Source organism: Schistocerca cancellata, chromosome 3 (assembly GCF_023864275.1).
Source record: "Schistocerca cancellata isolate TAMUIC-IGC-003103 chromosome 3, iqSchCanc2.1, whole genome shotgun sequence".
Lineage (NCBI taxonomy): Eukaryota > Metazoa > Arthropoda > Insecta > Orthoptera > Acrididae > Schistocerca > Schistocerca cancellata.
Window position 1 is genome coordinate 796,297,176 of NC_064628.1, and position 288,358 is coordinate 796,585,533.

At 43.3% G+C, this 288,358-nt stretch overlaps 1 protein-coding gene and 2 pseudogenes across 1 annotated transcript; 1 reads left to right on the forward strand and 2 right to left on the reverse strand.

The window, feature by feature from the left end:
* Nucleotides 1–6,099: 6,099 nt before the first annotated feature.
* On the reverse strand, nt 6,100–231,048 carry LOC126176578 (sodium channel protein Nach-like). The gene is made up of 9 exons (XM_049923740.1): nt 230,957–231,048; nt 176,836–177,030; nt 157,697–157,859; nt 157,446–157,576; nt 138,147–138,240; nt 89,824–90,109; nt 70,607–70,772; nt 32,353–32,456; nt 6,100–6,308 (listed from the first exon to the last, which is right to left on the reverse strand). Exons 1-9 carry the CDS (start codon nt 231,046–231,048, stop codon nt 6,100–6,102), a joined length of 1,440 nt encoding a protein of 479 aa, XP_049779697.1.
* Nucleotides 78,916–79,033, reverse strand: LOC126177403 (5S ribosomal RNA; annotated as a pseudogene).
* Nucleotides 214,780–214,897, forward strand: LOC126177824 (5S ribosomal RNA; annotated as a pseudogene).
* Nucleotides 231,049–288,358: the final 57,310 nt, after the last annotated feature.

Below are 288,358 nucleotides of genomic sequence, written 5' to 3' on the forward strand. Positions count from 1 at the left end.
CAAAAGTGATCCCTGTGCAAAAATCCATAAACTGTGTGAAATAAATTTCTTACCTCGTTTTGGTGTCGCCTTGGATAACGTCAGCAGTACTAAACTAGCTACAGTGGCAAAAGCCAATATGCAAGATATTTGACTGAGACTCAGAATTTGTTTCAATAAAAACGACTTGGGATTGGGAGACAGAACATGACTAAGGAGACTGACTGTAATATCTTACTTGAAAATCTTACTATATTGTGAAACTGACTTGCAATTGTTAAGCCATCTCATAAAAATTACATTTAGGCAAACAAGTGATCTTTACAAAAAATACAATAAAAAGTTTGCGGTTATGTACAAAGCTGGTCTCATTCAAATTCGTTCTACAGCAAAAGCACAAAATATATGAATATTTATTACCTTATTGCATATCGATGTAACAATATGTAGAAAGATTCTTCATCAAAATTTCATAATAATATTTCTAGCATTTTCTTAATTAATTTTACTTCAGATCTTATTTCTTCCATAAATCATTAATATACAACACTGAAATTATCACACTGAATATTTAATACTAAGCGACTATCCACTCTGGAACATCACAACAGACACTGCCAGCCTCTGGTGTGCTACTCGTGTTACTACCTGGCAACAACTGCCGACTACTGTGTGACCTGACATAAGCTCTTTGTTACACATACTCTGCCTCAGCGGTAACTGCCTCGCAGCGTTGTTTGACACATATATCTTTGTAATCGATATATCGCTTACTCTCTTGGATAATACGTTAAAATTTACAATTTTCATTATATGTAGTTGTTTCAGTATATTATGGAGAACCCAAACATCTGTTTTTATGATGTAAGAACTGTCTCATACTTCAACAATATTAAAATAAATGTGTAAGAGGAGCTGCATCATATTTACATATAAATATTACTTGTCTTGGGAACTTGGTCTGTGTCAGGGCTGCTTCCTTTATTCCTTCATAACATACTGGAAATAGTTTGCCAGTGTTCATTTAAATGATAGCTTGCAGGAACATTACGTTGCTGTTAACCATCTTCTTCTTTTATTTCCATTTCTTATAATCACATAATTAATACTTTTTCAGAAATACATTGTGAAACATGCTGGAACCATACAAACAACATAACTAGTCTGAGAGCAACATGCATCAAACCCTACAAGCGCTAATCCCAGTCTGACGCGCTTGGCGCAAAAAATTTCTATAGCTTTCACAGTTACATGTTACAAAACCTTTGAGAAGAGGATACAGTGCAAATTAGTATTAACGTGACAGTCTTAACTGCAGTTGTTTTTCGGAGATAATTTGCTTATAGTTTTCTGAAAGTAATTATTTAAGTGAAGATTATAGACCTAACGATCAATAACAAAGGTAGCAAATTTTGACAACATGGAAAATAGAAGCTTCCTGTTATTTCATAAAATCGAATTCACTATCGATATTAAAATAAAAAAAAGTTATAAATGTAGACAAATTTTGTTTACAAGAAAACTGAAGCATAGAAATATTATGTATACCGTACTGTAAATCTGTTTTTAGATAACTTAAGTTGACAATAGACATTACTAATTTTTTCGGTAGAAGATCGATATTACGAAATGGATCCATGTGGATAACCATTTCTTATGCTGCTGCGTGCATATCTGGATTTATTGCAATAACCATGTCACCGGAAAAACGAACTAATTTTGCCTGTTGTAAATACAACTAAACGTTGAACATAATGATATAAAGAATAGTTAAATAATTTACACATCAGGAATGTATGAGTTTCGACATGAATAAATCCGTTTCCACATGATCAGTATACGTACAGGGAAAAGAAAAATTTAAAATGTAGATTTCACAGTACTGTGATGAAGCAAGTCAAATAACTATGAACGCCGATTAGATTTAAAAGTGATGTTCCCAACAATATCGCAGAACTAATGGGCGTGGCATAATTATAAAAACTGTGCATTTTGACACGTTAAAAGTACCGACATGCTTCAACACTAAAAGGATTTACATACTGATATGTTCAGGTAGTTATTTAGATTTAAGGAAATTGTACAGCATTTGCAGTGAACTGTGTGTCCAGGTCAAGCGTGAAGCGGCAAAAGTGATAACCAACGTACCTGTAGAAGCAGCTAGCATGTCTTGTACGGTACATGGGCTGTTTACAACAACAGCTTTACTGACATCTGAATGCAGTTACGAAGTTGCGGAATGCCTTAGCGGAGTTATGGGGTGACGTTCATAAAACTATTTTCAGTTTATTTTTTATTTATTAAAAGAACTCATGGACAGTAAATTCCCAAAGTTTCATCGATGGAATCGCATCCGAAGTTCCCGAAAAACAATTAAATGTGTGACGCGAGCTTCCTGCCACTCCCACTTTGTGAAACAACACTCGAATACTAGCTCAGTGAACGACGATTCCGTCGATTACTTGCAACCAAAATTGCACAGGATGCATATAAAAAAGCTGTGATATGTACTCTTTCGTTTTAAGGATCATCTGTCACTCTGTTTCGTATCACAGAAGCAACAACAAACCAACTGCTTTGTTTATGAAGAAGCACTTCTTGTTTTGCTTTGTACTGCTGACGAACATTTACGCAAGTGTATTGTGGCAAGGCTGTCAGACAGAACTATTCCAGTGTAAGTGACATGAAAAATCCAGTATGGGCTATATATTTCCACATCGTGTCAACAGATGAACATCCCATTCGTCATCTGTGTCACTTTAGCTGCTGTGAATGTCTACAGGCTCAGTGGGATAACAACCCCTATATTCACAAGGAGAGTCTCCTAAATGGTGTCCGGTATGTTGTCAAACGCACTTACGGTTTTCTGTCCGATCCTGAAATTCTAAAAATGTGTGGTCATGGCAGAACTCAGAATACAAAAGAATCTCTAAATTCAGTTGTAAACAGTGCCCTAAAAACACTACAGCTGTCAGAATTGTAACATGTGATGCATTTCTTGTGTGGTAACGTAGGGAGGATGAAGCTATTAGAGAGAACGGGTTTTAAGACTGGAAATTTCATTGAAGACCTCTTGATGAAAATATATTTACAGCGTCTCTCTGTAGCTGAAAAGTTAGTTGAAGACCCAATAATGGAAAAGAGGCAGAATATAACAAACCAGAAGACAAGCCTGGAACGGAAAAAGAATCCCGAGTACAAATGTGGGGCCTCCGGCGAAGAGGTTTGATTTTAAATAGCATTTCGTAAAAATTGTGTCCTTTCAAGTTTATGTATCTTTTTCCAAGAATCTATGAAGCTAGTATTATGAAATTTTGTGCACGTATTTATATAAACCCAATAAACGTGGTCGGAAGAGTAAATTTTGAAACTCTGAGTGTAAGCTGAAATATGGAGCAAAGTGCTTGGAATTTTGCATGCATTTTATATTATAGTTATAGATTTACAAAATTATAAAAATTATCCTTTTGGATATATTCAAAAGACATTACGCGTGAAGCCCACTATATGCAAAGATATTAAACGGAGAAAACTTTGTAGAAATCCCTGAAACAGTTTGTGAGAAAGAGATACATATTTTCTTTTTGAAAGAGTCGGGTGTATAATAATTATGTGTTATTTATGGTTGTCCAAAGCAGAAAAATACGTAAAGACTCATTGTAGGTTAATTAAACATTTTAGAGACTTTAACACAATATTTAGAAGCGGCAGCAGTCAAACAAGAAAAGCCGGCACGTGTATCCACATTGGTCACGTTTCTGCTGAACGTGAGAAGGACGATGACCAGCGGAGTTTGCGCAGCAGCAGTCAGCACTTCAACAGATCAACGACCGAGCAGACGGGCAATGCTTCCAAGGAGAACAACGACAGTTCGCAAATCAGCGGTCAGTGCTCCAGGAACTGTCGGCATACTGAACTCACGTGCGTGACGTATCTAGCGATGTGGAGGACGTAGACTTGGGAATACCCGACCACCTCAGCATAGAGGTGAAACAAGGAAAGTCGGCACGTGCGTCGACGTTGGTCACGTTTAACAACCGAAGAGTCAATCGCCGCCCTAGAAACTTCGCGACGTTGGCAAAAACACCGAACAAATACCTTCGACAAACGGGTGTGAGGTGGTCCTTGGAGAAGGTCCTTCGAGGGGACGAAGAAGACACGAAGAAACGTCGCCTGGACGGGCGGACCGATGGTTAGTCAGCGCACGTCATACTTCGCTACAACGATGTAGCCGTTACGCTGCTCGACAGATGATGTAGGTACCGCGCCAATACGTCAACGCGGAAGGTTACATCCCAGATGTTACCAGAAATAAGTTCGTGTGGTACTTACCCTGGTGACTGGTGAGGACGAAGAACTGTGGTCTCATTAAATGGGTTACCTGTGAACCTAGGGGTTGATGAACTCCACCGGGAGATGCCGAACCTGGGGGTCAATGGTTCGATTCCGGGACGGAGCTCCCCGCGGCACGACGTAGCCGCTTGTTAATAACAGAACGAGGGAATTTACAAGGAGAAGGCTGCGCCGCTGGTGCAGAGAATTACGGGCACGGTACTGAGAGAAGAACACAACACCCAGCATGCCGCTGCAACACGAGTCGTCGCAGCATCAGCTGTCACTGGAATCTGCACGCTACGACACTGCCGCTCCGCAGCCACAAGGTATTGATCGAGTTAAAACACACTGTATCACTCTGTTTGTTTAAATGGTCTTATGTCTCAGTAAATGATTGTTAGTGGAACTACCAATGTTTCACTCAGTGCTCACCCTCTGAACCAAGGAAAGAGTTCACTCCACCGCCCACAAAGTGCCGCTCCCCCCCCTCAACCCCCCCCCCCCCCACGCCTTCCCTGACAAAACAATGACCTTTGCTCTCATCTGTGTAATGATTGTCACTGTTAGGATGGTTCGTCAATGAACCGAAACATTTAATCATTAAAGGAAGTTTGTGACCCTGGCGTAGGATTTTATACCCACACATATTTTAAATCAACGGCTCCCGTATCTCTCCATTGACAATCACAAAGAATAAATATTATGAACAACTTAAATTAGAACGATTACATAGCAATGTTGTGAGGAAGGCAAACCAAAGACTGCGTTTTATTTGCAGAACACTTAGATGATGCAACTGTTCTCCTAAAGAGATTGCCTGCACTACACTTGTCTGTGCTCTTGTGGAGAACCGCTGCGCGGTATGGGATCCATACCTGATAGACGAAGGACGTCGAAAGAGTTCAAAGAAGGGCAGCGTGTTTAGTATTATTATGGTTATAATATGCAAATTCGGGTGACAGTCATTATAACAAAGACATTCTTCGGTTTTGAGAAATTTCAATTGCCAACTTTCTCCCCACAATGCGAAAATGTTTTGGTGATGTCACAGCGAGAAATGACCCTCCCCCCATATCCCCCCTCCCCACCCCTCCACATCGTGTGAAGCAGGGATCTTGCCATTGGTGGGGTGGTTTGCAAGCCTCAGCGATACAGATAACACTGCCGTAGGTGCAATCAGATTGGAGGGATATCTGTTGAGAGGCCAGACGAAAGGATGGTTCCTGAAGAAGGGCAGCAGCCTTTTCAGTTGTTGCACGGCTAATAGTTTGGATGATTGACTGACCTGGCCCTGCAAAGTCAACCAAAACTGCCTTGCTGCGCTGGTGTTGCGAACAGCTGAAAGCAAGGGGAAACTACAGCCGTAACTTTCCCGAGGGCATGCAGACCTACTCTAGAGTAGCATGAAGCCTGAAGACCATAACGACAAGAAATCAGAGCTTGCACGGAGAGACTGCAGTGTTCATTTTTCCAGCGCTGTTCGAGAGTTGAACAGTAGACGCTCAATATCAAGTAATACTAAACCTTGACCCGCTGCAAAAGTAATTTTCATTAATTCCATAAAATATTTAAATACATGTAACCCGAGGGACTTAACAGTAAATTTGTTAATTGCACATAAAGCATTGCACAAAATTTCATTGCTATATCTTCAAAGTTGGGGATTTGGTGCATCTTTCAAATAGTGTTTGTTTTACATATATCTCCCTCTTAAAAAATATTTCAGAGAAATAGCAGTTCTTATATCTTTAGTGAGTGGAGGGGTGCTGTGATCGTGCAGGTATCTTAGTTGCTGGTGCGGGTGGCCAGCAGTGACTTGGAGACATTTCGGCGGCGCCTCAGCGGCAGCAGCGGGGCTTGCTTTTGCTCCTCCTCCTTTGAGCGTCGTTTGAGCATCACGCTGGCGTAGGCGCGCGCCGTGAAGTAGTAGATGATCTCTGCGAAGCTGAGCAGACTGGAGCCCACGAAAAGCCCGGTCGCTCCGCCCATGGACACTGCAACAACAACCAACTGCTAACTGCTTATATTATATTTAGGTAATAATAACAAAAACAAAAAAGTAACTGACTAGATGCGGGTAAGTCTCGCGCACTGAAGGCTTCGTACAAACTTAGTAATGTGTACAGACATGACATCCATTCCGGGAATCGAAAATCTCGACCAGTTTTGCCCGCTGTCGACATTGATACAGGCTCGATATCGGTGCCAGGGATTAACAGATTTTCGAGACTATTTTCATTTCAAATTTGAAGTCGGAAACAAATGACGAAAGAAATACTTTTTGAATGATATAATTACGAATTAACAATTTTCGGGGTTTTTTCTTTGGGTACACACTGAAACCTTCCTTTGTGCCAAATTTCATGATTATAGGCCATTTGGAGTATCCTATAGGTTTCGATGAGTGACTTTGCAAGTATCAAAATATGTGACATAAATGGGCGCACCTTTTGACTGCACCGACTTAGAAGCTTCAATTTATTACACCGCAAAGGCACCATACGCAATAGTACGTTAAGTAAAATTCTGTTTCATACGTCTAGTTATTCCTGAGAAAAACGGGTCTTAACAGAGAGGCGAACAGACTGCGAGTCAGGTAATAACTGACAAAAAATTGTGTGATATAATTATAAATTTACGGTTTTAGGATTTTTTCCTTTGGATTTACTGTGAAACCCTTCTTTCTCCCAAAACTCACGATTTTAGGCCAAGGGGAAATACGACATAGGTTCTGATGACTGAGTTAGCGAATGTTAAAATATGTGACATAAACGACCGTATCTTCAGACTGCATTAACTTAGAAACTTCAACTTTTTACACGACCAAGGCACATAGACCTTAATATGTGACATAAATTTGAACTTGGTATGTTTACTCGTTCCTGCGAAAAGGGTTCTTAACAGTTGGACAGACAGACAGACAGACAGACACGCGGAAGAAAACGAAACGATCTCATAACGCTTCTGTTTTTAGCGACTGAGGCTCGGAATTCTAATTAGTCATCTTAAGAAGACGAAGTAAATGTTCCAGAATTCGAATCAAAAACAACTTCTAACATGTGTAACTTAGAAGTAGATGTCCTCGGTGTAGCGAAGCAGCTTAAAACGCTTAATAAAGACAAGTCTTCCGATACACATTGTATACCAATTAGATTCTTTTCAGACTATGCTGATACATTAACTGTAAGCTTAGTAGTCATTACACAACCGCTTGCTCGACGAAAGATACATCTCTGAACATCCGAATGTTGCACAGGTCAGACCAATACTCAAGAAAAGAAATGGGAGTAATCCGCTGAATTGCAGATTCATATCTCTGACGTCGGTTAACAGTAGGATTTTGGAATGTATACTGCGTTCTAACATTATGAATTGCATCGAAGAAAACGATATATTGACCTTAGCATCGATTCAGAAAGTATGGTGCTTCTAAAGCACAACTAGCTCTCTACCCCCATGAAGTAATAAGCACTTTCGACATGGGATCTCAAATTGATTCCCTGTTACTAGATTCCCAGAAGACTTTCGACACCAATACTCACAAGTGACTTTTAATCAAACTGTGTGCCAACGCAGATTGTCTCAGTTGTGCGACTGGATTCGTGATTTCCTTTCAGGAATGACATCGAGTAAAACAGAAGTGGTGGATAAAACAGAAGAGATGTCTGGCGTATCTGAACGAAATGTTACAGGCCCTCTGATGTTTCTAATCTATACAAACGATTTAGAAGACTATCTGAGCAGACCTTGTGGACTGTTTGCAGATGATGCTGTCGTTTACCGTCTAGTGAAGTCATAAGATGAGCATAACCAAATGCAAAATGATTCAGACATGATATCTGTATGGTTTGAAATGCAGCAGTTCGCTCTAAATAATGAGAAGTGTGAGGTCATCCACATGAGAACTAAAAGGAATGCGTTAAATTTAAAGGGTGCCACTTCAACTAAACGCCTAGGGATTACAATTATGAATAAAACATGTATGGTTAAAAATCCTGCGACAAGATCGCAAATTTTCTTAACTGATTAATGGTTACAGCTCATTGACGAGCCAGCCCGAGATCAATTAAAATCTCGTTCAATGTTTGATAATTATTACACATATTCTTATTCTTAGAGCGAAGTCACCCTAGGGTGACTCTAAGAATACGCCCTGTGTAATGATTGTCACTGTGAGGATGGTTCGTCAATGAACCGAGTCAGTTAATCAATAAAGAAAGTTTGTGACCCTGACATGGGACTTTTTAAATCAACGGCCCCCGTATCTCTTCATTGACAGTCACAAAGAATAAAAATTATGAACAACTTAAATTAGAACGCTCACATAGCAATGTTGTGAGGAAGGCGAACCAAAGATTGCGTTTTATTGGCAGAACACTTACAAGATGCAACTGGCCTACTAAAGAGATTGCCTGCACTACACTTGTACGTCCTCTTGTGGAGAACCGCTGAGCGATATGGGATAGACGAAGGACATCGGAAGAGTTCAAAGAAGGCAGCATGTTTAGTATTACCGCGAAGTAGGGGAGAGAGTGTGAAGGATATAATATGCGAATTGGCTTGACAGTCATTAAAACAAAAGCTTTTTCGTTTTTGAGAAATTTCATTAGCCAACTTTCTCTCCCCAATGAGAAATGTTTTGTTGATGTCAACCTACAAAGCGAAAAATGACCCTCCCGCCCGTATCCCCCCTCCCCACCCCCTCCTCGTCGTGTGAACCAGGGACCTTGCCATTGGTGGGGTCGCTTGCATGCCTCAGCGATACAGACAACACTGCCGTAGGTGCAATCACATTGGAAGGATATCTGTTGAGAGGCCAGACAAAAGTATGGTTCCTGAAGAAGGGCAGCAGCCTTTTCAGTTGTTGCAGGGGGTAATACACTCCTGGAAATTGAAATAAGAACACCGTGAATTCATTGTCCCAGGAAGGGGAAACTTTATTGACACATTCCTGGGGTCAGATACATCACATGATCACACTGACAGAACCACAGGCACATAAACACAGGCAACAGAGCATGCACAATGTCGGCACTAGTACAGTGTATATCCACCTTTCGCAGCAATGCAGGCTGCTATTCTCCCATGGAGACGATCGTAGAGATGCTGGATGTAGTCCTGTGGAACGGCTTGCCATGCCATTTCCACCTGGCGCCTCAGTTGGACCAGCGTTCGTGCTGGACGTGCAGACCGCGTGAGACGACGCTTCATCCAGTCCCAAACATGCTCAATGGGGGACAGATCCGGAGAGCTTGCTGACCAGGGTAGTTGACTTACACCTTCTAGAGCACGCTGGGTGGCACGGGATACACGCGGATGTGCATTGTCCTGTTGGAACAGCAAGTTCCCTTGCCGGTCTAGGAATGGTAGAACGATGGGTTCGATGACGGTTTGGATGTACCGTGCACTATTCAGTGTCCCCTCGACGATCACCAGTGGTGTACGGCCAGTGTAGGAGATCGCTGCCCACACCATGATGCCGGGTGTTGGCCCTGTGTGCCTCGGTCGTATGCAGTCCTGATTGTGGCGCTCACCTGCACGGCGCCAAACACGCATACGACCATCATTGGCACCAAGGCAGAAGCGACTCTCATCGCTGAAGACGACACGTCTCCATTCGTCCCTCCATTCACGCCTGTCGCGACACCACTGGAGGCGGGCTGCACGATGTTGGGGCGTGAGCGGAAGACGGCCTAACGGTGTGCGGGACCGTAGCCCAGCTTCATGGAGACGGTTGCGAATGGTCCTCGCCGATACCCCAGGAGCAACAGTGTCCCTAATTTGCTGGGAAGTGGCGGTGCGGTCCCCTACGGCACTGCGTAGGATCCTACGGTCTTGGCGTGCATCCGTGCGTCGCTGCGGTCCGGTCACAGGTCGACGGGCACGTGCACCTTCCGCCGACCACTGGCGACAACATCGATGTACTGTGGAGACCTCACGCCCCACGTGTTGAGCAATTCGGCGGTACGTCCACCCGGCCTCCCGCATGCCCACTATACGCCCTCGCTCAAAGTCCGTCAACTGCACATACGGTTCACGTCCACGCTGTCGCGGCATGCTACCAGTGTTAAAGACTGCGATGGAGCTCCGTATGCCACGGCAAACTGGCTGACACTGACGGCGGCGGTGCACAAATGCTGCGCAGCTAGCGCCATTCGACGGCCAACACCGCGGTTCCTGGTGTGTCCGCTGTGCCGTGCGTGTGATCATTGCTTGTACAGCCCTCTCGCAGTGTCCGGAGCAAGTATGGTGGGTCTGACACACCGGTGTCAATGTGTTCTTTTTTCCATTTCCAGGAGTGTAGTTTGGATGATTGACTGACCTGGCCCTGCAAAGTCAACCAAAACGACCTTGCTGTGCTGGTGTTGAGAACAGCTGAAAGCAAGGCGAAACTACAGCCGTAATTTTCCCGAGGGCATGCAGCCTTACTGTAGAGTAGCATGAAGCCTGAAGATCACAACGACAACAAAGAGAAATCAGAGGTTGCACGGAGAGACTGCAGTGTTCATTTTTCCAGCGCTGTTCGAGAGTTGGACAGTAGAGAAATAGACTGCAAGTGGTTTAATGAACCCTCTGCCAGGCACTTAAATATGAATTGCAGGAGAGTCATGTAGATGTAGATCCACAAGAGACATGGCACAATACTGTGTAACACCGCATGGTATCCACTGTTCCAAATAGTCCAAAACTTTTCTGAGGGATTTGTATTGGGTGATTTAGCGGAAGAGACAAGTTGTGACAGGGTTCCTTAGTGTTCGTCAAACATATGCATGCAGCCCTGTGAAAACGACTGTTATCACTTTGGAAAAGTAAAAAGCACTTTCACATTGCTTATTGTAGTACACAAGTATAATGACAGATCTCTAACTGTGAATGGAAATTTAAATTTTGCGCTAAAGTATAACTGTATTATTTCTCAAAGTATGTAGGATATCGAGCATACAACACACTGCTGTAAATTAATTTTCTTACAAAATAAAAACATTCAGATGCCTTGCAGATTCACACTACTGATAAAATTTATAGGATAAGCAACGCTTGTTGTCAACCAAAATATGACTATTGTACTACATTCTACAAGCACAGTGGATCATGAAATTAAATATTTTCGTATATAAACTGTCGATAATACTTACTTAAATGCATCTGACTTGCTTATTGACACTACTGAAATAAATTACATGTTAGTAGATGTAGCTCTATCTTTGCACCACACATTAATGCCGTGCATTAAATTCATCAAAATACATGAAAATTGATCCTATAACATTGCAAAATAAGCATTAGCACTACTGCTGATCTAATTTACATCTCAAAGCGCACCTGTCAGTGAGAACTACCAAAGCAAACAATGTTATTCCCACGTGTAAGTTCATTCATAACGCGTCTCTGTATCCGATATAAAAGTCAGACGAACATTCTGGTGACCCGATGCTACTGTATTAACGTCATCTCGCAATTCAAAACGTTGCCATCTTCCGCTTTCATCCAGTAGAAATTACTTGACAGTTCCATGAAATAGCATATGCACAAATGGTAACACACATTTATGTAGGTAAGATATGAGAGTTGCTACGCTTTAAAAGTTACCCAAATATTATAGCGACTCCATGCTAGGGTATAAACCTTATCTTGCAGTATAAATCTTTTGTCATCTTCTGCTGCTGATGGCAATCATTATAGTAACCTTCACCCTAATGTATTAACTTTATCTTGCACTGCAAAAGTTTGTAATCTTCAGCTGATAATGTTAACATATTCTGTCGCACAGTGGCGACTACATGTCACATTGTTGTTGTTGTTGTTGTGGTCTTCAGTCCTGAGGCTGGTTTGATGCAGCTCTCCATGCTACTCTATCCTGTGCAAGCTGCTTCATCTCCCAGTACCTACTGCAACCTACATCCTTCTGAATCTGCTTAGTGTATTCATCTCTTGGTCTCCCTCTACGATTTTTACCCTCCACGCTGCCCTCCAATACTAAATTGGTGATCCCTTGATGCCTTAGAACATGTCCTACCAACCGATCCCTTCTTCTGGTCAAGTTGTGCCACAAACTCCTCTTCTCCCCAATCCTATTCAATACTTCCTCATTAGTTATGTGATCTACCCATCTAATCTTCAACATTCTTCTGTAGCACCACATTTCGAAAGCTTCTATTCTCTTCTTGTCGAAACTATTTATCATCCATGTTTCACTTCCTTACATGGCTACACTCCATACAAATACTTTCAGAAACGACTTCCTGACACTTAAATCAAACTCCTCTTCTCCCCAATCCTATTCAATACTTCCTCATTTCTCTCCTTCAGAAATGCTTTGCTTGCCATTTCCAGTCTACATTTTATATGCTCTCTACTTCGACCATCATCAGTTATTTTGCTCCCCAAATAGCAAAACTCGTTTACTACTTTAAGCGTCTCATTTCCTAATCTAATTCCCTCAGCATCACCCGAATTAATTCGACTACATTCCATTATCCTCGTTTTGCTTTTGTTGATGCTCACATTATATCCTCCTTTCAAGACACTGTCCATTCCGTTCAACTGCTCTTCCAAGTCCTTTGCTGTCTGTGATAGAATTACAATGTCATCGGCGAACCCCAAAGTTTTTATTTCTTCTCCATGGATTTTAATAACTACTCCGAATTTTTAATTTGTTTCCTTTACTACTTGCTCAATATGCAGATTGAATAACATCGGGGAGAGGCTACAACCCTGTCTCACTCCCTTCCCAACCACTTCTTCCCTTTCATGCCCCTCGAGTCTTATAACTGCCATATGGTTTCTGTACAAATTGTAAATAGCCTTTTTCTCCCTGTATTTTACCCCTGCCACCTTTAGAATTTGAAAGAGAGTATTCCAGTCAACATTGTCAAAAGCTTTCTCTACGTCTACAAATGCTAGAAACGGAGGTTTTCCTTTCCTTAATCTTTCTTCTAAGGGAAGTCGTAAGGTCAGTATTGCCTCGCGTGTTCCAATATTTCTACGGAATCCAAACTGATCTTCCCCGAGGTCGGCTTCTACCAGTTTTTCCATTCGTCTGTAAAGAATTCGCGTTAGTATTTTGCAGCTGTGACTTATTAAACTGATAGTTCGGTAATTTTCACATCTGTCAACACCTGCTTTCTTTGGGATTGGAATTATTATATTCTTCTTGAAGTCTGAGGGTATTTCGCCTGTGTCATACATCTTGCTCACCAGATGGTAGAGTTTTGTCATGACTGGCTCTCCCAAGGCAATCAGTAGCTCTAATGGAATGTTGTCTACTCTTGAGGCCTTGTTCCGACTCAGATCTTTCAGTGCTCTGTTAAACTCTTCACGCAGTATCGTATCTCCCATTTCATCTTCATCTACATCCTCTACCATTTCCATAATATTGTCCTCAAGTACATCGCCCTTGTATAGACCCTCTATATACTCCTTCCACCTTTCTTTCCATTCTTTGCTTAGAACTGGGTTTCCATCTGAGCTCTCGATATTCGTACAAGTGGTTCTCTTTTCTCCAAAGGTCTCTTTAATTTTCCTGTAGGCAGTATCTATCTTACCCCTAGTGAGATAAGCCTCTACATCCTTACATTTGTCCTCTAGCCATCCCTGCTTAGCAGTTTTGCACTTCCTGTCGATCTCATTTTTGAGACGTCTGTATTCCTTTTTTCCTGCTTCATTTACTGCATTTTTATATTTTCTCCTTTCGTCAATGAAGTTCAATATTTCTTCTGTCACCCAAGGAGTTCTACTAGCCCTCGTCTTTTTACCTACTTGATTCTCTGCTGCCTTCACTACTTCATCCCTCAGAGCTACCCATTCTTCTTCTACTGTACTTCGTTCCCCCATTATTGTCAATTGTTCCCTTATGCTCTCCCTGAAACTCTGTACAAGCTCTGGTTCTTTCAGTTTATCCAGATCCCATCTCCTTAAATTCCCACATTTTTGCAGTTTCTTCAGTTTTAATCTACATTTCATAACCAATAGGTTGTGGTCACAGTCCACATCTGCCCCTGGAAATGTCTTACAATTTAAAACCTGGTTCCTAAATCTTTGTCTTACCATTATATAATCTATCTGATACCTTCTAGTATCTTCAGGATTCTTCCATGTATACAGCCTTCTTTCATGATTCTTGAACCAAGTGTTCACATTATGAAAATAAAAAAAAGAAAGTTGCTGTCCTTCCAACTACCGACTTTTAAGGTCACCTAAATAGTTTTGGTTATCTTTCAATTATATGAGTGTTCTCATACACTACAATGAAGTCTTTTGCTTTAATTGCGACAGGTATTGTGAGCTTCAAGCATTAATCGATGTTTCTTGAAGGTCCTCTTCAATAGGCACTATGCAATTACCATATGAATTATTGCCTTCCACAGCATCCTCATCATGAAGATATAGAATAAAGGCGACTCATGGTCAATAGGAACGTTCACGTTCGTGGTAAATTCATTGGGGGACCAAGTCATGGAAAAAAACCAACAGAAAATTTTACAGAACCAACTCTGATCTGAGATACACTCTTTACATGCTGCACATAATTGGGCCATCGGTGTACTCGTCGCCTTGAATATTCTGATAAGGAGGCAAAATGGAGACTCGTCGGAGCACAGTAAATAGCTTCTCTCAGCTACTGTCCAGTTTCTATGTTATTTGATCCGCTGAAGACTTCGTACTTTATGTACCGCTGTGAGCTGTAGCATGTTGTGGAGTGCACTTCACATATCCACTACATACCCAGTTCCCATTACCATGTTCACTTCAAGACTTGAAATGGACCTGAATCCAATAACTACAGCAGTTCCTATCGTGTTTGAAACCGACTGTCATTGATAATGTATGACACCTCATCGGGGCTGTCGGTTACAATCTATTTCTGATTACTGCTCTAACTCCGTGTTTGATGGCTATGAGTGGTACACCTAGTATACTTCCTTACAGTCCGCGTCAATGAGTCAATAAATTGGGCAACTTCATTCATGCTGTGTTAATGGGTATATCCAAACACAATAACTCTTTTCTGCCATACTGTCACTTCTCAAAGTCGACCCATCATACTGTGCTGACTGCTTGCAACTGGTTGACGCATTCAAGCCACCTCACTGCAATTACTTACTTATGTCAGCAATGGAAGTCCATGTGACCAACTAGTATTACTTCAGCACCATCCAGAGTACTCCAAAGCGACAAGTGTCTCTTTTATTGGCGTGGCTAATACTTTGTCTAGTAGACTTCCTGTATTGACTTGGAGTACACAACATGTTAGAGATGTGATAATAATAATAATGGCGTGTGACGAGGGCCTCTCGTCGGGTAGACCGCTCGCCTGGTGCAAGTCTTTCGATTTGACGCCACGTCGGTGACATGCGCGTCGATGGGGATGAAATGATGATGATTAGGACAACACAACATCCAGTCCCTGAGCGGAGAAATCTCAGACCCAGGCGGGAATCGAACCCGGACCCTTGGGATTGACAGTCTGTCGCGCTGACCACTCGGCTACCGGGGGCGGACAGAGATGTGATGACACTAACTTTTAAAAATGATCAAGCAAGGGTCTTTAATGAATCTTGGTCAACTTTCCCATCATATCTTATCAATTTTTATAATATTTATATTGTAAAAAGAAATAATAGTTTTTTCTAAAAACTAGCTAATGAAATTTTAGATCCAATGCTTACATTCATAATTTGAACGAAACAATTTAATAAATTACTGTGTCTTTACACTTTTGTAACCAGCACCAGAAATCGATAGTAGACAGATTTTTATTTTATTTTGGTTTTCTATTCTACTACCCTAATAAAGCAGTGCACTACCTGGCGCACATTGCACTTAAACATGCAATTGAATCTTGTGATACCCCTAATATGAAGTGCTAATAGTAGTGTGCATTACCTACATGCAGGACCAATAACATCACAATCAAAGAAAGCAGTAAGCCAGACTGTTCTTATTAATGACGTCATCATCACGTGACAACCTCCCCTTCCACTCCCTCATCATCTACCCTCTCCAGCCAATATTAGCGGGCTATGAAACGAAACAGCCAGTATAGTGCTACCTGATGTAGCCAAAGCCTTCGACTCAGTGTGGCATAAAGGGCTACTACAGAAGTTATACACACAGGGGTTTTGTGGGAACATAGTTAGGTTAATCCAAAGCTATCTCACGAACAGAACTTTCTGTGTCAAGGTAGAAACAGCCACCTCCACCAAAAGGCGTATTCGTGCAGGGGGTGCCACAGGGATCGGTTCTGGGGCCCGTTTTGTACAGTCTGTACACTACGGACTCTCCCACAGCTCCTCTGGTGCATACCACAATGCGAATGCGAGTAAGGACCTGGTCATTCATAGGCTACAAAGGGTTTTAGATGACACAGAAACCTGGGCCCATCACTCGCTCATCACCATCGACCCTGAAAAGACACAGGCTATGCTGATCACCCAGAGGCTCAGGTGATGTGGACCCCCTCAACGACCCCCCCCCCCCCCCTCTTTCACCTGCACCCATGTGGATCCCGACTCCCCTGGTGCTGATCCGCCAAGTATCTCCGCGTAACCTTGAACTCGAGACTAAAGTGGAAACCCCACATAGACGAGGTCCACAAGAAGGTCTTGGTGTAAGCCAAAAGGGACCTTGAAATTAAATATTTCCACATGTAAACTGTTCTACGGTGTTTTTTCAAACGTTGAAATAGTATCTTCTCATCTAAAATATGTAAAGGGTGTTGGCATTTCAATGGAATGTGTGGTGATATATGTTTGTGTGTGTGGGGGGGGGGGGTTGCTGTCATTGCTTAGACATAGAAATGTTGCACGCTACACTCTTTATGTAATAATTTGTTTAAATACTTTTGAATACGACATAAAAAATTTAGATTGTTCTGAAACTGTTGAACAAAGCCAAAAGAGCAGCTCATGGTCAATATAAAAACCACAATTATATAGCAGAATACGAATTTATGCACAATAGTTCTAACGAGCTGGTGGCGGTTTCGTGTGATCTACCCCACCACTTAGCACGCAAGGAATGCTCTGAAACGGAAAATTAAATCTTAAGCCAGTGAATCCAGGCCCTGCTAGGTTCGGAGATGACAGCCAAAACAGTTGCAGCATAAAGATTTATTAAAATTCTCGTTTTATGAATGTCCATTGCAGGATGTGATTTTAGTGTATCTTACTTCTGATGAAGGTATATTTAGATATACCGAAACCGTGGTCAAGAATTTTAATAAATCTTTATCCTGAAACTGTTTTGGCTGTCATCGTTTACCGTGAAGAATTTCAACAGTTACTGTTTCAGCCATGTTTAAAATCGAAGGTTTGGAGATCTCAGCCGTACCAAATATTAGACATCAGAAGAATAGCTGCCATCGGTGTACCTAAGATGTGTCGGTGAGTAAGGGTGGCAAATTCTACTTTAGGACAAACAACAGTCTATTTCATGTACAAAAGATTTAAATATATGAATTACCATACACATTTAGTTTCAAGTCGAAGAAATGGTAATCTTAGGAGGACCCTATACAAACTGGGAACATCCCAAAGAAAATAAACACAAGTGAAATATTGATTAAGTTCACTAGCAACTTAATACTGAAAATACACTAGATGTATTTGAACTGACGTTGCCATCAAAACTAAAACTGTAAACTGTGATAATATCAATAAACTGCTGTAGCGGGGCAATAATTCCCATCTGTTGGATCATTCCTCTGGCTTAAACCTCCAGATCACACGCGGATGATGTGGCTGACATGGCCGCGAGGGAATGAGAGTAATTACTCCAGTTTAATGCAGACCTGAAGTGAAAACACGCTGGTGACTTCAACATTTCACGCCTGAGCAAGCATCATTTATCTGTTTTTCGACCGAAATAAAAAGTAGAAGCACAATTAGTGACAATACATATGTTTTCATTGTTCTAAACATCATACCTTCTGATGGACTTTATGAAAGGATGGCAATGGCGCCACAGTTCTTGCCATGATACACAGAGCAAAGGTTGCATACACCAGGCTTCAGGTCAGTGAAGGCAACCCGCATTACGGCACGACAGCATTACGACAGAAACTGTAGCATCGTTTCCATTATTTAAAGTCTAAGTACTGCAGAAGGTATAAGACTTAGAGCAGTGAAAGCAAGTCTGCCATCACTAGTTGTACCTCTAGTTCTCGTTTCAGAAGAAAAAAAACATACACTTTAAAGAAACGTAACTTTGTGTAAAAAGTGATGTCTGTTTACTTGCAGAGATTGTGAATTCCTGCCAATTTCGTGAGTTCCTGACATAGATGCATTCTGGCCTACTGCATTTTTCACATTTTTTTCATTTCGGAAACAGATGAGTTGCACTCTGTATACAGTCATTTATCTTTAGGTATCTGTGTACGCCTCTAGTCTTTGAACCACGCAGGCTTTCTTGTACATGTTATACGTGTTTTTGTGTGTCTTGTGTCTCTAAGGTAGAGGGGTGGAAGCAGCCCGGAATTTTCCTAGCTGAATGTGGAACACGACCACATTCATTACCGCTGGCTGGTACTCCACACCGAGTATTAAACCGCCGTCCGTTTCTACCTTGACTGGCTGTCGCACCAGCCAACACGCTCTCCGTTACACTAGTACACCAGTGCACTGGCCGGATACAAGCTATAACAGGATTTTCCCCGATAATGGTACAGTCTTAACTGATGCACGAGGGAAAATGTATTGATTTGAAATAAGCAACACACTCTATCTGATCAAAACTATCCAGACACACTATGTAATGTGAAATTGAGCACAAGATGTCACGAGAGGCCGACCCGTCACTATAAATGCAGGCGAGGATGCTGTGTAGTCAGTAGTGAAGCAGTAACCGCAGAATGAGTCAGTCAGGGCAGATCAGTGGCTAGTCCCTGGATTTCACTCAAATAACGTCTCAATCAGGGACATTTCAATCATTCTAAAGACGCACAGGTCGGTTGCTGGTGATGTGGCTGTGAAGTGGAAATGCAAAGACGCAAACACAACTAAATCAGGATCAGGCAGTCCTTTTGTACTGGTGGACAGCGACTGCCAATCACTGTGGAGGGTGGTTGTAAAAGGTCGTATGAAATGAACGGAAGAAACCACTCGTCTGTTGCAAAGCAGTACCCGCAGTCCAGCTAGCGCAATAACTGTTCTTAAGGCGTTAAAAAGAGTAGAGTACAGTGGTCAAGCAGCTCCACATAAGTCACACATTTCTGTAGCCAATGCTAAGCGATGCTTGAAATGGTGTAATTAGCGACACCAATGGACAGCGGGTGATTGGAAACGAGTGATTTGGAGTGATGAATCACTCTGCACCCTGTGGCAGTCAGATGGAAGAAATTGTGTCTGCCTGGAGAACTTTATCCGTCATCGTGAGCAGTGTGAACGCTTAAGTATGAAGGAGGTGGTGTTATGATACGGGCGTGTTTCTCGTGATTAGGGTATGGTCTCCTTATTGCACTTAAGAAAACGCTAAATGCGGAAGGATATGAACACATTTCACAACATTGGGTGCTATATACAGTACAGGAACGGTTCGAAGACGATGATTTTTTAGTGTCAGCATAACAGTGCACCCTGTCATTTGGCAGTATATGTAAGACAATAGTTTGCGGAAAATAACACTCCTATAATGGACCCGCCTGCCCAGAGTTCTGACCTGAACACTCTTGAGATAAGTGAGAAAGTCTACTTCGCTTCAGACACCAGCATCCAACATCACTACTTACTTTGGTTTCGGCTCTTGAGGAAGAATGGGCTGCCATTCCTCCACAGACATTCAGAACCCTTATTTATAGTGTCACCAGCAAAGATCAAACAGTTACGAAGACGAATGGTGAACACACTCTACATTAATATCCACCTGTACATGTCTGGATACTTTTGGCCATAAGTGGACACTATCTACTGGGGTAACATCACACAGCAGTGGTCCAAAACGGCAGTGGGGAGGCTGCGAGCAGATGTATCACTGGAGGTAGTAGCAGGACTATAAAACAGGACAGTCCAGAGTTGTGTGAACATGAGACTGATATATAGGAAATACAATACCCTGTACTCGTACATCTGCAAACAGTACAAAGCAAAAGTCTCCATCAGTCAGACATACAATATCTGAAGAACTAGCACAAAGAAAGTGAGACATAACTTGGTCAATTCAAAGATACTGAATTACATGTGACGTATAGCTCCACATGCTATTACATGGATGGATGGTCTGACAGGTTATGCAGTCATCAATTATGAAGCCTTTGTGTGTCACGCCAGGAAGAGTCCCCAGAGAGGAAGGAACAAAAGACTCGACTGTATCTGAGAATCATCAAAACCAAGAGGTGGAACCAAGTGGAAGTGAGGGAGGGGCAAAACAATGAAGGTGGAGAAAGTTGTTCATCGAGAAAGCAGCAGGAGGTCCCAGGAACACGGTATGCGACCAGTGACACACCCTCTGAATCAGGCTGCTACTTCCACACCCTCCTGCACCACATGGAAATTAGCTGCACATCCAATATAAAACCTCAGAAACAGAACAATGATGACGAGTCTGTCAATCTATAACAAATATAAAAGAATAAGACCTTGCCGTTGGTGGGGAGGCTTGCGTGCCTCAGATACAGATAGGCGTACCGTAGGTGCAACCGCAACGGAGGGGTATCTGTTGAGAGGCCAGACAAATGTATGGTTCTTGAAGAGGGGCAGCAGCCTTTTCAGTAGTTGCAGGGGCAACAGTCTGGATGATTGACTGATCTGGGTTTGTAACACTAACCAAAACGGCCTTGCTGTGCTGGTACTGCGAACGGCTGAAAGCAAGGGGGAACTACGGCCGTAATTTTTCCCGAAGGCATGCAGCTCTACTGTATGGATAGATGATGATGGCGTCCTCTTAGGTAAAATATTCCGGAGGTAAAATTGTCCCCCATTCGGATCTCCGGGGGGGGACTACTCAGGAGGACGTCGTTATCAGGAGAAAGAAAACTGGCGTTCTACAGATCGGAGCGTGGAATGTCAGATCCCTTAATCGGGCAGGTAGGTTAGAAAATTTAAAAAAGGAAATGGATAGGTTAAAGTTGGATACAGTAGGAATTAGTGAAGCTCGGTGGCAGGAGGAACAAGACCTTTGGTAAGGTGAATACAGGGTTATAAATACAAAATCAAAAAAGGGGTAATGTGGGAGTAGGTTTAATAATGAATAAAACAATAGGCATGCGGGTAAGCTACTACAAACAGCACAGTGAACGCATTGTCGTGGCCAAGATAGACACGAAGCCCACGCCTACGACAGTAGTACAAGTCTATATGCCAACTAGCTCTGCAGATGACGAAGGAATTGAAGAAATGTATGATGAAATAAAAGAAATTATTCAGATAGTGAAGGGAGACGAAAATTTAATAATCATGGGTGACTGGAATTCAGTAGTAGGAAAAGGGAGAGAAGGAAACGTAGTAGGTGAATATTGATTGGGGATAAGAAATGAAAGAGGAAGCCGCCTGGTGGAATTTTGCACAGAGCACAACTTAATCATAGCTAACACTTGGTTCAAGTAACATAAAAGAAGGTTGTATACATGGAAGAAGCCTGGAGATACTAAAAGGTATCAGATAGATTATATAATGGTAAGACAGAGATTTAGGAACCAGGTTTTAAATTGTAAGACATTTCCAGGAGCAGATGTGGACTCTGACCACAATCTATTGGTTATGAACTGTAGATTAAAACTGAAGAAACTGCAAAAAGGTGGGAATTTAAGGAGATGGAACCTAGAAAAACCGACTAAACCAGAGGTTGTACAGAGTTTCAGGGAGAGCATAAGGGAACAATTGACAAGAATGGGGGAAAGAAATACAGTAGAAGAAGAATGGGTAGCTTTGAGGGATGAAGTAGTGAAGGCAACAGAGGATCAAGTAGGTAAAAAGACGAGGGCTAGCAGAAATCTTTGGGTGACAGAAGAAATATTGAATTTAATTGACGAAAGGAGAAAATATAAAAATGCAGTAAATGAAGCAGGCAAAAAGGAATACAAACGTCTCAAAAATGAGATCGACAGGAAGTGAAAAACTGCTAAGCAGGGATGGCTAGAGAACAAATGTAAGGATGTAGAGGCTTATCTCACTAGGGGTAAGATAGATAATGCCTACAGGAAAATTAAAGAGACCTTTGGAGAAAAGAGAACCACTTGTACGAATATCGAGTGCTCAGATGGAAACCCAGTTCTAAGCAAAGAAGGGAAAGAAAGGTGGAAGGAGTATATAGAGGGTCTATACAAGGGCGATGTACTTGAGGGCAATGTTATAGAAATGGAAGAGGATGTAGATGAAGATGAAATGGGAGATATGATCCTGCGTGAAGATTTTGATAGAGCACTGAAAGATCTGAGTCGGAACAAGGCCTCAAGAGTAGACAACATTCCATTAGAACTACTGACAGCCTTGGGAGAGCCAGTCCTGCCAAATTCTACCATCAGGTGAGCAAGATGTATGAGACAGGCGAAATACCCTCAGACTTCAAGAAGAATATCATACTGTAATTCCAATCCCAAAGAAAGCAGGCGTTGACAGATGTGAAAATTACCGAACTATCAGTTTAATAAGTCACGGCTGCAAAATACTAACGCGAATTCTTTACAGACGAATGGAAAAACGTAGAAGCAGACCTTGGGGATGATCAGTTTGGATTCCGTAGAAATATGGGAACACGTGAGGCAATACTGACCCTACGACTTATTTTAGAAGCTAGATTAAGAAAAGGCAAACCTACGTTTCTAGCATTTGTAGACTTAGAGAAAGCTTTTGACAATGTTGAATGAAATACTCTCTTTCAAATTCTGAAGGTGGCAGCGGTAAAATACAGGGAGCGGAAGGCTATTTACAATTTGTACAGAAACCAGATGGCAGTTATAAGAGTCGAGGGGTATGAAAGGGAAGCAGTGGTTGAGAAGGGAGTGAGACAGGGTTGTAGCCTCTCCCCGATGTTGTTCAATCTGTATATTGAACAGGCAGTAAAGGAAACAAAAGAAAAATTTGGAGTAGGTATTAAAATCCATGGAGAAGAAATAAAAACTTTGAGGTTCGCCGATGACATTGTAATTCTGTCAGAGACAGCAAAGGACTTGGAAGAGCAGCTGAACGGAATGGAGAGTGTCTTGAAAGGAGAATATAAGATGAACATCAAGAAAAGCAAAACGAGGATAATGGAATGTAGTCGAATTAAGTCGGGTGATGCTGAGGGAATTAGATTAGGAAATGAGACACTTAAAGTAGTAAAGCTATTTGGGGAGCAAAATAACTGATGATGGTCGAAGTAGAGAGGATATAAAATGTATACTGGCAATGTCAAGGAAAGCGTTTCTGAAGAAGAGAAATTTATTAACATCGAGTATAGATTTAAGTGTCATGAAATCGTTTCTGAAAGTATATATATGGAGTGTAGCCATGTATGGAAGTGAACCATGGACGATAACTAGTTTGAACAAGAAGAGAATAGAAGCTTTCGAAGTGTGGTGCTACAGAAGAATGCTGAAGATTAGATGGGTAGATCACATAACTAATGAGGAGGTACTGAACAGGATTGGGGAGAAGAGGAGTTTGTGGCACAACTTGACTAGAAGAAGGGATCGGTTGGTAGGACATGTTCTGAGGCATCATGGGATCACCAATTAAGTACTGGAGGGTAGCGTGGAGGGTAAAAATCGCAGAGGGAGACCAAGAGATTAAAACACTAAGCAGATTCAGAGGGATGTAGGTTGCAGTAGGTACTGGGAGATGAAGAAGCTTGCACAGGATAGCGTGGAGAGCTGCATCAAACCAGTCTCAGGACTGAAGACCACAACAACAACAAGAAGAATTAAAAAGGTGAAAAGGGCAGAAGCCAAGCCAGACCACAAAGCATGACAGTCATCGGTCCCGTGGATCATAGCAGGTGATAGAGCACCCCTCCAATCCCTCAAGCAGTGGACGAGACTAACGTGCCCTACGTCACAGAGAGGAGTAGAAACCACTTCCACAGATAAAACGTAATACCAAATCAGCAGTTTTTGTGTCGTCGTCTGATAGCACCAAAGGTAGTGTGTAAGCAAGTTTAAGGTTTCCCTGTAAGGTGGCCAAATTAGGGTCGCCCAGTAGGATGTACGCCACTGTAGGAGGGTACCTCACTGATGGTGAAGTGGATCGTCATGTTGTAGGATAGAGACATGAGTCAACCAAGTGTGCCCAGTGCAAAACCAACAGAGAAGCATGAAGGGAAGACTACCACATGGTATCAGTCTCCTTTATGGTTTTCTGTTTATTCGCAGAAACCAGGTTACACCATTCCAAATTCCAAGCCCATAACAACTGTCAGCATAGAGTCGACTGAAAATCCGGTACCAGTATCCTCATCTCCAAAGTTGGCATCTTGGTAGCCAATTTGGTCAACTAGTCAGCATGTTCTTTTCCTGGGATCCCAATGTTACTAGGACCTCATACAAAAACGACCAACCATCTGGCATTGTAAAAGTCAAAAAGAAGATCCTGGGTAGTCACAATCAAGGGTATCACTGGTCGACAGCCTGAAGATTACTCAAGTGGTTGCTGCTGATTAAGAACGACTTACCAGTGCAATAACGAAGGTGGTTGACAGCTGGAGCAGTGGCCAATAATTCTGCAGGAATGCACTGAATCTGTTCAGTGGGGAGTGTACTTCACTGCATCTTGCATGGTTGTAGGCAAAACCAGTCTGTCCATCGACCATAAGTGTATACCATGTCTCAGCTCAGGAATGCGTCAAGGTCGTCCAGTAACAAGCGACTAAAGAGTCTCTTGAGTCTCTTGGTCCAAAGGAGAGGTCGAGGCAGATCTGAGGTTAGGGTACACAGATTGTAGGCACATGCCACTTCCCTCTGACAAGAAGCCACAGTAGAAAAGATGCAGTTAAGAACAAAGATTCTGTATGCGAACTAAAATCGTGACTCCAGACCTTGGTCTCTGTTGTGAAAGACAGATCTCCCTTCCAGGGAAGAGGTCACGGTAGTTAAGATGCTCAGGGGGAGCAACGAATGTGTGTTTATCAGTTGAGCAGTAGTTGTTGCTGCCTGATCTGAACAGGATGAATCACAGCCCCTATTAGTAGGCTGGTCACAGTGCTGGTCCGAAATGCACCCGTCACAAGTTTGATTCCACATTGGCTTATCAGGTATAGCATCTGCAATGTTGAAGGCGTTGCTGAACCATACGCATGGCTCCCATAATCAAGATGCAACAAGATAAAAGTTTTGTAAAGCCACAAAAGTGTAGAGTTGCCTACATCCCAGCTAGTGTTAGTCAGGCAGTGAAGAGTATTCAGGTGTGACAAGAGCGTTTGCTTGACGAAGATGGAGAAGCCACATCAACCAGCCATTGAAGACTGATCCCAAAAAACGATAACACTCCACCAAATTGAGAATTTGGTCATCGATGTAGAGTTCTCTCGCTGGGGATAGACAGTACGACCGCAACAGTAGTGCATGACACATTTGTTGGTAGCAGAAAACTGAAAACCATGGGTGAGATTCCAGGACTGCGCCTTCCATATGGCACCCTCCAATGAGCGTTCAACGATACCAGCAGTTGAGGAGCAATAGTAGAGCAAAAGTCGTCAGCATACAGGGAGATCTCACAGTTGCAGCTAGACATTGATAGCCACTAGAAAAAGCGCACACTCAATACAGACCCATGTGCGACCCCATTCTCTAATATATGGGGAGTACTGTGGGAAGCATCAGCTTCAACCCTCAAAGTAAAGTGAGACAAGAAGTTCTAAACAAAAATCAGACGTAACAAGTTACGTTACGTTAAATTACGTTATTAAATAATAGAAATAGGATATAAATAAGCACAAATTAAATAGAATACAGACAGGAAATTGTTATCTGTCTTCCATAGTATATTACGAATGAAGATAAGGTAACTTACTAAGTTCTGTTATAAGTTTGACGATGAAATGTTTTTTCTCATACTTTTTTATGTTTATTTATTTAACAGTGTTTTTTAAAATGAACATGGTTTCTTTACATTGGAATCTTAACACAAATTGTATTATACTTCAATTTTTAAACCTAGACATCTACCACTGGTCACCGCTGGAGGCATTGCTTACGTTCACGTGCTCATAGCTTGCTATATAAACTCAGACATAAGGCAAATTCCTTACTGTCTCCTGCCACACCTCTGTAGACGTGACGCCACTAACAGTCGACCAATGGGTAAAACATTATATTTACGTAAACCACTCTTTTAAGATGGTTATCATTAGTTGTCTAAGACACATATTGTAATTTCACAGTATGTTCGCCCTGAAGATGGCCCCTGCGATGGGCTGAAACCAGTCGGCACTAAATAAATAAAAAACGCGATTAAGACTGTTTTCTTAAAACTTAGTTAATTTAAATCAATCGCTGTTACTCCACAACCATGTTGTCCAAACTTCTCACGTTCAAACATCATCCTAATCTCTTTCATAGTCAGTGTGATTCTTAAAACAGCCGTGATAGCCATGAGGGTAGGGGTTTGCATTGTAGGGAAACGACACAAAAGACAGAGGAAATGCACAAAAAATGTCGTAGCTCAGCCAAGTAACGTAAAAAACCGTTACAGTTCCATTGGATGTTCACACTATCACTATCCTGTGAGGATGTGAAGGGATGAAGGAGGCGGGTCATGCTTCAGTGACACCTGCTGTCACTGGTTGTGAAGATACAGTATACATCAATAAACATTTGTTCCAAATCAGGATGCATGGAGGGTCTGGGACCACAGAGGCCGCCAAGAATACTGCCTTGGATACAGATACAGAATATGCAGGATCTGGCAGTACTAGCGTCTCCATAATCTCTCTCATTTTAGAAGACTTCTTCTTGTCCTTAGACTATTTAGACTTCTGTGAGAACTTGTCTGCCACAGATTCTGGGACATCGAAGGCACGTGAAGACTTTCGATCGGCAACTTGTCGCTCCTTCAGCCTCTGGCTGCATTCGGTTGTAGGTCAGCAGAGTCCTGGGAAGGGAGTAACACGAAGGAGTCGTCCTGGTAAGGGGGTGCCAGAGGAGGGCGTTGCCTATCTGGCTCAGAGTTGTGGACTGACGTCTCTAGTCGATAGGAAATCAATGCTCCCAAGGGCAGTGTGTGGAAAACATGGAAAACAGTAGGAAGGACCCCCCCCCCCCCCCATCACCAGGGCAGCAGGCGTAGTCAAGTGAGCGCTAGGGCCAGATGTAAAAGACATGAAGGGTGATGCACAGTCACTAAAGAGGATGATGTTATCATAGCAGTATCTTATGTCATTTTCATACATGTAGGATGTTTGCGATCGTATTTCTTCTTGGCCTCTTGATATGTGAGGTTTTCAAGGGTCTTCTATTCTTCGATATTCTTTTCTCTTTTGGAAACAGTGCAGTCTGGTGAACTGGGAATACGGTGCACATTGCAGTTGACACAGATGGGGGGAAGGCGCAAGCAACGTTCATGTGCAACTGATGGTCACAATCCCTACAGACAGGGATGTCACTGCAACATGAAGACATGTGTCCAAATCGCAAGCATGTGGCATTGCATGGGAGAAAGGATATATGGCTTGACATGACAGCGACAGAGTATCACCTTGACCTTCTCAGGCAATGAGTCACCTTCAAAAGCTAAGACGAAGGCTCCCATATCGACTCTATTGTCTTTTGGTCCACACTGGATATGAGCGACTAAATTCACACTTTGTGACTCCAAATTAGAGCGCAACTCGTCACCAGTCTGTGGATGGAGAATACCCTGCACCATATTCAGACACTGATGTGGGGGGGGGGGGGGGGGGGCGTTATAGCGACAGGATTTTCACCCAGTGTGCCACAAGTGAGAAGCCCCATGACTGAGCAGGGCGACCGTTTTAAGCAGATTGGAGCCACTTTTCATTTTCGAAATTGCTGCCACTTTCCAAAACCCGTCCTAAAAGTGTTTAACGAAGAAAAGTGACTTTGTATTTAAAAAGGAATCTCGCCCATCCTAAAACACACGAAATATGGGGGGGGGGGGCAGAGAGAGGGGGAGTATTTCTCACCTTATCTCTGAGTGCCACATTTCTCCCAAGGTGTAGCCATGGGAGGGGATATTTTGGGGTTAAACGTCTGGAAGAATGTTCAGTTGGCTCAATGTGTATACCTTCCACCATGATATCACCCACTCTGAACATGGGCCCTCCACATGGGCGCCAGCCAGTCATCCAGTCCCCATACTTTGGCAATGATGGGCACATATTCCTCAGGCACCAACAGTGAAATCCCTGCATGGTCAGGGAGCTACCACTATACATGGTACTTGACGACCCCATCCACGATAGAACGGAAACTGTGCTGGGTTTTGGCCATACTACCATTGCAAGAAAGAAGGGTGCAAAGAGAGAAAGGTACAAAATGTGGAACATACGCCATGGCTGGGGCCTTTGCTGCATGTTCTACACTTGGGGACCACATAATTAGTAACTAGAAAAGTTGTAGAGGGATGGAAGGTAAGAAATTGTTGTCCAAAACAGAAACAAAGGCCAAGCACAATTGGCACCAAGAAGACCATCCAGTGTAAAGGTAGAGAGTGAAAAGAGAACAGGAGAAAAATAGACTTGCAGCATGGAAAGGAAAGTTGCATTGCAAGTGCTGAGGACCTGTGGTGGCGAAACATGTACTCACAAAAGAGATGAGATCGCCTTGGAAGGCGAAGGGGTGTTATACAGTACTAGAGGGTGACTGTCAGTCCACAGTGCCCGGCACTTGCTACATGTGGCATTTAAAAAAATCGTAACTTTGCTCTGAGTGATGTTTGTTTACATTTATGGATTATGCAATCCTACCCATTGTTTGAGCCCCTGACGTAGGTGCATCCCTGGTCAACTGAATTTTCACATTTTTTTTCATTTCGGAAATATATGAGATGGCTGAGTTAGGTGAGACATGCTGTCCTGTGAGACAGGAATGGCATCTACTAACAAGGAGTTTTCCAATCGTGAATGAAACTTGTTGATCTTCATCAGCGAACCCGTAATGAAGAAAATGAAACTAAAAGACTAATCTGTTTGGAGAGCTTATTTGATTATACATTTCACTGAATGGTCACGTCTGCTCACTGAAATTTCCTGGCAGATTAAAACTGTTTGCCGGACCGGGACTGAAACCCGGTATCTTCGCGTCTTGTAGGCAATTGCTCTACCGACTGAATTATTCACGCACGATGCACGCGCCAAGATCACAGATTTATTTCCACCAGTACCTCTCTGCCAACATTCCACACTTCACAGAAACTCGCCTGCGTAACTAGGGAGACGAGAGCCCCCAAACGAAAGGCTAGAAAAATGCGATAGGCTGAGTTAAAAATCCTAATTTGCTATCTCAAATTTGGATCACAATTAGCTTTACAAAAAATAGTTTTTTTACATTTTGGCCTGTTAGTGTTCGAATATTTTTTATTTCGTGGTCTAAGTGACTCAATATTAAACATCGCTAGACTGGATTAAGTCATCTTCTTGTAGCCCATGACGAAACAGAATTTATATTGCTAAAAAGAATCAACTGAACGTGAACAGCAGATAAAGTTCCATGACACTGGTGAAACGTACAGGCGTATAGAAGCCAGTGATGCATCAACGCATATCACCTGTCTGTAGCTGTCTGTATCTCCCCCTCGCCTGTCCTGCTTCGTTCACAGCTGGACACATTCCGATCAATAAGGGTATGGTCAGAAACAACCTGGAAAGCTTTTAAGGATGTTGCAGGGTAGGTTGTGTTATGAAACATTTAAGAAAAACTTCGGTGCGTTGTACCGAGTTAGTTAGCGTTGATGTTAGCCAACCAGGCCGTTGCACGTCCAAATTCAAGCGGCCCGCTAGAGTCGCTGTCGCCGAACGTGTTTTTCGTTTGGGTTCCTAAGACAGAACAAGAAGGCTATACAAAAACTGATGACCACGCTGTTTAGCGCCCGAAAACCTCAAACCACGCACACACACACACACACACACAAAAACTGGACATGGGACGTAGTAAGGATCAAACTCAAGCCAAACGCTGAGCAGTCTCGTGCGCTGTCATCCCCACTATGAGAACAACTGACACAAACTGTATGCGGCTGACTCGCTTGAATTTACGTGCGCAATGGTCTGATAGGCAAACGTCAATGGTATTGGACTTGGAAGCTACATAGCATATCGATTTTTTAAAGTTATTTCTCAGCTCAGCCTACTCTGCAACACCAATAAAAAGCTATTCAAACTGTTTCTGACAGCCCTGTAAGATAGTAAAAGACACGAAATTTAGTAAATTCCTACACCAGATAATGTTCACATATCTGTACCTCGAAATGTGTGCGAATGCAAATTCTACGTAGTAGTATGGTCCTTAACGTGAACGTTACAATGGATTCATATTGACATATGGAAAACCATTGGCAATGTAAGACAATTAAAGAAAAGTATTTATTGCATGAAAATGTTTGAAATGCAAAGGCGGAAACAGCCTGTCATTACCAGTGATATCTACACTCCTGGAAATGGAAAAAAGAACACATTGACACCGGTGTGTCAGACCCACCATACTTGCTCCGGACACTGCGAGAGGGCTGTACAAGCAATGATCACACGCACGGTACAGCGGACACACCAGGAACCGCGGTGTTGGCCGTCGAATGGCGCTAGCTGCGCAGCATTTGTGCACCGCCGCCGTCAGTGTCAGCCAGTTTGCCGTGGCATACGGAGCTCCATCGCAGTCTATAACACTGGTAGCATGCCGCGACAGCGTGGACGTGAACCGTATGTGCAGTTGACGGACTTTGAGCGAGGGCGTATAGTGGGCATGCGGGAGGCCGGGTGGACGTACCGCCGAATTGCTCAACACGTGGGGCGTGAGGTCTCCACAGTACATCGATGTTGTCGCCAGTGGTCGGCGGAAGGTGCACGTGCCCGTCGACCTGGGACCGGACCGCAGCGACGCACGGATGCACGCCAAGACCGTAGGATCCTACGCAGTGCCGTAGGGGACCGCACCGCCACTTCCCAGCACATTAGGGACACTGTTGCTCCTGGGGTATCGGCGAGGACCATTCGCAACCGTCTCCATGAAGCTGGGCTACGGTCCCGCACACCGTTAGGCCGTCTTCCGCTCACGCCCCAACATCGTGCAGCCCGCCTCCAGTGGTGTCGCGACAGGCGTGAATGGAGGGACGAATGGAGACGTGTCGTCTTCAGCGATGAGAGTCGCTTCTGCCTTGGTGCCAATGATGGTCGTATGCGTGTTTGGCGCCGTGCAGGTGAGCGCCACAATCAGGACTGCATACGACCGAGGCACACAGGGCCAACACCCGGCATCATGGTGTGGGGAGCGATCTCCTACCCTGGCCGTACACCACTGGTGATCGTCGAGGGGACACTGAATAGTGCACGGTACATCCAAACCGTCATCGAACCCATCGTTCTACCATTCCCAGACCGGCAAGGGAACTTGCTGTTCCAACAGGACAATGCACGTCCGCATGTATCCCGTGCCACCCAACGTGCTCTAGAAGGTGTAAGTCAACTACCCTGGCCAGCAAGATCTCCGGATCTGTCCCCCATTGAGCATGTTTGGGACTGGATGAAGCGTCGTCTCACGCGGTCTGCACGTCCAGCACGAACGCTGGTCCAACTGAGGCGCCAGGTGGAAATGGCATGGCAAGCCGTTCCACAGGACTACACCCAGCATCTCTACGATCGTCTCCATGGGAGAATAGCAGCCTGCATTGCTGTGAAAGGTGGATATACACTGTACTAGTGCCGACATTGTGCATGCTCTGTTGCCTGTGTCTATGTGCCTGTGGTTCTGTCAGTGTGATCATGTGAAGTATCTGACCCCAGAAATGTGTCAATAAAGTTTCCCCTTCCTGGGACAATGAATTCACGGTGTTCTTATTTCAATTTCCAGGAGTGTACATTCTTTTAAGAAGAATTTTTTTTTTTTTGTGACTTGTACAGCTTGATGTATCTTGAAAGCGAGATCACCAAAGTTCTACTCAACACGAACAGTTCACTCACCGACCATGTCCAGAGGACCCCTCACGACGTACCGCTTGAATCTCTCTGTTGGCACGTTTTGTTGTTCCAGTAGCAGCGTGGACTTCAGCTCCATGGAATTATTGCTGTGGAAAATAGGAGTAATTAGATGTTTCACTACTTCACACTGACGTTTGGATACAATGCAACACTACAAACATGTCGTAAGATAGAAAAAACGTGCGGGCAGAGTAGAGCAAGATACAATGTGCAAAAGATTTAAAATGTCTCCGCATATCTTGGCTAGATAATTCGTTTTACCTATTATATGGGACTTACAAACAGAGGACTGCTGAAGAGCAAGAGGCATATTGTATGGTTGTCAAAGAGCAGTTAGAGATTTATTCCAGCCATAAATAAACACAGAAGACAGCCACTGTTAATAATGCTATTTATTGAAAACAGAAAGTGTCGTTACCGTGTTAGAACCGACGGGTTCAACATCATATAGCTGTTCATGTTTACAATTTCGTTTAGCTCATGCTGAACATGAAATGTTGGCTACTTGTGGTTGCGATGAACATTCATTGATGTGTTGGCGTCCTGCAGCAAAACATGATCTTAAAAAGACCATTTTACTTTAGACAGGCTTAATACAATGCCACATTCCCCAGGAGCTGCAAACTAGTATAGCAACAGTGGAGTCAGGGAAGTCTCGAAAGACATGTGCAAATAGGCAGTGATTAAGCCGCAGTCTAGAGGTATTGCCCATAGTTTTTGCTGGTTACAACTGCAGTTAATTCAGGAGTTGATAATTTCCAGGAAGATGATGTTTTACATTATAAGGCAGCCCTTTGTGCAAAGTTTGAACGGTCTTCTGTGCATGAATGCACCAGAGTGGTACCAGATAAGCTGTCATGGCTGTTAGGAGAAAATAATGTAAGACACCCTAGCTCAAGTAAGCAACCTGCCCAAAACTAGGCAAATAAGCACAGTTAAGTTGGTTATCAAAAGTACGGGCCTCTGTGCACCCCGCCGTTTTCTCTGAAGCCCGAGACTATATTATCGAGGAACATTCCTGCACAGATAATGATCTTATCACATCCAGTGTGTTAGGTGACACACTGGGGCTCCTAAGTGGCCCCCACCCTTTTCGCCCCCCCTCACCCCCCACCCCAATCCTAGGGAGCCACTGGGAATTGATCGTGATCATCCAGGGGTAGGGAATTAGGGTGACCTTGAACATCAGTTGGGCAAGCGGGTAGCATGGCGCCAGAAGTGTAGGCTGACACCAGATGTGATGAGATAGTTATCTCGGCAGGAACTCTCATGGATGATCTACTCCTGAGGTGTTAAATAACCCCCAGGGCAAGAGCTGTGCCTCACTGGAATCTGATTCTTCTGCTATCGAGATGCGTTTTCCTGGCTGGTAGAGTCAGTTTCCAGACCACACGGTCTGACTAGCGATGGAAACAACCGAATGAAAACAATCGATTGATTTGGTTGTTGAAACCAACTGACTCATTCGGCTGTAGTTTTATCTATGGGTTGAATTACACATTCATTCTTTTGAGTGATACTAGTCTGTGTGAGCAACCTAATGAAAGTAATTGATTCAGTTAGCTGGACTACTGATTCATTCTGTTGAGTGAAACCAGTCTGTCGGAGCAACTAAATGAAAATAGTTGAATCAGTCAGTTGTAGTTTCATGTATTGGATGGATTATTATTCATTTTTTTCCGAGTGAAAGCAGTCTGTGGGAGCAACTGAATGAAAACATTCCACACCGTTGTTTGTTTTGCATTTTGAATGGATTATTCAGTCTTTTGTTTCAAGTGAAAACAGTCAATACTTTTTCTGTCAGTTGAACCATCTAGTCATTCTTTCAGCTGAAACCACTCTTTAGTGTTTTAGTTGACTGAGTTATCTATTCATTCTTGAGAGGGATGCCAGCCTGGAGTACTTTCAGTAGTTGAACTGATGCAGTTCCACCAGATGGTAGCACTACCCCAAGGGTTAACTGAAGATATATCTCAGGGGGTATGTCAAATTTAAGCATTATACATGTTCATTGAATTATGTACTGAATGGACTAACTTTTCTTTTAATCATTTAAAACTGATTCATATATAGTTTTAGATTAAGATGTACCAGGTGTAATTAAAGTGTACCTAATGGTATCTCTGGGGTAGGCCTGCATCAATTAAATTGCCGACCCCAGACAAAAACTTTGAAAACCTCGGACATCTGGGTCAAATCGGATATTTTCCCAGACACACACAGTCTGTAGACCACGATGTACCGCCGGGAGCGGGGTCTTGAGAGGGGGAATGTTTCCTCGCTTGCGTTTCAGTGATGACAACGGTAGTGCGCACGCGCCTTCTACCCATAAGCAGATATAAATTACACAGGAGTGTAAAAAGGATTTCCGAAAGCGCTTTACAGAGATTTCCATGTTCCAATGTAGTACTCATTTGCATGCAGTAAGGAATTAAGTCAGTTTTAATACGCTCAGTGAGTAGAAGGGAAATGCCATTTAAAATACTCAGTTGTCTGGCGGGAGGGACGGTGTCATGGTGCTTGCTATCGCCGATTGTCGGTGCCTTCTTATTGCCTGAACAAAGAAATATGGAAAATACAGGGTATTCCAGTATTATCTTTACGATTTTGGTCACACATATTTCAGCAATGGAAACGTGCGGTTTGCGGCATCTAAGATTCTAGTGGCTGTTTAACAGCGTGCGGTGTGTTAAGGTGGACACATATTCCAGACGAAAATTCGGGACATATTAAAAATTTTTGATATTGCAGAAAAAGTCTTCATTAAATGTAATAAATGTGAACCATGATTTTAATTTGTTAGAAAAACTACGTTAATTTATATTTTATTAGATGAAGGAGTGAGAGTAGATATAGAGTTTTATCAGTGCTGTGAAAAGGGAGTCCATGTTCCAATGTAGTACTCAAAATTTTTTCAACATCTCTGTATTCTTCAATGACATATGGAATCATTCAACTTAAGTTTCATCAGAAATAATTCTAATCAATAACATTGCTTTCGTAGTTTTTACAACAAATTACGTTTTGTCACAGCTCCATACATTACGTATTTGGAAAAATACCTTTTCAACACCAGCATATCGATACAGGTGACATGAAGATCTAATTTGGGATAAATAGTTTCAAAATTGTGAAATCTGCAACAAACAGGTGCCCCGTATTACTTTTGAAAAAAGTAGGAACAGAGCCAGAAAAATTATGACTGTCATGAAAAAAAAGTGGCGGGGGAGGGGGATGAGTTGGGGAGCGGGGGTGGGAAGCGGATGGTGACCTTAAATGTATGTGCCATTTGCAGCACGCAGCATGTCTGAGAAGTGATATTCCAGTACCTTGTCCGGCCTAACGCTTCCTCCTTAACATGTGCTTTTAGCTGCTCTGTTGCGAGCTCACAGTTTCTGCAGGTCCTGCCCAAACAAAGAAATCTAATGGGGTTCCGCGGGACCTTGGTGTCAGATTTGGACTGCATCAATCATTCCATACATTGTGCCAACTGCTATGGAGGGGCAGTCAATACCTAACATGGGAAAATAAGATAAAAGCATCTGTAAGTGGATGTGAACATTGTGCCAAAAACCGCACATTTTTACCTATTTTCAGTTCTGCAATATAAAGATCATTTTGGAATATTCTGCATGCGTATAGGACAGCGTCTAACCGTGCTTGCCTCTGGATTTTTAATAGACTAAAATGAGGAAAATACTTAAGGGCCTGTCTTCATTTAACGAATTTTAACTAAGGATTAATAGATTATATTTATTTCTAATCAATAGAATTTCCCCAGACACGAAAGAAGGTTCAAGTTTACCCAGAAAAGTTGTACAAAAATCCCTCCAGTACGCCTCTGAGTGCCCTCAAAAGTAGGACAATCCGAGGAAACCAAGTGTCGCAAAATTATAACTTTCCTCTGAGCTAATTAAGTGAAATATATTTGTGCTCATAGTAATATTGAGCAAGTACGCTCTCAGCTTAGTTGAACATGGGTACAAGATATTATAGTGTTTCAGGATATCATTTAAAAAATTTCTCTGCTCGCTGTGTGCCAGACAAGGGAAGGCGAGACCCGTCCCTGTTTGATTATCCGTCGCTTCGAACCGCTTTTGCCAGCAAGCCTGAGTGCGGCTTTTTACACCGTTTCTCCGCACACGTCTAGGCGAATGCCGGGCTCTTAACCATTTCTGCCTCATTACACGGTACGTAAACGCTTACAACACGAAAAACCTGTCTACATATTAACACTATGAGGCAAACACATTTCAACGCACGTTAAGTCTACCCTTAGAGGTAACCTTGGGTTGCATAATCAAGATTATTACTTTTCGATTGTTGCAAGAAGCTATAAAGTTTGAAATTTATAAATGTAATTTGTTCGTTTGTACCGCTTAAATGGAAACAAATAATACTGCAAATGATTCTGAGGTACCAAAAGCCTAATGAAAACAAAAAATTGTATATACGAATAACAGTAATGTACATGAATGGAAGAAACCATATGACTGAGTAAGACGTGATCCTCAAGATAAATTCATTGCGATAAACAATTTCTGCAAGGATGATTCATAATATGAAACTGTATTAAATGAAGAAATTCATATGAAATTAACGAATGATAACAAAAGTTTTCGCAAAAAAATAATTCCCACAAATGGCAGAACAGGCTTCAAATGATACTGGTCAAATCACCAATTAAAAATTTTGTATCGCATGTTCACGTCACCTCAGCATTTAGCAGAAGAGGAATTATCGATGCTGAGTGCTAAGCGGCGTGAAGGGAGAGAAGGAGGTTTAGTAAAATTAAATTAAAAATAATTATTTAACTAAAAACTTCTTAATAAAATAAAAAAGGACCTAGACGGGTGGATAGGACAGGACGAGATTTTATGCAGGTAACCACACCAACTTCTCCCAAAAGGATGGAGCAACTGCCCCTAAAGCAGGCCGGACCTTGGAGGGCATTTACACAATCTTCACACTTACAGAGTTGTTAGCAGAAGTCAGTCTGGTCGTGCTCCTAGCTGACAGCCCAGGTCACCTGATCTGTCAGTGTGCGGTTACTTTCTGTGGGGAACCCTCAATTCTAGGGCGTATCGCAGCAACGCTCATAGCCTTCAATAATTGCAGCAGAACATTGCGGATGTGTCTGCGGCAATTGCAGCAGTTCAGCTTCGATATGCCTCCAGCAACTTGCTGGACAGGGCCCAAAACTGCCAAGAAATGAACGGTGCTCACTTTCAACATCCGATGTAGTCAGGTTAGCACTGTGCTTCCTTTTCTCTGCTGTGTGTCTTTGTACCCTAGGTCTCTGTCTCTGGACCACTTTTATATACCGTACCCTGTACAACATGTTTTTAAAATCGACTGAAGTGTATTAAGTAATTTCTCCTTGCTCCATACAGATTTGTAACGCCATACAGATGGTCCTGAAAATTTGTGCTTGTGAATTTTTATAACTATGACAATACTTGTAAAATTTAAAACGAAAAACGTGGGACGCCTGCGATAGGTAATTGATGCATGAATAGCTCAACTAAGTCGCTAACAGTTTTATTGCACTTCAGATGATACGAACTGTTATCTAATATTTCTCAGCGGAAGATACTCTCGACTCTCCTTACTATTATCTATTGCTGCGATCCACGTTTTCTGTTTTCAGTTTACAAGTATTTTCAGATCTATCTGTATGAGAGATTATTTAATACTTTTTACTTCGTTTTAAAAAGTGTAACGTTAAAAAGTGTTTCATTTAAATAGTTATTTTATGTTTTATAGTCTTGTGCCTGTGATTTCAAACATTTTGATGACGGTTACAACTCTGACGTGTGGTAAATTTCAGGCTTATTTCACTTCTTCAGCTGAGTCAAGCAATATATTGGTTCCCCTACAGATATCTCGCGAAAAGACCGCAAATGTAAAAATGAGAGACAATTGAGCTCACACAGAAGTTAGCAACAATCATTCTTAACTGCGGATTATTCGCGACTGAAACAGTAAAACAGGGCAATAGCAATGATACACCAAGTAATTTCCCATCACAAACCAGAAAAGAAACCGAGTTAATATTACATTGTCATCCAGTTCTGAGCTAAGTTGATAGTTTCAAGTCTTTAAATTATCGGGAAGTTACTTTAAAATGAGTTGCAAAATTTATACCGAATAGACACATAGGCCGAAGAACAAAGTTCCCGTGGCCACACACCAGACTCGAAAGCGAGTTAATATTGCAGTATCATTTACTTCTCAGCTATGTTGAAAGTTTCAAGAATCTAGCATATAGGTAAGTCAGTTTGAAGTCAACTGCTAAATCTGCGTCGAAAAAACAGACAAGAAACCGACCTAATACAAATGTGTCAGAAAGCTATTCCTCATTTACTTAGTACATAAATTTACAGGATAGCACCTGATATTAAACTTTTAAACTTATAAAACCAATCAAATATTTATTGCCATAAATACGAAATTCTTATTTAAGTAAGTAAATACACTCCTGGAAATTGAAATAAGAACACCGTGAATTCATTGTCCCAGGAAGGGGAAACTTTATTGACACATTCCTGGGGTCAGATACATCACATGATCACACTGACAGAACCACAGGCACATAGACACAGGCAACAGAGCATGCACAATGTCGGCACTAGTACAGTGTATATCCACCTTTCGCAGCAATGCAGGCTGCTATTCTCCCATGGAGACGATCGTAGAGATGCTGGATGTAGTCCTGTGGAACGGCTTGCCATGCCATTTCCACCTGGCGCCTCAGTTGGACCAGCGTTCGTGCTGGACGTGCAGACCGCGTGAGACGACGCTTCATCCAGTCCCAAACATGCTCAATGGGGGACAGATCCGGAGATCTTGCTGGCCAGGGTAGTTGACTTACACCTTCTAGAGCACGTTGGGTGGCACGGGATACATGCGGACGTGCATTGTCCTGTTGGAACAGCAAGTTCCCTTGCCGGTCTAGGAATGGTAGAACGATGGGTTTGATGACGGTTTGGATGTACCGTGCACTATTCAGTGTCCCCTCGACGATCACCAGTGGTGTACGGCCAGTGTAGGAGATCGCTCCCCACACCATGATGCCGGGTGTTGGCCTTGTGTGCCTCGGTCGTATGCAGTCCTGATTGTGTCGCTCACCTGCACGGCGCCAAACACGCATACGACCATCATTGGCACCAAGGCAGAAGCGACTCTCATCGCTGAAGACGACACGTCTCCATTCGTCCCTCCATTCACGCCTGTCGCGACACCACTGGAGGCGGGCTGCACGATGTTGGGGCGTGAGCGGAAGACGGCCTAACGGTGTGCGGGACCGTAGCCCAGCTTCATGGAGACGGTTGCGAATGGTCCTCGCCGATACCCCAGGAGCAACAGTGTCCCTAATTTGCTGGGAAGTGGCGGTGCGGTCCCCTACGGCACTGCGTAGGATCCTACGGTCTTGGCGTGCATCCGTGCGTCGCTGCGGTCCGGTCTCAGGTCGACGGGCACGTGCACCTTCCGCCGACCACTGGCGACAACATCGATGTACTGTGGAGACCTCACGCCCCACGTGTTGAGCAATTCGGCGGTACGTCCACCCGGCCTCCCGCATGCCCACTATACGCCCTCGCTCAAAGTCCGTCAACTGCACATACGGTTCACGTCCACGCTGTCGCGGCATGCTACCAGTGTTAAAGACTGCGATGGAGCTCCGTATGCCACGCCAAACTGGCTGACACTGACGGTGGCGGTGCACAAATGCTGCGCAGCTAGCGCCATTCGACGGCCAACACCGCGGTTCCTGGTGCGTCTGCTGTGCCGTGCGTGTGATCATTGCTTGTACAGCCCTCTCGCAGTGTCCGGAGCAAGTATGGTGGGTCTGACACACCGGTGTCAATGTGTTCTTTTTTCCATTTCCAGGAGTGTATGTAAATTTTGGAAACGCTTTATTTTTAGAGATATACATTTTGTTCCCACCTCCTTCAAATAAGATACAGGTGCTTTATTTGTAAAGAAAAAAAAATTGCCAATCCTAGTCATGATCCGAATATACCCGAACAGCTTGAAAGAATATGCAAATAAAACCACTCAAACCTGACTGACAACATTTATATAAAGGCTGAAACTGACAAATACTTGTGGCAGTCGGTTGTCTCAATTGAACGAAACCACTCAGATCCGGACAATGATTAAAAACATTCATATAACGGCCAAAACTTACGGAGATTTGTTTCAGTCCGTTGTCTCGCATTGAGTGAAATTACTCAAATCCAATGAATGAGTGAAAACCTTCGTGTAGGTGACATGGCCGTAGGGAAAAGTTTCATATGGTTGTCTCATTCGACTGAAAAAACCGACAGAACGAAAAACAATCCACTGACCAACCGATTGTTTAAAACAGTCTGTTGTCCAATCACTAGGTACTACCATTTAGTCTGAATGTATTCAGACACTGTAAATGAAGTTACAGGCACAGGAAAGGTCAATAACAGATTGTCTGTTTCTTGGAGAAACAGTTAATGATGTTGTTGTCCGACAGATAATCAGATCATCCGGACTTACTGCAGCAACTCGTAATTATGATCTTTTTCCGACTGCCAATGCATGCATGCTCCCAATAACGTAATCTGCCGTGTTCTACTGCTATGTGCTATCATTAAAATCTCTCTCACTCGCCCTCAATTAGGTATTTAATTTCTTCATTTTGTGTCCTCTGATTGCTTGTTTTCTTGACTGGGCACTATCTATCGAGCCAGCACTGACTTTCTGGTATCAAGACATTCTGGCACTTGTTTCAAGGTGTTTCCTACTTTGATGAGTTTGTGAGCATTTTTGTAAATATGTTTGTACGTCTTTATAAAAATATACATATTTAACTAAAATAGTAGTCGACTCTTATTTAAGTACAGTTTTTCTATCCTTTTTCCATTCTTAATTAATTTTGAATTATTTCTTTAATCTGGTTTAACATCTCTTACATTGGACCAGAATTTCACACATGCACCACCTTTTTTACATCATAGTTCCCTAAAAAAACAATTCAAAATGACAAATGTCATTAAAACGACGTGAGTGTCTGAGGTGGTATTGTGAGCACATAATACTTACTATAGGCTAATAAAGTTAATACTGGCAGTACTTGTACTGCCACCATCGCTGCCAATTATAGTAATAATAATAATGCTAATGGCAGATATAAAAAGATTTTATGGGTATAGAAGTTAGATGTTTTCTGATATAGCGACTTCTGGTGAAAGGAAATTTAAGGAGATTGTACCAGATCTACAGTGACTGTAAAGAAAATGTTGAATCATACGTGTAGTAGGAAATGAATTTGCTGTATTAGGCACAGTCAGGCCAGGAAGTAAGGTAATGGCTATTCGTTTCCAAGCCACACCTTTTCACACTAGCAATTAACTAAAACATAAAACAACGCAAAAACTTTTTTAGATAAGAAAGCGGTTTTTGCTGAGTAATTTTACGGACAGTTGATTGTTTTTGAAGAGGTAAGTACTTTGCGAAATAATGAGCAAGATTCAATATTTCTCTGAACTTCAGGGATACGTACACTGGGGATCACCACGCACACACCGAGCGAGGTGGCGCACTGGTTAACACATTGGACTCGCATTCCGGAGGACGACGATTCAATCCCGCGTCCGGCCATCCTGATTTAGGTTTTCCGTGATTTCCCTAAATCGCTCCAGGTAAATGCCGGGACGGTTCCTTTGAAAGGGCACGGCCGACCTCCTTCCCCGTCCATCCCTAAACCGATGAGACCGATGACCTCGCAGTTTGGTCTCTTCCCCCAAAACAACCGAACCACGCACACACACCCATCTCAGTAGTTGAACCACATGGATATTCGTACAGAGAACTAGTGATTTACGGAAACAAAACAGTACCAAAACAGCATTTGTTAGAGATGTTACGGTAGGTACGCAGAAATTAGAGTAGAAAACTGGCAAGATATTAATGTTTCTGTGGTCGCATTATACACTCCTGGAAATAGAAAAAAGAACACATTGACACCGGTGTGTCAGACCCACCATACTTGCTCCGGACACTGCGAGAGGGCTGTACAAGCAATTATCACACGCACGGCACAGCGGACACACCAGGAACCGCGGTGTTGGCCGTCGAATGGCGCTAGCTGCGCAGCATTTGTGCACCGCCGCCGTCAGTGTCAGCCAGTTTGCCGTGGCATACGGAGCTCCATCGCAGTCTTTAACACTGGTAGCATGCCGCGACAGCGTGGACGTGAACCGTATGTGCAGTTGACGGACTTTGAGAGAGGGCGTATAGTGGGCATGTGGGAGGCCGGGTGGACGTACCGCCGAATTGCTCAACACGTGGGGCGTGAGGTCTCCACAGTACATCGATGTTGTCACCAGTGGTCGGCGGAAGGTGCACGTGCCCGTCGACCTGGGACCGGACCGCAGCGACGCACGGATGCACGCCAAGACCGTAGGATCCTACGCAGTGCCGTAGGGGACCGCACCGCCACTTCCCAGCAAATTAGGGACACTGTTGCTCCTGGGGTATCGGCGAGGACCATTCGCAACCGTCTCCATGAAGCTGGGCTACGGTCCCGCACACCGTTAGGCCGTCTTCCGCTCACGCCCCAACATCGTGCAGCCCGCCTCCAGTGGTGTCTGCGACAGGCGTGAATGGAGGGACGAATGGAGACGTGTCGTCTTCAGCGATGAGAGTCGCTTCTGCCTTGGTGCCAATGATGGTCGTATGCGTGTTTGGCGCCGTGCAGGTGAGCGCCACAATCAGGACTGCATACGACCGAGGCACACAAGGCCAACACCCGGCATCATGGTGTGGGGAGCGATCTCCTACACTGGCCGTACACCACTGGTGATCGTCGAGGGGACACTGAATAGTGCACGGTACATCCAAACCGTCATCGAACCCATCGTTCTACCATTCCTAGACCGGCAAGGGAACTTGCTGTTCCAACAGGACAATGCACGTCCGCATGTATCCCGTGCCACCCAACGTGCTCTAGAAGGTGTAAGTCAACTACCCTGGCCAGCAAGATCTCCGGATCTGTCCCCCATTGAGCATGTTTGGGACTGGATGAAGCGTCGTCTCACGCGGTCTGCACGTCCAGCACGAGCGCTGGTCCAACTGAGGCGCCAGGTGGAAATGGCATAGCAAGCCGTTCCACAGGACTACATCCAGCATCTCTACGATCGTCTCCATGGGAGAATAGCAGCCTGCATTGCTGCGAAAGGTGGAGATACACTGTACTAGTGCCGACATTGTGCATGCTCTGTTGCCTGTGTCTATGTGCCTGTGGTTCTGTCAGTGTGATCATGTGATGTATCTGACCCCAGGAATGTGTCAATAAAGTTTCCCCTTCCTGGGACAATGAATTCACGGTGTTCTTATTTCAATTTCCAGGAGTGTACTTGAAATGAGTATTAACTACAGAATAAACAATGAACAGTTCCTCATAAAAGTACATATTATTGAAATAGATATTCTGTTAAATATTTCGATTACGCTGATACAATAGCTCCCTACTTAGCAATCATATACAACCGTTCGCTCACCGATAGATCTGTGCCTACAGATTGGAAAATTGCCCAGGTCGCACCAGTGTTTAAGAAGGGTAGTAAGAGTAATCCATCGAACTACAGACCTACATCATTGACGTCGGTTTGCAGTAGGGGTTTGGAGCATATACTGTATTCAAACATTATGAATCACCTCGAAGGGAACGATCTGTTGATACGTAATCAGCACGATTTCAGAAAACATCGTTCTTGTGCAACGCAGCTAGCTCATTATTCGCACGAAGTAATGGCCGCTATCGACAGGGGATCTCAAGTTGATTCCGTATTTCTAGATTTCCGGAAAGCTTTAGACACCGTTCCTCATAAGCGACTTCTAATCAAGCTGCGGGCCTATGGAGTATCGTCTCAGTTGTGCGACTGGATTCGTGATTTCCTGTCAAGAAGGTCGCAGTTCGTAGTGATAGACGGCAAATCATCGAGTAAAACTGAAGTGATATCAGGTGTTCCCCAGGGAAGCGTCCTGGGACCTCTGCTGTTCCTGATCTATATAAATGACCTGGGTGACAATCTGAGCAGTTCTCTTAGGTTGTTGGCAGATGATACTGTAATTTACCGTCTAGTAAGGTCATCCGAAGACCAGTATCAGTTGCAAAGCGATTTAGAAAAGATTGCTGTATGGCGTGGCAGGTGGCAGTTGACACTAAATAACGAAAAGTGTGAGGTGATCCACATGAGTTCCAAAAGAAATCCGTTGGAATTCGATTGCTCGATAAATAGTACAATTCTCAAGGCTGTCAATTCAGCTAAGTACCTGGGTGTTAAAATTACGAACAACTTCAGTTGGAAAGACCACATAGATAATATTGTGGGGAAGGCGAGCCAAAGGTTGCGTTTCATTGGCAGGACACCTAGAAGATGCAACAAGTCCGCTAAAGAGACAGCTTACACCACACTCGTTCGTCCTCTGTTAGAATATTGCTGCGCAGTGTGGGATCCTTACCAGGTGGGATTGACGGAGGACATCGAAAGGGTGCAAAAAAGGGCAGCTCGTTTTGTATTATCACGTAATAGGGGAGAGAGTGTGGCAGATATGATACGCGAGTTGGGATGGAAGTCATTAAAGCAAAGACGTTTTTCGTCGCGGCGAGATCTATTTACGAAATTTCAGTCACCAACTTTCCTTTCTAAATGCGAAAATATTTTGTTGAGCCCAACCTACATAGAGAGGAATGATCATCAAAATAAAATAAGAGAAATCAGAGCTCTAACAGAAAGGTTTAGGTGTTCGTTTTTCCTGCGCGCTGTTCGGGAGTGGAATGGTAGAGAGATAGTATGATTGTGGTTCGATGAACCCTCTGCCAAGCACTTAAATGTGAATTGCAGAGTAATCATGTAGATGTAGATGTCGATGTAGAGAAGAGAGAGAGAGAGAGAGAGAGAGAGAGAGAGAGAGAGAGGGAGAGAGAGGCTGCTCTGCATACACAAATACTATTCCAGTCTGTATTGTATGAAACTGAATCATGGACAGTGAGAATACAGCAAAAGAAGAGCATTGAAGTATTTGACAATTTGACATATAGTTCTATAGATGGATGTTGAAAATTTATATGGATTTATAAGATAACAATATGTGGAAGACACTGACAAAAAGATATCAGATATAAGTGCCATGGTAGTAGAGAGCGCAGCGGAAGATAAAAGCGTAGGGGAAGGCAGAGGCTGGATTTTACGCAGCAAGTAACTGAAGAAGTTGGGTGTTGTGCAAAGAACAGACTGGCACAGGAGAACAAGTCGTGACAAGTCGCATCGAACCAGTTATAAGAATGATAATCCATGAAAATTCAAACAAAAAATATTTTTAACAAGTAGCTGGGGTTTTCCGGGGTTTTGGTGCCCTGCAGGGAAAAATCGAGGTTAGAATAGATCTACTTTACTTTAATCAAATATAACAATGGTCCCAAAACGCAATAAATAACTTTCTAACGTAAGAACTGCTTTCTTTCTGTGCAACTTACAACGAAAATCCTGTGTTATTTTGTGGCATTGTTCATCGTTTTTTCAGGAGCAACAAACAAAAACCCCAATATTTCGGTCATAACGATGTATGAATGCAAAGACAGAGATTTACAAAGAAGAAATAGTGCCAAAAAATACGTCTGTCAGAGCTGTTACAGTATGTACATAGTAGAGTAGGAATATCAATTGCGTGTCCGTGTTGCCTACACTAGAAGGTAAACGTCAAGTGACTTCAGTGTAGCGCTGTTTGTTTACATTTTGCGTTATCACCCAAACTTTAGTATTTCTCGTATTTTATCATTGGTTAGGCATTTATTATCAATATCGGCAACAGTAAATAACTATTGCTGCTGTCGATGCCAATCAAAATATGTGCAACGAATAAGAGTTAATTTTCGTAGGTAAGTAGCACAAACTTGCGTCACTTTGCATGCTATGTTGGTCACAAAAATTCTATTTTGTGCATCTGTACGTTCGCCCCCATAGATATTCTTATTCTATGAAAGACATTAAAGTTCCAAGCCATAAATGTTTCGCTGAATAAGCGTGGTTATAACTACAATAAACAAATTATGTGAAACAGCTTATCATAAAAGTATTACAGGAATAGATATTCTGTTAAGTATTGTGCAACGCAAAAGCGTAATGAAATAAAATAATTACGAGAAACAGCTCTATATGCATAACTATTACGGCAGTAGATATTATAACGGCTAGCTGCAGTTTACAGTAATGCAATTCTTGTATGCTACATTTTAGATAAGTAATGTGATACAGGTATACTCGTACAAACATATTATGGGCAACGGATGCTAAGTTAAGATTTTGATGCAATTTAAATTAATTTAACTGTTGAACACAGTTGAGGAAAATAGGTTATATGAATTAATAGGTATCATACTTTAGTGAAGTATTTGATGTCAAAATGTTTTTAGTGTCAATGTGAGTATTGTTTGCATATGTTTAAACGGACAATGTGGATGGACAAAATTCTGTAGAACGCTGAATTCGCTAACTCCGCTTCTTCTTTAACAAAATAATGTTGTGGGATGGTTTTGTGTATGTATATTTATATCTTCTCAAACAGATTCACGAGACACTGCCAGTAAGAAGATCGATAACGATTCAGACACTAACCTAACTTCAAATAACATAATAAACTACAATAGCCCATTAACTGATGTAACTTGTTTGTTAGAGCTAAATACAATAATTAATTTAATCAGTCAACAAGCTGGCAAAATGTTATTTTAGCGCCCACAGTCACAATACTGTTGTATGTAAAATTACATTTCATCACTTGTCTAATACAAAATATTTGAAATAACAGCAAAGTAGCTCTCACACCCAACTTCCTGAAGTATTAATAAATATGATTCAGTCTTTGTATTCCCCCTACAGTTTTTACCCTTACAGGTGCCACTGGTACCAAGGGAGTTGTTTCCAGATATCGTAAAACATATCCAGTTATTCTGTCCCTCCTCCTTGTCAGATTTCCCGTATGTTCCTCTCCTCGTCAATTCTGTGGACATCCGGTTCATTTCTTATCATGTCAGTTCATCTAATTTTCTATATCCTTCTGTAGCATCGAATCTCAGAAGTTTCGATTCTCTTTTTTCCCAATGTTCCGACAGTGCGTTATCCTTTTTTAAACAATTCTGTGCGTCAAACGTACATTAATATGTACTGTCACAATATGTATGTACAAAGAACAGTTTCTTATAAATACTTCTGGTTCGCTTTTGTTTCCAGAATATTAACAGAACATCTGTTTCCATAGCACTCCTACGATTAACTGTTGTTGCACATCGTTTATTGGTGTTGTAGTTAATGCTCTTACTGAAACATTTATACTTCATAAAGTGTCTATTCTAACATTTTCAGTTTGTACACATTGGAACACCTCTGACAGATACACTTTTGGCAGTGTTTTGTCTTTGTAAATCGATACTTTTGCCTACAAACATACATATTGGCTAAATGTTGAGGAATGTATCTCGCTCCTCATTGTAATGTTGAGTTCCATAACTTTCTTTGGCGCTCCAGGTGCCATCTAGTGACAGTCTGCAAACTGAGCAGGTCAGTCTCTCCACGGGGAAAACGCTGAAGCTCTGGACGTGCATAACGGAATTTATGGGTCCATTGTGTGCGCAAGTAGCGCTTCGCGGCTGAGAGCGAATGCACCAGGTAACGTGGGGACATAAACACATCGACCAGAACGTCATGACCACCGACCTACTATTGATGCAAACCCCTCCAGCCGATAGCAGCGCCACCAGACGAGGGATGACTGCTAGTCAGACACACGCACTGTTGCATGTAGCATCAGTGAGCGTGATGTCCGTGAGTAGAGTGGAGAAATCGCGCGATTTATCTGACCGATGGCAGATTGCGATGGCCCGGAGGCTCGACACAAACATTTCGGAAACTGCTCAACCTTGACTGAAATGGGCACGTGACCATCGGCACTGGGCCGGCCGCTGTGGCTGAGCGGTTCTAGGCGCTTCAGTCCGGAACCACGTGACCGCTACGGTCGCAGGTTTGAATCCTGCCTCGGGCATGGATGTGTATGATGTCCTTAGGTTAGTTAGGTTTAAGTAGTTCTAAGTTCTAGGGGACTGATGACCATAGCTGTTAAGTCCCATAGTGCTCAGAGCCATTTGAACCATTTTTGAACCATTGGCAGAACGTTGTATGCTCTGATGCAGCTCAGTATCTCCCTCATCAAACCCATGGTAGGGCACGAATCCGTCGTCTTGCAACGGAACAGCTCCTTGACACCTGTACTGCGGAACAGAGACAAGCAAGCGGCGACTCCGTAATGATCTGGGGAACATTCACTTGGGCATCCATGGGTCCAGTGGAGCTCATGCAAGGCATCATGGCGGCCAAGGACTATTGTACACTGATCGCAGACCGTGTACACCAATCCATGACGATCAAGTTCCTCCTTGGCAGTGGCATTTTTCATCAAGATAATACACCATGTCACAAGGCCAGGAGTGTGATGGAGTAGTTCGAGGAACGCAGTGGGAGTCCAACTGATGCACTGGCCCCACAACTCGCCCGATCTGAACGTGATCGAACACATCTGGATTCAAATGGCTCTGAGCACTATGGGACTTAACATCTGATGTCATCAGTCCCCTAGACTTAGAACTAATTAAACCTAACTAACCTAAGGACATCACACACATCCATGTCCGAGGCAGGAGTCGAACCTGCGACCGCAGCAGCAGCGCGGTTCCATACTGAAGCTCCTAGAACCGCTCGGCCACAGCGGCCGGCTGAACACATCTGGAGTGTGACTGAACGTGACGTCAAAGCTCATCACGCCCCTCCTCGCAATTTATGGGAATTAGATAACTAATGTGTGCAGATATGGCATAAACTCCCTCCAGCGATCTACCGCAGTCTCATTGCTACCATGCCACAACACGTTGCTATCCATTGCAAAGGTGGGCAAACCAGCTGTTAGGTAGGTGGTCGTAATATTCTGGCTGATCAGTGTGTCTCGACCAGCCAATGGCCGCAGTTCGTGGGCACCTTGTGCGCTTTGGAAGGTATTGCTGAATAGTACCTTGTAAGATATTTTGGAATAAAGTGTTTTTGCATAGCAAATAGTGTTCTGTCAGTCACTGTGGAGTGAAAGGCAGTGAGTACTCTTGCACTATACACTCAACTGAAATATGCCAATGCAGGAGAAGAGGCCTGCAAATGAACTGCGCACAGTACTTATGTCTAAAGTTCAGAAAATTGTTGAATATTCCTTATCATTCCACAGAATATAAATATCTTCAAAAACAGTCAACAGTGTTTTAAACTGACGCAGGCAAAGGAACGCAGTTCTCATCTTATGAAGCTATTTAAGTTGTTGTAGTTCATTTGTAAGTGAGGGAAAATGCTTGTCGCGTCTGTGTTAGTTTCGATGAACCACAGGAGCACTGTGAGTCGTTGTAAATGGCCAGCATCATGGGGAGTTCAGGATTCTCTAGCTGTGTACGGGCACAGAGTATTTTTGTCTGCGGCGTGGGCTTGATGAACCACTGTTTCCTGAACTTGGAACTGGCGTGCCGTGCACCGCCACTCCTCTGTCACCGCAAGCTTTGGACATTCTTCAGCGACCATCGTACGGCGCCGCGGTGGAACGTTGTGTGCCACAGAGAACGGCGATCTTACCTTCAAAATGGTTCAAATGGCTCTGAGCACTATGGGACTTAACATCTATGGTCATCAGTCCCCTAGAACTTAGAACTACTTAAGCCTAACTAACCTAAGGACATCACACAACACCCAGTCATTACGAGGCAGAGAAAATCCCTGATCCCGCCGGGAATCGAACCCGGCAACCCGGGCGCGGGAAGCGAGAACGCTACCGCACGACTACGAGCTGCGGACCGATCTTACCTAACGCATGGGTCGCGAGGATGGCATTAAAAAAAAAAAAAACAATCCTCAAGGTGTGCTGTGTGCTGATAGGGATGACAATATCTGAGGACTCTGCTTTGCCTTGGTTGTATTAGGCTTACCTGGACAATTGGTGCTCTGTATGAGTCGACGGTTTGTTTTCCTAGCTGCTCGTGGGAACACTGCGACTCCCACTACTACTCAAATACTCACACCCGACGGTTCGAATAGTCTGCTCGGCTATAAAGGCACCCATCCTACAAGGAGGGTAGACCTCCTAACCAGGCTTCCTCTAAATTTAAAGCAATGTATTGCAATAGCGCACGCCTAGCGTCTCAAAATATCTGTCTCGTGATTCGAAGAGAAGATGGTGTCACCTTTCTGTATCCAAAAAGGTCTCGACATTATGGCTGGAACTATAGAATCCATTCAGTGTCTATGTAATGGAACGGTATTGGTAGAAACGACGATATCGTAGAAGGTGACGAACCTCCTAAAGTCAAAACTGCTGGGTGAGTATTCTATTATAGTTGAACTGCATCGACTCTTAACCACAGTGGAGGAGTAGTATCACGCAGTGACATCACACATAAGGACACTACAGTGTTTAATAGAGACTGGCCTGGCGGAGGGGACATTAAGTGCTAAATTTAATGTGTAGCGTGTAATGGCAAAATCAGAATCACTTACATTGACATCCGATTCGCTGGTCTTACCAGCTTGTATTAGAGTTGGATTTGTAGGACTAAAAGTCAGGCCATACTTCTCCCGTACCCTGACTTTTTCACGCCCAGAAATTCGGGAACACCATTTTGACGTGTAAAGATCAGGCTATTTGTGATAAGCGTTCTATGTTCGCCCATGTTGAAGGAACATGTACCTCGGCTGACTTGTGTGTCAGTTGCTCAAGTCTACACCCAGCGTAGAGAAGAGAGCGCATTATTTTCAAGGAACAGGAGAAAATTCAGGCGTTGAAGGTGACTAAGCGCATACCATGTATTGAGGCAAAGAAGCTGTACAATTCTCTTCAACCACCAACCTTCGAAATTTCGTTTGGTACAACACTCACAAAAATACTGCAAAAGCAAGTGTTTTTACACTGATGTCACCTACGGATTCTGATACCAATAAATGATCTTGAAAATGCACTTTCGGAAGCAAAAATCTGGATGAAACTGTTACTGTCTCTACTCAAATTCCAATGATAAGCAACACTTCAGGCCTTGCTGTAGATACTACATTGGAAGTTTAGTCGCTGAAAAGTAGTTTCCCTCAGCTTAAATCAATGTCAGCAAGTCTGAGGGAGAAGACTAAGTACCTGATGGTTATAATTAAAGTGCAGCAACTCACAGAGATGCAGTGTGGGCTGTAATTATCGTATGGCAGCGAAAATTGTTTATGTTCAAATGCATTAGTACGAACCGATTTACTCTGGAATTTTTTTTTCCAGTTTTGGCCAGTAGATGCAGATCTGGCCGTGTGACTGCAAAAAAGTCGTACAGAAATTTTTCAGTATGTAATGGGTTAGGAACGGGACGTGGGCAGAGAAAATCAAACAAGTGAGAAAAGCCTAACGTTCATTTTATTATTAATCATAGCTTACGCAGTTTGTTCAAAATTAGCTCCGGAGATGTCGAAGAGATGCTGCATCCGTAAAACGACCTCATCAAAAACAGTTGGAGGCAGCAGTTCCTGTGGAATCTGAGCAATTTGCTACTGTGTACTGGCCTTCAGATCAAGTAAAGACCAAACGTGTCCTTGGTGAAAGTGTTCTTGTAAATATCCCTAGGACCAAAAATCACACGGGTTCAGATCAGGAGATCTCGTAGGCTATGCGTCTGAAAGACCTCTGGAGATAACACGTTCGTGGAAGATTGGGTTAAGCAGATCTTTCACTGGTGGAGCGACATGAGAGGTTGTCTCATCTTGCATGAACACTGTGGTTTCCACAGAGTTATGCTCTTCCAAAGCAGCAGTAACATGCTGTAGTAGGAGTTCTCGATAACGCGCTGACGTCACGGTACGCCTGACAGACCCTCTGGGTGTATTATCTTCAAAGAAGAACGGATCGAGAATAATGGTGCATGTGAATCCACGCCACCCAGTCACATACGGCGAGTGCAATGGTTCTTCGTACACAACACGCAGTTTAACAGCGCCTCAGATCTGGCTGTTCTGTGTATTCAGTGCAGACTGTAGTGCAGTAATTTGCCTCGTCACGTCATAGAATATTGCCTAGCCATATATCATCAACTTCCATTCGCGCCAGAAATCGAAGAATCAATTTAGAAAGTTGCTGTGGGCCTTGAGGGCTCAGTTGCTATAAGGGCTCTGGATCTTCTATAGGTATCAGACTAAAATAGACCGCAGAACTCTGCGTACTGTTGACAATGAACTGGACAATTGTGGTACTGCACGAGCACTAGCACTACATACGGCATGTGCTGCATGGTCAGATACAGCAACAGCAGCCTCGTCAATAACTTCCACCGGCATAGGACGCCTTCATCTTCCACGTACCACACCAGTCTCACCCGTGTTTTCGAATTTCATTATCATCATCTTTAAACCATTTAATGACATCAAGCCACGCCTGAGACCTTTCAGTCGGCTACACTCTCTCAGTGAAGCACTGTACTTGCTGTCGTTCACTAACAAGGCACGGTCTCTCTTCTCGAAAGCCGTTTTGTGTATTCACACTTTGCCTTGTCAGGTGAAGTGTGGATATCGTATTGTCATAGGAACAGTGGACAGCGCCGGATTTGGACTCGGTGGCTGCAGTTGGAACAAACGATTTTTCCAGAGTAAATCTGTTCCGCAATAACGCATTAGCATGTATACCCAGTTTCGCTACCATATGGTAATTACTGCCCACATTGGACCTCCGTGAATAGCTGCACTTCAATTATTACCACCCAGTATAAGCCTACCATTAAGAAGGCGGAATCGAAGCAAGCGGACCATAAGACACAAAAACACTCAAAAGATGACGACTCGACCATGCATTTGGAAGTCTGATTAAATGAACCCTCTTGTCGTTTTAGTTCTCTTCATTTTGAAGTGGGTTCTCCTAGAGGCAGAAGAGAAAAGAAAGACATAAATCTCACTGATAAATGGTTCCTGCGCTCCAAAGGAAGATGGACGTGTTCACAACACTTCTGCTGGATATGAAACTGTTGGTACAGAGGAGGCCGTCCTATCTGTGTCCACATGATATATATGTTAAACAATCCCACGCCCCTGTGTTCAGGGGATACAGCCTCCAACGGAAAGACGGCTTCTTGTGAATGCCTCCTCCCACTCCAGTTCTGTTCCTCTCATAACACCTGTCCAGGAAACTGCTACCAAAGTGTACATTCCAGTCAACATTACAATTTGTAATGTAATAATGGATGACATATTATAACGGGAGATTCCACAACTGTTCAGATTTTTAAAATATTTATTACAAAAATCTCAGTCGAAAATAGTCACTCTTGATAACTAGTTTCTTTCACATTTAATGATCATCTTCATATTCGATTGCTTATGAGTTGAGAGAAGTCAAAATTCTTTGAGAAAGGACATTATCGTAAAGCGTAACATACACTACTGGCCATTAAAATTGCTACACGAAGAAGAAATGCAAATGATGAACGGGCATTAATTGAACAAATATATTTTACTATAACTGACATGTGATTACATTTTCACGCAGTTTGGGTGCATAGATCCTGAGAAATCAGTACCCAGAACAACGACCTGTGGCCGTAATAACGGCCTTGACACGCCTGGGCATTGAGTCAAACAGAGCTTGGATGGCGTGTGCAGGTACAGCTGCCCACACAGTTTCAACACGATACCACAGTTCATCAAGAGTAGTGACTGGCGTACTGTGACTAGCCAGTTGCTCGGCAACCATTGACCAGACGTTTCAATTGGTGAGAGATCTGGAGAATGTGCTGGCCAGGGCAGCAGTCGAACATTTTCCGCATCCAGAAAGGCCCGTTCAGGACCTGCAACATGCGGTCGTGCATTATCCTGCTGAAATGTAGGGTTTCGCAGGGATCGAACGAAGGGTAGAGCCACGGGTCGTAACACATCAGAAATGTAACGTTCACTGTTCAATGTACCGTCAATGCGAACAAGAGGTGACCGAGATGTGTAACTAATTGCACCCCATACCATCACGCTGGGTGATACGCCGTTATGGCGATGACGAATATACGCTTCCAATGTGCGTTCACCGCGATGTCGCCAAACACGGATGCGACCATCATGATGCTGTAAACAGAACCTGGATTCACCGGAAAAAATGACGTTTTGCCATTCGTACACCATCACTGGCGCTCCTGTGTGTGATGCAGCGTCAAGGGTAACCGCTGCCATGGTCTCCGAGCTGATAGTCGATGCTGCTGCAAACGTCGTCGAACTGTTCGTGCAGATGGTTGTTGTCTTGCAAACGTCCTCATCGGTTGACTCAGGGATCGAGTCGTGGTTCCACGATCCGTGACAGCCATGCGGATAAGATGCCTGTCATCTCGACTGCTAGTGATACGAGGCCATTGGGATCCAGCACGGGTGTTCCATATTACTCTCCTGAACCCACCGATTCCATATTCTGCTAACAGTCATTGGATCTCGACCAACGCGAGCAGCAATGTCGCGATACGATAATCCGCAATCGCGATAGGCTACAATCCGACCTTAATCGAAGTCGGTAACGTGATGGTACGCATTTCTTCTCCTTACACGAGGCATCAGAACAACGTTTCACCATGCAACTCCGGTCAACTGCTTTTTATGTATGAGAAATCGGTTGGAATCTCTCCTGATGTCAGCACGTTGTAGGTGTCGCCACCGGCGCCAACCTTGTGTGAATGCTCTGAAAAGCTAATCATTTGCATATCACAGCATCTTCTTCCTGTCGGTTAAATTTCGCGACTGTAGCACGTCGTCTTCGTGGTGTAGCAATTTTAATGGGCAGTATTGTAAAAGGAGCAGCACTACAGTACATTTGTGATAACATTCCTTCGCATCAAACAATTTACACGTAACATTTTCGCACAGGCGACGAGACCATATAGTCGTGCGTCCGCACCGTAATATCCTCGTAATCATCGTTTAATGTTATATGGGTGTTTGAACTGGTTTTCTTCAGTTAGCTCAAGTTTACTGCTCATGAAGAAGACAGTCTTAAATATTCACGGACAGGCACTGCTTTTGGATCCTGAATATCCTGTGGGGAAGCAAGTGGGTCGTAGCATTCAAGCAACGTGATGATTCACCTTAACGCGCTGAGAGAGCGGAAGAGTGGAGAGCCTCCCTCTCTCCACTAATCTCTTTTGCTCGAGCCTTCCCATGTAACATAAACTTGCCAGTTAACCAGTGTTCAAAACGTCATCTTTATATAAATATATATAAAAAAATTACTCTAAAAGCTCCATTTGTTTGTTAAAGTAAAGTATTCAGTGATCTGCCAGAACATTACGACCACCGACCTACTATCGGTATAAACCCGTCCTGGCGATAGTAGCGTCACCTGGCCAGTGTTGACTCCTAGTCAGGCACACACACGATGTTATGTACTGCTAGTGAGCGTGTTATGCGTGTGTAGAATGGGAAAGGCGCGAGTCTGACCAACGGCAAATCGTGATGGCCCAGAGGTTCGGCACGAGCATTTCGAAGACTGCACGACTTTTTAGTGTTCCAGGAGTGCTGCGGCGAAACCAAGGTGAAACTACGACCTGACGTCGTTGGGTTGGGCGCCTACCTCTCATTACAGATGTCGGACGTCGTAGGCTGGGCAGACTGGCAAAACAGGACGGGCGGCGAACAGTGGCGAAACTAATATTAGACTTTAACGCTGGGTGCGAGAATTATCGCACAATCAGCTTAACAGCTCATGCATCGAAGCTGCTTACAAGAATAATATACAGAAGAACGGAAATGAAAATTGAGAATGCGCTAGGTGACGATCAGTTTGGCTTTAGGAAAAGTAAAGGGACGAGAGAGGCAATTCTGACGTTACGGCTAATAATGGAAGCAAGGCTGAAGAAAAATCCAGACACTTTCATAGGATTTGTCGACCTGGAAAAAGCGTTCGACAATATAAAATGGTGCAAGCTGTTCGAGATTCTGAAAAAAGTAGGGGTAAGCTATAGGGAGAGACGGGTCATATACAATATGTACAACAACCAAGAGGGAATAATAAGAGTGGACGATCAAGAACGAAGTGCTCGTATTAAGAAGGGTGTAAGACAAGGCTGTAGCCTTTCGCCCCTACTCTTCAATCTGTACATCGAAGAAGCAATGATGGAAATAAAAGAAAGGTTCAGGAGTGGAATTAAAATACAAGGTGAAAGGATATCAATGATACGATTCGCTGATGACATTGCTATCCTGAGTGAAAGTGAAGAAGAATTAAATGATCTGCTGAACGGAATGAACAGTCTAATGAGTACACAGTATACATAGTTTGAGAGTAAATCGGAGAAAGACGAAGGGAATGAGAAGTAGTAGAAATAAGAACTGCGAGAAACTTAACATCAGGTTTGATGGTCACGAAGTCAATGAAGTTAAGGAGTTCTGCTACCTAGGCAGTAAAATAACCAATGACGGACGGAGCAAGGAGGACATGAAAAGCAGACTCACTATGGCAAAAAAGGCATTTCTGGCCAAGAGAAGTCTACTAATGTCAAATACCGGCCTTAATTTGAGGAAGAAATTTCTGAGGATGTACGTCTGGAGTACAGCATTGTATGGTAGTGAAACATGGACTGTGGGAAAACCGGAACAGAAGAGAATCGAAGCATTTGAGATGTGGTGCTATAGACGAATATTGAAAATTAGGTGGACTGATAAGGTAAGGAATGAGGAGGTTCTACGCAGAATCGGAGAGGAAAGGAATATGTGGAAAACACTGATAAGGAGAAGGGACAGGATGATAGGACATCTGCTAAGACATGAGGGAATGACTTCCATAGTACTAGAGGGAGCTGTAGAGGGCAAAAACTGTAGAGGAAGACAGAGATTGGAATACGTCAAGCAAATAATTGAGGACGTAGTTTGCAAGTGCTACTCTGAGATGAAGAGGTTCGCACAGGAAAGGAATTCGTGGCGGGCCGCATCAAACCAGTCAGTAGACTGATGACAAAAAAAAAAAAAAAAAAAACGCTGGGTAGAGTACAAGTGTGTCTGAACACACAGTGCACCGAACACTCCTAACAATGAGGCTCCGCAACCGACCAGTCATGCATGTGTCAATGTTAATACCAGGACACCGGCAACTACTACTGAAATGGGCACGTGACCACCGGCACTGGACGTTGGCGTAATGGCAGAGCGTGGTAAGGCCTGATGCGTCATAATACCTTCTTCATCAAGCCGATGGGAGGGCGCGAATCCGTTGTTTTCCAGGAGGATAGCTCCTTGACACTTGCACTATGTGGCGGAGAGAGGCTGGCGGTTGCTCCGCTGTGTTTTACGGAACTTTCACGTGGCCACCTTTGGATCCTGTAGAGCTCGTGCAGGGCATCACGACGGACACACTGGTGCACACAACATACATGACTTCATAACGATCATGTTTCCCGACAGCAGTGGCATTTTTCAACTATACAGGGTGTTACAAAAAGGCACGGCCAAACTTTCAGGAAACTTTCCTCACACACAAATAAAGAAAAGATGTTATGTTGACATGTCTCCGGAAACGATTAATTTCCATGTTAGAGCTCATTTTAGTTTCGTCAGTATGTACTCCAACGTGATCAAATTGTAAATTTTCACAATCAACATGTGTGGGCTGACGAGAATCCGCACGCAGTTGTGCAATCACGTCATCAACACAGATTTTCTGTGAACGTTTGGGCAGGCATTGTTGGTGATGTCTTGATTGGGCCCCATGTTCTTCCACCTACGCTCAAAGGAGCACGTTATCATGATTTCATACGGGATACTCTACCTGTGCTGCTAGAACGTGTGCCTTTACAGGTACGACACATGATGTGGTTCATGCACGAGCTCCTGTACATTTCAGTCGAAGTGTTCGTACGTTTCTCAACAGATTCGGTGATCGGTGGATTGGTAGAGGCGGACCAATTCCATGGCCTCCACGCTCTCCTGAGCTCAACCCTCTTGACTTTCATTTATGGGGGCATTTGAAATCTCTTGTCTACGCAACCCCGGCACCAAATGTAGAGACTCTTCGTGCTCGTATTGTGGACGGCTGTGATACAATACGCCGTTCTCCAGGGCTGCATCAGCGCATCAGGGATTCCATGCGACGTAGGGTGGATGCATGTATCCTCGCTAACGGAGGACATTTGGAACATTTCCTGTAAAGTGTTTGAAGTCACGCTGGTACGTTCTGTTGCTGTGTGTTTCCATTCCATGATTAATGTGATTTGAAGAGAAGTAATAAAATGAGCTCTAACATGGAAAGTAAGCGTTTCCGGACACATGTCCATATAACATATTTTCTTTCTTTGTGTTTGAGGAATGTTTCCTGAAAGTTTGGCCGTACCTTTTTGTAACACCCTGTATAATGCGCTATGTCACAAGGCCAGGAGTGTGACGGCGTGGTTCGAGAAAAATAGTGGCGATTTGCAGTTGATGTGCTGGCCCCTCATTTTCCCAGATCTGAGCGCGATCGAACGCATCTGAGATGTGATTGAACGTCGCGTCACAACTCATCACGCACCGCCCTGGAATGTATGGGAAATGCGTACCTTGTGTGTGCAGATACGGTACCAACTCCCTCCAGCGACCTACGAAGACCACATTGTTTCCATGACACTATGCGTCGCCCCTGTTATCCGTACCAAATGTGGACGTACCGATTATTAGGTAGGTAGTCACAAGGCTCTGGCTGATCAGTGTAATTAATGGTTTCCGAGAAAATCGAAGCTAATCCAATATTTTGAATTTCGCCAAAATACAAAAGCCACAAACCTAAAATTTTAATAACAGGTGTATTTGAGTATGTTAACATTCACCTGATAACCTTGCTTAACTACTTCCGATATTTTCCTAGTTGTTAAGTAAGACGTGTATTTGAAACCAAAAAGAAAAACATTAAAACGTTATAGTCTGTCAGCAATTTTTCTTAGTGTATGGCTCACAAATTTCAGCACGATATTTATTATACACTATAGTAGACTAACAATGTCCCAATTTTGTTGTTTGTAATTACCACGTTTCAAAGTACAGAGTGTGTTGAATCGGCACTTTCGACGCTGATAGTTTGCAGCAGTTTCCTTTTAAAAATTATAGCTTTCTTGTGTATAGGCGTAGAGAATTCTAAATAATTTTATAATTTCAAGAAAACCTTTCTCCACAATAGAACAACTTAGCATTAGCTTAGATTCCCAATTTTTAGAGATATTTGGAATATTGTATGACGCAAAGAGCCATTTGTGGGTTCTAGTTGCGGCGCGGCACGTTTCTTTTTACCGCCCTGCCAGTGTCCAGCAATGTTCATTTGTCTAGCTAAAAGCTGTAGTAGAAAATACTAGACCACTACTGTCTACTGCAGGTCGCAACATACATAGAATTATCCGGTAGACGGGATGTGGCTAGTACTGAAATAAAAGTTTTACCTTGTCAATGTAAATTTTCAGGTGTATTTTTACGATAAAGATCACAGTTAATACTGCCAAGTCCTTACTACGTGTCTACACAATGTAAAGTTCCCACGCACACCACAATCACACACGTAGCCAGTTTATGGTATTTACACCCGTTGCCGAAGTTAATAGAGTTCACTGGATCGTTTAGTTATGAAAATGCTGGCTCAGATGCTGTGCACTCTGCTCTACACGTAATACCTGTTCCAGTCTTAGATCGCACAACACGCCACGCGGTTTTAACTAACAGTCAAATGCAATAATTTTGATATTCCGTCCGAAATTCCACACGACTTTCACTATACCGTTCACTTAAATACACTTTGTACTACTTCGCGAACTCTTAATTAGCATTTTTCAGCGATTTTACAGTAATTTCGTCGGAGCTGCTTTCAGTGAGATGTTACTAGTTCGAACCCTCAGCCCTGACTTACTTATATCACACCAAAGGCTTTGTTCCCAGCATTTTTCTGATTGGCTGATATCACAAACAGCAAATCAGGTTGCAGTATTATCCCGCGCTAACCCGCGATTTACTTCAATGACCAATCATAGTAAAACATTTCTTTCTATGGCAATTGATAAATAAATAAATTTAGAAAAGAATCAAATGTAAAATTACTCCTTCTGAAATTACCGATTAATTTGTGTTCTACTCGTGATTTATTAGTACCATAAACTGACTGCACATTTAATTATAGTAAATCCCCTGTGTAGTTTAACCGGTACTTTGTGAATAAACAAAACAATTTTCATTTACTTCTGTTCTTCTTCACTCATACAACATTCACACTGCTAATTACTACACATATAAAACAATTATAATTATGCAAATACATTAAATATTAGTCAAAGATAACTTTACAACATTGTTTTGACTACGACTGCTATCACTGTCCGTCAACTGCTGACCTCTGCCGCCTACTAGTACAACTACATGCAGCTCTGTAACTCAGGTCCACGTCAGCTGGTGACATCTGTCGATGACTCATGCCTATGACGATATCGTCCTAACAAGTGACCGGAGCGACGCGAAGGCGCTACGCCTCATAGTAGAGGGCTCACGACAAAAAATGTGCCTTACGACGTCCGCGCCCACGAATGATTGTGAAATCGTCCTGGTGCCATCGGCTAGTCTATGTCAAGCTGTCAGCAACAGCAGTCTATGCCGAGCAATCTGTCTAGTCAGACTGTGCCGGTCTGCACGAAGTTGTCGATGTAAAAGACATATTCGCGTCCTTCGGGTATTTGGATTTTTGGTAATGATCGTATTTTGGAAAGGACAGTGCGAATGTTTTATAAAAGTTTGCCAGAGATACTTTCATATAGGATCAGAATTATTGAACTATATGAAAAAAAACAACTTAAATTAGTTACAAACGACGGCGTGCACACATGTAAACGTCCTACAGATATTCGGACTTACGTTATGACTTATTAGATGCACCTGCTATCATTGACGATGATGTGGCACAGTCGAATAGCGAAATTATGGATGACTCGCTAATGTGTCGGAACATCTGTGTTGTCGGTGACCTCCTGAATGGCTGTTTTCAGCTCACCAATGGTTTTTTGTTATTACTGTACACCTTGTCTTTGATGGAGCCCCTCAAAAAGGACCCAGAAAATGTGGCGACCAATCGAGGCCCATGCCAGTGGCCTCTGGGTACCCCAGAGGCAGAATGCGCTCCGCAAAGTGCTCCTCCGGGACATGAAACACTCTCCTGCTTCGGCGGATTCCAGCTCCGTCTTGTATGAACGTCCTGTAGAAATCAGAATCACTTTGGATAATGGGGATGAAATCATCTTCCAAAAATTCCACGTATCGTCAGTAGTCACAGTGCCATTAAGGAATATCTCACCGATTATTCCGTGATTGGACACTGGGGGAGAAGGTACTTCTCGAATGTGAAATGAGGATTCTCACTCCCCCAAATGCGTCAATTTTGCTTATTGAGGAACAGATTCCAATGAAAGTGTGCTTCGTCGCTAAACCAAACTACACAGCGCATACTAATTCCCATCATGCCTCGCTGCCAGCCGTGCAGTTCGAACGTCCTAACACAAACGGTTCAGAAGTTATGACAGTTTTATTTCTTATTCTTCAATAATTGTCACCCTCTAAGTAGGCAAAGTGATTTGAAGGTAGAAGTATCTCATATTTCATACAAGTTCTTGTGTCCCGCCTGCAAGAGATACCGAGTGTCAAATGGAGTGCCCTTTCACTTTTCGGGCTAGCAGATTTACTTTTAAACTAACCCGAAAATAATAGGTAGTTGTGGTGTACCCTTTTCACGCTCTTCATGCCTGTTACCCCAGAATTCATAATATGACTACCTGCAAAGGCAAAGTTGTTTAGTTTAGTAGGTAAATAATCTACACACATCAAAAAAAGTTCCGCATCACCCCGGTTCCCAGAACTCCTGAAGATAGACGACTATGGATATTGTATCGCAGACATAGTCCTTTTGACTGTTGAGAGAGTTCACTAAACCCGGCCAAAGAGTTAAACAAGCATGCATGCACAGTGCCTATTAGACGGTGGGGGTCCGACAGCCGATCAGTTCCAGTCATTAAATCAGGAAGGAGATACACGGCTCTTGTTGTCTGTAGTTCAACCATGCCTAGACGGTCAATACCGCGGTTCGATCGCGTCCGCATTGTTACTTTGTGCCAGGAATGGCTCTCAACAAGGAAAGGCAAGGGCTACTACTGCAGTGGATGACCGCTACCTACGAATTATGGCTCGGAGTAACACTGACAGCAACGCCACCATGTTGAATAATGCTTTTTGTGCAGCCAGATGATGTCGTGTTACGACTGAAACTGTGAGCAATAGGCAGCATGACGGGCAACTTCACTACCGAGGTCCACGGCGAGGGTCATTTTTGCAACCAACACATCACGCAGCGCGGTACACATGACCCAACAACATGCCGAATGGACCGTTCAGGATAGGAATAACGTTCTCTTCACCGCTGACTGTCGTATATCCCTTCAACCAGGGTATTGTCGAGACGTGTTTGGAGGCAAACCGGTCAGGCTGAACGCCTTAGACACACTGTCCTGCGAGTGCAGCAAGGTGGATGTTCCCTGCTGTTTTAGGGTGGCATTATGTAGGGCCGACGTACGCCGCTGGTGGTCATGGAAGGAGCCGTAACGGCTGTACGATATGTGAATGCTATCCTCCGACCGATAGTGCAACCCTATCGGCAGCAAATTGCCGAGGCATTCGTCTTCATGGACGACACTCCGCGTCCCCATTGTGCACATCTTGTAAGTGACTTCCTTCAGGATAACGACATCGCTCGACTAGAGTAGCCAGCGTATTCTCCAGACATGAATCCTATCGAACATGCCTGGGATAGATTGAAACGGGCTGTTTATGGACGACGTGACCCACGAACCACTCTGAGGTATCTTCTCCGAATCGCCGTTGAGGAGTGCGACAATGTGGACCAACAGTGCCTTGATGAGCTTGTGGATAGTGTGCCACGACGAATACAGGCATTCATCAATGCAAGAGGACGTGCTACTAGGTATTAGAACTACCAGTGTGTAAAGCAATCTGGATCACCACCTCTGAAAGTCTCGCTACAAGGTGGTAAAACATGTAATGTGTGGTTTTCATGAGCAATAAAAAGGGCGGAAATGATGTTTATGTTGATCTCTATTCGTTTTCTGTGCAGGTTCCGGAACTCTCGGAACCGAGGTGATGTAAAACTTTTTGATGTGGTTATGCTTGCCTGATAGCTTAAATTTTGGTCTAAGTTCAGTCTTAAGAATCTGATCGACAGAGCTTCTTCCAGAACTTAATTTTTATGTACGATATTGATGACGCTGATTTTTTACTGTTTAGTTTTAATCTCCGCAAACATTTTGAAATGTTAAGATTCAGACCATTTCGTTGCAATCACGTTTATAGATAATTGGTTTGTAACACTGTTATAAATTTATCCTGAGTTTACTTTTTCGAAGACTATAGAAATATCATGTGCAAGCGAGACTAGTCAAGCAGTGATAATGTTGGGTAAATACATACACGTTTTTTGTGTGTGTGTTTGAGTGTGTGTGTGTGTGTGTGTGTGTGTGTGTGTGTGTGTGTGTGTCTGTGTCTGTGTGTGTTCCATACGTCCTCTCAAGTCACTGGACCGATTTCAACCAAATTTGGTACAAATATCCCTTACCGTGAGGCAACAATCGCCTTGGGGGGTAAGAAACACCTACCTATCTTAGTTCAGGAGATATGGCATCGTAAACAATGAGAGGCATGAGAAACTGCAGTATCATGTATTACATTTAAATGTATTACTTCTTTTTTGCTAACTGCATTCGCAACACGTTTTGCAGGGAGTATCACATGTGCCTTTGATTGAGCCCACAAATTTTGCATCATTGTATGACGTCAAAAGCAATAAGATGCGTGAAAAAGCGCTGCATCATTCATGAAGGTTTAAGACACTTAGTCTTTACTACGAAGATGGTCTTAGAGTCGAGTCAACTTAACGAAATCCCTGACACCTGGCAGCGCTTTTGACAGCTTTCAACTGCGAAGCGGAAACGGCTGTAGGCGAAAAGACAGCCCTCTACAAAACTGTTAAGAGGCGTTGCCATAGGTACGTTTATAAAATCGTATTGTAGACAGGCGAAGCAGCTGTGCCGAGCTTACAGGAACTATTCTAGACCATGTTTCTTAATTTGGATATTGAAATTTGTATATTTATACACCACGCATATCTCCTTGTACGACTCTTTTTTAACTTCAAAAGCGTTTGCATGAATACAATGGGAGATACGATACTGCGTGAAGAGTTTGACAGAGCACTGAAAGACCTGAGTCGAAACAAGGCCCCCGGAGTAGACAACATTCCATTAGAACTACTGACGGCCTTGGGAGAGCCAGTCCTGACAAAACTCTACCATCTGTTGAGCAAGATGTATGAAACAGGCGAAATACCCTCAGACTTCAAGAAGAATATAATAATTCCAATCCCAAAGAAAGCAGGTGTTGACAGATGTGAAAATTACCGAACAATCAGTTTAATAAGCCACAGCTGCAAAATACTAACACGAATTCTTTACAGACGAATGGAAAAACTGGTAGAAGACGACTTCGGGGAAGATCAGTTTGGATTCCGTAGAAATGTTGGAACACGTGAGGCAATACTGACCTTACGACTTATCTTAGAAGAAAGATTAAGGAAAGGCAAACCTACGTTTCTAGCATTTGTAGACTTAGAGAAAGCTTTTGACACTGTTGACTGGAATACTCTCTTTCAAATTCTAAAGGTGGCAGGGGTAAAATACAGGGAGCGAAAGGCTATTTACAATTTGTACAGAAACCAGATGGCAGTTATAAGAGTCGAGGGACATGAAAGGGAAGCAGTGGTTAAGAAGGGAGTAAGACAGGGTTGTAGCCTATTCCCGATGTTATTCAATCTGTATATTGAGCAAGCAGTAAAGGAAACAAAAGAAAAATTCGGAGTAGGTATTAAAATCCATGGAGAAGAAATAAAAACTTTGAGGTTCGCCGATGACATTGTAATTCTGTCAGAGACAGCAAAGGACATGGAAGAGCAGTTGAATGGAATGGATGGTGTCTTGAAGGGAGGATATAAGATGAACATCAACAAAAGCAAAACGAGGATAATGGAATGTAGTCGAATTAAGTCAGGTGATGTTGAGGGTATTAGATTAGGAAATGAGACACTTAAAGTAGTAAAGGAGTTTTGCTATTTGGGGAGCAAAATAACTGATGATGGTCGAAGTAGAGAGGATATAAAATGTAGACTGGCAATGGCAAGGAAAGCGTTTCTGAAGAAGAGAAATTTGTTAACATCGAGTATAGATTTAAGTGTCAGGAAGTCATTTCTGAAAGTATTTGTATGGAGTGTAGCCATGTATGGAAGTGAAACATGGACGGTAAATAGTTCGGACAAGAAGAGAATAGAAGCTTTCGAAATGTGGTGCTACAGAAGAATGCTGAAGATTAGATGGGTAGATCACATAACTAATGAGGAAGTATTGAATAGGATTGGGGAGAAGAGAAGTTTGTGGCACAACTTGACCAGAAGAAGGGATCGGTTGGTAGGACATGTTCTGAGGCATCAAGGGATCACCAATTTAGTATTGGAGGGCAGCGTGGAGGGTAAAAATCGTAGGGGGAGACCAAGAGATGAATACACTAAGCAGATTCAGAAGGATGTAGGTTGCAGTAGGTACTGGGAGATGAAGAAGCTTGCACAGGATAGAGTAGCATGGAGAGCTGCATCAAACCAGTCTCAGGACTGAAGACCATAACAACAACATGAAAATAAAAAAAATTTCGATACTTCATTGAAAGCACTGTTCAATTTTTGTTTTCGTTTGTAATAGAAAATGCCAGGTTTTTCAGCTCGTCACTTATAAAAAAGAGAAACAGAATTGGTCCTACAATTAAGCCCCGGGAGACTCATTGTGAAATTTTATTCCATTGAGATGCATAATTATTAGTATAACGTGTTATGATTACTCTTTGCTTCCTGTTTGCCAGATACGCGAACTGAGCCACAGAAATGAGTTATGTCTGAGACAGCCACGGTTCATACATACAGCATGGCAGGTAAGCATAATAACCACGCTCACTGAGGCAGTAGCCGATAGTTCTGGTGAGCTCGCCGCTTACAGCGAGCAGCGGCTGCACACGCGTCTTTCTGCTGGAAGAGCGTACATGTCTGGCGATGTAGGATCAATAGAAGAAAGTCTTCGATGTTTGGATGTTAAGAAAGTGTTCAGTGTCTCGCCATTTATTTATTTACAACATACGTTCAGGTCTTCTTTTTTCCTGGTACGTGTTCGGTATTGATACAAGGTCCGCTTGCTTCCCTGCTTGACGTCACAATTTTCTATCGAGCGCATCTTCGAGTCTGAGACTTGCTACGTGCATGCGCCGAGCTTGGCTAGCCATCGCTTTCTGGGAAGCGACTCCATCTACTTACTTATGGGTTGTAATAGAGGGCTGCTTATATGGAGGTTTTGTCAATTCTGGTGACGTGCGAATACCATCGAAGGTATGTTACTCCTAATATGTTGGTAATTGCTGTCATATCCATGCGTTTTCTTACATATTCGTTTTCATATAGGCCGAACTCGAATCTCCAGGCCATAGAGGGTGATTCTGTGATGATGTTACAAACTTTCAGGGATGATGGAGAAGGGTAGATCTATCTATTTGAGGTAATAAACTCTGGTTCGACTTATAAGCGAAAATCGTTCTGATACCTTTGAGACTAAACCTCTTCTACTGTAAGCTCTTTGATTTCCGTATTTAGGGACAAGGTAGTGTGGGCCAAACCACGACAAAAACTCCTGTAACCATAGGCTGTAAAGTGCGTACCTTAAGAGCTACACTGAAGCGACAAAAAGTTGGTATGGGCATGCGTATTCAAATACAGAGATATGTAAACAGGCAGAATAAGGTGCTGCGGTCGACAATGCGTATATAAGACAACATGTGTCTGGTACAGTTGTTACATCGGTTACTGCTGCTACAGTGGCAGGTTATTAGATTTAAGTGAGTTTGAACGTGGTGTTATAGCCGGCGCACGAGCGATGGGACACAGCATCTCCGAGATAACTACAAAGGGGGTATTTTCCCGTACGAGAGTAACGTGAATATCAGGAATCCGGTAAAACATAAAATCTCCGACATCTCTGCGGCCGGGAAAATATCCTGCAAGAACAGGACCAACAACGACTGAAGAGAATCGTTCAACGTGACGGAAGTACAACTCTTCCGCAAATTGCTGCAGATTTCAATGTTGGGCCATCAACAAGTGTCAGCGTGCGAACCATTCAACGAAACATCATCGATACGGGCTTTTGGAGCCGAAGGCCCACTAGTGTACCGTTGATGACTGCACGACAGAAAACTTTATACCTCACCTGGGCTCGTCAAATCCACTATTGGACTGTTGATAACGGGAAGCATGTTGCCTGGTGAGACGAGTCTCGTTTCAAATTGTATCGAGAGTATGGATGTGTACGGGTATGGAGACAACCTCTTGAATCCATGGACCCTGCATGTCAGCAGGGGACTTTTCAAGCTTGTGGAGGCCCTGAAGTGGTGTGGGGCATGTGCAGTTGGAGTGAATTGGGACCCCTGATACATCTAGATACGACTCTGACAGGTACGTAAGCGTCCTGTCTGATCACCTGCATTCATTCATGTCCATTGTGCATTCCTATGGACTTGGGCAATTCCAACACGACAACGCGATACCCCACACGTCCCGAATTGTTAAAAAGTGGCTCCAAGAACACTCTTCTGAGTTTAAACTCTTCCGCTGCCCATCAAACTCCCCAGACATGAACGTTAATGCGCATATCTGGGATGCCTTGCAACGTGCTGTTCAGAAGAGATCTCCACCCCCTCGTACACTTACGGATTTATGTACTGCCCTGCAGGATTCATGGTGTCAGTTCCCTCCAGCACTACTTCAGACATTAGCCGAGTCCATGCCACGTCGTGTTGCGGCACTTCTGCTTGCTTGCGGGGGCCCTGGACGATATTAGGCAAGTGTACCAGTTTCTTTGGTCTTCAGTGTATGAGTAGTTGCTCCTCTCCGATACTGTGAAACGCATCTCTTCTACTGAAAGGCCCGAGGGTGTCCAAGCGCGGCGAGCTGTGTAAGAAGTGAGCGTCTATTGCAAGAAAGGAAAAAATAAGTAATTAAAAACATAAAAAGTTTCCATAAAATTTTTATTAAAAGTTGTAAGAAATTGAATACATTTAATCTGAAACCCCAGTCACACGATGCCAATTTCTCATTAGCCTAATCCGTCACACGCTCTGGTCTGTTTTCTTACGTCTACTCCAGTTGCTGCTCCGAAACTGGAGCTTTAGAGATATATAATGAAATTAATTTATGGAAACACAAAGAAATTTTGTGTTATTACTATAGAGCTGTGATAGAGAACCTCTTTCACCGTAGTTCTGACCGCTAGCAGTCGCTAGACGTTAGAAATCTTGTGGATTGCAATTGCTGCCAATGTTTGCTATTTAACCGTACCGCAATTGTGTTATAACAGGTTTAATTTGACATCATATCCATTACTACAAATAAGAATCACATTTGAACATGAACATCCTTATAATGGGCTTTCACGAAATATTTTTACTTTCGTGTGCAGTCTCTACAGTAGCCGATGATCGGTACAAATCAAAATACATTAGTACTGCAAGTGATGGCGGAAGCTGCTTCCCTAGCCCTTCGCCGCCCCACAGCGGTCACCATGCTCATTCCTTTTACACCCCATCCACAGTAGTGAAAGTTTTTAACAAAGTGGTTGTACCGTAGAGTCTGGCCGCAACAACTTGGACCCTGTCTGTGGTCGATACTGGTAGGTAGTCGGCGAAAGCTATCCTCTTGGAGCTACTGTCAACCATTGCGAACTAACGGTATCTTTGTTGTACTTTTGCAAACCATACCTGCCCAAAGGCAAATATTGGTTGGTGCATAGACATGCGTTATACACATCATCTTTGTCTCGAAGTTCACACGATTTTGAAAAGTTATTTTCAAGAGTAAAGTATACAAGTGGTAAAAATAGAACCAAAATCTCATATGAACACACTGAGAATACCCTGAGATTTTGCAACCACTTCGATGGAACCTAACATTGATACATTAGTTTACCAAATCCAAAGTCAAATGTCACATTAATTTTGGGATTTGTAATTGCTTATATATAAGATCGTTAACGTTAATTCCATACTTCTTTTTTAGTATAAAATATTACAACGTCACTGCGGCCGGAAAAAGATGCTCAAGAACGTTAATTCCATACTTCTTTTTTAGTATAAAATATTACAACGTCACTGCGGCCGGAAAAAGATGCTCAAGAACGGGACCAACGACGACTGAAGAGAATAGTCCAACGTGACAGAAGCGCAGCCCTTCAGCAAATTGCTGCAGATTTCAATGCTGAGCCATCAACAAATGTCAGCGTGCGAACCATTTAGCGAAATATCATCGATATGGGCTTTCGGAGCCGAAGGCCTAGTCGACACAAAGCTTTACCCCTTGCCTGGGCTTGTCAACTCCGACTATATGTGTTAACTATGTGTATCTTCCACAGGGTCCGCGCCCCCTCCCCCCCAACCTCTTTTTTTCCAGATGTCATTGTATTCATGTGGGTCTAAAAAATACCCGCCTTCCTCCAGTGTGGCCCAGGTAAGCCAAAAGGTTGGATAGACCTGGCATTTTAGAGCCCATATTTACTGGATATTTTTTTCGAATTTTAGTGCGTACTACCTCCTCCCAAAATATGGGGAGCAAAGAGCTTGCAATAGAAGAGGTCCACTGTCAGAGGTATAGGAACGATTTCCGCTTATAACTTTCGTCTCGGTCGTTTCGGAACCATGATCCCTTGACTCAGATTGATCCATTTACCCTCCTCCATCACACTGAAAGTTTGTAGCTTCATCACGGAATCACGCAGTATATCACTCCACAGCATTGTTGCTATTAAGGCATTTGTAGTCAACGAGCCATGTCTGACCCTTTCCCTCTATTTCTCTGGAGGCTTGTGGGCAGGACGGAACAAATTAAGCTGATGACTTCAATGCAAAACGATATTCTCTGACTCTTAAGTGCTGCGACGTGTGCGACAACTGGCTACGTACGGAGTGGGCGGAAGTGTTGAAGAGCAAGGGCTACTCACTACGTCAGCGAGCCGTACGTGCTGGTGATGATCTGGTCCTCGCAGCTGGTCATGCAGCGGCAGAACAGCGTATCCCGCACGCTCACGCTGCTGCGAAGCACCGACAGGTAGTCCTCGTGGCTCCCGATGCACAGGATCTCCCTCAGGTTGCATTGCTCTTCTGGACCTGAAAAGAACCCGACCACTTGTCTAAGTGTTCACCAGAAGCTAGAAAAACCGTGCAAGTCAAGAAGACGTAACTACACTACTGGGCATTACAATTGCTACACCACGAAGATGACGTGCTACAGACGCGAAATTTAACCGGTAGGAAGAAGATGCTGTGATATGCAAATGATTAGCTTTTTAGAGCATTCACACAAGGTTGGCGCCGCTGGCGACATGAGGAAAGTTTCCAATCGATTACTCATACACAAACAGCAGTTGACCGGCGTTGCCTGGTGAAACGTTGTTGTGATGCCTCGTGTAAGGATGAGAAATGCGTACCATCACGTTTCCGACTTTGATAAAGGTCGGATTGTAGCCGATCGCGATTGCGGTTTATCGTATCGCGACATTGCTGCTCGCGTTGGTCGACATCCAATGACTGTTAGCAGAATATGGAATCGGTGGGTTCAGGAGGGTAATACAGAACGCCGCGCTGGCTCCCAACGCCCTCGTATCACTAGCAGTGGAGATGACAGGCATCTTATCCGCATGGCTGTAGCGGATCGTGCAACCACGTCTCGATCCCTGAGTCAACAGATGGGGACGTCTGCAAGACAACAACCATCTGCACGAACAGTTCGACGACGTTTGCAGCAGCATAGACTATCAGCTCGGAGACCGTGGCTGCGCTTACCCTTGACTCTGCATCACAGACAGCAGCGCCTGCGATGGTGTACTCAGTGACGAACCTGGGTGTACGAATGACAAAACGTCATTTTTTCGGATGAATCCAGGTTCTGTTTACAGCATCATGATGGTCGCATACGTGTTTGGTGACATCGCGGTGAACGCACATTGGAAGCGTGTATTCGTCGTCGCCATACTGGTGTATCACCCGGCATGATGCTATGGGATGCCATTGATTACACGTCTCGGTCACCTCTTGTTCGCATTGACGGCACTTTGAACAGTGGACGTTATATTTCAGATGTGTTACGAGACGTGGCTCTACCCCTCATTCGCCCCTGCGAAACCCTACATTTCAGCAGGATAATGCATGATCGCATGTTGCAGGTCCTGTACGGGTCTATCTGGATACAGAAAATGTTCGACTGCTACCCTGGCCTGCACATTCTCCAGATCTCTCACCAATTGAAAACGTCTGGTCAATGGTGGCCGAGTAACTGGCTCGGCACAATACGCCAGTCACTACTCTTGATGAACTGTGGTATCGTGTTGAAGCCGCGTGGGCAGCTGTACCTGTACACGCCATGCAAGCTATGTTTGACTCAATGCCCAGGCGTATCAAGGCCGTTATTACGACCAGAGGTGGTTGTTCTGGGTACTGATTTTTCATGACCTATGCACCCAAATTGCGTGAAAATGTAATCACATGTTAGTTTTAGTATAATAGATTTGTCCAATGAATACCCGTTTATCATCTGCATTTCTTCTTAGTGTAGCAATTTTAATGGCTAGTCGTGTATGTACAAGGGACATTGCAACCCTCCTAAAACTGATCATGTCGACTGTTGGGGATGTGATGGTCATGTAGAAACACGATGGAACAAGCCCTGCTGAACCGAGACCAGGTAGATCTCACATACAGACAGACAGGGATCGTCAAGCGTTGAGGGAGGTGATTGCACAAACGTCGCATGATATCAATGGAAGGGGCCACTCGTGAGTTTCATAGGGCTAACAGCAGTCCAATGAGTCCAATGAATGTGCGTAGGGAGATAGAAATAATGGGGCCAATGATCGAATAGTTTCTTGTAAGCCACGGATGGTTGTAGTAAATACTAAACGAGATTTGGTGTGGTGTTAAAAGAGATGCCACTGGACAGTATATGACTGAAAACGAGTGATTGAGAGTGATGAATCACGCTATACCCTGTGGCTATCCGATGGAATTGTTCTGGTCTGGCTAATGCCTGGAGAACGTTAGTCGTCGTCATGTGTAGTGAGAACAGTAAAGAACGGAGGAGAGAGTGTTACGGTATGGGACGTATCGTTTGGGTGTGGTCCCGTTCTTGCGTTTAAAAAAAATGCTATGTGCGGAAGGACACAGACACATTTTACAGCTTTGTGTAATAAGTAAGTAGATGAAGAGGTAGAAGGCAATGATTGCATTATCGTGACAAGTCATCCTTTCATAAAGAAGTATCTGTTAGGCATTGACTTGTAGACAATAACTTTCCTAAAATTGATTGGCCCGCCCAGAGTCCTGTCATGAACCCAGTGGAAGACCTTTTGGATCAGTTAGAATCTCGACTCGCTACAGACACTGGCGTCCAACATCACTGTCTAGTCTGGTTTTCGCTCTTGTAAGAAAATGGGTTGCCATTCCTCCACAGACATTCAGAAACCTCATTGACAGTGTCTCTTTAACAGTGTGAGTCACTAACTATTACCACCTAGGATAACTCCGTAAGTACGAGGGTGAGTCAAATGAAAACCTTAAATATATTTTAAATATTATTTATTGTGCAGAAGTGCCACAAAGCTGTATCGCTTTTCAAAATAATCTCCCCCACGCTCAATGGAAGTCCTCCAGAACTTACAAAGTGCATAAATTCCTTTAGAAAAAAATTCTTTTGGTAGTCCGCGCAACCACTGATGCACCGCGTGGCGTATCTCTTCATCAGAACGGAACTTCTTTCCTCCCATTGCGACTCTGAGTGGTCCAAACATATGGAAATCATTTGGAGCAAGGTCTGGTGAGTATGGTGGATGAGGAAGACACTCAAAATGCAGGTCTGTGATTGTTGCAACTGTTCTACGGGCAGTGTGGGGCCTTGCATTGTTATGTTGCAAAAGGACACCTGCTGACAGCAATCCACGTCACTTAGATTTTATTGCAGGCCACAGATGATTTTTTAGGAGATCTGTGTATGATGCACTGGTGACAGTGGTCCCTCTAGGCATTTAATGCTCCAAAATGACGCCTTTTTCGTCCCAAAAGAGAGACAGCATAACCTTCCCTGCTGATGGTTCTGTTCGATACTTCATTGGTTTTGATGATGACGAATGGCGCCATTCCTTGCTCGCTCTCTTCGTTTCCGGTTGGTAGAAGTCAATCCAGGTTTCGTCTCCAGTAACGATTCTTGCATGGAAGCTATCACCTTCTCGTTCAAAGCTCCGAAGAAGTTCTTCACTAGCATCAACACGTCGTTCTCACATTTCAGGAGTCAGTTGCCGTGGCGTCCATCTTACAGACACTTTGTGAAACTGGAGCACATCATGCACAGTGTGGTGTGCTGACCCATGACTAATCTGTAAACATGCTGCAATGTCATTCAGTGTCACTTGGCGGTTTTCCTTCACTACGGCTTCAACTGCTGCAATGTTCTGTGGAGTCACAACTCGTTGTGCCTGACGTGGGCTAGGAGCTTGTTCCACTGAAGTCACACCATTTACAAACTTCCTACTCCATTTGTAGACTTGCTACTGTGACAAACATGCATCACTGTACTTAACCTTCATTTGTTGATGAATTTCAATACGTTTCACACCTTCACGACGCAAAAACTGAATAACAGAACGCTGTTCTTAGCTGGTGCAAGCCGCAAGTGGAGTGGCCGTCTTTATACTGATACTGCGACGGTAAGTGTGTATCTGCACTATGCTGCCACCTACAGGCCATTCTGCACGCTGTTTGTAGCACGCTTACCAACTTACAGGATAATGGCATGAAATTTAGATTAGTTATTACAAATTTAAGGTTTTCACTATAGTTTGGTACCTATTTTCTGAGAGCGGCTATCGAGAAGAATCCAATGATGTGTGACAAACAGTGAGGTGTTTGAAGGCCAACGAAGGTCACAAAGGTGGCACGAACGTCTATTTACAGAAGGTGTTCGAAGTGTTTACCATTGGTATCAATGCAATGCTGCAATCTTCTTATCATGGATTAGTGGTATTCCTTATCACGTCGGCACTTATCGAAGCACATGCTGTGACAATTCTCTTTCGTATATGGTGCAAATAGTAAATATTCGCCGAATACGGCATATCCATCCAACGTTGCATTGACATGTAAACACCATTCGACGGTTTCGCAATACAACATTAATAGGGACGGGAAGACTAGTATCGTTGAATCAAGTGAATGTGAATGATGTATTCCTTCAAAGAACAAATCGATATGCTTCTCATTTACAGAGAATGCCAACAAAATTCAGTGAGAGCTAGAAACTTATATGCTTAAAGTTATCCTCAACGTACTCACCCTACACGTCGTACATTTAAATATGTGTATGATGAATTGAGAACAATTGGATCCTTAACGCATCGGAAACATATCCGGCAAAGGTAATTTACTAACGCGGAAACGGAAATTGGTACTCTTTCCACTGCGGTTCGAAATCCTTGTGTCAGTTTGCGTCAAACCGCAAGGGAATCTGGCATGAGCCAGAGTAGTGTTCTTCATGTTCTGCATCGCCATAAATATCATCGTTACCATATCAGTCTCCACCAAGAATGAACGGGTACGGATTGTATGCGTCACGTTGAATTCTGCCGATGGGCTCAACTTCAGATTTAGAGTGATGGTACATTTACTAATTTGATTTTATTTATTGACAAGGCTACATTCACGAACCATGGAAATGTTAATTTGCGTAACATGCATTATTGGGCAACTGAAAATCCATGTTGGCTGCGGCAAACTGCACACCAAAAACCGTGGTCGGTGAATGTATGGTGTCGGCTTCTGGAGGACAGAATTATAGGTCCCTATTTCATCGAAGGAAATCTTAATGGTAGGAATTCCTGTAAGAAAAATTAGGCTGTTATTGGAAGAAATAGCTTTAGGAACAAGGAACAGAATGTGGTATCAACACGTGGGTGTCCGGCACATTTTTCGCTGATGGCTAGAAATGAGTTGCAGAGACAGTTCCCAAATCTTTCGATTGGACGCGGAGGAGATGTGTCGTGGCTGGCCCGTTCGCCAGACTTTAAGCATCTGGAGTTCTTCTTGTGGGGATTCGTAAAAGACGTTCCAACTAGACCTGAAGATATGCGAGAGAGAACTGTCAGAGCATGTGCTTTGATTAGTGCCGATGTGTTAAGGAATACCACTCAGTCCATGATACGAAGATTGCAGCACTGCATTGATACCAATGGTCCGGCCGGCCGCTGTGGCCGAGCGGTTCTAGGCGCTTCAGTCTGGAATCACGTGACCACTACGGTCGCAGGTTCCAATCCTGTCTCGGGCATGGATGTGTGTGATGTCCTTAGGTTAGTTAGGTTTAAGTAGTTCTAAGTTCTAGGGGACTGATGACCTCAGATGTTAAGTCCCATAGTGCTCAGAGCCATTTGAACCATTTGAACCAATGGTCATCACTTCGAACACCTTCTGTAAATGGATGTTCATGCCACCATTGTGACCTTCGATGACCTTCAAAGACCTAACTGTTGCACATCATTGCATTCGTCTCGATAGCCGCTTATAGAAAATAAGTACCGAACTATGGTATCCCATTAAAAAAACAGTTAATCTTCATATCTTTGAAGCGACCACACTTACAAAAAACCGACGTTATATTATGGCCCATGCAACTTTTTTCCCACAAACGTTTCAGCTTCTCTCATACTTTCGGAGCTATTCTTGGTGGCAGTAGTCAGTGACTCACTCTTTATAATTCAAGCAGTCATTAAGGCAAGGGGTGGACACACCATGTAGTAACGTCCACTGCTAGGACATGTGGATTCTTTCCATCAGATAATGTATGTGTATCTGTACAATACACTACAGGGAAATACAGATGTAGCGGTGGTGAATGAAAAATGAATATCACAAGTTGCACACTCGTTGTAAGCTGTACGTGATGGTGAGCACGGTATCAGACAGCTGCAGTCAGGTTGTCTTAGATAAAAATTATACGAGGTATTTTCAATAAAGCCTGGCAGTAAAGTTTCTGTTTTGCATGCAGTGATTAGGGGAGCGATCTGTCGCCATCTGAGAAAACAGTGTACTAGCCTCCGCAGATACCCGCTCCCTCTGGCGCTTCTAAAAATTCAGCACGTTCTGTCTTTCCTCAACAGCGTTCCCGCGATAACTATTTTTTCCTTAAGAAAACTGATTCTTTGACCTATGAGGAACTGAAATCGGTTACTGATATGTTCCGTCAAGCCTGGATTCGTTGGCACAACACTTTTCAAGATGACTGGGAAAGTTGCGAAGTGCAAGGAAGGCCTGTTACCGTTTTGATAGAAACAACTGACAATACAGGGTTACCATTACTCGGATTGATCCATGGATCACTAACAAACGTTTTGACCGCATTCTGGAGGAGATGTCAAGTAAATGTGTCCACTCCATTTGAACAAATACCTGTACATGCCCAGAGTATGCACACGCTGGATGCCGTGAGTTCTTACTTCAGAACAAGAGATGAATCTTGTCGATGTGTGCTGCTGTTGTAAACAGTGTAACGAAGGTGATGTATGGTGGGAAAAGAATATTACTGAAGATGAAACATGGATATATTCTTATGAACCAGAAATGAAAAGAAGCTTCGCAGAGGAGATACGACATGACCGAACACCCCATAAAAGTGCGTAGTGAAGAAGTCAGCGCATAAGGCAATCGTCATCATGTCTTTGTGTGAGTTGTGGTGATTGTGGTTGTAGTGTGCATACCCCTGAGATACAAAATTAAAGAAGGAAGGAAGGAAGATTGGGTTTCACGTCCAGTCGACACCGAGGTCATTAGAGAAGAAGAGATGCAAAATTAAAGTCGCCGTCATAGGAAAACAGATTGAAGTTCCTATGTAATCATGCGAAGTACTTTTAAAAGGTAATGAAACAGTTGCGCAACGGATAACGTCTTATTAAGCCTGAATTTAACAGGGGTATGTCCACATGTAAAAGTTAATAGTTATGGATGAAAAACACAGGTTAACCACCACACGACAGTACATTTCAATTATGGGAGGCATCTAACCATTACATGAAAATGCGGGCTTATAAAAGATGCTATTTATTTCACTTAACGAGTGTTCAGGTGGGAAAACCTTCAACAAAATGGCAATGAATGCACAGGCAGAGAACAGCTCTGTTCAGTTCCGATCTTGGTACTAGTTCTAGGATCACGTTGTAATATCCACGACTGTATTTTATTCAAAACAATATTCACGGCAGCATTGTGTGTGCAATTTGAGTGAACATTCTCGTGATATGAATAAAAATGACTTCATCGATACTAAAATAATAATAATTAATTATCACCAGTGTCATAACATAATTTTCTGTGAAAATTGTATCTCAGACAATATTCATGGAAAAAGATAACGGAAATCTTCATCTTCTGTTATCTATGATTCTTCTAGAATAATTTTTTTCCTTCTTCGATCTGTTGTAATGATCGGACGCGATTGATGTCTTGTAGCACTGAGGTCGGTAAAAAACTGTATTATGTTGCAAAAGTACTATTTGAAAAATAGAGTATTTTTAGCCATTGAAATCAATACGTGTGTTTGAACTTTTATTTTAATATCACTCTCGTCCTATATAAATGTTAAGTTTTCTGTTCAGCTACAATGGAGCGCAGCCATTAGCGCCATTGATATACAGCGCGGATTATTGGTAAAGTTCTGAATAATGAGTGATTAACATGGAGAAATACTTTTAAATGTCAATGCATATAATTAAGGTACAGAAAGATTTAAGATACATATTACTTATTGAGAGCGAAACAACGCCTGAACCAGAATTGATAAGTGACTGTCTTACGTAGGCCGCCATCTTAGTGAAATATTGCAGCGACAGTTTTAAATCAAACTACTAAGGACACAAGAATCTTGATGGTCAATTTTCACGATAATAATTGTGTACTGGTAGCCTAGAATCCACCCAAAAATCATAAATTCGACTTAGATTACGAATAATCTTTAAATATGGTGCAAACAGTATCTCACGTGGTGAGATTGTTCTCTGCTATTGTATAAAACTCCTCCTTAACAGGCCATGAACGCCCAAAAGTACCGACCTGCCGCCGTGTCGTCCTCAACCCACAGGCGTCACTGGATGCGGATATGGAGGGGCATGTGGTCAGCACGCCGCACTCCCGGCCGTATGTCAGTTTCAGAGACCGGAGCCGCTACTTCTCAATCAAGCAGCTCCTCAGTTTGCCTCACAAGGGCTGAGTGCCCGCCGCTTGCCAACAGCGCTCGGCAGACCGGATGGTCACCCATCCAAGTGCTAGCCTAGCCCGACAGCGCTTAACTTGGGTGATCTGACGGGAACCGGTATTACCACTGCGGCAAGGCCGTTGGCACCTGCTGGTGTAAGAACCCTGATTATTCCGTAACAACTATTAGGAAATATTTTTTGACAGGAAAGAATACATTAGTTTTGTGCGCGTGTGGTATTGTGTGTAAAAAAAATAGTTCAATTTGTTTAAGGAAAAATGTTACCACCTTGAATAATAGTTCGCTGAATTGTGTGAGATCATTGTTGTGAAAAAAATTAGTCCAAATTACACTGCTTGACACACAACATTGGTACACGTTCTCAGGTGGAGATTTCTTTAACAGGATAACTATATTTAGCTGGCAGAGGCAGCGATTACATGAAACCTCATGTTACGCTAATCATAAGTAATTGGTTTCGTTGTAGTCCTACCCACGATTTGTAAAATACCGCAATCCTAACCGCACACCACGACGTAGTGAATATCGCCTCTGATCAAGCGAAGAGCATATCAGAAAGTACTAACGAAAAGTGAATTCTGAAGAACAAACATTTTCCACAGATGCAAAGCTGATCCTGCAAATCAAACAACTAAGTGCGCTCATCAGTTACCAAAACGACTAACTCCGCAAAGTTAACAATACCATGCCCCTTGAACTATTCCAAGGAGAATCACTACTGGCCGAATGACACCAAATAAACTGCCAGTATGCGGTTGCATGCGCGCCGGCTGCGAGCGGCAGTTAATAGCGTACTGCGCCCATTTTCGCTTGTGCGGCACGCAAGGATGTCAGCAAGACCCTCGTTCGTGGATGTAGGAGGCTGGGTGTAACTTGTCTTAAATTCTAATTTCTCTAACAAGTTTTACAAAAGCTCCAAGTCACCCACCAATGACGGTAATGATTCCGGGGGACGTCTAGTCTCTAGCCATTTTTTGCGACCACCACTCCAATGAAATTTCAAGATTTGACAGAGCTCCAACAGGAGGGAGACATTTTGTTTATTTTGTGGGTGGGGGCACGGGCAGAACCTAACCATCTTGCCACGTCCCAGAGTAGCCGCTGAAATGCTGTTTCTTGCAGGTCTCACGGAAAACTTCCAAGCGCTACTTTATGTAAGTAAAGGAGAATAAGACCGTTCTCCACGTGGGCATCGCGGCATTGCACGAGTGGTTTCTAACCATCCGGCACGTTACGTCCCGTAGCTTTAACATGTCCACCAACAAGTCAGGAGACACAGTGAGTGTGAGAGCTACATCAGCCCTGAAGACTACTTAAAGCTAGACGTTTATGGCTGCAGCGAAACTCGAAAACTTGCATCTCTCCACCGTCTCACTCTGCTAGGTTGCCTTGCTGAATATACGGAAAAATTCAGCTTCTCACAAACCGAAGTGAAAAGCTAATTCAGTTCCCAATTTCACCGAAGTCAATATATGGAATTACATACGCATTTTGCAAGAAGTAATACGAATTATAAAGGGAGCATCTCAGTTACCCGTTCAATAGACCGGGGGAGTACTATCAGACCATCAAAATATGAATAAAATATATAGGGTGCCGCTACATATATATTGAAGCCACCCTTAAACTTAAAGGCACGATGGCTCACAGTGCCCAAACAGTGATGAAGGTTTTGACCAGAAATGACATTCCTCGAATATGCACCCAGTGCCCAGACGTGGCACCTTTAGATTTTTTCCTCCAACCAACTGTTCCGAAGTACTATAAAAGATTCTGATTTGAAATAAAAACCAGCAATGAAAGCTGTAGGGGTGACTTTAAAATGCATGAGAAAGAATGGCCTTCACGACATCTTCCAAGAGTAGCGATGGGTATGAGACAAGTGCATCACATTGTACGGGCCATTAAAATTGCTACACCAAGAAGAAATGCAGATGATAAACGGGTATTCATTGGACAAATATATTATACTAGAACTGATATGTGATTACATTTTCACGCAATTTGGGTGCATAGATCCTGAGAAATCAGTACCCAGAAAAACCACCTCCGGCCATAATAATGGCATTGATACGCCTGGGCATTGAGTCAAACAGAGCTTGGATGGCGTGTACAGCTACAGCTGCCCATGCAGCTTCAACACGATACCACAGTTCATCAAGAGTAGTGACTGGCGTATTGTGACGAGCCAGTTGCTCGGCCACCATTGACCAAACGTTTTCAGTTGGTGAGAAATCTTGAGAATGTGCTGGCCAGGGCAGCAGTCGAACATTTTCTGTATCCAGAAAGGCCCGTACAGGGCCTGCTACATGCGGTAGTGCATTATCCTGCTGAAATGTAGGGTTTCGCAGGGATCGAATGAAGGGTAGAGCCACGGGTCTTAACGCATCTGAAATGTAACGTCCACTGTTCAAAGTGCCGTCAATGAGAACAAGAGGTGACCGAGACGCGTAACCATTGGCACCCCATACCATCACGCAGGGCGATACGCCAGTATGGCGATGACGAATAAAGGCTTCCAACGTGCGTTCACCGCGATGTCGCCAAACACGGAAGCGACCATCACGATGTTGTAAAAAGAACCTGGAATCATCTGAAAAAATGACGTTTTGCCATTCGTGCACCCAGGTTCGTCGTTGAGTACACCATCGCAGTTGCTCCTGTCTGTGATGGAGCGTCAAGGGTAACCGCATCCATGGCCTCCGAGCTGATAGTCCATGCTGCTGCACACGTCGTCGAGCTGTTCGTGCAGATGGTTGTTGTGTTGCAAACGTCCCCATCTGTTGACTCAGGGATCGAGACGTGGCTGCACTGATCCGTTACAGCCATGCGGATAAGATGCCTGTCATCTCGACTGGTAGTGATACGAGGCCGTTGGGATCCTGCACGGCGTTCCGTATTACCATCCTGAACCCACCGATTCCATATTCGGCTAACAGTCATTGGATCTCGACCAACGCGAGCAACAATGTCGCGATACGACAAACCGCAATCGCGATATGCTACAATCCGACCTTTATGAAAGTCGGAAACGTGATGGTACCCATTTCTCCTCCTTACACGAGGCATCACAACAACGTTTCACCATGCAGCTCCGGTCAACTGCTGTTTGTGTATGAGAAATCGGTTGGAATCTTTCCTCATGTCAGCACGTTTCAGGTGTCGCCATCGGCGCCAACCTTGTGTGAATGCTCTGAAAAGCTAATCATTTGCATATCACAGCATCTGCTTCCTGGCGGTTAAATTTCGCGTCTGTAGTGCGTCATCTTCGTGGTGTAGCAATTTTAATAGCCAGTAGTGTATTTTGCAGGTAACGAAAGTTTGAGTTTGTAAAGTTCTGAAATAAAGTCTTTAGAAGTTAAGTGCCTGTTTTAATTGAACATCCCACATATTATAAAACACTTCAGTCTTGATATACAGATGTTCACAAAGGATTTGGAATTTCTTATCAGTGATACTTTCAGACAGTGATAAGCCAAAACATTACGATCACTGCCAAGCACAACGTTGGATGCCGCCTCGTGGCGTTGCGGACCGTTATGCGGTAGCAAAAGTATGGAAGCGGAGCAGACACGGACGGAGGACCATGCTAGCGAAGATATGGGCTACAAATGGGGAAATCCTCTGAGATAAGTGACTTTGACAAAGGGCAGATTATTATTAAGCAAAGCCTGTGAATGAGTATATCGAATATACCGAAGCTGGTCGAATGTTCACCTGCTACTGTCGTGAGCATCTACATCTACATCTACATTTATACTCCGCAAGCCACCCAACGGTGTGTGGCGGAGGGCACTTTACGTGCCACTTTTTTTTTGTGTTGTGTGGTCGAGCGACACCCACGCCTCGCTCTCGCCAGATTATCGTTGCTGCACGGAATGATTGTTAAGGCACCGACGGCTTCAGAGTTCGTATTCTCGAAGTTTTGCTTTTTGCAGTACATTCCGCAATCTTTTCGTTTAGAGTCGTCTGTTTCGGTTTCCCGATGTAGTTTTGCTCACTGCTCTCGACTTCTCTTAACCCCGAGCCACCACTAGCCGAAAATTCCGCACTGCTATCTGGTCAATCTGCAGAACTCGATTAGGGCACCGCGGTCGTTCCTGAGCTGATGAAACGGCCGAATCTGTAGTTGTTCCCAGATCTCTTCCACAACAACGGCCTCCCAGACGCTTGGATTACAGGAGTACGCCACTACTCCCAGCCATCTGTGGGAAAAAGTGGAAGTGATATAAACAACCATGCATGAGCAGCGGCTATTAGACGAAAAAAAAAACCAATTAGTTCCAGTCCTTCCACCACGAAGGTGCTACAGGGCTTGTGTTGTCTGCAGTTCAACCATGCCTAGACGGTCAATACCGCGGTTCGATCGCGTCCGCATTGTTACTTTGTGGCAAGTGCTCTCAACACGGCGTCTCGAAGTGAACAAAAGCGATGTTGTTCGGACATGGAGGAGATACAGAGAGACAAGGACTGTCGATGACATGCCTCGCTCAGGCTACTACTGCAGTGGATGACCGCTACCTACGGGTTATGGCTCGGAGAAAACCTGATAGTAACGACACCACTTTGAATAATGAAATTAGAATCATATTAATACCTTCAGTTGCTAACGGGCGTTGATATATATGTCATCGGGAACAGGTGAACTCGCGCACGCCTCCCGCGAGACCCACGTTCTCACCTTGTATGTCCACACACTACATTCGTAGTGTCCCACCCCAACACACTCATTACTCTTGGAAGATATTCTTACCAAGTCCGGTAAGAGTTCGGGGAATATGTGTGCATCCGCACAGAAGAAGAAGGTCGTGGCCGTTGTTGCCAGAACTATATACTTATATGGATATGGTGTCTGTTCTTTCGGACATGTACGAAAGAACAGGCACCATATCCATATAAGTATGTTGAACAATAGTTTTCGTGTAACCACATGACGTCGTGCTACGACTCAAACCGTGCGCAATAGGCTGCATGATGCCCAACTTAACTCCCGACGTCCATGGCGAGATCCATCATTGCAACCGCGACACCATGCAGCGCGTTACAGATGGGCCCAAAAACGTTCCGAATGGACCGCTCACGACTGGCATCACGTTCTCTTCACCGATGAGTGTCGCATGTGCTTTCAACCAGACAGTTGTCGGATACGAGTTTGGAGGCAATCCGGTCAGGCTGAAGGATTTAGACACACTATCCAAAAATGGTTCAAATGGCTCCAAGCTTTATGGGACTTAACATTTGAGTTCATGAGCCCCCTAGAAGTAGAACTACTTAAACCTAACTATCCTAAGGACATGGCGCACTTCCATGCCCGAGGCAGGATTAGAACCTGCGACCATCTGAAGCGCCTAGAACCGTTCGGCCACAGCGGCCGGCCACACTGTCCAGCAAGTGCAACAAGGTGGAGGTTACTTGCTGTTTTGGGGTGGCATTATGTGCGGCCAACGTACGCCGCTGGTGGTTATGGAAGGCGCCGTAACGGCTGCACGATACGTGAATTCAATCGTCCGACCGATAGTGCAACGAAATCAGCATCATATTGGCGAGGCATTTGTCTTCATGAACGATAATTCGCGCCCCCATCGTGCACATCTTGTGAATGACTTCCTTCAGGATAACGACATCGTTCGACTAGAGTGGCCAGCATGTTCTCCAGACACGAAACCTATCGAACAGATCGAAAAGGTTGTTTATGGACGACGTGACGCACCAACCACTCTGAGGGATTTGCTCTCAATCACTGTTGAGGAGTGGGGCATTCTGGACCAACAGTGCCTTGATGAACTTGTGGATACATGCCACGCCGAATACAGGCATGCATCATTGGAAGAGGACGTTCTACTGGGTATTAGAGGTACCGGTGTGTACAGCAGTCTGGACCACCACCTCTGAAGGTCTCGCTGTATGATGGTACATCATGCAATGTGTGGTTTTCATGAACAATAAAAAGGGCTCGCAGTGTACGTGTGTCATTCGAAGAGCACCAGGATGAGTTTATCATACTTCCCTGGCAACCAAAGTCCCCGGATTAAAACCCAACCGAGAATCTGTGGAACAACCTCGATGGCTGTTCACGCCATGGATTCTCACTCGAGAAACCTAGCTCAGCTGCCTACTACAGTGGAGTCGGCATTGCTCCACATCTCTGTAGGTACCTTCCAAAACCTCACTGACTCTTTTCCTGCTCGTCTTACAGTAGTCTGCACTGGAGAAGGTGGTTGTCCAGGTTTTCGACCATCGGTAAAATTACTGTGTCTGGATAGTGCAAGAGGGCCGCACCACAGTATTAAAGCAAGAAATGTTATTAATTAAATGTTTGTGGTGTGGTGCGGGCCTTCAGGCTAGAGCCTGTAGTCAAGTCGCCGAAAGAACGTCCCTGACATTTCACGCACGTGGAGCCCATTGTGTGGAGAGGACTGTCTAGTGCCGATGTGAGTTCCAGAACACGTAAATGTTGCTATTATGCCGCATTACGACTCTCATAACTCAAGATCGCACGTGGTGTTTCACATTCTTCGCGGCTGCAAAACGTCTGTCGTGTGCTCATTGTTTACCGTAGATCGTGAGATACACTATGTGATCAAAAGTATCCGGACACCCCCAAAAATATACGTTTTTTTATACTAGGTGCATTGTGCTGCCGCCTACTACCACGTACTCCGTATCAGCGACCTCAGTAGTCATTGGACATTGTGTGAGAGCAGAATGGGGCGCTCCGCGGAACTCACGGACTTGGAACGTGGTCAGCTGATTGGGTGTCACTTGTGTCATGCGTCTGTACGCGACAGTTGAAGAGGGTCGTAATGTGTAATAAGCAAACATCTATCCAGACCTTCACCCAGGAATTACAAACAGCATCAGGATCCACTGCAAGTACTGTGACAGGCTGCTCACAAGCCAGGCATCACGCCGGTAAGTGCCAAACGACGCCTCGCTTGGTGTAAGGAGCGTAAACATGGGACGAGCTGTAGACTTAGTAGTAGTATCAATACGAATTATTGCAACAGTCATCCAACATCGTCCAACTGGAACTGAAAAAGTAAAATCAAAACGACCTCCTCGAAAAACAGTCTGTCCTTTCAATACATCAATCAAAACGGACGAACTGACGTTCATGTAATACTGAGTCTCCACATTCAAAATAGATTTATAAATAGTAGGCCTCCATCGGAAGACACGATGTACACTGCGATGAGGCATGATGCCGACTATGCGTCAGCTACCGGAAACACGCTATTTATAGCCGCAGCGCGCAGCCCACACAAAACACACGAATTACAACATAAGTATTCAAGAATCGGTTGTATGGGATGGGTCATTCATGCTGACCCAACAGGTCTCTTTATTTGCTGTCACGTGTATATTAAAATAAAAAAAGAATTTTATATTATTAATAAAATAAATTTATCACGTCTTTGGAGCAGATACCTCCTCATGATGTTCTCGGTTACCGGACGTTCATGATCACTATGTCTCACGTTCGTGGTGTTGGAGAAACATCGACAAATTTTTTTATTGATAGACCATTGTGTGTTAGGATAAGGAAGTCTTGTAAACTATTGCATGATGATAATATTTGTATTTTTGTCCGTGGTAGAGGTGTTGATATGAAATGTAAAATAGTTGGTGATATGACTGTGTATAATACACTCCTGGAAATGGAAAAAAGAACACATTGACACCGGTGTGTCAGACCCACCATACTTGCTCCGGACACTGCGAGAGGGCTGTACAAGCAATGATCACATGCACGGCGCAGCGGACACACCAGGAACCGCGGTGTTGGCCGTCGAATGGCGCTAGCTGCGCAGCATTTGTGCACCGCCGCCGTCAGTGTCAGCCAGTTTGCCGTGGCATACGGAGCTCCATCGCAGTCTTTAACACTGGTAGCATGCCGCGACAGCGTGGACGTGAACCGTATGTGCAGTTGACGGACTTTGAGCGAGGGCGTATAGTGGGCATGCGGGAGGCCGGGTGGACGTACCGCCGAATTGCTCAACACGTGGGGCGTGAGGTCTCCACAGTACATCGATGTTGTCGTCAGTGGTCGGCGGAAGGTGCACGTGCCCGTCGACCTGGGACCGGACCGCAGCGACGCACGGATGCACGCCAAGACCGTAGGATCCTACGCAGTGCCGTAGGGGACCGCACCGCCACTTCCCAGCAAATTAGGGACACTGTTGCTCCTGGGGTATCGGCGTGGACCATTCGCAACCGTCTCCATGAAGCTGGGCTACGGTCCCGCACACCGTTAGGCCGTCTTCCGCTCACGCCCCAACATCGTGCAGCCCGCCTCCAGTGGTGTCGCGACAGGCGTGAATGGAGGGACGAATGGAGACGTGTCGTCTTCAGCGATGAGAGTCGCTTCTGCCTTGGTGCCAATGATGGTCGTATGCGTGTTTGGCGCCGTGCAGGTGAGCGCCACAATCAGGACTGCATACGACCGAGGCACACAGGGCCAACACCCGGCATCATGGTGTGGGGAGCGATCTCCTACACTGGCCGTACACCACTGGTGATCGTCGAGGGGACACTGAATAGTGCACGGTACATCCAAACCGTCATCGAACCCATCGTTCTACCATTCCTAGACCGGCAAGGGAACTTGCTGTTCCAACAGGACAATGCACGTCCGCATGTATCCCGTGCCACCCAACGTGCTCTAGAAGGTGTAAGTCAACTACCCTGGTCAGCAAGATCTCCGGATCTGTCCCCCATTGAGCATGTTTGGGACTGGATGAAGCGTCGTCTCACGCGGTCTGCACGTCCAGCACGAACGCTGGTCCAACTGAGGCGCCAGGTGGAAATGGCATGGCAAGCCGTTCCACAGGACTACATCCAGCATCTCTACGATCGTCTCCATGGGAGAATAGCAGCCTGCATTGCTGCGAAAGGTGGATATACACTGTACTAGTGCCGACATTGTGCATGCTCTGTTGCCTGTGTCTATGTGCCTGTGGTTCTGTCAGTGTGATCATGTGATGTATCTGACCCCAGGAATGTGTCAATAAAGTTTCCCCTTCCTGGGACAATGAATTCACGGTGTTCTTATTTCAGTTTCCAGGAGTGTAGTATGTAATAAATTTATTTTATTATTAATATAAAATTCTTTTTTTTATTTTAATATACACGTGACAGCAAATAAAGAGACCTGTTGGGTCAGCATGAATGACCCATCCCATACAACCGATTCTTGAATACTTATGTTCTAATTTGTGTGTTTTGTGTGGTCTGCGCGCGAAGTTTGAATTGAGTTTGGCTGTGTGCCAGCGGCCGGCGACTCTAGTCGCCGGACGCAGATTTTTCAAACGTGACCTTGGACAGGCTGCAGTTTGCTTGTTGTGTGGAGTGCCGAATCACGGTACACAATGTGGTGAACCTTGACAGGGTGTGGGTTTGGCGAATACCTGGTGAACGTCATCTGCCAGCGGGTTTTGGCCAACAGTAAAATTCTAAGGTGGTGGTGTTATGGTGTGGTCGTGTTTTTCATGGATGGGGCTTGCACCCCTTGTGTTTTGCGTGGCACTATCACAGCACAGGCCTACATTGATGTTCTAAGCACCTTCTTGCTTCCAACTGTTGAACAGCAATTCGGGGATGGCGACTGTATCTTTCAACACGATCGAGCACCTATTCACAATGCACGGCCTGTGGCGGAGTGGTTACACGACAATAACATCCCTGTAATGGACTGGCCTGCACACTGACCTGAATGCTACATGTGGTGTCACCGCCAGACACCACACTTGCAAGGTGGTAGCCTTTAAATCGGCCGCGGTCCGCTAGTATACGTCGGACCCGCGTGTCGCCACTGTCAGTGATTGCAGACCGAGCGCCGCCACACGGCAGGTCTAAAGAGACGTCCTAGCACACGCCCCAGTTGGACAGCCGACTTTGCTAGCGATGCTACACTGACAACTACGCTCTCATTTGCCGAGACGATAGTTAGCATAGCCTTCAGCTACGTCATTTACTACGACCTAGCAAGGCGCCATTACCAGTTAATATTGAGATTGTAAAACATGTACCGTCAAGAGCGATGTACACCAATTATGGATTAAAGTTAAGTATTCCAGCAGCAACGTACCTTATTGGCTATATTAATTACATTGTCCTGTTGCAGACCTCACGCCAGTTTGCGTGAGCTTAAATGCGCGCCTTTCGGCTTCCTCCAAACTCCGTGAATTGGCTCCTGCCAATTCACAACACTACAGAACATATTTGGGATGTTTCGAAACGCCGACTTCGTGCCAGGCCTCACCGACCGATATCGATACCTCTCCTCAGTGTAGCACTCCCTGAAGAACGGGCTGCCATTCCCCAAGAAACCTTCCAGCACCTGACTGAACGTATGCTTGCGAGAGTGGAAGCTGTCATCACGGCTAAGGGTGGGCCAACACCATATTGAATTCCAGCATTTCCGATGGACGGCGCCACGAACATGTAAGTCATTTTCAGCCAGGTGCCCGGATACTTTAGATTACATAGTGTACTTATTCAGTTCATGTTAATGGTGCGGCGTAAAGTGTGGTGCTGTTGATTTCAAGTGTATGTGAAAGCGTGATCTCTTCGTCAAGCCGTAGAAAAGTAGACAAGGGCGCTCCCTTAAAGAGTCAACCAGTCACACATGAATGTGGAAGGCATTTTGAGGAAGAACGGTATATCGGTAGGTCTCTGATACCTTTGTCGAAAGTCGTCGAACGAGTAGCAGCAGCTCTGAATAGAATTTTGTTAGCGTTTTTTCACTCTTCAGAGGTAGGCATTGCAGCGGCTCCACTTTTCGGAGTGATATTCTAGTGGGGCTACAGACAGGGTGTAACAACAAACAGTCGCATAGTAACATTGCCAACTTAGTCACCGGCTGTCACGGACGTTCTTTTAGAGTACGAAGCGACTGCAGATGGCGACACTTACGGGCTTTGGGAACCTGGTGGGTGGAGCAGTTGCAGAACTTCATCATGGCGTCCTTGCGGCACTGCACGATGCAGCCGGTGTAGGAGTACTTGTCGTAGACGGCGAGGTCGTTCTCGTACGGGAAGCGGCAGCGGCGCTGGCGGATGCTCAGGTCGTGCACGTCCCGCTCGTTGAACACCTCCTGCACGGTGAAGGCGCGGTGCCGGATCATGGTCCCGTCCATTCTCAAGATGTTCCGGTCCTTTGTGTTCATGTGCGGCACCTCGTACCGCGACAGTACGAACGCCTGTAGCAGCCAAGATGTTTCAACTGGTGCTAGAAGGACATTTCAGATTATGGCGACAGTCAAATTAAAAGGCCAGACGCCAAGCCAGATTTTATTTACAGCAGCTGGTTTCGTCCGCCAGACGCGATCACTATGCGACTGCTAAAAACTGCAGTGTTTAGCAACTCAGAAGTAATTAGGTGTAACTCGTTAACATTAATTCATCCATATTCATGGTGAAGGTAGGAGACGAGGTACTGGTGGAAAAATTTGGTTAATTTGTGGTAAGATCTTATGGGATCAAACTGCTGAGGTCATCGGTCGTTAAGCTTACTACTTAATCTAACTTACGCTAGGTACAACACACACACTCATGCCCGAGGGAGGACTGCACCGTGACAAGACGTCTGAGACCGCGCAGCTACCACGCGCGGCTACTGGTGGAATTAATGCTGTGAGGTCGCGTCGTGAGTCGTGCTTAGGTAGCTCAGATACATCGTTGCCCACACATGCAGGAAGCACTGGAATGATAAACGTGCACAACAGGGCGCGCGCTCTCTTTCTGCGGACGATGCATCGCCTACGTACTTGATACAAGGCTACCTTCCCTGGTACACTGATTCAGGAGGTGGTGTCTCAGTCCATCCGTCCACCGATTCCTGTTGGACATATCACGCCAGCACTGTGTCACATTCGCACCTATCTGGTTGACATGAGTTATCTGTTGGATGTCTTGCCGACCACGCGGGATCTTAGCACCAAGGACTTCTACCGCTACTTTCAACGAACGCTGCCTGCTAATGCGGTTGACCGCCGACATGCGGCGGTTGGCTGGAGACGGGTGTGGAGCAACATACGAGGGCAGTTCAATAAGTAATGCAACACATTTTTTTTTCTCGGCCAATTTTGGTTGAAAAAACCGGAAATTTCTTGTGGAATATTTTCAAACATTCCCGCTTCGTCTCGTATAGTTTCATTGACTTCCGACAGGTGGCAGCGCTGTACGGAGCTGTTAAAATGGCGTCTGTAACGGATGTGCGTTGCAAACAATGGGCAGTGATCGAGTTTCTTTTGGCGGAAAACCAGGGCATCTCAGATATTCATAGGCGCTTGCAGAATGTCTACGGTGATCTGGCAGTGGACAAAAGCACGGTGAGTCGTTGGGCAAAGCGTGTGTCATCATCGCCGCAAGGTCAAGCAAGACTGTTTGATCTCCCGCGTGCGGGCCGGCCGTGCACAGCTGTGACTCCTGCAATGGCGGAGCGTGCGAACACACTCGTTCGAGATGATCGACGGATCACCATCAAACAACTCAGTGCTCAACTTGACATCTCTGTTGGTAGTGCTGTCATAATTGTTCACCAGTTGGGGTATTCAAAGGTTTGTTCCCGCTGGGTCCCTCGTTGTCTAACCGAACACCATAAAGAGCAAAGGAGAACCATCTGTGCAGAATTGCTTGCTCGTCATGTGGCTGAGGCTGACAATTTCTTGTCAAAGATTGTTACAGGCGATGAAACATGGGTTCATCACTTCGAACCTGAAACAAAACGGCAATCAATGGAGTGGCGCCACACCCACTCCCCTACCAAGAAAAAGTTTAAAGCCATACCTTCAGCCGGTAAAGTCATGGTTACAGTCTTCTGGGACGCTGAAGGGGTTATTCTGTTCGATGTCCTTCCCCATGGTCAAACGATCAACTCTGAAGTGTATTGGGCTACTCTTCAGAAATTGAAGAAACGACTTCAGCGTGTTCGTAGGCACAAAAATCTGAACGAACTTCTCCTTCTTCATGACAACGCAAGACCTCACACAAGTCTTCGCACCCGAGAGGAGCTCACAAAACTTCAGTGGACTGTTCTTCCTCATGCACCCTACAGCCCCGATCTCGCACCGTCGGATTTCCATATGTTTGGCCCAATGAAGGACGCAATCCGTGGGAGGCACTACGCGGATGATGAAGAAGTTATTGATGCAGTACGACGTTGGCTCCGACATCGACCAGTGGAATGGTACCGTGCAGGCATACAGGCCCTCATTTCCCGGTGGCGTAAGGCCGTTGCATTGAATGGAGATTACGTTGAAAAATAGTGTTGTGTAGCTAAAAGATTGGGGAATAACCTGGTGTATTACAATGCTGAATAAAACAACCCCTGTTTCAGAAAAAAAAATGTGTTGCATTACTTATTGAACTGCCCTCGTACACTCCCCTTTTCTTCCCACCACGGTCAGGGTGCTGTGGTATGTGATAACGACCGAAAAATTCCTCACCCGACAACGTTTACACACATCTTGCCGAAGACCCTCTCTGCCCCCGATGCGCCACTGTCGACACCGACATGCATCGTTTCCTTGTGGTACGGGCCACCGACTGCTGGCTCCTCACACGGAGCATGTTGGCACTGTTGCTGCGACGGACGCCTCAGTCCGTAGAGCCCACCGAGCTGATCCATCCCGACGTCACTTACTTCCCTCCTACTTGCCATAACGCCACGGTGTTAGTTAAGGGTATGGCACTGTCATACTTTTTTAATGAGAGCGTTGCAGGATTGTTAGATTTCTGGCATTATTTAACGAGTAACTACGAGATTTTACGGCGCAATGCGTCGTATGGTACGCTCTTTGCGAATTACTTGGGGTCGTTGTTTACGCGCCCTCCAGACCATTGGGGTGCCCCAGGTGTGAGAAGAGATTGAGAGATTGCACATGATGGACTGACGAGAGTCATAAACGGTAATTATAGGGTGTTTCACCCTCGCTGAACGAGAAGGCGACCAGGACATCCCGCCGTCTGGCTGCTGTGGCCAACCCCCGAGAGAAAAAAAAGGTAAATAGAACAACAACAAAAAAAGAATTCCAAATAAATACATAAGAACAAAATGAGCAACAAGCAGCGCAAAATTTCATTCTGTTCAGAGAATTATTGGAAGAAATAGTGTTATTGTGATCGTTTCTCAGTTTTGGTACTGGTAATAACTTGATAGCAGTGCCTATGAGTTTAATTTGTACACCACAGCAGTGAAGATGATCACTATGTGATTGAAAACCGATTTTGCTGTCAATGAACCATCAATATTACGGCCAACGGTAACTTAATTTTAATTTAAGAAATAGAGGAGCCATTCATATAGCTTCGTTACATGCAAAGGTGTGATTAGGACTTCCATTCGTCTTGAACTTGCGTAATACACTGAGGTGACTTTGGAATACCTGCAGATATCACGTAGGTCCTCCTTCTGCCCAGCGTAGTGCAGCAGCTCCACGTGGCAGGGACTCAGCAAGTCGTTAGAAGCCACCTTCAGAATAGTGCTGACTCTATAGCTGCCCGCAATTGTGGAAGTGTTGCTGGCGCAGAATTTTGTGCACGAACTGACCTCTCGATTATGTACCACAAATTTAGGAATGGATTCACGTTGGGCAATCTGGGTGGCCATTCGCTCGAGTTGTCCAGAATGTTCTTCAAACGTTCGTGAACAATTGTGGCTCGGAGACAAGGCGCATTGTAATCCATAAACCTTCTGTCGTTGTTTGGGACCATGAAGTCCGTGAATGGCTGCAAATGGTCTTTAAGTAGTCGAACACAACTATTTGCAGTCAATGACCAGTTCAACTGGACCAGCAGAACCAGTCCAATCCAAGTAAATACAGCCATTGTGGAGCCACCACCAGGCTGCACAGTGCTTTGTTGACAACTTGGGTCCACGGCTTCTTGGGGTCTGCTCCACGCTCGAGCACTACCATCAGCTCTTACGAACCGAAATCGAGACCCATCTGACTTGACCACGGTTTTCCAGTCGTCTAGGAACCAAGCGGTATGATCATGAGCCCAGGAGAAGCGCTGCATCCGATATCGTGCTGTCAGAAAAGGCACTCACTTAGGTCGTCTGCTGCCATAGGCAATTCAAGTCAGATTTCTCCGCATTGCCCTAACGGATACGACCGTCGCACCCCCCCCCCCCCCCCAAATTAATTTCTGGGGTTGTTTCACGCAGTGATGGTTTGATGGTTTTCTGTTAGCACCGACAAAGGCCACTGCTCACGTTCGTTAAGTGAAGGCCGCCGGCCACTGCGTTGTCCGTGCTGAGAGGCAATTCTTGATATTTGGTATTCTCTGAACACTCTTGATATTGTGGATCTCGCAATACTTAATTCCCTAACTATTTCCGAAACGGGATGTTTCATGCGTCTAGCTCCAACTACCATTTCGCATTCAGTGTCTATTAATTCCCATCGTGCGGCCATAATAACTTCGGAAACCTTTTCACACGAATCACCTGAGTACAAATAACAGCTCTGGCAATGCACTGCCCTTTTGTTACCTTTTGTAGGTGATACTACCGCCATCTGTATATACGCATATCGCTATCCCATGATCTTTGTCACCTCAGAGTACGTTTAGATCTTCTTCATTACGAAGTGTTTATCAACTGCATTTTGAATACTGCAGCTTCCCTGCGCAAGATAACAATTCGTTTATCTGGCATGTTTCTCGATTTGTCAGTCCACGTTAAATTAGTGGTTAGATGTAGTTACTTTTGTTTTATATTTTGTGGTCCCTTCCTCGCCTTTAAATCCATCGGGCAAATAGATATAGGTTCACCGATACAGCAAAGCATTTGCCATATGGCCGACTGGTGTGTTGATTTGTATCGGAAGATGCCTCTAAAGTTAACTCACAATTTTCTTACACATTTCAAAACTATTTCTGAAGTCCAATGCCTTTCCAAGACTTTTGACTGCTCAGCGTAAATGCATAAGGAAAAAACAATAAATAATAAACTTGTTAGGTCATGCTGGTTTTTATTTCATCCAACACCATTTTCAGGCAAACAATGACACAATGTAGAGCAAGCAGTGAAACTAAAACAAGAGGCATCTAATATTTGCCGACAGTCATACTCATATATCACAGGAAAAGAATTACAGCTAAAAATATATGTAACTAGGAAAAAGCAAATGGAATCACGGGAAAGCTCATTAATGAAACTAAAAGTGACGTTCATGGACGCCAGTCGGTAGCATACAAACTGATGAGACACATGAACCAAAAAGAAAAAAAATACAGTCAAAATAAATATTATAACTTTAGAACGATGAGAGCAGCAATGTAGAAATCTCTGGGATGATAACTCAGCTGCGGAGGTATACTTCGAAAACTGCCCAGTTAAAAGAAATAGACCTCATCGATATAAATGAAAGCAAAACTTGAAGAACAGGAAAGCAACAGTGATAGACGGAATAAATACCCAAGTGTTTAAATACGGATGTCTTTCCCTGAAGAAACGTATGCTACATATTATTAACCATGTTGGTCTTCGGGTAGAGTACTCAAATTATCTCCATTTTCAAGAAAGGCAACAGAAGAGACCCAAGCAATAATGCAGGCATTATAGCCTCGTTAATACAGACTATAGAATCTAAAGCACTATCTTAAATAATACACTGCACCCGACATTTGATAAAATTTTGTTAGAACAAATACTTTAAAAAACGTCTGCCCTTCAGTGATACCAGTTTTAACGTGAAAGAACTGGAAGAGAAAAGGTAATAATGTAATTTGGAGATGCACATAACGGAACAGCGACAGCTAGCGTTGAAATCACACAGATGGACTTTAGAATTGCAACATTTTGAAGACACATGCAACATTACGGCAAGTTGAAGAAGAGAATGAGGGAAAGGGGGGGCTGAATATTTATACGTGGGTATGATAAACCCTTTCTCTCGATAATTTCTCTCCTTCATACCTCCTCTGTGTTACCACAGATGACGTGTCACTGAGCTCGTTTGTACCAAGACTGCAGTACACGCGAGGTGCCTGTTTGCTTCCGCCGCCCTGAGTGGAAGTTCTAACAAATGTTAACCAACGTGCAGTTTTTTACAGTTGTCCCCTGCTTAGAAAACAGAACGTAGGTCGTGGAATGGGCTATCTTGAAGATGTAAGAATCTCCTAGCGAGGAACTGATATAATGTGAGTTATTAAATTTCCAATTAGTTTGTTTATATGGGATCTCAAACGCTTTTTATTGGCAGAACACGAGAAAGTGCACACTTGCATTCCACTTTAGAATCACATATAGTTTCCATTCTTCACAAAATAATGAACTACGTATTTTTTAATTACGACCACACTGTTCCCAACTGTGGTTGGAGACACACCGCAGCTCAGGATCGACATGGAAACGTCTCAGGGGTCACATAAAGGACATCAATGAAACCACCCCTTCCGTTGGGGCGCTGTTCCCACAAATTTCGCGGTCGAAAATGACAGTTCGCAGTGCGATGACCGACAGGACGACGTTCTTGACAAATATGGCCACTGCTGAAACCCCCTGGGCGTTCCAAGCCTATTTTATAGACATTGGGGGGCTGCAACCCCACTGACAGTGATATCATCCCTTTGGAGTGTAGCGTGACAGCCATTTTTGCTGTGTCATACAGCATGAAACCACTATGGATCTTCAAAGCCCTACGACGAAATTTGGACGTGTTCCGTGTTTTTATGATTTTTCATCCCTCCTCTTTCGCGCTCTTTTGTGACGTGATCATGGGAGGGTTCAACGTGCGGGAATAAAACGGAGAAGTCACCCCCTAAGACCACACAGTTCGACAACACCCTTGGTGCCACCCTTAAGCAGATGTCGGATGTCAGAAACTTCGACACCAGTTCAGTCTCGTGGTTGTCCTATTGCCTGAAGGTAGCCAAATTCCACTTACGTTTCTGGCAGGTACATTTTTTACGTGTTCAAGAAATGTTACGAGTGGCACCGAGGATGTTGCCGAACTGGGTAATCTTAAAGGGCCACTTTGCCGTTTTCTTTACGCGTGTGTCAATGAAGAACCATACCGTCATCGCGTCACAGGAGGGTACTAAAATGGGGAGGGGGATGAAAAAGCGTAAAAACACTTTTTGCTTGGATCATGTCCAAATTTGAACAAATGGTTTTGAAAAGTCCCTAGTGATTCCACCCTGTACAGCATAGCTACATTCCATAGGGGTTCAGTACGATTGAAGCCCTGCAGTGTCCATAAAGCAGGGTTGAGACGCTCAGGGAGTGGCAGGAGTGGCCAAATTTGTCAGGAATGTCGTCTTGGTGCTCATCGCAATGCGAACCGTCGTTTTTTCCCTCGAAATAGGTGGAAATCAACGCACCAAAGGGAGGAGTGGTTTCAATGATGCCCTTCATGCTACCCACTGAGGCCTTTTCGTGTCGATTCTGAGCGACGGTGCGCCTGAAATGTTTTCCCGGCCACCCATACAAAGACCGTGGTGTTTCAACGCTGGATGTTGCGGCTGCTACCTCCATCACACAGGCGTCCAAAGCAGGGATGAAATGTACGTAAGAGAAGGTGGAACGACCTTCCCATTGTGTGACAGATTCTCGACTCAGGCAGACCCATATCTGTGGTCAGTGAAATTGCATTCAACAGATGTACAAAGACGACAGACTGTCCTAGATTACATTTATGCAAAATGCAAAAGTGTTGATGTGCAACATCAGACTTGTTCTGATTTCACATGTCATGGACAAAAATTTCGAATGCGTTTCGTAGTTGTACAGTTTTTGTCGACAGGAATGATATTGGGAGTAGACTTTTTAAATGGATATAAAACAATTTTGAATTTTAATGACACCGAGATAAAATTAGAAGCTGAAGGCAAGTCAATTATTCTGAAATTTGAAGATTGGATCTCGAGAGAAGATGAGGAAGTGAATCGCCTATGCTTTTTGACAGACCATGAAACACATTTTTCACCAGAATTGTTTTATGAGTGACGACATTAGAAAAAAGATATACACAGTTTGATTAAAGATCTATGACCCACATAGCTATGCTACAGAGCTATGCTGATGGGAGTTTAAGCTCCTGGCAGAGCCACCCAAGCCAGACAGGTCTCTTCAGCAGTGGTCCACAATGTAGGGGGAAGGGGGCATGGAGAGGGGAGTTCCCAGGTGCAGGGAAGCCAAATCTCATATAGGAGACATTCTCGATAAAAAACAAGAAAGGACACCCTAAAAAACTTGGCGAGATGGATCCACAGCTGTAGTGAAAGCAACTATCTAAAGCAGACAATCCCAACAGAAAAATAGGTGTACTGGGACCCCTGAGATGGCAGTCCCACCACCTAGCTACCTTGGCTACAAGCTGGCGTCCTATAATGGGGGAATCATAATATTTCTCCGAATATCCAGAGAAGAAACCAAGCCAGACATTTTGAAGTATGTACTTTTTCTTTTGTAACTAAATACATACCTTTTTGTCTTCAGGTCAAATTATGACAGATATGATGATATACATATGTATTAAAAAGAATTTGGTTACTATGCATATCTTGCAGATTTATGAGACATATTTGCATATGGGAATGCACTGCTGGATAAAATGGTTTTTTTCATACTATATGATGACACTAGGCAGAGATAGAAAACATGAATTCGAAGACTACTGATTGAAATACTGATGTATTTTTGTGATAAAATGAGTATTTTAATGGACAATAAGCTACTAATTCACAATGCTTTCCCCTTTTTTACATTTCTAGCATTAATTAATTAATTTTCTTTCCATGAATTAGGTTGATGTTGTGAAATGTATATAATTTTGTTGCATGATATGAGCATTGCTTAACATAGCTATTGCAGTACATAAAATTTTGCATTACACAATTGCTGATGCAGCAACATACCTTTTGATACTGACTTTTTAGGGACTTTGTGATGACACTGGTATCTTGCATTTTTTTGATTCTGTACTATGCTCTTGTTGCTGCATTGGTTTTGATGAAACTTTTTGCATATAATTTGTCTTAGCTTAAGAATGTGTAAATCATGTTGTTTATTGGTTTACCATAATGATATTTTGCTCCATATGCGTAAGATGACATACTTCGTTGCTTTGCCTTTCTTATGAAACATTTGTCATGCTCATATGTTTGTGATAAGAAACTTGGCTGCATTGACTTTCTGATGAAACGTTTTTGTAATTATATACTTATCATGATGCCTATAGTTTTATGAGAGCTCACTTAGAATAAGCATTTACTGTTAGAGGTTATAAATAAGGTAAATGTCACAGATAATAAGAATATTACAAAAATTGTGTAAAGGAAGACAGTAAATTGAGAACATAATAGGAGCATCTAGATATGAAAAAGATATGAGTATACATAAATGGAAGTAGTAAAATGTGTGTGTTGGCAAGTAGAATAAATTTGAATATATGTTTTGGTTGAAGAAAGATGTTGATTGCAATGTGAAAATATAAATGTGTACAAGAAGGTTGAAAATGTTTATATTAAGTGATTATGATGATGTGATAACGAAATATTTGAAGGAAGTTTAAATTTGATGGTGTTGTCAAGTAATCTGACATGAAATGTATTATTATGTGAATATGATGTTTTTGGCAGGTAAACTGACATGATGTTTTTTGGCATGTAAATTGACATTAAATGCATTATGTGAATGCGATGAATTTGGCACGTAAATTGAGATAAAAGATACGAGAAAAGTATGAAGTTTCAGCGAAAATGTAAGTTCATGAAGTATGCATACATTACAGAGATTAGTACACCTATTAGTATAATATAGTAGCATATGACAAGGACAAAATAGCACAAAGACTGACAGACTTTGACTTTGAAGTGCACTCAGTTTCATTTCCTTTTCCTATACATGAAATCTGACACATTTGTTTGCATGTCCTTTATTTCTGGTGTGTGTTCTTCATGATGTATTTTTATTACCACTGTTCCTATGTTTTACATGTCAGTCGTTAGTTCAGTATAAGCAGACTTTTCTGAGTGATTAGGTAACATAAGCTCTATTCTTGTCTGCACAGCAAATTTTTTTGCACACTTTTTTGGCCATTTGTCATTCAAAGATGTTTTTCGTCAGTTTCTCCACTTGTTAAATTTTACTTCTGTATCTTGCACAGAATACTGCATAATTATTAGTGTCTATAGATGTTTCCTGATCACAGTGATTGCTGTAATCCACAAATATTCATATTTTGTATATGTAAGATTCATTTTACATTTTCATGCATCATTTCACATCTTTGCTAGGAATAAGGTCATACTTTTACTACATGTGAAAGCTTCATATTGTTTTGGTTTTTTCACATAGATATTCATGGGTCATTTAATAGAGAGTTCGTTTCAGATTTTTGTTATATATTGTAAAAGAAATCTATTGATTCAACGAAGTATCCAAGGATTTAACTAATATCTGCACACAATTAAAGGAAATAGTAGAACTGAGTGTGAGGATATCTACAAATCGACATATGAGTTGTCGGTGGAAAATTGATTCCCTGAGTCTGCTCATATTTAAATTTACATTTACTACCAATATTCAGTCTGTGATGGACATCAATTGCCTTTCTGAATCTAACTTTGATATAACTCCATCAACACTTCAAAAAATGTGTTAAGAGAGTGCTAGCTGCAGTCCTTTTGTTAGCCGTAGGATTAAGGACAAGAGATATTAAACAGTATCTTCGTTGGTGCTAAGCGATGCAATATTTTACCTTCCATTCTATTCCTGTGTTGGTCTCAGGATCAATAATATGAGACATTAAAGCAAAACTTCCATGGTTACAAAATTTATGTACAATATACAAATATAAAAAAATAGTGTATATGCCTCCTCCCTGTGCAATGACCATCTGCATATGTAAAACAAAACTCAGAGTATTCTCTTGTATATTTCATAACCTGAAGTCCTAACACTTGTAATGTTATTTATAACTGTAGCTTACTGTATTAACTTCATTGAATTTTTTTAGAAAACAGTCCATTCTCATTGCCTCACCACATCTAAGACAACCCATATAAAAATATTTTGTGACTGACAGGGGAAATGCAAGGTTTTCATATATTTCCTGTCACTCAGCGTGCTGCACAAGTAGTGGATAAGATCCCAGACTGTGTCGAATTTAATATGTGGTACGCTTGGTCGCTAGACAGGTGTGAGCGCTGGGGCATTCTTATTTGAGCCATAGCAGCGAGCAATTGAGTTTTTAGAGAAGGAGATTTGATATTTTTGAATCAGAGAGAAATTATCTGGGATATTTTATTATGGAGATGAAGACTTGTTTGTAAATGTACGTTATTGATTTATTGATGGAGAAGATTCCTTTTGGAGGAATTTTTCAAGGTAGCCAATGTATACACAAGAATGAAATGTTTGTTTGTCAGAGCTATTATTTACAGGAAATCTTTGTTACTTAGACGACTGACAATATTCCTGAGGAGTGTTAATCTGATCTCTTTGGTTTCATTATGTCACAAACAAAGAAATTGGTATTGTGTATTGTGAAAATTTCGTAACTGTTAGGCTCTTTATATGTTGTACTGCCTTTTTGACAATAGTCAGAGTTTAATTTTTCACGAAATACTTCCTTTAAAGTAAAAACCCCCTCCATCATTCTTAGTAAAGCTTCGGATATTTAGTCGCGTGTGAACTGCACCTTACGCCTCACAAAGCCACATATAGTTTTGTGACAAGCAAAAAAAAAATTTTTGTAGTGGGAAGTCTATTTTTATCTTTAGCTGCTGCATCTGATGATTGCTATTTGCTTTCGAGAACGTCAGTACACTGGACACAAACCAGCATGCTTAGCATGGCTAAGGTAATTTTATTTCAGGGCAGCCCTCAATTTACTTTCTTATGAGGAAATTGTTCGTAGCCAGAATTGTCACGTGTTGTGCTAAGCAAGCAGATTAATTTACAGTGAACAGTGTAGGTTATCTCAAACATTTATTTTTGTTCTGAGTAGAGCAGTATCTTATTTTTGTTGACATTTTAAGCCAGAAATGTATTTCATGTCACGCAACTTCCATAACGTACTTCAGTATTGAGTTTCAATTAAATAGCTTTGACAGAGTACACAATTACTTGCTTTTGGCATTTAAATGGATTAGTTTTTATTATTACAAATTCAGTTTTTCAATATGTTTAAAATGTTCAAATTTATGTGAATTCCTAAGGGGCCAAACTGCTGAGGTCATCGGTCCCTAGACTTACACACTAATTAAACAAACTTATGCTAAGAACACCACACACACCCATGCTCGAGGGAGGACTCGAACCTCCGGCGGGAGGGGCCACGCAATCCATGACATGTCGCCTCAAACCGCAGTGTTCACATGCGTAACACTGGACCAAGTAACGGTCAAATTTTACTCAGCAGTTGATTACGATATGTAAAGCACACGTTATATGAAGAGAAAGTTTTTGAGAAAGTAACATTTAATATTTTCATTTATAGACAAATTTTTGTAGAAAGCTTACAAATAATCTTCTACTGCTGGCTGGCTGGAAGTGGAATTCGACAAAGTGTATCAAACACTGTCCCTTCGTCTGCTATACGCCGATGTTCAAATAATAATTCAAGAAAATGAAGATAATCGTCACAGAGCGGTTTATCACCTTAATTTTTGGATTCTGAATATAAAATGAACGCTTTCATTAATAAAACGAAATATGTATCATTTACAGAAAAATTGGATATAAGATCTAAAATTATAGCAAATAATGGGACACTGGAACAGAAAACCTTTTAGTATCGCGCTCGTGACAAAGGACGAAATTTTGACAGTGAAGGTGATAACAAGATATTAAAATGCAACGCAACCTGTGGAATTATTGATAATACGCTTCCAAAATAAATGCCCCAAAATAAACACCAGTGAAGTTAACGATAAAGTGCGCACCACAGAAGTTCGGTGCAAAAATTAAGGGATGAGAATGAAGAGAAGCTGAGTCAGTGCAAAAGAAGAAACATCTATATAAAGAAATCATGCGAAAATGTAGATAAAATGCATGTTAATAGACTTCCGAATCAAATTCTTGATTGCAAGGTAGGGGGGAGGGACACGGAAGAGATGGCCGGGACTTGTTGACCATAACATGTGAAATCACACAAACCATGAAGAGAAAAGAATTTTCCACAATGTTCTTTAAACCATTTGCGTACAATAGTGGCCTGGTGACAAGGCGTGTGGTCATCCATGTAAATTACATCGTTGTTTGGAAACATATCGTCTCCACCTAGCCGATCATAGCCATTTCCAATGAACGATCAGTTCATTTGGACCAGAGGACACATTCCATTCAATATAAACACAGCCCACACAATTATGGAGCCACAACCAGCTTGCACAGTGCCTTGTTGATAACTTTGGTCCATGGCTGCGTGGTATCTGCGCCACGCTGGAACTTTACCATCAGCTCTTAGAACTGAAATCGGGACTCACATGACCAGACTATGTTTTTCCAGTCGTCTAGGTTTGAACTGACGTGGTCATGAGCACAGGAGAGGTGTTGCAGGCGAGGTCGTGCTGTTACCAAAGGCACTCGCGTCGGTCGTCTACTGCCATTAACGCCGAATTTTGCCGCACTGTCCTTACGGATACGTTTGTCGCATGTCCCACGTTAATTTCTGCAGTTACGTCGTGCATTGTTGTTTATTTGTCAGCTCTGACAACTGAAGCAAACGCTGCTGCTCTAGATCGTTAAGTGAAGACCGTCGGCCACTGCGTTGTCTGTGGTGAGACACAATACCTGAAAGCTGGTATTACTCGCACACTCTTGTCACTCTGGATCTCGGAATACTGAGTTCCCTAATGAATTCCGAAATGGAAAGTGCCATGCGTCCAGCTCCAACTACCATTCCGCGTTCAAAGTTTGTCCGGTCATATTTACGTTTGTCCGTCATATTTACGTTGGAAACTTTTTCACATGAACCACCTGAGTAGAAATGACAGCTCTGCCAATGCACTGTCCTCTGATACCCCGTGCACGCGTTACTGCAGTCATTTGTATACCAGGTGATCAAAAAGTCAGTATAAATTTGAAAACTTAATAAACCACGGAATAATGTAGATAGGTAAAAATTGACACACATGCTTGGAATGACATGGGGTTTTATTAGAACCAAAAAAACAAAAAACAAAAAACCAGAAAACAAAGTATTGCTAGACGCGTGAAAGATCTCTTGCCGACCGAAGTGGCCGAGCGGTTAAAGGCGCTACAGTCTGGAACCTCACGACCGCTACGGCCGCAGGTTCGAATCCTGCCTCGGGCATGGATGTGTGTGATGTCCTTAGGTTAGTTAGGTTTAAGTAGTTCTAAGTTCTAGGGGACTTATGACCACAGCAGTTGAGTCCCATAGTGCTCAGAGCCATTTGAACCATTTTTGAAAGATCTCTTGCGCGCGTCGTTTGGTGATGATCGTATGCTCAGCCGCCACTTTCGTCATGCTTGGCCTTCCAGGTCGCCAGACCTTAGTCCGTGCGATTATTGGCTTTGGGGTTACCTGAAGTCGCAAGTGTATCGTGATCGACCGACATCTCTAGGGATGCTGAAAGACAACATCCGACGCCAATGCCTCACCATAACTCCGGACATGCTTTACAGTGCTGTTCACAACATTGTTCCTCGACTACAGCTATTGCTGAGGAATGATGGTGGACATATTGAGCATTTCCTGTAAAGAACATCATCTTTGCTTTGTCTTACTTTGTTATCCTAATTATTACTATTCTGCCATCTGTCGGACATTTTTTTTAACTTGTATTGTTTTGGTTCTAATAAAACCCCATGTCATTCCAAGCATGTGTGTCAAATTGTACCTCTCTATCTACATTATTCCGTGATTTATTCAGTTTTCAAATTTATACTGACTTTTGATCACCCGGTATGTGCTTAAAGCTATGCTATGACTTTGTCACCTCAGTTTGTGTATGAGTTTTTACTGTGTGCTACTGACGGCAAACCAAATCATTGCCCGTCCTATTCGGAACGAATTTTTGCGAATCGTCAGTGAACAACGTGACTATCTGAGGCCCATATGGGGCATGTCCTCGTGGCACTTGATGTGACATGTACGCAACCCAGTTTCAGGGTTGAAACCATCTAACGCACTTCTTACTTTTAAGTAAGAATAATTTAATATGTAGTGAGTTACAGGAGGGACAGCAATCCTACATGTGTTTTTAGTTTTATGCTTCATCAAATTGTAAATAAGCAACACAGCTACTTGTATTCAAGAATGTGTTCTAGAAGGGAGGCCCACTTGGCTGTTCACTAACTGCACTGAGCGTGTCGTCAGGATGCGTATACCTAAGGAATTATTTGCATGTGATACAAAATTACACGTGAGCTTGACGGCACTGGAACAGATGCATTAGGGCTGCAAAATTTCTCACTTGCTCTGACTTCCTGAATGTCCTCCAGTTTCTACCACATTTGTGTTGTCACTGACAGTTCGAACGTTTTTACAACACAACTTTTATTGACGTGAGTCTACATGGAAATGACTGAATAACAACGAAAAGTCAGAATCACAAAGCCAGTAAGAATTAACTACTAGAGGCAACAAAACATAACTTCTACGTTTTCCACAAGAGTCCGTCGCAACACACATACACTTAATTCCAAGTCCTACTCCGATGTCGAAGACGTGGTCTTCCGTGGAGACGTCCTTGAGGTCGGTATTCGGCGTGAACTGACGTCCGGTGCTGGTTCTAGCCTTTAAATAGTATTGGCCAGCCAATCAGATGTTGGTGTAGTAATACTTCCCGCAGGACATCTCGAAATCCCACTGCAGGGAAGTAATACGCGGAGTGTCTGTTTCCAAAACAGCCGATGTTTACCACTGGTTACGATTTTGGGCATAGGCAACCTCGTTCCTGTGTCGTGATATATGTGTTGCCGGCCCGCTGAAGCTACCTTGGCGACAGCGTAACATTTGTACCTACTGGATGAAGTAATTTAAACTATCCAAGATGGCTTTCGGCAGATGCATCCATGGATGCATGCAGTGATAATTAGATGGTGTTATGTGCAGTCGACCTATATCAGTGGTTCTCAACCTTTATCAGGCTGTTACCCTTAAATGATCAAATATTAATCAATATAACCAACGAAGTTTAAATCCTAAATAAAATTTAGGTAGGAGAAAAATTAATGCTCCTACAGAAGACATTATAGAAAGATAACTAATATTAAGCTAACGTTCAAACAAATTTAACTATCTTGTTATTTTATCTCTTCTCTTAAACCAAGAAATGACGATTCCACTAGACGACGGGTACAGCTTGTCTGTAATAATCGCTTTATTACAGTTATTACGGTTATGTGGGTATTGTGAAGCATACTACGAGGTCATTCCGTGTTTCGGTTCAATTTCTATTGCCATTATATTAGAAAATCTTGAAGTAAGGGACTTTGTATTCTCAAATATTTTTCTAATGTATAACAAAATAGCTTCGAAGTTTCTAAGATGTCGCATATGATAAATCTTTTCTGGTTAAAAGTCGTCACAGGCGAAATGACTTGAAGTTATCTGTATGAACCTCCCACAGAACGACAAAGTGCAGAAATTCACACGAAGGATCAACGCTTCGACGACGTAACTGGCACTGAAGGCAATGTGACGCGCAAATCGACCAACATCCCAAATAAGGACTTTTCGAACAGGCTCAAAATGGCTCTGAGCGCTATGGGACTTAACATCTGAGGTCATCAGTCACCTAGAACCTAGAACTACTTAAACCTAACTAACCTAAGGACATCACACACATCCATGCCACAGGCAGGATTCGAACCTGCGACCGGAGCGATCGCGCGGTTTCAGACTGAAGCGGCCAGAACCGCTCGGCCACACCGGCCGGCTTTTCGAACAGTTTCAAATGGTTGTACTAAGTGGGGAAAGACTGTGTCGAACACCTAAATTGTTAAACCCACCATCTTAGCTTCTCTCTATTCTGTATTAAACCAGTATCGAAACTTTTTGGACTGACTGTTGATGACAAGTGCTAGAAAGATGGCAGGCAAAATATATAATCAGGCGAGCAAAAACAATCGTGAGGCACTACACAAGAGGAAACTAATGAGTTCACGTTCGAAGCTGGTAATGTGTCTGAGACTGAAAGTTTACAGTTGGCCTGTTTGACCAGTTTTGATTTATGGCAATGAGACTTGGATTCCAAATTGAAAACCATTCAAAAACTGAGGGTCAGTGTCCAATGGAAATGTACACTATCTGATAAAGAGTACCCAAACACCACCATGCAAAGCGAAATTGACTACTAGATAGTACGAGAGATGGACCTGCCAATATACACTACTGGCCATTAAAATTGCTACACCACGAAGATGACGTGCTACAGACGCGAAATTTAACCGACAGGGAGAAGATGCTGTTATATGCATATGATTAGCTTTTCAGAACATTCACACAAGTCTGGCGCCGGTGGCGACACCTACAACGTGCTGACATGAGGAAAGTTTCCAACCGATTTCTCATACACAAACAGCAGTTGACCGGCGATGTCTGGTGAAACGTTGTTGTGATACCTCGTGTAAGGAGGAGAAATGCGTACCATCACGTTTCCGACTTTCATAAAGGTCGGATTGTAGCCTGTCGCGATTGCGGTTTATCTATCGCGACATTGCTGCTCGCGTTGGTCGAGATCCAATGACTGTTAGCAGAATATGGAATCGGTGGGTTCAGGAGGGTAATACGGAACGCCGTGCTGGATACCAACGGCCTCGTATCACTAGCAGCCGAGATGACAGGCATATTATCCGTATGGCTGTAACGGATCGTGCAGCCACGTCTCGATCCCTGAGTCAACAGATGGGGACGTTTGCGAGACAACAACCATCTGCACGAACAGTTCGACGACGTATGCAGCAGCATAGACTATCAGCTCGGAGACCATGGCAGCGGTAATCCTTGACATCGCTTTGAACAGTGGGCGTTACATTTCAGATGTGTTACGACCCCTGGCTCTACCCTTCATTCGATCCCTGCGAAACCCTACACTTCAGCATACTAATGCACGACCTCATGTTGCAGGTCCTGTACGGGCCTTTTGTGGATACAGAAAATGTTAGACTGCTGCCCTGGCCAGCACATTCTCCTGATCTCTAACCAATTGAAAACGTCTGGTCAATGGTAGCCGAGCAACTGGCTCGTCACAATACGCCAGTCACTACTCTTGATGAACTGTGGTATCGTGTTGAAGCTGCATGGGCAGCTGTACCTGTACACGCCATCCAAGCTCTGTTTGACTCAATGCCCACGCGTATCAAGGCCGTTATTACGGCGAGAGGTGGTTGCTCTGGGTACTGATTTCTCAGGATCTATGCACCCAAATTGCGTGAAAATGTAATCACATGTCAGTTCTAGTATAATATATTTGTCCAATGAATACCCGTTTATCATCTGCATTTCTTCTTGGTGTAGAAATTTTAATGGCCAGTAGTGTAGAAGAAGGCATGGAGTATTGTGTTGTCAGTAGAAAAGTAGTAAAAGCAGAATGGGTCGGTCGGGAGTCCTCTGTGACCTGCCTAACAAATGCATCAGTGACATTCCAACCGTTGTAAAGCTGCCCAAATCGGCTGTTGGCGACGTGATTGTGAAGTGGAAACTTGAAGCAACAGCCATAGCTAAACCACTTCAGCAATGGGACTGTCGATGCATTGCGGAGACTGTATATAAAAGTCGAATGAAATCAACAGAGGGATTCACTCGTGAGTTCCAAAGTGTTACCAGCAATCCTGCTATCTCAATAACTGCACTATCGGGGAGGAGAGGGCAGGGGTAGGAAGAGGACGGGATAATACATGTGTGGTGAGCGGTATTTTCGATAAAGTCACAGGAGCACCACAGGTCGTTCTAAATGGTGAGCTTTTCAGTAAGCTTAGTCTTCGTTTGTTGGGCACAGCATTGGAAAACCCGAGTTTGCTGAGCTGCGGGCTGGTAAGCGCCGCCAATCCTCTGTAACCGTAACCTCTGGATATGCGTCAGAGACCACCTTACAGCGCGACAGTGGAATGTTGTGTCATAGCGAATGAGGTTCTTGGCTTAACCGTCTGGGTCGTGAGGGCGGTGCAAATCATTATAAAGAAAAGACTTCAGTCTTAAGTTGTGCTTCGTGCTGATGAAATGCATGGTTGTTGAGGCGAAACACCGGCCGACCTCTGGAGAATATACCGCACCTCAGTTGTAAAAGGCTTATGCAGGCAAGCAGGGCTCTGTCTGGATGGACGAATGTCTGCCTAGCGTCTCCTGGGACGAAACTGGGCAACATTAACAACAAATTTCAAACGCCCAGTGGAAGGTGTGGGCCAGTGCAGGATTCCACCGCCCACTCCAAGAAGAGATCTTGGAACACCTAGTTCAATAACAGCAGTAACACAATAATATTAACGCATAATTATATATTTACTATTATGAAGAGAGAAGGTGGCATCCTGGAGAGGGTGTCTCCAGTCTATATACACACATCAAAAAAAGTTTTGCATCACCCCGTTTCCCAGAAATATTTCAGATAGTCGTTGATTGTGGATATTGTATTGTATCATCGACACAGCCTCTTTGACTGTTCAGAGATGTCACTAAATCCGCACAAAGATGTAAACAACGTCGCATGAGCATCACCTATTAGACGGAGGTGGTGAACTGTGGTGGAACTAACATCAGACTTTAATGGTGGCCGTTCAGGACGATCATATTTCCCGATGGTGGTGGCATTTTTCAGCAAGATAATGCGCCATGTCAGAAGGCCAAGAGTGTGATGGAGTGGTTCGAGGAACACAGAGGTGGGTTCCAATTGATGTGGTGGTCCCACAGCTCATCCGATCTGAACCTGATCGAGTACATCTTGGATGTGATTGAACTTGGTGTCAGAGCTCATCGGCACCTTCCCCAGGTGTGATGCCAACTCCCTCCAGCGACATACTGAGGCCTCAGTGCTTCCATGCCACGACACTTCGCACTGTTATCCGTGCCAAAGGAGGACATACCGGCTATTAGGTAGGTGGTCATAATGTTCTAGCAGATCAATGTACAGTAACTTATTTCCTCTCATGTTCTACAGGACCAGGTCTGTCCGCTTTTTTAAAAATTAAGTCAGTTCAGACACTAAATTATAAACATTTTCTCTTACTTCACTAAGGTGTAAATGCCATTTTTGTAGCTACATTTAGCTCTTTACATAATTCCTTTTGTCTACATTGGTGCTTACTTGTCCCGGTTTACCAGGTATCAACCTTCATTATTCGAAGTTTATTCACAAGGAAGATGCTTCCCTGTTGCTTTCCATTTCTTGGAAAGGTAACTCATTCAAATCAACACTTGTGTGACAGGACACTTTTCGCCATGGTCTCCCGTGGAGTTACACGTGTGTGTATTGAATTAGTTTGGACACTCTACCTTAAATCTCAGATAATGTCTGAGTTAACCTCGTTTGAAAACATTCAGTACAACGTTCTCAATTTTCATATCATTTGATTCGGTTCGCCAAGTTCGGCGGGGATGGGGGTGTTTCTAACTTCAAGGACGTGACCATGTGTCACTATCTCCACTTCCTCATGAAATTAAGTCCTGTACCTGATTCTGTTATCAAATACAGCTTCATAGCTTAATAGGCTCCAGAAGGAAGTGTCCCTTTCATGTTATTTTAAGACCTCAGGCCCTCATCTTTGAATATTTATACTGCTCAAGAGGACAAAATTATCATTTTCTATACTTGTCTTTCTTCCCATTCCCTAACTTTATTTTGGTTTAAGTCCTCTTCCTTGTAGATTCACTTGTCCATAGTACTGGACGTTCCATTTTATGGGTCAGCCTCTCCTTCCTCTTTCATTTTTCTAAACAGTTGGTACTTCCTCTTAAACCTTTTCTCCCTATTCTCGCTAAACGCCATCCCTCACATCTTTGTTGCTTGATAACTTTCAGTCCTCCCATCTTGATTTTATTTCTCAGCTACTTGTCCTTTTATCTCTTTCTGGATGAAATTGGCTTTAGGCTTAGTGCCGCTTGCTTTATTCAATTCAACCAAAACACATTTTAACGCATTCGCCCGCTCCCCTTACACAAAAATGTAATGCTAAAGCACTCTTCATGAACCTGTGAGAATGTTTCCATAGGGATAAGCTGTTTAATCACCCCTCTAGTTACTGCGTACTGCCTTATATTAGGTTACTATTTTGCAGCTACTGCTGCGCGGTTAGAGGCTCCATGTCACGGATTGCGCGGCCCCTCTCGCCGGAGGTTCCAGTCCTCCCTCGGGTACGGGTGTGTTTGTGTTGTTATCAGCGTAAGTTAGTTTAAGTAGTGTGTAAGTCTAGGGGCCGATGACCTCAGCAGTTTGGTCCCTTAGGAATTCACACACATTTGAACACATTTGCAGCTACTCAACGAGGACAACAGCAACATGTGTTTTCGTCTACCCTTAGAAACACTTAATCCTATGTCCCTTTTAGTGTATCTAGAGCACTGAATTGTTCCTAGTCCACTCTCGTTCCGAGAATCTAAACTTGCGTAACTCGTTCTCCGTCGTCAGTCGGAACGGCCGTATGGTTATTCTCTGTAACTGTTACAGCAGATTAGCTTCTCACATATTTTCTACGCCGACAGCGTCTAATAGCTGCTGGAGCTGACGGCACCACCTGATGTGGTGCAAGCGCCTCCTAGCTCATGCCGCGGTATATTGCAAGAGCCTCCTAGTGCGTGTATGTCAGCGATTATGATGTGTCGATATCTACGTCAGATTCTGAGTCACTGTTGGTTTGGCATACAAGACAGCCGTCTTGTCTAAATACAGAACAGTCAATTGCTTTATGGCACACTATGATCTGTGCACAACAAGCACCACGCATCGAGAGGTCCTCTCACTAGAGGAGAAAGCCAGGTCTCACCCTAGTATGTCTTACGTGTAGACTAGTGACAAATGACTTATTTCATCCAATGCCTGAAGGAGGTGTTTCACGACCTAATTGTTAACTTTACTAGCAGAAGTTTACTTTTCGTCAGATCCAGCCACTCATCATGTTCATTTACTGTTTACCATGGTCCTAGCTACGCAGACACCTTTTAGTGGACATGAATATGGGGTGTGTCCATCCTTCATCTTTATGATGGTTAGAACTCTGGCGGGGACGCTTTCAGTAGAGTTTTTAAATGTCTGTCGAGGAATTAGAGCCCATTCTTTCTCAAGACCCGAATCCGGAAGAGGTAGTGATGTTGGATTCCTGGCGGTGATGCTTTACTCCTCTGGGGGCTGGTACGAATTTGACATTCTGGTTCATCCCAAAGGCATTCCGTTGGGTTCAGGGCGACGCGCTCGACAAGCCAGTCTATTTGAGGAATCGTATTGTCCACAGTCCATTGCCTCACGCATGCTTCTTTACGACTGGGTGAATTTTCATGCTGATAAAAAGTCATCGTCTCCGAACTGTTTCTCCACTGTACACTGTAAACATTGGCGTAAGATGTGTTCATATCCTTCCGCATTTAGCAAGAAGGAGACCACACCCTAGCTATGAGAAACATTTCCATGCAGTTACACCATCTCCTCCATACTTCACTGTTGGCAAAACACATGTTGACAGGTAACGTCCTCTTGTCATCCACCAAACCCAAACCCATGCGTACTGCCACATTCACCACTCCAAATCACTCTTTTCAACTCATCCACTGTCCAGTGGCGTCGCTCTTTGCACCACTTACAAGTATCGCCTAGAAACGTGTGTCTTTTGAGGAGCTGTTCGCCATTGTACGGCATTCCTTTAAACTCCCTACTGACAGTGAATGGATGGATGAACGGATCAATGGATTGTGCGCTATTCAGTGTGCTCTTCAATTCCCTTTCTCAAGGACGTGGTAATGGTATATGATGAGAAGTTACTCTTGTTAAAACGAAAACCAATTCCATATGCAGTCATAAATATCTTCACATACAATCTCTAGTATATGTATTCCTACCGTTGTCATACGTTAAAAATATGAGTAAAACAGTGGACGGCGTAAAGATGGCTGATTTATCGCGGAACTAATAGATGAATCAGCCACCAATACACTCACTGAAACGTTTGTCCAATTAAACTGGGCAGAATTCCGGACTCCAAACAGAGTAACAGTAAGTTTCTTGCTATTGCCTCGTCATCACCGTCGGCAGACAAAGGCTTCCGTCCTATCAGCATACAAAATGCACGACATTAAAATATATCCTAAGACAACAAAGAAAAAAGAAAAGAAAACGATCACCAAGAAGGAATTATCCGAATGAGACGGAAATCGATAGATGTGATGTACGTGTACAGCCAAACGAATGATTACAGTTTCAGAAAAATTTGATAAACAATTCAAGAGAAAGAGCTTCACAAAATGAGGAAGTCAATAACGCGTTGGTCGACCGATGGCCTTTATGTAAGCAGTTATTCGGCTTGGCGTTGACAGATGGAGTCAAACTCAGATAGATCGCGCGGCTTCCCTATTTTGCACATAGGCAGCATGCCCACTGATACTGCCGGCCGAAGTGGCCGCGCGGTTCTGGCGCTGCAGTCTGGAACCGCGAGACCGCTACGGTCGCAGGTTCGAATCCTGCCTCGGGCATGGATGTGTGTGATGTCCTTAGGTTAGTTAGGTTTAACTAGTTCTAAGTTCTAGGGGACTAATGACCTCAGCAGTTGAGTCCTATAGTGCTCAGAGCCATTTGAACCCACTGATACTACATGCACCGTGCGTGTGTCTGAGTAGCAGTCATTCACCGCCAGGTGGCGCTGATATCGCCTGGACGGGTTTATATCGACGGTAGATCGGTGTCATAAAGTTCTGGCTGAGCAGTGTACATGTATAAGGAAAGAACAAATATTGTAAGCAGACCTTAAGAGAGGTTACAGGACCTCTTCCTTTTCGATGGGGGACTATGAAGTTTAAAATGCCTATCCTCTTTGTGCAACACAATACATTCGCGTGACTCAGTAACGCCACTTACCTAGTTATTAAGTTAGGGAACCTTCCACTGTGTACAGTTTCATCCGACAGGTGAACCTGTGGAGGCAATGAGAAGAAAATGACGTTGACAAGGCAAAGCGGTGTATGGGCGTCCCTATTGGTTGAGGGAGGCTGCCTATGTTTCGGGTTGGTGGTTCGGCTGTGCTTCGCTAATCTCGGAGTAAAGAACGTTTTAAGGGCAGAAATCAAAAGAAGAAACGAGAAAAGAAAACAACTGAATGGTTGTTATGTTAGTTATGCGAGGGAACTCGAACTAAGCTGTCTATGATATTGAGTGGAGATTCGAGTATGTAGATGATTTGTCGATCTATGTATAGAATATTAAGGAGCTTTTAAAAGCATTCTGTTAAACATAACAATTATTACAAAAAAACATACTGAGCTCCTTGGTGGTTTTGAGAAACGACGTTAGTTGTTTCCAGCACCGCAACTACTCAAGAGGATACGAGGTCAATCGCATACTACGGGAGCACAGTTATCGGTTACCGCTTAGCGAGCCGTATCAGCAACAAAGCAATTTAGACGACCAGAATAGTTTGTAAGATATGTGACTGACGATTCGACCGATTGCAATACGGAATGTATGCTTTGGTAAGGAAACGAAAATTATTCGTATACAAGAACAAATTCATCACCGTGTGGCCAGGGCACACCGGTTTAAAAAGCTAAACATATTCCTACATGAGGTAGTATTGGTCACAACTAAAAGAAAAGTTGTTATGATGAAACGTTTTGGACCAGTACCTGCTGGAACATCAATGTGTCGTCTCGTTCCCATTTGTCTCTTGTGTAAAAGCAGACAATATAGGCAGTGCTGCAAGTGCTTATCACGTATCCTGACACAGTCTTCAGCCCTTCTTTGTAGTGAATTACGCACTCTTTCAGATAAACCTGGCACCATTCGGATTTCGTCACATGTATTGGACACTCATTCCTGTAAAGTTTACAGGTTGTTGGTGGGTTGAGCGTACGCCAGTGCCTTTAAATCTCCCTATAGACAGAAAGCAACGGTTTCAGTTGCGGTCTATGGGAAGGCCACGTTACCGGACCTCCTCGACCAATCCATCGCCCATGGGACGTTGTAGTGAGGTATTGTTCCACGACTCATAAAGAATACGGAGCTGCCCCGCCGTGCATAAACAACAATCGTTGTCTTTCTGCAAGGATAACGTTGTTCAACATCGCTGTTAATTAATCATGCAGAAATCGTTAATACCAAGTGCAGTGTTGTCCGAACAAAACACAGCCAGGAAAGCACTACATGCGCAAAGATGCGAGCTGGTGCCAGTGCCATAGAAACTCGCCACTTGCGCCAGTTCTATAAGCGCCACGGGCGGCGCTGAGGATGATGTGGACTTCGCCTCGGCCAATGGCCGGCTGAGTACAATCCGCCAATGACCGGAGAAGAACGGACAGAAGCCTACTCGGAAGATAGAAGAGCAGCTCTCTCGCCCACTTGGTTATAGATCACCCTCGAGGGCAGACTTAGGCAGGGAACATCGTTTAGTGAACTGTTAGAGTTGAACAGACAGTTGTTATAAATGCATTTGCTATGTACTGTGAAGTTTACCTACGATTATTTGATTATTTTCACTTAGCCATTGAGGGACTTTTGCTGTGTTATAGTACAGTGTTGCAGACTCAATATTCTACTAATCACAAAGATACTGTAAGTAAGCCTTTTAACTCATTTATGTGACTTTGTTACTAATTTGTTGGAGTGTTGCAGATCCTTCGTTCTCCTAACGCGTTACCTGACCTTGGGGCAAGCTGTGTAATAGTGGCAAGAAGATATTGTCTTAGCGGTGTACTGCAGCAGAAGCCGTTTCACGAACTCACAAACTCGGCCACCACAGCAGTAGCGACGAGGCTTTTACAAAACTGGCCACGAGGGTTACAAAACTGGCGAAGAGATGGCGGCTTCCCAAGCCAGAAGCAGTGGTGATAGCGGCTGGCGTGACTTTTGCTTCGACTTTAAATGTTCTCATTTGCCTTGTTTCTCCTAACCCAGCACTACACATTTCTAACGCTTTTTGTTCTAGTTCTGGTAGCATTTTGTGTGCGTCACTCCTTTTGCTTTTATGTCACTGCTAATGTCTAACTGGTTACAATGTTAACCCCACCTACTATCCAACCACAATTTACTATCCTATGACGCAGCCATCACCTATGCCTACCTCGACTCCGGTTCCAAATCCGATAGATCCGTCAATTGTATCTGTTCCTAGCGAACCATTGCTTCATGTGGATGTACAATCGCCGCACAATCTTCAGAAGCTGACCGAAATTATGACACAACTCGTCACACATCAAGTGGCTGTACAATTCAGGGCCCACTTAGCAGCCCACCAAATATCAAGTACTGTGACGCAGGCTTACCTCCTTTCGGTCGTTGGTGTATCAGTGTATAGGACTCTCACAAAACTCTTCCCTACGTCACGGCCTGAAGACGTCCCCTTTGAGACACTATTCAATGCATTAAATAAATACTGTGAAGACCGTAGCAACATTGCTGCTGCTAGGTTTAAGTTTTCTCTTTTAAAGAAGCAGTCAGGACAAACATACCATTAGTGGGTGACTGAATTACAGGGATTTACGCGGAAATGGACAATAATAAAGTGACTACATGATCAGGGACACAATCACACAGAATGTGTCCGATAATAGGATCAGAGGACAGATTCTGAAATATTCCGACCCTCCTCTTGAGTAGGTATTGCAGATCATTGATTACCGAGATTCTTGTGATTTTGCTGTAGACAGTTTTGAGCTGCTGGTAACATTTGTGCTGTAGAACGGAAAGGCGGAAATAGCTCTAGTGCTAAGCGGTCCCGTAAACAGCCACATATAAACGTGGTCATTGCCCTTCACGCCAAACCACTTGTTGTTCCTTCCACCGCACTGGACGTGTACAAAGTGTTTGCTTAAAAAGACAAAAGTCCTCGGGTCATAATGTGAAACAATTGGGTCCTGCTATGCAAGTGCGTGTTGTACATTGAGAACAGGTTGCTGCCACAGAACAATCGTGAGCAGTTATTCAGAACACTAGTTCCCCTGCGCACAATCTCTCTGATAAATTGTATGTTCCTTTAATGATTGCAGGCCGTACAGTAAAACTTCAATTACATACAAATGCATCAGTGTCCTTGTTAAACCAGATTTGGAAATTCGCGGTAAGTTCCTATGGGACTATAGGTCCCTAGGCTTGCACACTACTTAATCTTAAACTAACTTACGCTAGTGACAACACACACACCCATGCCCGAGGGACGACTCGAACCTTCGACGGGGGGAGCCGCGCGCACCGTAGCAAGGCGACCCAGAACGCTTGGATGTTGAACTATGAAACTTATGAACTATTAGGCAAACCAACACTGTGTCCGTCTACAAATAGGCTTACAGCGTACAATGGCCAGAATATTCCAGTGTTAGGAACACTTAACATTGCGGTCACGTTTCAAAATCTGCAGAAGACAGTTTCCTTTCAAGTGCTACGAAGTCGACAATCAGTTAATACGTATTTTTGGTCTCGACTTGTTTGATCTAAACATTGTGGCCAATGTGCTAGCTGTGTCTCATTTCAATTCAAGTCACAGTGTTGCTAAGCGCAGTGACGAATCTCACGAATTGTTTGCTTCTGGTATATGTAAAGCCTATAACTTTATAGGCCTCGTTATGCTTAAAGGCAACATGCAACCGCGCTTTTTCAAAGTACGTGCAGTGCCTAATTCACTTCGTGAACAGGTTGAAAAAGAACTGGCTCACTTTCAAGAAAATGGCATAATGCAACCAATCGCAGCAAGTTAGTGGTCTTCCCCAGCAGTTTATGTTCGCAAACCATCAGGAAAAACTAGAATTTGCTCTGATTTCAAAGCCATTGTCAATCCTCAGACAGTTGTGGATACTTATCCATTGCCTCGTCGTGAGGAACTCGTGGATTGCTTAGGCACAGGTCGCTGCTTTTCAAAAATAGACCTCCGCGATGCCTACCTTCAGATTCCTCTTGATGACTCTTCACAAAATCTGTTTGTCATCAGTACACATTTAAGACTTTTCAATCTCCTTCGTTTGCCTTTCGGGAGTGCATCAGCACCTGCCATTTTCTAACGCTACCAAGAACAGCTGACTACTTCTGTACATTGATGTACAAATTACCTGGACGAGTACAACATAACTTTTGTACAATTTCAGTGCAGTAATGTGTTCATTATAAATTAGTGTGTGTGTGACTGTGTGAGTATGTGTGTGTGTGTGTGTGTGTGTGTAAGTACAATTAACTTCTGCACCATTTCAGTGCAGTAATGTGTTCATTGTAAATAAGGATTATTGTAGTTTTTTATTTTAAATTCAGTGCATTAGTATTTGTAAAATGATTCTTTCATATAGTGTTTATTAAAAAATGACGATCATTCCACTTGGGACCTGTGCAATGGTAAGTTAGCTTATTTGTTTGAGTTGTAAATATTTGTCATGTATTGTTGTTTTTCTGACATGTTCTACATCCTGGAGAACTTCCTCACTACGGATCAACTGGAATGAAAGTAAATCTACATGTTCTACATCCTGGAGAACTTCCTCACTACGGATCAACTGGAATGAAAGTAAATCTATCTATCTATCTATATTGTAGTTGCTGGCCGCACAGCAGAAGAACATCTTGCCAACTATATTTCAATTTTTTTCTGTGGCCGGACTCAAGTGTAATAATGAAAAGTGTGTCTTTTTTCCAGACGGATATAGAATATATAGGTCATGACATCAGTTCTCGAGGTGTTCGTCGGGCACACGCACGTTTCCAAGCAATGCGTCATCTCAAACGGGCTCAGAATGTCAAATAATTGCAATCTGTCTGAGGAAAGCTCAATTATTACATTCGCTTCATCGCTAACGCAGCTCATATAGCGGCTCCCACGCATCACCTTAGCGGCAAAAATGTTACTTTCGTTTGGTCCAAAGTTTGTGACATTACCTTTCGGAAATTGAAAGCGGCATTGGTCAGTGATCGATGCTTGTTTCGTTTCGATCCAAGCAAACCTGTTATTTTGGCCACGGACATATCGTCCTATGGAATTGCAGCTGTTTTGTCACAGTGGATTGCTTTGTCATATACATCTAGTGACTTCGCTTAAAAAGCTTCTGAACAAAGCTCAGCAGAACTATTCCTAAACAGAAAAGGAAGACGTGCTGCATAAGTTGTGCAGCGATGTTGGTATCAGTGGTCACGTGAACGTTCTCACACCCGTGGACGAGGTTCTGGACGTCCGTCAGTGCAGACGTCTGCCAGGTTCGTCGTAATTAAAGGACAACAGTGGCGGATCGTACACCTACCACAGCACAGGGTCCAAAATCCATCGTGTACTTAATAAAACACGAAGAGCTGTGACTGAAGGCGTGTATTGAAGAAAGTCACGTATGAAGCTGCTAAATATGGATATAATGAAATACCATAGCTCAGATAAGGGGCTTGTGGGCCCAGATACGTCAACACGAACTGCTGAGAACAGGTTATCAGCAGTGGCACAACGGGCACGCAGATCTATAGCCCATCTTCCGCTCACGCCACAGCATCTACATCTACATCTACATTTATACTCCGCAAGCCACCCAACGGTGTGTGGCGGAGGGCACTGTACGTGCCACTGTCATTACCTCCCTTTCCTGTTCCAGTCGCGTATGGTTCGCGGGAAGAACGACTGCCGGAAAGCCTCCGTGCGCGCTCGAATCTCTCTAATTTTACGTTCGTGATCCCCTCGGGAGGTATAAGTAGGGGGAAGCAATATATTCGATACCCTCTCGAATCCTGGACAGCAAGCTACACCGCGATGCAGAGCGCCTCTCTTGCAGAGTCTGCCACTTTAGTTTGCTAAACATCTCCGCAAAGCTGTCACGCTTACCAAATAACCATGTGGCTAAACGCGCCGCTCTTCTTTGGACCTTCTCTATCTCCTCTGTCAACCTGACCTGGTACGGATCCCATACTGATGAGCAATACTCAAGTATAGGTCGAACGAGTGTTTTGTAAGCCACCTCCTTTGTTGATGGACTACATTTTCTAAGGACTGTCCCAATGAATCTCAACCAGGCACCCGCCTTCCCAACAATTAATTTTATATGATCATTCCACTTCAAATCGTTCCGCACGAATACTCCGAGATATTTTACAGAAGTAACTGCTACCAGTGTTTGTTCCGCTATCACATAATCATACAATAAATGATCCTTCTTTCTATGTATTCGCAATACATTACATTTGTCTATGTTAAGGGTCAGTTGCCATTGACATGTGCTGCTCGACTGATGCTGTCAGAGGATCACTTGGAAGATGGAGTGGCGCGCCGTGGTCTTCAGCGATGAAAACAGATTCTGCCTGAACGCAAGTGATGGCTTCTGCCCGTACGATGTAGACATGGTGAATTCTGTAAGACACGCTCCTCCGACCTCAGGCCTTATGATCTGGGTTGCAATAAGCTACAGCTCTCGTTCACCTTTGGTGTTTCTGAAGGGGACGCTAATGCTTGCCCTCACACTTCCTGTGACACTCAACGTGCTCTGCAAGACGTGCAGTAACTTCACTGGCCATGACGATCTCCAGATTTTTCTCCAATCGAGCACGTGTGGTATATAATGGGACGAGATGTAGCTCGTGCAATTCGTCATCCAACAAACCTTACAGAACCACGTGAACAGGTCGAGCAGACGAATCCCAGGACAGTATTTGCCATCTGTACGATGGACTGAATGCCAGATTCAAATGGTTCAAATGGCTCTGAGCACTATGGGACTTAACTTCTGAGGTCATCAGTCCCCTAGAACTTAGAACTACTTAAACCTAACTAACCTAAGGACATCATAAACATCCATGCCTGAGGCAGGATTCGAACCTGCGACCGTAGCGGTCGCACAGTTCCAGACTGTAGCGGCTAGAACCGCTCGGCCACTTCGGCCGGCCACTGAATGCCAGAGTCAGCTCCAATATTTCCGCCTGTTCTAATATGCGTGTTCCAGTTTTGGAAGAAAACGTGTAGAATTTGGCTTCTTCTGTGTCATCCTCTTTTTCAGTGCCATTACGGTCACAGGGAACCTGGGCAGATGTCTTCGATCCGTTTACTGATTCAACGCAAAATCAAAACTTCTGAGGATTTTCTCTCAAGTTAGTGACAGAATTTTAATTTCGAACTGGTTGAATGCTTAACGCATGGCTCTCCTTACTCTAATTTTTTTTTTAGTTTTCGTTTGACTGTGAGGCTGTGACTAAGTTTAAATTTGCATTAAAGGTCTCTTTGCTTTGGTAGCAGCTTTCTAACACGGCCGTCGTACCACGGCCTGTCTTTTCCACCCCTCAAAACTTTGCTCGGCACATACAATGATCGGATAAAAATATGCAAACGCTATGAGAAATGCATGATTGAACAGAAATGCGATGCTACTCAAGGCTGCGGTTTGCTAGTCAAGCCTGCAGGCTGCGCTTTTGTATCTTACCACGAACGCCACCTGTGGACGTCCGTAATATGTTGCAAGAGTCAGTCATAGACAGAACAGCGTTCTGGGTTGTTGTGACTGCAATATGTCGGAGTTTAGTGAGGTCGAACGGGAAAATTGTTGGTAACTGTATGGTGAATGGTTCCATAACCGAGGTAACCGAAGTGTTCGGTGTTTCAAGAGGCGCCGTATAGAATAAAAAAAAAATCATCCGCTAAGTCACAACGCGAACGAAACTGTGTTGAGTGCCATATCGTGGTATTCCATGGGCCCCACGGTTATTCTGTAAGGTCGCATTACTGCTAAGATTATGTGACCATTTTGCCTGATCAAGTCTTTCTCGTGGTACAATATTTGTTCCCCAATGATCTTGCTCCGTTGCAAGACGAGACGAACGCTATTCACACTGCTGTCATCGTCAGAGACTACTTTTTGTTTGTTTGTTTGGACGAGAATGAATTGGTTCATCTTCCCTGGCCACCACAGTGACCAGATATCACTGTTTCGAGTTTTTGTGATCGCTATCCACTTCCATCATCATTACCTAAAGTTATCACTATTTTGTACGAAGACTGTTATAAGATTCCTTCGGAAACCATACAGGACCGGTATACACGCATTCCAAGACGACGGGAAGCCGTTTTGAATTGCAACGGTTTTCTACACCGTATTAGGCCTGGTAATCTGTTGTGTGTTTGGTGTTTCCATATTTTTGTCCACCCTCTGTACCTGCCTATAAAAAAAAAAAGTGCGTACGGCGGGAAAAGAACTCTGACAGTTGACGCGGCCTTGGCGCACGTGCTTCGCGCATCCACGGCAGCCAATCAGATCGTGAGCTTTTATTTACATTACCGTAGCAACGCCCCAGTGTTGCCGTAGTGCTGGGCGACCGCTGCTGGCTCGCTGCCCGTCTGTGTCGAATACTGGCAACTGCGCTGCCAGCTGCCACAGCTCTTCTCTCGGCGTAAGGAGTATAAGTGTATTTACAATCCTCTTTAACTTTGGCCATTGTTACTCAACGCTGTTAATGCTGAAGATGAAGTTTTGATGCTGACCACTAAGGTAATCAGAAATCTGTTTCTTCTCGCTCTTGCTAACAGGGGATAGCTTCCTATCTTTCCCTGAATTCCTATTTACAGCGTATTCAGTGCTGATGTAGCGATCTTATGATCACTGATTCCCTACGCTGAGTCCAGGAGGGTTCTTTTGGGAGCAGCTCAGGGGAGATCCTAAAGGTGAACTGAATCAGTGGAGACTTTTCTAGACGGGATGAGGATAATAAATGCTTTAACTGATCAAGTTATGAGAAGTAAGGAGGCAGGTTAAGTTATCCTGCAAGAGGCAGAGCCGTGGGCTACATTCGGAAGAAGTATCACCAGCCACAATGCCGTGAGTTTGGGGTAATGGGACAACATGCACAGGATTGTGGGAGCAGGAACAAAATGGACGTTAGACACCAGTGGAGACTTCATATTAATCTGACTGTGTTCCCAATAAAATTCAGTGCTACGAAAATGTATGCAGAGGTGGTGTCTTGCTTAGTTGGCGTGATAGATGGTACATAACTTGGTAGATACAGGGGCTCACGTGTTTGTGGCGAATTTGGACCTCTTGGTTGGGAGGAGGCTGAACTCTACACGTCATTGGTTGCATGGAGTAGGGAACAATGATGTGATATTACTAGACTCAGCGAAGCTCAGTGTACGTACTGGAGCACTGTAGTTTTGAGATATTATGGGAGTTTTGCCCAATGTGGGTGAGGGGTTCTGTGCAGTCTTTGGGTTGGATTTCTGAAGTAAATGTCACACAAAAACTGATATTTTGAAGTACGCTGTTGAACTCAGTGGAATATTGTTCCCATTGGGAGAGATCACTGCAAATGATACGCGGTTGCAAGGCTCCCCTGTCATGAGAGCAGAACCAAGTAAACTTCATACACAATCCATAAGGCCCAGTTTGCATAACAGAGTGCCGAAGGTTAAAGGGAAACTACTGTGCCGCTGTACCAAATAATACACCGAAGAGCCAAAGAAATTGGTACACCTGCCTAATATCGTGTAGCTCCCTGAGAGCATGCAAAAGTATCGCAACACAACGTTACATGGATTCGACTAATGTCTGAAGTATTGACACCATGAATCCTGCAGGCTGTCTATAAATCCGTAAGATTACGAGGGGGTGGGATCTCTTCTGAGCACCACGTTGCAAGGCATACCACATATGCTCAATAATATTAATGTTTGGGGAGTTTGCTGGCCAACGGAAGTGTTTAAACTCGAAGAGTGTTCCTAGAGCCCGTCTATAGGAATCGTGGACGTAAGGATTGTCGCATTGTCCTGCTGGAATTGCCCAAGTTCGTCGGAATGCACAACAGACATGAATGGATGCAGGTGATCAGACAGGATACTTACGTACTTGTCACCTGTCAGAGTCCAACTGCACACGCCCCACATCATTGGAGAGTCTCAACCAGCTTGAACAGTTGGACTCATGAAGTTGTCTCCATATCTGTACACGTCCATGCGCTCGATAAAATCTGAAACGTGCGTCGTCCGACCAGACAACATGTTTCCAGTCATCAACAGTCCAATACTGATATTGACAGGCCCAGGCAAGGGGTAAAGCTTTTGTGTCGTGCAGTCATCAAGGGTACACGAGTGGATCTTCGGCTCTGAAAGTCCATATCGATGATGTTTCGTTGAATGGTTCGCACGCCGACAGTTGTTGATGGCCCAGCATTGAAATCTGCAGCAACTTGGAGAAAGGTTGCACTTCAGTCACGCTGAACGATTCTCTCAGTCGTCGTTCGTCCCATTCTTGCAGGATCTTTTTCCGGCTGCAGACATGTCTGAGATTTTATGTTTTACCGGATTCCCGATATTCACTGTACACTCGTGAAATGGTCGTGCTGGAAAATCCCCACTTCATCGCTACTTCGGAGACGCTGTGTCCCATCGCTCGTGCGACTACTATAACACCACGTTCTTGATAACCTGCCATTTTAGGAGCAGTAACCGATAACTGCGTCAGACACTTGTCTTATTTAGGCTTTGCTGAACGCAGCGCCGTATTCTGCCTGATCACACATGCCTATAACAGTTTCTTTGGCGCTTCAGTGTATCTTTTGTGTGCTAAAGCTACTGTTAGACAATGACGGAATGGATACATCACATTATTTTATACATTGCCGGAAAAAAATTAGTACACTCTTTCGGAGGTTTTCAATTCATTCAAGATTTAGTGTTGTAAGAGTGCTTATGGAGTACATGAACACAGATCAGTAGCACAAGCGGTTCTGATGTACGACATATTGACCAGTACTGAAACACGTTTGGCTGCACTTGCTCGATCTGTTCAAGTACTTCTGTAACGTTTGTTGGCTGACGAGTGTCACTTCTCGTCTCATCATATCTCACACGTGCTCGATTGGAGACTAGTCCACAGATCGTGCCGGCCAGGGGAGTTACTGGACGTCTTGCAGAGCACATTGAGGTTAGAGACAGTTTGTGGATGAGACAGTTTGTGGACGAGCTTTATGCTGTCAGAACAACACATCACCTTCCTATTGCCAGAATAGCAAAAGAACATGCCTAACAACATTCTGCACATACTAAGCGCTGGTTAGTGTCACATCCAGAAACACCAAAAGTGAACGAGAAGTGTAGCTTATCACAACCCAAGGCCTGGGGGTGGGGCCAGTGTCTCCTGCATGAATATGACACAGTGCTCACCAGGTCTATGTTGTACGCACATACAATCATCACTTGCTTGCAGTCAGAATTTGCTTTCATCGCTGAAGACCACGGTGCACCTTTCCATCTTCCAAGTGATCCTCTGGCAACACCAGTTGACCTGTGCACATCGACGCCGTGGCGTGAGTGGAAGATGATGTTGATGTTTGGTTTGTGGGGCGCTCAGCTGCGGGGTTATCAACGCCTGTACAAATTCTCAAGGTTTCCACTATCCAACATCGCCACTTTCACGAATGATGGTGAAATGATGAAGACAACACAAACACCCAGTCCCTGGGCGGAGAAAATCACCAACCCGGCCGGGAGTCGAGCAGGGGACCCCGTGATCCAGATGTAGCAACGCTAGCCACTATACTACGAGCTGCGGACATGAGTGGAAGATGGGCTGGAGGTGTGTGTGCCCACAGTCCCATTGTTAATAAGCGTTTCTCAACTCTTCATGTTGGGTATATAAGCCATCTTATCTGTGCTGTGGTAGCTACAATTTCTGCCTTTACTGCCCTTACAATACGTATTCTGGCAGGCATCTGTGGTGCGCGGACATCCAGAACATCATACATCCCATTGTTAATAACCGATTCCCACCTCTTCATGTTGATACGTCTGGGTTCATAAGCCATCTTATCTGTGCTGTGGTATCCGTAATTTCTGCCTTTACTGCCCTTACAATACGTCGACTCTGGCAGGCATCTGCAGTGCGTGGATATCGAGAACACTATCTACAGGTGTGAGAATGTTCACGAGACAACTGATGTCAGCATCGTTACACAACTGACGCAGCACTTCAAGCTTGTGTGGCTAGATTTCCCCACCATGTTATAGTTCTGGGTGGAGATTTTAATTTGCCGGATATAGACTGGGAGACTCAGACGTTCATAACGGGTGGCAGGGACAAACAATCCAGTGAAATTTTTTTAAGTGCTTTATCTGAAAACTACCTTGAGCAGATAAACAGAGAACCGACTCGTGGCGATAACATATTAGACCTTCTGGTGACAAACAGACCCGAACTATTTGAAAAAGTTAACGCAGAACAGGGAATCAGTGATCATAAAGCGGTTACGGCATCGATGATTTCAGCCGTAAATAGGAATATTAAAAAGGGTAGAAAGATTTTTCTGTTTAGAAAAAGTGACAAAAAGCAGATGTCAGAGTACCTGTTGGCTCAACACAAAAGTTTTGTCTCAAGTACTGATAGTGTTGAGGATCAGTGGACGAAGTTCAAAACCATCGTACAATATGCGTTAGATGAGTATGTGCCAAGCAAGATCGTAAGAGATGGAAAAGAGCCACCGTGGTTCAACAACCGAGTTAGAAAACTGCTGCGGAAGCAAAGGGAACTTCACAGCAAACATAAACATAGCCAAAGCCTTGCAGACAAACAAAAATTACGCGAAGCGAAATGTAGTGTGAAGAGAGCTATGCGAGAGGCGTTCAATGAATTCGAAAGTAAAGTTCTATGTACTGACTTGGCAGAAAATCCTAAGAAATTTTGGTCTTATGTCAAAGCGGTAGGTGGATCAAAACAAAATGTCCAGACACTCTGTGACGAAAATGGTACTGAAACAGAGGATGACAGACTAAAGGCCGAAATACTAAATGTCTTTTTCCAAAGTTGTTTCACAGAGTAAGATTGCACTGTAGTTCCTTCTCTAGATTGTCGCACAGATGACAAAATGGTAGATATCGAAATAGACGACAGAGGGATAGAGAAACAATTAAAATCGCTCAAAAGAGGAAAGGCCTCTGGACCTGACGGGATACCAGTTCAATTTTCCACAGAGTACGCGAAGGAACTTGCCCCCCTTCTTGCAGCGGTGTACCGTAGGTCTCTAGAAGAGCGTAGCGTTCCAAAGGATTGGAAAAGGGCACAGGTCATCCCCGTTTTCAAGAAGGGACGTCGAACAGATGTGCAGAACTATAGACCTATATCTCTAACATCGATCAGTTGTAGAATTTTGGAACATGTATTGTGTTCGAGTATAATGACTTTTCTGGAGACTAGAAATCTACTCTGTAGGAATCAGCATGGGTTTCGAAAAAGACGGTCATGTGAAACCCAGCTCGCGCTATTCGTCCACGAGACTCAGAGGGCCATAGACACGGGTTCACAGGTAGATGCCGTGTTTCTTGACTTCCGCAAGGCGTTCGATACAGTTCCCCACAGTCGTTTATTGAACAAAGTAAGAGCATATGGACTATCAGACCAATTGTGTGATTGGATTGAGGAGTTCCTAGATAACAGGACGCAGCATGTTATTCTCAATGGAGAGAAGTCTTCCGAAGTAAGAGTAATTTCAGGTGTGCCGCAGGGGAGTGTCATAGGACCGTTGCTATTCACAATATACATAAATGACCTGGTGGATGACATCGGAAGTTCACTGAGGCTTTTTGCAGATGATGCTGTGGTGTATCGAGAGGTTGTAACAATGGAAAATTGTACTGAAATGCAGGAGGATCTGCAGCGAATTGACGCATGGTGCAGGGAATGGCAACTGAATCTCAATGTAGACAAGTGTAATGTGCTGCGAATACACAGAAAGATAGATCCTTTATCATTTAGCTACAAAATAGCAGGTCAGCAACTGGAAGCAGTTAATTCCAGAAATTATCTGGGAGTACGCATTAGGAGTGATTTAAAATGGAATGATCATATAATGTTGATTGTCGGTAAAGCAGATGCCAGACTGAGATTCATTGGAAGAATCCTAAGGAAATGCAACCCGAAAACAAAGGAAGTAGGTTACAGTACACTTGTTCGCCCACTGCTTGAATACTGCTCAGCAGTGTGGGATCCGTACCAGATAGGGTTGATACAAGACATAGAGAAGATCCAACGGAGAGCAGCGCGCTTCGTTACAGGATCATTTAGTAATCGCGAAAGCGTTACGGAGATGATAGATAAACTCCAGTGGAAGACTCTGCAGGAGAGACGCTCAGTAGCTCGGTACGGGCTTTTGTCAAAGTTTCGAGAACATACCTTCACCGAGGAGTCAAGCAGTATATTGCTCCCTCCTACGTATATCTCGCGAAGAGACCATGAGGATAAAATCAGAGAGATTAGAGCCCACACAGAGGCATACCGACAATCCTTCTTTCCACGAACAATACGAGACTGGAATAGAAGGGAGAACCGATAGAGGTACTGAAGGTACCCTCCGCCACACACCGTCAGGTGGCTTGCGGAGTATGGATGTAGATGTAGATGTAGATGTATTCCCTGAAAGACCAGTCTACCACTCAGAAGGCCACAATATGACCTTCTTCAAGCTCGCTCAGTTGGGTGGAGGACGCAGGAGTGTGTCTCCATTGCATGCTTCACACAACTGCATTACACTGAGCCTTCTGGCTGTTATTATTCCCTATTAAATGGTAGACACAAGTGGCACTCTAGCTGGTGTGGCACTACGCTATCCGTTGGTGGATGATGTTGGAACCATTATCAGTACATCAGATCAAAATCGACGTTGTCTTTCGAGTTGTACCATTTTTTCCAGCAGTGTGCGTAGCATCATGGTACATGTGCAGAGAGTATTTGAAGAAGACATGCTTCCTACTAACATGGATAATTTAGGCGCCGATGAAGTGTTTTCGGTAAAACGATTATTAGTTACCAATTCGGACGTTCTGCATGATAACAATTTGCATTAAATGGGATAGTTCATTACCTGGAGGGAGAACACAAGAGCAGCCATGGAGGTGCTATTGATGAAGTACGCAGACTTATTCAAACATGGTGGACTGTTGCTAGCAATACGCGCTATACAACACAGGATGCTGACTGGGGGTAACTCTCCTGTGCGTAGAAAACTGTGCAGAATACCTCAACATTCGCAATCCATAATGGAAGAATTTATCAATCAGAAACTGAATTATGGGATTAGTGAAGAGAGTATTAGTTCCTGGGGAGCACCAGTCGGTTTTGTAAACAAAAATCATTGGACAAGGCGAAAAAGAACAGGTTCCCTTGTGATTACCGATATTTAAACTTCAGAATCGTTACAAATGCATATCCTGTAACAAATATTAAAACATTAGACAACTTTGATCGTTGCAAATAATTTTCCAAAATGAATTTAAAATGTAGTTATTACCAGTTGCGCCATTTGGGCTACAAAAAGCACCAGCCAATTTCAACGATTGCTGGCAGAGGTGTTAAGAGGTTTGAAGACTCATTGGTGTATGATTTAATTGGATGACACTATCGTCTTTTCGAAGAATAAAGAGAAGAACATACAACGTCTACAAGTGTTTACAAGGTTGCATTCAATGTGGTTAATGCTGAGTATCGAGAAGTGCCACTTTGCATTACAGAAGAGAACTATCTAGGCCATATGATTAGCCAAGACTACATAAAGACCGACCTGAGGTTGCTATGTGTTGAGTTCCCATCACCACAGACTACAAAACATATATCGTTACTTTCAGGATTACCCAATTCTCATAGAAAATTTGTTGAGGGATTAGCTGACACTGCCAGACCATTGACACGTTTATTAAAGAGGGCTGTAAAATTCCAGCTTGTGGTAGAATGTCAACCCACGTCCAGAAAATTAAGGGGGAACTACCGATTACCCCTGTATTAATATTTCCAAATTATTAAGATGAATTTATTGTGAGCTATGAGGGAGCAACAAGGTGGTAAGTTATGTTCTAAGCCAGGAAGTGACTGGGAAAGTGCACCTAGTAGCATACACATCAAGACAAATAGATAAAGCCAAGAAAATTACTCCACCATGAAAAAGGGAATGTTGAGATTAATATACGGTGTCACATACTTCAGGTACTACACATAAAGCAGGAAATTGGAGCCTTAACTGACCACACAACATTAAATGGCTGTTTGAATTAAAAGATCCTTCTAGCAGATTGACTCGATGGGCACCGAAATTAATCGAATTCGATTCTGAGGTAGTTCAGAAGTTGGGCTGGAAGCGTGGCAATGCTGGTGGGCGAAGCATAGTGATTGATGTCATACGAATGCTTGGCTGAAGCCTTGCAGAGTGGCAGGACATATAAACTGCTGACACAGACCACACACTATTCAAAACAGTGCCGTGAACGATGGATTACTAAGCAGGCCATGAAGATTGGGCTTAAGCATCATGGTGCCTGCAGCCCTGAGAGAAGAACTATTAAAGAAGCTAGCGCTCACAGTTTATCATGACACAGATGATGAAGGACAACAGATCGTAGGCTAGCTGAAGAGTATTGGTGGAGGACATGAACCAGTATCTGAGGAACTGGGTGCCTTGTGGACAATCTATCGGTTTGAGATATCAGCAAATATCGGTTCAAAGCTTATTAGAGGAATGCCGGCCATCCGAAATGGTGGGGATGGACACCTTGTGTCCATTTAACCAAATAACAGCAGCTAACTGTACGTGTTAATTACCATAGACCATTTTTATCATTATAGTGCAATGGCCGCCATTGCAAATCAGCAATGGGGAATAATTGGTTATAGAAATTTGACATCCCAGCCACAATAAATACTAATCAGTGCAGTAACTTCATGTATGAACTAATGAGACAATTATGTCACCTGTTGCGAATCCCGAAAATAACATCAAAGAAATTTATTACTCAATATGAAGCGCCATACCAAGTCATAGAAATGACATCGTCACTGAACGTTCCATTACAATTGCCAATACAAGCTACCATTGTCCACAAGGGATGCATTACGCCTTTTAACGGTTCTCTGTATGCTTTATCACAAGTGGAAGTGCCGCTACATGTGAATAAAAGGAGAAGGTAGGGCATAAGAAGGGGAGGAATAAATCAGAAGACTGCATGCACGCTGGGCATGTGGTGCATTAGACACTTAGGACACACCAATAAGTTCCTTCGTCATTGGCGCCCACGCCTTAGATATCGATTTCCGGCTCACTGCTCAGTATTTATAGCCGAGCTCTTCGCCATGATTCAGGTCACGGAGTACACCCAGCGACACAGACTTCTCAATTGTGTCCTGTGCTCAGACTCTCTCAGCGCCCTTCAAGGTCTGTGTGCACTGTACACTGCCCAATCCTTAATGCAACGGGTCCAGGAAAACTGTCACTTGCTCACTCTTGGTGGAGCCACTCTGATGTTTATGTGGATTCCTGGTCATTCCACGAAACGAAGCTGCTAACGCTGCTGCCAAGGCTGCAATCCTCGAACGTCAGCCCACTAGTTCTTATATTCCCTCCAATGATCTTTGGGTTGCCGTCTGTCAGGAGGTGGTAGCCCTTTTGATTTGCCATTGGTCCTCCCTTCATGGGAATAAGCTCCGGCTTATTAAGCCTCTCCCAGCGGCTTGGACGACCTCCTCTCGGCCCTCACGCCAGGAGGAAGTCATTTTAACTAGGTTGCGTATTGGGCACTGCCTTTTTAGCCATCGTCATTTGATAAGTGGCGCTTCCCCACCACTTTGTACGCATTGTGCCCGAGTTCTGTCTGCTACTTCCTGACGGAATGCCCATTTTTTAAAAGTTAACGTTCTTGCTTGGGTTTGCCGTCTGAGTTACCGGCCGTTCTAGCAAATGACGCGCAGGCTGCCGACCGCGTTTTACTTTTCATCCGTCAAAGCAAAATGGCAAAGGCCATTAAATTTTTAGTTTCTTTATGGTCACATTTGTTGCCCTGTCTCCACGGCCCTGTTTTTAGCCGTGTTCTCTTATGTAAGTAGGGATTGACGTATGGTCGTTTTGTAACTCCTCTCTGTCTTCGTGTTCTATACTTTTGACTTGGGCGCGTATGACCCCAGTTGTTTTTGTGCCCTAAAACAAAACCAATCAAAACGAACACCAACAGGTCACGAGGATTAGGGAATATATTATCACGCTTCGTGGTAAATTATGTAATGTTCAGATCATTGCCGTATTTTCTAAGTTTTTTTTATTGATAGTGTAAGGAGATTTGTGTTCTCATTATGACATGTTTTCTGGTATTGGTATTGGCAGACAGTATAATGTGCAAGTAGAACAGAGGTATGTAAATGTAAAAGTATGAGTTGTGTCATTGTTGGTGTGTCATAATGAACCACAGACGTCCAGTTGTTAGAGAGGGGGAGGAAGAGTGATATGGATTCATTTCCCCCTGGTGGCGTAACAACCAAGGACAATCATGATGTTTGCGATAATTCTGGTTTTGCTACGCCTTTTCAGTTGAGAAGAGGTGGACGCACTACAGAATCAGCAATTCGAAGGAAGAGTACTATTCACCAGTCAGAAGTACCATTGGATATGTAAAGAAAGTATGGAATGAGGTACAGAGGCTGGAGGAGATATTCACTGAATTACATCTCAATGGTAGGAGGAAGAGAATATTGGAGGAGATATGAGGAGAGAATCAAGAGTTGCATCTTTCCTATGAATGACTACAGCAACAGTTAAGCCAAGTGATTGATCTAGCGCCATATATCTTACTGTGTTAAAGAAGCGGATGGTTAGATGCACGCAGGAAATTATTGAAGACAGTCTTTGGAACTGCGAATACTGGCAATATCTGGGAACTCAAATGCAAGCTAGGACAAGTGCGAGAAAATTGGAATAGGAATACAGCAGTTATCGAGTGACATATTAAACAATTAAAGAAACTGGAACAGGACATATTAAATAATGCTCAAATACTGTGGCAGCTAACTGCAGAACTAAGAGGATATATGAAAACAACATGGGGCACAGTGAATCAAAATTTAAACATAATACAAACCAGAGTGAATCTGTCAGATATTAACAGCGGCAAGATTACTGTGATCACGAGCGGACAACATAAGGGATGCAAGAGTGAAAGCAACAGCATTTGATTGTTGATTTAGAACATGCGGCTTATACACTATTTGTAATACTACATGTACGCACTGCGTGTGTGTGTGTGTGTGTGTTTGTGTGTAGTGTAATGTTTGTGTCGTATGATGAAGATGATTAGAGAAGAGAGACTGTGAAACCCGGTTCTGGCTCATGGGCTGCTCCTCATCAATAGCACCAAGGGAGCTGCCCAGCTTAACGTCCCCATCTGACAGACAGATCAACTTCAAGAGTATCTCATGCCCTCACTTCATAAGACAGTGTGGAGAGGTTTGGTATTTAAACCAGATGATGACGCAAAGTCTGGTGATCAGGAACTTTACGCCACAATCTTCCCTCCCTTAGCCAGCCAAATACTGGTAGTGCCCATGTCCAGTAAAATGGGAAGCTCTCGTCAAATATGTATGGGTAAAGACACAGGAGGTAATGCTGAACTTCATGGAAAGAGAAGGTTACATGTTGATGTCGGCGGATGATGTCCATCGATGTCATAGGGAAAGAGCTACTATATGTCCAGCCAGGATGGTCGACACCGACACAAAGGCATACGAGATACAGTTCTTGCTACAGAAAGCGGATGCAGTAGGGTGCAAAACGAATGTTCCAATGCTGCACACTTACTTTCAGAGGGCTGGTGTGTGCATTTGATTTACTCCATGTTTACACCTGAGATAATTATTATAAATCGTTACCAGCAAGAACAACCTCGTGGAATGATGAGACTGGAATAACAAAGTAGTGAGTTATTCGTTAATGGTACAACCTGTGATACACACACACACAAAAAGTATTGATTCCGAGAGTTCCGGAACCTGTACAGAAAAGTGGAACAGAGATCAACACAAACTTATTTCCGCCCTTTTTTTGCTCATGGAAACCACACATTGCGTGTTGTACCACCATACAGCGAGACCTTCAGAAGTGGTGGTCCAGACTGCTGTACACTCCGGTACCTCTAATACCCAGTAGCACGTTCTCTTGCATTGATGCATGCTTGTGTTCGTCATGGCATACTATCCACAAGTTCATCAAGGCACTGTTGGTCCAAATTGTCCCACTCCTCAACGGCGATTCGGCGTAGATCCTTCAGAGTGGGTGGAGGATCATGTCGTCCATAAACAGCCCTTTTCAGCCTATCCGAGGCATGTTCGATAGGGTTCATGTCTGGAGAACATGCTGGCCGCTCTAGTCGAGCGATGTCGTTATCCTGAAGTAAGTCATTCATAAGATGTGCACGATGGGAGCGCGAATTGTCGTCCATGAAGACGAATGCCTCGCCAATATGCTGCCGATATGGTTACACTATCGGTCGGAGGATGGCATTCACGTATCGAACAGACGTTACGGCGCCTTCCATGTCAACCAGCGGCGTACGTCGGCCGCACATAATGCCACCCCAAAACAGCAAGGAACCTCTACCTTGCTGCACTCGCTGGACAGTGTGTCTAAGGCGTTCGGCCTGACCGGGTTTCCTCCAAATACATCTACGACGATTGTCTGGTTGAAGGCATATGCGACACTCATCGGTGAAGAGAACGTGAGCCAGTCCTGAGCGCGGTCCATTCGGCACGTTGTTGGCCTATCTGTACCGCGCTGCATGGCCTTGTGGTTGCAAGGATGGACCTCGCTATAGACGTCAGGAGGGAAGTTACGCATCATGAAGCCTATTGCGCACAGTTTGAGTCGTAACACGAAGTCCTGTGGCTGCACGAAAAGCATTGTTCAACATGATAGTGTTGCTGTCAGGGTTCCTGCGATCCATAATCCATAGGTAGCGGTCATCCCCTACAGTAGTAGCCCTTGGGCGGCCTGAGCGAGGCATGTCATCGACAGTTCCTGTCTCTCTGTGTCTCCCCCATGTCAGAGCAACATCGCTTTGGTTCAGTCCGAGTCGCGTAGGCACTTCCCTTGTTGAGAGTCCTTCCTGGCGCAAAGTAACAATGCTGACGCGATCGAACCACGAAATTGACCGTCTAGGCATGGTTGGACTACAGACAACACGAGTCGTGTACCTCCGTCCTGGTGGAATGACTGGAACTGATCGGCTGTTGGACCCCCTCCGTCTAATAGGCGCTGCTCATGCATGGTTGTAGTTCTAGGGGACTGATGACCACAGCAGTTAAGTCCCATAGTGCTCAGAGCCATGCATGGTTGTTTACATCTTTGGGCTGTTTTAGTGACATCTCATAAGAGTCAAAGGGACAGTGTCTGTGATACAATATCCACAGTCAATGTCTATCTTCAGGAGTTCTGGGAAGCGGGATGATGCAAAAAATTTTTGATGTGTGTAGTAGGAACTTCGTTTCACCTACCAGCTATCACTGGGGCCCTTGCTGCACTAGCTGCAAAAACGACTGGAGGAGCGGCCAGTCCAGAACCTATCTTACCTAAATGACATCTTGCAACCTGACCATATCCATTCATTTGATGAACTTATAATTACGCAGAAAGGATACGTTAGCGTTGAGCAAAAACTCCATCATCCTAGATAAGCAGCTCAATAAAATCATAACAATTAGTGGCTCAGTTTCTGGTATCATTGTGGTTCTAACTTCTTCGTGAAACCTGTAAGTACGTTAAGAGGAGAATGCCCAAGCGAATGGGCTTCCACTGCAGCGGTTGCTAACAGACTGGGTAGGAAATAGCATTTAAATTGGTAAACAACTAGTGAACCACATGGCTTACGCTAAATTCTGGAAAGGAAAAATGGTGAATTTTGCATTTGTAAATACGGCACTATTTGGAGGTGAATTTTGAAGAGAAAGGAGTTTTGCACCACAGCCTCGTTCGGTGTAACGAGCTGTATAGCGTTGATACAGCAGAATGATGTCATACAGGTAGAAACACCCGTCATCCCGATGACAACATGCTATGTCTGGGTACTACAACTTGTTACCATTTCCAGGCTGAAGCGCCGTCGCTGAAGAAGCACTATACAGCCTGATTAACGTATGAACCACCTGATTTAGACCCTCAGCCTCAGTACTTCCGTAGTTCTCATCAGTATACAGTTGGGTTTGGTATGCCGAGCATTGCAGTCAACGCCAGTCGATGACTGCAAGAAGAAGACCGCTTTGAGTTAAAGCTGAAGCAGCCAGCCGCCATCGGCAGACTGTGATGCTATTAGCCGTAGCCCTCTGACCAGTGTAAATCTGTGTGCAGTCGATTTGGTGCCTTTGGAGGGACGATTCACCCGCTAGGTGCTGCAGGCAAGCATTGCCTTTCTTGTGGACAGCCTTTGATCTCGGCATGCACCAGCGATTGTGCCTGACAACGTGACAGAAGCTACCGACCACCTCTTCAGCTGTTATTCCATCTCTGAAATTGTCACGAATAACAAACTTTCATAATCAGGGATGTTTTACTGACTGTGAACTGTTTGCCCCCCAGTCAGAACCACCCCTCCACCGTGATCCACGCAGGCAAATGGCATTCCATCCTCACCTGCCAACAGCCCAATTCACCCCATAACCTAGGAGTCATGTCCTGACATGTATAGTACTTAACAGTTACACGAATGTGCCATAAATTTTAACTGTGTATGAAATCTTCCACTTGCTTCTCAGAATCGTGGGGGGAGTTTTTTGCGTGTTATCAGGATGACTGGCTCCTTGAGGTTTTCCGATAATTGACCAAACAGCTGCAACATGATGTGTACGGTTTTAACCCCCCTCTTATTCTAGGCATTTTTAACATGGTTTCCCAGCAATAACCAAAGTTTTTTAAAAGTTTGATATGTGGAGACAATGAATAATAGAATAACTGTGATGCACACACATATATGTAGCCTCGAGGCAAAGTCAACCAGTCAGCGACAATTTGAACACTCACATGCTTTGTGGTAGTGCGCACTAAGCCAAGAGAAACGACTTACCTTGAAGGAATCATCCTAATAGGACAGATGTGATTTACATGTACGGACAAAGAAATGATCACAGTTTCAGAAAAGTTGGATGATTTACTCAAAAGAAAGAGCTTCACAAATTGTCATGTCAGTAAGGCGTTTGTCCACCACTACCCATACCGCAAGAAGTTATCACTGATAGAGTTGATGGATGTGCTCCTGGGGATATCGTGCCAAATTCTGTCCAATTGGCGCTTAGATCGTCAAAATTGCGAGATAGCTGAATGGCCCTGCCCATAATGATCCAAACATTCTCAGCTGTGGAGAGAACTGGCGACCTCACTGCCCAAGGTGCGGTTTAGCAAGCACTAGAACAAGTAGTAGAAACTATTGCTGTGTGTGGGCGGACATTATGTTGTTCGAATGTAAGTTCAGGATAGTTTGCCATGAAGTGCAACAAAACGGGGCGTATAATATCTTCGACGGATCGCTGCGCTGTCTGGATGCCGCAGACGACAACCAAAGAAGAGCTGCTATGAAAAGGAACGGGTCCCCAGACCGTAACTTCTGGATGTCGGGCAATATGGTGGGCGACAGTTTGCTTGGCATGCCAGAACGGTCCAAGACGTCTCCAAACATGTCTTCGGCCTGGAATCTCATTGTCTGGAGAAGAATTGTCTTCAATGATGAGCCCCGCTTTGAGCTGAGCCCCGTTCTCCAGCAAAGACATGTCTGGAGACGCCCCGGATAGCGCTGCACCACAAACCTGCCTGCTTCCAGGCAGGGTGGCCTAGGAATGATGGTCTACGGTGCCATTTCTTTACATAGCAAGATCCATTGGATTGTTATCCACAGTGCCCTTGCAGCACAGCGATACGTTGATAATATTATGCGCCCCGTTTTGCTACTCTTCATGGCAAGCCATCCTGAGCTTACATTTCAAAAAGATAACGCCCGCGTGCACACTGTGAGGGTTTGTACTGCCTGTCTTCGTGCTTGTCAAACGCTACCTTAGGTTGACAACTTTTGGAGCATTATGGGCAGGCGCATCCAACCAGCTCGGGATCTGAGGCGACGGTTGGACAGTATTTAGCAAATTGCTTGCATAAGTGCCAAAGGTGGACCAACTCTTTTTTGACTTACTCTGTTTGTGAAGGTGTTTTTCTTAAATAAATGATCGTTTACTTGTCGGTACACGCACATCACGTCTACCAATTTCCGTCCCATCCAGATAATTCATTCAGGAAGTGCAAGGTTTTTTTTTTACCCTTAGAGCGTACATGGACTACATAATTTTTCTTCAGTTGAACACATAGCTGCAGTTAGCAAAGCAAGATGCAATCCCAAGAGGTCAGTTTCAGAAGGACATTCACCTCAACATTGGTGAGAAACTCGATGTAGAGTGAACCAGGCCCTGTGCTGGAGTTGACACGCATGTCCAGTGGCGGCTCCGATATTCCTTCTCGTCTGCAACACAAGAATTTGTTCATGATACGCTAACGGAACTGAATCTCTTAAACCTCTTAAAGGAGACCCAGTTACTCTGCTGAAATGAATTACGGAAATCTAAAAGATGTACACAAATGTAAACTGAACAACACAAAAGACGTGACGTAGAAACTATGTACACTGAAGCTCCAAAGAAACTGGTATAGGCATGCGTATTCAAATACAGAAATATGTAAAGAGACAGAATACGGCGCTGCGGTCAGCATCGCCTGTGTAAGACAACACGTATCTGACACAGTTGTTCGACCGGTTAGTGCTTCTGCAATGGCAAGTTATTAAGATTGAAGTGATTTTGAACATGATGTTATAGTCGGCGCACGAGCGATGGGACATAACATCGATGAAGTGGGAGTTTTCCCGTACGATCATTTCACGAGTTTACTGTGAATATCAGGAATCCGGTTAAACATTATATCTCCGACATCGCTCCGGCCGGAAAAAGATCCTGCAAGAACGGGACCAACGACGCCTGAAGAGAATCGTTCAATGTGGCAGAAGAGCAATTATTCCGCAAATTGCTGCAGATTTCAATGTTGGACCATCAACTAGTGATAGCGTGCGAACCATTCAACGAAACGTCATCGACTGTGCTTTCGGAACCAAAGGCCCACTCGTGTACCCTTGATGACTGCACAACACAAAGGTTTTCGCTCCGCCCCTGGGTCCGTCGACACCGACATTGGACTGTTGATGACTGGAAACATGTTCTCTGGTCGGATGACTCTTGTTTCAAATTGTATCGAGCGGATGGACGCACGCGGGTATGGAGACAACCTCATGAATCCATGGACCCTGCGTGTCATCAGGGGGCTGTTCAAGCTGGTGGAGGCTCTGTACTGGTGTGGAGCGTGTGCAGTTGGCGTGATATGGGACTCCTGATACGTATAGATACGACTCTGATAGGTGACACCTACGTAAGTATCCTGTCCGATCACCTTCATCCATTCATGTCCGTTGCACATTCCGACGGACTTAGGCATTTCCAGCAGGACAATGCGACATCCCACAAGTCCAGAATTGCTACAGAGGAGCTCCAGGAGCACTTTTCCGAGTTTAAACATTTCTGCTGGCCATCAACTACCGAGACATGAAAATTATTGAGCATTTCTGGGATGCCTTGCAATGTTCTGTTCAGCAGAGATATCCAGCCCCTCGTACGGATTTATGGACAGCCCTACAGGTTTCATGGTGTAATTCCTCTCCAGCACTACTTCAGACATTAGTCGAATCCATGTCACGTCGTGGTGCGGCGCTTTTGCGTGCCCTCTGGGGCCTACTCGATATTAGGCAGGTGTACTAATTTCTTTGGCTCTTCAGTGTATTTTCATGGTATGCTGACAGTAAATGGTAAAAGCAAAGATTCAAAGCACTGTACAGTCAGTGGAGTAGAGTCACCCCTTGAGTACTGAATATCGGGTCTAAAGGAAATTTATTTGGCTTGTTCAGTGTTTTGCTGTGCTGAGTAACCTGCAAAATCAGGAAACATAATATGATGAAGAATAAAAGCTATTGAATACTGAAATCAACTAAACTCTAGTCACAGATGCCCAAGTGTTAATACACAGGGTGAATCAGAACTCACCGAGAAACTTTCAGAGGTATGGACCAAAACAAGAGAAAAATGTTGTTAATAAGTTCTTGTCTTAAGATCAATGAGCACTTAGTTATCTTCGCTACTGCAAAACACATACTTCTCTTTTACTAAACATGTGCTCATAGCTTTTAAGGTATGCATTTTAGAGTCCATGCTTATACAATTTTTCTCTTTATTGGGTAGATACTACCTTCTCCGAAAATATAGGAAGCAAAGATCATGAAGTGGAAGAGATGTTTTTAACAGTATCGAAGGTATGAATTTTAGTGCTCATCTGTACCAGAATTTTTTACTTGTTTTAGTCGACACTATGAAAGTCTGTCGGTGGAGTTCTAGTTCATCTTGTAGACAGTGACCATACTATTGGTACAGCAAAGTGCAATATCACATTTATGAAGCATAAGTTGAAATGAATAAAGAAAAGGGCAATAGACAAAGTGACGAATTCAGAGGTTTTGCAGGAATTCAAGCAGACAACAAGTGAATGAGGAGGGGAAGCAGTTAGGATGCTATGAATGTAAATATAACAAATACAGCCACAACAGTTAGGAATAAGGAAGTTAGAACCTAGGAAGCCTTGGGTGACTCCAGAAACACTGGAATTCATTGAAAGGAACTGATTAAAATTACAAAAAGCCCTGGTAAACATAAACCAGTCAAAAAACAAGATAACACCGCTGTGTCATTTGGAGAAAGAAAAGTGTCTGGCAAATATTAGCTAGGAATTAGAAGAAGATTTTAAAATTGTAAATGTGATGAAACCTATTCCATGATTAAATTGTTGCAACACGGACGAAGAACCAAGCGTAATATACTGAGAGATAAAAACAGGAAGCTGCTATTTGACGTAGAGGATGTAAATGACAGATGGAAAGAGTATATTCAAGATCTGTACAGAGGTGCAAAAACTGAAAGTTTAGATGAGTATATTGAAAAACTAAATGACGAAAATAATAAGGGACCACCGATAATAAAAGAGGAGTTATTACTAAATAAGTTAAAATCAAATGAAGCAATAGCTACAGATGGCATCGCTGCAGAGCTCTTGTAAAACAGTAGTGATGACATCAAAAGTAAATTGTTTACTGTAGTACACAGTACAAAGTTATGAAAAGGTTATCATACCAACAACTTCACAAAAACTAGAAATATTGAACCACCCAACAGGGCAAATGCAAAAGACTGTACAAATTATAGAAGACTAGCCCTTCTGTCATGTCTCTGAAAATATTGCTGTCAATAGTTAACGAAAAGATTAAAAATAAAATAGACTGGAACTTTTCCAAAGATAAATTTGGCTTCAAATCAGAAAAAGGAACGAGTGAATCAATATTGGCACTACATAAAATTTTGGAAATGAGATTACCAGTAAACTGGGGAAAACACATAACATTTATTGAACTAAACAAAACATTTTATGATTGATTACAAGTTAGTATTTAAAGCAATGCCCAGAGTGGGACTTGACTGGAAAGACAGAATATGAATGCTGAGTACATACAACAGTCAATGTACTGAAATGGGTGTTAATAGTTGCAAGAAAGAAACAAAACTCGGAAGGGGAGTATGGAAGGGATGCCCTCTATCATCTTACCTTACTTGTTTAATGACTTAATCGAGAACGCAATAATAACAATGAAAGAAAAAAAGACTGGAATAAAAATTAATTGTATTCATATTTACTGCTTCAGACTTGTGGATAACACTGTAACAGTTGCATACAGTTCCCGTTGGAAATCTTATCACATGAATCACCGGAATACAAATGAGAGCTCTGCCAATGCACTGCCCTTTTGTACTACCGCCATCTGTATATGTGCATATCGCTGTACGATGAGTTTCTGTCACTTCAATGTATATCTCAGCGTATTACGAAAACAGCAACCCCCTCGATTATTAATCTAACTAGAAATGACTGTGGCTCATTTAATAAAGTGATAGTTCTTATAGTTAAGTTTGAAGATAATTGAAACCAAAAATATTTATTTTTACCCAGGATTAACTGAATATTACGTCCACACATGCAAGCAAAGCTCAGAAAAACCGTAACTTGCAGATCAGCACACATCTACTAAAATCAAAAGTTTATCCCTTTCAAAGTACTTCACCAAACACGCTCGCTATTCGTTATAGGCTGCTGCATTAACACAACAATAAGGTAACATTCGAATGCAAAAAGAAAACAGCGCTAGCAAATAATTTAGAATGTTCGCATACACAATGCAGGTTAATGAAAAATAAAGAGCAATGGCTTTAGTATCACTGATAACAATAATATTAATTTCCAATAATGAGGATTGTGCTGAAGGACAAGGAACTTCCAAAAGTGCACCCAATAGTATGTGGTTTAATGAAAGAAATTAATTTTAGTTCTGAAGAAGCCAAGAAATACTCTTCAAAACTGAATGGCATTTACTTGAAAGACGGTGACCTCGTTGTATTAATACAGCTTTGTTGTTGTTGTTGTGGTCTTCAGTCCAGAGACTGGTTTGATGCATTTTAATCTTCGTCCATGCTACTCTATCCTGTGCAAGCTTTTTAATCTCCAAGTAACTATGGAAACTACATCCTTCTGAATCTGACAAGTGTATTCATCTCTTGGTCTCCCTCTACGATTTTTACACTCCACGCTGCCCTCCAATACTAAACTGGTGATCCTTTGATGCCTCAGGACATGCCCCACCAACCGATCCCTTCTACTAGTCAAGTTGTGCCACAAATTCCTCTTCTCCCCAATTCCATTCAGTACCTCCTCATTAGTTACGTGGTCTATACATCTAATATTCAGCTTTCTTCTGTAGCACCACATATCGAAATCCTCTATTTTCTTCTTGTCTAAACTACTTGTCGTCCACGTTTCACTCCACACAAATACCTTCAGAAACGACTTCCTGACACTTAAATCTATACTCGATGTTATCAAATTTCTCTTCTTCAGAAACGCTTTCCTTGCCATTGCCAGTCTACATTTTATATCCTCTCTACTTCGACCATCATCAGTTATTTTGCTCCCCAAATAGCAAAACTCATTTACTACTTTAAGCGTCTCATTTCCTAATCTAATACCCGCAGAATCACCCGATTTAATTCGACTACATTCCATTATCCTCGTTTTGCTTTTGTTGATATTCATCTTATATCCTCCTTTCAAGACATTGTCCATTCCGTTCAGCTGCTCTTCCAACTCCTTTGCTGTCTCTGACAGAATTACACTGTCATCGGCAAACCTCAAAGTTTTTATTTCTTCTCCGTGGATTTTAATACCTACTCCGAATTTTTCTTTTGTTTCCTCTACTGCTTGCTCAATATACAGACTGAATAACATCAGGGAGAGGCTAAACCCTGTCTCACTCCCTTCCCAACCACTGCTTCCCTTTCATACCCCTCGACTCTTATAACTGCCATCTGGTTTCTGTACAAATTGTAAATAGCCTTTCACTCCCTGTATTTTACCCCTGCCACCTTCAGAATTTGAAAGAGAGTATTACAGTCAACATTGTCAAAAGCCTTCTCTAAGTCTACAATTGCTAGAAACGTAGGTTTGCTTTTCTTTAATCTATTTTATAAGATAATACAGCTTTAACACAATTAATTGTTATGAAATTCTATTCAGTAAATGTTCGCTTGGGTTGAACTTTCGCGGGATAAGTCAGTCTTCACTTAACTGTCGCTGTCGTCGTCGTTGTTATTAAACCGTATCCGAGTCCAGTAACTTTCGTCGTCGCGCTGCTGTTCCTGATCGTAGCCACCCATTATGTTAGCAGCAGGGTTGCGCGATGTTTGTAAAATCCTCACACAATCAGGTTACACTGATGAGCCAAAACATTAATAGCTTGTTTGTTCGACTTTGGGACGAAATATATGATGCTACGTATCGCTGATCCAATACTTTGTAGCGGTACGTAGCACTGAATGCCTACGTTCAGATCATGTAATTCGCGTAGATAACGGGTAGCTGATTCTCGCACGCAGTGGTTCTCCCGATAGATTTTTTTAAGTGCTTTATCTGAAAACTACCTTGAGCAGTTAAACAGAGAACCGACTCGTGGCGATAACGTATTAGACCTTCTGGTGACAAACAGACGCGAACTATTTGAAAAAGTTAACGCAGAACAGGGAATCAGCGATCATAAAGCGGTTACGGCATCGATGATTTCAGCCGTAAATAGGAATATTAAAAAGGGTAGGAAGATTTTTCTGTTTAGAAAAAGTGACAAAAAGCAGATTTCAGAGTACCTGTTGGCTCAACACAAAAGTTTTGTCTCAGGTACAGATAGTGTTGAGGATCAGTGGACGAAGTTCAAAACCGTCGTACATTATGCGTTAGATGAGTATGTGCCAAGCAAGATCGTAAGAGATGGAAAAGAGCCACCGTGGTACAACAACCGAGTTAGAAAGCTGCTGCGGAAGCAAAGGGAACTTCACAGCAAACATAAACATAGCCAAAGCCTTGCAGACAAACAAAAATTACGCGAAGCGAAATGTAGTGTGAGGAGGGCTGTGCGAGAGGCGTTCAATGAATTCGAAAGTAAAGTCCTATGTACTGACTTGGCAGAAAATCCTAAGAAATTTTGGTCTTACGTCAAAGCGGTAGGTGGATCAAAACAAAATGTCCAGACACTCTGTGACCAAAATTGTACTGAAACCGAGAATGACAGACTAAAGGTCGAAATACTAAATGTCTTTTTCCAAAGTTGTTTCACAGAGGAAGATTGCACTGTAGTTCCTTCTCTAGATTGTCGCACAGATGACAAAATGGTAGATATCGAAATAGACGACAGAGGGATAGAGAAACAATTAAAATCGCCCAAAAGAGGAAAGGCCTCTGGACCTGATGGAACTTGCCCCCCTTCTTGCAGCGGTGAACCGTAGGTCTCTAGAAGAGCGTAGCCTTCCAAAGGATTGGAAAAGGGCACAGGTCATCCCCGTTTTCAAGAAGGGACGTCGAACAGATGTGCAGAACTATAGACCTATATCTCTAACGTCGATCAGTTGTAGACTTTTGGAACACGTATTGTGTTCGAGTATAATGACTTTTCTGGAGACTAGAAATCTACTCTGTAGGAATCAGCATGGGTTTCGAAAAAGACGGTCATGTGAAACCCAGCTCGCGCTATTCGTCCACGAGACTCAGAGGGCCATAGACACGGGTTCCCAGGTAGATGCCGTGTTTCTTGACTTCCGCAAGGCGTTCGATACAGTTCCCCACAGTCGTTTAATGAACAAAGTAAGAGCATATGGACTATCAGACCAATTGTGTGATTGGATTGAGGAGTTCCTAGATAACAGGACGCAGCATGTCATTCTCAATGGAGAGAAGTCTTCCGAAGTAAGAGTGATTTCAGGTGTGTCGCAGGGGAGTGTCATAGGACCGTTGCTATTCACAATATACATAAATGACCTGGTGGATGACATCGGAAGTTCACTGAGGCTTTTTGCAGATGATGTTGTGGTGTATCGAGAGGTTGTAACAATGGAAAATTGTACTGAAATGCAGGAGGATCTGCAGCGAATTGACGCATGGTGCAGGGAGTGGCAATTGAATGTCAATGTAGACAAGTGTAATGTGCTGCGAATACACAGAAAGATAGATCCTTTATCATTTAGCTACAAAATAGCAGGTCAGCAACTGGAAGCAGTTAATACCATAAATTATCTGGGAGTACGCATTAGGAGTGATTTAAAATGGAATGATCATATAATGTTGATCGTCGGTAAAGCAGATGCCAGACTGAGATTCATTGGATGAATCCTAAGGAAATGCAATCCGAAAACAAAGGAAGTAGGTTACAGTACGCTTGTTCGCCCACTGCTTGAATACTGCTCAGCACTGTGGGATCCGTACCAGATAGGGCTGATAGAAGATATAGAGAAGATCCAACGGAGAGCAGCGCGCTTCGTTACAGGATCATTTAGTAATCGCGAAAGCGTTGCGTAGATGATAGATAAACTCCAGTGGAAGACTCTGCAGGAGAGACGCTCAGTAGCTCGGTACGGGCTTTTGTCAAAGTTTCGAGAACATACCTTCACCGAAGAGTCAAGCAGTATATTGCTCCCTCCTACGTATATCTTGCGAAGAGACCATGAGGATAAAATCAGAGAGATTAGAGCCCACACAGAGGCATACCGACAATCCTTCTTTCCACGAACAATACGAGACTGGAATAGAAGGGAGAACCGATAGAGGTACTCAAGGTACCCTCCGCCACGCACCGTCAGGTGGCTTGCGGAGTATGGATGTAGATGTAGATGTAGATGTAGCTACCAATATGGATTCCATAGGATCTACATCCAGCCGATTTGGTCGCCGAGACATCGAAGTTTATTCACTGTAATGCTTTGCAAGCAACTGTAGCACGGTCCTAGCTCCGAGAAACGGACAGTTACACAGTTACACTACTGAAAGGTGACATCGCCCGTCGGGGAAGACATCAAGCAGGAAGGGATGCAGGCTGTTCGCAGCTGTCATCGTGTCTTCGAATACTATCACAAGTCCCATGCAACTGAGGAGAGTGTTTCCCATTGTTTAACATGTCTCACACTAGCCTGCATCCGTGGCGCACTGCACATTTCGAGCCGCCGCTCACCTCGTTGACGGCGTTTGTGGAGACGACCATCGACCTAGTGTTGCAAAAATGTGATTTACCCGAAGAGCCGACACGATTCCACTGACGGTCGAATTCCGATGATCTCGTGCCCACTGAAATAGTAATTGACGATGTCATTGCGTCAACATGTGAACACGTAAGGGTGGTCTGCTACGGAGATCCATGTTCAAAAATGTATGATGAACGGAGTGCTCCGAAAGAATTGTGCTTGTACTAGCATTGTTCTCTTTCCGCAGAGATGCCACAGCTCATCATTTATCTCACTTTACACCATCTATCCCATCTATCCCACATTCTGTGAAGAGTCGTGAACGTCGAACCATTCAGCGCCTAGTGGTACTTTTTCAGTCCTTCTACCTCTTCCCGTAGATGCCCACGACAGTAGCAGGTGAACATTCGAGGAGTTTCGCCATTTTCGAGGTACTCATACACCGGCTCTGCGTAATAATAATCTGCCGTTCGTCAAAGTCGCTTCTCTCAATGGATTTCTCCATTTGCGGCCCATGTCTTCGCTAGGGTCATCCCCAGTCCATGTCTGCACCCCTTACATACTTTTGTTACCGTATCACTTGCCTGAAATGCAACCAGGTGGCAACGAATGTCGCGGTGGGCAATGGTCATAACGTTTTGGCTGATCAATGTACAATATGTGATCAAACGTATCCGTTCCTTTAGGTGCATTGTGCTGCCACCTACTGCCAGGTACTCCACATCAGCGACCTCAGTAGTCATTAGACATCGTGATAGAGCAGATTGAGGCGTTCCACGGAACACAAGGACTTCGAACGTAGTCAGGTGATTGGGTGTCACTTGTGTCTGTGCGCAAGATTTCCACACTCCTAAACAACCCTAGGTCCACTGTTTCTGATGAGATAGTGAAGTGGAAACGTGAAGGGTCACGTACAGTACAAAAGCGTACAGGCCGATCTCGTCTGTTGACTGACAGAGACCGCCGACAGTTGAAGAGGGTCGAAATGTGTAATAGGCAAACATCTATCCAGACCATCACACAGGAATTCCAAACTGCATCAGGATCTACTGTAAGTACTATGACAGTTAGGCGGAAAGTGAGAAAACTTCGATTTCATGGTCGAGCGGCTGGTCATAAGCCACACATCCCGCCGGTAAATGCCAAACGACGCCTCGATTGGTGTAATGAGCGTGAACATTGGACGATTGAACAGTGGAAAAACGTTGCGTGGAGTGACGAATCACAGTACACAATGTGGTGATCCGATGGCGGGGTGTGGGTATGGCGAGTGCCCGGTGAACGTCATCTACTAGCGTGTGTAGTGCCAACAGTAAAATTCGGAGGCGACGTGTTACGGTGTTTTTCACGGAGGGGCCTTGCACCCTTGTTTTGCGTGGCACTATCACAGCCTGCATTGATTTTTAAGCACCTTCTTGCTTCCCACTGTTAAAGAGCAATTCGAGGAAGGCGATTGCATCTTCCAACACGATCGAGCACCTGTTCTTAATGCACGGCCTGTGGCGGAGTGGTTGGTTACTCGATAATTACATCCCTGTAATGGATGGGCCTGCACAGAGTCCTGACCTGAATCCTTGGATGTTTTGGAATGCCGAATTGGCCTCACCGACCGACATCGATACCTCTCCTCAGAGCAGCACTCCGGGAATATTGGGCTGCCGTTCCCCAAGAAACCTTTCAGCACCTGATTAAACGTGTACCTGCGAGAGTGGAAGCTGTCATCAAGGCTAAGGATGGGCCACCACCACACTGAATTTCAGCATTACCGATGGAGGGCACCAAGAATTTGTAACTCATTTACAGCCAGGTGTCCGGATACTTTTGATCTTGTATGCGATGACGTAGCTAAGCCACGCTTCATTTAATTAACACGAAACGTATCACGATATCATAATGTTTCCTTGCCGTTAGATTAGAGATTAGATTAGATTAGATTAATACTTGTTCCATAGGTCATGAATACAACGAATACATGAATACTAATGATGTGGAACGTGTCAGCTTAATAAAAGGTGTCTATACAAGATATTACATTACTCAAGATATTACATGACACTTAATATTTTTAATTTTTTGTTTTTGGGTGGGGGGGGGGGGAGGGAAATTACTCATTTACTATATCCAAAAATTCATCTAATGAGTAGAAGGAGTTGCCACTCAGAAATTATTTTAATTTTCTTTTAAATGCTATTTAGTTATCTGTCAGACTTTTGATAGTATTAGGGAAGTGACCAAAGACTTTTGTGGCAGCATAATTTACCTCTTTCTGAGCCAAAGTTTGATTTAACCTTGAGTAGTGAAGATAATCCTTTCTCCTAGTGTTGTAGCCACGTACACTGCTATTAGTTTTGAATTCGTTCGGACTGTTAATAACAAATTTCATAACTGCATATATATATTGTTAGCTCTTTAATATAATCTCTTTAAATAAGTGTCTGCAGGATGATCTTGGATGAGCTCTAGCAATTATTCTGATTACAAGCTTTTGTGCAATGTACTCTCTTTTACGCAATGATGAGTTACCCCAAAATATGATGCCATACGAAAGCAGAGAATGAAAATAGGCGTGGTAAGCTAATTCACTGAGATGTATGTCGCCAAAATTTGCAATGACGCTAATAGCATAAGAAGCTGAACTCAAACGTTTCAGCAGATTATTCAGTGTGTTTTTTCCAGTTCAACCCCTCATCAATGCATACACCCAGAAATTTTGAATATTCTACCCTCGCTACCGATTTCTGATCGAAGTCTATATTTATTAATGGTGTCATTCCATTTACTGTGTTTTGTAAAAGTTTAATGAGAGCCCATTTGCAGAGAACCACTTAATGATTTTCTGAAAAACATCGTTTACAATTTCATCAGTTAATTCTTGTCTGTTGGGTGTGATAGCTATACTTGTGTCATCTGCAAAAAGTACCAGATTTGTATCTTCGTGAATATAGAATGGCAAGTCATTGTTATATATTAAGAACAGCAGAGGACCCAAGACCGAACCATACGGCACCCCGTTCTTGATTGTTCCCCAGTTTGAGATATTGCCAGTTTTTTTGCATGTTATGTGAACTGCTTATTTCAACTTTCAGCACTCTTCCAGTTAGGTATGATTAAAACCATTTGAGCGCTGTCCCATTCATACCACAGTAGTTGAGCTTATATATAAGTATTCCATGGTTTACTCAACCAAAAGCCTTTGAGAGATCACAAAAAATCCCAACGGGTGACTTCTGGTTACTCAGAGCATTTAATATTTCATTAGTGAAAGTATAAACATAGTTTTGAATTTACAGTTTTGCCTTGCTTTCGCGCCTTGAAACATTACGAAGTACCACAGGTAGGAATAAGAAAGTGCATTAATATATACTTTAATTTGACTTAACAACTCGTGGTACTCACTAAACAGATCGTGCTCGGCACAGTGGATGGTGTACACTCACATCTATCATGTGGCGATCGACTCTCCGTACATTCAAGGTTAATGTTCTGAATATCAGTTCACGACGAGAAATGCATTACCGTATTTTCAGTGTAATCTGACCGTCAGCGGCATGTATAGACAATTCGTACAATTCAGTCAAAACCATATACATTGTTTAGCATTTTTGCGGCTTGTTGCTCTGTCAATCAAAGATTTAAGATTAATGTGCCGAATAGCAGTGCCGAATGAGAAGTAATGTGACACGTTTGGTTATTAGTTACTTCCCCACGGTACACAGCGAATTAAAAACCTGTATCACTAATAACACATATATACAACATCGTTCACGAAAACAGTACATTCGCACACAAGCGCCACGATAATCACCATCCGTTCTTGATCGACAGCCTCCTGCTGGTGTTTTTCTCTCGCGCTATCAGTTATTTCTACACATCAACAATTCTCGCTTAACGTTATACCAAGGGGAAACAATTTACAGTTTTATAAAAAATTTGAATGGCATGTTAATAAACGTGCAAACACAAAACATGAGAAAAATAAAAACAGCAATGTCCTTTATAATAATTCCTTTACGTAAACAGAAACAAAACTGCAGAAAGAAACAAGATTATGAAACTTATCCTAAAGTAAATTTTCCGATATACCAAGAAAAGAAAGCATAAAACAAAGAAAAAAGGAGGCACACCAAAAAGGAAAACAAAATTTATATCGTACTGTAGTGTAGTCTTCAAGGGTTTCATAATCCAGCCCTAAAGAAAGTAGCTTTAAACACGCTAATATATTGAGCTAAAACTATTTGTAACAAGGAACACATGGAGTTTGTGATCAACTTTCTGAGAATGTAGTCTGGAATAACAGATAAAGCGATAGAGATGTTAAGTTAGCCATAAAATAAAATAAAAAAAGCAGAGATAAATATCAAACGTTTTCCTTACTTTCTTTGGAGGAACAAAAATAAAACACACAAGAGCCGTGGGCAGAATCAGTACTCAATCCATTTTCCGATCGCCCAAGAAAATTAGACTGATGCACGCACAGTAAAAGGCAGCCTAGGTCTCTGAAATGCAACAAATATCTTCTGGCCATGGTAGCAGCTGGACATGAGTTTCTCCTAGGGTATAGAATGTTCAAATAATTTACGGGAATGAAGACGGGTGATGTCGTCGACAACAACCGAGATTTCGACAGGTGACCACCCTCTCATTATCAAGGAAAAAGTGCGGCAAACAAGCACCGTTGTGCAAGGGAATTTAAAACCTCGGTTTGCAGAGCAATTCCGGAAAGATCACACACACACACACACACACACACACACACACACACACACACACACTCATACACATACAAACAAACAAACAAACATATGGTAAACTCTAGCGCCACCACACAACCAAGGAACATCGACGCCAGTAGTTAACGCTCGTGAAAATTACTAAACTACAAGTGAGGTAACATTAACTGTGTACCTCTCTTTTTTGACAAATGGTTCAAATGGCTCTGAGCACTATGGGACTCAACTGCTGTGGTCATAAGTCCCCTAGAACTTAGAACTACTTAAACCTAACTAACCTAAGGACATCACACACATCCATGCCCGAGGCAGGATTCGAACCTGCGACCGTAGCGGTCGTGCGGTTCCAGACTGTAGCGCCTTTAACCGCTCGGCCACTCCGGCCGGCCTTTCTTGACAGGGAGAGAGCAGGATTCTACACATAACTAAGCAAAAACGACCGTCTCTATTTACAAAGTGACTTGGTAATTGAATTTCAACTGCTTCCTTAACAACACAATCCCAATAGCTGGAAGTGCAAGCCAGATTCTCCGTGTTGTTACATTCCGTTGTGTGACCGGTGCTAAGACAATGTTCGGCAATACCCGACTCGCTCGGCTGCTGCAAGTGTGTGTGACGCTTATGCTCAGTACATCGGTTCTCCACGGCCTTGATAGTCTGATCAATATATGACCTGCCACAACTACAAGGATACACACCCACCTTACGCAAACGAAGATGATCCTTAACGGAATCTAGAGAGACCCTAATCCTATATGGAGGTCAGAAAATACATTTTACATTATATTTCCGGTCAGTACGAACTGTCTTGTGGAAGTGCTCTCTGCGTAAGACAGAGAGACAGTAGACTTAGGTGCCAACTCAGTATTATCATCATTCACCCTGTGCACGGTTGCTCGATAGCACAATTCATGTTGATCTGTCTTTCACTATATCCATTCTGACAAAAAGTTGACCTCGAGGTAGGATAACTCCGCTGAGAAACTACCAGGGTCGGAAATGACGTAGGCCCTGTGAATTAAGGTACGAAGCAGGCTCTCACGCTGAGCCAGCCTGTAGATACAAATCAGTGTGAGTAGCCCTTCTATCAACGACATGTCCCAACGTACCATAAATCTTCCTCCTGACCGACACATCAATAAAGGGAAGGGAGTCATCCTTCCCCACCGCTGTAGTGATACGTACACTCGGGTGGATTGAATCAGGTGTTCTAAAAAGTGTTTCAAATCCTCACTGCCATAAGGCCGACCGACAAAGGTACCGTTTGAATATCTGGAAAAAAAACCCAAGGTTTCAAAAAGCCGCCGGCTTCAAAAACGTTCCTCGACGTCTTAATGAAAAAAATTTGCAGCAACAGGTAACAACGGGCTTTCCATCGCAACCCCATCTGCCTGCTAGTAGTACTAGTCATTGAATGGATGTGATAATATGTACGACTTTTTATAACATCTGAATTCAATCCACTGGAATATTGGTTTCTCAAAGACGGTCGTGGTGTTGGTAGGAGGAAGGTTGATGGTACGTTGGGACTTGCCGCTTACAGGAAGCCAACTAACACTGACTTGTATCTATAAGCCTACAGTGTTCACCATCCGGCTCAGAGTGAAAGGTTTCACGGGGCCAACGTCATTTCAGACTCTGAGAGTTTGTCAGCGAAGTTAACCCATGTTGAGATCACCTTTCGTCAGAACGGACGTATTTAAAAGACAGATCAGACGTGCGCTGCGTATCGACCAACAGTGCACCGGGTGAATGATGATAATGGCGAGTTGGCACCTAGGTTTACGGCCTTCTTTCCTTACGCAGGGAGCATTTCCAACACGACTGATCTTATTTAGCGGTAATATACACTACTGGCCATTAAAATTGCTACACCAAGAAGAAATGCAGATGATAAACGGGTATCCATTGGACAAATATATTATACTAGAACTGACATGTGATCACTTATTCACGCAATTTGGGTGCACAGATCCTGAGAAATCAGTACCCAGAAAAACCACCTCTGGCCCTTAATAACAGCATTGATACGCCTGGGCACTGAGTCAAACAGAGCTTGGATGGCGTGTACAGGTACAGCTGCCCATGCAGCTTCAACACGATACCACAGTTCATTATGAGTAGTGACTGGCTTATTGTGACGAGCCAGTTGCTCGGCCACCATTCACCAGACGTTTTCAGTTGGTGAGAGATCTGGATGTGCTGGCCAGGGCAGCAGTCGAACATTTTCTGTATCCAGAAAGGCCCGTACAGGACCTGCAACATGCGGTCGTGCATTATCCTGCTGAAATGTAGGGTTTCGCAGGGATCGAATGAAGGGTAGAGCCACGGGTCGTAACACATCTGAAATGTAACGTCCACTGTTCAGAGTGCCGTCAATGCGAACAAGAGGTAACCGAGACGTGTAACCAATAGTACCCCATACCATTATGGCAGGTGATACGCCAGTATGGCGATGACGAATACATGCTACCAATGTGCATTCACCGCGATGTCGCCAAACACGGATGCGACCATCATGATGCTGTAAACAGGATCTGCATTCATCCGAAAAAATGACGTTTTGCCATTCGCGCACCCAGTTTCGTCGTTGAGCACACCATCGCAAGCGCTCCTGTCTGTGGTGCAGCGTCAAGGGTAACCGCAGCCATGGTCTCCGAGCTGATAGTCCATGCTGTTGCAAACGTCGTCGAACTGTTCGTGCAGATGGTTGTTGTCTTGCAAACCTCCCCATCTGTTGACTCAGGGATCGAGACGTGGCTGCACGATCCGTCACAGCCATGCGGATAAGATGCCTGTCATCTCGACTGCTAGTGATACGAGGCCGTTGGAATCCAGCACGGCGTTCCGTATTACCCTCCTGAACCCACCGATTCCATATTCTGCTAACAGTCATTGGATCTCGACCAACGCGAGCAACAATGTCGCGATACGACAATCCGCAATCGCGATAGGCTATAATCCGACCTTTATCAAAGTCGGAAACGTGATGGTACGCATTTCTCCTCCTTACAGGAGGCATCACAGCAACGTTTCTCGAGGCAACGCCGGTCAACTGCTGTTTGTATATGAGAAATTGGCTGGAAATTTTCCTCATGGCATCACGTTGTAGGTGTCGCTACCGCCGCCAACCTTGTGTGAATGCTCTGAAAAGCTAATCATTTGCATATCACAGCATCTTCTTCCTGTCGGTTAAATTTCGCGTCTGTAGGACGTCATCGTCGTGGTGTAGCAATTTTAATGGCCAGTAGTGTAATGTAAAAAGTGTTTTCCGACCTCCTTCTACTATTATGGTCCATTCTGCCAGCGTAGTTTAGTAATTATCGCTATATGCAACTTCTGGATTTGTTCATCTTTGGTTATGTGGTGGCGATAGTGTTTTTAGTGTGTGTGTGTGTGTGTGTGTGTGTGTGTGTGTGTGTGTGTGTGTGTCCAGATTTCCGGAACTGCTCTGCAAATATAGGTTTTAAATTCCCTTGTACAGTGCTTACTTGCGGCAGTTTTTCCTTGAAAATGATACGGTGGTCGCGTGTGGAGATGTCGGCCGTTGTCGTTGACGACGTCAACCGGCTGCATTCCCTTAAGTTATGTGAACATTGTCGCTGTTGCGTTGGTCAGTCAATACAAACGATTTCAGAACGCTAAATATACACACACGCTTTAATACACACGCTAAACTACGGTTGAGATACTTTTAACTCTGTCCCTCTCTTTTTTGACAAGGGAGAAAGCAGAATTCAAGCGAAAACCCTCATCACTGTTTATAAGTTAACTTTCGACTTTAATTTCGACTGCTTCTTCAGTAACGCTATCCCAATACCTGGAATTGCATGCCAGGATCGGCGTGTTGTTTTACTCCATAAGATGACCCGTGCCAAGACAATGTTCTGCAATAGCCGATTTGCTCGGCTGTTGTAAGCGTAAGTTCTGTGACTCCATGACGTCTCCAAAACATAATTTGGCCAACTGCCCCCCTTCTAACAGCCGTGTACCGCAAGTCTCTAGAGGAACGGAATGTTCCAAATGATAGGAAAAGAGCACAGGTAGTCCCAGTCTTCAAGAAGGGTCGTCGAGCAGATGCGCAAAACTATAGACCTATATCTCTGACGTCGATCTGTTGTAGAATTTTAGAACATGTTTTTTGCTCGAGTATCATGTCGTTTCTGGAAACCCAGAATCTACTATGTAGGAATCAACATGGATTCCGGAAACAGCGATCCTGTGAGACCCAACTCGCTTTATTTGTTCATGAGACCGAGAAAATATTAGATACAGGCTCCCAGGTAGATGCTATTTTCCTTTACTTCCGGAAGGCGTTCGATACAGTTCCGCACTGTCGCCTGATAAACAAAGTAAGGGCCTACGGAATATCAGACCAGCTGTGTGGCTGGATTGAAGAGTTTTTAGCAAACAGAACACAGCATGTTGTTATCAATAGAGAGACGTCTACAGACGTTAAAGTAACCTCTGGCGTGCCACGGGGGAGTGTTATGAGACCATTGCTTTTCACAATATATATTGTTTGATTTGTGGGGCGCTCAACTGCGTGGTTATCAGCGCAATATATATTAATGACCTAGTAGATAGTGTCGGAAGTTCCATGCGGCTTTTCGCGGATGATGCTGTAATATACAGAGAAGTTGCTGCATTAGAAAATTGTAGCGAAATGCAGGAAGATCTGCAGCGGATAGGCACTTGGTGCAGGGAGTGGCAACTGACCCTTGACATAGACAAATGTAATGTATTGCGAATACATAGAAAGAAGGATCCTTTATTGTACGATTATATGATAGCAGAACAAACACTGGTAGCAGTTACTTCTGTAAAATATGTGGGAGTATGCATGCGGAACGATTTGAAGTGGAATGATCATATAAAATTAATTGTTGGTAAGGCGGGTACCAGGTTGAGATTCATTGGGAGAGTTCTTAGAAAATGTAGTCCATCAACAAAGGAGGTGGCTTACAAAACACTCGTTCGACCTATACTTGAGTATTGCGCATCAGTGTGGGATCCGTACCAGATCGGGTTGACGGCGGTGATAGAGAAGATCCAAAGAAGAGCGGCGCGTTTCGTCACAGGGTTATTTGGTAACCGTGATAGCGTTACGGAGATGTTTAACAAACTCAAGTGGCAGACTCTGCAAGAGAGGCGCTCTGCATCGCGGTGTAGCTTGCTGTCCAGGTTTCGAGAGGGTGCGTTTCTGGATGAGGTATCGAATATATTGCTTCCTCCTACTTATACCTCCCGAGGAGATCACGAATGTAAAATTAGAGAGATTAGAGCGCGCACGGAGGCTTTCAGACAGTCGTTCTTCCCGCGAACCATACGCGACTGGAACAGGAAAGGGAGGTAATGACAGTGGCACGTAAAGTGCCCTCCGCCACACACCGTTGGGTGGCTTGCGGAGTATAAATGTAGATGTAGATGTAGAACTAAATAAAGTGCTGAACGGCCTACTGTAATCTCCTGATGACGCCAGCGGAGCAAGTCGGCGAAAGCTTGATGCTGTAAGAACTGAATGAAACATATTTAAAGAACGTCGCCACAAAACTACTTTATCAGAAAAGTGAAATTTTAATTGACTACTCATCCCACCCCGCGCTGTTACTTGAATTATAATTCGTTCCCACTTTACTGCCTTATTTATAATGTTTTAAGACATCCAATCGAAACTCGTTCCCACTCGTACGGGAGGAAAGAACTAAAAAAATTACGTTGCGTCTGTTTAAAAACTTGTTACACCATGCAAAGCGAAGTATTCCCTAACATCATGACACACCAAGGAACATCATTTACAGTTTTACAGTTCTTATAACAAAAATACTGTCTACCAGTGTAATTTTTTAGAGATGGAAGCTGTGCAGTCTACGACAGCGACATACAAAGCACTGTGACAAACAATAGCGCCACATGGTGTGACCCATGTTACAGTGCTGCTTATGAGCTGCACCGAGAACTAGCCGTTTCGGTAATACTCATTGCCCTCGACATGCCACACCTCGGCTTCCCATCTCTATTGCCGAAGTCCGGCCGGACGCCACCCAACGACCGATCCCGAATTGGAACCCCCGACAAGCCCACAGGTTGTCGCTCATTACAAACCTAACCGATTAGAATTCCTACCCATTAGAATTCGTAGAACTCACGAGCCAGACTTGTGTGTGTGTGGGATCATTAATAAGGTACCAGTACAGAGGCTCTCGTCTCATCTACGTTACGCAAAGCAGACAGATACTTACGATGCGTGTATGCTGTTAATGGCGAAACAGATTCCCATCTCTGTTTCCAGTGGCACGAACTGGTCACAGCAGTTAAAGGGCTCACCTTTCCACTTGCAGTTTTCCATAACTTCTTCGCATGGCAAACGGAACTGTAAGAAATTAGGCAGTGTTTCCATTTCACAGTGTGTCCAATAATAATGAGGCAGTATTATTATTGGTAACGAACAAATAAGCGTATTATTAACAGCTGGTTCCTTGTAGCTACTCACCGCTCGTGCTACCATGGACAGATTCGTGAATGGGCAGTTCCCTGAAAATTCCAGTGTGCGGCTATTGAAGCAGTTGTCTTTTATGAAGCTAGACTTCAGACGGAAGTGTGAGAGTTGTTTGCACACTTCCGCATTTCCAAAATCTCCAAGAATTGCCCTAGCTCTGTTGCGGCGAGAAAAACATATGGTTTAACAAAATCTGTAAACATACAAACTAATAATTCAATGTTAGACAAGTCAATGTTGATTGTATTTTTTATTTGAAGAATTAGTACATTAGTGTCCAAAAGTTAAGCATAATGACGAAAAGAGTATATACAGCCTCGTCAGGATATCTCAAGGTTCACTGAATAAGCTACAACTTGGCCACAAGACATTTGGCATACAACAGTGTCGATAACATAATGTTAGAAAAGCTCTAATAGCTATTAGACACATTTGTAAGAAATTAACACAACTGGGAAATCTCTTCCACAACAAGAGTAGCTGTTGGTAGGTGATATGGTTGCCTCTAACTGCCATACATGCTGCACAACGACGTGGAATTCTTTCTACAGGATGATTCAAGATATCCGTTGGCCCATTCTTCGGCAAGAGCGGCGGGAAAGTCTGCAAGTTTCTCGATGGTGGCCGATGGGTTGCAATTCGCCTCCATAATCCATCCCAGACTTGTTCTTTCAGATCTTGGGACCTCACTGGCTAGACCGTGCGACGGATATTTTCAGCTTCAAGAAATTCATCAACAAGAGCAGCTCGATGCGGACGGCCTTTGTCGTCCATAAAGAGGAAGTCTGGACCAGCTGCACCTCTGAAAAGACGAACATGTGGTAGGAGTACCTCATCTCTGTGCCTCTGAGCGCTTACAATAATCCCCCAATCACCAACGAACATGTACATACTCTATACAGCCATTCAGCATGATGCCTCCCTACACTATGACGGCATCACGACCAAACCGGTCTCTTTCCACGATGTTCCTGAGGTTGTGTCGGCTATTAGGTTCTTCCCAGAGTAATGTGCGACGAGAATCATTTTGCAAACTGCAGTGGAATTCATCTATGAAGAGTACATTTCTTCATTCACCCATGGACCGATCTTGATGTTGCCCACTCCATAATACGCGGGATCTTCTTTGTGCTGGGGTGAGCAGAATGCACACAGCCGGACGTCTGGCAAACAGTCGTGCTGTTCTGAACATCTACATCTACATCTACATCCATACTCCGCAAGCCACCTGACGGTGTGTGGCGGAGGGTACCCTGAGTACCTCTATCGGTTCTCCCTTCTATTCCAGTCTCGTATTGTTCGTGGAACAAAGGATTGTCGGTATGCTTCTGTGTGGGCTCTAATCTCTCTGATTTTATCATCATGGCCTCTTCGCGAGATATACGTAGGAGGGAGCAATATACTGCTTGACTCCTCGGTGAAGGTATGTTCTCGAAACTTTAACAAAAGCCCGTACCGAGCTACTGAGCATCTCTCCTGCAGTCTTCCACTGGAGTTTATCTATCATCTCCGTAACGCTTTCGCGATTACTAAATGATCCTGTAACGAAGCGCGCTGCTCTCCGTTGGATCTGCTGCATCTCTTTTATCAACCCTATCTGGTACGGATCCCACACTGCTGAGCAGTATTCAAGCAATGGGCGAACAAGCGTACTGTAACCTACTTCCTTTGTTTTCGGGTTGCATTTCCTTAGGATTCTTCTAATGAATCTTAGTCTGGCATCTGCTTTACCGACGATCAACTTTATATGATCATTCCATTTTAAATCAGTCCTAATGCGTAGTCCCAGATAATTTATGGAATTAAGTGCTTCCAGTTGCTGACCTGCTATTTTGTAGCTAAATGATAAGGGATCTATCTTTCTATGTATTCGCAGCACATTACACTTGTCTACATTGAGATTCAATTGCCATTCCCTGCACCATGCGTCGATTCGCTGCAGATCCTCCTGCATTTCAGTACAATTTTCCATTGTTACAACCTCTCGATACATCACAGCATCATCTGCAAAAAGGCTCAGTGAACTTCCGATGTCATCCACAAGGTCATTTATGTATATTGTGAATAGCAACAATCCTATGACACTCCCCTGCGGCACACCTGAAATCACTCTTACTTCGGAAGACTTCTCTCCATTGAGAATGACATGCTGCGCCCTGTTATCTAGGAACTCTTCAATCCAATCACACAATTGGTCTGATAGTCCATATGCTCTTACTTTGTTCATTAAACGACTGTGGGGAACTGTATCGAACGCCTTGCGGAAGTCAAGAAACACGGCATCTGCCTGTGAACCCGTGTCTATGGCCCTCTGAGTCTCGTGGACGAATAGCGCGAGCTGGGTTTCACACGACCGTCTTTTTCGAAACCCATGCTGATTCCTACAGAGTAGATTTCTAGTCTCCAGAAAAGTCATTATACTCGAACATAATACGTGTTCCAAAATTCTACAACTGATCGACGTCAGAGATATAGGTCTATAGTTCTGCACATCTGTTCGACGTCCCTTCTTGAAAATGGGGAACATCCGCTACACACTTTGTCGGGAAGCGGCAACTCTTCAGGCAGCTGCAAGATCTGCAGATAACTGTATTATAAGTTGTTCCGACTTCGTTACGGGCAGAAATAGATACTGCTGCGGAGTGTTTACGCTTGGTCGACTTTGTACTGGTCTACAACAAACATCTCCTTTGTTTCGAAACCGTCGCCAAAACCTTGAAATGACACTTTGCAGTAAAACCAGGAATATTTAGCCTTCGGTCTGTCTTTGGCCTGCTCTGAGGCGGCCGAATATTCTATCCTACAAAACAGGGTCCAAAATGTGTTTTTGTGCTATTACGTTATCAGCTTCCCCAAGAGACTACACTCTGCTCACTATGAATGGACAAACAAGACAGAAACATGAGTGGTCACTTGCACTGTTTGTGTTTACCTTTCGCTTACACCACTGTTCACAGCACGCAGTCCTCCTTTCTGCAATGACCGGCCGCTCGCCTGGCCTAATACCACCACGGGACACATCAGTGGTTGGCTGGTGGCCACATTATTAGGTGTCCTCTACTAAAGCCAGGGACACACGAACTCGTCATTCACACCACGCTGGTACAAGTCAGGCCACAACAGCAACGTCTCCCGCTGTGTACTCTAAGGACAGCTGTAGGAATCAGCATGGGTTTCGAAAAAGACGGTCATGTGAAACCCAGCTCGCGCTATTCGTCCACGAGACTCAGAGGGCCATAGACACGGGTTCACAGGTAGATGCCGTGTTTCTTGACTTCCGCAAGGCGTTCGATACAGTTCGCCACAGTCGTTTATTGAACAAAGTAAGAGCATATGGACTATCAGACCAATTGTGTGATTGGATTGAGGAGTTCCTAGATAACAGGACGCAGCATGTTATTCTCAATGGAGAGAAGTCTTCCGAAGTAAGAGTAATTTCAGGTGTGCCGCAGGGGGGTGTCATAGGACCGATGCTATTCACAATATACATAAATGACCTGGTGGATGACATCGGAAGTTCACTGGGGCTTTTTGCAGATGGTGCTGTGGTGTATCGAGAGGTTGTAACAATGGAAAATTGTACTGAAATGCAGGAGGATCTGCAGCGAATTGACGCATGGTGCAGGGAATGGCAACTGAATCTCAATGTAGACAAGTGTAATGTGCTGCGAATACACAGAAAGATAGATCCTTTATCATTTAGCTACAAAATAGCAGGTCAGCAACTGGAAGCAGTTAATACCATAAATTATCTGGGAGTACGCATTAGGAGTGATTTAAAATGGAATGATCATATAAAGTTGATTGTCGGTAAAGCAGATGCCAGACTGAGATTCATTGGAAGAATCCTAAGGAAATGCAATCCGAAAACAAAGGAAGTAGGTTACAGTACGCTTGTTCGCCCACTGCTTGAATACTGCTCAGCAGTGTGGGATCCGTACCAGATAGGGTTGATACAAGACATAGAGAAGATCCAACGGAGAGCAGCGCGCTTCGTTACAGGATCATTTAGTAATCGCGAGAGCGTTACGGAGATGATAGATAAACTCCAGTGGAAGACTCTGCAGGAGAGACGCTCAGTAGCTCGGTACGGGCTTTTGTCAAAGTTTCGAGAACATACCTTCACCGAAGAGTCAAGCAGTATATTGCTCCCTCCTACGTATATCTCGCGAAGAGACCATGAGGATAAAATCAGAGAGATTAGAGCCCACACAGAGGCATACCGACAATCCTTCTTTCCACGAACAATACGAGACTGGAATAGAAGGGAGAACCGATAGAGGTACTGAAGGTACCCTCCGCCACACACCGTCAGGTGGCTTGCGGAGTATGGATGTAGATGTAGATGTAGATCATAAACTTTTTATGTGACTCCGGCGAACTCCGTGGGAGGCGCCACTGTCGCCCGCCAGCAGCGCGCTGCTCAGCCAACAGCGGCGCTGCAATCCGCCCGTCGCGTGACCTGCACTGAAATCCATCCACCGGCACAGCGCGGCCACAGCCAGGCACTCGACGTAAACCGTCTCCACGGGAAGTCATCGGTACTAATCGAAAGAAGTGTTAACAGTTGCCTTCACTATGGATACTTCCCAGAGGCCTGGAAGACGGTGAGGGTGGTACCGCTGCCAAATCGCGGAAAGAATCTGTCTCTTCGGAGCAATTATCGTTGAACTAGTCCACTACGAACGCTGGGGAAGCTCGTCAAATGGATTTTACCCAAGAGACTACAAGACACTTTTGTAAGGGACAACGTACAAAAACAACAGCAGCAGTTCGGTTTCGAAAGTAAACTCTCCGCCGAACTTCAACTCCTCTGAATTACCGAAACCATGCAAGACAACTTTAAGAAACGATATTCGACGATTGGAGTGTTCATGGACATGGAGAAAGCTTGCGATAAAGTATGGCGTGAGAACTTAATTGTCCAGTTGCAACAAAAACGGCAGTTTACTAAAACTACTTGATAACTCCAATGAAGATAAGAAATTGTATATGCGCATCGACGAAAAGAACTCGGCCAAGAAACCAGTCCATGCCGGTATCCCATAAGGATCTGTAATTTCCGAGCGATGTATCTACAGTACCACGTGTGTCAGTTAGCCTCTGTGCTGATGGTACAGCGTTTTTAATAAGAGACAGAAAACTGGAGCTAGAGATTGCTGCGACACCTGGATCTCATGGAGTGATGGGCCCAACTACACAAGATTGCCATCGACACGAATAAAACAGTGGCCATAATTTTCACAAGACGCCGATCTGCCATCCGTACAAGGCTCCACATCTGAAACCAATCTGTTCCTTGGTCGCCAGTGGTAAAATACCTGGACATTTACCTGGACACTCAACTACTCTTCCCCCCTCCCTCCCCCCCCCCCCTGACGTTGTAGAAAATAAGAAAGTCGGACTTAGAATGTCGAGAGCGCTCAGCCCCTTCGTCAAGAGAAAAGATATGAATCTGCTATACTGAGCCGCGGTGGAACCCACACTTCTCTGTGGAGCGACCTCCTGGGTTGCAACATGCGGTACAAATTTCAAGAAGCCCCACATCACACGAAACAAATGTCTCCGATGCACCCTTAGAGCACACTGTAGGACAAGAAAAACGGAACTCTACGCTGCACTGCATGAAAAATACCTGCACCAAAAAGTGCAGGAAAAGCCCCAAAAGCTGTCTGACAAGGTCACACCACTCATTAGTTAGCGACAGCAGCCACAGTTCTTCCTCAACAATGGCACAAATATAAAGCTCCACGATCCTTCCTGGAAGACGATGAAATTGCGCCTGCAGGACGCTAAATAACCTCAATTCAAGTACGACACACGGCAAAAGAAAAGTATGCCCACCATCCCTACAAGCGAAAGCCCCCCTTGTATACCCAACACCCGTAAATAAAGAAGCAAATGTAGTCTGAAACCTTTCCCTTACCCAACACGCAGGCAGCAAAATCGGCAAAGACGAAGAGGCTGTTTACATAATGTTTACATAACGAGTACCAACCTGTATTGGACACAAATATGATAAATTGCTTAAGATGATTTCATTTATAGAATTTTTGTAATATAATGAATGTGTTGACATAGTGAGTACCAACCTGTATTGGATATAAGTCTGATTAATTAATTAAGGTGATTTCATTTAAAGAAGTTTTGTAATGCTTTGAATATTTGTGGCAACGGCCTCTGTATCAGTAGTAGTCTGTTGTGTGGTCTTAGCAAGTTAACTATTTCAAATGATATGTCTTGAAGCTTGCCAAGCATAACAAAAAAAAATTATAGTAATAACGGAATGGTGTAACGTGGAGATTAGGGCCTCCTCCTCGTGGCACCAACTGAAAAATGTCCTGGACTGTCGTTCCATCCGAAAGACAGCCATGAGTCCATTTTCTTCGAAGATACCCGATAGTGATGAAATGGAACTTGTCGTCCCGTTCCATATTTTTCGCAATAAATTCCTGTACAGAAAAATTATAGCGAGAGTGTCTTTTACTCTGCAGAAGCCAGTCTGAGGGTAACAAGCAGGAGAGAATGGACCAAGCGGTGTTTATTTATTTATTCATTGATTTTTATTTCGTGTATGGCACGTTTCCTTATGTGACCTTGGACTGTATGAATGAGATAGGCCTATTATGTACAGTAGCAGAAAGTTTTGGTCAGAGGTCGCGGCATTGCATGAGTAGAGTGGTTCTGTGGTAGGATCGTACCAACCCCTAAACGCGAACAAGTTTGACAAAGATAGTGTGCAAGTCACGTCAGACAGGTCGCGAAGGCACGAGTATTGGCTCTGTCAGGTTGGCGAACCATCCCCTCCACCACGTTTTGAACGAACAACGGTTAGGCGAGGTGTTCGCAGGCCTACTTGTTCCTGGGTAGTGGCAATGGACAGACGTGTACACGCAGATCTCGATTTTGGTAATGTTAACAAAGGTATCAGAATGTCTGAAAACTGCTAATAATAGAGTCCAGATGTCGAAATCATGTGTGAGATTACCACCAAACCCCCATGAGAGAGTTTATTTTCATAATTTAGTCAAATTTCAGTAGAACTTTGCGTTTGTGCCTTGGTCAAGCCACGCACCATGGGCCGTAAGCTAACGATCGCATTAGTGCTCTGTCTTCAACGGAAGTTCACTCATTTAATGTATTTTGATGTGGTCTTTCCTTTACAGTAATATTTTGGGGGATATTATTTATTTTTCACGTGCTTCCTTTGTATACTTGCTTTCACGCTACGTGGTCAGTTGGAGCAACTGCCACATTGGTAAACTGCAGTTTCGGTCTGAAAATGTACAGTAGTTGAGTGAGTAACCATACGGTAGTGGGTGAGTGACAGAGAAGGAATAATCTCGTGCGTCTGTACTTTTTGCATTTCTGTTGGCTACCGCTACTTGGCCACGTGTGTGGAATAGTATTAATATGATAATTAATTAATGTTTCTTGTGCTCCCATTAGTATTTGATTCGCTGGCAACGTTGCGCGTGACATAAAATATACGGTTTAAACACTTGCATCCAGAAAAGTTCAGAATATAATGCCTATTGATGGAATAAAGACTTGCAAAGTTTTCCGCCATATGATTGTAAATGTTCTCCCCCCCACACCCCCAGCTCAGTAACGTGGTGTTGTTTCTCAAGGTAAGATTCATTCATAGTTAAGTGCACCACTGGCTACCGATTCTTCAGCATACGTTTTAACGAAAATTGAAATATGTATGCAAATACTCTTCCGCCCTGACCCAGTTCGCTTGCAGTGTCTTTGCTGAACTTCTTCTGCGTGATCTTTAGTAATTGGTTGTAATAAGCATGGGCTTAGGTATAATTGTGTGCCTGTATGAAATTACATTGAAGCCAGGTCTGCAGTCCCCTCTCCCTTTCCATAATTACGTGCCGAAAGTGAATCATGTTAACAAAAGAGACCAGCTGTGATGATGTATATTCCAACAGACACACGGCTAGTTATTGAAATGCCATCAGTACTGAATAACTATCAATTAACCTATATCCTATGACTGATTATTTCCTCTCTTCATCATAAAGAATAAGTGAAAGTCGGTACCACAGTTCGATGCTGGCTCATGAATGTAAATAATGGCCCTATGCTCCCTATCAAGCCCGGCATAGGTGCTTTATGTAGTGGTTCGAAAACATTGCGTTATCCGTTACGTTCATATTTTTATCGGTAGGTTAAAACCTTCCGCTAGAAATTATTAATACTACCCGGCAATAACTCGCAGGGGCCTGTAATTTCGCGCACAACGCGAATTTGTTAAACCATTACTACAGAGGGTAGCTTGCTGGAGCTGTAGGACGTGATAAGCGACGATAATCTTCGTACCAGGTCAAGTTATAACGTTAACTGTACCACCACCAGTACTAAGGTTGCGTTGCAAAGGAATAGGCTGAGCCGGCCTTTGTGGCCCTGCGGTTCTAGGCGCTATAGTCTGGAACCGCGCGACCGCTACGGTCGCAGCTTCGAATCTTGCCTCGAGCATGGATGTGTGTGATGTCCTTAGGTTAGCTAAGCTTAAATCGTTCTAAGTTCTAGGGGACTAATGACCTCAGATGTTAAGTCCCATAGTGCTCAGAGCCATTTGAACCATTTGAATAGGCTGACACAATTTTTAATGGTTTGGAAAGATTATTATTTTGTGCGGGAGTCAACTCCGAATCTACATCTGTGCAGAGCAGTTAGCATTTCACAACATTTTCTATATAGAGTGGCGTTTCCTTGTAGTATGATGTGGGACTGTAGAGTAGCCTAGGGAACTAATAATAATGTCAAGCACTTACTTCTAGTAAACGAACGTTATCGGCAGCTGGCTGAATGGTTGGATTCCTTCTCTACAGGCTGGCGTTTTCGAATTAACTAATTTCTGTGAGTGCTGTATCACCGAAAACCGGATAACAGCGATTATGAAACGGATGAGATTTGACAAACAAATTAATGGACGAGGAAGTTGTGGCGGCACGAATTATGTATTTTTGTTTTTTTGTTTATTTGTTAGGACAGATCAAGTGACAGGATTAACGGGAAAAAGTGGAACTCAGTTTCAGGAAAACTATGGTCAAATTTAGGATAAAGATCTGCATTTCATTATTATAATAAAAAAGGATCTTTCTGTTTCTAACTTACTTAGTAACTTGACTTTTTTCATCATTTACAAATAAAAAGAATATTTACCACAGTCAGATAATAACCAAGACAATGTATTGGTAAGAAGGAAAGATGTAGCAATGAAACATAGAGGTATTATAAAGAATGAAAAAGCAAAAGAGATATATTTTGTGAAGGATTTTAACTACGAAGGGAATTATTGTAGGAAGTAACCATCTCTGGTTACTGAGTGGTTTTGATCTTTGTCTTGCAGATGAGCCGAGTAAGAAAAGGACGAGCTTGATGGTAAGTTATCAGTATGCTCAAGTGAAAATAATATTTCAATACTGCATATTGAGGGTAAATCGTGAGCGATAAATGCTTAAGTATTACATCTAAGAATAGGCTGATAATAATTAGCGTTATCGCATACATGTTGCTTTTGTAGTCGTGAAACTCAGAGAATACTGGTGTAATGGAATATTACATCCTTTGAGTATTCACTGAAGTCTATGTGTATAGTAAAGCTTTCATGATTAAATACGATTCAGTGCTGTTAAATATAATTACACCACAGTTAACTATAGAAATGAGAAGTATTATGTACGATCGAGAGTACTGCTGCAGCTGATTTATTGGTGACATATCCCGATTATAGGGAGTGAGACGCTCATGGAACCAGAGAGGACCTAGACCTCGCTGTTGAACGTTAAACCTACTGGGAACAAAACAAACTTCTCTATAGAATCAGCAAAGGTTTCGGAAACAACGATCTTACGAAACTCAACTAGCATTCTTCACACATGATATCCTCAGTGCCATAGGACAGAAGTACCCACATTGATTCATTGTATGTAGACTTCTGAAAAGTTTTTGATTCAGTATCATACAGGGTTCTTCGAAAGAAAACAATTACCTACAGGATATGTAAGCTACAACGGAAGTCCTGCTTCACGATCAAAAGAAAATTAAGATGCACTGCGAAAGAAAACTGGGTGACTAAATGGGCTGAAACTAAAAAAAACAAGCGATCGTTAAAGATTTTGTTTTACATTTATTCAACTCACCTTCCCATAGAGTTACAACTATCATCTAGTCATACAAATAGTCCACTGAGCTCATTAAATTAATGTCTTACTATCGTCGGTAGAGACAAGCCTCACTGCTGCTCGCATGTGCGCAAAGCCTGACCAAACAGTTGCTTTTCTTTTATCGATGTCATGAACTTAATAACCGGCTGACACTATACAGCTTTCCACAAGAAATATTCACACCAGGGAACTTTCCAGAGTATTTAAAACAGGCTGGAGTTGAGCCTACCGGCCGGAGTGGCCGAGCGGTTCTAGGCGCTTCAGTGTGGAATCGCGCGATCGCGTACGGTCGCAGGTTCGAATCCTGTCTCGGGCATGGATGTGTGTGATGTCCTTAGGTTAGTTAGGTTTACTTAGTTCTAAGTTCTAGGGGACTGATGACCTCAGAAGTTAAGTCCCATAGTGCTCAGAGCCATTTGAACCATTTGAAGTTGAGCCTCTGCAACAAAAAGGTAATGCAGAGGATATAATTTTCCTAATGTATATTAAAAAGCAATAGAATCAGTTATGAAAGACGATTTAATGAATTACTTGAATACACACAATCTTCTGTATGAATCACTGATTGGGTTCCGAGATGAGTGTGTCATAGATATTTCTAAAACTTTTGGTACCTTTGGCCATAACATTGTTGTAAGTAAGCCAGAATCATCAGAAATAAGATTCGTCGCTAAAGACTAGTTCCCATACCTAACACATTGGGTACAATGAATAGATGCGACAAAACCGGAAATAAGGCTGAACTTTAATTAAAACACTTACCAGAACCACACCGTCTTTAAAGTGAAGTTCCTGAAGGCAGCATGTTAAGACCAATTTTGTTCCTTATATACGTACATCAATGACTTTCCCAGTAGCGTTATTCATGGAGAAAACGCTCTTTCTTGATGACAGAAATATTACAGTCACTGAGAAAACAAGAGAACTTCTTGTAGGAGAAGCAAATGCAACCCTAAAGGAAGTTTACAACTGTTTCATAGACTATAAAGTGTAATTGAAGAAAAACAAAACAAATGGCATGAATTTCAATTTGTAGATGGAAAATAATACCGTTAAATTAAATGTAAATGGGATCTCTATAGTCCACATACCAAAAACAACATTTATACGAATAAATATTGATTCTCAGTTGAAGTTGTGTGAACACACATAGATACTTGCAAACCCTGCAAACAGAGTAGCCTCGGTATGTTATGCCCTTAGAGTCGTGTCATCTTCGTGTAACAGCCAGCGTCTTTGAGTTACATACTATTCATACCTACGTACAATTTTTAGCTACGTACTTCCTTTATCGAGAACAAAAGCACAAAATACGCAAGAAAGTGAAAGTGCGATGCTCTAGCTTAATTTCACAGTACAGCTGACAGTGTTAGTAAACAGACGACATGCCGATACCAGAGCATGAAGTGTCTGTGAATTAAATTCTGTGTACTTAGACAGTTAACTACGCCTCGCAGAGAGGCGAGTGAACAGTGTAAGCAGTTGTCAGCCTTTGAGAAAGGACGTGCAGTTAGTATCGAAGAAGCCGATTGAAGTAATCGGCGAGTCGCTCGACATCTGAGTAGAAACGATGATACTATTCGACGCTGTTGGCAGGAATGGGCGAACTATGGCCGAAAACGGCGTCAAGAAGGAAGTGCTCGACCCATATGGAGCAATCGTCAAAGAGGCACTCAGAAGTCGGCCGGGGTGGCCGAGCGGTTCTAGGCGCTACAGTCTGGAACCGCGCGACCGCTACGGTCGCAGGTTCGAATCCTGCCTGGGGCATGGATGTGTGTGATGTCCTTAGGTTGGTTAGGTTTAAACAGTTCTAAGTTCTAGGGGACTGATGACCTCTGAAGTTAAGTCCCATAGTGCTCAGAGCCATTTAAATCGTTTGAGCACTCAGAACACTGGATTAGTCATTATCATCGATCCGTCGTGCAACCGGTGCTTCAGTGACTACAGGGACCATAAATAGGTTCACAGAAAGAGGTCTGAGCTCACGGCGTCCGACGTGCCGACTACTGTTGACTTCTGTACAATAAAACGCCGTCTACAGTGGAGTCGGGCGCATTCGGCCTGGAATATCAATGGCTGAATTGGAATTATCTTCAGTCCCACTTCGAATCGAGCCCAGGTGACCAACGAAGACGTATCTGAAGGCGCACCGCCATGCGACTCGATAACCAAATGTGATAGGCTTGCGTGACATTTCATGTAATAGCAGGACCCATTCGTAATAACTTGTAATCCTTTAAAATCGTTTATTTGTGTGTTCCAATAATGTTATTGAAGATCTGTTCAAAGCACTGAGTATTTGAACTACATAATGTGAGTACATCTACCAGATCAAAAATAGCATTCAAAATCACTGCACAAACAACCCTCTCCATAACCACGGAACAAGGCCCAGATTAAACGTACGTTTACCAAGAAAGAATAAAGACAGATCAAAACAGCATTTTCTGCCAAGTATGAATCTGAGAATAAATTGCCCTACGACTCAAAGGGATTACTAAAATGAACTTGTTTAAAAGATAGTTAAAATTATCTTTTAAATAATACACACTGTACTGTGAAGGTTTACTCAGATTACAGAGGATATGATTCTGTTGAAAACTGTAACACTAATAATAATAATAATAATAAAGTCTATGATTTCACATAATAGTTTCATTTATCTTTCTTTGTCGGAAAACCCTACTCATAAATCTCTGCAATGTGTAGTACTAACACACAATTCTCTCTCTGCGCTCAATATCTCACTCATTAGAGAGGGATGCTGACTCAGCTTTTCACACTGTCAAATGAGACGTTGCGATACGTAAAATGGAAATCAAACATCATCACAATGGTCCTGATATCATTTGACAGTGTGTGTCGTGTTATATTACGAAATCATGTGTATATATTTTATTAAATTAAATTACTTCTTTGCAGCCGCGCGGGATTTGAAAGATTGGCCTTGTATTCAGAGGGGTGGAGCCTGCTGTTTTCATCCGACCAACCTGACTTACCTTTTCGAAGGTTTCCCTAGTTTACTTCAGGCAAGTGCTGGGGTACTGCCTGTTATAATGCTACAGACAGAAAACTGCCATATCCTTGCCAAACTACATTAATTGTAAGTATATGTGATATGAGTTACATTTTAATGTTGTTTTTAAATTATAATAGTATGACATCTCCAGTATTCTTGTAAAAGTGTTTTAAAACGGAATAAAACTACTACTGCTTCTACTACAACTACAATAATGAGAGAGACGCAATAACTAAGAGTATTACAGAAAAGAAAGACAGCTGGTCAGTCGACAAAGTGGTTTTAGTAATGCTATACGTGAAGGTATTTCTCAAATTTTGTAATGTAATGAAATTTTTTAACATATTAATAGTCGTATTACTTATCGTAAGCTTGAAACATGATGGCGTCAAGTTTATTATTATGTCAGCATTATGATATTTCTCTGTGTTTGTCTGAAGCGTTGCTTTCAGATAATATGAAGCATGTTGAAATGTACTGCAGGGGTCACGACATGAGTCCGCTACAGTGATGGGTGAACTGGCTGATGGCATATCACCATAGAGCGCAATTGCCTGCCTGTACGGACTGTAGGTGTGGTGGTGACTGGATCATACAGTGAACCATCAGTTAACCGTTCTTGGTTATAATTGTTCTTTATTACAAGTCTGGAGTTATAGTCAGGGAGAATGTCCTTGAACTCAGTGGCGTAGGTGGTCAGTGGCCCACGGTTTGTCAGCGTGTGTTTCACCTGCCTGGCAGACAACACCGGTAGGAAGCCGCAGCTGCTAACGTCTGCACGACTAGAGCAGCAAGCACCGTACCATCAGTTAGGTATGACCATGGCGGCTTATCGCGGCTCGGCTGCTCAGTGGCTGCAGCGACAACACACTGGGGCAGATGGTGTTCAAACTGGCGACCAGCATGACCGAAGAGGATGGCATGCACCTGACCCTTGGAGGATAGTCAGTAACAATTAAGTCCACACAGACCGGATGATTGTGACAGCGTAGCTGGGCAGCAAGTTGGCTCAGGGTCAAATTCATGGTCCACTTGGGAGCCGACCGGCAACAGCAGATTGCCCGCGAAAGGCAAAGGTCCCGAGTTCGAGTCTCGGTCGGGCACACAGTTTTAATCTGCCAGGAAGTTTCATATCTACATCTACATCTACATCTACATTTATACTCCGCAAGCCACCCAACGGTGTGTGGCGGAGGGCACTTTACGTGCCACTGTCATTATCTCCCTTTCCTGTTCCAGTCGCGTATGGTTCGCGGGAAGAACGACTGTCTGAAAGCCTCTGTGCGCGCTCTAATCTCTCTAATTTTACATTCGTGATCTCCTCGGGAGGTATAAGTAGGGGGAAGCAATATATTCGATACCTCATCCAGAAACGCACCCTCTCGAAACCTGGCGAGCAAGCTACACCGCGATGCAGAGCGCCTCTCTTGCAGAGTCTGCCACTTGAGTTTGTTAAACATCTCCGTAACGCTATCACGGTTACCAAATAACCCTGTGACGAAACGCGCCGCTCTTCTTTGGATCTTCTCTATCTCCTCCGTCAACCCGATCTGGTACGGATCCCACACTGATGAGCAATACTCAAGTATAGGTCGAACGAGTGTTTTGTAAGCCACCTCCTTTGTTGATGGACTACATTTTCTAAGGACTCTCCCAATGAATCTCAACCTGGTACCCGCCTTACCAACAATTAATTTTATATGATCATTCCACTTCAAATCGTTCCGCACGCATACTCCCAGATATTTTACAGAAGTAACTGCTACCAGTGTTTGTTCCGCTATCATATAATCATACAATAAAGGATCCTTCTTTCTATGTATTCGCAATACATTACATTTGTCTATATTAAGGTCAGTTGCCACTCCCTGCACCAAGTGCCTATCCGCTGCAGATCTTCCTGCATTTCGCTACAATTTTCTAATGCTGCAACTTCTCTGTATACTACAGCATCATCCGCGAAAAGCCGCATGGAACTTCCGACACTATCTACTAGGTCATTTATATATATTGTGAAAAGCAATGGTCCCATAACACTCCCCTGTGGCACGCCAGAGGTTACTTTAATGTCTGTAGACGTCTCTCCGTTGATAACAACATGCTGTGTTCTGTTTGCTAAAAACTCTTCAATCCAGCCACACAGCTGGTCTGATATTCCGCAGGCTCTTACTTTGTTTATCAGGCGACAGTGCGGAACTGTATCGAACGCCTTCCGGAAGTCAAGAAAAATAGCATCTACCTGGGAGCCTGGATCTAATATTTTCTGGGTCTCATGAACAAATAAAGCGAGTTGGGTTTCACACGATCGCTGTTTCCGGAATCCATGTTGATTCCTACATAGTAGATTCTGAGTTTCCAAAAACGCACACTCCGCTGCAGAGTGAAAATCTCATTCTGGAAACATCCCCCAGGCTGTGGCTAAGCCATGTCTCCGCTATATCCTTTCTTTCAGGAGTGCTAGTTCTGCAAGGTTCGCAGGAGAGCTTCTGTAAAGTTTGGAAGGTAGGAGACGAGATACTGGCAGAAGTAAAGCTGTGAGTACCGGGCGTGAGTCGTGCTTCGGTAGCTCAGTTGGTAGAGCACTTGCCCGCGAAAGGCAAAGGTCCCGAGTTCGAGTCTCGGTCGGGCACACAGTTTTAATCTGCCAGGAAGTTTACCTACTGTAGTGGTTTGTCGTTGGAGCTGCACTATCAGAGACACCGTCGCCCCCAATGAGTCACCCTGTAAACTGCCCATCATTATCCTTTCGAGTAGTATACAGGGTAATGGTGATCACCCTCGAAATTGTGGATCATTGTCCCATTTACTAGTGTCCAGTCAATTGATCATCACCCACAAGTTTGTGCGTGTGTGTGCCTGCATATGTGTGTGTGTGTGTGTGAAGCAAAGGAAAAGAAATGAAGCCTTCCCACACAATGTCTGGATTACTTTCCCTGTCATCCTGTAGATTACCCAATATTGCCTCCTTTCAGGGGGAGATTTGTGGCTCCTTGTTCCCGCTCAAGGAGAGGAATGGTCGTCGCCCAGTAAAATGAGCGTCATTGCTCCTTTAGAAATTGGTTGTACGAGAAGGGGAATGTATGTCGTTCTACAAAATGACCATCATTGCCCCTCCAAACACAGAGGTCCGTTTGTGTGTGTGTGTGTGTGTGTGTGTGTGTGTGTGTGTGTGTGTGTGTGTTTGTGTGTGTGTGTACACGAGACTATATTTTTATGCAACGATAGTTTAGGTAAAATTCTTTGAACACGAGACCAATTCAAGGGAAGCTTGCGTAACGTTTTTCGGAAACACTGCATATCTATGATCTGTCCCCAACTCAGATAAAGCTTGTGTAAATTCATGACTACATTAAGATTGGTTGCCTCATTTTAATACTATGCTGTGACAGCCTGACTCATTTAAATGCTACACAGAGATCGGCTGAAGAGAGGGAAGAGAAGGAGAGAGATAGAGCATGGTTACTGGAAAGCAGCGAGGCTTTACACTGCGTTGGACTGTGTAACCATTGCTCCTGTATGTAGTGAACCCGCAAAAGCCCTTGAACCTGAAGTCAGCGGTACCGCAAGTGTTGCGTCCCATGGGTAGTGAATTCAATAAATCGTACATAATGTATAGAAAAAGTGACATTAAAAACAACAAACAATAGTTTTAAACGTATAAAAATTGAACAAATTCTGATGTACGAATATTTTGTGTAATTATGTCAGATATTAATTAGATGAAAGACAATCAAGGAGATATAGGTGCAGGCAGACATATAAGACTCTCTGCTGTTTTGGATACTGTTTAGATAGCAACTCACAACTGGAATCTCTCTCTATTGATCTTTATCGCTCGTTTGGTTTTGACCTTGTGGCTCATATGTCGTATCGAGCTACTTTTGTTTCATTTGTTATAAGAGTAATTGTTCTTATTTGGACCTATATGTCTGTATTGTGGTAAATGTATCATGGTTATGTTTCTCAATACATTCGAAAGCCACATTAAGCGTATATGTATTCATTTATTCGATAATAACCTCCATTTGCCACTTATCTGAAGTTTTCCAGCAATTTAGCACAACTATGGGGGCGAAAAGGGTTATCGTTGACCGCCATTTGATCCGCCGTTACACGGGCTTCTTAAATTTTAGTATGTTTAAAACCAACATCGGCCTCTAAGGTGCAACAAATACTTTAAATATGGAATAAATGACCCTGGCGAGTACTTAAACACAAAAACTTGTCCTAAGTAGAAACGTTTAAACATGACTGTGCGGAACTGCGTACGTACTAGTAATTGACATTTAATTTCCAATTTCTTGCAAATCATTTTATTGTCTCATAAGTAGGTGTATTTAGTTGTATATAACTTACAGAACCCACTTGTATCAAGTGCAACAGTATAACTTATGCGATTGTTTCTTTTATTAGATGCTAACAAATATGAACCATTTAGTCTGATAAAGTATTAGCTTGACATTACTGTAAATTTTCACAACTTGCAAACGACCTTAATACGAATAACACATACGGCACCGTCTCTGCACTTCTCTCACTCAACCATCTTAACGCAACTTGATACACCTTATAACCACATAAGGTTCTATGCCACATTTACGTGAATCCGAGTCTCTATAGACATACTATTTCTGCTTTCTGCTTAATGATGAGGTTTTTCCATGGCCAGTGGGATCCTCAGATCTGTCCTCGACAGTATGAGTGTGGGAGCAGCTCAGAAGTCAACTAAGTCCCAGTGCCATCATCCAGGATGTCAAATGCCAGCTACAACTGTAGTGGCTCAGTGTGCCTCAGGAGAGCATACAACGGCGGTATGACACACTTTCCAATAAAAGCGGTACAGCTTTATAATGGTAAGTGGGGTTATATTGCCAAGTTCTTTGCAAACTAAACTTGATTCTGTAACTGCTGAATTAACAATACGTACCATCTCAGCACATTAAAATTCATTTCGTTCCCCTTCCCTTTTCCGGTGTGTCATTTTCCTTGTCTTACAGTGTATTTTAAACCTTATTTTGGACGTTTCTATTGCTGTTCGATTTTGGGAGATTTTTGTTGTCGTTAATCTATATCAGACACATTTGAATCTATTTATTTTGCACGAGAGTAGTGATGACCCAGCAGTTAAGGTCCCTAAAACCATAATAATCATCCTGATCGTCATAAATAGGGAAAAACTGAATTTGTGACAAAAGGTGACAGTTATGAAAATACATATTCAGTCAGTCAGTCCTGAGACTGGTTTGATGCAGCTCTTCATGCCACTCTATCCTGTGCATGCTTCTTCATCTCCCATTACCTACTGCAACCTACATCCTTCTGAATCTGCTTAGTGTATTCATCTCTTGGTCTCCCACTACGATTTTTACCTCCACGCTGCCCTCCAATACTAAATTGGTGATCCCTTGATGCCTCAGAACATGTCCTACCAACCGATACCTTCTTACAGTCAAGTTGTGCCACAAATTTCTCTTCTCCCCAATCATATTCAATACCTCCTCATTAGTTATATGATCTTCCACATCTAATCTTCAGCATTCTTCTGTAGCACCACATTTCGAAAGCTTCTATTCTCTTCTTGTCCAAACTAGTTATCGTCCATCTTTCACTTCCATACATGGCACACTCCATACAAATACTTTCAGAAACGACTTCCTGACACTTAAATCTATACTCGATGTTAACAAATTTCTCTTCTTCAGAAACGCTTTCCTTGCCACTGCCCGTCTACATTTTATATCCTGTCTACTTCGACCATAATCAGTTATTTTGCTCCCCAAATAGGAAAACTCCTTTACTACTTTAAGTGTCTCATTTCCTAATGGGATTCCCTCAGCATCACCCGACTTAATTCGACTACTTCCTTTTTATTTTTTATTTTTAAATCTAACATCAAGTATGTCTACACATATAAGTCATGGACTCATAATTACCTCTCGCCGATTTCGTTCATACGCTCACGGGAGGGACTTTCACATATGGCTACCATAGGAAAATTCGTATGGAACTCCAGGTATGTGGTTTCCATTGCGAAGCTGATGGCGTTGTTCTGAAATTGAAACCAGGAGGAACCCATAAGCAGCGATGATGCGTACCAAGACATCAGACAGCAGACTGCCCAGAATAACCTAAACAAAGAGAAAAGAGGATTAGAATATACGTTGTTCATAATCTTGGTCTCATTTCTTGTATATGTTAGCTGCTTTGCAACACAAAAATAAAAAATAAAAAAAAATAAAACATTCGGAGTCAAGATAATTTCGGCTGTAGGAAGGTGACGGTGTTGAAGGGTGCCACACATAGTTTATCGGCATCTTTACGAAAATGTTTGTAGTGTTTGGTTCTGTATCATATAGTCATTAACCAGGAATCTTTTGGACAATACAGTATTTTATTCTCATGACTATCCTCACCTTTCGCAACTCATAGCATAATCTATGGTTAGTTACGGAGAACCCCCACAAAGCACTGTAGAAGCCGGGAATTAACAATCCGGAAAACGGTAGGAATGCGTTAAGTCTTTCTAAATGTTTATCTTTCTTTACAATGTAGAAATTTAAAAATACTATTTGTGATTCCTTTTCGTTAACTTCTGACTACGGATCTATTTTCAAGCGTATTCAATGATGTAAAAATTAAATTCCAAAGAAAATAATGAAAATAAATAAATAATAATGAAAATAAATAAAGAATTTTTCAGTAGGTAGTTTTCCTTGAACAAATTTTAGTCCTCTTAGTGAATTACATAAACTTTCATAAAGTATACTTTCTTTCAAGATTCCTTATCACTGTATTTGATGTTTTGTACACAGTCATACGCTGAGGTGAAAAGAGTCATGGGATACTTCATAATAACGTGTAGGACCTCCCTTCTGCCCGGTGTAATACAGCAACTTGATGCGGCATGGACTCAACATGGCACTGCAAGCCCCTGCAGAAATACTGATCCATGTTACCTCTATAGTGTTACTCGTGCAGGATTTTGTGCACGTTCGATGGGATCCGCCGTTGGGCGATCTGGGTGGCTATATTATTCCCTTGAATTGTTCAGAATATTCTTCAAACCAATTGCGAACAACTGAAGGCCCCTGACAAGGCGCACTGTCATCCACAAAAATTCCACCATTGTTTGGCTGTAAATGGTCCCCTATTAGGCGAACGTAACCATTTACAGTCAATGATCGGTTCAGTTGGACCAGTCCATTCCATTTAAACACATTCCATACCATTATGGAGCCACCACCAGCTTGTACAGTGCTGACAACTTGGGTCCATGGCCAAGTGAGGTCTGCGCCACATATGAATCCTATCACCAGCTCTTATCAACTGAAACCGGGACTCATCTGATCAGGCCACTGTTTTCCGGTCGTCTAGTATGTAACCTGTATGGTCACGAGCCCAGGAGAGGCTCTGCAGGCGATGTCATGCTGTTGGCAAAGGCATTCACGACGGTCGTCTGCTGTCATAGCTCGTTAAACCCAAATTTCGGCGCACTATTCTAACGGATACGTTCGTCGTACGTCCCTCATTGATTCCTGCTGTTATTTCACGCAGTATTATACTTACAGCTCTACGCAAACGCAGTTGCTGTCGGTCGTTAAGTGAAGCCCGTCGACCACTGCGCTGTCCATGGTGAGAGGTAATGTCTGAAATTTGGTATAACGCGAACAATGGCGACCTGGTGACATGGAGCATTGTTATCCATAAAAATTCCACCTTGTTAGGGAAGATGATGTCCATGAATGGCTGGAAACGGTCGGTTCAGCTGGACCAGAGGACCCAGATCATTCCATGTAGAAACAGCCCACACCGTTACGGAGCCACCCACCAGATTGCACAGAACCTTGTTGACGACTTGGGTCCATGGCTTCGTGGGGTCTGCATCAACATCGAACTCTGTCATCCGTTTTTTCCAACTGAAATCGGGACTCTTCTGACCAGATCAAGGTTTTCCAGTCGTCTAGAGTCCAACCGATATGATCACGAGCCCAGGAGAGGTGCTGCAGGCAAAGTCTTGCTGTTAGCAAAGGTACTCACGTCGGTCGTCTGCTGCCATAGCTCATTAACTCCTAAAATCTGCCGCACTGTGCTAATGCATGCGTTGATCGTATATCCCACGTTGCTTTGTACGGTTATTTGGCGCAGTATTGCCTGTTTGGTAGCTTTGACAATTCTACGCAAAAGCCCCTGCTCTCGGTCGTTAATCGAAGGCCATCGGCCACCGTGTTTTCCTTGGTGAGAAGGAAAGCGTGAAATTTAGTATTCTCCCCACATTATTGACACCGTGAATCTCGGGATATGGAATTCCCTAACGATTGACGATATGGAATGTCCCATTTGTCTAGCTCCAACTAGCATTCCTCATTCAGAGTCTGTTAACTCCCGTCGTGCGGCCATAATCACGTCGAAAACCTTTTCACATAAATCACTTAACGTCAATTCACTGTCATTTTATACCTTTTGTGCGCAGACGTAAATGTGCTTATCGATATCCCGTGACTTTTGTTCCCTCAGTGTACATACACAAACAACACTTAAGTGCACACGTGTACAAGGACCCACTTTCTGTTTTCAAGAGGTTCAGAAACATTTTATGATAGGGACATGGTTGCCAGTGCTTCACACGTATGTTTCAGAAATCATTGATAATCACATAATCTGATGTTCTGTGTCTTCCCAAGTACATCAGCTAGGTGTTACATTCTAATCTAACCTAACAAAACAAGATAGTGTAAAAGATCCTTGCTCGAATTATCGGAAAAGAAGACATGGAGTTTAGAAATGATAACGAAGAAAAATTTTATAGAGTATTGAAATGAATTTTCACTAATTTTTCCCAGCACTCTCTTCAGAGCTTTCAGTAGGTTCAGGTATATATAGACTAGATCCAGAAATGATGTCGATTGAATTACACTACACAGAATGAACTACACACAAGACTGTAAAACACCATGAGGTGTAAATATCAAATCTAGCAGAGAGGAATTCGATGCTCAAATGAAAAATATTACACATAAGTACATGATAAGGTGAAAAATTAAGAAAGTGGAGGGAACGTGAAAATTGTATGAGGCTGTAAATAAATGGCAACATAAGACCATTGAGTATGCACCAGTAGAATCTAATCAATAACGATATAATTGAGATATTAGCAGTGTAGTGGAACAATAGATGCAACAAAAGTAGAAGCAATGTAATCAAAACAGATTAAATATACTTCAGTTTAAAGATACTACACTTTAAAGATAAAAAACTGAAATAAATGTCAGCTTTATAGGGCTTATAAAAATAAAATAATCGGGAAAAACGGAGAAGGAAATCAGAATAGATGAGACACATGTGCATAGAAATTGGATAAGATGGGGTCTTAATTTGATGCTGAATACAAGAAACGCAGACATAAAATCAGAGAAGTGTAAAGCATAGGTTGTAACGTAGGCGGTGCAGATGAGAAAACTATGTTATATCCAGAAGAGTGGGTAGATGAAATAAATACATGGAAACTCAGCATGAAGGAGAATAGCTACCCTGCAGTATGTCAGAAGATTAGATGCAACTACATGTGAAACAAATAGACGATCCATTAATGATGTCAGAATTCGACAAAGTACTGAGATTTCCAATGATGCTGGTATTCCAGTAACAGAGTTACTATAATCGAAAACACATAAAACTCTTTTCTGTCTAATGTGTTCGATCACAGACCTACCTCCGATCAGGTTCACAGAAATGGATTAGCATAATATTATGATGAAGATTCGAACGTATAAACGTGAAAACTATTGAATGACTAGTCTGATATATCATGCTTAAAGCATGTTGTCTACAATAATATTTGGAAAGAGGGAAACACAAATTATGATGAGTTTACCTTGAGAAAAAAATGTAGCAGACAGTTAGCTGTGTGTTTGAGATTAATAGAGGAAAGGCCAGGAGCTTGTTAAAGATATTTCAGAGGGAAAAACTTCCGAGAACACCTAAAGAATGCGTGAATTCAAGGGCAATATACTGAGCAAGCTGTGAGGAAGTGAAAGAGTCTTTCAGAACAGAAATGAAACCACAAAAGTAACGGATAGGAGTAGTGAAAACTGAAAATGAAATACGTATTTTGGCAAAAAAGTAAAATAAAATAAAAGAAATAAAATAAAAAAATAAAATAACGAGGACTTAGAACGGTTTCGGTGTGGCTTTTGACAGCATATTTAGCACAAAATACGGGTCGATAACGAACAAAATGGAAACTAAGGTGATGAAGATTAGTAGAAAGTGAATTGCTTAACACTGATTTGGGGGAGGATGCAGTAAAGAAGGAACTGAAGAACTCCCGCCCTGTCGTGGCCGTGTGGTTTGAGGCGCCATGTCCCGGATTGCGCGGCCTCTCGCGCCAGAAGTTCGAGTCCTCCCTCGGGCATGGGTGTGTGTTGTTCTTAGCATAAGTTAGTTCAAGCAGTATGTAAGTCTAGAGACCGATGACCTCAGCAGTTTGGTCCCTTAAGAATTCACACACATTTGAACATTTTTTGAAGAACTTTCCTCTTTAAGAATCAAGGGCACCCAAGATCAATAAAGCAAGGAAGAGATCATAATAAGGTGGACTCAATGAAAGAAAGTTTTCTTGGAAGAAAGGGCTGTCTTGGTGTTGAATGTGGACATGAAACTGGGACTCTGATACTCCATATGTGGAGCACAGAATTTGTATGAAAATAAAACGTGGACTGTGGGAAAACTATGGGAGAAACAAGTGGAAGAATGTCAGTTACAGTTTTGCTGAACGATGTTATAAAATTAAATGGGCGGTTAAACAATAAATGTAAATGTCATGTGACTAGGGCCTCCCGTCAGGTAGACCATTTGCCCGGTGCAAGTCTTTCGATTTGACGCCACTTCGGCGACTTGCGCGTCGAGGTTAAACAATGGAAAGCAGATTTACTATTATCAGTGGGAGGGAGCATCAATCCAAGGGGAAGATGGGACAGAATAGCAGGTTTTCTGCTCCCACAGCCAAGAGAAGCTTGTATTGCACTGAAGTGAGCAACAGTAAAAAAAAGTTGATGGGAAGATAAGAAATAAAATATTTAAATAAGTTACCGACTGTCTACAGTGCAATAGACATGAAGAGATAACAGGAGTAACCCAAGTTAGGAAGAGCTGGAAGTTGCAAACAAACAAGTTCACTAAAGGCGTTAGCATAAAAATGGTTTGCTTAATGTGAAACTCATCACATAAGCTTCTGAAAAGCATAGCTGGATCGAGATTTAAAAAAAAAAATCAGGTATGAACTTAAAAAATTTCTACAAAGAAATGCAAAATTATTCTCAGATATGAAACTTTCAAACATTAAAATTAGATCTTAGTAGTGGAATAAGGTTGGTTCTATGTCACTTTTGATATCTAACCGATATGCAAATTAATTAAAATATGACAGCTGATTGATTTATGACCTCAACCTATTATTCTGCTAAGTAGTTTTTCATGCAACACCCACCCCTTCTCAGACCATGGGTCGTTTAACTTATTATTCTGCTAAGTGGTTTAACCTGTAACCCCACCCTTCCTTACCCCCCAGGGTCCATTAACCTATTGTTCTGCTAAGTAGTTTCCTCTCATCCCTCTCCCTACCCCTATTCTCACCTACTGTTATACTAACTGATATTATGACCCTCTGTGGTTCAAAATGGCTCTGAGGACTATGGGATTTAACTTCTGAGGTCATCAGTCCCCTGTAACTTAGAACTAAATAAACCTTACTAACCTAGGGACATCACACACATCCATGCCCGAGGCAGGATTCGAACCTGCGACCGTAGCGGTCGCGCGGTTCCAGACTGTAGCACCTAGAACCACTCGGCCACCCCGGCCGGCCTGACCCTCTATGGTTTGATTTATGATCCTCTGGAGATAATCCATCCTTCTGAGAAATCTCCCTCACCTTTTGCACCTCCTCCCACCTTCACTCTGTGCAAATGGGGACTTTTTTGTCAGCCTCTCTTAAGTTCAGTTCTGAGTCAATATTCCCCATCCTGAGAACCCCCACCCCCCCGCTACCTTCCTCTCCCCCACTTCCCCCTCACCACCGAACAACTGGAAATTGATAGGAAAAAGACTCAGTCTGTGCTGGAGCGGATGAATTTCTCAACACAAAATTGAAATCAATGTCAATAATATATAGTCCAGTTCAATTTGGATATTCTTTATTTAATCAGGATGTGACACACCGGAGTCCCCCAGTTGGGTAGAGCTCACAGCTGCACCCCCACCTCTGTCCCCACTTTCCACAGTGTAATAACTGTAAGCGCCATTTTCAATACTAAATACCAATGACCATGGACCAGAAGTCGATGTCCTTTGGTATTCAATACAAGGGAAACATCTCTGCTCTCTGCCAAGTGGCTACTTTCTGTTGTAATACCTGCACTTCAAACCTATAGACCAAGATGTCATGCCTACCTGCCAGAGTGCCTCCATTTGTTCTCATGGCCCCTGAACAAAGCATCAGGTGGTGTCATTCCCTTGATTGAGAAATTCCAGACTCACTTCCTGTCTCTGTCTCTCTCAAGGGGTTAGCTCCTGTTTGTGTGAACATACGCATGAACCAATGTCTCCAAACTCACATATGGAGGTTTGCATCCCTCCTCCGAATTTTGTGTTCCTGTTGCCTAATGCTGATGACAAAGGGAGACCTGACAAAACTGTGATATCAAAAATGGCAGGAAATAGTCCATTTGCACCACTCTATCAAATTAATTGTGTAACTGATAGCAGGAGTCATATAGACTGCTTAAAACAATTACCACCTGCATAATAAAACATATTTTCAACGTTTGAGGATCACACACAAAGAATTTACAAGTCAAATAATTACATTTTCGCCACAAACAGATTGTGGCACTAAATATATCCGAGGTCTTGTAAGTATCAACGTTTTAGAACTCAAGCACTGTCCTCTATCACAACGTTTTCACTAAACATATCTGGTGATAAAGTATTTTCATAGCACATACTCATAGTTACAAAGTGAATGCCATCCATGACTGCTGGGGGGCTGTTGCTACACCAGTCAAGAGAGGCTCACACACACATGACCGCAGTTGCATGCACATCTCCATCTGTACCAGATGCTCAGAGACTGGAAAAACTGTCACTGTGACTGTCAAGCAGCCAACTGATCAATTTACATGGTGGGAATAATCGGAATAATCGTCTAGGCCAAACACTAGCTATTTTTTTCACACAACACACACTTCCACTTCTGTTGACGCTCACCTGGCATACTGATTACTTCGCTACTCAGCCACCCAAAAGTCACTGACATAGGGAGCTGTCCCTGTGGCTGTGGTCGAGAGCCAACAAGTCAGAGCACTCTTTGTGTGTAACCAGTCATCACAGGCTAATTTGTGGCTTCTAGTCAGCCAAGCCCCCCATGAGCACCCCTGCTGCTGGCTGCAGCACTCTGAAAGACAAGCAGGGGTGGCTTGGATGTATAGACCTAACGGCAATTCCACCCCAACACAGACCCTCCCCAGTTTAAAAAATCCACTTTACTCTATCCAAGACATGGATTTTGTCCTTAAACTTCGAATTACTTCCTTTCCTACGAGTGATTTTCAAAGACAGAAAAAATCTGTGCATACATCGCTGAAGTATCGTCAATTGTGAAAATCCTGTACAACAATATGCAGAGGTTATAAGTGTCAAACCAGGAAAGTACTTGGGCTCGAACAAACAAAAATACACCAAAATCGTGTGAGAAATAATGTAAAGGTCTCTTATTGCACTAGTGATACTCCCGCATCTGCAAAACTCTGCAGTCGTCCGTTAGAGGCCTCTGCGCATGCCATGCCGCATTGCACACTGATCTGCCGGTACGCCAGTCGGGACCAGTAGGGACGGTGCAGTGTGCCTTTGAAGTTGCGTTTTGTGACATTATTTGTGTATTGAAGCGTCAGATGGCTCGGCGATTGGTAATCAATCCTGCTAATGTATTGCGATTGGTTGAGATGAAGTTACGAAGAACCCTTCTTCGTGAAGATGGTATTGGTGTAGAAGACGAAACATTCGCATGTTTCCTGGTATTTATTATAGTGCAGAAATATGAGCATAACTTAGAAACAGATACTGTTGTAACACTAACACGTAATGATGATGATAGGGATGATAATGACGAACAACTCATTGCAAACGGTAGTGCTACGGCAAGTGCGGGAAGAGGCGATGGAAGCAGTGACAGTGAATACCAACCGTCTCCCAAGAAGAAGGTTAAAGTTGCAAGTATCATCACGGCGTTTGATGACAACACACTGGAGAACATGTACGATGATTATTACGTAAGAGGTTTCGACACATACGACAAGGTTCTGAAAAGATACCCTAAACTGAAGTCTAAAAGCAATATTAAAAACATACTGGATTACGTGGCAAAGAAAAGAGAAGGAAATACAGTTTTCAAATGAAATCGTACACTGCTGTTCAAGACCATCAAGGAGCGTTTAATGGCGAAATTCGATGAAGCGCGAGAAAGCGGTTCCGCCGTTCGTTATTGGCATTTGCAACATTGGGCATTGGCCGTAGCCAGGAATCTCGGGTGTACAAACTTTACAGCTTCACTAGGCTTTATTACTAATTTGAAAAAGGAGTTGAGGATAACATCACGCCGTATCACTGTGCTACAAGCACCGAAAGATAAAGATGACGAAGAAGAGCTGATTGAAAGAGCTCAAACGTTTGTTGCTGACGTCAATGAGCATATCACGAGAGAAAAAATCGATATTAGTTCTGTATGGAACTGTGATCAGGGTCAGTTCAACTACGAACTTCCTTGTGACAGAACACTATCCATGAAAGGGGAGAGAAACACTGTCGCGATGTTGCAATCAGTTAACTGTGCAACACATAGTTACACGATCGATGTTGCCATATCAATGGACGAACGATTGGCAGACAAACTCTATATTTGCTTCCAAGAATCCAGTGGAAAGTTTGGACCCCGCGTGCCAAGGGAAATAGAAACGCGATGCCCTCCAAATGTCGTCGTCGATGCAAGTGTGAGTGGGAAGATGACGAAACATCATCTGAAGACGTTTTTTCTGTCAGCTTTGAATCCACATTTGTCGAGAAAGTCATTGCTACTTTGTGACTCCTGGTCTGGACATAAGGATGAACGAATGAGTACTACAGGAAGCATCTGGCGGAAAACATGTCGATTTAAAAATCATTCCGCCTAAAACTTCAAAATATGCACAACCTCTGGATGTGTATTTCTTCAGGCAATATAAAATATATGCCGAGAGAATAACAGACTTCATTAAACTACGTTCCAGTAATATGCAGCCGAAATTACACGACAGATTCGTTATCATGAATATGCATTCTGTCATTTACAATCAGTTGTCTGCGGGAGTATACAGGCCAATGCTTCGTTACGCGTGGTAGAACGCTGGCTACGATATTGGTGAACCAGTGAACAACTTCAAAAGTGTCATTGACGTGGAGTTCAACACTGATATTATAGAATGTGCAAATACGCCATGCGATCAACTTGCGTTTCTTCACTGTGCGTTTTGCAGTCATTCGTATTGCTCGGAGAATTTTATTGACATTCCGCATTTACATTTATAGTTAAGATTGCTGCACTGCGTATGGCGTCTACAATTACATCTACAGTGATATCTAGAGCATGACTGCAGAGTTTTGCAGAAAAACGACACCCCCCAGTACATTCAAAGGTACATAATGGTCCTGTAACCAAACGTTCATACAGATCTGTCTGTTCGAGCCCAAGTATTTTTCTGGTAAGTGTCTAACTGTCCTGTCACCAGGCAAAAAAAAAAAAATCTGCTCTTTCAGCTTAATACCTGTTAGAACTTGCATCACAGGAGAAGAATATTTAACTCACTTTTGGCTCATGACAGACTGCTAAGAACATGTTCTATCTGTGTCATAGGTTGACTCCTCACTTTCAAATTCTCTTAAAGTAGCCAAATGCCTCGTCACCTGCAAAGTCTCTTAAGGTAGCAGCACAGAACAGTTGTAAATATCTCTTTATAAATTGGGTAATATAGCTGATTTTATTGTGATGGCCACCTCTCCCCTGGGAGACTGAAATTTCTGTAAAGGATCTCGCCGCATACTCTCACCCTCACTTCTACCTGCCCAGTGGCATATAATTTTACCAAACTGACTGACTAATTGATTAAAAAATGATAATGAGAATCTCTTTGTATGGTAAGTAATTTTTTTTATCCTGCAGTCGAATTACACTCGCCAGGTAACTCAAATGGGAATCACTGGAGCGAAGGCAATGTTCTTGTCAGGGTACACTATTGAGAACCGACATTTGAAGCTGACTACAGAAGAATTCTACAGCTGCTCACATAAATTTCACACAAGGACTATGAAGACAAAATACGAGAAATTAGTGCTCATATGGAGGCACATAGATAGTCTTTTTTTCCCTCGCTCTGTTTGTCAGTGAAATAGGAAAGGAAATGTTTAGTAGTAGTGCAGGGCACGCAGTTTCGTGCTCCATACAATGGCTCATGAAGTATGCATTTAAATGTAGATGTAAATTTAGCCTACCCATGAAGATGTCAGTAGATCCATTTGTAGGTATACAAAACTCATGGAAAAATGTTGTCTCTTATTTATCGACAAAACAGTCGGAACTTCTGCTGCAGGTTGCCTCTCAGTAAAAACCTTTGTATTAGCTTCTAATTTTCTCACTGCAGACATTTCGCGAGACATATGAGAGAGACCGTAACAAATTAGTCCACAAGCTTAGAAGAAGGGATACAGAGCTCACCTCTAAACTTCGCTTACCCACCATATTCTCACGAATCTTCCAGTCTTTGATATATAGCAATAGAATGCACATGATTATGATAACAGTTGTCACTAGCCAAGTCACAGATCCCTGCTAATTCTCTTGAAATCCCATCATGTTCCGACAGTATTGTTCCATTAGTTAGAAGACTATCTAGTCAGCCATCAATCACTGACTAAGTAGGGAGCTATCACAATGAGAAAAATAGCCCAGTAACACATAGGAGGAAATTCACAACCATGCAGAGTATACATGGAAGCACAAATAAATTCTGAAGTATAACTCCTACAATTCGTCGATATCGAATTATTGTCTATAAGTTCCCCTTGTACATGTTCTAACCTTATTTGTCATACTCCTATGATTAATATGCTCGAAATACAACAGTGTTATGGTGTCAGAGTTTTTGTAGGCCGTACAGAGTCTCTCTCTCTCTTTCTCTCTCTCTCTCTCTCTCTCTCTCTCTCTCTATCTATCTATCTATCTATCTATCTCCTCATTATTTTTATAACATCCAACGGAATAAAGCTAAGAACTAAAAAATCTTTGGTAATGTCATCTGGTAGAGAACTCGATAAGATTTTACCATGTCTCTTTGTTATGATATATCGGAAACAAATACTGTCTGCGTGTTGACATCGCTATGTAGTGACCCAATTAAATACACTCCTGGAAATTGAAATAAGAACACCGTGAATTCATTGTCCCAGGAAGGGGAAACTTTATTGACACATTCCTGGGGTCAGATACATCACATGATCACACTGACAGAACCACAGGCACATAGACACAGGCAACAGAGCATGCACAATGTCGGCACTAGTACAGTTTATATCCACCTTTCGCAGCAATGCAGGCTGCTATTCTCCCTTGGAGACGATCGTAGAGATGCTGGATGTAGTCCTGTGGAACGGCTTGCCATGCCATTTCCACCTGGCGCCTCAGTTGGACCAGCGTTCGTGCTGGACGTGCAGACCGCGTGAGACGACGCTTCATCCAGTCCCAAACATGCTCAATGAGGGACACATCCGGAGATCTTGCTGGCCAGGGTAGTTGACTTACACCTTCTAGAGCACGTTGGGTGGCACGAGATACATGCGGACGTGCATTGTCCTGTTGGAACAGCAAGTTCCCTTGCCGGTCTAGGAATGGTAGAACGATGGGTTCGATGACGGTTTGGATGTACCGTGCACTATTCAGTGTCCCCTCAACGATCACCAGTGGTGTACGGCCAGTGTAGGAGATCGCTCCCCACACCATGATGCCGGGTGTTGGCCCTGTGTGCCTCGGTCGTATGCAGTCCTGCTTGTGACGCTCACCTGCACGGCGCCAAACACGCATACGACCATCATTGGCACCAAGGCAGAAGCGACTCTCATCGCTGAAGACGACACGTCTCCATTCGTCCCTCCATTCACGCCTGTCGCGACACCACTGGAGGCGGGCTGCACGATGTTGGGGCGTGAGCGGAAGACGGCCTAACGGTGTGCGGGACCGTAGCCCAGCTTCATGGAGACGGTTGCGGATGGTCCTCGCCTATACCCTAGGAGCAACAGTGTCCCTAATTTGCTGGGAAGTTGCGGTGCGGTCCCCTACGGCACTGCGTAGGATCCTACGGTCTTGGCGTGCATCCGTGCGTCGCTGCGGTCCGGTCCCAGGTCGACGGGCACGTGCACCTTCCGCCGACCACTGGCGACAACATCGATGTACTGTGGAGACCTCACGACCCACGTGTTGAGCAATTCGGCGGTACGTCCACCCGGCCTCCCGCATGCCCACTATACGCCCTCGCTCAAAGTCCGTCAACTGCACATACGGTTCACGTCCACGCTGTCGCGGCATGCTACCAGTGTTAAAGACTGCGATGGAGCTCCGTATGCCACGGCAAACTGGCTGACACTGACGGCGGCGGTGCACAAATGCTGCGCAGCTAGCGCCATTCGACGGCCAACACCGCGGTTCCTGGTGTGTCCGCTGTGCCGTGCGTGTGATCATTGCTTGTACAGCCTTCTCGCAGTGTCCGGAGCAAGTATGGTGGGTCTGACACACCGGTGTCAATGTGTTCTTTTTTCCATTTCCAGGAGTGTATACACTTGTTGGTCGATTGGAGCAGATGGTCTGTGATTGTAGTTACTTCTACAGACCCGTGTAAATTTTTTTCTTGTGTACTGTAGGAGGACCATAACCACAGACTGTCAATGACAAGAGAGGGTTCCTGTGTTGTTATTTCATAAGCGGTTTGTTACATTGTTTTTCTGCAACAACACATCCAAGCAGTGTATGACTACGGCTTTGTACACTGCCATACATTTTGTTTTTTTATCATGACTTTGAGGTCCACGTCAGGTGCAAAGCCTACATTATTATGTTTTGATCCATTGGCTCTCACAGAAAGCTGAACATCGCGTGGTGCAAGATATATTGCTTCCACAAGACACCAGATGGTTGAAATAAAAAAAAAACAGTGGCGATATTTCTTATTGACAAAAATGTGAAAGAAATCGCAACATATGGAAATGGGAAAAGTTTGCATCATTGTGGAGACTTTCCAAACAACTCTCTGAAGGTGTTGAACTCTGCATTTACACTCATGTTCCACAGTGATGAGGTAGTATGTGTCTCACCACTCTGTCTTTGAAGAGACCAAAAACATTGATTCCTCATACTGGCAGTGCATATTGCACCCAAGTATACGATCACTGTTTTGGTGTCCTAGGTGGTGGTCATCATAACCTTCAAATCTTTGGACACTGCATTTTAATTTTTTATGGCTTTAGATGCTACACCACATGCGGAATTGGGCGTATTATGCAGAGCTTAAACCTATAGAGCAAGGACAGTATGCACTATCAGCTATCAATTGTATCCATGGAGGAATGAAATGATTTTCATATACCCATGTGAGCTTGTCAGTACCCTCGTTCATCCGGTTTTTATTGCATTTACCTCGGTGTTATGTATTTTCCATCAATTTTCGTAATTTTACAAGGTTTCTCATAATTTAAAAGCGTTTTACTCAATTACTTTAGTTCCAAACCACAACACTCGATGACTTGTCACATCAACTAAACATCTTGTCTTGTCAATCTCGTGATGCTGTCAGCAAATGACATTACAGCTCAATTTCAGTATCATTGCTAAACCATCACTCTCCACTAGTTTGTGAGTGCTATATACATGTGGACATATCACTAACCCTGTTATTCTACCTACATCATACAGCAAAAATACTGTTTCTGAGCACAGGAAATTACCATCATCAGAGAGGTTGTGCAAAAACTACATTCCTTAGTCAAAACACTTTATAAATTTGGTAAGATCTTATTATGATTACCCACCTCTTCCTATGTGGTTAGGAGCCATAAAGTATTCTCACATTTGTAGGATAAAGTCTGAGATTGAAAGACCTCACCATCACCTTTGGTGAGTACAACCTCAACAAAAAAATCATATCCACATTAGCACTCTGCTCTGTATTTTGAAATCAGCTGGTCCGTCGTTGAACCTCTCAGCTTAGGATCCTAAGCAAAACTCTAGGAGGTCTCTCTATGCATCTTGTGACTATTCCTCTGACTTTAACCAACCCTCCCTGCAACATCATCTCCTATTTAATTTTGAACTGACCTGAAGTTGGAGGGCATGCTACATTCGATGTCTTGAAAAGCAACAGAACGAGCTCAGTTCCAAGTGATCAATACACTTCGATATTTTTCTTTTGGAAAGAGCATAACACATGTTCCAAACTCGTACAACCAACAGACGCTAGTGATGCAGACCAGTATTCTCATTCCAGTACTATATCTGCTATTCTGCGAAGACTATTCTGTACCTTTCATACTCATGCACCCACCCAATTATACACAATCTCTCTAGATGCATCATGCTGAGGAGGTTAGCACTCCTTATTGGCTTATAGCAGATATGAGCCTGATACATTTGAGTGTTTTGTGATGGTATAACAGATGGTTACAAAGAAGAAGAAACATGTAATTTATATAGGATGGAACTCCAGTTGGAAGGAGTTTGAAACAAATTATGTAAATCATTTGTGCTAGCAATTCCATAGTATCCATGTAATGTTTGGATTCCATACCAAAAAACTACTGGAAAGAGAAATTATCATAGAACATAAATGAACATTCATAAGGCTACAAGGTTCTGTACTTAAACACGTCATAATGTTAAAACAATGTAGTTTCTGGTATATTAGTCATGTGGAATGCAGCCCTGTTAATACTTCAATGCAGGTAGTATATTTCCAAAACCTAACATACATTCACCATGCAAGTGTTTTCTATCCCACCCACTATGGTAAGAAACTTTAAAATGGTAAAACTACTATCTTCTACACCAAAGGAAAAAGAAAACATAGATTCCTTGTGATACATGCACTATATAGGTTTCTGGAGGTGTATAGCACCAACTGTTCACATCACATTATGAACTGGAAATTATGCTGTGCTTGTATCAATTCTGTAAAATGATCATCAGCGCAGCAACAGGAAATGCATGAAACAAAAACATCTTTTGAGGAAACAGACACACACATCATCTGTAAAGCAAATGTATACACAGGGATTGCTGTAACTCACAAATGCCTGTCGGTGACTCTGAACCACTCCAGTTGTAGAGCTGAAGACTCGATTTGTGTCCAAGATGTAAAAGGGAAATGAAGTGTTTCGCACACATCATTGTTCATCTAGCGGAGGATGTTGAAATAGGTTTTCCAGCAGTTTGGTGGACAGGATTCATCACATATGCTTTGGACTTCCTCTCCTGACTGTGATATAGGAAGGCTTTCTATTAACGATTGCAGGCAGGTAGAGCACTAAGTCACACAGATAACATGCAATTGTGGGTTATGCCACACAACTGATACAGCTCGAGATAACAATGGGAAAAAGTTGGTTAAACGTGCGATAAATGACAAGACACATCTTCCTCATTCTACAATGCATCATCAGGCAACCATTATATCCTACCTCATTACAATCCCTCTCAACTGGTTACTTCATCCACTTTCTATCATCTTTTAACGCAGATTGATGTCAGTTTAGAGGCAGATGGTTCTCTCATCTAGGAAAGCCTCTGAGAAAGCAATCTACTCATATGTATTCCTGGTACATCAGTAGACACACTGAAAAATGTTGTCAAAAACCATGCAGAAACTGTTCTGTATGGTATTTGTTAGCTGATGCTGCATGGTTGTGATTGTCTCTGTTCCTGTCTCTCAAAAGTGGTTACTTCCTGCTTGTGTGAACACATGTATGAACCAATATGTCCAAGGATGCAGATGGAAGTTTTCATCCCTCTTCAGAATACGGTCTACATGCGATACAAAAAAACGGCGAGAAATAGTCCATTTGCACTACCCTACCAAATTAATTGATCAACAATTTATGGGACTCAAATACAGAACAATGGCACAGTTGCTCTAGAAGTTGACACCTGTACTAGATTTACAAGGAATTTTAGAATACGTGGCGAGAAGTGAGGTCATGGTTGCCTGAGTGCAAGTGACATAAAATCAGTAGAATTAAGAAAATTGACGGAGAATACATATAAACTGAGGGAAAATATGACAAAATGCGGGAAAATTGAGAGAGAATCAGGAAGTATGTACATGTGCTTGGTGTAGGAAAATTCTTGTACACAGGAACGAGTATGTGACAGCAAGAGAAAAAGTCGACATTGAAGCACTGGCAATCAGGGAAACAGTAATTTTTTGTGGACAGCGATAAGATAGCTGGAATAGATTGTTTAAGCTGGATGACCACCATGTAGAGTGATAAATTTATATACGCTCGATCACAAGTGTAAGCGTGACCTCAAAGTTATTAACAACCACCTTGTAGATTTTTATAAAGTGTTCAGAGATGTGGCTACTATTAACTTCTTAGCTAACAAACATGGTTTACCAACTTGGGGACTGCAATATACAGCTACAGAATGGATTGCATATTTGACTCTGTGCAAGACTGATTGAGTTTTTTGAACTCTAACAAACAATATTTAGAGATTCTAGAATGTGACTATGAGAAACTTTACATCTCATTTGCTAAAGTGCATTGAATTTCCAGCATGGGGACTGCAGTATGCAACTACTGAATGGATCTCGTATTTTGCACTGTGCAAGACTGTTTACATGTTTAAAGCTCTAATAAACAGTATTTACAATGCACTTCTGGAATTTATCAAGCAGAGGAATGCCACTGCCTGATGTGTGAGAACAAATGGAGGTCCCTCAGGCAGATGTCACCTTGGTCTACAGGTCTACAGCTGAGGTCATCAGTCCCCTAAACTTACAACTACTTAAATCTAACTAACCTAAGGACATCACACACATCCATGACCAAGACAGGATTCAAACCTGTGACCTAGCAGCCGCGTGGTTCCAGACTGAAGCGCCTAGAACCTCTCAGCCACCATGGCCGGCAGAGGTGATTTCTCAGGTATGGAATATCAATGGATGCTGACTTCTGGTCCACAGTCAGTAGTGTTTCCTGTCAAAAATGGCAGTTAATATACCACACTTCATTCCATTCCTAGGGGATTACAGTTATTATGTTATAGGAAGTGGGAGAAGAGGTGGGGGTGGAGACATGAGCTCTACCCAAGGGGAAGCCCTGTCTCCCTCAAACTGATTAAATAAAGAATATGTAAATTGAGTTGAACAATGTATTATTATTCCACCCCCCCCCCCCATGAACCATGGACCTTGCCGTTGGTGGGGAGGCTTGCGTGCCTCAGCGATACAGATAGCCGTACCGTAGGTACAACCACAACGGAGGGGTATCTGTTGAGAGGCCAGACAAACGTGTGGTTCCTGAAGAGGGGCAGCAGCCTTTTCAGTAGTTGCAAGGGCAACAGTCTGGATGATTGACTGAGCTGGCCTTGTAACAATAACCAAAACGGCCTTGCTGTGCTGGTACTGCGAACGGCTGAAAGCAAGGGGAAACTACGGCCGTAATTTTTCCCGAGGGCATGCAGCTTTACTGTATGATTAAATGATGATGGCGTCCTCTTGGGTAAAATATTCTGGAGGTAAAATAGTCCCCCATTCGGATCTCCGGGCGGGGACTACTCAAGAGGACGTCGTTATCAGGAGAAAGAGAACTGGCATTCTACGGATCGGAGCGTGGAATGTCAGAACACTTAATCGGGCAGGCAGGTTAGAAAATTTAAAAAGGGAAATGGATAGGTTAAAGTTAGATATAGTGGGAATTAGTGAAGTTCGGTGGCAGGAGGAACAAGACTTCTGGTCAGGTGACTACAGGGTTATAAACACAAAGTCAAATAGGGGTAATGCAGGAGTAGGTTTAATAATGAATAGGAAAATAGGAATGCGGGTAAGCTACTACAAACAGCATAGTGAACGCATTATTGTGGCCAAGATAGATACGCAGCCCACACCTACTAAAGTAGTACAAGTTTATATGCCAACTAGCTCTGCAGATGACGAGGAAATTGAAGAAATGTATGATGAAATAAAAGAAATTATTCAGATAGTGAAGGGAGACGAAAATTTAATAGTCATGGGTGACTGGAATTCGAGTGTAGGAAAAGGGAGAGAAGGAAACGTAGTAGGTGAATATGGATTGGGGCTAAGAAATGAAAGAGGAAGCCGCCTGGTAGAATTTTGCACAGAGCACAACTTAATCATAGCTAACACTTGGTTTAAGAATCATGATAGAAGGTTGTATACATGGAAGAAACCTGGAGATACTAAAAGGTATCAGATAGATTATATAATGGTAAGACAGAGATTTAGGAACCAGGTTATAAATTGTAAGACATTTCCAGGGGCATATGTGGACTCTGACCACAATCTATTGGTTATGACCTGTAGATTAAAACTGAAGAAACTGCAAAAAGGTGGGAATTTAAGGAGATGGGACCTGGATAAACTGAAAGAACCAGAGGTTGTTGAGAGTTTCAGGAAGAGCATAAAGGAACAATTGACAGGAATGGGGGAAAGAAATACAGTAGAAGAAGAATGGGTAGCTTTGAGGGATGAAGTAGTGAAGGCAGCAGAGGATCAAGTAGGTAAAAAAACGAGGGCTAGTAGAAATCCTTGGGTAACAGAAGAAATATTGAATTTAATTGATAAAAGGAGAAAATATAAAAATGCAGTAAATGAAGCAGGCAAAAAGGATTACAAACGTCTCAAAAATGAGATCGACAGGAAGTGCAAAATGGCTAAGCAGGGATGGCTAGAGGACAAATGCAAGGATGTGGAGGCTTACCTCAATAGGGGTAAGATAGATACTGCCTACAGGAAAATTAAAGAGACCTTTGGAGATAAGAGAACCACTTGTATGAACATCAAGAGCTCAGATGGAAACCCAGTTCTAAGCAAAGAAGGGAAGACAGAAAGGTGGAAGGAGTATATAGAGGGTCTATAAAAGGGCGATGTACTTGAGGACAATATTATGGAAATGGAAGAGGATGTAGATGAAGATGAAATGGGAGATACGATACTGCGTGAAGAGTTTGACAGAGCACTGAAAGACCTGAGTCGAAACAAGGCCCCTGGAGTAGACAACATTCCATTGGAACTACTGACGGCCTTGGGAGAGCCAGTCCTGACAAAACTCTACCATCTGGTGAGCAAGATGTATGAAACAGGCGAAATACCCTCAGACTTCAAGAAGAATATAATAATTCCAATCCCAAAGAAAGCCGGTGTTGACAGATGTGAAAATTACCGAACAATCAGTTTAATAAGCCACAGCTGCAAAATACTAACACGAATTCTTTACAGACGAATGGAAAAACTAGTAGAAGCCGACATCGGGGAAGATCAGTTTGGATTCCATAGAAATACTGGAACACGTGAGGCAATACTGACCTTACGACTTATCTTAGAAGAAAGATTAAGGAAAGGCAAACCTACGTTTCTAGCATTTGTAGACTTAGAGAAAGCTTTTGACAATGTTGACTGGAATACTCTCTTTCAAATTCTAAAGGTGGCAGGGGTAAAATACAGGGAGAGAAAGGCTATTTACAATTTGTACAGAAACCAGATGGCAGTTATAAGAGACGAGGGACATGAAAGGGAAGCAGTGGTTGGGAAGGGAGTAAGACAGGGTTGTAGCCTCTCCCCGATGTTATTCAATCTGTATATTGAGCAAGCAGTAAAGGAAACAAAAGAAAAATTCGGAGTAGTTATTAAAATCCATGGAGAAGAAATAAAAACTTTGGGGTCCGCCGATGACATTGTAATTCTGTCAGAGACAGCAAAGGACTTGGAAGAGCAGTTGAACGGAATGGACAGTGTCTTGAAAGGAGGATATAAGATGAACATCAACAAAAGCAAAACGAGGATAATGGAATGTAGTCGAATTAAGTCGGGTGATGTTGATGGTATTAGATTAGGAAATGAGACACTTAAAGTAGTAAAGGAGTTTTGCTATTTGGGGAGCAAAATAACTGATGATGGTCGAAGTAGAGAGGATATAAAATGTAGACTGGCAATGGCAAGGAAAGCGTTTCTGAAGAAGAGAAATTTGTTAACATCGAGTATAGATTTAAGTGTCAGGATGTCATTTCTGGAAGTATTTGTATGGAGTGTAGCCATGTATGGAAGCGAAACATGGACGATAAATAGTTTGGACAAGAAGAGAATAGAAATGTGGTGCTACAGAAGAATGCTGAAGATTAGATGGGTAGATCACGTAACTAATGAGGAAGTATTGAATAGGATTGGGGAGAAGAGAAGTTTGTGCCACAACTTGACTAGAAGAAGGGATCGGTTGGTAGGACATGTTCTGAGGCAACAAGGGATCACCAATTTAGTATTGGAGGGCAGCGTGGAGGGTAAAAATCGTAGGGGGAGACCAAGAGATGAATACACTAAGCAGATTCAGAAGGATGTAGGATGCAGTAGGTACTGGGAGATGAAGAAGCTTGCACAGGATAGAGTAGCATGGAGAGCTGCATCAAACCAATCTCAAGACTGAAGACCACAACAACAACAACAACAATGTATTATTAACACTGATTTGAATTTCGTGTAGTGAGATACTTCCTATCAAGCACAGACTGAGTCCTTTCCCTGCCAATTTCCAGATGAAGTGTTAGGGTAAGTGAGGGAGGGGAGGGCTGGAGGGTTTCCCAGGATTTAGAATAGTGTCTCAGACGTTAACTGGAGAGGGGCTGACCAAAAAGTCTCCCTTTTCCCAGAAGGATGAGAGAGGAGGTGGGAGATTTCTTAGAAAGGCAGATTATCTGCAACGGGTCATAAATCAACCTCAGGGGTAGCATAACAATAGCTGAGGGGGAGGGGGGAGTGTTGTGTGGAAACCACTTAGTAGAACACTAGGTTAAGGGACCCCTGGAGTGAAGAATAGTGAGGTTACATGAAAAACACTTAGCAGGACAATAGCTTCAGGATCACCTGGGCTGAGGAGTAGGGGTCACATTTATTTACTAATTATTTTACACATCTAGTTCTGTAGGACCTAAGTGAGGAGCGAATCTCCATGGTCATGGAATGTGTCCATACAGGAAATTACAACAGAAAAGATATAATAGATAAAATAAAATGACTTCTAAAAAGATGAACTATAGGTTATATAAACGAAACTGACAATATAACAAAGGAATCAGCTTATTTTTTCAAGGGCCTGATTGGTTGGTTGATTTAGTGGAAGAGACCGAACAGAGAGGTCAGCAGTCTCATTGGGATAGGGAAGGAAGTCGACCGTGCCCTTTCAAAAGAACCATCCCAGCATTTACCTGAATTGATTTAGGGAAATCACAGAAACCCTAAATTAGGATGGCCGGACGTGGGATTGAACCGTCGTCCTCCTGAATACGAGTCCAGTGCGCTAACCACTGCGCCTCCTCAGTCGGTTTCTCAAGGAACCCCAAGACATAATATAAGCAGTGGCCTATGAGGAAACTCTTCAGATTCGATTTGAAAACGCGTATATTACTGCTAAGCTTCTGGAATTCTTGAGGTAGCTTATTGAAAATGCATGCAGCAGAATACTGCATGCCTTTCTGCACAAGAATGAACTAAGTATGACCCAAAAGCAGTTTGGATTCCTGTCTAGTATTAACTGAGTGAAAACTATGATGTTAGGAAGAATTCCGCTTACAAATGGTAAAATTGTTGTTTATTAAAACACGACCGGTTTCGCAGCTTTAGGCCACATCATTAGGTGAACAATGTTAAAAAATCATATCCATCGCTTCCAGTCAAAAGTTATTATTCAGAGAATGTCGTCAATGTTATGGCAAGCCAAATTTGCCTGCCTGCATCAGTAGGACAGTAGGGCAACTCAGTGCAGGGCAAGGCAAAAGTGGCCCACACGAACGACAAAGAGAGACTCTATGCCTATGATGTTGTAACATTGTTTGCCTGAAGACGCGGCTTAAGGCCACGAAACCCGTAGTGTTTTAACGAAAAAAAAATTTACCAGCTGTAAGCGGAATTCTATCTAACATTATGCCTTTCAACAGCTGCGGTTGGCCAGAATATAAAACAGTTTGTGAGTGACAGCTGCTAATTCTTGGAAATAAGCTGATATTGTTAACATGAAACGACATTAAAGCATACATATATTGAGAGGTCGGTGTCAGAACACCCAGATTAGTGTCAGAGTACCTGGAATAATGAATAGAGGTCGAAAAGAGGTTCGCGGAGTTACTCTGCTTATCTCTCGAACTTCCCATTTCTGTACGAAAAATACCCTTTGAGAACGCGAAGAGTTAATCCAAAATGTAATACCATATGTCACAAATGAATAAAAATAAGCAAAATAGACACTTTTCAAGTCGAATTATCTCGTACTTCGGATGCTGTTCTAATAGTAAAAATGACTGCATTAAATCTTTAAACAAGATCCTGAACATGGGCTTTCCGCAACAGCTTACTGTCTATCTGAACAGCTAGAATTTGAGCTTTTCTCTCACCAATCATATGCCGATTCTGTGTGATTAAGATATAACATATTGTTGAATTGTGCCTTATAAACTGTAAAAACCGAGTCTTACTGTGATTTAACGTTAATTTATTTCCTACAAGTCATGAACTTATATCTTGAACTGCACCATCTGAAACACTACCAATGTTGCACACAACATCCATCACTACAAAGCTAGTATCATCAGCAAACAGAAATATTTTAGAATCATCTGTAATACTAGAAGACATATCATTTATATAAATAAGATACAAGAGAGGCCCCAGCACTGAACACTGGGGCACTCCCCATTCCGCATTTAACTGTGTCCCACACAGACCTCTCATCATTTCGATTTTCAGTACTGTTGAGAATGACCTTTTGTTGTCTGTTCAAGTAAGAAGTGAACCAATTGTGAGCTACTGCCTGTATTCCAAAAAGGCCCAACATCTGTAGCAATATTTTGCGATCAACACAATCACACGCCTTAGTTAAATAAAAAATGATGCATAGCATTCGAAAGCTTTTGTTTAACCCATTCAGTATCTCTCAGAGGAAAGAGAACATGAAATTTTCAATTGTTAAACAGTTCTTAAACGGAACTGTACATTTAAGAACAAATTATGTCATCAAATGATTGATTATTCTTACATACACAGCCTTTTCAATAGCTGTATAAAACGTTGACGGCATAGAAATAGGTTTAAAATTGCCTACATTATCCCTTTCTCCCTTTTTATAAAGTGGCTTCACTACTGAATACTTCAATCGTTCACGCAACTGACTATTTCTAAAGAGAAAATTACAGGTATTGCTAAGCACAGGGCTAACATGTGCAATACATTAATATTCTACTAGGCACTCCCATCATATCCATGAGACTCCTTAGTCTCCAGCGATTTTATTACTGACTCAATCTAATCCTTGTCAGTACCAGAGGAGTATTTCAGGTAACATTCTTGGAAAGGCATTTTATAAGGGAGTTATACGATTCCCTGTAGAAACCAAGTTTTTATCGTATTCACCAGCTATATTCAGAAAGTAATTGTTAAATATTGCAGATATATCTGATTTATCAGTAACAGAAATATTTTTACTACATACTGACTTTATATCCTCCACCTTGTGTTGCTGACCAGGCACTTCCTTCATGACTGAATATATGGCTTTAATTTTATCCTGTGGATTAGCTATTATATTTGCATACCACAAACTGACACATGCAAAACCAGTTAGCAGAACAATAAGTTAAGGTCACAAATCAATCAGCTGTCACATTTCAATTAATTCGCATATCAGTTTGATACAAAAAGTGACGTAGAACCCGCTTTGACCCACTACTGATGGTAAACTATCTTTTTTGTGAATGGTACGCATACAGGAACAAGTCCTGGTCCAGCAAACACTTTTAATCTATTAGAATGTTGTACAATGGTGCAAACTACATAACATGGTGATAGTGTCAACTTAATTCATGGACGTGACAGTCTTCTAGGGTGTTGTGCTCTGATGAACTCCCCTCTCTGAGTCATCTTTTGCGCTGATAACCTCGTCGAAGTACCCCCATAATCTAAAACCACTTAATCATCTTTTAGTTCGACATTTTTAAATTTCTTTTTTCTAATTATTTCATATTTACTTCTGCAGGTGCATTTGAAACATTACCTGTTGCCTTTAGAGCATAAGTCGGAAGAGGAAGTAATACACTCTATTCTATACAATGTTTAAAAACAGAAAGCTATCGACACAGCATTTATGAAGTCGGCGAGCTTCTACTGCAGCGTATACACTGTCTACTGACATTAATGTGACAACCTGAATGACCACCGTTTGCAGTGAGAGAAGTGTGGATCTCGAAGTTAGCGACAAGGATGTGGAGGGATGCAGCCAGCTGCGCTAGGTTTCTCGGTTGAAGATCTATGATGTGCACAGCGCAATCGAGATAGTCCCACTGTATCTCGACAGGGTTTTAAATCCGGGAGTTTGGTGTGAAGATGAGAACGGTAAACTCATCCTGCTGGTCTTCGAACCACATACGTGCAATGTGAGCTGTGTGGCACGTCGTATTATCCTGCCGATAGATGTCATTATGTTAAGGGAAAACAAACTGGATGTAGGGGTGAACATGGTCCCCAAAGATAGACACTTACTTGGGTTGATGCATTGTGCCTCCCAGATTTACGATATCACTCGCCGCGAGAACATTCCGCAGACCATAACACTCCCACCTAGTTGCACAGTTGCTTGTAGACTTCTCATGCCGTGCGCGCCAACGGCTATCTGTATGATGGAGCAAGACACATCTGGAAAGCCTCCTTTCGCCAGTGGTCATCTAGTTGCGGATTTGGTGTGCAAATTTTAGCTTTGGCGCCGACGGACGGCAGTCAGCATGGGTGCATGAACCAGGCGGCTGCTAAGGAAGCCCTACACAGCAACATTCCCTCGACGGTCGTCGAGAAGACACTGTTGGTAAGCCCGTGGTTCACCTGAGCTGTCAGTTGCTCAGTAGTTGCACGTGTTTTCGCCTATACACATCTCCACACCCATAGTTCAATTTTGTCACCTATGGTCTGCGGTGCACCTCAGTTTCCTCGGCCCCAGTTTTGCATAGCGCCAATATTTCCATCCACAGTGTAGTTTAACCACGGTGGCACACGAGCAATTTACAGACTCAATCGTTTCGCAAATGCTTACATCTACGCGATCTTATTTTCAGTGCAAAAAAGACATTCCCACATACGGAAAATTTCCTGCGTATATGATTGTTAATGGGTGTATCTAACTTTTGGAATCCACACCAGTGAAGGCGGCAACGCTGTATGCACGTACTGTCATCTTTTGAACTTTCAAAGAGGTAGAATTATTGCCATGAGCGACATAGAAGATTCATTTACTGCTGTCACCTTTCCACAGATAGACATATTTGCAGTGGCTGAATGCTCGCCAATATGTGGGAAGACTAGTAAGCGCTGTCGGAATACTTTTCATGATCGAGCAACAAATCGCGTATTCCAGCAGAACAATGAAAGACCCCACAACAGAAACACTTTGAGGAGTGAACAGATACTTGACTGGCTTGGCCAGTCCTGTGATTTGTCGTCTGTAAACAGGGTGTGATGGGAAGACGTATTCTCTGATACTTACCTTCAGCAAAACAATGTTCATGAATCGACATGGCACGTATTGTAAGCGTGACAGCAAACATCTCAAGATGACATTCAAATGTTGTTAGCTTATATCCCAGAACATACACAACAGTGTAGATGCCCCTAGTAGTGATAACATATCATAATAATGTTGATGCTGGACATTCGATTCAAATGGAGTGGAAGCTGTTTCAATTAATAACCGCTAAACGCGAACGCTTTCCCCAAAGTTTGATAAACATCGAACTGGTGGTTCAAGGTGTAACACTTCCTATTTCCGTCGGCGTTGAATGCTACTGCCTAACTGCTGTTCAGAAGACGAGCACTGTTCTCTTCCAGTATTTCGCATTATACAGCTTTTAACATTTTGTATGCTTATACTGACAAACTAGGTTAGCAAACGCTGCTTCGCTCCCGTAGACTGCGTGGCCTGCACAGACTTTTTGTTTTCCATTAATCGAAATTTTGTTGTTCACAAATTGCAATACCTTCTCAACGTTTCACGCTAGTTAAGGCCGCAGAAACATGTTCTTTTCCGAATGTACTTCTGACGAAACATGGAGTCTAGTAGGATGAGTCCAAAGCCTTTTCTGTTCTTGTGGAAGCATTTCCTAACATATATCTCTATATATCTAATCGAGAACTGAAATACCAGTTTTCATAGGTTTAGCATAAAAATGTTTATAATATAAATAAATATTTTCTTAAACATTTTCATCCCCCATTTCACCCTCTTTGCGACTGAATTTCCAAAAACATGGAAATACGAAATTTGTTTTATTTGTAACCTAGAAGTGAAATACTAATGTAGGTTCAAAAAATATTTTCGTACTTGTTTTATAATGAAATGTTTATAAAAAATACTTTCACCTACTATTTCAGCCCCATCGGGGTTAAATTTCCAAAAATTCTGAAATACATTTTCTTTATTTCTGATCGAGGAACCAAATGCCAGTTCTCGTTGGTTTAGCTTCAAACTTGTCTTAAAAATGACATATTTTCAAAAAATATTTCGTCCCATATTTCACCCCCTTAGTCCGCCGCTCGTGGTCTCGCGGTAGCGTTCTCGCTTCCCACGCACGGGGTCCCAGGTTCGCTACCCGGTGGGGTCAGGGATTTTCCCTGCCTCGAAATGACTGGGTGTCGTTGTGTTGTCTCCATCATCATCATTCATCCCCATCACGGTCGGAGGAAGGCAATGGCAAACTACCTCCGCTAGGACCTTGCCTAGTCGGCGGTGCGGGTCTCCCGCATCGTTCCTACGCTCCTCGGAGTATGGGACCTCATCATCATCACCCCATTAGGAGTGAAATGTCGAAAAATCCCTTCTTAAAAGACGCCTGCCGTAGAATAACGCACCATCTTCCAATTCAAGTTTCTATCTTTAGCGGTTTGCGCTGGGCGATGATGAGTGAATGAGGCAGTCGGGACATTTCTTTCTTTTTAATAATTTGATCTACAAAATTCTCGAGCGGCTGTATAGTTGCTGCGCGCAATACTACCTCATTCAGAGCAAGTAAGATATGTCGGATTTTTTTGTAGAAGCAGAGCAGAGCTATTTGAGGTGATTCCCCAACTGACATAATAACTACCAACGGCCCCAGTTCTGTAATCAGCAGTCATGTGTTAAAATGTTCTTCATGTCTCTATTTCTATGCGTTTAATTGTCTCCACACAATAAATGGGTTAGTGAACAAGTTCGTAGCGGTTTTTCCTAAGTTTAATAAACACAGTAGATAGACGTAACAGAGTTTTTAGTCATCAATAATAATACAACAGACAGACGTAACAGAGACTTTAGTCATCAATAATATAGTCGCCCTCATATTTTACAACAGTGGGACAACGCTGGGTTAACTTTTCAATTCTGCGACTATAGGAATCACGTAGTTTTGAGGCGAATAACTCGTCTGGCCATGTTCGGAGCGCAGGATGTTCCTTGAAGGTTCTTCTGCGGAGACCACAAAAGGTGAAAATATGAGGTCGCCGGATCAGGTGAATAAGGTGGGCGTAGAATGACTTCCCAACCCAACTCTTGTGTAGCGTTTTTTGTCAGTCTAATAGAACGCGTATGGCCGTTATCGTGGACTGGCATCACTTCACGCAGTCTTCCTGGTCGTTGTTCTTGGACTGTATCTGCAAGACGTCTCAGTTGCTGGCAATAAGTGTCAGCAGTGATGGTTACACCTCGGGGAAGCAATTCGTAACACACCACAACGTCGCTGTTGCACCAGATGCGTAACATTATCTTTTGTAGTTGACCGCAGGTCTTCGTACGGGGACTGTCTGCTTTGTTTGGGCTCAACCAGTCTTCTGTTTTCGGTATTTTAGCATAAAGGTAACATTTCTCGTCACCAGTAACGATACAGGATGGCGCTGGTTGGTGTTTTTCAAGAGTCAATTGATGATGAGCAAGCAGAGATGCACATATGGCTACCTGCTGGTGTTTGTGATTTTGGCTTATACCCATACACCCTAGTTTTGAACCTATCTCACTGCATGCAAATGTCGCATGCTAGTGCAATGATCACAGTTCATCACATTTGCCAGTCGTCGAGTACACCGACGTGCATCATTGTGGATTAACGAAATTTGGAAATTTGTGGTAAGGTCTTATAGGACGAAACTGCTGAGGTCATCGGTGCCTAAGCCTACACACTCCCTATTCTAACTTAAACTAACTTATGTTATGGACAACACACACACCCATGCCTGAGGGTGGACTCGAACCTCGGCCGTGGGGGGGGGGGGGGGGGCGGTTGGGGGGACCGCACGGAACGTGAAAAGGTGCCATAGACCGCGAACTTATGCACCAATCTATCCCATGTAACCATAAGCAGCACCAATTTTCATATTTTCGAACCAGCTGCTGTGTCACAAAGAACTTTCATCCTCTTGCCACTCCATCAAATCACTTAAACTGTTGGTATTCATAAACCATTCGCTCCTGTCCACACCCTCCAGTACGTCCACGAAATCTATTTTCTAGTCTGCTATCGTAGAGTCCAGATGTCCAAGCGATCTCCAGCTCAACCAGCAGCTTAATAAGCTAACCATTAGAAAACTCAAACAAAAACATGAAATCAAATCACCCGTACGTTCTACCCTACGACGTCTGCCTGACGATTTACATCTGTCTCAACAAACTGACACACCGAATTATACGGAACTAAACTTCGGCAGAAAACTGACATAGAAAGCCAACCACCTAAACAACGCCACTAGCCCATATATCCAAACCACTAACCTCTCGGACATGGTAACTGATCCCTATTTCATCCTTAACACCTGCCTTATTGTGACGACTCCTATGGTATGGAAACGCCATCGTCATTTCTATTTCCTCAGATTTCTATCAGACCTTTGGACGTAACGCACTCTGGCTTGATTTCTGCACTGATAGCATGAACCCTCAGTTGCTTCGTGAAACTCTCCTTCCTCATTACCCATATTAGACATGTGCCTGGTCACATTGATCTCCTCTGACAAAGCATCCGAGGGTTACTGGGACATTTTCTATGTATTTCGGTACAGGGTGGTCCCCGAGGACTCATTACAGGCTAATGGAATTTATGTTTGTATTTGACGATGAACTATAACTTCAGATATTGAAATTTATTCCTGAAATCCAACTTAACTGCAATGGGTACAGATATACTACCTAAAGCGAAATATGAAAATTTGTACCAGACCGGGACTCAAACCTGGATATCTTGCTTTATCGCGAGCGGTCGCCGTATCACTTAGGCTCTCCGAACACGACTCCCGGACCGACCCAAACTTCCATCTCACACTCCTCTATATATTTTCTCATAATTTGTTAATTCATTTTACCCATACTCCCACAACTTGTCATTCCAGTTCCGGTTTTTGAATTAAGACAACGAGAAGTCATTGACAATCGTTGCTATTTTCGTCGCAGGCTCTTCTTCGCCCTACATATGAATTTTCGATATAGGTTGTACAACTACACCAATTAAAGTTGCACACTACTGGCCATTAAAATTGCTACACCACGAAGATGAAGCACTACAGACGCGAAATTTAACCGACAGGAAGAAGATGATGTGATATGCAAATGATTAGCTTTACAGAGCATTCACACAAGGTTTGCGCCGGTGGCGACACCCACAACGTGCTGACATGAGGAAAGTTTCCAACCGATTTCTCATGCACAAACAGCAGTTGACCGGCGTGAAACGTTGTTGTGATGCCTCGTGTAAGGAGGAGAAATGACAGGAACGCAGGCGATGGTGTACTCAACGACGAACCTGGGTGCACGGTTGGCAAAACGTCATTTTTTCGGATGAATCCAGGTTCTGTTTACAGCATCATGATTGTCACATCCGTGTTTGGCGACATCGTGGTGAACCTACATTGGAAGCGTGTATTCGTAATCGCCATTCTGCCGTATCACCCGGCGTGTTGGTATGGGGTGCCATTGGTTACACGTCTCGGTCACCTCTTATTCGCATTGACGGCACTTCGAACAGTGGACGTTACATTTCAGATGTGTTACGACCCGTGGCTCTACTCTTCATTCGATCCCTGCGAAACCCTATGTTTCAGCAGGATAATGCACGAACGCATGTTGCAGGTCCCGTACGGGCCTTTCTGGATACAGAAAACTTTCGACTGCTGCCCTGACCAGCACATTCTCCAGATCTCTCACCAATTGAAAACGTCTGGTCAATGGTGGCCGAGCAGCTGGCTCGTCACAATACGCCAGTCACTACTGTTGATGTACTGTGGTATCGTGTTGAAGCTGCATGGGCAGCTGTACCTGTACACGCCATCCAAGCTCTGTTTGACTCAATGCCCAGGCGTATCAAGGCCGTTATTACGGCCAGAGGTGGTTGTTCTGGGTACTGATTTCTCGAGATCTATGCACCCAAATTGCGTGAAAATGTAATCACATGTCAGTTCTAGTATAATATATTTGTCCAATAAATACACGTTCATCATCTGCATTTCTTCTTGGTGTAGCAATTTTAATGACCAGTAGTGCATTTAAGGAAAAATTTCAATATTTGGGACTGTAGTTCGTCATCAAATATAAAATATATGTAAGACTAAGACAGGCCAGTGACGACAATGGCAACGATAGCTTATGATCTCATTGTCTTGATTCTAAAACCCACACGGAAATCACGAGATATGCGAGTGTCGATAAAATCAATTAATCTACGAAAAGATATAGACAGGAGTATGACACATGGAATTTTGCATCGGTCCACGAAGCGCGCTAGGAAAACCTAAGTGGTAAGGTGGGAGCTCGCGGTAAGCGCGGAATGAGGGTTCGAGTTCCGGTTTCGCACAAATTTTTATGTCACTTTAGATAGTACATCTATGCTTACTACATTTAACTTGAATTTCAGGAAAAGATATCAATTAATGGCATTTCCTTTGAATTCTCACCCATGTCTATCTTTGTGTTTGCATTGCTCTGAAAATATCTTGCACAACAATGAAAATGTCGATAACAAGCGCTTTGTGTCTTGTTTGGAAACAAACTTGTTCCACTCCCTCGCGGAACTTAGTGGTGACAACAGTAATGCCCACGTTACTTTTAGTCCTCAGGCTTGTATTCAGTTGTGCTGTCTCTTGGGCTTTGTTTTTTGAACAATGCACAACAGTATGGATAGGCTTACTGATGAGGAGTTGGTCGATATGCAGCTAATGTACGGGTTCACAGAATGCAATGGAACGACGCTATGCCGAGCACCTACCGCAGCGACACACACCACATCACAGTACTTTGCAGCTCAAGGTTGTTGCGTTATGTGTTTTTGTGACGTAACACATCGTGTCACAAACCACCCAAAGAGCGCCACGTGCAGTGGCAAGCACGTGGGCGGCCGCGCAAGACCGGAAACAGTGGACGAATCGAGAGTAATTAATGAATATTAAATCAGGTGGAAGATTCGGCATCTTCTGATGAGCAACAAACAGCTGCTCTATCGATAATTTGGATATCAATCAACTAAGGGGGATAAAACGTTCATTAACAATACAATTTTGAAATTTCGTGATATGAACTGTGCAGACATGTTGGTCCACATATTCTTCAAAATTTACCTGTCCCCTATTTTATGAAAAGCTACGATGTTTGTTCATTATGAGCATCTAAAATGATAGCTCTACTTGACAGCAAATCGAAATACTGTTAGTAATATTTCATTCAAAGAAACTGGGTTATACACTCCTGGAAATGGAAAAAAGAACACATTGACACCGGTGTGTCAGACCCACCATACTTGCTCCGGACACTGCGAGAGGGCTGTACAAGCAATGATCACACGCACGGCACAGCGGACACACCAGGTACCGCGGTGTTGGCCGTCAAATGGCGCTAGCTGCGCAGCATTTGTGCACCGCCGCCGTCAGTGTCAGCCAGTTTGCCGTGACATACGGAGCTCCATCGCAGTCTTTAACACTGGTAGCATGCCGCGACAGCGTGGACGTGAACCGTATGTGCAGTTGACGGACTTTGAGCGAGGGCGTATAGTGGGCATGCGGGAGGCCGGGTGGACGTACCGCCGAATTGCTCAACACGTGGGGCGTGAGGTCTCCACAGTACATCGATGTTGTCGCCAGTGGTCGGCGGAAGGTGCACGTGCCCGTCGACCTGGGACCGGGCCGCAGCGACGCATGGATGCACGCCAAGACCGTAGGATCCTACGCAGTGCCGTAGGGGACCGCACCGCCACTTCCTAGCAAATTAGGGACACTGTTGCTCCTGGGGTATCGGCGAGGACCATTCGCAACCGTCTCCATGAAGCTGGGCTACGGTCCCGCACACCGTTAGGCCGTCTTCCGCTCACGCCCCAACATCGTGCAGCCCGCCTCCAGTGGTGTCGCGACAGGCGTGAATGGAGGGACGAATGGAGACGTGTCGTCTTCAGCGATGAGAGTCGCTTCTGCCTTGGTGCCAATGATGGTCGTATGCGTGTTTGGCGCCGTGCAGGTGAGCGCCACAATCAGGACTGCATACGACCGAGGCACATAGGGCCAACACCCGGCATCATGGTGTGGGGAGCGATCTCCTACACTGGCCGTACACCACTGGTGATCGTCGAGGGGACACTGAATAGTGCACGGTACATCCAAACCGTCATCGAACCCATCGTTCTACCATTCCTAGACCGGCAAGGGAACTTGCTGTTCCAACAGGACAATGCACGTCCGCATGTATCCCGTGCCACCCAACGTGCTCTAGAAGGTGTAAGTCAACTACCCTGGCCAGCAAGATCTCCGGATCTGTCCCCCATTGAGCATGTTTGGGACTGGATGAAGCGTCGTCTCACGCGGTCTGCACGTCCAGCACGAACGCTGGTCCAACTGAGGAGCCAGGTGGAAATGGCATGGCAAGCCGTTCCACAGGACTACATCCAGCATCTCTACGATCGTCTCCATGGGAGAATAGCAGCCTGCATTGCTGCGAAAGGTGGATATACACTGTACTAGTGCCGACATTGTGCATGCTCTGTTGCCTGTGTCTATGTGCCTGTGGTTCTGTCAGTGTGATCATGTGATGTATCTGACCCCAGGAATGTGTCAATAAAGTTTCCCCTTCCTGGGACAATGAATTCACGGTGTCCTTATTTCAATTTCCAGGAGTGTATTTAACTAAAATGTAATGTATATTATTGTTCTTCACATTCTCAGGAATTACGCGTGGAACTGTGTAAACCTTTCTCAGTTACATATCGTAACTCATAGGGCAATATGAGGCCTATTTTTTGATACATTTAACCAAAATTATCTCATAACTTTTAATTGTTATTTTGTCAATCTCAAATTCAATAAGGTATCCAGTAGTTTTGTTTTATATAAAAGGAAGAGGCGCATGAGCCACGAGGTCCGTCTGTCTGCATTATTGTCTTTAGGAAGCTGGTTGTGTGAGAATCAGATGCTCTCAGACGGCCAATGTATATTCCACCTATGTACTTGGTAATCAGTCAGAACATACGACAAGAAATGTATTAGAGTCTGTGCTTTATTTCAAAATTAGTACTACAGCGACTCAAGGATCGAGGCCTCTCTGAAGCAAAAATCCCGCAGGATATCAAAGGTGAGTATCTCATCATGTGGAGCAGCTAAGTTATTATGTGAACTTTCATTTACTGTGACTGAAAATATCTAGATGGCTCTGAGCACTATGGGACTTAACATCTGAGGACATCAGTCGCCTAGAACTTAGAACTACTTAAACCTAACTAACCTAAGGTCATCAGTCCCATGCATGCCCGAGGCAGGATTCGAACCTGCGACCGTATCGGTCTCGCGATTCCAGACTGAAGCGCCTAGAACCGCTCGGTCACATCGGCCGGCGAAGTTTTCTAGTTTTAGTCGTTTTCGTGCGTGTGAAGGGTGGAGGCCGAAACTATTAAGTAGCTCCGATGACATAATTGAGTCAGCTGCTGTGGCCGCACGGTTCTAGGTGCTTCAGTCCGTAACCGCGCTGCTGCTACGGTCGCAGGTTCGAATCCTGCCTCGAGCAGGTTACTTAGGTTTAAGTAGTTCTACGTCTAGGGGACTGATGACCTCACATGTTAAGTCCCATAGTGCTTAGAGCCATTTGAAGCATTTTTTGTGACATAATTGAGAATTCCCTCTTCCACTTTCCAGCTATAGTCAGAGCTTGAGATACTGCATATTTTTCTTACTCACCGTCAGTGGTAATTGAAGTACTTCCTCTAACTATTAATGTGGCATTTTAACCACCCAACAAGTTGGCGCCGAAACTATTTTTTTTTTCAACTGTAGATACGCTAGTGTGAGGTGCCAAGCAGCTAACAAAACCCGTAAGCATCGACGCTCCTGCCCATTCTCAAACGTCTTCTTCGAAAGTCCGCTTGCTGTCGTATCACGTCTCGCCCGTGATAGTGTATTGTTCATTATTGTTCATACGTACGCTTCGCCGTGCATCGGTAAAGCTTAACGATTCGAGACTTCGTACACAATCTAATAATGATGCTCGGATTCGTTAGCCATTTCGATCGTTGGGGCTTGTCCTCTAGAACTTAGAACTACTTAAACCTAACTAACCTAAGGACATCACACACATCCGTGCCCGAGGCAGGATTCGAACCTGCGACCGTAGCGGTCACGCGGTTCCAGACCGCAGCGCCTAGAACCGCTCGGCCACCCCGACCGGCTTTGGGGAGTACTTCGCGCTACTATGGGAGAGCAGCAGCGCCAGCTATACGGTAAGGTTCACCGGATTCTGCCACCCAACTTCTCCCTTTTGTTCCCGAAACATAGTTCTTATGGTTCACTAGTCTCCCTCTGAAGTTTACTCAGTCGAAGTTGTGTAGCTATAGGTGAATACTATTTAAATATGTAATTTTATGAATGCGTCTGTCAGCGGAGGCTGCCCTCGGTTAAGAGTACATTGTTCTCTGCTAATTTCGGAATATATCTCTTTGTGCTGCTTTCTAAATCTTTTATTTGTGTTGTGATTTCTACCATTTTCTCCCAGTATCCATTCAAATCAGTAGCTCCTTGAAAATAGCGTCGTAGTCAGTGCCTTCCCACAGTCTGATACTAGGTAGAATACTAACGTAAGATCCAGATGGGGTATCAATATTTATCTTAGCCGTTAACGGGGGGCAAGCTCTTTTTATACAGGCCTCCTGGGATACGCAAATTGTTGCAGTTAGTTTAGGTGTCGCAGTGCAGTTTGTACTGCACATTTTGGTGATTGGGTATTCACTGTAGTGAAAGTACCGGGTGGTTATAACTAAACTTTCCTTATTTAACGTGTTATGGCACGGAAACTAACTACCGTACGAGCACGAAACTTAGTAGCATTATTGTCAAGGGCATGGGGAAGAGAAATAATGCAAAATCAATTCAATTGAAGTACTTTTAATGTGATACGACCGTACATCATACCGTTACATACCGGTACCATTACTACTACAAGTCTGAATGCCCAGGATAGCACTCAGCACAGCAGAACGAAGCCTCTCCGTAGGTATGCTGGCTACTTCTCTTGATATGCTGCGCTTCGGATCAGCACATGCATGAACCTGTCCTTCAGGTGGTCGCGCCGGCCAAGCATTTGGACACGATCGGCTGATAATTCGCTCGTTTCCAAATGTATTTCAGAGAAGCAGGCGAACTTCAGGAGCGATGTGCGGTGAGGCCCCATTTTGCATGACAACTGTTGAGTTCAATGCGTCTCTCTTGTGTAAGGTGGGTATGACATGCTGGCGAAGCATATCGGAGTAGCGCTGGCCATCAAACCGCACGTCTTTGGTCCTTGAGCGCCAGCCTTTTCAAAAAGGAATGGGCCAGTGCTGAAAGTAGCGGTGAAGCCACACCATACTGTGACACGTTCACCACACAAAGGAACTTCATGCCCAGTGACTGGAGGTGAATATCCCCACACATGGCAATTCTCTGTGTTCACTGCACCCGTCAGAGAAAAATGAGCTTCGTCTGTCCATAGGATGGTCCAGGGCCAGTCCTCGTCAGCTTCAATGGAGAGCGACGTCAACACGTCTCTGTGCTTCCTGTGGTGCAAGCTGCTGTACGATATAGACCTTGTACGGATACCATTTGAGAATGGTTCGAAGAACCTTCCGTACGGTGGACTACGGGATGTTCAACTGTCATGACACATCACGCGCACACTGCCTGAGGATCGGGAATTGCGCGCAGCGTTGTCTGCTATAGCAATAGTGATTTCATCAACCACTTGCAGCGCAACCGTCGTCGGCCTCTTCCCCCTCACCCCTTTTCTTTTCCTTTCTTTCCTCTGCTTCTTCCTAGTTCCAGTTGCCTCAGTTCCCATACTTCCCTACCATGAACTCGCCCACAATGTTTCTTCCACTACGTTTCAACCGACATACTCCATCGGTAGTTCGTGGTCTTGCGGTAGCGTTCTCGCTTCCCGCGCACTGGGCCCCGGGTTCGATTCCTGGCGGGGTCAGGGATTTTCCCTGCCTCGAGATTTCTGGGTGTTGTTGTGTCGTCTTCATCATCATCATCATCATCATTCATCCTCATTACGGTCGGAGGAAGGCAATGGCAAACCACATCCGCTTGGACCTTGCTTAGTCGGCAGCGCGGGTCTCCCGCATCGTCCCCCTACTCTCCTCGGAGTATGGGACGTAATCGACATCACTCCATCGGTACCACACACATTACATCCCATCACAAACCTTCACCATATCTCTCCAGAAATAAGCTTTCGTATATCCGGTTTTGCCACTTCGGTGGAGTGTAAGAAAAGGGGAGATTAGGCTTTTATGTCATATCGGCAACTAGATCATTACAGTAGAAACAAAATGTCGGATAGGACAAGGATAGGGAAGATAAGCTGTGTCCTCTACACAGGGACAATCCTGATTTGTTGTTCCGGACGAAATAACACTCGTCGGTGGGTTAGTGGGATCTTGATTTTACTCCTGGAGGGGCCGAGACGACATTAAAGCATATAAAACATTAGATCGCTTTATTACGTCTTGAATAAGACGAAATATTTCGCTTTATGACAATCCATGTCCACAGGAATGCCATGAACACTGAACATCTACATATCGCGTGATACAGAACAAGATGCCAGTCTCTTCACACAGAATTGTATTCACTTTAATCTTTCATATAGAGCTCTACCTAACAGAACTGTCACATTGCTGGATCGGTAGAGTGACGATGCTGTCGTCTTCGGCAGTAACTGCTTAATACGCTGAGCGCCACTACATTCACGAGGAGAACAGCAGATTTCCGGTAAACTTCACTCAGTGGAAGAGGGGGGAAAAAGTGTCTTGGCTTATCCGTAGATATTCGATTGTTTCTGAGAAAACAAGTCAAGGCTTCGAGGTAGTTTACGTGCCTCTTAGCGAGAACCTAATTCAGTGGAAGCGGTGACCCAGTGTCATACCGGCAACTACATCATTACAGTAGAAACAAAAGGTCGCATTTTTTCTACCCGTCTTCGAAACCCGATTATTAATTTTATTTTTGTTTTTGTTTTTAATTTATCTGGGCAACGGCCTTGCCGCAGTGGTTACACCGGTTCCCGTGAGACCACCGAAGTTAAGCGCTGTCGGGCGTGGTCGTCACTTGGATGGGTGACCATCCAGGCCGCCATGCGCTGTTGCCATTTTTCGGGGTGCACTCAGCCTCGAGATGCCAATTGAGGAGCTACTCGGCAGAATAGTAGCGGCTTCGGTCAAGAATACCAGAGCGGTGTGCTGACCCCACGCCCCTCGTATCCGCATCCTCCACTGAGGATGACACGGCGGTCGGATGGTCCCGGTAGGCTACTCGTGGCCTGAAGACGGAGTGCTTTTTTAATTTATCTACTCATGTCCGCAGAAGATTACTACACCAATATTTCCCAATGTACTTTGAAACAATGTTGTCTTCATTCGTCTAAAAATTCTTTATCTGGTGAATAAAATAAAAAATAATTAAATAAATAAATAATTGGAAAAATTGTTGAAATGGTTTTCGTTGATTTTCCTGTAGTGTATCATGATTCATAATCAACTGCAAATGCGAGTTTTCCGAAAAGTAATTCGTTAAGCGCAGTTTGTCACAAAATTATAGCCAACGAGTGAGATGTTCTGCAGTGTTAAAGATGTGAGAGACATAAATAGAAACGTCATGTCATTGTGCCAAACCTGTCGTTGCGCGAAGCTTGTGGTGTTCGGAATTTCTATGTGTAGAGTGTTTAACACTTGGTATCATCCAGGGGACAGCAACAAATCTTCCTGAAGAATAAAATATAGGAACAAAGGACCGATATACCAATGAAATATAAGAGTATGAGAATTTGAGAAGATTGTAAAGCCTGAAAATACCATACATGCATATATTATATAGTAAATGTATGAAACTCATTGTAAAACCCAGTTGTAATTTCACAATTAATACAACGCCCTTGTGTGGTATCGATGGCTACGATGCCACAACGTAGGTGCGGTCTGCTAGGTTGGCAATACGACGCCGGCACCGACGACAGCGCCCTCTAGTCGGTGCTGTGCAGCTCTACGAGCGCCGCTCCGGATTCAGACCACTGGATGCCGAGCAGACGACCAGGTAATATCGTTTCTATTTCATAGTGGGCGAGCCACTACAGATTTTGCCTGTGTAACTTTTGTTAGCGTTGATACCTGTACGGCTTCCCACCTACGTGCTACTCTTCAGTGCAAAGTTACGTATGTCATTGACTAATATTCTCTATTAAATGTTCTGTTAAGTTCAACGCAGTACCGAAGCATTTCACCTTTTCCTGCTCCTACTCACTTCCAACATTCGGCCTACCCTTCAGTTTACAGGTACAGACCCACGCGCCGACTTCCAGGCGGGATACAAAACCTTGTATCCCCTAACTTGATAATAAACATCCGTGTAATGACCTTCTACAGACACTAGCAGGTAAATGAAATAAACAAAATAAATAAAAACAATAATTGGGTTTCGAACACGGGTCACAAAAGCGAAATGCTGCAATGCCAGCCAATGTGCCACCACTTCGGTTGAGTTCACAGCGAGCTAAAGGCATCTAAATTCATCGAAAACTTTAACGGTCGTTTTCTCAGAAGAGGCCGATTATCTATGTAATGACCGAGACACATGTTCGCGTATTTTGGCTTCTCATACAATGAGCCAGGTTTCTGGGAAATCGGGTTATGCCACTTGCCGTGCACTTCTCGCCAGACTTAAATAAGCGAGCTGATGCCGTGGCGGATGGAAACTCTTCTAGCTTTTTATACGCCACCATGCTGCTTCTGGCAGTTGTTAATGTCCAAAAATATTCAACTAACATTGGAAATTTGTTGCAAAGCAGACAACAGTGTTATTTCCTTACAGTAGTTAATCTTGTATTTCATTTGTTCTGTTAAAATAGCTTGCCAACTATTTCATTACTTTTTATAATAACGTCATGTTCGCCGTCAACTGTGTAATTTACTACAATTTTCACAATTGCGATTTCGATTATAAGTCATTTTCAAGCTATTAAGCTGCTAAAATACAGCAGCTGTGAACATTAACAAATTAAGTGAAAATGATGTGGGCCTATATTTTCACTTTTTTTACTTACTTTATTAATGTTGGCAACTCGTGCGTTTTCGGTACCTTCACCACCAAAAAATGAATTGATATTGCATTTGCGAAAATTATAACAAATAGTACAGTCAATGGCGAACATGATGTAATTTAAAAATATCAACAACGTTGTAATTCCAAAACAGATAAAATTGTATTTCATTGCTGTTGTAGGGAAACGTCAAAGGAAACCAAGAAGCAACTTGGGAAAGGAATTAAGGTCCTGGAAGAAGAAATAAAAACTTTAAAGTCTTTCGATGATATTGTAATTCTGCCGAAGATGGTAAAGGATTTGGAAGATGAGTTGAAGGAAATGGATAGTTTGAAAAGAGATCGTAAGAAGAACTTCTTTTATTTTGAGTCCTCAATTTCTGACTGCCCTGATGCGCGTCGCCACGAATTCATCTCCTGTGCCAGGCTCTTCACCTTAAAGTGGCACTAGAACTCTACGTCCTCAGTTATTTGTTTAAAGAACTCCAATCTCTACGCTCTACGGAAACTATGGAAACTGAGAAGCGTAAGACGACGACGCCCATCGTAAAAAGTTATTCCCTGATATCTTAACACATTTACTATCATCCTGTCCTTTCTTGTTCTTCGTGTTCATCATGAGTTCCTTTCTTGCTGATTCTGATGAGAAGCCCCTCTTCCCTGATTTTATCAGTGTACCTAATGTTCAGCATTATTCTATAGTACCACATCTCAAACGCTTTGATTCTCTTCTTTTCTAGTTTCCCGCAATCGGTGATACACTAACATACAACGCTGTGCTCCAAGCGTACGTCCTGAGAAAGTTCTTCTTCAGATTAACGCCGACTTCACATAACAGTAGATTTATCTTGTTCTGGAATGTCCTCTTTGTCTCTGCTAGTCTGCTTTTCATGCTTTCCTTAATTTTTCTGTAATGTGTTATTTTGCTTGCAAGGTATCAGAATGTCTTAAACTCTTCTACTTCGTCGTGCCCAATTCCGATGTTAGTTTATCGTTAATTTCATTTCTGTTACTCCCCGGTATTTTCGTGTTCTTCGACTTATTGTCAGAGCATATTCTGTGTCAATTAGATTGTTTATTGCATCCAATATGTACTGTAATTCTTCTTCTTTACTTTCACTGTTTATACCGATGTAATCGGCGAATCTTGTCATTTGGTGTTGGACGGATCAGATAGTGGAACCGAAAGTACCCACCGCCACATACCATTAGGTGACTTGCGGAGTATGATGTCGATGTAGATGTATATCCTTTCACTCAGAGTTTGCATTCCTGTCTTGAATATTCCTTTTATTTCCATCATTACTTCTACGATGAATACATTGAACAATAGGGACAAAAGATTGTACGGTTGGTTGCCTTACACCCTTGTTAATCCTAGCACTTCGTTCTTGGTCTTCAGTTATTACTCTCGCCCCTTGCTTCCTGTACATTTTGTATACTACCGGTCTTTTCCTGTAGCTAACACCTATTTTTTTCAGAATTTCGCGTATCTTAAACTATTTTACAATGTCGAACACTTTTTCCAGGTCGTCAAATCCCATGAACGTGTCTTGACTTTTCTTAAGTCTTACCTTCATTATCTCTAGCAACGTCGGAACTGTCTCCCAGATGCCTGTACCTTTTATAAAGCCAAGTTGCTCATCATCTAACACAGTCTAAATATTCTTGAGAAATATCAAAAAACGTAAAACAAGAGTAATGGGATGTAACTGAATTAAATCATGCGATACCGAGAGAATTAGTACAAGAAATGAGACCTTAAAGTAATAGTCAAGTTTTTCTGTTTGTCGGCAAACCGTCCGAAGTAAAGAGAATATAAAATGCAGATTGGCAGTGGCAAGAAGAGTGATTCTTAAAAAGCTAATTCATCGATTATGAATTGAAGTGTTAGCAAGTCTTTTCTGAAGATATTGACAGAAGTGTAGCGCAAAACGGATGTGAAACGTGGACGATAAACAGTACAGATCAGAATAGAAAAGGTTCTTTCGAAATTTGATACTACAAAATAATGCTGAAGAGTAGATGGATATGTCGGATAACCAATGAAGTGGTACTCAATTGCGCTGGGGAGAAAATAAATCTGTGGCACAACAAGGCTAAAAGAAGGGATCGATTGATAGGACACACCCTGAGACATCAAGGGAGTTGGCTGGAGTGGCCGAGCGGTTCTAGGCGCTACAGTCTGGAAATGCGCGACCGCTACGGTCGCAGGTTCGAATCCTGCCTCGGGCATGGATGTGTGTCATGTCCTTAGGTTAGTTAGGTTAAATAGTTCTAAGTTCTAGAGGACTGATGGTCTCAGAAGTTAAGTCCCATAGCGCTCAGAGCCATTTTGAACATCATGGGAATCGTATATTTGATAAGACGGAAGTGTGTGTGTGGGGGAGAGGGGGGGGGAGGTGGTAAATGTTGTGGTAGGATAGCAGGAGATCCAGTACTTTAACTAAAGCAATTTGGTTTAAGTGGAAGTAGGTTGCAGTAGATACGCAGAGATGATGAATTTTGTAGAGGACAGATTACCTTCTAAAGCTACATCAGACGAGGGATCGGACTGAAGAGCACGACAACAAGTAAGAAAATCTACAAAATAATATGGTAGTGAGCTTTGAGGAGCCAGCGAAACTGCGAAAACATTATAGTTCCTGCATCTGACGCAACACCTTTACTGTAGTGTTTAGATGTGCGACGTGTGTATGGCTCAAATGGCTCTGAGCACTATGCGACTTAACTTCTGAGGTCATGAGTCGCCTAGAACTTAGAACTAATTAAACATAACTAACCTAAGGACATCACACACATCCATGCCCGAGGCAGGATTCGAACCTACGACCGTAGCGGTCGCTCGGCTCCAGACTGCAGCGCCTAGAACCGCACGGCCACTCCGGCCGGCGACGTATGTATCTGAACCATTTAATCTAAGGTGTGACATATAGACACGTAAGAAATTTGCGACAATTTGACGAAATTATAAATTTTAAACACTACTGTTATAGTCGCTTAAGAAAAGGTTTTTTGGTCACTTGATGTTAAGTAACTCAATTTTATTCACAGGTGTTGAGTAACTCATCTTCAGAATATCAAAGGAAGTAAGGTGCTTCATACACCCGTTGTGCCGTCATGCATGAGTCACCAGTTTCGTATCATATTCATACTATAAGCAGCTGGTGACACACTCATGACACCATACCGGGTATATAAAAACCTTACCTCCTTTGATATTCTGAAGATGAGTTTACTCGATACGAGTAAGTAAAACTGAGTTGCTGAATATCAAGTGACTAAAAACATGTTTTTCTCTGGTGATCATCATAACACAGTTTAAAATTTATAATATCTGAACCACGTCGTCCGACATTAAGCACGGACACTTCTGTTTTCCTATGTAAAACTGCTATGATAATAACTCTAGGGGACTGATTTCTGAAAGTGAAGGTGTGTCAAACAAAGTGGTATCACTGCAGTTTTCCTCAACACGTTTCCGACAAATCTCGTAATGATTTCTCAATGAATGTACTATCCGATATTACTCCTCCTCGAATTAGTTCACTGTAGAGCACAAAGTATCACAAGAAAAATAACGAACCATGACGAAGAAACCCTGGGGCTCTGCGTGGTTTGACGGAACAGCTAGAGCGTGGAATTAATTTCACAATTCAGCATATTCCATCCTACAGTTCCTCGCGTGATGCATGTGACATAAAAGTGAAACCTCACGCTGGAGAATTGGAAAACAAATTTGCTACCGCATTTCGTGTCCAGTGGTTCATTAAAGTTGAAAAGCCCATAACGATTTTCTCTGGAAGTGGGCAGTCACGGAAGAAATTATTCTCCTGCAGATCAGAGATACTATTTTAAATACTGTGGATGTGAAACAGCCTGTTTGCATTCCATTTCGACACGCACGAAATAAATGAAGACAATCCACGTATTTTTTTCTGATTGTGATGACTGAATCAACTCAGTTAGAGGTTCCCTGAGGAATGCTGAGTTGGGCAATGATACATCTTTCGTAGACGACAATAGAGCTGTTTGTGATGGATCAGTGTCGAAATTAAACACTAAGAAGGAAATCTTATTCATCCACTTTGTTTCGTTTTCCCTTTTTATTACTACTGTCAATACCAAAATAAGCTCACACGATGAAATATAACCGCACCACGAAGGAATTATCCGAAAGGGACGGAAGCAGGTAGATGTGATGTACATGTATAGACACACAATATACGTGTACAGACAAACAACGATTATTATTTCAGAAAAAAACTGATGGTTTATTCAAGAGAAAGACCTTATGATTTCAGAAAAATTGGATGATTTATTCAAGAGCAAGAGCTCTGCAAGTCAGTAACGCGTTGTCCACGTCTTACGCTTATGAAAATTGATAAACGGCTTGGCACTGAGTGCCAGAGATGTTAGATATCCTTCAGAGGAAGTTCGTGCCAAATTCTGTCTAACTGGCGGGTTACATTGTCAAAATTCCGAGATGGTTGGAGGGCTCTGCCCACAACTCTGCAGACGTCCTCAGTTGGGGAGAGATCGGGCGACGTTGCTGGCCAGTCTATGGTTTGGAAAGCACGAAGAAAAGCAGTAGAAGCCCTCGCTGTGTGCGAGTGGACATTATCTTGTTGAAATGTAAGCCCAGGACGACTTGCCATGAAGGTCTACAAAACGGGGCGTAGAATATCGTCGACGTGTTGCTGTGCTGTAAGGGTGCCGTAGATGAGAATCAAAGGGGTCCTGCTATGAAAAGAAGTGGCATCTCAGACTATCACCGCTCGCTGTCCAGCCGTATGGCCGTATGGCTGGTGACACTCAGGTTGGTATCCCACCCCTATCTAAGACGTCTCGAGACACATTTTCGCTTGGTCATCGGGGCTCGGTTCGAAGCGGGACTCGCCACTGAAAACAATTATACTCCGGTCAGTGAGGTTCCAGGGCGAAGACGTGTATGGAGACGCCCTGGGATACCATCTTGACTGTCGCCCACCATACGACCCGACAAATAGGAGTGACGTCTGGGGTGCCATTTCTTTTCATCGCAGCATCCCTTTGGTTGTCATCCGCGACACCCTTACAAAAAAATGGTTCAAATGGCTCTGAGCACTATGGGACTTAACATCTGTGTCATCAGTCCCCTAGAACTTAGAACTACTTAAACCTAACTAACCTAAAGACATCACACACATCCATGCCTGAGGCAGGATTCGAACCTGCGACCGTAACAGTCGCGCGGTTCCGGACTGAGCGCCTAGAACCGCTAGACCACCGCGGCCGGCGACACCCTTACAGGACAGCAGGATGTCGACGATGCTCTATGCACCGGTTTGCTCTCCTTCGTGGTTAGCAATCCTGGGCTTACATTTCAGTAAGATAATGCCCACCAGCACACGGCGAGACATTCTATTACTTCTCTTCATGCTTGCCAAACCCTGCCTTGGCCGGGAAGGTCGCCAAATCTCTGCGCAACTGAGAACTTTTGTAGCATTATGGGCAGGGCCCTCCAATCATCTCACGATTTTGACGATCTAACGCACCAATTGGACAGAATTTGACACGATATGCCTCGGGAAGACATCAAATAACTGTATCAACTAGTGCCAAACCGAATAACAGTTGGCGTATGAGCCAGGCGTGTGCCAACGCGTTACTGATTTGCTCAGTTTTCTGAAATTGTAATCATTTGTCTGTCTATACGTGTTAATCACATCTACCGTTTTCCGTCGCGTTACGGTAATTCCTTGCATTTCTTTTGTCTTATTGAGTATTATTCACTCTCTTAAAAGAGTTCACTGGTTGCCTTGCTGTGCTGCTGATGGTGTAGGCCTTGTACCAGGTGGTCGTGTGACACTCCATCACTGACGTAAATTAGCACTGTGAAGGGAAGTGTATGAAGTGGACATCTGGAATCGGGTACCGCGCAAAACACCATTGCTCAAAGAGGTATATAAAGGTATTAGTCATGGATTGGGCAAAAAACACAGACACTCGACGATAGCTGAGTGGAGGTTTGAAGTTTGGTCCTACGAATCGTGATGTTGCCTTTTTTCCGAACGATACAAGGCGTCGAATGTATCGAAGGTCTAATGGGTTTAACCCACAGCGTGTGGAAGGTACAGCTCAGGCCGGAGGTCTGTTTTTCGTACCATTCCTTGGGTACTCACGTCCATGTTACCGCGAAGACGTTTATGTCAGTATTCTCGCTGACCAAGAGTTGCCCTTTCACCTACAGGATAAAGTGTCCACATTTCGCGTGGGTGCCCAATTTCGAGTATCTGAATATCTCCCTTGCTTGGTGTTGCACTTAGTAAGTAGCTCACTCGGATAAACTATAGCGAAGGTCACTCTGATACGCCATTGTGAGTTTGGTGCTGATGCAGTCAACATTTCGTTTTCCACAGTTATTTCTTTTATGGAAGCCATTCCTCAAGCGAGGCAAGACATAGTTTCAAAGTATTTCAGGGGAAACAGTGGTTTGGAGCATGCTCTTTCTTATCTAATCGATAAAAGTGTCGTCCACCGTTCACTTAAGGATTACATTATGTCTGATTACAAGTAACGAATGGTTCGTAATAACTGGTGGCCTCCTGATTCTTCATCTATGGATTTCCTTCTTCAGGAATCTGCAGCAAATTTAGGCTTCAGAGCTTTCAGCCGACCTGGGCCGTTGTCGATTGCAGTTGATGGAATGGAAGAAACACGATTTCTGCTCTTGAAGTCAGCTCGCCTTCTCTACTTCCACCACAAAATCCAACACCAAGAGCACATAAAGCATTAGCGTTGACGTCATCCCCTTTTAGAAAGGCTTTGCAGCAGTCCCTGGCTAGAGGGAGAAGAAAGCAAGTATCATGAATAAACGAAAGACTTTACCTTCTCCAGGACCTTCAGTTGATGTATCTGATTGACCTTCAAGATCTGGAGCTACCAACAGGAAGCTGTTCGTAAGAAAGAGCCAGAAAGTCACGAAGCAGCGGGATCGTGGTGACGAAGACTCCGATTCAAGTCTTAATAAAACCGTGCTGACATAATCATCATCTGAATATGAAGAAGGTGGAGAGCGCATTTACTGCTACCATAACTGATACCTCTCAAGAGACCAGGATTATGTGGATCGGTCTTCACTTGTGTGATGAGCTTAGTGCAGGTTTTTACTATGATATTTAGAAAGATTTTACGTGTACCTTCTGTATCGAAAAGCAAAAAGACTGACAGCTTTCTTGCTATGGCTGGAACATATGCAGAGAAACATTTGGTGCTAGTAAAGGCTATATTACTAATTCATTAAATTCTAGTGTTTATTTACAACCCATAATCAGGAAACCAGAAAACCCAAAATAAGGAACCGTACTTTCCGAACGTAAAAATTACACATTTTTATTCTTTATCCTGTTGCTACAGAATGAGAAAATATCCAGAAGATTTTTTACATGGGTAGCGTTTAAATATTTCCTAGTAATAGTGTAGCACATTTTCCATAATTTAAAGAAGGCTAGTTAACTATAATTTAAACTGAAAAACTGTACCCGATTATAGGACAATTTCCCTTATGGTATGTATGCTGTGGCTATGCCCATTTTCTAAGATGATAATATCCTTGTCCACAGGGCTGAGTGCATTATCAACGCTAGAGGCCAAGTTACACATAAATGAAAGTCATGTTTCCTGGGTTTGACTTACTTTATGCTCCAGTGCACGTAGTGTTGATCCACACAGATGGGAAAGACGCAGTAAACAATACTTGTAGTGCTGGTGACTTGGATCTATGGTGACTTGCTCACTGAAATTCTGAATACTATATGGTTGAGCGTTGTCTTGTTAGAATTTATTGAGAATGTTGAATGGGTGAGTTACCTCACAAAGATCAGAAGAAGGCACCTCCACTAATACCACGTCTAGTAAAACAACGAAGTGTTGGCAATCAACCTTTGGGTTGATGACTGTTTTACTTATCTTAATGAATGAGAGCAAGAGATAGCGTTCAGTCACCCACTTGAGGTGAAAATTTATATTAAGAAGTCTTCACTCATTTATACTCGTACTCATTCAGGTGTACTGGGTATAAGTGCAGATATTTTTATTGGTAACTGAGGACAGTGTACTGAACAACATTACATCAGTATTTACTTCAGTTGCAAACTAATGATTGTAGCTGTTAACAGTAGTATATTTTTAGGTCTGTTAGTACCTCCAAGTAAATGTGACAAGAGAGGACCATTAACGTTTATTTTCCCTTAGGCAGCAAGCCAGGTCCTAAAGTGTGAACGTGGGGATGCAAAACTGTTAGTCTGTACTGACAGGCAGAGTCCTCTTAATGATGCGGTTACGACCTTGCAGGAAACATCCGGCTGTAATTCAAGTGATGTGTTTGTAGGAAGACTGTTACACTCAGACAAAAAATTACCAACACACTGATTTGTGCACATATTGAGGTGCTACATTATACCATGTTTTTTATTTACTACACAATGTGGATTTTGGAGCCCATGGATTCATTATCATATGCAGACCAACGAAATAACATGTTTGTGTTTTTCTACCCCACAATACTCTTGTGCCACAACTTGCTGAGGCGATGAACATTTCCTGCGTGGATCAGCAGAACGACGTCATAGGAAGAGAAGCGTTCGTGAACACATACAAGATTTTCATATTTTCTCGCTCGCTACACGCAAACTATTAGCATTACAGAAAAAATTAACAGGACCGTTGTATAGGTAATGACTATAGTTAAATTTGGTTCTGGGGTACGTTTTTGCTACAAGCTTTAGTTTTCGAGTTATTCAAGAAAACCGTACAAAAATGTCCTTGGAACGCACCCCCGCCTCAGCTCCCATTGGTCAAGATTTCTACATTCCTGGAAATTGAAATAAGAACACCGTGAATTCATTGTCCCAGGAAGGGGAAACTTTATTGACACATTCCTGGGGTCAGATACATCACATGATCACACTGACAGAACCACAGGCACATAGACACAGGCAACAGAGCATGCACAATGTCGGCACTAGTACAGTGTATATCCACCTTTCGCAGCAATGCAGGCTGCTATTCTCCCATGGAGACGATCGTAGAGATGCTGGATGTAGTCCTGTGGAACGGCTTGCCATGCCATTTCCACCTGGCGCCTCAGTTGGACCAGCGTTCGTGCTGGACGTGCAGACCGCGTGAGACGACGCTTCATCCAGTCCCAAACATGCTCAATGGGGGACAGATCCGGAGATCGTGCTGGCCAGGGTAGTTGACTTACACCTTCTAGAGCACGTTGGGTGGCACGGGATACATGCGGACGTGCATTGTCCTGTTGGAATAGCAAGTTCCCTTGCCGGTCTAGGAATGGTAGAACGATGGGTTCGATGACGGTTTGGATGTACCGTGCACTATTCAGTGTCCCCTCGACGATCACCAGTGGTGTACGGCCAGTATAGGAGATCGCTCCCCACACCATGATGCCGGGTGTTGGCCCTGTGTGCCTCGGTCGTATGCAGTCCTGATTGTGGCGCTCACCTGCACGGCGCCAAACACGCATACGACCATCATTGGCACCAAGGCAGAAGCGACTCTCATCGCTGAAGACGACACGTCTCCATTCGTCCCTCCATTCACGCCTGTCGCGACACCACTGGAGGCGGGCTGCACGATGTTGGGGCGTGAGCGGAAGACGGCCTAACGGTGTGCGGGACCGTAGCCCAGCTTCATGGAGACGGTTGCGAATGGTCCTCGCCGATACCCCAGGAGCAACAGTGTCCCTAATTTGCTGGGAAGTGGCGGTGCGGTCCCCTACGGCACTGCGTAGGATCCTACGGTCTTGGCGTGCATCCGTGCGTCGCTGCGGTCCGGTCCCAGGTCGACGAGCACGTGCACCTTCCGCCGACCACTGGCGACAACATCGATGTACTGTGGAGACCTCACGCCCCACGTGTTGAGCAATTCGGCGGTACGTCCACCCGGCCTCCCGCATGCCCACTATACGCCCTCGCTCAAAGTCCGTCAACTGCACATACGGTTCACGTCCACGCTGTCGCGGCATGCTACCAGTGTTAAAGACTGCGATGGAGCTCCTCATGCCACGGCAAACTGGCTGACACTGACGGCGGCGGTGCACAAATGGTGCGCAGCTAGCGCCATTCGACGGCCAACACCGCGGTTACTGGTGTGTCCGCTGTGCCGTGCGTGTGATCATTGCTTGTACAGCCCTCTCGCAGTGTCCGGAGCAAGTATGGTGGGTCTGACACACCGGTGTCAATGTGTTCTTTTTTCCATTTCCAGCAGTGTAGTATGTTGTTCATAACATTCTCTCTCACCACTGCCAAATATTTGCAACTGCACGAATTATTTCCCAGATTCGACCGAATTGGTCATCACTGACTGGGCTCATTACGCCACCGGCTTAATCTAGCACTTACAAACTGTAAAACTGAGGTCTGCGTAAATTTTACGGAACAATTTTCTCAGTTTTAACAGCATGAAGTAAACAATTACATAGTTGTATTCATCAGACCTTTTGTCTACGAAACTACTGTGCTTGTAAGGGTTAAGTTTGAATTCCATTGTCAACGTAATTTGTCTTAGCGTAACGTTTACAACAGTGGTTTTTCTTGCGTTACCGGTATGACCACGCTTGAATTAATAATTTTAACAATATAGCCAACAACGTTGGTGGCGCTATAGCCCAATCAGTAGACACCAAAGAAAATCAGGTATCAGGAATAGTTTGTGTAGTTTTAAAATTTTATTCAATGGTAGGAGAGAATGCCACGGAGAGCATACTAGAAATCTTGACTGGCGAGAGATGAGCGTGGGGGTGGAGGTGTGTCTGAAGTTTTCTTTTGTACGTTTTTTTCAATAACTCGAAAATCGTGGCCTTCAGCGAAAACGTATCCTAGCACAAAGTTTAACTTACCCATAAATTTCCTATAAAAAGGTCCTGTTGACATTTTTGTAGAACTAATAGTTTGCGTTTAGCGAGCGACAGAGTGCGTGGTTTTTGAAGGCCAGACTGTGACGCAGTCTGCAACTGACGACTACGAGACGGGAACCACTTACAGCACGAGACGACGCAGCTATCCGCCATCAACAGACATCACCTCCAGTAGCTGCAGATTCGTGCCTGAGCTGAGGTTTGCTTTTACAGATATTTAGACACAAAATGTAAATACATTACATACAATACACGATGGTGAAGTAGAGAACCTTTCGATTCAGTATTCTGACAGTCCGACAAAGTGTATCTGCAGGAGGAACTAGTGCCTGCCTCTATTTATCTATTGGTGTTACGTCCTTGTACAGCACCACTTCCTTTCATCCGCCCTGTACGAACGATAAAACAAATAAAAGAGAGCAGTTCAAAACTCACTCCAGCAAAGAGTGTTTGGTAGTCTGTATTGGTATCATGTAGTATTGCCAACTCAAAGTTCTGGGTAGTTGTTGCGACCAAAGATGGTAAGTTGATGGCCTCGTCTAACCACCATTTTGGCATACATTGTGGCAACTGGTACCTGTTTCCCCTATCAAACTCCTGGGCTGGAGCGTTAGGACATAGAGAGCCCCTTGCGGCAAACTGTTTCTGGAGGCTGGATAAGTAAATTGCGGAGGTCTCTGGTAAGCGCTCTCTTAATTTTTCAGATACAGGTCCGTGGTCGTTTCGTAGTCCTTTTCAGTTTCAAACTCCAAATTGTAGACTTTGGAAAGGGTCATGTTAGATGTCGACATTTGCGTAGGTTAAAATATATATCGCGTGGAAATGCGTGCGGAATCTTGCAATGGTCCTTACTCTGTGTCCTATCGCTGCAGCTTATTACAAAATGCTTGCGTGTGCTATAATAAATATAATGATAGATCATTTCCATGTGAAATCTTTTAATTGTAATTAGTTTCGTCTGTGAACCGCACTTTGCTATTGTGGCTTTTAGCCAAACACGTGGTCCTTCCTTACTAGGTCTCACTGCGGTAGGACCATAGTAAAATAATTGCGTGTTATAATAAGCCCGAAGACGTAAAACTTATGCGTGGAATTACGTATTTTAAGTAGTTTTCTTTTCGAGTGTTATTTTTGCTGTTTTGGACTTCAGCCAAGCTTGTGGTTATTACTCTGTCCCTTGTCACGGTAGAATCATAATAAAATGGTGGCGTGTTTTAATAATAAGCATAATCATATGTGACTGGCGTGTGAAGTCTAGTATTTTTGAATAATTTTCTTTGTGAACAATACTTTGACCCATGACCCAAACACGTGAAGGTCGCTTGATAAGTCGATGTTTTAGAGCTTTAATAGAGAATTTCTAGGATATTGTTTCAGCTGTACATCAATGGTTCACCTTATTTTGTATCAACCGCTTTACCCATATTTTCATTTCTGTGCTCGGTATCGAGATTAAGGTTGCAGACGAAGCATGCTTGAGTACAGACGATTTCCTAATCCGCAATCAATTTTTGTGTCACAGGATCTGGTGCATGGTAAAGTTCAGTAACATAATTAGTGGGAATATACTATTGGATGAATGTTTCCTTGTTTTTTAAGCCAGGCACAATTATAGCTTCCTAACCTTGAACAGCACTGTGTCAGGATAAATAAATATAGCTTCTCTTTTGAATTCAGCTTAAGGAACCGCTTTCATCATAACTATTTTCCCGTGCATTAAAAATTAGTTGAGAGAACGTAAGCTGATAGCATGCCAAGTTAAGTTTTTTTAATTAAAAAAAAGAAACAGTTCAAATGAAATGAAGCCAGTTTAGATGCTAATTCGCCAAATTATTTCTTTCTCCATCACGTTGACGATGCAACCAACTTCAAAGCATTACTTGTTATGACAAAAGTGTAGTGCACATGATAGAAAGGGCTGATTACCAGCTTGTAGGAGACTCAGCAAACCTTACTTGTTTATGACTCCAGTTTCACCAACCGTCACATATTCGTACTTATAACTATAAATGCAGATTAACATCTGCATTATGTATTGTCTAATTAAATAATTTATTAACCGTCGTTTGGCTTTTTTTCGGACCAAGCCTTTGGTTTCTGTGGTAAAATCTCTGCAGGGTATGTATGAAAAAAAAATTGACATATATAAGTGCAAAGAGGGCGATCTGAGATACATTTGTCGCAAATTTAACGAAATAAATGTAAGACAGTACTAAACTGCGCCATTTAAGCGTGAAGTCTAGTCTCAAGGCACGTACAGCAACCTTTCATGTGGCCACCCTGTAACACTAATTTTCTTCAGCTGCTGTCCAGTATTACCACCATTTGAAATGATTACTTTAATATGCTGAACTGAGAAAATCGTTTTGCACATTCCAAACATGTTTTACATTCGGATGCTGGTATTTTCTTCGTACTTAGAATTTTAAAGTGATGTACACCACATGTCCAAAACGTTTAAATATGTAATATCACAGCACTCAATAAATATACTAGTTGTTATAAATTTTCGTATACATGATACCATTTTAAAATTGAAAGTCTGCCACATGATGACATATTGTCGTATATAGTTACTGAACAATAAAAAAAAAATTAGCAACTTTTCCGTCGTAATACATAAAATGTTAAAAGTAATCTGAGAGGGAATAAAAGCATAAAAACTATATTCAGATTTAAAAAAGATTTGGCTGTGACAGTACTTATTTTTGGAAGCGAGTGTAATGACTAAAAAGGATAAACGCAGTGTGAAGGCAGCACAGTTGAAAATCCTTAGAGTGATTAAAGTCTATACATTACGGGATAAGAAACAAAGTAATCGGAGAATAATTTTAGCGCCGTTGAAGAAGAAGAAAGGAAATGACATTAGCATGCAAAAAGATGGAAAGTAACTGAAAAAATGAAAATAATTTACGATTACAAGACAGTAGGTCGAGGTAGTATTGGAAGACTGAAAAAGAAAAGAAAATGATGCTAGCCAGAACGGGTTATACTGTCTAAAATTCCTTCAAAGAGTAGAAGAATTATATTCTCTGTTATGCAGCCGCACGTTATTCACCGTTCTTATAATTTTTCCTTGATTTACTGAGATAACTTTAATTACTTTTTCGAGAACTAATAAGTAATAATACGTTTTTATGATAGAATAGGACGTAAAAGAACTTAAGTGATTACATTTTTGTATTGCGATGAATTTACCTTTCTGTGATGTGACGATTGTCTTCTGCAATGAAGCGTAGTCCGTGTAAGGTAGAGTTGAGAAAGTAATCCTTAATTATGCTGAGGATCATGTTGTCAAACAAATCCGAAGTGAAAACAAATTTCTGCGCGTGTTGATTTAGTTCCTATGACGTCTCTTTCATGGAGCAGGATCAGTTACCTGAAATGATGAGATTATGAGAGTTGGCATGTATCGAAGTAATGAATGATGTCTCACGCTGCCTTTGCTACAACTGTGTACATAAGTTGGATATCATCAAGGACTGGAAGCATGTTTTTCGGACACGATTTATAAACAGTTGCGGAACAATGTTAAAGCTCATTTATGATTTGGCAACTGATGGTTTCCAAAAAGAGTAATTTGTTAAGTTCTTAAAAAAATTGATTCCGGCGGAGGTTCGAGTCCTTCCTCCGGCATGGTTGTGTGTATTTGTCCTTAGGATAATTTAGGTTAAGTAGTGTGTTAGCTTAGGGACTGATGACCTTAGCAGTTAAGTCCCATAAGATTTCACACACATTTGAACATTAAATTCATTAAAAAATCGAAAGACATCGCAACGTCTCTTTCACTTCCTCTATATGCTCGGAAGCAATGTGACATATTCTCTACAAGGTGGTGTCAGACCATTATTGGTATTGAACACCATTCCCAGGAAGTAAGTATTCCGAGGTTTAAAAAATTCCTTGGTGGACGAAGAGCTGTAGTTCGTATTCCTTATACAACTTATTTTGTAAGGTTCGTATATGTTTTCTTCTGTTGTAAATAATTCTTCCTTACGCGGTACTGGGTCAAAGATGAATGAGCGCACTGCACGAGTAGTGAATAAGATCCTTGACTCTGTGTTTAGTTTTATCTGTGGCCGACTTGCTAATCAGTCAGTTCTGCAGCGCTGGGGCATTCTTATCGTAGGCATTCTTCCGAGCAGTTGAGTTTTTCAGAGAAAGAGCTCTGTTATTTGTGAATCTGGGAGAGACTATCTGGAATACTTTATTATAGAGATGAGAACTTATAAATAATGATTTGTTGTACTTTTTATTGATGGGGAAGACTTTGAAGGAATTTTAAACGTATGTTCGTAATTTTTGTAATAAGAGAATTTTGTAATTGTTAGAGTCTTCTTATGTTATGCAATTTTTTCGTCAATGATCATAGTTTGATTTCTTAAGAACGATTTCCTTAAAAAGTAAAACCCACCTATGATGATTCATAGTAAAGTTTTGAATTTTTATCGTGTGTGCATTGCACTTTTCGTCACAGGCAGCAAAAGATTGTTGCTGACAAAAAATTGTGAGTACACTATTTTCCTTTAGCTGCTGCATCTGCTGATTTGTATTTGCTTTCGAGAATGTCAGTACTCCAGACACACAACAGCATGCTGAGCAAGAGGTAAGTCCCTTTTATTTCAGGATAGATCCTTCCTTGCAATCCTGAGCAAACAGTGTGTAATCAGGACTGTCAGGTAACGTGCTAGCAAGCAGATTAATTGTCAGTGAACAGTGTTGATAGTTTCAAACAGCTATATCTTCCCGAGTAGAGCAGTAGTTTATTTATTAATTTATTTTGATACTCCAAATAACATTGCATTTCATATCGCATACCGTTCATAATGTACTTTGGTATTGAGTTTTAGTTGTATTTGTATAGTTTTCTTTGAGCACACAGTTGGATTCCTTTGGCATGCAATTGGATTCATTTTTTTTATTTCAAATTTTGCATTTCATGAAGTTTAATGTTTTTACTTCATGACACTGTTTACATGCTCAACACAGGCCGACAAACAGTCAGTTTTGCTCAGAAACTGAACACGGTGTCTAAAGTACGCGTTACTGGAGGAGAAATTTTTTTAAATCAGTATATTCAATTTTCTCACATCCAGACAATTCTCATAGGACGTTTAAAACATGGTAAATATTTGCAACAAAATTAAGATCTAGAGTCTTCAAATGGATAGAGGATGTGCGACACATTCATCAGCCTGGGTAGCTTGAGAGAGATGGATATACACTCCTGGAAATTGAAATAAGAACACCGTGAATTCATTGTCCCAGGAAGGGGAAACTTTATTGACACATTCCTGGGGTCAGATACATCACATGATCACACTGACAGAACCACAGGCACATAGACACAGGCAACAGAGCATGCACAATGTCGGCACTAGTACAGTGTATATCCACCTTTCGCAGCAATGCAGGCTGCTATTCTCCCATGGAGACGATCGTAGAGATGCTGGATGTAGTCCTGTGGAACGGCTTGCCATGCCATTTCCACCTGGCGCCTCAGTTGGACCAGCCTTCGTGCTGGACGTGCAGACCGCGTGGGACGACGCTTCATCCAGTCCCAAACATGCTCAATGGGGAACAGATCCGGTGATCTTGCTGGCCGGGGTAGTTGACTTACACCTTCTAGAGCACGTTGGGTGGCACGGGATACATGCGGACGTGCATTGTCCTGTTGGAACAGCAAGTTCCCTTGCCGGTCTAGGAATGGTAGAACGATGGGTTCGATGACGGTTTGGATGTACCGTGCACTATTCAGTGTCCCCTCGACGATCACCAGTGGTGTACGGCCAGTGTAGGAGATCGCTCCCCAGACCATGATTCTGGGTGTTGGCCCTGTGTGCCTCGGTCGTATGCTGTCCTGATTGTGGCGCTCACCTGCACGGCGCCAAACACGCATACGACCATCATTGGCACCAAGGCAGAAGCGACTCTCATCGCTGAAGACGACACGTCTCCATTCGTCCCTCCATTCACGCCTGTCGCGACACCACTGGAGGCGGGCTGCACGATGTTGGGGCGTGGGCGGAAGACGGCCTAACGGTGTGCGGGACCGTAGCCCAGCTTCATGGAGACGGTTGCGAATGGTCCTCGCCGATACCCCAGGAGCAACAGTGTCCCTAATTTGCTGGGAAGTGGCGGTGCGGTCCCCTACGGCACTGCGTAGGATCCTACGGTCTTGGCGTGCATCCGTGCGTCGCTGCGGTCCGGTCCCAGGTCGACGGGCACGTGCACCTTCCGCCGACCACTGGCGACAACATCGATGTACTGTGGAGACCTCACACCCCACGTGTTGAGCAATTCGGCGGTACGTCCACCCGGCCTCCCGCATGCCCACTATACGCCCTCGCTCAAAGTCCGTCAACTGCACATACGGTTCACGTCCACGTTGTCGCGGCATGCTACCAGTGTTAAAGACTGCGATGGAGCTCCGTATGCCACGGCAAACTGGCTGACACTGACGGCGGCGGTGCACAAATGCTGCGCAGCTAGCGCCATTCGACGGCCAACACCGCGGTTCCTGGTGTGTCCGCTGTGCCGTGCGTGTGATCATTGCTTGTACAGCCCTCTCGCAGTGTCCAGAGCAAGTATGGTGGGTCTGACACACCGGTGTCAATGTGTTCTTTTTTCCATTTCCAGGAGTGTAATATCAATTAATAGAGAACTTGGATCAACTACATAATGGAAAAGGCGTAGATTTAGTTTCAATACACCACCTACGTACCTGTGTGTGTTAAAAGTATTCCTTTGACTACTAAGAAAGTTGCGAGGACTCCGTATGCCCACCTAGAATCTGCTTATTTACTAATTTTTCTTGTCAGGAGCATCATAAAAGGTAAACGCAACAAATTCACAACGCAAAACGCAACTAAAACACTTACTATAGAGAGCCGTAAAATGAATGAAACATATTACATCGGAAGCAAGCAATAATATAAAGACATGATGAAACGTATTATTTTGGACCAGAAGGTTTGCCACGTCTATCGCTTTTTTGGTTGCTAGGAACACATCTTCAAATGGGCACGTTAAACGTTATATTGGACGGTTTATGATATGCGTCGTTGTTCGTTCTTTTGCACATTTGCACAAGCACACAAAGGTGATTCACATGGAAATCCCCACATTATTTTTTTTAACTCTAGATCTAGTGATTCCGGTGCGTAGTCTATTCAGGGACATCCATATCGACCTGATCTTTCCGCGTCCTATAGATGTTCTCCAGAAGGCGCCAATCAGTTTAGCACATGATTCTTGCGTGCTCGCCAAAGTTGCGACCTGGTCGGCTGAGCTGACTGTCTACTCTTCGGTTGAGTGCACAAATATTTTCATCTACTGGAGGCTTTGGCTGGGTGGTTGATATGTCGGATGTGATCCGGATGTGGAAGCATTAAGTTTTTGTTTCGGGGTCGCTACTTCATGCCATACGTCGGGGGGTTCTAAGCCCTGTAGGCTTCTAATGGAGTCGTTCTTGGACACCTGTTGATGACACGCCAAAAATTGTTGAGGGCTGCATCCAGTTGTTTGGTATGGCATGATCTTTGCCGTACTGGACGTACATACCTGGCTGCAGAGTAGCGCAAAGAGCTTTTTTTTTATGAAATGGACGTTTCCATAGCTCTTTCAGCTGTTCTGAAAATTCATTTGATGAATTCAGTTAATGTTTAGGTCTCGAAACCATAGGTCAACAACAGTAGAAATCACTAAATGTAAAAAAATTCCTTCAAATTTACTTGCATCTTTGATTTGATGTCCACTGAACGTCTTCAAAATCTCGTCATCCTCGTTCGATACGACGCAAGATTTAAGGTCTTTCAGTTTTCTTATTTATGACATGACCAAGACGTATGTACTGGATGAGATTGTCCACAGGCATGTTGCCACTGATCCGTTAATTGGACATTTAAGTTTGAAAACGTTGAGGCCAAACAGATGACATTTGGAAACTGGCTGCTTGATCTAAGATTATAGTTCATCAAATTCATTAGGCAATAGTACAATATAGTCTACGAACCTCAGGTTGCTGAGTCTTGCTCTATTTAAAGTGACGTCTAATTGCCATGCGATTAATAATAATAATCTACATCATTTAGCTTCCCAGTTTCCTTTGGTCACCATCATTTACAAGACAGCTGCGAACAGCTTAGGCAAGATGGAATCGCCTTGTTTGGTTCTTAATTCTATGAGAAAATCTTTGGTGCGTTATCCCAAGTTCGTAATGGCCAAGGACGTGTATGGAATAGATGTTGTGAAGCACTGGGATATGGGCAGGCACAACATAGTAATCAGCTAAAGCTTGCATGACCGCTTTGTCACTGACTTACTCGACCGTCTGTTCAGAATCGACAAAACCTACAAAGAGAGACTCGTGGCAAACGTTGGTGCCACTCATGACCTCAAACAGGGAAAAATATGGTTTGTTGTGCAAAAGCCTATGCACTTTCCTGGTTTCTCAAGAGGCACTAATACAGCCCAAAATGCTTCTGCGAAAATTTAGTACAGGACAGAGAGAGGGATGATTTGGCGGTAGTTTTTGATGTTATGAACACAATTTTCCCTTGCGTAGTAGGAACATCTTAGTTTTATTGTATCATCTAACACAGAGCCACCGAGGTAGTCGTAACAGGAAATTTGAATAAAGGGTTTGTGCTATCGTCATCCGAGAGTTTCAGGGCATCACCACAGAGGCAGTTGCAGCCAGAAAGCTGTTCCTTTCTTCATACTGTCCACCACAAATCCAACTTCCTAAAATTTATCACACAGAAATACAATAAACTCTCACTATTTCGGCCCTCAGTAGTCCGGCCTCTCAGTAATCCGGCTTACATCCGAAACAGTGTACCACAATGAACAATCGAGGGCAACAACGTTGGTAGTAAATTAGAATGTCGAACGATGCTATGCGTATTTGAAATTGTGGCATTCTTTATAGTTCTGTAACACGTCTCCTAAAACAAAACACATTACACTAGATCTCAAGCACAAACTAGAAATCGTTGTTAAGCTGAACCGAGCTTCTTCGCAGAAAGCCATTGCTGCTGAGTACAATGTTGGATGATATTCGACAGTATGCAACCCAAATGGAAGATGAGTTAGGAAACGGAATGTCATGCGAGAAATTGAGAATGAAGAACTGGACGTAGCTGTTTGTAGATGGCTTATAAAACAACGCAGTAAACGAAAACAAATTGACGGTATTTACTTGTTTGCAACAAGTGAGGGTTGGTTATCAAACTGGAAAAAAAGGCCATGGTGTTCAGCAGCTGACAGTCACGGGTAAAGTCGCTCAGCTAACGAAAATAACGAAAAAGATGCAGGTGAGTTGGTAAATAAGGTACGGAAGACAACAGAGGAAATAGATTTAACTGGTGATGTATTTTACAGTGGTGGTGAAACTGGGCTCTTCTACAAGAGATGTTTCGTAGTGAGTGATGCTACTGTATAATTGTATACACACTCAAGGGAAAAGTTTTCTTTGAAAACGAATGGATCTTTGGATTTAATAAAGTATACACCCTACGTTTTTAAAATACACTCCTGGAAATTGAAATAAGAACACCGTGAATTCATTGTCCCAGGAAGGGGAAACTTTATTGGCACATTCCTGGGGTCAGATACATCACATGATCACACTGACAGAACCACAGGCACATAGACACAGGCAACAGAGCATGCACAATGTCGGCACTAGTACAATGTATATCCACATTTCGCAGCAATGCAGGCTGCTATTCTCCCATGGAGACGATCGTAGAGATGCTGGATGTAGTCCTGTGGAACGGCTTGCCATGCCATTTCCACCTGGCGCCTCAGTTGGACCAGCGTTCGTGCTGGACGTGCAGACCGCGTGAGACGACGCTTCATCCAGTCCCAAACATGCTCAATGGGGGACAGATCCGGAGATCTTGCTGGCCAGGGTAGTTGATTTACACCTTCTAGAGCACGTTGGGTGGCACGGGATACATGTGGACGTGCATTGTCCTGTTGGAACAGCAAGTTCCCTTGCCGGTCTAGGAATGGTAGAACGATGGGTTCGATGACGGTTTGGATGTACCGTGCACTATTCAGTGTCCCCTCGACGATCACCAGTGGTGTACGGCCAGTGTAGCAGATCGCTCCCCACACCATGATGCCGGGTGTTGGCCCTGTGTGCCTCGGTCGTATGCAGTCCTGATTGTGGCGCTCACCTGCACGGCGCCAAACACGCATACGACCATCATTGGCACCAAGGCAGAAGCGACTCTCATCGCTGAAGACGACACGTCTCCATTCGTCCCTCCATTCACGCCTGTCGCGACACCCCTGGAGGCGGGCTGCACGATGTTGGGGCGTGAGCGGAAGACGGCCTAACGGTGTGCGGGACCGTAGCCCAGCTTCATGGAGACGGTTGCGAATAGTCCTCGCCGATACCCCAGGAGCAACAGTGTCCCTAATTTGCTGGGAAGTGGCGGTGCGGTCCCCTACGGCACTGCGTAGGATCCTACGGTCTTGGCGTGCATCCGTGCGTCGCTGCGGTCCGGTCCCAGGTCGACGGGCACGTGCACCTTCCGCCGACCACTGGCGACAACATCGATGTACTGTGGAGACCTCACGCCCCACGTGTTGAGCAATTCGGCGGTACGTCCACCCGGCCTCCCGCATGCCCACTATACGCCCTCGCTCAAAGTCCGTCAACTGCACATACGGTTCACGTCCACGCTGTCGCGGCGTGCTACCAGTGTTAAAGACTGCGATGGAGCTCCGTATGCCACGGCAAACTGGCTGACGCTGACGGCGGCGGTGCACAAATGCTGCGCAGCTAGCGCCATTCGACGGCCGACACCGCGGTTCCTGGTGTGTCCGCTGTGCCGTGCGTGTGATCATTGCTTGTACAGCCCTCTCGCAGTGTCCGGAGCAAGTATGGTGGGTCTGACACACCGGTGTCAATGTGTTCTTTTTCCATTTCCAGGAGTGTAAATTTCAGAGACTCTCAATAACCGCGCAGTTCCGGTAATCCAGCACCCATTCGTGCAAGGAATAGCCGGATTAGCGAAAGTCTAGTGTATATGAAAACTACAAAAAACAATAAATATAATGATTTTATGAAGGAAGGATGGTTATTTTGATCTACTGATTTCTTAATTGAAATGTTACATTCTTACAAAATGCGCAACTCATTGAACAAAATAATAGAAACATATTACGCCTTACCTGTAAAGAAATGTGTAAACAGTGAACCGCAGCAGCAGTGCCGTGGGAGTGTTTGCAGTTCTGTGTCAAATCACAGCGGTGTTAATTATGCAGACCGGGTCCCCGCTACGTTATCCTCTGTCGCATCACTTCGGCGCAGCCACGAAAACACTCCAGCGAGCAGCGAGACTCACGCAATCGCCGCGGCCACGCCATAAACAGCAGTGAGTCTCATTCATTTATCTATTCGTTGCAGGTTGACATTTTAAGTTTCATCGTCACTGAAATCAGTTAACCAGTACAGTAGCTCAGTCAGGAAAGCGGCTGACTGTGGTGTTATTAAACTGATCTAGGGAAACGACAATACATTATTCAGCACTAGAACATGCATAATATACTAGCAAAACACCAATAATTGGCCATTCCATTCGTCAGGCTCTCTTTTGTATTACTAGAAACACAAAAAAAAGACGCACCACGAAGGAATTATCCAGAATGGGACAGAGATCGGTAGATGTGATGTTCATCTACAAATTATTACAATTTCAGAAAAAAATTGAATGATTTATTCAAGAGAAAGAACTTCACAAATTAAGAAAGTCAATAACACGTTGGTCCACCTCTGGCCCTTATGCAAGTAGTTATTGAGGTCGGCATTGATCGATGAATTTGTTTGATGTCCTCATGAGGGATATCGAGTAGTGTCTGGAGGTTTACTAGCACAAACCTTGGTGTCTAAAATCGTATTACATTATTGACAGAATTGGACTAAAGTACAGCAGAATACTAATGAACAGGTTGTTTGACAGTTCTTGTATCAGGCTCCTAGGGCTTGTAGATAAGCTTAGGTAAGGAACCCATGTCCAGAAATAAGCCTTTCCGTTCTCCTGATGCGTGGTACGCCGAATGAGAAGGTGGCGCCGTCGTCAGTTTGGATTTTACGCTAAAAAATATATTTTTCTGGGAGGCTTTTGAAGCGCGGCCCCTCCTGTGATTTAAACTTGCACGAATTGATTCAAATTTTACGAGAAAGTAGATAAATAGATAAAGTCAAAAGATTTCTCTTTTATCCAGGGATCTTCACTCGTTGTCAAGATACGATCGTTTAAAGTCAAGCTACATCTACATCTACGTGATTACTCTGCTATTCACAGTAAAGTGCCTGGCAGAGGGTTCAATGAACCACCTTCAAACTGTCTCTCTACCGTTCCACTCTCGAACGGCACGCGGGGAAAACGAGCACTTAAATTTTCCTGTGCGAGTCCTGATTTCTCTTATTTTATCGTGATCATCACTTCTCCCTATGTAGGTGGATGCCAACAGAATGTTTTCGCAATCGGAGGAGAAAACTGGTGATTGAAATTTCATGAGAAGATCCCGTCGTAACGAAAAACGCCTTTGTTTTAATGATTGCCACTCCGATTCACGTATCAGGTCTGTGACACTATCTCCCCTATTTCGCGATAATACAAAACTAGCTGCCCTTCTTTGTACTTTTTCGATGTCATCTGTCAGTACCACCTGATACGGATCCCACACCGCACAGCAATACTCCAGAATAGTGCGGATAAGCTTGGTGTAAGCAGTCTCCTTAGTAGACCTGTTGCACCTTGTAAGTGTTCTGCCAATGAATCGCCGTCTTTGGTTTGCTCTACCCACAACATTATCTATGTGATCGTTCCAACCTAGGTTATTTGTAAGTATTTAGTTGAATTTACAGCCTTCAGATTTGCGTGACTTATCGCGTAATCGAAATTTAGCTGATTTCTTGTAGTACTCAAGTGAATAACTTCACACTTTTCCCTATTCAGGGTCAATTGCCACTTTTCGCACCATACAGATATCTTATCTAAATCATTTTGCAAGTCATTTTGATCATCTGATGACTTTACAAGACGATAAATGACTGCATCATCTGCAAACAATGTAAGACGGCTACTCAGATTGTCTCCTACGTCGTTTATATAGATCAGGAACAATAGAGAGCCTATAACACTTCCTTGGGGAACGCCGGATACTACTTCTGTTTTACTCGATGACTTTCCGTCTATTACTACCAACTGTGACCTTTCTCACAGGAAATCACGAATCCAGTCGCACAATTGAGGCGATACTCCGTAGGCACGCAGTTTGGTTAGAAGACGCTTGTGAGGAACGGTGTCGAAAGCCTTCTGGAAATTTAAAAATATGGAATCAATTTTACATCCCCTGTCGACAGCACTTATTACTTCATGAGTATAAAGAGCTAGTTGTGTTTCTCAAGAACGATATTTTCTGAAACCGTGCTGACTATGTGTCGAGAAATCGTTTTCTTCGAGGTACTTCATAATGTTCGAATACAGTATATGTTCCAAAACCCTACTGCAAATCGACGTTAGTGATATAGGCCTGTAATTCTGTGGATTACTCCTACTTCCCTTTTCGGGTATTGGTGTGCTGAATGTATCATATAAGCGTGGAAGTGTTGTAAGAAGTACAATGAGGTGACAAAAGACATGGGATAACTACTAATACGGTGTCGGACCTCCTCTTGCCTGGAGTGGTGCAACAATTCTGTGTGGCATGGAGTCAACGAGTCGTTGGAAGCCCCTGCAGAAATACTCGTACAAAGCCGTGCTGTCTTTATAGCCGTGCATAATTGTGAAAGTGTTGCCGGTGCAGTATTTTGTGCACGAACTGACCTCTTGATTGTGTCTCATAAGTGCTAGATGTGATTCACGTCGGGCAATCTGTGTGGCCAAGTCTTTTCCTCGAATTGTTCAGCGTACTTCAAACCGATCGACAACAATGGTGACCCGGTGACTTGGCGCATCGTCATGCAAAAAAATTCCATTTTGTTAGGGAACATGAAATGCATAAATAGCTGCAGACAGTCGGTTCAGCTGGACCAGAGGGCCCAGATCATTCCATGTAAAAACAGCCAACACCATTATTGAGCCACCACCAGCTTGTACAGTGCCTCGTTGACAAATTGGGTCCATGGCTTCGTGGGGTCTGCGCCACACTCGAACTATACCATCAGCTCTTAGCAACTGAAACTGGGACTCGTCTGACCAGGCGACGGTTTTCCAGTCGTGTGGGTCCAACCGATATGGATAAGAGCCCAGGAGAGGCGCTGCAGGCGAAGTGCTATAAGCAAAGGCATTCGCGTCGATCGTCTGCTGCCATAGCCCATTAACGCCTCATTTCACGGCACTGTCCTAACGGACACGTTTGTCGTACGTCCCACATTGATTTCTGCGCTTACTTCACACAGAGTTGCTTGTCTGTAAGCATTGAGGACTCTACACAAACGCCGGTGCTCCCAGGCGCTGTCAAGGCCGTCGGCCACTTTGTTGTCCGTGATGAGAAGTAATGCCTGAAATTTGGTAGTCTCGGCACGCTCTTGACACTGTGGATCTTGGAATATCCAATTCCCAAACGATTTCCGAAACTGAATGTCCTATGCGTCGAAAGCTGATAATTCCCGTCGTGAGGAAATACACTCCTGGAAATGGAAAAAAGAACACATTGACACCGGTGTGTCAGACCCTCCATACTTGCTCCGGACACTGCGAGAGGGCTGTACAAGCAATGATCACACGCACGGCACAGCGGACACACCAGGAACCGCGGTGTTGGCCGTCGAATGGCGCTAGCTGCGCAGCATTTGTGCACCGCCGCCGTCAGTGTCAGCCAGTTTGCCGTGGCATACGGAGCTCCATCGCAGTCTTTAACACTGGTAGCATGCCGCGACAGCGTGGACGTGAACCGTATGTGCAGTTGACGGACTTTGAGCGAGGGCGTATAGTGGGCATGCGGGAGGCCGGGTGGACGTACCGCCGAATTGCTCAACACGTGGGGCGTGAGGTCTCGACAGTACATCGATGTTGTCGCCAATGGTCGGCGGAAGGTGCACGTGCCCGTCGACCTGGGACCGGACCGCAGCGACGCACGGATGCACGCCAAGACCGTAGGATCCTATGCAGTGCCGTAGGGGACCGCACCGCCACTTCCCAGCAAATTAGGGACATTGTTGCTCCTGGGGTATCGGCGAGGACCATTCGCAACCGTCTCCATGAAGCTGGGCTACGGTCCCGCACACCGTTAGGCCGTCTTCCGCTCACGCCCCAACATCGTGCAGCCCGCCTCCAGTGGTGTCGCGACAGGCGTGAATGGAGGGACGAATGGAGACGTGTCGTCTTCAGCGATGAGAGTCGCTTCTGCCTTGGTGCCAATGATGGTCGTATGCGTGTTTGGCGCCGTGCAGGTGAGCGCCACAATCAGGACTGCATACGACCGAGGCACACAGGGCCAACACCCGGCATCATGGTGTGGGGAGCGATCTCCTACACTGGCCGTACACCACTGGTGATCGCCGAGGGGACACTGAATAGTGCACGGTACATCCAAACCGTCATCGAACCCATCGTTCTACCATTCCTAGACCGGCAAGGGAACTTGCTGTTCCAACAGGACAATGCACGTCCGCATGTATCCCGTGCCACCCAACGTGCTCTAGAAGGTGTAAGTCAACTACCCTGGCCAGCAAGATCTCCGGATCTGTCCCCCATTGAGCATGTTTGGGACTGGATGAAGCGTCGTCTCACGCGGTCTGCACGTCCAGCACGAACGCTGGTCCAACTGAGGCGCCAGGTGGAAATGGCATGGCAAGCCGTTCCACAGGACTACATCCAGCATCTCTACGATCGTCTCCATGGGAGAATAGCAGCCTGCATTGCTGCGAAAGGTGGATATACACTGTACTAGTGCCGACATTGTGCATGCTCTGTTGCCTGTGTCTATGTGCCTGTGGTTCTGTCAGTGTGATCATGTGATGTATCTGACCCCAGGAATGTGCCAAAAAAGTTTCCCCTTCCTGGGACAATGAATTCACGGTGTTCTTATTTCAATTTCCAGGAGTGTACATCGGAAACCTTTTCACATGAATGATCTGTGTACGAATGATGCCCTGCCAATGCACTGCTCTTTTGTGCCTTGTGTACGTGATTAGACCGCCGTCTGTATAACTGCATATCGCTACCCCACGATTATTACCACCCGATTTTATCTATGAAAAGGCCGCGCGCAGAATCGCGGCTTGTGGGGTTTCTTATTTGAACTACGAACATGGAGTAAAATTTTTTTGGTTTAGCGTGGGCCAGTGGCCAGATGTATAGCCGTTAGAACATATGTCATTCTGTAGCTATATTACTCTATATTAAGCAATGTTTGAACGACGAACCGGAGCTGGCGGCCAGGCAAATAGTGCGAATCGATTAACTGCTTTTGTAAAAGAATTTAATTGACCACCAACTGCGACATGGTCGCGTGTACAAACAGTTTTTTATTCCAGTCTAGTTTTGGCGACCCCATTATGACCTTATCACTTTAGGACATGGTGTAAAAAAGGTACGTTTTACCGTATTTCCTGTACATCTCCCTGGTTGTATGACAGTATATTGTGATATGTATTGCTGTATTATGTTGAAAGACACACTGCTCACTAGGTGTATATATCAGTGTATTATAGATCTGAGGATGGTCATTACGGACTGAAAGCGGTCATCGTCTAAAGAATTCATATTGTGATCAAAGACTGGAATAAAAAACATTTGACAGAATTTAATTGAGCTGAAATAAATGTTCAGCTAATGGCTATGTGTATCCTTCGGATTTTACGTGCAGAAATAGGCACACACTATGGGATTTTAAGTACAGAAACAGTCACCATAAACGATTGCTGTCTGGAGTGAGAATGATGGCTCGAATTTGGTCCACCGCTGTATCAGACATTGGCGTATGTTTAAAGATTTGCAAAATCCTTGCTTTCTTTGTATTTTACGTGTAAATGGTTCAAATGCCTCTGAGCGCAATAGGACTTAACATCTGAGTTCACCAGTTCCCTAGAACTTAGAAATACTTAGACCTAACTAAGCTAAGGACATCACACACATCCATGCCCGAGGCAGGATTCGAACCTGCGACCGTAGCGGCCACGCGGTTCCAGACTGAAGCGCCTAGAAACGCTCGGCCATAACGGCCGGCTTACGTGCAAAAAAACAAAGGTTTGAAGCACGCCATTTGAATAGTTTAAAACTTTGCACAAAGGTATATAAATGGATAAAGTCCAAAAGATTTTTTTATTCAATGATCTTCATTCGTTGTCGAGATACGATGGTTTAAATTTAAGCTAAATGTGGCAAGTACAATTAGTGTTTACGCGAATTGAATTCGTGGTGACGGATTAAAAATGAGTCACACAAATAAAATATGCATTTTTAAGATAGAACTGAACATTCGTTTTCAAAAATCTAGCTTCATAGCTTTATATGGGTTTTGTGTGCAAAAACTACTTTATTCGTCAGTTTTGGATTTTGCGTGCAAAAAATACTTTTTGTCGTTTATTTTTTTTACGAGCGCCACTTCTGTGTTTCAGTCTGATGCAAATCGTTGCAAATTTTGAAGGAATGTAGACAATTACATGCAATTAATGGTAGCACTGTTGTTTTGTGAAAGCTTTACCCGTTGCCGCGATACAAACAACACGATTCGAAAGAAAATTTTTAAAAAATCCTGTACCGCATCAGTCGTCGTCCAAGTCCACGATAATCTACATCATTGCCAATCTATGGCAGTCTGCTGTCAAAATTGTGGTAGAATAAAAGCTGGGAACGGGAACAAAAAATGCTCCTTTCTTAGCTCAAAAAAGGCGAATATGTCGTGGACTAAGTTAACGATGCAAAAGAGGGGCACTAGCTTTTCAACTTATCTGGAAGTTTTAAAGCCATTTAAATAGAAACATCTTGACTTATTCGAGCTTTTTGCGGCTTAACCCTACTTCCGCAGCGCAGTGAACTCTCTTAGCTGCAGTATTTCGGCACACCTGCGTATTTCAATTAATAATTTAAGTCCTTGATCCTGTGTCCAAAACCCATATTCATCAGCCTTAATAAGCAACCCGTGAGGGGCTGCTGGTCTCCCATCGGGCGCCTCCCAAGGTGGCGGATAAAGGAATGCTCACTAGATATGGTGGGTACCGGGGAAATAAAATACCCGCCGTGGACCAAAACCAGTGAAGAGGAAGTCAACGGCTCGGATCACGGAAGGGAATGTTTTGATAGCATTCCAACGGTAGAAGAGGCGGAAGGCATCTCTACCGGGCAGGCAGAGCTCAGAGCCTGGGAAAGGCAATCTGCCTTTGAAATGGTAATCCAAAATATTACTCAGCGAGTTTGGAAGCTGTGAGGTGGCAGCCCCATCACCAAGCTTAACCTGCGCAGCACTCGTAACTCGGCCAGGGGATTCTATACCTACTGGCTCACATCAACGATTTGCCTCGGATAATGGATTCAAAGGAAACGGACGTAGGCTATGGAACAGGAATTCGCCAGGTGGAAACAAGAAACACTGCTTCACGTTTAGGACATTGAACGTTCGTAGTCTTAATAAACCAGCTACAGCAGCGACTTTGATATCTGAACTAAAAACATACAAGACAGACATTGTAGTTTTACAGGAAGTTAAGTGGCTTGGAGAAGGGATACACACAGAGGATAATTGTGTCATTTTTTATGGGGAAGATGAAAAACATAATGAATTTGCTACTGGTTTTGCTGTTAAGAACAGGATTGTTAACCGGGTTAAGGAATTCCATTCCATTAACAAAAGAATGTCTTACATGACAATCAAATACCAGTGGTACGATATAACATTCATAAATGTCCTAGTACCAACTGAAGATTCAACTGAGGATGAGAAAGATGAGTACTATGAAGAATTAGAGAGAGCAGTCGAAAGTATTCCAACAAGAAATATAAGAATTATCTTAGGGGACATTAATGGAAAAATAGATAAAGAGGATATGTTCATCCCCACAATAGGAAAACATAGCAAGCACTCGACCACAAACGAAAATGGATTAAAAATGATCAACTTTGCACTGTCAAAGAATATGAAATTTGCTGGACAATGTTCCTTCACAAAGATATACACAAAGATACATGGTGTTCTCCTGATGGCAAAACAGTAAATCAGATTGACCATGTTATGACAGATCAACGTTTCACTTCATTTATAAGAGATGTCAGAACATACATACGAGCTGAAATTGGCACAGATCATTTCCTAGTGATAGGAAAGATGAAAATCGAAATGATTTGGGATTAACAACCAAAAGCCACACCAAAACCTAATTTAGACATCGAACGACTGAAGCAACTGTCTGTGAAAGAAGCCTCTGCGATGGAAATAAATAACCGATTTACGGCATTGCAAGAACCTGGGGAGGAAAATAGTGTCGGGAAGGCTTGGGAAAGAATAAGGACTGTAGTAACAGATGCAGCAAAAAAAAAACACTGGGCAAGAAAAAGAAAACGAAGAAACAGAAATAGTTCAACGAAATGTGTCAGAGAGCAGTAGATAGGAGGAAAGAGGCCAGGACGCTGTGGCTACATAATAAGGAGAGTGAGGACAGGAGAGAGACCTTCAAGGCGGTTAGAAGAGAAACAGCAAGAGTTCTACGAACGGAGAAAAGGAAATATCTAACTGGGGTACTATAATCTATAGAAGTGGAAAGCAGGAATGGAAACCAAAAGAAGTCGTTTCAGCATACAAAGAAAAGTAAGAGAGGTTATCAAAGTGAAAACCTATTCATAAAAGATAAAAATCAAAATATGCTAACGCAGCTGGAAGATATCCTAGAAAGATGGAAAGAGTATTTCTCAGAAATGTTAAATTGCACTGATCCGCACATAACCTTCATTTACGCAATGTCTGAGAGTGACAGCATTAATAATGACGAATGTAGAATCACAGAACATGAAGGGATCCACACCATTCAAAAGCTCAAAAACAACAAGGCAGCATGCGAGCACCAGATATCAGCAGAGATGTTAAAAGAGGGAGGAAGCAAACTACACACAGAAATCTACAACCTTATCAAAATGATCTGGAAAACTGAAACACTGCCGGAAGATTGAAAAAGTGCAATAATTTGTCCAATACACAAGAATGGAAACAGAATTGAATGTGAAAATTAGAGAGGAATCAGTTTGCTGAACATAACGTACAAAATTCTGTCAATGATTATTCTGGGAAAACTTAAACCTTACGCAGAAAACATTATTCAAGATTACCAGGCTGGATGTCGAAAAAGAAGTTCCACTACCTATAATTTGTTTACTATACGACAGATCTCTGAGAAATACTGGGAGTTTAACAAAAACATCCACTGTGTCTTCACTGACTTCTAGCGAGCCTACGACATCATCCACAGAATCAGCCTCTACAACACCTTTCGAGAATTTACTATACCCAGTAAAATCATCAGGATGGTACAACTGCGCCTGGATGGCTCCCAGGCAGCAGTGAAGTTCAGAGGATCCATATCCCCCACCTTTCCAATTAAAACAGGCTTACGACAGGGAGACGCTCTTTCGTGTGCCCTCTTCAACCTTGCATTAGAGAAAGTGGTTCGGGAGAGTAATTTACATCTAGACAATGGTCTCCGATTCGAACACAGTGAAGTAAAACTCCTGGCTTATGCAGATGATGTAATGTTGATGAGTGAAACTGAAGAAGAACCGAAAGACATGTACAGATCTCTCAGGCACAGAGCCAGCAAAATGTGGCTTTTGATTAACCAAGAGAAAACCGAATATATGGAAATAGGTTGAGTCATAAACCCAAATCCTTACTTTGAAATTGACCAGCATTCTAAATTCAGAAAAGTTCCCCAGTTCAAATACCTTGGATCACGTTTCAACAGTAAAAATATCATAACAATGGATATAAATGAAAGAATAGGCTCAGGGTCAAGATGTCTGTACTCACTAAGCAACCCACTAAAAAGTAAAGCTTTGTCAGTCACCACAAATATGAAGATATACAACACTATCATCTGTCCCGTAGTACTGTACGGTCCACAAAGCTGGACACTTACAAAGAATGAATGAGAAAAACTGAATGTTTTCGAAAGAAAAGTAATGAGAAAAATCTGGGGACCTGTGTTAGAGAATGGCGTATGAAGAATTCGAAAGAATAATGAAATTTTTCAGCGAATGAAGCAACCCACTATCACCCAGAAATTAAAAAGTAGGAGACTGCAATATGCTGGACACGTAGCTAGAATGGAAAATAACAGAATCACCAAGATAGCAGTTGAAGGAACTCTCCAGGTAACAAGACCATTGGGCCGATCCAGTGCAAGGTGGAGAGATGACATACAGAAGGACATCGCCGCATTAGGAATTTGCACAGGGTGGAGAGAGGCAGCGAGAGATAGAAGGCGGTGGAAGCAGATCGTTGATGCAGCGCGTGGTCTACAGGGCCTGTGATCGCTGAGAAGAGAGAGAGAGAGAGAGAGAGAGAAGAATAAGCAATATACACTATGAAGACATCTGCGACTCATTACGAGGGAATTATGCGTCTCTAGACACGTCTTCTGCCTGGAATCTCATTGATTGGAGTAGAATTGTCTTCAGTGATGAGTTCCGCATCGCACTGAGCCACGATGGAGAGCGAAGACGTGTCTGGAGACGCCCTGGACAGTGATTGGAAACCAACCTGACCGCCGCCCGCCATACTGCCAGACAACTGGGAGTAACGGCCTGGGTGCCATTTCTTCTCGTAGCAGGACACCTTAGGTTATCATTCGCTGCACCCTTACAACACAGCGGTACGTCGGCGATGTTTTACGCCCTTCATGACAATCCCAATGCCCACCCGCACAAGGCGAGAGTTCCTGCTGCTTGTCTTCGTGCTTGTCACACCATACCCTGGGCAGCGAGGTCACCGGTTTTTTCCCAATTGGGACAGTTTGGAGCGTTGTGGGCAGACCCCTCCAACTAGCTCGGAATTTTGACAATCTGACTCCCTTATTGGACAGAATGTGGAGCGCTATCCCTCAGGAGGACATCCAACAACTCTATAGATCAATGCCAAGCCGAGTAACTGCTTGAATAAGGGCCAGAGGTGGACCAACGCGTTACTGATTTGGCCAATTTATGAATCTCTTGCTCCTGAATAAATCATCCAATGTTTCTCAAATTGTAATCATTTGTTTGCCTGCGCATGTATATAATATCTATACGAGGTGTGTTTTTTTTTTTTTTGTCTTAGATTGTGCATCATATGGCTGAAGAGCATACATACACTCCTGGAAATTGAAATAAGAACACCGTGAATTCATTGTCCCAGGAAGGGGAAACTTTATTGACACATTCCTGGGGTCAGATACATCACATGATCACACTGACAGAACCACAGGCACATAGACACAGGCAACAGAGCATGCACAATGTCGGCACTAGTACAGTGTATATCCACCTTTCGCAGCAATGCAGGCTGCTATTCTCCCATGGAGACGATCGTAGAGATGCTGGATGTAGTCCTGTGGAACGGCTTGCCATGCCATTTCCACCTGGCGCCTCAGTTGGACCAGCGTTCGTGCTGGACGTGCAGACCGCGTGAGACGACGCTTCATCCAGTCCCAAACATGCTCAATGGGGGAGAGATCCGGAGATCTTGCTGGCCAGGGTAGTTGACTTACACCTTCTAGAGCACGTTGGGTGGCACGGGATACATGCGGACGTGCATTGTCAGTGTTGGAACAGCAAGTTCCCTTGCCGGTCTAGGAATGGTAGAACGATGGGTTCGATGACGGTTTGGATGTACCGTGCAGTATTCAGTGTCCCCTCGACGATCACCAGTGGTGTACGGCCAGTGTAGGAGATCGCTCCCCACACCATGATGCCGGGTGTTGGCCCTGTGTGCCTCGGTCGTATACAGTCCTGATTGTGGCGCTCACCTGCACGGCGCCAAACACGCATACGACCATCATTGGCACCAAGGCAGAAGCGACTCTCATCGCTGAAGACGACACGTCTCCATTCGTCCCTCTATTCACGCCTGTCGCGACACCACTGGAGGCGGGCTGCACGATGTTGGGGCGTGAGCGGAAGACGGCCTAACGGTGTGCGGGACCGTAGCCCAGCTTCATGGAGACGGTTGCGAATGGTCCTCGCCGATACCCCAGAAGCAACAGTGTCCCTAATTTGCTGGGAAGTGGCGGTGCGGTCCCCTACGGCACTGCGTAGGATCCTACGGTCTTGGCGTGCATCCGTGCGTCGCTGCGGTCCGGTCCCAGGTCGACGGGCACGTGCACCTTCCGCCGACCACTGGCGACAACATCGATGTACTGTGGAGACCTCACGCCCCACGTGTTGAGCAATTCGGCGGTACGTCCACCCGGCCTCCCGCATGCCCACTATACGCCCTCGCTCAAAGTCCGTCAACTGCACATACGGTTCACGTCCACGCTGTCGCGGCATGCTACCAGTGTTAAAGACTGCGATGGAGCTCCGTATGCCACGGCAAACTGGCTGACACTGACGGCGGCGGTGCACAAATGCTGCGCAGCTAGCGCCATTCGACGGCCAACACCGCGGTTCCTGGTGTGTCCGCTGTGCCGTGCGTGTGATCATTGCTTGTACAGCCCTCTCGCAGTGTCCGGAGCAAGTATGGTGGGTCTGACACACCGGTGTCAATGTGTTCTTTTTTCCATTTCCAGGAGTGTATAATAGCTAAAAAAGATTATCTGAGGGGATAAAATTTCTGGTGTGGATTAAAAGCACGAGTATGTCAAGACGTTTTGTTTTAAATGTCTTTGAAATTTCCAGATAAGTTGAAAAGCTAGTTCCCTTCTTTTAGATCCCTAACTCTACCCAGGACATATTCGCCTTTTTTGTGCTATGGTACGAGCGTGTTTCATTCTGGTGTGATAATAGACCCAATTTCGTCCGAATGCAACTAGCGCTGTTAGAAACTGATACGTTCGCAACAAGGAGGGTTGACTGTGAAGCTCCACGGACGCAACGCACTCTTGACATTGTAGAGGACGTCCTTCATAAGACAGAAGAAACCCGACGACGATTGCCGGAAACATTCCTCTTGATGTGGACTCCCACAGAGCTCAGAGATCAGGGCTTATTGTCTCCAATGTGTGCGTGCCGTGAACCGAGTGATTTGAAAGTGATCCGATCTTCAGACTTATTTTACATCGAAACGGTATATGGATTCCTAATCAAAGCTTCATGTACTAGGTCTCCTCCACAACCCATACAAGCTTGTAATAGGAACTGTGAAACACACTGTATGAAAAGCAGCAGCTCCAACCGAGACAGGTGAGAAATATGAGTAATTTCAATTTCATCATTGGTCAGTTTCTAAGTGTTTTTTGACTGGGTTGGAATATGAGGAAGTTAGGAATTTCCTGGATTTCACCACTTAATCACACTAACTAAGTACACTACTGGAAATGGAAAAAAGAACACATTGACACCGGTGTGTCAGACCCACCATACTTGCTCCGGACACTGCGAGAGGGCTGTACAAGCAATGATCACACGCACGGCACAGCGGACACACCAAGAACCGCGGTGTCGGCCGTCGAATGGCGCTAGCTGCGCAGCATTTGTGCACCGCCGCCGTCAGTGTCAGCCAGTTTGCCGTGGCATACGGAGCTCCATCGCAGTCTTTAACACTGGTAGCATGGCGCGACAGCGTGGACGTGAACCGTACGTGCAGTTGACGGACTTTGAGCGAGGGCGTATAGTGGGCATGCGGGAGGCCGGGTGGACGTACCGCCGAATTGCTCAACACGTGGGGCGTGAGGTCTCCACAGTACATCGATGTTGTCGCCAGTGGTCGGCGGAAGGTGCACGTGCCCGTCGACCTGGGACCGGACCGCAGCGACGCACGGATGCACGCCAAGACCGTAGGATCCTACGCAGTGCCGTAGGGGACCGCACCGCCACTTCCCAGCAAATTAGGGACACTGTTGCTCCTGGGGTATCGGCGAGGGCCATTCGCAACCGTCTCCATGAAGCTGGGCTACGGTCCCGCACACCGTTAGGCCGTCTTCCGCTCACGCCCCAACATCGTGCAGCTCGCCTCCAGTGGTGTCGCGACAGGCGTGAATGGAGGGACGAATGGAGACGTGTCGTCTTCAGCGATGAGAGTCGCTTCTGCCTTGGTGCCAATGATGGTCGTATGCGTGTTTGGCGCCGTGCAGGTGAGCGCCACAATCAGGACTGCATACGACCGAGGCACACAGGGCCAACACCCGGCATCATGGTGTGGGGAGCGATCTCCTACACTGGCCGTACACCACTGGTGATCGTCGAGGGGACACTGAATACTGCACGGTACATCCAAACCGTCATCGAACCCATCGTTCTACCATTCCTAGACCGGCAAGGGAACTTGCTGTTCCAACAGGACAATGCACGTCCGCATGTATCCCGTGCCACCCAACGTGCTCTAGAAGGTGTAAGTCAACTACCCTGGCCAGCAAGATCTCCGGATCTGTCCCCCACTGAGCATGTTTGGGACTGGATGAAGCATCGTCTCACGCGGTCTGCACGTCCAGCACGAACGCTGGTCCAACTGAGGCGCCAGGTGGAAATGGCATGGCAAGCCGTTCCACAGGACTACATCCAGCATCTCTACGATCGTCTCCATGGGAGAATAGCAGCCTGCATTGCTGCGAAAGGTGGATATACACTGTACTAGTGCCGACATTGTGCTTGCTCTGTTGCCTGTGTCTATGTGCCTGTGGTTCTGTCAGTGTGATCATGTGATGTATCTGACCCCAGGAATGTGTCAATAAAGTTTCCCCTTCCTGGGACAATGAATTCACGGTGTTCTTATTTCAATTTCCAGGAGTGTATATTGGTGTTTGTCACCTGCATGATAGCAGTTTGTTGAAGCACTTTCTTCTTAGGTGTCTTGGATTTTTCAAAATCTTAGGCCTCACAAGTATGGCAATTAAACATTTCGCCTTTCTTTAGTTTATGGGCAGCTAAATTTTAAGCTGCCGTGATTAAGTAGAGAAGGTCAAGAAATTCATGATTCTCACATATTTCTGAATGTAGCACCTGAACCAAAGAGACAATGCTACAGACAATATCGCTAAAGGCAGAAACAATAACCACTGGTATTAAAACGTAAATTAATTTGAAGTTTAGGATTAGTAGTTACTAAAATTCATACAACCTATTCTCTTACCCTGCTGAATTGTGGAAAACGAGACGAAAAGCTGATTAACCTCTTAAACTGCTGAAGTACGAGTATTTACCCCTATTTTTGCTGAATGATAATGACATCATACAAAATGTACTTTTATTCATTTTTGTTTAATGATAATGACATCATACAAAAAAATGAATATGGTTAAAGGACTGTTGGGAACTCTTTGTAAGCCAGTGACGTCAGATGGAGGGAGGAGGAGATTAGTGTTTAACGATCCGTCGACAACGAGGTCATCAGAGACGAAGCACAAGCTCGGATTAGGGAAGGATGGAGAAGGCAATCGACCATTTCCTCGCAAAGGAACCATCCCAGCATTTGCCTGAAGCGATTTAGGGAAATCACGGAGAACCTAAATCAGGACGGGCGGACGCGGTTTTGACATCAGATGGTACTAATGGTGGTCGATATGAAGAACGTGACATTGGCGGTAGTGAAATATTATGCTTTCAAGCAGCGAAGCACATTGATGATCTGTTAAGGCTTATTGTGTGGAAAACCGACATGGTCGCTGTAAACAGCTACAGCGGCTAAAGGTGACTGGTTGCCATTCAAGAACTAGAGAAACCGGATGAGGAAAGCGGTCTACCAAATAACTGTTCCAGAAAAAAGATCAGTTAAGCAGTATATATGCTATGGAACCCAACAATACCTAATTTTGTTTCTGAACGAGCAGTGAGGGTAAATTGTAAATGCAGACTGAAGTACCCACAAAAATTTCAGTACCAGACGGAAGCCTATCGTAGATGGCAACAAATCAGTTGAAAGACTGTCAAAAAAATATAAGATTTACAATGTGAGTATTCTTGGTGTATTCTAACGTGCAGTTACTTTAGTGCGTGATACACATCCCAGACACATAATAGTATCCCATGGTACCTTTGTTTTTGTTCTTTTTCTGGTATTTAGCCCGAAGACTGGTTTGATGCAGCTCAGCACGATACTCTGTCCTGTGCAAGCCTCTTCATCTCCGAATAACTGGTGCAACATACATTCTTATGAATCTTCTTACAGTATTCATTTCTTGGTCTCCCTTACAATTTTTACCCCCTAGCATTCTCTCTAATACTAAATTGGTTGGATGGTTGGTTGGTTTGTAGATTAAAGGGATTAAACTGCAAGGTTATCAGCTCCACTAAATTGGTGAGCTCCTTATGTCTCAGAATGTGTCGTATCAACCGTTCCCTTCTTTTAGTGTAGTTACGCCACAAATTTCTTGTCTCCTGAATTCTATTCGGCACCTCCTCACTATTTACGTGACCTACCCATCCAATCTTCAGCATTCTTCCGTACCACCACGTTTCAAAAGTTCCTGTTCTGTTCTTGTCTAAACTGTTTATCGTCCATGTTTCATTTCCATACAAGGCTACACTCCAGACAAATACCTTCAGGAAAGACTTATTAACACTTAGGTCTATATTCGACGTTAGTAAATTTCTCTATTTCAGAAACGCTTTTCTTGCTATTGCCAGTCTACATTTCATATCCTCTCTACTTCGTCTACCATCACTTAGTTTGCTGTCCAAATAGCAAAAACTCGTCTTATACTTTAAGTTTCTCATTTCCTAACATAGCTCCCTCATCACTACCTGATTTAATTCGACTACTCCTTGTTTTGATTTTGTTGATGTTCATCTTATATCTCCTTTCAAGATAAGTCCATTCTGTTCAACTGCTCATCAAAGTCCCTTGCTGTATCTGACAGAAATACAATGTCGTCGGCCAACCTCAAAATTTTTATTTCTTCGTCCTGAATTTTAATTCCTACTCCAAATTTTCTTTCATTTCCTTTACTGCTTGCTCAATGTGCAGACTGATTAACATCGCGGATAGGCTCCAACCCTCTCTCACTCCCTTCTCAACCACTACTTCCCTTTCATTCCCCTCGAATCGTGTAACTGCCGTCTGGTTTCTGTACAAATTGTAAAGAGCTTTTCGTTCCACGTATTTTACACCTGCTACCTTCAGAATTTAAAAGAGAGTGTTCCAGTCAATCTTGTCAAAGCTTTCTCTGAGTCTACAAACGCTATAAACTTAGGTTTGCCTTCCCTTAACCTGTCTTCTAATATAACTCGTAGGGTCAGTATTGCCTCCCGTGTTCCTACATTTCTCCGAAATCGAAACTGATCTTCCCCAAGGTTAGCTTCTCAAATGTTCAAATGTCTCTAAGAACTATGAGACTTAACATCTGAGGTCATCAGTTCCCTAGACTTAGAACTACTTAAACCTAACTAACCATGCCCGAGGGAGGATTTGAACTGCGACCGTAACAGCAACGCGGTTCCGGACTGAAGTGCCTGGTTAGCTTCTACCAGTTTCTTCATTCTTCTGTAAAGAAATCGTGTTAGTAGTTTTCAACCTTGATTTGTTAAACAGATAATTCAGTGATATTCATACCTTTCAGTACCTGATTTCTTTGGTACTGGAATTATTACATTCTTCTTGAAGTCTGAGAGTGTTTCGCCTGTCTCATACATTTTCCACTCAGTTTGAAGAGTTTTATCGTGTCTTGCTCTTCAAAGGCTATCAGTAATGCTGACGGAATGTCATCTACTCCTGGGTCCTTGTTTCGACTTGTATCTTTCAGTGCTTTCTCAAATTCTTCTCGCGGTATCATATCTCCCATCTCATCTTCACCTACGTCCTCTTCCATCTCTATAATATTGTCTTAAAGTGCATCTTACCTGCAAAGTTCCTCTATATACACTGTCCACCTTTCAGACTTCCCTTCTTCACTTAGGTTTGGTTTTCCATCTGAGCTCTTGATATTCATACAGTTGCTTCTCTTCTCCCCAGAGGCCTCTTTAATTTTCCTGTAGGTGGTATCTATTTTTCCCCTAGTGAAACAAGCTTCTAAATGCTTACTTTTGTCCTCTAGCCATTTTGCGCTCCCTGTTATTCCCTTCTACCTGCTTCATTTGCTGCATTTCTATGAAGGTTTTGTTTTTTACCTATTTGATCCTCTGCTGCCTTCACTATTTCACCTCTTAAAGCTATCCATTCGTCTTCTACGGTATTCCTTTCCCCTGTCCTAGTGAACTGTTGCCTAATGGTACCTCTAAAACTCTAAACAACCTCTGTTCCCTTCAACTTATCCAGATCCATCCTTTTTGCAGTTTCTTTAGCTTAAGTCTACAATTCGTAACCAATAAATTGTGATTATATTTGCTCCTGGAAATGTCCTTTAATTTAAAACCTAGTTCCGAAATCTCTTTCTTATCATTATATAATCACTCTCAAACATTCAAGTGTCTCCAGGTCTCTTCCACGTACACAGTTTTCTTTTATGGTTCTTAAAGCCTTAGCGATGATTTCATTGTGCTCTGTTCAAAATTCTACCAGGCGGCTTCGTCCTTCATTCCTTTCCCCCAGTTTTCACCTATTATTTTTACTTCTCTTCCTTTTCCTACTATCGAATCCCAGTCCCTCATCACAACACAATTTTCGTCTCCCTTAACTACAAAAATAATTTCTTTTATCTCATCATACATTTCTTCAATTTTTCTATCATCTACGGCGCTAGGTGGTATGCAAACTTGTCCTATTGCGGTAGGTGTGGATGCATAGTAGCTTAGCCGCATACCTTTTCCCTTATTTATTACCAAACCCACACTAGCGTTACCCCTATTTGACTTTGTATTTACCTGACCAGAAGTCCTGTTCCTCCTGCCGTCGAACTTCTTTAGTTCTGAGTATATCTAGCTTATACCTACCCATTTCCCCTTTTAAATTTTCTAACCTACCTGCCCGACTGAGGGTTTAACATCCCACTCTCCCATCGTAGAACGTCAGTTTTGTTTCTACTGATGACATCTTCTTGAGCAGTCCTCGTCCAGAGATCTTAATGGGAGACTGTTTTACCTCCGGTATATTTCACCAAAGAGGACGCCATCATTATTTAGCCACACGGTAGAGCGTATCCCCTCGGGAAAAATTACAGCTGTAGTTTCCACTTGCCTTCGGCCGTTTGCAGTACCAGCACAGCAGATCCGTTTTGGTTGACGTTACAAGGCCGGATCAGTGAAGCGTCCAGTGTGTTGCCTCTGCAACTACTGAAAAGGACCCACTCTTTTGTCTGGCCTCTCAACATATACCTCTTTGTTGTGGTTGCACCTACGGTACGGCTATCTGTATCTCTGAGACACGAAAGCCACCCCGTCGACGGCAAGGTCCATGGTTCATGGAGAGGGGGGGAGGGGGAGGGGGCAGGAGGAGGAGGGGGAGGAGCTTTTCCATCTGTTCACTTTAGCGGTTTTAGGGGTGGCCGAGCGGTTTTAGGCGCTATAGTATGGAACCGCGCGACCGCTACGTCGCATGTTCGAATCCAGCCTCGGGCATGGATGTGTGTGATGTCCTTAGGTTAGTTAGGTTTAAGTAGTTCTAAGTTCTAGGGGACTGATGACCTCAGAAGTTAAGTCCCATAGTGCTCAGAGCCATTTGAACCAAAGCGAGTAGGGGAAAAGTCATTGCTCTCAAAAACTCCGAAGACCACTCTATTTGCAGAACAAACAACTGAAGAACGAGTCAGAAGTAATAAGAAGACAGCTCGGACTATTTTAAGATGCAATGAAACATTAATCTCAGAGTACACTCCGCAGACCCACACCTGTCGTAGACCGCTCTGCATCTGACCATAAATTGTAACTGTAAACGCCTGTTGAAGAATTGGAACGTCGTATCAGTAGACACCACCCTAAACTGGACGAAGATGAATGTGACCTCAAGCAAGCCCTTCCATAAAACGGCGAGCGTGGGCGGTGGTAGGCAAGCAAAATATTTAAGGACTTTTGCGTTGGTTCGCAACAGATTAGCATTTACATATAAGAACAGAACGAAATAAGAAAACTGTTGTCTTGAGTCCGAAGACTGGTTTGACGCAGATCTCCATGCTAGTCTATCTTGCGCAAGCCTCTTCAACTCGACATAACTACCACAACCCACATCGATTGGAACCTGCTTATTATATTCAAGTCTTGGTCTCCCTCTACAATTATTACCATCGACACTTCCCTCTATTACAAAGTACACGATTCCTTAATGTGTCATGACGCGTCCTCTTAACTGATCCCTTCTTTTAGTCACGTTGTGCAACAAATTTAATATTTCTTCATTTACATTCAGTACCCTCTCATTTGTTTTTCGATTTACCCATCTAATCTTCGGCATTGTTATATAGCGCCAAATTTCAAAAGCTTCTATTCCCTTGTTCTTCGAATTGCCTATTGTTCACCTTTCACTTCCACACAAGGCTACATTACAGACAAACACATTCAGAAACGACTTCCTGACATTTAAATTTACATTAGATGTCAACAAATTCCAGTTTTTCAATAATGTCTTTTTTTCATATGGCCAGTCCCTATTTCAGCCATCATCAGTTATTTTTCTGCCCAAATAGCAAAACACGTCCGTTACTTTTAGCGTCTCATTTCCCAGTCTAATTCCTTCAGCGTCACCTGATTTGATTCGACTACATTCAATCAGTCTTGCGCTACTTGTATTGACTAGCATTTTATAACCTCTTATCAAGACACTATCCATTCTGTTCAACTGCTCGTCCTAGTCCTTTGGCTTCTCGGACAGAATTACAATTTTATCGGCTAGCGGCAAAGTTTTTATCTATTCTCCCTGAACTATAATTCAATTTTCGAATTTTTCTTTGGTTACAGTTACAGCTCGCCTAGTGTACAGATTGAATAACATCGGGGATAAGCAAGAACCGCCTGTCACCCCTTCTCAACTATAGCTTCCTTTTCATGGCCATCAGATCTTATAACTGAAGTCTGGTTTCCTAGAAGTTGTAAATAATCTTTAGCTTCCCGTGTGTGAACCCTGCTGCCTCCAAAATTTTAAAGATATTAGTCAAGCCAAAGTGTCAAAATCTTTATCTAAATCTACAAATGCTACAAACGTTTGTTTGCCTGTCTTCAGCATATCTTATAACGTAAGTCGTATAATCAGTATTGCCTGGAGTGTTCCTGCATTTCTCTGGAATCCAAACTGATATCGCCCAAAGTCGGCCTCCAGCAGCTTTCCCATTCTTCTGCTAATAATTCTTGTCCTTTTGCAATCATGACTTATTACACTGTTGGTTCCGTAATATTCACACCTGTCAGCACCCGTCTTCTTAGGAACTAGAATTATTACTGTTCTCTTGAAGTATGGGAATCTTTGCCTGTCTCCTATATCTTGCACACTAAGTGGACTTGTGACTCTCACAAGGATCTCATTAATTCTCAAGGAATGTCATCTACTCCAGAGGCCTTGTTGCCAGTTAGGCCTTTCAGTGTACTGTTAAATTCTTTTCGCAATAACGTACTTCCTATCTCATCTTCACCTATCCTTCTGTATCTGTAATATCGTCCTCAAGTTTGTTGCTTTTGCGTAGAACTTCCGTGTACTTCTTCCACCTTTCAGCTTGTCCTTCCATACTTAGTAATGGCTTGGCAACTGATGAGATTCATACCGCTGCTTTTCCTTACTCCAAAGGTCTCCTTAATTTTCCTACAGACGACATACACCTACGCTTCTGCAGCTTACAGCAAGAGTACAAGAAGTAAAATTCGCAGTGCATCGATATAACAATGACGCAGGCTTGAGAAACATATGTCGTTCCCTCAATTATACAGTCCCCAGAAGCATCAAAAGACAAGTTCAGTAAACATCTCATGAACCGTGTAAATCTCTTCTAGAGAAAGCGCCCTGAAGAAATTTCTCACATAGACAATAAGTAAAAATACTAGTTTAGTGACTTAGAAATATTACATAGATTTGATAAAAAGTAGCCGCAACGCTGTTATACTTTATAACAGACATTCATGGTAATACATTTCCTTATTGTGATTGCCCCGCATCTCGATCACCTTTCGCCACACAGGTGGAAATCGTCGATTACCGACAGCGCGTCCATCTCTATCGATGTCTCACAGGAACCGCCTTATGGCACGAATGATGTCTTCTCTTGAGTTGTAGCACTTGCCGCGAAGAGGTTCTTTCATTCTGGCGAAGAGGTCATAATCGTACGGACTCTTATCGAACGAATACGACGGATGTTCCAGCATCTTCCACCCCACCTACGCAGGAACTCCTGCACACGGTTCGCCGTGTTGCATTGTGCGTTGTCATAAAGGACGGTGCGGTGTAATGCCAGAAGACGATGTAATAAATCCTAATTTACTAAAACGGTATGTGATGAATAAAGGGGAAAATAAATATTGCACTTTACTTTCCCTAAACTTGATGAAAAATATAAAAGGAGTATGGTTCTTGTTAGTCTTCAAATCTTTGCTTTCAAAGACCATTAAGCTTCACACGAAGTTCGTATAAAGTGGATTACACAACACTGATAAGAGAATGATGACCATTTCACGTAATAGTACACGTAGTTACAGTCGAACGTCTCACAATAATTACTATTTGCTTAAAAATGTGGCTAGCTTCATAAGAGTGTAACGTCGACTATTCTATTAAATAGCAGATTATATATAGGAAAACAGGAGCTATCTTATATTTACGGTTCATGTGCTTCCTGCGTGTTATTATTATTACATCTTTAATATAGTGTACGGAGAACGTCCTTCCGTCCAACGTAGTCGTTAGCACTCTAAGAGCGTCATTAAGCTCTTTGATACACATCATTCAGTGTGGTTAATCAGGCAGTGACATCTTTTATTTTGCCCAAATGATTTTCATTGCACTCGGTAACACATAATTTGAGGTATACTTCGGTGTTGGTACCTTACTGTGCACACAGTACATATATGCGACTTCTGTAGTCAGTTCATTTCATTATTTCGATCCTTCCACCGTATACATCTTAGGAAATATCCAGTGTAGATGTCTTGTTTACACGGATTGACTTATGCAGTCTTTCTGCAAAATAGTAACCTTCCTTGAATCATTGTCAATTGGCCATTACCGAACTACAACTCCTGTGTATGTTTTCATAAAAGTTTCAGTCATTCTCATTCATTTCGTTATTTAGGTTATATATGATCTGAATGAGGACCTGTATACAGGTATCACAACCTTGGCTAAAAACAGCAAAAGTAAAACGTGACAGAAACCGCGGTCTTACAGTGTCCAAAAAACACTCACAGCTAATTTGGACTCAAAACGTCCTTACATATGAAATTAAAATTCGGTCTAATTAAGTAAGCGTATCAGTTAGCCTTCCTGGTATGCAAGTATCTCATCCAATAACCGTTTCCTTTTTCTTCTTTTTCTTAATGTTAAGCTTTCTCATCTTATAGTTTCACCTGAAGATGACAAGTAAGAAACTTGCTAAAACTTTGCCGAAGAAGAATGCATTGACTCAGCTGTCAAGCCCAGAAGATTTTATCATCAAGATTCACCGAGAAAGCCTGCATTCTCATATATCACATATATACATACACATTAAATGAACGTTTATACAGAACGAATAAAAGCTTGCTGTAATTAACAAGTAGTGAGCATTTGTTCTCATTTCAAATACGATATCTCAGTGTAATTTCAAATCAGGTTTCTTATTCATTGTACTTAATGTTCTATCAGAATAGTGTAAATAAAGCTTCACTAATCACGAAACGTATACATACAAAGTAATACAAGGAAAGAATACTGAACGACAATTATGTATGAAGAAATGTATTTAATTTCTGCTTCACTAGAATGGTTCAATTTAGGTATAAAACTTTTTAATGTCAACATATATTTTTATACGGCTTCAAACCACCTCCGTTACGGGTGCCATCACTCCGATGGTTATTGTGGTTCCGACCCCTTTTCCAATTATTGTGGTTCGATCCGTTATTCTCATTTGCCCTCTTAGCATCCTCTTGTATGAGTTGTAACGAGTCTACCACAGCAAGGAAGTTTTCGAGATCTGTGTCTGGCACACGTACTAATTCTTCTCTAATAGTGATGGGCAATACATCTGTGTGTGATATTAGCTAATCCCAATATCATGTGATGATACTTCTCAATATATTTCAATATACTTCTCAATATATTTCCTGAGACTGCCAGTTTCTGGTTTTCTACTTGTGGACTATATACCAGTTCAAGCAAAGGTTATTGTGTGAAACTCGACCAAAATCGTCCTAGGAAACATTAATTCGAACTCTGCGAAGGTGTGAAAACTTTCCGCAACTTGTAGTGCCCACAACGAGGATTCTCCTGTTAAGTGCGACCATGCCAACCCTATTTTTTGCCGTTCGACGCACGACAGAGCAAAACACTACCGAAGCCCTTTATAAATACAACAGGACGGATTGCCTTTTTGTCCTCATTGAATGTCCGGAATTGCCGGTGTTAATCAGGCTTTCCTGCTGCATCAGACTGGTCATCAGTGGTACTACTGGGTCTAAGTTAGTAGTAATTCTTTTTACATCCGGAAAGTGTGAACTCACATCTGCATGAAGCACAGTTTCAAATGGTGCTGTTGCTAAAGGAGTGTTCCCATACTGACAGGGAGGACGGAACACATTCCGTTGTTCGTAACGCCTCTCTGCTTTTGTTTCTCGTTCAGGTTCTCTGACCTGCTTTCTACTTTGATTCTGTCTCGCTGCAAACGTGAACTGAACTAAATTCTTCATCATCATCTTCGTTTCCCCTCTATCTAACATCTGGTCGGGCTGGGGTATCAATGGTACTTCGCCACTTTACTCTGTCTTTCCACCATACTTCTTCCACAATTTGGTTCCATAGCAGGTTTCTCCTCCTTAAACCCATGTTTATTGTAGCAATCCATCTTGATCTCGGTCTTCCTCTTGGCTTCTTGCTCTCAATCTTGAACGCCATCATTCTTCTTGGTATTCTTCCCTCTCCCATCCTCATCACATGCCCAAGCCATTTCAATCTATTCTTTTCAATTTTCTCAGTAAACTTCTCCACTCCAATTTCCTTCCTAACATCTTCATTTTTCACTCCATCTCTCCTCGTCTTCCCTAGCATAGTTCTCAGAAGTTTCATTTCACTGGATTGTATCCTACTCTCCTCTCTTCTAGTCATAGTCCAAGTCTCTGATCCGTAAATTAGTATGGGTGTGAAGTAAGTCTTATATAGCACCAGCTTGCACTTGGTTGGCACTTCCCTTCCCCACACCAAGCCCTCACATCCTGGTAAAATGTACTATTCTGTTGTATTCTTTTGCTAACTTCCATCTCCAAACAAGCATTCCCCATTAATACACTTCCCAAATATTTAAAGTTGTCCACCATTTCAATATCCCGTCCCTTAATATAAATTTGTCCCTTGCCCTCTCTATCCCCTCTGGTTACCACCATGGTCTTGCTTTTCTCCACGCTAAATTTCATTCCGTATTTCTCGACCTTATCATTCAGGATGTCTATTTGTTTTTGTGCCTCCTTACTGCTTGTTCCCCACACCACAATATCATCAGCAAATAGTAACAGCTTCATCCCCCTTCCTCTATGGGCTTCTTTCATCTCTTTGACTATTTCATCCATCGCCATTATAAATAGTAGTGGTGATATCACATTTCCTTGTCTTAGTCCTGTAACATTCTTAAACCATTCACTTCTTCCAACTGGTGTCTACACACAACTAGAGCTTTTTTTATACATTGCCTGGATGACTTCACGTATTTGCATTCTAACTCCCTTTCTCTTCAAGGTTGGCCATACCTTTTCCCTGGGAACACTGTCATATGCTTTCACCAGGTCGAGTCATCACCAGATCTTTCCCATACTCCCAATGTCTTTCCATCAACTGTCTCATACTAAAGATTGGGTCCACTGTTGATCTACCATGACGAAAACCATACTGCTCGTCTTCTAACTGCCCTTCCACTTTTTCTCTCAGTCTCTCAGTATCCTCTCCATTATTTTTGCGACTTGGGATATGTGATCCCTCGATAGTTGTCACATACTTTCCTGTCACCCTTCTTGAAAACTGGGATTATTATTCCCTTTTACCGTTCTTCAGGTAGACATTTTTGGGTCCAAATGCATCTTATTAGTCCATATAGTCACTGTAGCCCAACTGGTCCAGCTGCCTTTATCATCTCCACAGTAATTTCATCTATCCCAGGTGCCTTTCCTGTTTTCATTTTTCTCAGAGCTAGTTGCACTTCTAACATCGTTATCCTTTCTTCACATTTAGCAATTTATCAAAGTACTCTTTCCATCCTTTGCTTATTTCCTCTGATTGCATTAATAGTTCTCCGCTTTCCCCTTTCACTAGGTTTGTGTATGTTTTATCCTTCCTCATACTCTTTGTAATTCCATATATCATCCTCTTACCACTAGTAACATCTTTTTCCAACTCTCGGGTGAATTTCTCCCAGCTTTTCCTCTTTTCTTCTGATACCATTTTATTACACTTATTTTTGCTATCCCGGTGTTTCCTTTTACTTTCAGCTGTTTGGTCTCTGTTCCATTCATGCCAGGCTTTCTTCTTTTCTTTTACTGCCTCCTTCACCCTCTCATTCCACCATGGTGTCTCCTTTTCCTTTACCCTTCCGGACACTCTGCCACAGAGAGCAGAGGTTACAAACACTTCTTTGAACTTACCCCATTCCTCTTCCACATTGCCATGCTCGGTGTTAGGGATTTTACGCTTACGTAACTCCTTAAACTTTTCTTGTATCATGCCATCCTTTAGTTTCCACACTTTTATGTTCCTTTCCATTTCTTTCTTTCTTTATGTCTTTCAATTCATCGAATCTCATATTTGCCATCACCGCTCGATGGTCTTCATCAAAAGCCTCTTCTGGGAGTGCAGTTACATCCGTCAACTGCCTCCGATTTCTCTTTTCCATCAGAAAGTAATCGATGACCGTCTTCGTCCGTCTATCAGCCCATCCATATCTCGTTATTTTTAGGCTTTCTTTTTACGGAACCATGTGTTGCCAACAATCAGTTCGTTTCTTTCACAGGAATCAACCAGTTTCTCTCCTTCCCCGTTTTTCGTCCCATATCCGTATGGGCCAATTATCTCCTTCTTCCGTAGCCTTTCTTCGCCTACCTGCGTATTTAGGTTACTCATTACTATTCTTTCCACATCTGTAATTATACTCTCTAGTACCCCTAGAAAGTGGTTCATGGTGTGGGTTCCTGTAGTCATGTCCTAGTTCATGAACCACGGGCAACGTATGAGTGGCCAAGTAAGTGGTCCCGACAGTCGGCATACCAGTTACTTTGGAATAAGGCTGGGCATCTCGGACATATTCTGAGTCGTGGTCACCTTTGTGCTCATACGGCAAAGACTACCAAATCCACCGGTTAGTCCCTCAGCCGTTAGGGGTAAAACCCAATGGGACTCGGGGCAAGTAAGGCTAGCAACCTGCTTCCCTGGTACTTTAAATATGATGCTGGCAACAATCAGAGCAAAATGCCTCGGACCTTTGGAGGTGACGGAGTCCCACCTCTAACTGACAAACTAGGGACTCCTAAGATACGACTTGGCAAACAAATGGTAATGAGATGGGGAGCTATTAATATCAATGGGGGCTACTCTGGGAAGAAGGTAGAGCTGGCAGAGGCTGCAAGTAAGATGGGGCTGGACGTTTTAGCTGTTAGTGACATTCGGGTAAGGGGTGAGAAAGAAGAGGAAGTGGGAGAATACAAGGTCTACCTGTCAGGAGTCAAAGCAGAAATAGCACAATGAGGTGTAGGGCTTTACATCAGGAAAGAAATGGAACCCAGCGTAGTTGCAATAAGGTATGTAAACGAACGACTGATGTGGATAGATTCGACAGTGTCTAGCAAGAAAATTAGGATTGTGTCAGTATATTCGCATTGTGAAGGGACAGATCAAGATAAGATGGATAGTTTTTATGAGGCACTCAGTGATGTAGTTGTTAGAGTAAAGGAAAAGGACAGTGTTCTGCTCATGGGCGATTTTAACGCCAGGATTGGAAATCGAACAGAAGGATATGAAAAGGTTATGGGTAAATTTGGAGAGGATATGGAGGCCAACAGGAAAGAGAAACAACTCTTGGATTTCTGTGCCAGTATGGGCTTAGTAATCACAAATTCCTTTTTTAAACATAAGAACATTCACCGGTATACTTGGGAAGGCAGGGGAACCAGATCTGTCATTGACTATATAATAACAGATCAGGAATTCAGGAAGGCTGTGAGGGACACACGTGTATTCAGGGGATTCTTTGATGACACTGATCATTATTTAATCTGCAGTGAAATTGGGATTGTGAGGCCGAAAGTGCAGGAGGTCAGGTCCATATGTAGGAGGATAAAAGTAGAGAAACTTCAGGATAAGGAAATCAGGCACAAGTACATAACAGCGATCTCAGAACGGTACCAGTTAGTTGAATGTAGTCAATTACAGTCATTAGAAAAGGAATGGACAAGGTACAGGGACACAGTACTAGAAGTGGCTAAAGAATGTCTTGGAACAGTAGTGTGTAAAAGTAGGATGAAGCAAACAGCTTGGTGGAATGATACAGTCAAGGCAGCCTGTAAAAGGAAAAATAAGGCGTATCAAAAATGGCTACATACCAGAACCCAGGTAGACAGAGAAAGTTATGTTGAAGAAAGAAACAAAGCCAAACAGATAATTGCAGCATCCAAGAAGAAATCGTGGGAAGACTTTGGAAACAGGTTGGAGACTATGGGTCAAGCTGCTGGAAAACCATTCTGGAGTGTAATTAGCAGCCTTCGAAAGGGAGGTAAGAAGGAAATGACAGGTATTTTGGACAGGTCAGGAAAACTGCTGGTGAATCCTGTGGATGCCTTGGGCAGATGGAGGGAATATTTTGAAGAGTTGCTCAATGTAGGTGAAAATGCGATCAGTAATGTTTCAGATTTCGAGGTAGAATGGGATAGGAATGATGATGGAAACAGGATCACATTTGAGGAAGTGGAAAAAATGGTCAATAGATTGCAGTGCAGTGCAATGGGTGGATGAAATTAAGTCGGAACTCATCAAATACAGTGGAATGTTAGGTCTTAAATGGCTACACAGGATAATTGAAATGGCCTGGGAGTCGGGAGAGGTTCCATCAGACTGGACAAAAGCAGTAATCACACCAATCTTTAAACATGGAAACAGAAAAGATTGTAACATCTACAGAGGTATCTCTTTAATCAGCGTTGTGGGTAAAATCTTCTCAGGTATTGTTGAAAGGAAAGTGCGAGTATTAGTTGAGGACCAATTGGATGAAAATCAGTGTGGGTTTAGGCCTCTTAGAGGTAGATCTTTAGCTTACGGCAAATAATGGAGAAGTGTTATGAGTGGAACAGGGAATTGTATCTATGCTTTATAGATCTAGAAAAGGCATATGACCGGGTTCCTAGGAGGAAGTTATTGTCTGTTCTACAAGATTATGGAATAGGAGGCAAACTTTTGCAAGCAATTAAAGGTCTTTACATGGATAGTCAGGCAGCAGTTAGAGTTGACGGTAAATTGAGTTCATGGTTCAGAGTAGTTTCAGGGGTAAGACAAGGCTGCAACCTGTCTCCACTGTTGTTCATATTATTAATAGACTGGCTAGGTGAGATTAAGATATGTGAACACAAAATAAGCAGTCTTGCATATTTGGATGACTTAGTTGTGATGGCAGATTCGATTGAAAGTTTGCAAAGTAATATTTCAGAGCTAGATCAGAAATGTAAGGACTATGGTATGAAGATTAGCATCTCCAAAACGAAAGTAATGTCAGTGGGAAAGAAATATAAACGGATTGAGTGCCAAATAGGAGGAACAAAGTTAGAACAGGTGGACGGTTTCAAGTACTTAGGATGCATATTCTCACAGGATGGCAACATAGTGAAAGAACTGGAAGCGAGGTGTAGCAAAGCTAATGCAGTGAGCGCTCAGCTACGATCTACTCTCTTCTGCAAGAAGGAAGTCAGTACCAAGACTAACCAACTTTGTTGTATGGGAGCGAAAGCTGGGTGGATTCAGGTTACCTTATCAACAAGGTTGAGGTTACGGATATGAAAGTAGCTAGGATGATTGCAGGTACTAGTAGATGGGAACAATGGCAGGAGGGTGTCCACAATGATGAAATCAAAGAAAAACTGGGAATGAACTCTATAGATGTAGCAGTCAGGGCGAACAGGCTTAGATGGTGGGGTCATGTTACACGCATGGGAGAAGCAAGGTTACCCAAGAGACTCATGGATTCAGCAGTAGAGGGTAGGAGGAGTCGGGGCAGACCGAGGAGAAGGTACCTGGATTCGGTAAAGAATGATTTCGAAGTAATAGGTGTAACATCAGAAGAGGCACCAATGTTTACACTGAATAGGGGATCATGGAGGAACTGTATAAGGGGGGCTATGCTCCAGACTGAACGCTGAAAGGCATAATCAGTCTTAAATGATGATGATGATGATGATGACCCCTAGAAAATCCTCTATGTTCTCTTCTTTCTCTAAATTCTTAAGACTATCAAATCCCTCTCGTAGTCCTTGGCTGGTATCATCCTTGCCAGAGGCTACGTCTTATGCTACCTTCGCCACTTCTAACTTAATCTCCTCTTTAATTGTTTCTTTCATGTCTTTATTTTGTCTGCGGATGTGACCAGCTTTTTAACCTTTTCTTCTAACTGATACTGATTCAGATGTAAACCTGCCGTATCGTCACTAAGTAGCTCCACACTTTGTGTTACGTCTTTGCAACTTGTTTACAAAGGACTAATGTCACTACATACACTTGGAAAATCTTCTATGATGCTACCAGCGAAAACCTTGTCGCGAGCATCAGGTACTTCACTTGGCCTTCATACAATCTCTTCGTCACGCTTAAATAAAGCTTCGTTAAGTCGTCTTACCATTTTTCCCCTGTATGGATTTGTTTCTCTTCTCACTGTCTTTCAAAGTCAGCGACAAGTTGCCTCTGTTTTTCTTCACGTTCCTATTCTAGGATTCTTTGTTTTTCTTCTCGTACCCGTTACCTTTCCTTTTCAAGCAATTCGAACTTCCGTACCAGTACAATGAGAGCCCGCTCCTGCTCTATTACTGGCAGATGATCAATTGTGGCTATCCGCCATCCCGTAACATCAACCAAGTCATTGTTACGTAACACCGTAGGTACACTTTCACTAGACACATATCCGAGCTCAGGATTTAGTGCCTCAAAACCTTCGCCACGTTCTTCCCTCCCGCATATTTGGGCTTCAGAAGTCGTTCTGTCCATGTACTGATTGCTGTCTAAGGCTGCTAAACTGTGATAGTATTCTGCACTGGGGATTTCTTCCATGTCAGTCCCGTATTTCCTCATTTCCTCTTTGGACTAACCATAATGATATGCAGTGACAACCCAGAACACACGAAAATGCAGTATTTCACTAATAACAACTAATTACACACAAAAACGTACACAAAATTGTTTAATTCGTAACAGAAAGTTACTCTTGACGTTAGTTAACATTCAAACAACTGATCTACGTAAATTATTTAAGGATTGTCTACGTAAATCTGCTTAGCAGCATGCCCTGCAGTCTCACTGATACGTGACCTGTAAATCGCAAAAACGTACACGCAGCTCCTTACCTTGAGTAGATTGTTGACTCTATTATTGTCGTTAAATGTTACTGGTCTATTTCATTGAATAGGTTCTAGTCTTGTCTTTCTCGTTCAAAGTTCTCGATAGCCGTACATAAAAGAGAAACTACAGTCCCATTAAAACACAGAAAAAAGCGTGAACATGTACAAAAGGTCACTTATCTACAGATATTGTAAAATGTTAATTATTGTATACACAAAGGTAGTGATTCTCTGGCCACAGGTTTGACGCCACTGTAATAAATCATAACTTATTGACAATGTACGTGCCGAACGGGGAAAAAATGTTGCACTTTAATTTTCCTAAACTTGATGAAAAATATAAAAGGAGAATGGTTATTGTTATTCTTTAAATCTTTGCTTTGAAAGTCCTTTAAGTTTCATACGAAGTTCATATAAGTTTGATTATACAACACTGTCAAGAGAATGATGTCCACTCCACGTAATAGTACACGTAGTTAAAGGCGAACGTCTCATAATAATAAGTATTTGCTTAAAAATGTGGATAGCTTCATAAATGTGTGACAACGACTTTTCTCTTAAACAGCAGGTTAAATAGGAGAAAATGAGCTAACTTATTTTCAGGGTAAATGTGATTTCTGCATGTACGGCAGCTGATGAACTAGAAAACACTTATAAGTAGCTGAAAATAGTAAGAGAAAATGTGCTGCGCCGTACGGATCTGGCTGCGTCCTGGTGTACCTGAAATAATTCAAAATTCTGACCATATTTGCTTGTATTGCTTGCACATTTTACTTCTCTTGATTAATGAAGCCAGTTTGTAGCGAACATGTGGACACCATGCCCAGCTTTGGATGAATTAAGAGACTGTTGCATCAATTAACGTACATCTGCTTCTTTGAAAGTGGCAATAACTCGAAGGAAAGGTGCTTTACACACGTATGAAAATTAAATATAATCAGTTATTTTATGTGAAGGAACAATAATTATATTCTGAGATAACAACCAGAAATTATTACATCCCAGACCTTCCCATCCACATAATGAAATGTTAGCGTGTCAGTTTGCGTCTTCTTCTTCTAAGAACGCACACAGAAGTAAGTGTTAATAGTATTACAGTCTTTACACAATTATTGTTAACAATGAACACTGTATTTTCATCGGCTTTGTTTAATCGCATATGCGACTATTATATTTGTTTATTGGATTTGTGCTTTGGTAACTTCTTGCCTTTTCACACTCAAGAAAATATTTATTTAGCACTTTCTCCATTTCCAGGCGACTATACAATGCCGTCACTTTCTTCTCAGTGTGGGACGAATGTGATGTCTTAAGAAATTGGAGTAGCAGGCTGCGGTGACCTTCTGTTAGCCGTCTGAACTGGCCTCCACATTTTCACACAGTATACTCTGCAAATGACTCAACGACTCAAACACAGCCGTCACCGCTCACTGCACTATTTCAGCTGAGGTGCTATCAGCACATCCTTCAAATAACGACGGTGTTGTGAATTTTATCCAACAAGTAATGTGATGTTGTAATATCGTCTCTCTAATTCCACTTAAGAGCAACGTTAATCTCATCATTCGAGCAAGTCAAAGGGCGTGGTGAACTTCAGGAGTCGAGCCCTTATATAAATAGCGACACAAAACTAACAACAATACTTTACAGTCTGGTTGAAGTCCAAGCTGCGCGCACACGTAACTGCAAAACTCACAGCAACTGGAGAAGACAGCTAAATCGAGCTCGAAATACTCCGTAAATAACGGCAACAGCAACTCCTCCGAGCACATGAAAGCACACCACTAATAAAACTGATGGTTGACGTAAAGAACTACTTATTGTGTGAAAATGAGGCATCGGCATTGTAAATATCGAAGCATCAGTAACTGATATCGATTCTTTGCTACAATTTTAGTGCACAGGTGAGGGCATGAGGAGAAAAATTGTTCATGCAGTTCGAACAATGAGGAAATCTACCGATTTGTACTCTTGATTGTAGTCCATACCGTTCAATCACATTAATGTGACCACCGTCTATGTTGACGTCAACGTGAAATAACCACTCACAGACGGCCGGTGGCACCACTAACAGTGAAAAGTACATAAAGGCGCGTGTCCACTAGCCAGGAAACTTCCGCAAGTCGCTTGCAGGAGCTACTTCTGCAAGTTCTTTGCATGTGGAAATACCCGCAGCAAGTTGACTTGCGCAAGTTTCGTCAACTTGGAGAAGTAGCTTCCGCAAGCTTGTGTAAACGGTTCTCCGTAGCTTGCTGCAATTACTTGCTGGACTTGCCAGTTGCGGGAAGTTTCTTCGGAACTTGCAGAAGTGTATACAGTGCCAAATGTCAGTCTTGAACTCCGTGTGAACGAATGAAAAAACACAATGGCTCATTCAGCGAGTGGAGTGTTTTCTCGTGTTGTGAGATACACAACACATGGACTTCAAAAATCGATTAAAAAAACAAGACGCATTGGAAATTATTGCGTCAGAATTCGACACTACAGAGCAAGAAATACGGAAAAAATCCACAATTTGCATACGCAATATAATCAAGAACTAAATAAATCGAAGAAAAGAAAAAATGGGCGAAGTTCAGACGACTTATATAAATGTAAATGGGAATACTTTGATTCCATGAAATCTATGTTTCGTTCCTACACACCAAAAGACACCGAAGATAATATGGTAAGCGAAACAAATTTAATATTTTGCAAATAGTGTTTATTACTTTTACAACAGATGTATTTATGTTTTCACTCTCATCGGAAATCAATTGAAATTTAAAGGCGTCTGTACTGCCAGGCTACTCCCCTTCTGGTGAAACAAAGTAGTTTGTGCACTCATTTCTGACTTCCTTGGCCATCTGTGGCCAATTATGTATGTTTATGTATGTTCCAGCGGTATATTCAAATGGCTCTGAGCACTATGGGACTTAACTTCTGAGGTCATCAGTCGCCTGGAACTTAGAACTACTTAAACCTAACTAACCTAAGGGCATCACACACATCCATGCCCGAGGCAGGATTCAAACCTGCGACCGTAGCGGTCGCGCGGTAACAGACTGTTGCACCTATAACCGCTCGGCCACTCAGGCCGGCGCGGTGTATTCGTTTCTGTCCATATGTCTTTGCGCCATTCTCCTTGCGTCTGTAAATCTTGAGAATCAAATTGCCAGGTTTGGCATAAACGGAATTTCTAGTCTCTTCTATCAGTAAAAATTGTGAAGAGCACAAATCCCTTTGACAGTTTGCCTCTATTTCTCTGGATTTAGAAGAATTTGCGTTCGTAATACTCGAGAAATGTGTGCGTTTAAGCCCAAAAAAGTTTTCAGGTAGATTTCTTTGTCTAGAGAGCCGATAGTTAAACACACGATTTTGCACTAGTTGGACTGTAAGAGGATAGGGCTTCATAATATAATTTTTAAGAGCAAATGAATCATCAGCAACAATCTCGTACGGTATCTCCACAGTTGTATTAGGTAAATTTCGAGGAACTGGTACCTTCCATGAATTAGACTCTAGACATTCTGACAGTCTACAATTATTAAAAACTCCTCGCTCAGATATTCTACCATTACTGCCCACATCGAAGTATATAACTCTGTAGTCAGGTCTAATCAGTGCCAATAGTACAATACTGTGGTTACCTTTATAATTAAAGTACATACTGCCCTCTTTCTTGGGAGTCTGTATGACTATATGTTTTCCATCCATAGCGCCAACAGGAGTTTGGAAAATCCCAACTATTCTCAAAACCAGTAGCGATTTGTAACCGTCGTTCTTCTGTTGAAGGTACCGAGAATTATAGAAAACAACATTATATCTGAAATTTATCCCTTTGAAGATAAATATTACATTACACTGTTTATTTTAGGGATCGGAAAACGCCAGAGAAGGTAATGAGTGTGAGTCAGATACATTCCAGGAAAAAGCACAGGAAAGAAGAATTCTGAAAAGAAAAAAAATACCGAGGAAAATTCAGAGACTATTCTAAACAAGGCAATAGAAACGATGCACAAACTTATTAATGAACATCAGGTGTTTGGAGACTACGTGGCATCGGAATTAAGGTTATTCACACAAATGACAAGTCGAAAAAAATTAAGGAGTATAATACAAAAGGCATTACGCGTAGTATCTGAGTAAGATGAAACTATAACTAATTTTTGGATGACAGGTGAAAGCAGTTACATCTGCACACCATCAGAGAAAGTAATTATTATTTCTGATACTGTCCAAGTTCATCATCCACAAGGTAACTGTTTCGTAAATTTTCTGCTTAAATGAATTATTTGTGTGAGTTGTAAAATATCAAAACACTAACCGTCAAATATTTTCTTTTAAAACATTCATATAGAGCCACACAGCAGTCTGTACCAACTCGAGAGATTGTGAAAACGGGTACTCGGAAAAGGTACATCAAAGAGTGAAAGCTAGCGTCTAAAAATTAAGAAAAAGTAATTCAGTGAAATGAATATAAATGTACGACTATTGAGAATAAATACTTATTTGACATTTACGTGTTTTATTCTCTTACCTACGGCTAAAAATCGAAGAGTAATTAAAAGACGATTTCTAGGTGATATAGCTTGCCGCATATTTGTATCCTATTTCCGAATATTTGATTCTACCATTAACAAAAGGTGTTCACCACTTGCAAAAGACATTCTCAGAAAGTCTGTAATCTGAGCAAAGTCCTCTGATTTCAGTTCGTTCAGTAGTGTTTCTTGGAAACTTAAGCATGAACGCCTCTGTATCCATTTCCTTATCCAAACACTTCTCTTTTTCTTAACTTTTCGTTTTTCGTCACGCTTTTTCTTTAACAATAAGAATACAACAACTCTGGCGGCAGCTCCGGTTTGCGCACACGACATTGTAATCTACAACTTGCCTGTCTCACAACGCGAACTGTAGTGGATACAGCCGGACTGGCTGGCCGAGCGGTTCTAGGCGCTACAGTCTGGAACTGCGCGACCGCTACGGTCGCAGGTTCGAATCCTGCCTCCGGCATGGATGTGTGTGATGTCCTTAGGTTAGTTAGGTTTATGTAGTTCTAAGTTCTAGGGGATTGATGACTCAGAAGGTAAGTCCCATAGTGCTCAGAGCCAAATTTTGTAGTGGATACACTTCCGCAAGTACAGGGTTATTACAAATGATTGAAGCGATTTCACAGCTCTACAATAACTTTATTATTTGAGATATTTTCACAATGCTTTGCACACACATACAAAAACTCAAAGTTTTTTTAGGCATTCACACGTTTCTATATGTGCCCCTTTAGTGATTCGGCAGACATCAAGCCGATAATCAAGTTCCTCCCACACTCGGCGCAGCATGTCCCCATCAATGAGTTCGAAGGCATCGTTGATGCGACTCGCAATTCTGGCACGTTTCTTGGTAGAGGTCGTTTAAACACTGAATCTTTCACATAACCCCACAGAAAGAAATCGCATGGGGTTAAGTCGGGAGAGCGTGGAGGCCATGACATGAATTGCTGATCATGATCTCCACCACGACCGATCCATCGGTTTTCCAGTCTCCTGTTTAAGAAATGCCGAACATGATAATGGAAGTGCGGTGGAGCACCATCCTGTTGAAAGATGAAGTCGGCGCTGTCGGTCTCCAGTTGTGGCATGAGCCAATTTTCCAGCATGTCCAGATACACGTGTCCTGTAACGTTTTTTTCGCAGAAGAAAAAGGGGCCGTAAATTTTTAACCTTGAGATTGCACAAAACACCTTAACTTTTGGGGAATTGTGAATTTGATGCACGAATGCGTGAGGATTCTCTACCGCCCAGATTCGCACATTGTGTCTGTTCACTTCACCATTAAGAAAAAATGTTGCTTCATCACTGAAAACAAGTTTCGCACTGAACGCATCCTCTTCCATGAGCTGTTGCAACCGCGCCGAAAATTCAAAGCGTTTGACTTTGTCATCAGGTGTCAGGGCTTGTAGCAATTGTAAACGGTAAGGCTTCTGCTTTAGCCTTTTCCGTAAGATTTTCCAAACCGTCGGCTGTGGTACGTTTAGCTCCCTGCTTGCTTTATTCGTCGACCTCCGTGGGCTACGCGTGAAACTTGCCCGCACGCGTTCAACCGTTTCTTCGCTCACTGCAGGCCGACCCGTTGATTTCCCTTTACAGAGGCATCCAGAAGCTTTAAACTGCGCATACCATCGCCGAATGGAGTTAGCAGTTGGTGGATCTTTGTTGGAATTCGTCCTGAAGTGTAGTTGCACTGTTATGACTGACTGATGTGAGTGCATTTCAAGCACGACATACGCTTTCTCGGCTCCTGTCGCCATTTTGTCTCACTGCGCTCTCGAGCGCTCTGACGGCAGAAACCTGAACTGCGACTTCAGCCAAACAAAACTTTATGAGTTTTTCTACGTATCTGTAGTGTGTCGTGACCATATGTCAATGAATGGAGCTACAGTGAATTTATAAAATCGCTTCAATCATTCGTAATAGCCCTGTACTTGCAGCATGTTAGTGAAACTAATTTGCCGAAGCGACTTGCAGAAGTCAGTTTACGCAAGTTTTCCTACTAATGTAAACACCCCAGCAAGTACTTGCAGAAGTTACTTGCGGAAGTTACTTGCTAGTGGACACCCGCCTTAAACTATATCGCACATGGCAAAATAGCGCTATACAAAACCGGCGCCGACGCAACCGTGGTGTACGACCGGCCATAGGTTACAAGCGTGGCCAACGGCTGCGGAGATGTGTACGGGCGATTAGTCGTGCAACTTTTGAGCAGGTGATCGTCCAGATGAACCAAGGGGCTACCAACAGAGTCTGCTCAACGACCGTTCAGCGATCGTTGCTGGATATGGGTCTCCAAAGAAGGCGCCTTGTTCATGCACTCATGCTGTTCATTGGCGACGAAGGTTGCAATTTGTACCCAGATACCGCAATTGTACATCCACCGAATGGCAACAAGTGACCTTTTTCAGATAAATCGCGTTATATGCTGCATAGAACAGAATGTGAACACCCGGCAACAATCTTTGGAGTGTCCAGGCCGGAGGAGGGAGCGTTATGGTCTGGGAAATGCTTTCCTGGCGTTTCTCCGGATTATCTTGTCATTCTGGAAGGTGCAATAGATTTACATAAGTACGCATCTATCCTTGCGGACCATGTCCAACCCAACATACAGTTTGGTTTTCCTCGACACGTTGAAATCTACCGGCAGGAAAACGCAATGTATCACACAGCTAATATCTACATCTACATCTACATTTATACTCCGCAAGCCACCCAACGGTGTGTGGCGGAGGGCACTTTACGTGCCACTGTCATTATCTCCCTTTCCTGTTCCAGTCGCGTATGGTTCGCGGGAAGAACGACTGTCTGAAAGCCTCTGTGCGCGCTCTAATCTCTCTAATTTTACATTCGTGATCTCCTCGGGAGGTATAAGTAGGGGGAAGCAATATATTCGATACTTCATCCAGAAACGCACCCTCTCGAAACCTGGCGAGCAAGCTACACCGCGATGCAGAGCGCCTCTCTTGCAAAGTCTGCCACTTGAGTTTGTTAAAAATCTCCGTAACGCTATCACGGTTACCAAATAACCCTGTGACGAAACGCGCCGCTCTTCTTTGGATCTTCTCTATCTCCTCAGTGAACCCGATCTGGTACGGATCCCACACTGATGAGCAATACTCAAGTATAGGTCGAACGAGTGTTTTGTAAGCCACCTCCCTTGTTGATGGACTACATTTTCTAAGGACTCTCCCAATGAATCTCAACCTGGTACCCGCCTTACCAACAATTAATTTTATATGATCATTCCACTTCAAATCGTTCCGCACGCATACTCCCAGATATTTTACAGAAGTAACTGCTACCAGTGTGTGTTCCGCTATCATATAATCATACAATAAAGGATCCTTCTTTCTATGTATTCGCAATACATTACATTTGTCTATATTAAGGGTCAGTTGCCACTCCCTGCACCAAGTGCCTATCCGCTGCAGATCTTCCTGCATTTCGCTACAATTTTCTAATGCTTCAACTTCTCTGTATACTACAGCATCATCCGCGAAAAGCCGCATGGAACTTCCGACACTATCTACTAGGTCATTTATATATATTGTGAAAAGCAATGGTCCCATAACACTCCCCTGTGGCACGCCAGAGGTTACTTTAATATCTGTAGACGTCTCTCCGTTGATAACAACATGCTGTGTTCTGTTTGCTAAAAACTCTTCAATCCAGCCACACAGCTGGTCTGATATTCCGTAGGCTCTTACTTTGTTTATCAGGCGACAGTGCGGAACTGTATCGAACGCCTTCCGGAAGTCAAGAAAAATAGCATCTACCTGGGAGCCCGTATCTAATATTTTCTGGGTCTCATGAACAAATAAAGCGAGTTGGGTCTCACACGATCGCTGTTTCCGGAATCCATGTTGACTCCTTCATAGTAGATTCTGAGTTTCCAAAAACGACATGATACTCGAGCAAAAGACATGTTCTAAAATTCTACAACAGATCGACGTCAGAGATATAGGCCTATAGTTTTGCGCATCTGCTCGACGACCCTTCTTGAAGACTGGGACTACCTGTGCTCTTTTCCAATCATTTGGAACCTTCTGTTCCTCTAGAGACTTGCGGTACACGGCTGTTAGAAGGGGGGCAAGTTCTTTCGCGTACTCTGTGTAGAATCGAATTGGTATCCCGTCAGGTCCAGTGGACTTTCCTCTGTTGACTGATTCCAGTTGCTTTTCTATTCCTTGGACACTTATTTCGATGTCAGCCATTTTTTCGTTGGTGCGAGGATTTAGAGAAGGAACTGCAGTGCGGTCTTCCTCTGTGAAACAGCTTTGGAAAAAGGTGTTTAGTATTTCAGCTTTACGCTTGTCATCCTCTGTTTCAATGCCATCATCATCCCGGAGTGTCTGGACATGATGTTTCGAGCCACTTACTGATTTAACGTAAGACCAGAACTTCCTAGGATTTTCTGTCAAGTCGGTACCTAGCATTTTACTTTCGAATTCACTGAACGCTTCACGCATAGCCCTCCTTACGCTAACTTTGACATCGTTTAGCTTCTGTTTGTCTGAGAGATTTTGGCTGCGTTTAAACTTGGAGTGAAGCTGTCTTTGCTTTCGCAGTAGTTTCCTAACTTTGTTGTTGTACCACGGTGGGTTTTTCCCGTCCCTCACAGTTTTACTCGGCACGTACCTGTCTAAAACGCATTTTACGATTGCCTTGAACTTTTTCCATAAACACTCAACATTTTCAGTGTCGGAACAGAAATTTTCGTTTTGATCTGTTAGTGTACGTGCGTGGTTCGAAGAGTACCAGGATGATTTTACCGTACTCCCCTGGCCACGAAACTACCAGGATTTAAACCTAATCGAGAGTCTGTGGGACCACATCGACCGGGCTGTCAGCACCATAAACCCTCAGTCGAGAAACCTAGTGCAGCTGACCACGGCACATGAGTCGCCATGGCTCCGCATCCCTGTCTGTACCTTCCAGAACCTCATTGACTGTCTTCCTGCATGTCTCGCAGTGATGCGCGCTGCAAAAGGTGATTATTCATGCTTTTGACAGGTGGTTACATTAATGTGACTGGATAGTGTACAAGTTTCTTACAAACACTATTCAAGAATAGAATGAAAAAGAAAGTTGACGCAATCCTAATAGAGGAACAAAGTAACTTTAGAGAGGGACTATCTCGTAGTGATATTGTTACTGAGGCCCTAAAGTTAATTGAAAAAGATGAAAATATAAGCTGGAGACTTATTGAGTCACAATGTAGACAACTGTAGTGTGCTGCGAATACACAGACAGAGAGATCCTTTATCATTTAGTTACAATATAGCAGGTCAGCAACTGGAAGCAGTTAATTCAATAAATTATCTGGGAGTAGGCATTAGTAGTGATTTAAAATGGAATGACGATACAAAATTAATCGTCGGTAAAGCAGATGCCAGACTGAGATTCATTGGAAGAATCCTAAGGAAATGCTGTCCGAAAACAAAGGAAGTAGTTTACAGTACACTTTTTCGCCCACTGCTTGAATACTGCTCACCGGTGTGGGAACCGTACCAGATAGGGTAGATAGAAGAGACAGAGAAGATCCAACGGAGAGCAGCGCGCTTCGTTACAGGATCATTTAGTGATCGCGAAAGCGTTACGGAGGTGATAGACAAATTCCAGTGGAAGACTGTGCAAGAGAGACGCTCAGTGGCTCGGTACGGGCTTTTGTTGAAGTTTCGAGAACATACCTTCACCGAGGAGTCAAGCAGTATATTGCTCCCTCCTGCGTATATCTCGCGAAGAGACCATGAGGATAAAATCAGAAAAATTAGAGCCCAACAGAGACATACCGACAATCTTTCTTTCAACCAACAATACGAGACTGGAATAGAAGGGAGAACCGATAGAGGTACTCAAAGTACCCTCCGCCACACACCGTCAGGTGGCTTGCGGACTGTGGATGTAGCTGTAGATGTAGACTCACACATCATTCACAGACTATGAAAGGCTACTGACAGAGTCAGTAGAAGCAACCTTTGGAATACATGGAGAAACGAGGGTGTCCGAGACATGGCCATAAAGTAAGGAACTGTTTCAATTTTGCGACAACTTACGAAAGTCTTTCTGTTACAGGTTGATCACTGAGCAGTATGTTAACGGTTCCTGACCGTACTGCCATTGTCACATGGCGTCTACTCGGAGTTCCGAACGATGAACTGTGACGACAGATTCAACGGAAATTTAGGAATGATGGACCAGCGAACAAAAGCATACGATAAATGTTGAATAAGTTAGGTACTGTTGCTAGACCAGATCGGTCTTCCCCAAGCGCAGCTCATATTGACGCCAGACTGTAGCCAGTCGAACGGAGTCCTAAATCTTTACGAAGGCTTTCACATGAATTGCAAATTCCGAAATCAACAGTGTTCAAAGTGCTGAAATTAACCTTGAAGGAGCGTGCGTATTATTTGCAAATGACACACCAACTCCATGACTAGGACTTAGCGGAACGCATAGCGGTGTGCCTAGATTTGTTGGAGTGTGTGGAGACTGATAATTTAATGTCACACATGTTGTTTAATGATGACGCAACCTTCGATGTAAGTGGACACGACAACGTGCATAACTCTTGCACCTCCAACTGAGTTCCCATCAGGAACAGTCGAAAGACCAATGTGTGGTGGGGAATCACGCAGACAAAGATCTATGGACCATTCCTTTTCAGAGAGAAAGCCATTAATGGTGCCTGTTGTTTGGATATGCGGACGGAATTTCTGCAGCCAGAGTTGGAACAGGATGGTATATCAGACACTGTTGTTTACCGTCATGATGGTGCCCCGTGTCACTATGGTCAGGAACTACCAGAATAAAGTGTTTCGCAACTGGTGGATAGGACGAGGAGGCCGTAGACCATGGGCAGCAAAGTGCCTGGAACTTATGCTCTTAGAATTTTTTGTACTGGGATTTGTTGAATCAAAAGTCTACACAAGTGACAAACATTGATGAGCTGACAGATATAATCCATGACGCTGTGTCCCTAATCGCACCGCAACATCTGCGAAATGTATTTCGTGAAACTGTGCACACATGGGCAGCGAGAAAAGACATCAGTAGCGGAAATGTTGAAAGGAACCAATGAGGCGTAGCACACGGAAATCAATGTAAACGATGTCTGTAGTGCACAGGAAACGTAAGAAGTCTGACGTATATCGTTTCTTAGGAAATAGTTACTTATTTTGTGGAGGCCCTGAACAAGCAATAAAAAATTTATATTAGTACCCGTGGTCTAGGGGTGGCGTCTTTGATTCATAATCAAAACGCCTTCGGTCCCGTGTTCGATCCCCGCCACTGACTAAATTTTGATAAATAATCAGCATTGGCGGCCGAAGACTTCCGGCATAAGAAGTCAGCCTCATTCTGCCAACGGCCTTGTCAAAGAGGGCGGAGTAGCGGATAGAGGTTCAGGGCACTCTCTTGTCCTAGGGGTGGGAAATTGCCCCTAAAGGCGGAATAATCAGCAATGATCAACGACATGAGGATGCAGAAGTCAATGGAAACCACTGCATTAAAGACACGTAACGTGTATCCACAGGACATGTGGCCTGTAATTGAATAAGTGTCATGATGATCTCTCCATTGACAAAAGATTCCGGAATAGTCCCCCATTCGGATCTCCGGGAGAGGACTGCCAAGGGGGAGGTTACCATGAGAAAAAGATTGAATAATCTACGAAAGGATAACGTTCTACGAGACGGGGCGTGGAATGTCAGAAGCTTGAACGTGGTAGGGAAACTAGAAAATCTGAAAAGGGAAATGCAAAGGCTCAATCTAGATATAGTAGGGGTCAGTAAAGTGAAGTGGAAGGAAGACAAGGATTTCTGGTCAGATGAGTATTGGGTAATATCAACAGCAGCAGAAAATGGTATAACCGGTGTAGAATTCGTTATGAATAGGAAGGTATGGCAGAGGGTGTGTTACTGTGAACAGTTCAGTGACCGGGTTGTTCTAATCAGAATCGACAGCAGACCAACACCGACAACGATAGTTCAGGTATACATGCCGACGTCACAGGCTGAAGATGTACAGATAGAGAAAGTGTATGAGGATATTGAAAGGGTAATGCAGTATGTAAAGGGGGACGAAAATCTAATAGCCATGGGCGACTGGAATGCAGTTGTAGGGGAAGGAGTAGCAGAAAAGGTTACAGGAGAATATCGGCATGGGACAAGGAATGAAAGAGGAGAAAGACTAATTGAGTTCTGTAACAAGTTTCAGCAAGTAATAGCGAATACGCTGTTCAAGAATCACAAGAGGAGGAGGTACACTTGGAAAAGGCCGGGAGATACGGGAAGATTTCAATTAGATTACATCATGGTCAGACAGAGATTCCGAAATCAGATACTGGATTGTAAGGCGTACCCAGGAGCAGATATAGACTCAGATCACAATATAGTAGTGATGAAGAGTAGACTGAAGTTCAAGACATTAGTCAGGAAGAATCAATACGCAAAGAAGTGGGATACGGAAGTACTAAGGAATGACGAGATACGTTTGAAGTTCTCTAACGCTATAGATACGGCAATAAGGAATAGCGCAGTAGGCAGTACAGTTGAAGAGGAATGGACATCTCTAAAAAGGGCCATCACAGAAGTTGGGAAGGAAAACATAGGTACAAAGAAGGTAGCTGCGAAGAAACCATGGGTAACAGAAGAAATACTTCAGTTGATTGATGAAAGGAGGAAGTACAAACATGTTCCAGGAAAATCAGGAATACAGAAATACAAGTCGCTGAGGAATGAAATAAATAGGAAGTGCAGGGAAGCTAAGACGAAATGGCTGCAGGAAAAATGTGAAGACATCGAAAAAGATATGATTGTCGGAAGGACAGACTCAGCATACAGGAAAGTCAAAACAACCATAGGTGACATTAAAAGCAACGGTGGTAACATTAAGAGTGCAACGGGAATTCCACTGTTAAATGCAGAGGGGAGAGCAGATAGGTGGAATGAATACATTGAAAGCCTCTATGAGGGTGAAGATTTGTCTGATGTGATAGAAGAAGAAGCAGGAGTCGATTTAGGAGATAGGGGATCCAGTATTAGAATCGGAATTTAAAAGAGCTTTGGAGGACTTACGATCAAATAAAGCAGAAGGGATAGATAACATTCCATCAGAATTTCTAAAATCACTGGGGGAAGTGGCAACAAAACGACTATTCACGTTGGTGTGTAGAATATATGAGTCTGGCGATATACCATCTGACTTTCGGAAAAGCATCATCCACACAATTCCGAAGACGGCAAGAGCTGACAAGTGCGAGAATTATCGCACAATCAGCTTAACAGCTCATGCACCGAATCTGCTTACAAGAATAATATACAGAAGAATGGAAAAGAAAATTGAGAATGCGCTAGGTGACGATCAGTTTGGCTTTAGGAAAAGTAAAGGGACGAGAGAGGCAATTCTGACGTTACGGCTAATAATGGAAGCAAGGCTAAAGAAAAATCAGGACACTTTCATAGGATTTGTCGACCTGGAAAAAACGTTCGACAATATAAAATGGTGCAAGCTGTTCGAGATTCTGAAAAAAGTAGGGTTAAGCTATAGGGAGAGACAGGTCATATACAATATGTACAACAACCAAGAGGGAATAATGAGTGGACGATCAAGAACAAAGTGCTCGTATTAAGAAGGGTGTAAGACAAGGCTGTAGCCTTTCGCCCCTACTCTTCAATCTGTACATCGAGGAAGCAATGATGGAAATAAAATGGTTCAAATGACTCTGAGCACTATGGGACTCAACATGATAGGTCATAAGTCCCCTAGAACTTAGAACTACTTAAACCTAACTAACCTAAGGACATCACACACACCCATGCCCGAGGCAGGATTCGAACCTGCGACCGTAGCAGTCCCGCGGTTCCGGACTGCAGCGCCAGAACCGCTAGACCACCGCGGCCGGCGATGGAAATAAAAGAAAGGTTCAGGAGTGGAATTAAAATACAAGGTGAAAGGATATCAATGATACGATTCGCTGATGGCATTGCTATCCTGAGTGAAAGTGAAGAAGAATTAAATGATCTGCTGAACGGAATGAACAGTCTAATGAGAACACAGTATGGTTTGAGAGTAAATCTGAGAAAGACGAAGGTAATGAGAAGTAGTAGAAATGAGAACAGCGAGAAACTTAACATCAGGATTGATGGTCACGAAGTCAATGAAGTTAAGGAATTCTGCTACCTAGGCAGTAAAATAACCAATGACAGACGTAGCAAGGAGGACATCAAAAGCAGACTCGCTATGGCAAAAAAGGCATTTCTGGCCAAGAGAAGTCTACTAATATCAAATACCGGCCTTAATTTGAGGAAGAAATTTCTGAGGATGTACGTCTGGAGTACAGCATTGTCTGGTAGTGAAACATGGACTGTGGGAAAACCGGAACAGAAGAGAATCGAAGCATTTGAGATGTGGTGCTATAGACGAATGTTGAAAATTAGGTGGACTGATAAGGTAAGGAATGAGGAGATTCTACGCAGAATCGGAGAGGAAAGGAATATGTGGAAAACACTGATAAGGAGAAAGGACAGGATGATAGGACATCTGCTAAGACATGAGGGAATGACTTCCATGGTACTAGAGGGAGCTGTAGAGAGCAAAAACTGTAGAGGAAGACAGAGATTGGAATACGTCAAGCAAATAATGGAGGACGTAGGTTGCAAGTGCTACTCTGAGATGAAGAGGTTAGCACAGGAAAGGAATTCGTGGCGGGCCGCATCAAACCAGTCAGTAGACTATGACAAAAAAAAAAAAAAAAAAAAAAAAAAAAAAAAAAAAAAAAAAAAAAAAAAAAAAACGAAAATTGTAGTAAATACAGGGAAGGAGAAGATAGGACCAAGAAATATCAAGTGAGGAGCACGACAAGGATGTAACCTTTCTCCTGCTGTATTTAGTATATTCTTGACCCCGTATTTAGAAAATGGAGAAAAAGGAAGGTCATGCTTTAACATCCAGTAGACATCAACGTAATTAGGGCTCAAGCCCGAACTGTTGTAAGGATGGGGAGCGAAATAGGCCGTCCCTTTTCAAAAAAGTCACACGGCATTTGCCATTTGCCCTGAGCGATTTCGCGAAATAACGGAGAACCTTGATCTGAACGGCCGAAACGTGAATTTGAACCATCGTCCTCCCGAAAACGAATCCAGTGTGATAACTTGGACAGTGGAAATGGAAAGATAAACAAGGTGCTAGATTAATTCCAGGAAACACACGCAAGTTATCTGCTCTGTGCCGATTGCAAAACAGTTTTTCAGAAGACATAATCATATGGTTCAAATCCCTCTAAGCACTATGGGACTTAACATCTAAGGTCATCAGTCCCCTAGACTTAAAACTACTTAAACCTAACTAACCTAAGGACATCACACACATCCATGCCCGAGGTAGGATTCGAAACTGCGACCGTCGCAGCAGCGCGGTTCCGGACTGAAGCGTCTAGACCCGCTCGGCCACAACGGCCGGCTCAGAAGACATAATATAAGCTCCAGTGTAAAATACATAGCCTGAATCATACATGTATGAACTATTAAGTAAAAACGTCAGTAAAATAAGCTAACGTAACGGCCTTCAAAGGGAAATTTCCAGCACGCTCCAAAGTAGTACTAGATGAACAGTCATTGGAACAGGAATCACTTTTCAGGGTTTTTGCTGACAAACGTCGTTAATACATTAAATAAATTTCAAGTAATATGTAGCACATTAAACAGAATGCTGGATGAGAAGGTAAAAAAATTAAAGGATGTACCTCGGAGATCAAATACATCTTTATGAATAAAAAAGAAACAAGAATGCATAAAATGGAAACAGCAAATCAACAACTGGGTTAAAACAGGTTAGTGAAACAAGTAATCATTTGTGTACCAGTAGGAAAGAGAATTGCAGGACAATCGAGAAACAGATGGCTTCAATAAAGACGGTACAGGCTGTATGTAGACATCATGAACCGAAGAAGATGAAGCGAAGAAGAAGAAGAAGAAATCATCTGTGCGCTCAGTGCTGTTGGTAATAAAAGTAAACCGATTTGGGAATAAGCGTTTTTCCTTTATTATGAAATCTTTAAGTGAAGAACTGATTTTAGATATTGGTTGGAGGATTGAAGTGCACATTAGATTCTGGTCGTGGCTGCATGTATCTGCAGGATAATGATAAGAATATTTAATTCAAGAAATAAGTTGCTGGTGGTAATGTGCGCGCAAGAGGGATGCATCTTAGGATTTACAGACGTGTCAGGGAGTGGGGAGCCGCGGATCCGTACTCTAAATGCTGTCGTTACTGTCCATCTGTTAAGAGAAAACTTCGCATGATTACCTATAGTAAACAAGGAATAAGTTGATAAATTATTAAGATGCTATTCGGATATTTTCTAAAAAAAGAAAACCGGTTTTATAAAAGGTTAAAGAGCATGACCTGTTCAGCAAAGAGAGAGGCAGTTAATGAAGAAAATAGTCGGCTGTTAAATAAATCGTAGAGTGAATACTGCAATGTGATTTATATGGATGGTAATGCAGATGAATCTGTCAACTCCCTCTCGCTCTGCGCTAGTCCGCAGCATATGCCACCAGCATTGCTAGAAAAAAGTAGCTCGTATTGAGCAACACTAACAGGTGTACAGCAAGAAACAACAGCAGTAAACAAAACTAATAAATGCTACCGCTAGCACTGTATGCTCACAAATTCCTTGGAAGGACATCATTGAGGTTTTCCCACTTCAGTCGCACAACAAAGCCACAACGTACTATTTTCTAAAGATATTCCCTGTTTAGTCAATCTACAACACTTGTAACACATGTCTAATCGATATTATAAAATTTTGGCACTAGATGCAATTAAATAAAAACAATTGCTGCAGTGAAGTATAAAATTAAGTGATCAAATGCGAACGTTCCTGTCATGTAAAATTAGGAAATGGGAACCCTTGTGCGGGAAGAAATATGCACTTTCCACACGGTTTGAGAGCCCATTTGCAGAGAACCACTTAATGATTTTCTGATAAACATCGTTTACAATTTCATCAATTAATTCTTGTCTGTTGGGTGTGATAGCTATACTTGTATCATCGGCAAAAAGTACTAGCTTTGCATCTTTGTGAATATAGAATGGCAAGTCATTAATATATATTAAGAACAGCAGAGGACACAAGACCGAACCTTGCGGCTCCGTATTCTTGATGATTGTTCCCCAGTTTGAGAAATCATCAGTCTTTTGCATATTATGAGAACTGCTTATTTCAACTTTCAGCACTCTTCCAGTTAGGTACGATTTAAACTATTTGAGCGCTGTCCCATTCATACCACAGTACTTGAGCTTATCTAGAAGTAGTCCATGATTTACACAATCAAAAGCCTTTGAGAAAACGGGTGACTTCCAGTTACTCAGAG

Bases quoted from the DNA above. Each gene is read 5' to 3' on its own strand.
- LOC126176578 (XM_049923740.1), bottom strand. From the start codon at position 231,048: ATGATCCTCAGCATAATTAAGGATTACTTTCTCAACTCTACCTTACAC. The intron at 157,860-176,835 runs GTAATTATGAGT...TCGCCGCAACAG, and splicing joins ATGAACGAAATCGGCGAGAG to AGCTAGGGCAATTCTTGGAG. The intron at 138,241-157,445 runs GTAAGTATCTGT...CTTGTGTTGCAG, and splicing joins ATTAACAGCATACACGCATC to ACGAGAAGGAATATCGGAGC.